The 286,097-nt window shown below is 37.7% G+C and overlaps 3 protein-coding genes and 1 pseudogene across 6 annotated transcripts; all 4 read right to left on the bottom strand.

Moving 5' to 3' along the window:
• Positions 1 to 55,787: 55,787 nt before the first annotated feature.
• On the bottom strand, positions 55,788 to 233,626 carry SPRY3 (sprouty RTK signaling antagonist 3). Of its 4 annotated transcripts, none has more exons than XM_037153764.2 (4): positions 233,359 to 233,626; positions 65,885 to 66,061; positions 65,353 to 65,524; positions 55,788 to 59,803 (listed from the first exon to the last, which is right to left on the bottom strand). In XM_037153764.2, the coding sequence occupies exon 4, from the start codon at positions 59,698 to 59,700 to the stop codon at positions 58,834 to 58,836; it is 867 nt and encodes a 288-aa protein (XP_037009659.1). In that variant the 5' UTR covers positions 59,701 to 59,803; positions 65,353 to 65,524; positions 65,885 to 66,061; positions 233,359 to 233,626; the 3' UTR covers positions 55,788 to 58,833. The 4 variants fall into 4 exon arrangements, with proteins under 4 accessions (XP_037009659.1, XP_037009660.1, XP_037009657.1 ...); XM_037153765.2 differs by lacking the exon at positions 233,359 to 233,626 and adding an exon at positions 181,993 to 182,073; XM_037153762.2 differs by lacking the exons at positions 65,885 to 66,061; positions 233,359 to 233,626 and having other exon boundaries at positions 65,353 to 65,664.
• Positions 89,612 to 91,735, bottom strand: LOC128627306 (60S ribosomal protein L38-like). The gene is made up of 2 exons (XM_053664504.1): positions 91,641 to 91,735; positions 89,612 to 89,726 (listed from the first exon to the last, which is right to left on the bottom strand). Exons 1-2 carry the CDS (start codon positions 91,733 to 91,735, stop codon positions 89,612 to 89,614), a joined length of 210 nt encoding a protein of 69 aa, XP_053520479.1.
• Positions 233,627 to 248,918: 15,292 nt separating the features above from the next.
• On the bottom strand, positions 248,919 to 250,445 carry LOC119055487 (40-kDa huntingtin-associated protein-like; annotated as a pseudogene).
• An 871-nt stretch (positions 250,446 to 251,316) lies between these two features.
• Positions 251,317 to 251,670, bottom strand: LOC119055461 (histone H2A-Bbd type 2/3-like). Its single transcript, XM_037153658.2, has one exon. The coding sequence runs from the start codon at positions 251,668 to 251,670 to the stop codon at positions 251,317 to 251,319; it is 354 nt and encodes a 117-aa protein (XP_037009553.2).
• Between the last annotated feature and the right edge of the window lie 34,427 nt (positions 251,671 to 286,097).

The raw sequence follows: 286,097 nt of genomic DNA on the forward strand, positions 1-286,097 counted from the left end.
TACTCCTCTGCCATCTTGCCTTTCCTCGTGATTAGGTTTAAGCCATAAAAATAGTGAAATGGAGGGAACGAAAGCACTGATTTAAAATTATCCTCCTTTAAAATACTGATGGACTATTAAAAACACTTCCAGTTCAATGTTCTAAGTATAAAATCCAGGCAGGTCTCATCTGTTTTCTCACTTCTAATTTCATGTAAAGAATCCACATTTTAATATCAAACCACAAAGAACTGGTATCTTTGTGGAAGAGGCCTATAATTGAGCATTTGGTTTTTTCCCACCTTGGCTCAATCCCAACTGTTCAGAATTTGGACTCCTCAAGAATTCAGCATTTAACAAATTATTTGATTATGAAGGGGCTGAGGTTGTCTCTCCACACACTAACTGACCTTTGTCATCAATCATCTTTATAATTACATAAATTCAGGACACATAGCTCTATCTTCCCCATTCTCCAACTCTTCCTTCATGAGAATGCCGATACCCATATAAGTTATTCCTACATGTGCAGTGGTAGAAATGCATCTCTGAGGCATGAACACATGCAAGTGCATGATTTCCACCTTGGAACAGACCAAGTACGTTCTCACCGTTGAGTTTTTACATCAGCTATTTACTCAGCATTGAATGCTGAACCTCCAGATCTGTGCATATGTCTTTCTTGTCATTCAGGTTCCAGTTCATACTGCCCCTCCTTAGATGGACTCTCCCTGACTACTGATCACTATACACTGTCATGTTTTATTTTCTTTATAAAGTTTATGATCACCAAAATAATTTTTCATTGTTTACTTGCTTATTGTCTGTCACATTACACTTTTTTATTCAGTAGTAAAAAAAGTATTGCTCTTGTTCACTATTCTATCTCCTCAAGTTGGCACAGAGTGGGTGCTCAATTACAGCTTGTTGAAAGAATGCATACTAATGAGAAGGGCTAACATTCTTCTGTTACCAAACAGTATTCTCAGATAAATATACATTACTGCATTTAATCATTGCTGTGGTGGTATAAAGTAATTATTATCATCAACTTCATTTGCCTGGGTCTTGGCTTGCAGACCCAGGCCCTCTTGCATAAATTTCAGAAGCACCTTAGGAGGGAACGCAAGAATTGATGGGCAACCACTGTTGGTTTACTAAATCCAACAGTTCCAGACCCATACACACACTATTTGCTTCTGTACTACTCCTATATTTCTCTTCTTGTCTCTTGGGCCATGCTTCCTTGAAAGCAGATGATTAGCACAAAGGCGCCAAATTGGTTGTAGGGGGAGCCAACGTTTCACAGCAAAATGATTGTAAGGCAATGAGGGAATGCTAGTGAGGGCTAAAATATTTCTGAGTGCACAGACCAGGGACTTTAGCAGAAATTCCTCCAGGGCCACCAGAGTTTGAATCAGGGCTCAGGATAGGGTCAGGGAACAGGGAATAGGAAGGCCCAGTGGTCACTGCTAGAGGCAGCTGCTCTGCAGGGAAGTGTGTGCTGGAGGGATAGGACAGGGTATCCTCCCTATAGTTCTTTTCCTTCCCCAGGATTATAGCTTCCCTTGGATACTGGATATCCCTTGGATATTGCCACCAAGTGTGAGCACGACCCAGATTTAGGAGATCAGTGGGAAACGGACCAAACCTGCAATCTCCTTCCAGGTGCAAGGGGGGATATAACAGTCATGTAGACCATGTTAGCTTTGGTTTTATTTTGTCTCTTTCATTTTTCCTCAAAAAGATACAGTGGACAATGTTTCAGCTCCCTCCTTATTCATCTTGAGATGAGTGGAACACTTCTATGAAGGAAAGGAGACTGAGGTTAAAATGATGGGGTAAAACCATGGATGGAGTCCGCCTCTATAGTCTTATACAGTAATGCTCAAAGGCAGGTGCTCTAAATCACCCTGTACTTACAGACTGTGGAGCTGGGACTACAACCTGAGGTGGCTGCTTCCTACACCCTTGCTCTCCCCCAACACATCTCAAGTGTTTCAAGTGTTTTTTTTTAATTCCCACTACAGCCTTCAGTTTTATTTCAAATCTGTGGCCATGGCAGTTCCCTGTAAGGAAAGGAACAAAAGCTTTAGATAGCTCTCATTAAAAGGTAATGATTTTCAGCCCTAGCTGGTGTAGCTCAGTCAATTGAGTGCAGGCTGTGAACCAAAGTGTCGTAGGTTCAATTCCCAGTCAGGGTATATGCCTGGGTTGTGGGCCAGGTCCCCAGTGGGGGCCATGTGAGAGGCAACCACACATTGATATTTCTCCCTCTCTTCCCCTCTCTCTAAAAATAAATATATAAAATCTTTTCTTTAAAGGTAATAATTTTCACGTTATATTTTAAAGTATTTGAAAGCTGGAAGTCCATATGTTACACAAAGGAAATCAAGAAATATATGTATATTTTTAATTCGTCCATCTTATTCCCTCTGGAGAGTAACTGTAGCATGTTTTGGAACCTATGTAAAAAAGTGGCTGGAATTCATTCACATCCTGTGGCTCACAGGATCACTAGGATACATTCAACTTTACATTGATGATTACTACAACTTCACACAGCTGTGCAGACCATTAACTTTGTTGAGGAGTGGGAATACTTTTTTTGTAAGAAGACAGTAAGTTGTTAAGTGTAACAGAAAGTCATATAGAAATTTAGAAGAATTGAAGTACCATACAAACTTACCATTTATTGAAGCCTGCTGAACTGGGTGACTACAAACAAGATTAAAACCATGTGTTCACAATCTGCTTTGGGGTGTACAATAGAAAAATACATATGCATGGTACAATGATAATTGATATAATAGACATCTTATGCCAAAGTAGCGAGAGGAAAGAAAGGAAACACATTCTATTTTATTTCTTGAACACATATTTATTGAGTTTCTGATATGTCCAAGATACTAATACAACAGTATGCAAAACACAGTTCCTGCCCTCTTGGAGATCACATTTGTTGAGTTCCTACTTAATGTTAGGCAAGTATTCTTACCTTCTTTTTTTAAAAAAATATACTTCATCTCAGTTAATATCCCACCAATTCTGGATAATATCATCTTGAGGTACATCTCTTGAAATTTCAGCAACAACTAGAATTGTAAAAATAATCCAAAGACATCTCTTTATGTAGATACTGGGTTGGCCAAAAAGTTCATTTGGGTTTTTTTTTCCATACCATGACTCTAGTAGGGCTTACTTGTCTTTAAATTCATTTGAAACAATTTTGTTAGATTGTATTGTAACAGCTGTCATATCAGCATGCATTTAAAAAATTATCAAAATTGGTGAATTTTTGTGTAGCCATTATATATTGATGGAAGAAAATATGCAACATTTTCAGCATATGATGCTTTATTCATTCAAGAAAGGTAAAAATGCAACTAAAATAAAAAAAGATTAAAAGATTTGTGCAGTGTATGGAGAAGGTGCTGTAACTGATTGAATGTGTCAAAAGTGGTTTGTGAAGTTTCTTGGCACTATTAACATTTTGGCAAAATAATTCTTTGCTGTGGGGATGTCTTATGCATTGGAAGATGTTTAGCAGCACCCCTGGCCTCTACCCACTAGAAGACAATAGTGGGAGATAGCTGACATACTCAAAATATCCAAATCAATAAAGTTATTGGTGAAAATGAAAAATGTATCTTTTATTTTACAGAAAAAGCCATACAGACTTTTTGGCCAACTCAATATATCAAAGGACATGATGAAAAATAGTGACAAAACTTAGGTTTAAAGGGGTTAAGTACCATGTAGAAGTTTAAAAGCAAAGCTGAAATTCAAATCCAATGTATATTTTGACTCCAAAGTCCCCTATATATCTTTATACAATGCAGCTTCTTGTGGGGCCAGCCCAAGCTGACTTCACAGTCAAAGTGTGCCTAAAAGGATGACTGGGACAGGAGTGTAATAGGGAAAAAGGTTATTGCTTATGTAATAAACCCCACAGAACGAATCTCTTTTTTTCCCATCATTAAGGCAACATGTTTCAGTTGTCCAGACTTACTGAGTTATTGATACAATTATAGCTTGCCAAATTAGAAAGGCCAACATTCTAGGAATTTTTTAGAAGTTATCACCATGATTTTAATTTTGAGTACCTGCAATTACACAGAAATTCAGTTCAACAAACTTTGACTGAAGCATCACATGCCAGGAAGAAGTATGCTAAGTACTAGAGACACGTGCTCTCAAGGAATTCAAATGTGTAAGTGATTGATTAAAAAACATGCAAGTGTAAGTCATTGTGTCCTGGATTTTATTACACTTTGTTACAATGTAATTTATATGACTTTACCTTTCTGACTGTCATCTGTAAAATTATAAGGTTGTTATAGTAGCTGATCTTTAAGAAAAATTTGTTATGATCTAACTGTACTGAAATCTTGCAAAAACTGTTTGCTTTAAGTTAATGCTTTTCTCTTGAAATTTTTACTGCATTTTATTGTTTGATATTTGATACTGAGCAATAACACCGTTATCCTTTGCTTTCTCTTGGTTGGCAGGTAATGGCAGTTGATATGGATAGAAAATACAGACATTTCTATTGCCCAAGGAGGACCATACCCTAAGAAACTTTCCCATTATATGATCATGGAGATGTAAGTTTAAATGTCGATCCACCATGAGTTTGGTGGTTTCTTTCTAGAACCATTGGACTAAAATATTAATTCCTTAACATCAGTATATGGATGGGCTACATCAGAATCACCTGAGGTGTATAAGCTGTATTTTTTAAAGCAGAAAATGGAGGTCTGTATTTGCAGCAAGGGACTCAGGTGATACTGATAAGCTTAGAAAACACTAAAAAAAACAGACTATAAAACCTATTTATTTAATTCCCCAATCTCAGAATAGGATCAGATTTAATCCTAAACTGGGATCAGATTTTTCACTTTGTAGTAGTGCCTACCAGAGTTGACAGCACAAATGGTCAGATTGCTATTTATTAGATATAACCTAAATCATTCATTCTGTGGTTTTAGGTTCATTTCCTGTCCCTGGTAATTGGTACCCTGTAATTCTGGGCTCAATGACTCTATGATATACTGATAACTAGGCCTAATTCACCCACCAGTTTGTAAAAACAGTGCAAACAAAATCTGCCACTAGCCAGATACTATAAACCTTATTGTTTTCAAACATTATTCAAGACCTACTTTCACTTGAAATATCATAAAATTTTTATAGTTATATAAGTGATACATGATCTGTAATAGAACATGCAGAAAATGAAAGTAGGTAATCAGGAAAATATAAAAACCAATATTAATCCTGTCATTTAGGGTATATGCTTCAAAAGACTACATATACATTTATAGACATGTATATGTATGTGTGTGCATAGAACTACTTTTTAATTATTTTTTAAATTTATTTTCAGTCATAGTTGTCCCACCTTTTTCCCCCTTACTCACCCCAACCCTGTTCCCCCATTCTGACACCCAATCCCACTTTCCCATGAGCCCATGCCTTCTTTCACCTGGTGGAAGACCATGTGCTTGCCATTCAGCCAGTCGGTCTTGGCAGTGCAGGTGAAACTGGAAACTGTTTGTGTTGGGTCCAGCATTCACCATGGACAAGATGCCAGGACCTGTGTGCTTCAGGATGAAATTCTCATCATCAAGTTTCTCCCTGTAAATGGACTTGCCAACTGTGCCACCCGGCACATAAGTCCTGGAATAATTCTGTGACAGCAGAAGACTTTATAACCAAACCCTTTCTCCCCAGTACTCAGAGCACAAAAGTTTTCTGCTGTCTTTGGAACTTTGTCTGCAAACAGCTCAAAGGAGACATGGGACAAGGGCTCACCTTCTGCAGTGACATCAAAGAACACAGTGAGGTTGACCATGGCTGGGCGCAGGAAGGTCCAATGCGATGGTGGTATCTGCAAGGCCTGTACCTTCTTTAAATGTTTTTCTGAGTGCTTATAATTCAGGGATGTGTAGAAAAGCAAAATTCATTATGCCATAGAAAAGGTCACCAAAAAACTGATCATATTTACACAATGAGTCCTCCTCAAAAATTCCTCCATGCTAAACAACAGCCTCTATACCCTTCATCACATCATTGGTCCTTTGTTGACTATTGAATGCTAACAGTGCAAAAATTACAAATAATGGCAAGTTAAAATTATAAATCTTGCAAAAGATATAAGATTTTATAAAGTTGAAAGTGGTGTTGGATAACTGCTTCAACACACAAGCCACTGACACATTAATTAAATCAATTACTAACTGGAGTGAAGAAAATCTACATGGATTGATAAGTGATGGGTATTTTGATATCAAATTAATAAAGGGTCTTTACAAGAAACAGTGAATTGTTCAAATGTTTTGGCAAAAATAACACTTTTTGTGTTAGAATAATCACAAATGAGGTATATCATGTGATATTTTTATTGGAAAAATGTCTCAAATCCCCCAAACAATTCTTATTTCATTCTTTGTCCATTCTAAAAATTAGTGCATAGTTGTGATTAAAACCTAAAATATTTTAAATGTGAGATTAAACAAGCTTATTTTCATAATTTTTGTTTCATTTTTTTCTAGATGAAGTTCCAAACAAACCTTGGTTCCATAATTTATAATGAAATTTTATTTCCCTTTTAGGTTGATATGTCTAGTTAACACCCATCACCACACGTTGTTAAAATTTTTTTCTTGTAATAAAAACTTTTAAGATCCACTCTCTTAGCAACTTTCAATATATAATACAGTAGTATTAACTATAGTCACCATGTACATTTCATCTCCATTACTTGTTTTTTTCTAATGAAATTTATACCTTTTGACCACCTTCATCTATTTTGTCCACCACCTTCCCCCAATTCTGGCAATCTGTTCTTTATGTCGATGATTGTTTTTCAGATTCTACATATAAGTGAGATCATACAGTATTTGTCTTCCTCTGTCTGTCTTATTTCACTTAGCATAATACTAAGAAACTTTGATTTTTTTTGTGTGTGTGCTTGTGGTGTCATATCCCAAAAAAACATTGCCAAGTACTGGTGAGCATGGCTCAGTTGGTTGGAGTGTCATCCTGGAAACTAAAATGTTGCAGGTTTAATCCCTGTCAGGGCAGCATAGTGAGGTTGCAGGTTCAATCCCCTGGTCGAGGCATGTGGGGGAAGCAACCAATCAATGTTTGTCTCTCACATCAGTATTTCTATCTCTCCTCCGCTCTCTCTCTATTTCACTCCCTCTCTTTATCTCTCTCTAAAAGCCATGAAAAAATGTCCTCAGGTGAGGAGATAGATGATAGATAGATAGATAGATAGATAGATAGATAGATAGATAGATAAAACATTGCCAAAAACAATGTCAAGGAGCGTTTTCCCTGTTTTCTTCTTAGAGTTTTATGATCATATCTTACATTGAAATCTTTAATCCATTTTGAGTTAATTTCTGTGAATTATGTAAGATAGAATTCTAATTTTATTATTTTACATGTGAATATCCAATTTTCCCAGCTTCATTTACTGAAGACACTGTCTTTTCTTCATTATCAAATATTAGTCAAATATGTAAACACATATACATGAGTCTCAGTTTCCTTCCCATCACTGTTGGTTCCCTGTACATTTTCCTTTATTTCACTTAGCATAGCCTTCATTTTTTCATCTAATTTGCGACCAAATTCAATTAATTCTGTGAGCATCCTGATTACCAGTGTTTTGAACTGTGCATTGATAGGTTGGCAATCTCTTCATTGCTTAGTTGTACTTTTCTGGAGCTTTGATCTATTCTTTTGTTTGTGCCAATTTTTTTTTTGTCTTAACATGCCCATTATGTAGTGAGGACTGGGGCCTTATATGTTCACCAGGGTGGGCAACTCATGTCACTGGGTTGTGATGCTGTATGTGGGGCAGTGGTCGAGTCCAAGAGGGACCAATGGCACTTGCTCTGCTCTCTGCTGGATTTCAGTCCCCTCTGCCTCTTCCCACTAGCAAATTGGGCCCTTCTGGTACTGATTCTAATGTGGGTGGGTTTGTGCACATTCTAGGACCCTGTGGGTCTCTTCAACAAACTCTCCTGTGAAGCTGGGAGTCTCTCTCAGCACCTCAAATCCCACAGGTATTTTCAATCAGTGGTATGAGGCTTCCCATGCTGGGTGCCTGGGTTGTGTGGTTCATCCCACTCCCCCTTTGTTTCACCTGGTTAATCTGCACACCAATGTGAGACCATCTCATCTGTTAGCTGCTGCCTTGCTGGCCACCTGTAGCCTTACGTGCTCCGGTCCACAATCCTCCACCTTGCTGGGTCCACCAGCTGCTGTCAGCAGCCGCCTTGTTGCAAGTCCTCTCTGCCCCGCCTACTGGTCTGGATGAGTGTATCTTCTTTAACTCTGGTTGTCAGACTTTCATACAGTTTGATTTTCTGTCAGTTCTGGGTTTTTTTGTTTTGTTTTTAAATTATTGTTCTCCTTCTTTTGGTTGTGTGAGGAGGCACAGAGTGTCTACCTATGCCTCCATCTTAATCAGAAGTCTATTTCTAGGCTCTTAATTCTGTTCCATTGGTCTACGGGTCTATTTTTATGCCAGTACCATATTGTTTTTATTATGATAGCTTTGTAATACTGTTTGAAATCAAGAAGTGTGATGCCTCTAGCTTTGTTCTTCTTTCTCAAGATTTCTTTAGTTATTGGAATTTTTTTTGAGGTTCCAAATGAATTTTAGGATTTTTAAATAGTCCTGTGTAAAATGCGATTAGAATCCTCATAGAGACTTTTTTATCCAACAAGTTGTTGGACCTCTTCATGGACTTCTGCACTCCCACAAAATTATTGTTGTTAATAGGTCAAAATTATTGTTAAAATTTGTGTTTCTGTGGAAACAAAGACTCATACTTTTATTCCACCATCTTGTTGACATTACTTTCCTCATCCCCCAGTTAAAACCAGGTTTGTCTCCCTTTATCCCACATCCTTGCCAACACTAATTGTTTGTTCATTTGTTGATAATAAGCATTCTGACAGGTGTAAGGTGGTATCTCATTCTGGTTTAGATTTGCATTTCTCTGATGATTAGTGATGTTGAGCAACTTTTCACATGTCTATTGGTTATCTTTATGTCCTCTTTGGAGAAGTGTCTATTCAGGTCTTCTACCCAATTTTTAATGGGTAGGTTTGTTTTTCTAGTGTTTTCTGGCTTCTTTATAAATTTTGGATGTTAACCCTTATCAAATGAATCATTGAAAAATATTTTTTTTGTTTTGTTCATGGTTTCTTTTGCTGGGCAAAAGTTTTTTGTTTGATGTAGTCCCATTTGTTTGCTTTTTTTTCCCTTTGTTTCCCTCACCCAAGGAGATATATCAGAAAAAAATTGCTAAGATTTTGCTGCCTATGTTTTCTTCTACTGGTTTTATGGTTTCAAGTCTTACACTTAACTCTTTAACCTATTTTGAGTTTACTTTTCTATGTAGTATTTCTTTTTTTTGCATGTATGTCAATTGTATATTTTTGCCTCCTTTGTCAAATATTAATTGACTGACTATATAAGCATGGATTTATTTCTGGCCTCTCTATTCAGTTCCATCGATCTATATCTGTTCTTATGCCAGTACCATGCTGTCTTGATTACTGTGACCTCATAGTCTACTTTGATATTAAGTAGTCCACAATCCTCCTGCAACTTTGTTCATCTTTTTCAAAATTGCTGAGGCTATTCAGGGTCTTTTGTGGTTCTATATGAACTTTTGGACTATTTGTTTTAGTTCTTAGAAATATGCTATTGGTATTTTGATAGAAATTTTATTGAATCTGTTCATTGCTTTGGGTCATGTGGACATTTTAATGCTGTTAATCTTTTTGTTGGTGGGAATGCAGATTGGAGCTAAATATAGTGTGGAGGTTTCTCAAAAAAATAAAAAATGGAACTGCCTTATGTCCCAGCGATTCCGCTTCTTTTTAAAAAGATTTTGTTTATTCATTTTTAGAGAGAGAGAGGAAGAGAAGGAGAAAGAGAGGGAGAGAAACATCATTGTGTGGTAACCTCTTGTGTGCCCCCTACTGGGGACCTGGCCTGCAACCCAGGCACGTGCCCTCACTGGGAATCAAACAGGTGACCCTTTGGTTCCCAGGTGCATGCCCAGTCCACTGAGCTACACCAGCCAGAGCCCACTTCTTAAAATATATTATCCAAAGAAACCTGAAATACTAATTCAAAGGAATATATGCACCTGTATGTTTGTTGCATCATTATTACAACAGCCAACATATGGAATCAATCCACATGCCCATCAGTAGATGAGTGGATAAGGAAAAGCTGTGGTATATTTACACAATAGATTACTACATGGCAATAGAATAAAAAAATTCTTACCTTTTGCAACAGCATAGATGGAACTGGAGACTATTATTCTAAGTGAAATAAGCCAGTCAGTGAAAGACAAATAACATATGATCTCACTTATATATGGAATCTAATGAACAATATAAACTGACAAACAAAATAGAAACAGAGGCATGGGTGCATGGAACAAACCAACAGTTGTTAGAGGGGAGTGGGGAGGGGAAACTGTATGAAAGAAGATAAAGAGATTAGCCAAAGAACATATATACATAATCCATAAACACAGACAACAGTGTGGTGATGGTGTCAGGGAAGTGGGGGCAAGGGCTGGGTGGAGGTGGGCAAAGGGGAAGAAAATGGGGACATCTGTAACGGTGTAAACAATAAAACTAAAGATAAAAATAAAAAGTTGTGGTACATAAATACAATGGAGTAATACTCAGCCATAAAAAAGTGAAATTTTACTTTTTGCAACAGCATGGAACCTAGAAAGTATTATGCTTAGTGAAATAAGTCAGACAGAGAAAGACAAATACCATATGATTTCACTTATATGTAAAATCTAAAGAACAAACAAAATAGAAACAGACTCATAGATACAGTGAACAGACTGACAGTTGTCAGGGGATAGGGGGTTGAGTGAAAAAGGTGAAGAGATTAAGCAGCACAAATTGGTAGTTACAGAAGAGTCATAGAGATGTAAAGTATAGCACAGGGAATATAGTAAATAATATCATAATAACTATGTATGGGGCCAGGTGTGTACTTGAAACATCAAGGGGGACACTCTGTTAAGTTCATGATTTTCTAACCACTATGCCATACATCTGAGACTAATACAGAATAATACATATTGAATGTAAACTGTATTTGAAAATATGTAAGTAAATAGAATTTGGTTTTTCTTAATTAAATATTATATTCTTTGCACTATACAATGCCACCTTCTTTTCTAATTATATCCATTTAGAGTGTGCATATAAAATTAAACATTCCTTTTTATTTAACAAGACCTATTAGTAGTTTTCAACACAATTGACCCATCCCTCCTCAAAGATTTTTTCCTGCCTTGGTTTTTAGTAAGCTATTTTTCTGTTTTACCCCCTATTTATATGGTTACTTCCCTGTCCCTTTTTCTAGGTCTTTTTTCTCTATCTGACCCTCTAGTGTTGGAGTATGCAGGATTCTTCCTGGGCCCTTTGCTTTCTAATTCTATGCACTTTTCCTAAGAAATGTCATCCACTCCTATGACTTCAATTATCTTCAGTAGTCTGATGACTCCCATATTTTTATCTCCAGCATACTCCATTTCTATAAGGTCAAGACTATATCTAACTTCATATTCTACATTTGCCTATATCATAGATACTTCAAGTTCAATATGTTCAAATTGAACTAATTGTATTTTTTCTCCTTACACCTGATTGTTTTGGGGGGTTCTCAAACTCAATAAATGGTAATACTATCCACTCAACCACTCAAGCCATATGCTTAAACTTATCTTTTCCTTCTCCTTCTTCTTCACAGAGTATATACAATGAGTCTGTCAATTCTACTTTCAAATTTGACTGTCAAAAAAAGTCCTGTCAATTCTACTTTCTTAAAAATATATCCAATTGATTAGCTTTTCTACATCTCCACAACTATAACTTACTAACCACAAAGCTATTAATAATGCCTATTGTATTGCTCCAATAGCTTCTTAACTAGTTTCATCATAAAACCTTTTGTGGCCATTCTAATATTTTCTCCACATAGCAAAGAGTAAGGATTTTTAAGTACAAATCTGATTATTTCATTGTCTTGATCTCAATTCTCTTTGATATTCCCTAATCAGTAAATCAAACTTCTTAACATTGCCAGGTCCCTGCCTATTTCTCTCCTGTCTCATATTCTACTTTTCTCCCCACTTTATTTTAAGTATACTGACTTTCTCTCATTTTCTTAAATATACCACATTTTATCTTGCCTCAGGCATTTGCCCATGTTGGTTTATCAAACCAAATTCCTTAACATACTCATTCTTTAGATATCTTAACTATCACATTTGGTTTTGGTCCCTTGAAAACTAGATTATGTTCTTCATTATATAATTCTATAGTATTCAGTGCTCTGTCACTAGTAATTCTTTAATTATATGTTTCCTTCTTCTACTGTTGAAATATAAATGTTGTGAGGGAAGGAATAGTGATTATGTTATTAATTGTCGTGTTCTCATTACCTGACATATTGTAAACCTGTTGAAAAAAATTACATGTATCAATGTACTACAGTCTCTTCCACTAATAAATAAAAATAAGTTTCAGATTATTGCTCATTATGGTTCATTAATGTCACTAGTCCAAAAATTCTAAGGTGCAAAATTGAAAGATATATGCATGTCTATGACATAGCCTGTACTTCATTCTCTTGCAATCCTATTTTAAAATGTGCCTGTGTTGTCGATTCAAAAATTTTAATTTGTATTATATACTGCTTGAAAGTCATGCATTATTCATTTAATGTCAAAATGCCCAGAAGTACTTTTAATTCTTCTTTATTTCCTACTGTGATTTTTCAAATCCTGCTGGGTCAGGTGGCGTTGACTCATCTTAGAAAATATACTCATTTGACTTCATTATTTGACTTTCAAATAAGACTTCTTTATATTACAGAAAAAGAAACATTTTCTCTTCTCTCTCTTAGATACAAAACCAGGAGCCAACTAAATGTTGTCTAAAAGAGACTCACTTTATTATAAAGACACAGGTAGGTTAAAAGGAAATATGTGGGAAGTGATATACAATACAAAACATAATCCAAAGAAAGCTGGAATGGCTATATTAATATCACATAAAATAGATTTCAGAATAAGAAATATTATCAAGAATAGAGACAGATATTTCATAATGATAAACAGGTTAGTTCTTTAGAAAGACATAGCAATCCTAAAATTGTATGCACCTACAATGGGGATTGAATATACATGAGGCAAAAACTGACAAAAATGAAAGACAAAATAGACAAAACATGATTGTAGTTGGATATTTCAACCCACTTTTCTCAGTAATTGATAGAACAAGTAGACAGAACATCAATAAGATTATAAAAGATTTGAAGAACTCGATCAACCAACATTATTTACTTGGCACTTATATAAAATTCCAGTCATCAACAGCAAAATACATATTCTTTCCAACTGTACACAGAACATTCACTAAAATGGCCATATTTGGGGCTATAAAGCTAGTATTAATAAATTTAAAAGAAGTGAAATGATACAAAGCATGGTTCTCTGGCCACAACGCAATTAAATTAGGAATCTGTAAGTTATGTCAAAAGTCCCTAAATATTTGGAACTTAAAACACATATATAACACGTGGGTTAAAGAAATCAAAAGTTAAATCAGAATATATTTTTTACTGCATGAAAATGAAAACATAGAATACTAAAATTTGTGTGTTATAGCTAAAGGCATGCATACTCAAGGGAAATTTGTGGTATTAAGTGCTTACTATACTAGAAAGGAAGATAGTATTAAATCAACAATCTAAGTTTCCATCTTAACTAGAAATAAAAGCAAATTCAACCCAAAATTTGGAAGGAAGAAAATAATAAAGAAAGGGAATCAATGAAATTGAAAACAGATAAACACTAGAGAAAATCAGTGAAATTAAAAGCTACTTATTTGAAAAGATTCATAAGCCTTAACTAATGTGATCAAGAAAAAAAAGGGAGGAGAAACTAATTATAATTATCAGGAATTAAAGAGAGGACATCACTAGAGATCCTACATATATTAAAAGGATAATAAAACATTATGAAAAACTTCATGCCAAGAGATTTCATAATTTATATGAAATTGACAGATTCCATGAAGTCAAATTTTTGAAATTGATTATAGAAAGGAAAATCTGAATAAAAGATATTTTATAAAGACTTTGAATTCATAATTTAAAATACTAAAGGAACAGATCATTTAATTCTGTGATACATTTAAGCATGAAATAATATCAATCTTATACAAACACTTTCAGAAATGAGGGAAACATTTCTCAAGAAATCTTTAGGCCATTATTACCCTAATATTAAAACCAGACTAAGATATTACAAGAAGAGAAAGCTACACAGCAACATTCCTTATGAGTAAAGATACAAAAGTACTCAACAAAATATTAGCAAATTTGATTCAGCAATGTATATGAAGGATAATGAATGCATCATAACCAAGTAGGCTTTATTCTGAGAATACAAGGTTGTACTAACATTTGAAAATAAATTGTTGTAATACCATATCAACAGGATAAAAAAGAAAAACTACATGATCTTCTTAATAGATGCAGGAAAATAATTTTTCAAAAATCCAGACTAAATCATGATTTTAAAAACCTCTTAGCAAAAAGGAAATTGAAGAGTGCTTTCTTAATCTGAAAAAGGGCATCTATGAAAAAAGTCCTGCTATTTTACTACTCTTAAGATTGAGGACAAGGTAAGAATGTCCACTCTTGCCATTTCTTTACAGCATTATACTGTGGTTCCTCACCATTGCAGTAAAGTCAGTATAAGAAATAAAAGACATAAATATTGAAAAACAAAAAACAACACTATTTTTATTCACATGTGACATTACTATGTACATGAAAAATATTTCTGAATCCCCCCAAAACCTAGTAATTATACAAGTAAGCAAAGTTCAAGGTAGAAGATCAACAAACAAAAGTCAATTTTATTTCTATAAAACAGCAAATAAAAATTGGATATTAACATAAAAGGAATGACATTTAAAACGGCATACCAAAACATGAATTACTTAAAGTTAAATTTAATAAAATATGTACAAACCTGTACATTTAAAACTTATTCACAAAAAATGAAAAAACTTTAGAGAAATATACAGTATCATAGGTTGAAAAACTCAGTTCTGTCAAAGTGTCAATTCTCATATAAATTTATAGATTCAAGTCAAGCTTATCAATATCCTAACAGAGTTGTTTAAAATGTATTTATAAGTTGATACTAAATTTTGTATGGAAGTGCAAAGGATGTATATACCAAAAAGAAATTTCTAAAATAACAAAGTGTGAATATTCGCACTACCTAATTCAAGACTTAACTAAAAGGATGCAGAAATCAAAATATTTTGGTGTTGGCAACAGACAGCCATATAGTTCAATGGAACAGAATAGAGCATCCAGAAATAGACCCACCAAGTTATGGTCAATTGATCTATGACCAAGGTGTCAAAATAGTTAAATAGAGAAAACAAATTATCTTTACAGCAGATGGTGCAAGAACAATTGGATATCCATATGCAAAAAAAATAAGAAAAGAAAAGAAAAAAACTTGATATTTACCTCATGCCACACACAAATTCATTTAAAATGGACAATAGAAAAAAATAAGAGAAAACATTTTGAATCTTGAGGTAAGTAAGAAAAGGTTTCTTACAAACACTTCAAAAATTTATATGGAACCATAAATGAGCCTGAATAGCAGCTGCTCTTTTGAGAAAGAAGAACAAAGTAGGAGGGATCACAATACCTGATATCAAACTGTATTACAAGGCCACTGTAATCAAAACAGCCTGGTACTGGCATAAAAACAGGCACATAGACCAATGGAACAGAACAGAGAGCCCAGAAATCAACCCAACTCTCTACAGTCAATTAATATTTGACAAAAGGGGCAGTAACATAAAATGGAGTAAAGATAGCCTCTTCAACAAATGGTGTTGGGAGAACTGGACAGCTATGTGCAAAAAAATGAAACTTGAGCACCAACTTACACCATGCACCAAAATAAATTCAAGGTGGATAAAAGACTTAAATGTAAGCCGTGACACCATTAAAGTCCTAGAGGAGAACATCGGCAAGAAAATCTCAGATATTTCACGCAGCAACTTTTTTACTGATATGTCCCCTAGAGCAAGGAATATAAAGGAAAGAATAAACAAATGGGATCTCATCAAAATAAAAAGCTTCTGCGTGGCTAAAGAAAACAGTATTAAATTAAAAAGACAACCAACTGTATGAGAAAACATATTTGCCAATGATACCTCAGACAAAGGTTTAATCTCCAAAATATACAAAGAACTTACACGACTCCACTCTAGGAAGACATTGAATCCAATTAAAAAATGGGAAAAGGACTTGAACAGACACTTCTCCAAAGAGGACATACAGAATATCCAGAAACACATGAAGAGATGCTCAATATCGTTAGCTATCAGAGAGATGCAAATTAAAACCACAATGAGATACCACTTTATATTGGTCAGGATGGCTATCATAAACAAAGCAACAAACAACAAATGTTGGAGAGGTTGTGGGGAAAAGGGGTCCTTAGTTCACTGTTGGTGGGATTGCAGACTGGTACAACCATTATGGAGAACAGTATGGAATTTTCTCAGAAAAATAAAAATCGACCTGCCTTTTGACCCAGCAATTCCACTGCTGGGATTATATCCTGAGAATCCTAAAACATCAATATCAAAGAACCTATGCACCACAATGTTCATAGCAGCACAATTTACAATAGCCAAGAGTTGGATGCAACCTAGGTGCCCATCAGTAATGGAATTCTACACAATGGAATTCTATGCTGCAGAGAGAAAGAAGGAGCTACTACCTTTTGCAACAACATGGATGGAACTGGAAAGCATTATACTGAGTGAAATAGGCCAGGTGTTGAAAGACAAATACCATATGATCTCACCTTTAACAGGAAGCTAAACAACAAAACAAACAAGCAAGCAGAAAAAAAAAAGACACTGAAATAGAGAACAAGGGGACAGTGACCAGAGGGGAGAAGGAAGGGAAGTTAAGGGGAAAAAGGGGGAGGGATTTGGAGGAACAAATAGGAAGGACACAGGGACGAGAACTAAGGGGGGTCAAAATGGGAGGGAGGTGGGGAGCAAGGGGTGGGGGAAGCTGGGGTGGGAGAAATGGACAAAAAACTGTACTTGAAAAATAACTAAATAAAATTAATTTAAAAAAAAGAAAAACACCACTGAAAAAATAAAAAGTATAAATGAACACAGGATATGAAAATGAAAAAAAAAGAAAAGGTTTCTTAGCATACAATTGTAAAGCATGAGGCATAAAAGAAAACAGACTTGGGAGTAAAAATCAGAAAACTGTACTCGAACGACAATTAAAAGAAAAGAAAACAGACTGGTAAACTGAACTTTATCAAAATTTAAAACTTGTTCTATAAAATATACTGTCAAAAAGACAACTCACAGATTGTGTGAAATGTTTGCAAAACATATCTGACAAAGGACTTGTATCAAGTGTATACAAAGAATTCTCAAAGTAGTAGTAGTAGTAGTAGTAATAATAATAATAATAATAATAGGAAAACAACTTGCAAAAATGTGGGCAAAAATTTGAACAAGAATTTTATAAAAGATCCTCTACAAAACTAGTCATCAGGAAAATACAAATAAAATTACAATGTGATAGTACAGTGCACCTAGTAGAATGACCAAAATTAAAGGATGTAGCAATACCCCATATTGGTAAGGATGTGGCAAAACTGAAACTCACTTATTGGTGAGAACATTAAATGGTACAACCACTATGGGAAACAGTTCAGCAGTTTCTTATGAAGCTAAACATAAGCTTTCCATACAAACCTGTAATACCACTTCTAGGCATTTCTTCAATAAATACAAACATATTTCCACAAAAAGACTTGTGTTTGAATATTTACATCAGTTTTATCCATAGTAACCCTGACCTGGGAACAACCAAAGTTTCCATCAACTGAGGAATAAACACATTATATATTGATACAATGGAACACTAATAATATAAAAAGAATAAACTGATGATATATAAAACAACATGGCTGAATCTCGGTAACAGTTCTAATTAAAAGAAGCTAGGTACAAAAGGGTACATTCTGTATAACTCAATTTTTATGGAATTCAAATGCAAACTACAGTGACAGAAATCAGATGTACCTGAGAGTTGGGGGGATGGAAGGAAAGGCTTGAGAATACTTTTGTAGGTGATGAAAATGTCCTGCACCTTGATGTTGATGGTAGTTACATGATTATATACATTTGTCAAAACTACAATGGGTACATTTACTGTATATAAATTACATATCACTGATTAAATATGATTAAAAATATTTCAAAAAGCCCTGGCTGGTATGGCTCAGTGGTTTGAGTGCTGGCCTGTAAACCAAAGGATTGCCAGTTCAATTCCCAGTCAGGGCACATGCCTGGGTTCTGTGCCAGGTCTCCAGTGGGGGGACATGTAAGAGGCAACCACACATTGATGTTTCTCTCTTGCTCTTTCTCCCTTCCTTCCTCTCTTTCTAAAAATAAATAAAGTCTTTTAATTTTTTTTCAAAAAACAAAGAAATATTTTGTATGAAAAAGTTCAATATCTGGCATGAAGGAAACAGTATACTGTGTCTTGGATAAAAAGAACAGTGGACACAGCTGATGAATAGATTAACAAATTATAAAAGAAGATTGAACAAATTTTCCAATAAAAAAGAAAATATAAAAGAAAACCTTGGAGTTACATGCCATAGAAGATGGGTATTGGGGTTCCAGAAAGGGAGGAAAAAGTAGAATAGAAAAGAGAAAAATTTTAAAGAAATAATGTAGTTAAATATTTCAGAATCAAAGATAAACAACTTGTTATTGATAGCGCTGTTAAGGAGAAATAAGGAAAAACCATACTTAGCAGTACTGAAATTTCAGAATATCTCAAAAAGAAAATTTTAATAGCTTATAAAGAGAATGGGCAAATTGCCTAACAGTGGCATACCTAGTGTATTTATCATCTGGGGCAGATCATTTTTTTCTTTCTTTTTAGAAAAGATTTTATTTATTTTTAGAGAGAGGAGAAGGAAGGGAAAAAGAGAGGGAGAGAAACATCAATGTGTGGTTGCTTCTCATCTGCCTCCTACTGGGGACCTGGCCTACTACCTGCGCATGTGTTCTGACTGGGAATCAAACTGGTGACCCTTTGGTTTGCAGGCTGATACTCAATCCACTGAGCCACACCAGCCAGGGCTGGAGCAGATCATTTCTTAATGCTTCCTTCCTTCACATGACAAAATTAATATGCAAAATCATTATCTGTTTCTTCTTTAGTTTTAAAACAATAATTAACTTGAAAAGATTAAATTTCAATTTTAAGCATATTATTCAAACAGTAAAATATTTCCTTTATGAACTAAAACTTTCACTTTTGAAACAAAAATATTCTATCTTACAATTCATATTCTATTAAATTGCTTTGAATTTAAAAACAAATAAAAACTTCAAGTGGTCAAACAAAATATGGAGTTGAAGTAAATCAAGGTATTTTTTAAATTAATCTTTAAAACCACTGTACTATCATTGTTTCAAGTCCACCATTTAAATTCTGGATTATGCAGTAACAGAGGGAGTGGTGACATTAACTCCCTAAATGAATGTGTGTACTAAATTCTGCACATATCATGAGCCAATTTAATAATTGGGATTTGTATGCATTAATTTCCACGTGGAATTAAAGGGTCAGTGATAAATATGTGCTAATTTGAAGTCTACACTAAACTGTTAAAAGTAATTTTTACAAATCAACAATAATAGTATCAAATAAAAATTTATCAGTAAAAATGAGAAAAGCATATCAGGCAAATATAAAGAAAAGGAAATGGTGCATCTACATTAATTTCAGATAAAATAAACTTTAAAACAAAAATATTAGGCATAGAGAGGATTATTTCCAAATGGTAAATATTTAATTCCAATTTTAAATATATTTATAGTGGCAAAAATTCATACAACTAGGAGTTTACAAATCTACCGCAAAGAGGGAGATTTCAACATATTTCTCACAATTAGTGTTGTGTCGAGGAGACAAAAATATTTCAGAAGCATATAGAAGATATTAATATCACAATTGAGTTTAACTAAAACCTTCTAGTACTGACCCAAGAAAATATAAAAATTTTGAATAGTTGTAGGGATCATGAAACAAATTAAAACACTATGTTAAACTATTTCTCCAGAAAACACCTGGTCCAGATAGTTTTACAGGCAAGTTCAACTAAATTTCAAGATCATCCTAATTTTAATCAAACTCTGCCAAGAAACTGATTAAAAGGAATTCTTCTTAGCTTATTCTTTGAAGACAGCATAATTACTATAGTAAAAACCAGACAAGGACATTATGTGAAAGGAAAATGACATGTTCATTTTATATATGAATATAAATATTAAACCGTACATGCAATGTTAATAATTGAATCCAATGGTTGATTTTATACTAGAGAAGCATGAGTGGTTTAAAATTAGAAATGTATAAAAGTAATTTACCATATTAACAGATTAAAAGAGAAAACTACATGATAATAGAAATTTATTGTAGAAAAAGCCTTTGATAAAATTTTGACTCCGGGGAAGAATACTGTCTATTTTCCACTAGATAGGAACAAGGAATGATGTAGTCCTGATGTGTGCCAGCAGTCATCCTATGACCTTAAAGGGAGCCAGCCTTGGAATGTATCTAACACCACAGATGGCAGAATTCAAGGGAAAGAATTGAAGAGGAGATACATATTTTGTATTATCAACATATATACAGGGTGGGACAAAAGTAAGTTTATACTTGTGAGTATGCAAACCACAGTTTTTCTTGTATTATTATTTATTAATTATTGTATTATTTTCCATATGAACAAGTGTAAACCTACTTTACCCACCCTGTGTGGTGTTTAACACTACAAGTCTGGTTAAGGAGCAGAGAATTATAGATAGAGAAGAGATCCAAGGATGGGGTCCCAATGTTTGGAAGAATCAACTGAGACTTAACTTGAAGGGGCAGAAAAACAAAATTACTATGAATTCTGTGACCCTAATAAAAAAGCAAATTCTTGCGTTCTTTAAAAGTCAGGATGTGATAATCAAAGGGTCTTTAAGGGCCTAAAAACACAGGCTCCAGTAGGCCAGTATGACCTCCCTTGAATTTTCTGGTTTTGAATGAGAGTAGGCTAAGATTTCCACCAGTTGTGGAAAATATCTGTCTCCTGGTTCAGAGGGGAAATATGGGTAGGTCTGAGAATAGGATTAACCTAGGCCATGTTATTTTAAGGTTTAATTTTCAGTATTAACTACATAGGGTTAGGGATGGAAGAATAAATAGGTATGAGAAAATCATCAGAGTATAACCAGAAGGACTGATTGAAAGTGCATTAAGGAAAAAAACTGAACTGCAAGTTTCTATCATATGTGTTTCCAAAATTAACTGCCCTATGCTTATCTTATGTAAAATAGTAGCCAGAGGACAAAGATGAATTAGAACAGTTCCACAGGGAAACATAGGGGCCCCAATATATGTTTATTTTTAATTAGACACCACAAGGGTTAATTATATGAGGTCATTAGAGGAACAACTGCTCCAGATTATCTTTCTGATATGTGCTAAAGTGGCAAGTTGCAATAGCAGATGTACTTTCCCAGCAACAAAAATACTAAGGCCTATACTTTAAGTAGAACACCACTGAACTAGAATTGATCCAGAGGATAAGGAGGGTGATAGGAAATCAAATAAGTTCAGGAATTTTTAACCCAAAAAAGAAATGATTTTATGGTGGCAATATCACTATCTACAAATACTCAAAAGTTGCCATGTAGCAGGTAAAAGAACAGATCTGTGTAGCTCTATTTGAAAACAACAGTCAATTCTTAAAGCTACAGAGTCCTTTAAGGTACAGAGTTCATAAGGTGCAGTTCTGGGTGTTCAAGAGTTGAACAGTCTGCTTCATGAAATAATGAGTCCTCTGTTCAAAGCAACGTTCAAGAGATTAAATGATTCTTATTTTGCATACTGGTGAGAGTATTATAGCATTGTGTGACTATTGAATAAGAGAAATGTTTAGGTTTAAGATTATTTTTACTTTATGAAAAACAATATTTTCATCTTATTGGATTCAACCCTGCATGTTTATCAGTGGAATTGGTATTCCTTTCAAGATTTATGTCATCTTCATTTTCCTTTTTCTTTCTTCTCAAGTCTTTAACAAAACTGCTGAATAGTACTATGCTTTGGTTTTTCAGGCAGACAGAAATCTATGAAAAAAACACTTTACACACAATTCCACATAATAAGTGTGCAAAATATTTAACAAATGAATCTGCTATGAATATCCTAACAATACCATTCAGCTCACATTTCATCACCTTATTCACTAGAATAGTATTCAGACACCCTTTATATTCTAAACCAGAAGCCTATTAAGAAATAGAAATAATAATAGAATCTGGTGACATCCAAAGTTACAACTGCAGAGTGACCCCTTAGCCGAGCACCTGACTCTATTATCCAATAATCTGCTTGACATTGCCACTTCATACCTAATAGGCACTTTGAATCTAATGTATCAAAAACAGAACTCCTGAACTGTCACTCCTCTTGTCCTGGTCGAAACCTGTTTCCTTCCCTATTTCCTCTATCTCACTAAGTGTTATCATGGTACATCCAATTGTTACCATGGTGCATCCAATTGCTCCAGCCAAAAACCTAGGTTCCTAGCCAATCTTGTTTCATCTATACCCCCAATCCAATTCCCTTTATTTTGAAACAAGAACAGTATGTCTAATTTCATCCATAAATATTTCAATATGTATCTCTAAAAGATAAGGACTCATTTATAAACATAATTACAGTACCATTTCTAAAGATAACTATTCTTTTAAATCTTACCTTTTGTGACAGCAAGTATGGACCTGGAGATATTATGTGAAGTGAAATAAGCCAGTCCGAGAAAGACAAATACCATATGATCTCACTTATATGTGGAATCTAATGAGCAAAATAAACTGACAAATAAAACAGAAACAGAGGCATGGATACATGGAACAGACTGGCAGATCTCAGAAGGGAGGGGGGACTGGATGAAAGAAGGTGAAGGGATTAGCCAAAGAATATATGCATAACCCATAGACTCAGACAACAGTGTGGTGAAGGCCAGAAGGATAGGGAGGATGGACTGGGTCGAGGTAGGGAAAAGGGGGGAGGGATGGAGATATCTGTAATGGTGTCAACAATAAAAATAAAGTTAAAAAATAAACTATATAAAGATAAACATATAACTATTTATAAGGATAAATATATAACTACATATAACTAAATAAAGATATATTACTATTCTTTAGTTGTATCGAAAGCTAGTATTGCATGTAAAGATAATAACTATTTAATAGTTGATAACAACTAATATCATTAAATATTCATTCAGTGTCCAAATTTTCCTGGTTGTCTCCTACATTTTTTTACAATTGGTTTGTTTAAGTCAGTATCCAAACAATGCACATACGTTGCCATTGATTGACATGTCTTTTTAATCTCTTTTACTCTATACTTGTTATTTCTCTTCTCCTTCCTTTCAGTGTATTTGTGGGAGAAATCAGTTTTGACCTATAATATTTCCCACATTCTGGATTTTGCCAGAATGGTCCTTCCCCATGCTGTCATTTCACCTCTTCCAGGCTTCCCTAACTTATTAACTGGTGTGGTATCACCACTCACCAGTGCCTCTGACCCATGTATTTCCTATAGTTAGGTATAGAGGTTTATCAGATTCAGGCTCAAATTTTAGCAATAATAGGTGGCATTTTTGTACTTCCTATGGCATCACATCAGAAGACACATATTTTCTGGTTGTTTCTCTTTTGTGATGTTAACACTGATTAGTTTGTTCACGTGCTGTCAGCCTGATCTATCCATTATAAACTTATTCAATACTTTTCATCTAAAAGTGTTGGCAGTTTTTGATGATCTGCATAAACTGAATTAATATACTCACTAGGTACATGGCTAACCCTTAATTACTTCTTGATTTCAAATATTCAATAACTTATCCCTCTCTACTGCCTTCTAAGTAGAATCAAATCATCTTACTTTATGATTTCTTTTTCTAAGCAATCTCTCTTTATGTTAAACTAGTATTCAACTTAAAGACCAGAGAAAAGGAAAAGGAGTTTTCTTTGTACATAAGACCTATCACTATTGTCCTCTTTATGGTACAGCCTCTTTATGGTACAGTCTTATGTTCAAATACACAGTAAATTTGATAGGGTAACTCAAGAGGTAAATATATTAGCTTCAGTCATAGTTGATAGGCTTAAGTGATTAATGCATGTGGAAAGCTGTGATTCCAGGAACTGGAATGCATGACTTACTTGCCTTCAGGAGATTGAGGAGCAATTCAACCTTTGTGCCCCAGGGGGTCTGCAAGGGATCAAGACTGTATCTGAGCCATTGTGTTCCAGGGAGGGAATGTCTATGATGCAGATAAAGAATTGTTGACCAGCGGACAAAGAAATACTAGGAAAAATGCAGCCAGACTGGAACTCTTATCTGATTAACCTTTTCCTAAACCATTTACCTACCCTCTCCTCCCTGTGAAAAGGTTGGTTAGCTTTCAGTGTGTTTTTGGGGGGTACACAACCTGCCATCTTCTTAGATCATGAGCAACTGAATAAAGCACCCATAAAAATTCAATCCCTGTATCTATTTATTCGTTCTATTAGTGACAGGCAGCATGAATGCTGGCTTTTTTGTGTTTCAAATAGAAGTTGGTCTCTATCTCAACTATTTCATGTGAGCATTTTCTTTTAATCTGTGGACATTACCATGACCCTTGTTGTTACAGATGAAGCAATACTGTGTTGCTTTTTCTTTGGGGAGGGTGTAGTCTTGGGTGAAAAGGTATAGTGACAATGAGTCAGGAACTTAAAAATGACCCACCATGCTGCCAGCATTGCTACAGAATCTGTTGGTGAATAGCCCAGATCCCTTCCAGTAAGCTGCTCAAAATGTTTGATTCCATTTTTTATTTGGTTGCCAATTTATTAAGTGGTTAACCTTGGACTGCATCTATCCAGTATTTAATTAATTAAGGCCAGTTTGAAATACCTTTAGAAATCTTAATAATTTCAATACACCAAGCTGGCACATTTATAAGCATCCAGCAATTGCTGAAATACTAAATCATCTTCACTAAGATGCAATAGTTGCCAAGAGAGCATTAATCAACTCAAGATCTAATTGTTAAGCTGAAAGAGTAAAAACAACCCAACACTTCTTTCCCCTCTCCTCACAGTTTAGAAGGAAAAAAAGTAGTGAGAATTACAGGTTCGTGGAATGTCAGAGCTAGAAAGGCCATCAGAGACCGTTTAATTTATCATTTGTATTTTAAAATTGGGAAAGTGAGACACAGAAAAATGAGTTAGTAGCAAAGTTAGGATTAGATCCCATGGCTTCAATACATAAATATTTCTCATTTCTAGAACACTTTTTATTATAGAAAACACTCTAACTCATGACTCACTATCCTAAGTCACTCTACTTCTATAGAGAATAGTAGGAGGACACTGTGATGATGCTAAACAGCATTTTCACAGACATTTTCTATGCAGCTCATAGAAAAATTTTGGCCTACATTGTTGTTTTACTCTGCATCATATTAGTGCAGAAACCAAGGGCATGGTGTTGAAAGTCAAATTCTAAAGCCATTTCTTTGTTCTAAAATAAAAGTAACAATTTTCTTATTGCCTTTATTTACCTATAGGTGCATCCCTGACATCGGGGGTATCAGGCCACAGTGGTACCTATAGTCATTGGATTACAAACAGTGGTTTAGACAGAAAGCATTTCTATTTGGCATTGAACTTCAGGACAGGAGTTTGTGAAAGCACTAAAACTCGTTAATAGTATGCCAAGCCAAACACAATGACAATTTCCATTCTCTGAATCCATAACAGCTGAACGTGTGGCTCTATGTGTGGTAACATCAGCAGAAAAATACAAGTTGACTATCTGTGGATGCTGGGAAAACCAATGCCCCTACAGCACATCAACAGACTATGGGATAAAAAGAGAGAAAGGGGATCAGATGCAAAGTAACTCTGACAACAATAATAAATATTTCAGTGGTGCTTAAAACATAGTGTGTATAAAAACCACCTGAGAAAAATTGCTAAAAATATATAGGTAGAGGTAGGAGTGGTTCCCAAACCATTGTATGTATGGTAGTTACACAATTATATACAATTACCAAAATTAATTTAACTGTATATTTAAAATAGATGAATTTCACTATATATAAATAATATCTTTATAAAAATTTTAATACTATTAGGTCATTTTGTAGAGAGGAAAAGGTCTTATCTCCAAATCTATATAGCCATAGAAATAAATTCAATAAAATTTTATTAGAAAAAGCAAACAATAGAGATGTTAACATTGTCCTGAGGACATACCAGGGACAAATATATTTAAAAGAGAAGAAGGCGCACCTCCCAAAATGATATCACCTTCTTCTTCAAGAACTCAATTGGAACCACAATTGGTTGTAACTTTATTTCTATAGCTATGAGAAATAAGGCTACAACTTAATAAATTAGTCAATGACTACACAAACCACATGAGGTAAGATTGGTAGCAGAAGCCTAGATATACTCATTAACATAAGGTAAGGACTAAATAGCAGATTCAATGTACGTGGTACAAGAAAGTTCAGTGAGGTAATTGGGCATAGTTGATATCTGGAAGTTGTTAAGCTACAGAAATTGGTATACAGCCAATTTGGGTGGGAGGTGGAATTTGGCAGCAGGGAGGGTGGAGATAGGGAAGTGACAACCATAGGATTGAATTTGAAGGTTATCACTCTATTACTATAAAGGAGAGGTATATGAATACCAGGAAGGTTTTCAGTATAAGAATAAAAGTACAGGTTTAGATCAAGACAGGGACTGTCAAGAGATCTGTAATTTAAGTTGGTAGCTTGCCTGATTATGTAAGAAGCTGAAATAAGGAGCTGTTAAGAGGGTCTATTAAGAAGATATTTTGATAGGAAGTCCCAGGAATATATGAATTCTGACTTATACCAAGTACTTCTCCTTTCTATGAGGTCCATGAGGTAGATGTAGCCACAAGCAAGACAAAACAAACAAAAAAAATTATTGTTAGTTGAGAATTTGGACCCTAATCTTAAATAAAAATTCTAGTCTATCACTGAGTCATATAGAAAACATTTATTTATTTATTTATTTATTTATTTATTTATTTATTTATGTATATCTGTATGTATTTAAGCCTAAAATCCTAAGTGGCTTCCTTCTAAACCCAATGAACCACTGATGTTATCTTCCAGCAATGTCAAAGGCCACATATTTCAATGTCAGAGAAATGGGTCAAAGAAGAAAAACATTACTCAGTACCTAGAGCTAAGCTGACCTAGATTACTTTTCCTAGGCCCAGGTATCCTATATTAAAAGAGGAAAGGAGAGAAAGAAAAAGCTAAGGTTTCTCCTAAGGGTTGCAGGCTTCCAGCCATCTTACCATTAAAACCACTTATATACCTGTCTTCTACTCTTTAACTGTCTACAATCTAAAGCAGATCCAACTGCAGATTTCTTTGTAGCTAAATTCAATGAACACCGTCCAATCCTCATCTCATTTGACATCTCCATGCAGCATTTACCTAGTGAAACACACACTCTTCTTCTGCCTTCCATGACACCACACTCTTCTGGCTTATCTCCTACCTCTCTGGATTATCTCCTTCAATGATATTTGGAAATTTCTCTCCCTCCACCCACCCTAAATGTTGAGAGCTCCTCAGAACTTGGGCTTGAACTCTCATCTTCTCATGCTACATTTCAACCCCCACTGATCTTATCTGCCTGCAGTTACCAACTATAGGACTCCTAATTTTCTATCTTCAGATCAGACCTTTCCTCTGAGCTTCATGTCTTACATACACAATTTTTTGAGACATTACTTAGATATTTCCTCATAGATATTTTAAACTTTACACATGCTAAACTGGACTATTGGTATTCTCCTTCTTCCCAAGTTGTTCCTCTTTCAGTCTTCCCCCAGTTTAGTAAATGACACTTATCAGGCTGCTTTGGTCATATACATAAGAGTTATCTCTGACTTTTTTCCTTTACCCCCTACATAAACTTTCACTAAGTATTGATAACTGCACCATGAAAGTGTCTCTGAAATCCATGTAGTTCTCCTAGTTCAGGGCCATTATTTTCTTTGGAGTTGTTAGTTCAGGGAAACTGAGCAGTAGGTTTCCCTGCTTCCACTCTTGTTCTCTAACTTTCATTTAACAGCTAGGATGATACTTTAAAATGCAAAATTAGATCATGCTTCTCCCCCGCCTAAATCATCCCAGTAAGCTTCTCAATTATCCCTAGAATAAAATCAAAACTCTTACCATGGCCCATAGAGGCCCTGAATAATGTTGTTCCTTCCAAATTTTCCAACTTAATCCCATACAGTTTTCCCTTCTTACTCATGCAGCTTTAGCCACACTAACTTTATTCCTATTATGAGTAAAAACACCAACCTCTTTTCTGCCTCAAGGTTTTCACTCATATTGCTTCCTTTATCTGAAATACAACCTATAAAATCTTTCCTCCAATTACCTGTAGCTAGAACAATGTCTAAAGAAAGTGGCTGCGAAACAAATTTTTGTTAAGCGAATATATCTTAGGTTTTTCTTTATATTAATAAATTATATTTTAACACATCTCTTAATATTCTTTTCAGTTTCCTAATTATTAATTCTGAATAAATATTGTTGTGATATTTGATTTGATTCTTGAGTTTTGCAGTCTGTCTTTTCATCTGTTGTTTTATCATTTGTTTTTGAGTGCTTGTTTTCTTGGATTCATGTAGTGTATTCATTAGGATTCATGCTAAAGTGCTGTAACAAAAAGACCCAAAATAAAGTGGTTTAAACAAGATAGAAGTTTATTCCATTTTAGATTACAGTTAAGAGGCAGGGCAGTATGGGGCTGGTAGGGCAAATTGGGTGGCTTCCATGTCTGTGTCTAAACAGGCTTCTCCAGTTACCACTATCATATCTATAGCCAATGAGAAGGGAGAAATGGTAAGGAAACACACTCATTCCTTTCAAGAGGAGGATCTGAAAGTGAAGATATCACTTATTCACGCATCCCACTGGCCAGAACTTATTGATATGGCCACATTCAGCTGCAACAAACGCTGAGAAATGTACTTTTGTAACAGCAACCATATACCAGGTGAAATACAGGATTTTTATTATTCACGGGAAATGAGAAAATGTTTTTCAGCATTTGCACATTTTTCCTTTCAGATTTAGTTTTTCTGACTACTTTTCCCCTACAGTGTGTTTGGATATTTGCCATGCTATTTCTTTTCACTCTGCTTATGTCTTAACATGGATGATTCCACCTATTCTAGACCTTATTTTTGCACTAATATAATGTTGGCAACTTAAAGATCTTTCCAATGATATATTATGTTCTTAATTAGTGCTCTCAAAATTTAACTTGCATAATAAGAGTCACCTAGGGGACCTGTTAAGATACAAATTCCTGGGTCTCATCCCAAGATTCTAATTCAATAGTTCTGAGACCTACAGATTTGCATTTCTGAGTGTCTGTGGAGGGTACAAGTGAAAATCTTAGCTGAGATTTGTTCACGGCCTTAGTTGGAGCACCTGAATTCTTTCTTCTGAATATAACATTCCTAATTAGATTCTCTATGCCTCAATTAGTTTTTACAATTTTACATGAATTTCTTCAAAATGGCGAGTCCTGTTTGTTTTTCCTACCTTTGTGTAGCAGTAGACAAGGGCTACTATTATCAAGAGTTTTCCCTTGATTTTTGCCCCAAACTTTCTCCTCACACCCTCAGTATCCTCTCTAAGATTTTACTGACCCATCTTTTTATCCCAGAACTCACCATTGTCATCACACAGCTTCCTTAGATCATTTATAGCTATATGAAATTACTTTTAAACTCCTTTTTCACAATAGAATGTAAACTTCATAAGAGTAGGGACCATATCTATCTTATTCACTTAGAATACAGCTTGGCACACATCAGGTACTAAATATTTTTTCAAAGATTTTATTTATTTATTTTCACAGAGAGGGGAAGGGAGGGAGAAAGACAGGGAGAGAAACAATGTGTGGTTGCATCTTGCACATCCCCAAGTGGGGACCTGGCCTGCAATCCAGACATGTGCCCTGATGAGGAATCAAACTGGCAATCTTTCAACTTGCAGGCCAGTGCTAAATCCATTGAGTTACACCACCCAGGGCCCATTATTTTTGAAATAATGAATGGAAAAATGAACAAAGAAAGAGATATAACTAGCTAGACCTCTTCTAAAGAAGAGTACACTTTATTTTTTTAAGGTCTTCAAAGGAAGACTCTATAAAAGAAGTAGTAGGAGAGAGGGCCAGAGTTTCTGAGTATATCCAGCTGAAAGTACTCTTACTATTACAAACATGAAGAAGAAAGAGGAAAAATAAAAAATATGTTGTCTCTCCACACTTTGAGAAGAACACATTGCTTCCTCAAATGAGCTGCCATTTAAACCAGTAAAAGCCTCAATCCCCAGAGAGATGAATAGCTGAACAAGGATCACTTTCCCTCTACTAACAACTCTAAACTATCTACCTTACTTGGGTCAAATGGCACCTGTAGCATGGGTTTTCTGACACTATGATAATTATGATGAAAAGTATTGGTGCTATACTTTTTACATTGTGGGTAGGTAAATACCTAGGAACCAACGTGTAAGAGCTCTATGGTATGGATCTCCATTGACATATAGATACAGGAGACCAAGTATGTGAATAATTTCAGCACCAGTAGGAGAAAACAAAACATATGGAAAATAACCAAATTATTCAAAAAACAGGACTATTCCTGAGTTGAAAAACAAATGAACAAGTATGAATGTCAAATACAATAGTTAAATGTAAGTGGGTAATAGTAGACTGTATAAAAATGAAAACAAAATGGTTAAATAAGGACTCTTGAAACCAAAGGTCTATATTTACAGGGAAACTTAATGTCTAGTACTACAAGTAGTACATCATCTATGGAAAATTAGAGTTGTGAGTAACAAAGGAGTGAGAACAAAGAAATAAAGACATTCTAAAAGTGTTATCTGGGAAGGCATAAATTTAGAAGAGGGAAAAATGTGAAAGTATTCCAAATAAGTCATGAAGTATTCCAAATAAAGAATATTGAAGGAGCAGTAAATCTTAGTAGAAAAAAAATTATGCTTGCAAATAACAAAGTAGGCATGTGTATCTGAAAGTTGAGATAACCACTAATGAAAAAAATGGTAGAACACATTACTGTTTATAAATTAATAAAAGGAAAAACTGAAGTAATATCTTGATGAAATAAGAAAACTTGAGGCAAAGAAAAATAAGGAGCAAAAATGTAAATTAAATAACAATATGTTAATTAAATAATATGTATGAAATATATGTAAATTTGTAAATCAAGTATATTAAACATTATACAAAATATGGATAATCTCAATCACCTCTTTAAAAGACAGGATATAAAATTGAGTACAAAATAATCCAAGTGGGGATATAAACTGGTACAACTATTATGAAAAAAGTATGGAGGTTTCTCAAAAAAAAAAAAAAGAAGAAGACTAGAGTTACCTTATGATTCAGTAACCCCTTTTCTGGGTATCTACCTGAAAAAGTTGAAAACATTTAATTGCAAAGATATATGCACCCTTATATTCATTGCAGCATTATTTACAGTGCCCCAAAACATGGAAACAACCTAAGTGTCCTTCAGTGATTGGATAAGAAGATGTAGTGTATATATATACAATGCAATATTACTCAGCCATAGGAAAAGATGAAATATAGCCATTTGCAACAACATGGATGGATCTTGAGAATATCATGCTAAGCAAAATAAGTCAGGCAGAAAAAGTGAAGAACCATGATTTCACTTATATGTGGGATATAAAACTGAAAGTAACAAACAAAAAAAAAAAGAAAAACAAATTAAAAACTCATAGACAGTATGGTGGCTACCAGAAAGAAGGGGCATTGGGAAGGTAGTAAAGGGGTCAAATGTATGGTGATGAAAGGAGATTTGACTCTGGGTGGTAAACACACAATGCGATATACATGATGTAAAATTATGCACTTGAAACCTATATAATTTTATTAACCAATATCACCCCAATAAATTTACTAAAACATTGAATAATAATCTAGGCATATATTGTTTGCAAAACATAAAAATAAGTAGAAAATAAAAGACTGTGCATATCCATTCATTAAAAAAATAACTTATGGAATCCTTACCATGAGCCAGGCTCTGCACTAATTACTAAGGAGATAGCACAAAATGTAATAAAAGTTTTGTTTTCACTGAACTTGAATTTTTATTACAAATATAGGTAATAATCTAGTGAATATATAACATATTAGGTGGTGGTAAGTGCTAAGAAGAAAACTAGAGCAAATGGGCAGAATGAGAGTGAGAGTATGAGGAAAGGCCTAATTCATAAAGTGACATTTCTTATGGAAATCTGAAAGAAGAGCATAAGCAAAATATGCAGGTACTGGAGGTAGAGAGAATAGTCAAAGCAGTGGGTACATAAAATTCAAGGACCCAAGGCTAAAGTATTATTGGCAATTTTGAAGAATAGTAAGAAGGTCAATGTGATTAGAATGCAGGGCCAGGGCAAGGGTTAGGCACTCATACAACTGTGAGAATGAATAACTCCTTAAATTTTGCATCAAGGGGTGATGACTGGGGTAGGGGGAAAATTGAGACAACTATACTTGAAAAACAATAAAAAATGTGAAAAACAATTTTGTGTCCTTGATGACTCCCTTGCTTTATTCTAGTCCTGGATCTGGTAAGGTGGAATGAGCAAGGAAAGAGAATGATCTGAGAAGCCATGTCAAATTTTGAGAAGAGATATGACATTATTTGACTTAAAGTTTATGACTTAGAAATTCTTACTTACAGAATCACTGGCTTTTCTGAGAAGACAGAATATAAGGAGTATAGGGATAGAAGCAAGAAGATCTGCTAGGAGGTTATTAATGTAATATAGGTAAAAGATAATGTGAGCTTGAACAGGATAGTAGCAATGGAAGTGAGAAAAGGGGTTGGAGTCTATAAATAATGTGAGTGGTATTGCCAAAAGAACTTCCTGATAGATGAGATGTCAGATATTAGAGAAGGAATAGTGTTAAGGAAGGACTAAACAACCAGAAGAATGGGGTTGTCACTTACCTAAATGGAGACTAGTAGACTATAAAAAAAATTGCCCAGAACCAGTTACAGGCAGTGTCTGACATTACTCTATACCAGAGTCCCTCCCAAGAGGCCCCTGAACCAACACATCCAGTGGCTATCTTCATAAGACAACAGAAGAGGAGAATCCAATCAACTTTATAAGTGGCACTTTCAAAGTGATATCTCAGCAGGCACCAGAATTTTGCTTCATGTGGTCAGCACTTGCACAGCACCTCATACATTGTGGTATGGGTCAGTCTTCACAGTCAGCCAGCCTGAGTGTTAACCCCTTGAATGAATGGGCAAATCAAGACTCAGAAACAACTGGAGGGCCCACATAACATATACAAGGGACATTGCTGGAGCACTAAGCTCAGGTGATCAAGAAGACCACACCACTGGGTCCCACAGGACATCTACTACATAAGGCCAACCTACCAAGGCTGGAAGTCATAGCAGCTCTAACTAATGCATAGCAAAAGTACAAAGAGGCAGCAAAAATGGGAAGACAAAGAAACATGCCACAAATGAAAGGATAGAAGAAACCTCCCCTCAAAAAAAAAAAAAAAGAATAAAGAGATGGAAGCACCGGAAACCTGTATAATTTCATTAACCAATAAATTCAATGAAAATGAAATAATTTTAGGAAGAGATAGAAAGCATAAAAAAGAACTTAAAACCATAAAAAAGGACCATTCAGAAATGAAGAATACACTAGAAGAAATAAAAAATAGGTTAGATGAAGCAAGGATCAAATCAGCAATTTGGAAAACAAGCAAGCAGAAAACACCTTAATAGAACAGCAAAAAAAAAATTTTTTAAATGATAATACTTTAAAGGACCTTTGACTTGAACAGGCACTTCCCCAAGGAGGACATACACAAGGACCAGAGACATATGAAAAGATGCTCAGCATCACTAGCCATCAGAGAGATGCAAATTAAAGCCACAATGAGATACCACCTCACTCAGGTCAGAATGGCCATCATAAACAAATCAACAAACAACAAGTGCTGAAGAAGATGTGGAGAAAAGGGAACACTAGTGCACTGTAAGGATGCAGACTGGTACAACCACTGTGGAAAACAGTATGAAATTTTCTCAGAAAACTAAAAATGGAACTGCCTTTTGACCTAGCAATTCCACTGCTAGGATTACACCCTAAGAACCCTGAAACACCAATTCAAAAGAACCTGTGCACCCCAATGTTCATAGCAGCACAATTTACAATAGCTAAGTGCTGGAAGCAACCTAAATACCTATCATTAAATGAGTAGATAAAAAACATGCTACATTTACACAATGGAATACTATGCAACAGAAAGAAAGATGGAGCTCCTACCCTTTGCAACAGCATGGGTGGAACTGGAGAACATTATGCTAAGTGAAATAAGCCAGGCAGTGAAACAAAAATACCATAAGATCTCACCTAAAAGTGGAACCTAATCAACAAAACAAACAAGCAAGCAAAATATAACCAGAAACATTGAAATAAAGAACAAACTGACAGTAACCAGAGGGGAGGGGTGAGAAAGATAATGGGGGAAAATAGGGAAAAGTCCCTCAAGGAACATGCATAAAGGATACATGGACAAAGCCAAAGGGTGTAAGTTTGAGGGTGGCAGGTGTGGATGGTTGGGGCATTGGGCTGTGATAGGTGAAAATGAAGATAATGGTACTTGAACAATAATTTTTAAAAATTAAGAAAAAACTGTTATCAAAAACAAAACAAAACAAAATACCGCCAGCACATAAAAGCCTTGGACGGCGTGATTGCACAGGCAAATTTTACCAAACTCTCTAATAAGAACTAACAGCAATCCTTCTCAAACTATTCCAAAAAATGCAAGTAAAGGGAAGACCTGCATACAAACTCTTTGTATGAGGTCAGTATTATCCTAATTCCAAAACCAGGTAAAGATACAACAAAGAAGAAATATTACAGGCCAATATCTCTGGTCAAAATAGATGCTAAAATCCTCAGCAAAATATTGACAATCCTGATCCAGCAATACATTAAACAGATCACACGCCACGGTGATGTGGGATTTATCCCAGGGATGTAAGTATTGTATAACATTTACAAATCAGTAAATGGAATATGTCACATAAACAAAATGAGGGACGAAAATTACATGATCATATCAACAGATGCCGAAAAAGCATTTGTTCAGCACCTATTTATGATAAAAACACTCAGCAAATTGGAACAAAGGGAGCAAATATCAACATAATAAAGGCCATATACTAGAAACCTAAACCCAACATCGTACTCAGTGGGCAAAAACTAAAAGCTTTTCCTTTGAGATTAGGAACAAGACAAGGGTGCCTGCTTTCAGCACTACTATTCAACATAGTATTGGAAGTCCTGGCCACGGCAATCAGACAGGCATCCAAATTGGAACAGAGGAGGTAAAACTGTCATTATTGACAGTTTTTTCATGTCCACATGAAAAACTATACTCTCCATGAAAAAGCTACTGACCTAATAAGTGAACTCAGCAATGTAGCAAGATATAAAGTCAATATTCAAAGATTGATGGCATTCTTGTATACCACAATGAAGTACTAGAAAGACAAACTATGAAAAAATTCCATTTACTATAGAAACAATAAAAATAAAGTACTTAGGAATAAATTTAGCCAAGGATGTAAAAAAATAAAAAACTATACTCAGAAAACTATAGAACAATGAATAAAGAAGTTGAGGAAGACACAAATAAATGGAAGCATATACTGTGTTCATGGATTGGAAGAATTAATATCATTAAAGTGTGCACACCACCTGAAGCAATCTCTAGCTTCAACACAATTCTTGTTCAAATACCAATGGCATATTTCGCAGATCTAGAACAAATATTCCAAAAATGTATATGGAACCTAAAGAGACCCCAAATAGCCTCAGTAATATTGAGAAAGAAGAACAAAGTTGAAGGGATCACAATAACTGATATTAAAGTATACTACAAGGCTACTGCAATCAAGAGAGTCTGGTACTAACATAAGAACAGACACACATAAATCAATGGAACAAAAATAGAGAGCTCAGAAATAAACCCATGTCCCTATGGTCAATTAATATTTGACAAAGGGGACAGGAGCATACCTTGGAGTGAAAACAGTCTCTTCAATAAATAGTCTTGGGAGAACTGGACTTATACATGCAAAAAATAAAACTAGATCACCAACTTATACCATACACCAGAATAAACTCAAAATGGATAAAGGACTTACATATAAGTCATGATACCATAAAAGTCCTAGTGGAAAACACAGGCAGAAGAATTTTAGGCATCCCACGCAGCAATATTTTTGGTGATATATTTCCTATGGCAAGAGAAATTAAGAAAAAAATAAAAAATAGGACTATGCCAAATTAAGAAGTTTCTGCATGGCCAAAGACACCTTTAACAAAATGAAAAGGAAACTGTGTGGTACAACATACTTGCCAATGATACATCAGATGACTATTTAATCTCTGAAATATAGAAATAACTTATATGAACCAACACCAGGAAAACAAACAACCCAATTTAAAAATGGGCAAAAGACCTGAATAGACGCTGCTCCAACTGTCTATTCAGGACATACAGATGGCCCATAGACACATGAAAAAATGCTCAACATCATGAACCATCAGAGAGATGCAAATTAAAACCAAAATGAAATACCATTTCACACCAGTCAGAGTGGGCATCATAAACAAATCAACAAACAATAAGTGTTGGAGAGGATGTGAAAAGGAGGCAACCCTAGTACACTGTTGGTGGGAATTCAGACTGGTGCAGGTACTGTGGAAAAGAATATGGAATTTCCTCAAAAAATTAAAAATGGAACTGCCTATTTACCCAGTAATTTCACCTCTGAGATTATACCCTAAGAATCCTGAAACACCAATTCAAAACAACCTATGCATCCCTATGTTCACAGCAGCATTATTTACAATAGCCAAGTTCTGCAGATAGTCTAAGTGCCCATCAGTAAATGAATGGATCAAAAAATTGTGGTACATTTACACAATGGAATACTACACAGCAGAAAGAAAGAAGGAGCTCCTACCTTTCACAACAGCATGGATGGAACTGGAGAATATTATGCTAAGTGAAATAAGCCAATCAGTGAAAGACAAATACTATATGATCTAACCTGTAAGGGTAATCTAATGAACAAAATAAACTAATGAGCAAAATAGACACAGAGGTATAGAAACATGGAACAGACTGACAGTGACCAGAAGGGAGGAGGTGGGGGGACACATATAATAGTGGAAAGAAGGGGAAGAGACTAGTTAAAGAACATATATGAATGACCCATTCGCATGAACAACAGTGTGGAAATTGACTGTGGGAGTGTGGGGTAGGCTGGGCAGTGGAGGGAAAAGGGGGAAATATCGAGACCACTGTAATATAATAGCAATCAATTATTTTTAAAAAGACTGTCAGCTGATTCCTTAACAGAAACATTTCAGGCCAAAAAGGATTGGCATGAAATATTCAAAGTGATGAAAAGCAAGGATCTACAATGAAGACCCCTTTCCCAACAGGGCTGTCATTTAAAATTGAAGGAGAAATAAAGAGTTTCCTAGATAAAAAACACACTAAAGGCGTTCGTTACCACCAAACTAGTATTAAAGGAAATGTTAAAGTATCTATTAGAAGGAGGAGGAGGAAGAGGAAATGAAGACGATGAAGAGGAAGAAGAAGGACGAGGAGGAGAAGAAACAGAAGAACATAGTTATGAAGCATAAAGTGGCAATAAATACATACCTATCAATAATCACTTTGAACATAAATGGCTTAAATATTCTAGTCAGAAGATATAGGGTAGCAGAATGGACCAGGAAACAAGACCCATATATATGCTGTCTACAAGAGACCCACCTCAGAAAGATACACACAGAATAAAAGTAAAAGGATAGAAAAAGATATTGTATGCAAAAGGAAATTTTTAAAAAGCTGAGGTAGCAGTACTTCTGTCTAACAAAACAGACTTCAGAACAAAGGTTATAACAAAAGACAAAGTACACTATTGAATGCTAGAGGGATCAATTTAACAGGAGGATATAAACCTTATAAATATTTATATACCCCCAAAAGGAGCACCTAAGTATATAAAGCAAATCTGGATGGACATCAATGGTGAAATTGACAGTAGTACAGTCATAGAAGGGAATTTTAACACTCCATGAACATCAATGGATAGAACTCCAGACAGAAAATCAATAAGGAAACAGCAGCCTTAAATGGCACACTAGATTAATGGATTTAATTGATATCTTCAGAGCATTTCACCACAAAGCAGCAGAATCTATAATATATTCTTCTCAACTACAATGGAACATTTCTAGGTGAAACCGCATGTTAAGACACTAAACATGTCTCAAATATCAGAAGCTTGAAATCATATCGAGCCTCTTCTCTAATCATAATGGAATGGAACAAAAAAAATTACTCACAGGAAAAAAACTGAACAATTCACAAAGATGCGGAGGCTAAATAACATGCTACTAAACAATGAATGGACCTTGGTCAGTGTGGCTCAGTGGATTGAGTGCCAGACTGCGAAGCAAAGGGTTACTGGTTCAATTCCCAGTCAGGGCACATGCCTAGGTTGCAGGCCAGGTCCCCAGTAGGGGACATGTGAGAGGCAACCACACATTGATGTTTCTCTCCCTTTATTTCTCTCTCCCTTTTCCTCTCTCTAAAAATAAATTAGAAGAAAAACAATAATGGGTCAACAATGAGATCAAGGAAGAAATCAAGAGATACCTGGAAACAAATAAAAATGAGAATGAAACAATCCTAAATCCATGGGACACAGAGAAAGCAACCCTAAGAGGAAAATTCATAGCATTACAAACTTACCTAAAATAATTGAGTCAGAATAGCAAGAAGAAAATTAACTTAAAAAGAAAAAAACAAGGATAGGCTAAGGAGCCTCTGAGGCATCTCCAAATGTATCAACATCGGAATCATAGGGGTGCCAGAAGGGGAAGAGGAAGAGAAAGAAATTAAAAACTTATTTGAAAAACTAATGTAAGAAAACTTCCCTAATTTGGTGAAGGAAATTGGCATACAAATCCAGGGAGCACAGAGGGTCCCAAACAAGTTAGACCCAAAGAGGACTACACAAAGATACACCATAATTAAAATGCCAAAGGTTAAAGATAAAGAGAGAATCTAAAAAGAAGCAAGAGAATAGAAGTTAGTTACCTACAGAAGAGTTCCCATAAGACTGTCAGCTGATTTCTCAAAAGAAACTTTGCAGGCTTGAAGGAACTGGCAAAAAGTATTCAAAGTGATGAAAAGCAAGGACCTACTACCTAGATTACTGTATCCAGCAAAGCTAACATTTACAATCCAAGGGCAGAAAAAGTTCTTCCCAGACAAGGTAAAACTAAAGGCGTTCATTATCACCAAACCATATTATATGAAATGTTAAAGGGAATTACATAAGAAAAAGAAGAAGACAGAAACTATGAACATTAAAATGGTAATACATTCACAACTATCAACAATTCAATCTTTAAAAAACTAAGCAAACAAGCAGAACAGAGACAGAATTGTAGATATGGAGATCATTTGGAGGGTTATCAGTTGAAAGGGGGAGAATGGGGGGAAGGTACAGGGATTCAGAAGTACAAATTAGTAGGTACAAAGTAGACAAGGGGATGTTAAGAACAGTATAGGAAATGTAGTGACCAAAGAACTTGTATGCATGACCCATGGACATAAACTAAAGAGGGATTGCTGGAAGAAATGGGATACTGGATGGAAGGGGGTAAAAGGAGAAAAATTGGGATGACTGTAATAGCATAATCAATAAAATATATTTAAAAACAGAAACAAACAAAATAATCTCGAAAAACAATCTAACTTTCCATTTTAAATAACTGGAAAAAGAAAAACCAACAAAGCTTAAATGAGTAGAAGAAAGTAAATAATAAAGATCAGAAGAGAAATAAACAAAATAAATCAATAAAACCAAGAGTTGGTTTTTTGAAAAGATAAACAAGATTGACAAACCTTTATCCAGAATCATAAGAAAGGGATTAGGAGAAGTAACAACTTACTCCACAAAAATACAAAGGATTGTAAGAAAATAATATAAACAATATGATACCAACAAATTTGAACATCTGGTTCAACTGGATAAATTTCTAGAAACCTACAGTCTTCCAGAACTGAATGAGGAAGAATCAGAGAAACTGAATAGACAATTACAACTGATAAAATTGAAGCAGTAATCAAAAAATGCCCAACAAACAGAAGTCCTGGACAAGATAGCTTCATAGATAAATATCACCAAACACTTTGAGAGGAACTAACACCTCTCCTTAAACTATTCCAAAAAATTCAAGAGAAGGGAAGGCTCCCAAAGCCATTTTATGATGCCAGCATTATCCTAATTCCAAAATCAGGTAAAACACTACAAAGAAATAAAATTATAGGGCAATATCCCAGATAAACATAGATGCTAAAGTCTTCAACAAAATATTAGCAAACCAGATCCAGCAATATGTTAAAAAGTTCATACACTATGATCAAGTAGGATTTATACCAGGAATGCAAGGTTAGTAAAACATTCCACAAAACAATAAATGTGATTCACCACATAAACAAAGTGAAGGATAAAAACCACATGGTCATATCAATCAATGCAGAAAAAGCATTTGATGAAATCCAGCACCCATTTATAATAAAAAACTCTTAGCAAAGTGGGAATACAGGGGACATACTTCAATGTAATGAAAGCCATATATGACAAACTCACAGCCAACATCATACTCGATGAGTAAAAACTAAGAGCATTTCCTTTAAGATCAGGAACAAGAAAGTGATGTCTACTTTCACCACTCTTATTCAACATTGTACTGGAATTCCTAGCCACAGCAAACAGAAAAGAAGAAATAAAGGCATCAAAATTGGAAAGGAAAATGTAAAACTCATTATTTGCAGATGACATGATGCTATATGGAGAGAACCCTAAAGATCCCACCAAGAAAGTACTAAAACTGATAAAGAAATTCACTAAAGTACCATAATATAAAATATATAACCAGAAATCAATTCCACTTTTATACAGCAATAATGAAATATCAGAAAGGGCAGCTAATAAAACAATCCCAGTTACAATTGCATTAAAATGAAATAAAATGTCTAGGAACAAATTTAACCTAGGATGTAAAATATTTGTACTCAGAAAGGTATAAGACATTGAAAAAAACTGAAGAAGATGCAATTAAGTGGAAACATATACTGTGTTCATGGATATGAATAATTAACATCATTAAAATATTCAGGAAGACTTCCACCCAAGATGGAGGTGTAGGTAGAAACACTGTGCCTCCTCGCACAACTAAGTGTAAAGACAACAAAGTTTTAGTAACAAAAATGCAACCAAAACAGAAAATTGAACTCCACAGAAGTCCGACAACAACGAACCATTTAGCCAGACCAATAAACCAGGCGAAGGAGCGAGCAGTGAGACAAGGCTGCACAGGCTAGGGCCCCAGAGCCAGGAATTAAAGCCTGAAAGCACTGATTAGAGAAACTTTTGGGGCTGAGGTGCCGGGAGAAGCTCCCAGACTCACAGAGAGTTTGTTGGAGAGACCCACAGGGTCCTGGAGGGTGCACAGGCCCACACACCCGGAAGCTGGCACCAGGGAGGCCTGGGTTGCTTGTGGGAAGCAGCAGAGGAAACCGAAATCCTAGAGAGAGCAGAAAAAAAACGCCCTTCCTTCTCTCTGACCCCACCCCCACATGCAGCGTCACAACCAGCGACTGGGTTGCCCCACCCTGGTGAACACCTAAGGCTCTGCCCCTCATACATAACAGGTGTGAACAGACCAAAACACTATGGCTCAAGCAGAAAAAGAGCTCAAAGCCCCAGAGCCAATACTTCTAAGTGACCAAGAAATAGCTAACCTATCAGATGCACAGTTCAAAACACTGGTTATCAGGATGTTCACAGAACTGATTGATTTTAGTCACAAATTAGAGGAACAAATGAAGGCTAAACTAATTAACATGAAGGGAAATGCACAGGAAACCAATAGTGATGGAAAGAAAACTGGGACTAAAATCAATGGAGTGGACTAGAAGGAAGAAAGAAACAACCAAACAGAAAAGAATGAAGAAACAAGAATTCAGAAAAATGAGGAGAGGCTTAGGAACCTCCAGGACATCTTTAAACGTTCCAACATCCAAATTATAGGGGTACCAGAAGGGGAAGAGGAAGAGCAACAAGTAGAAACCTTATTTGAACAAATAATAAAGGAGAACTTCCCCAATCTGGCAAAGGAAATAGACTTCCAGGAAATCCAGGAAGCTCAGAGAGTCCCAAAGAAGTTGGACCCAAGAAGGAACAGACTAAGGCACATCATAATTACATTAGCCAAGATAAAAATGAAGGAGAGAATCCTAGAAGCAGCAAGAGCTAAGGGGAAAGTCACCTACAAGGGAGTTCCCATCAGACTGTCAGCAGATTTCTCAAAAGAGACCTTACAGGCAAGAAGGGGCTGGAAAGAAGTATTCCAAGTCATGAAATCCAAAGCCTACATCCAAGATTGCTCTATCTAGCAAAACTTTCATTTAGAATGGAAGGGCAGATAAAGTGCTTCTCAGATAAGATCAAATTCAAGGAGTTCATCATCACTAAGCCCTTATTATATGAAATGTTAAAGGGACTTACCTAAGAAAAACAAGATAAAAATATGAACAGTGAAAGTACAGCCAACTCACAGTTATTAACAACCACACCTAAAACAAAAGCAAACTAAGAGGACAGCCAGATCAGGAGTGGAACCATAGAAATGGAGACCACATGGAGGGTTAGCAAAAGGGGAGTGGGAGGGGGAAAAGGTACAGAGAACAAGTAGCATAGACAGTAGGTAGAAAATAGACAGGGGGGAGGGCAAGAATAGTATGGGAAATATAGAATCTAAAGAACTTGTGACACATGGTCATAAACTAAAGTGGGGATGGTGGGGGAGGGGATGTGCAGGGTGGAGGGGAATGAAATGGGGAATGGGACAACTGTAATGGCATAATCAATAAAATATATTTAAAAAATTAAAAAAAGAAATCTATAGATTCTATTCAATCCCTATCAAGATTCCAATGGTGTATTTCACAGAACTAGAACAAATATTTCAAAAATGTATATGGAACCCCAAAAGACCCTGAACAGTAACGGAATCTTGAAAAAGAAGAAAGTTAGAGGAATCACACCACCTGATATCAAAATATACTAAAAAGTACATAGTAATCAAACAGTATGATACTGGCATAAGAAGAGACATATGGATCAATGAAACAAAATATAGAGCCCAGAAATAAACCAATGCCTTTATAGTGAATTAATACTTGAAAAAGGAGGCAAGAATATACAATGGGGTAAAGATAGTATAATCAATAAATGCTGTTGGGAAAATGACAGATATGTGCAAAAAAATGAAGCTAGACCACCAATTTACACCATAAACAAGAATAAACTCAAAATGGATTAAAGACTTAAATGTTAGACTCAAAACCATAGAAAACATAGAGGAAAACATAAGCAGTAAGATATAGTCATTTCTTGTCGCCATATTTTTTCTGATATTTCTCCTCAGACAATGGAAACAAAAGAAAAAAATAGACAAATGAGACCATATCAAATGAAAAAGGTTTTGCATAGCAAAGGAAACCAACAACAAAATGAAAAGGCAACCCACTGAATGGGCGAACGTATTTGCCAATCATACAACTGATAAGAGGTTAATATACAAAATTTATTTTAAAAAAAGGTACACTACTTAACACTAAAAAACAAACAATCCAATTTTAAAATGAGCAAAAGACCTGAATAGACATTGTTCCAAAGAGGACATACAGATGACCAGTAGAGAAATGAAAAGATGCTCCACTAATCATCAGAGAAATGGACATTAAAACCATAATGTCACCTCACTCACACTTGTCAGAATGGCTATCATCAATAAATCAAAAAACATCAAGTGTTGCCAAGATTATGAAGAAAAGGAATTCTCATTTCTGTTGGTGGGGATGCAGACTGGTGCAGCCACTGTAGAAATTAGTATAAAGATTCATCAAAATATTAAAAATGGAACTGCCATTTTAAATTTTTGATGGACCTTTATACTCTTCCACTTCTGAGAATATAAATGAAAGCACATATACACCCTTATGTTCATTGTAGCATTATTAACAATAGCCAAGATTTAGAAGCAGCCCAAGCGCCCATCAGCAGATGAGTGGATAAAAAAGTTGTTTTACATGTATACAATGGAATGCCAGTTGGCTGTAAAAAGAAAGCAGGAAATTTTATTTTTTGCGACAGCATGGAATGACCTAGAGATTATTATGCTAAGTGAAATAAGACACTCAGAGGAAGAAAATACCACATGCTTTCACTTATATATGGAATCTAACAAGAAAAATAAACTAACAAACAAAATAGAAAAAGACTCAGAGAATAGCAACAGCTGTTAGAGGGAAGGAGTGTTAGGAGACTGAGTGAAAAAAGTGAAGGGATTAAGCAAAATAAAAATACTCATAGACACAAACAACAGTATGGTGATTACCAGAGGGAAGGGGATGGGAGAAGATAGATGAGAGTAAAGGGGGGATAAATGGTGATGGGATGAAATGTGACTTGGGGTGGTGAACACATAATACAATCTACACATGATGTATTATGCAATTGTGCACCTGAAACCTATATAATTTTTATTTTCCAATGTCACCCCAAAAATTCAATAAAAACTACAAAAATCTTTGTCTCACATTTAAAAGGAGATGACTGAATGAATTCAAGAGCTAATCTTGTACTCTGACAGACTGAATCATGAAAAATCCAGGATTATTATCCTGCTGTAAACATGTGATTTAGTTGAAAGCCAGAACAAAAGAGAGCTATCAGCTGTATACAAATCCATATACACATATATACAATGTAGCCACACTTATAGAGGACAATATTAAATTAAATAAATATCCTTTCTTTAAAAAAGTACAAAACTTTTAGAATCATTGTTTCTGAGTTCAAAACCAGACACAGTAAGCCTAAATAATTTACTAAAGGTGAGTAGCACATGGTAGATCCAACTATAATCCTTTGAATGAAACTCATCAAGGCTGGATCTTCCTATTTTATAGTCTGTGTTTCATTACATTTATTTTCTAATTTTAAATTGAATGCTGCTTCTGGATTTTAGGTTATGCTCCAGCCTGCTACGTATGCAGTAATTGCCCTTTACTCTCTCAGTTCCACTCTCCATTCTGTTTATTTAAAGTTCTCTTGAAATAGATTTCAATGTCCCTACTATTAATGCTTGTGCTGATATCACAACCAAGGTTGACCCTTCTTTTAGAACTATAGATAGTCCGATTTTCCCTTCTGTTCACATGCTATTTTATGCAGCTCATCCTAGGCTCTTGTGCCAATTTTTGTTGGGCAAAGAACAAGCACTTCATTGGCAGTATAGCTGTTAAGATGTAGCTTTATTAGTTATATTTTCCAGAAATTCATAGACTTCTGAAACATGGCCTCTAACAACCCAATTTTTTTCATTGTTTCTTAATTGTTACTTGAAAGGTAGCCCCTGCTTGAGGCAGATCTGGATTATAAGTGCCCATCCCTATATTTTTAGGCTTCTTGCTTCCCACAAATTCCTTGTCTCTGCCCCCACTCTTACAAAAAAAGGCATTTCAAGATGAAATTATTACTAAATAGATTTTTTAAACCAGCTTGCAATGTGACATAGAAATACCTAGCTTGTTCATGGTTTATTCTTAATTTATTAACATGGCTCAGATAAGAGGATAAAGGAGTGCTTTGTTGAATAAATATATTTTTGTATTTAAAAATAACTTTCATAACTTTCAAGTAAATACTTAAAAATTGTTGGCAAAAATGAATGATGAATTAGGAATGTGTATTATACTTTCAAAATAAGGAAGACACAAGAGGTTCATTTTCTAAATGGTACAGAATTCCATTTTTACCAAATAAACAAGTAGCCAGATGTATGACTCTTAGGGGAATAGAAGTGGCCCCTTCTGGAAATTTCTAATATCTGGGATGGATAAGATAGGAATGGGTCTGGATATTCTGTTATGGGGCCATGGAGTTCAGGAAATGTGTTCCTTGTGGTTACAGATCATTCTAAGGATACTAGATCCCCAAATAATCCACTTCCTCAGATTAGCCAAGGCAGTAAGCCCCTTTCCTTTTTTCTGGCTTCTATAGTATTAGCTTCTCCTAAGGTCAGCAGAAACCCTGGCTTCCTGTGCATCCTGCCTTTGAGAAGAGAAATCTGTTTTTGACTCCTTCCCTCTAATCCCTGACAGCGTCAAGAATGGGATCTATGAGTCCCAGAGAAACCCTGGGCTAGTTCAGTCCTAAGGCCATGTTGCAATTGAGCATAAGCCCAGATATCTCATTGCTTTTATGTATCTTTTAAGCCGTATCTCAGTAAGGGAAAGAGAAAAAATTATCTCTGTCCTCAACTCCTAATTTATTTGTCACTCAGGCCAACTTCAGTTTAAAGGTACATACAAACCCACACAATCTTGATTGATGCATGTTATTAGGTAGACACAACACTCAAATGATTACCTTATTAAAAAGAAACAACTTTTATTATGGTGTTTTAGACACTCAGGCTCACATATGTGTTGTACATTAAGTCCCTCAAGTATAATGTTCCTTTGCATTTTGTAGAGAACCTTGTACATTAAAAATGCATCTGTTTTAATGATTCTCTCAAATTCTCTAGCCTTTATTATCTTCATTTTACATATGAGCAAAGCAAAGTTCCAGGGACAGCACAAGGTAAAGAGAGAAGCAGCATAGTATAAAGTCAAGAACTTTGGCCTAGAAGTTAGGGAACCTGGATTCTTGTACTACTAACTGTGTGCCTAACTCACTTTGTGATTATGAGTAACTTACTCCCCTCTATGAGCCTCAGTATATGCATTTATAGAATGGGGTGATTGGGTTTTCTCATCCTTGTTTATATATTACAATCACCCAGGAGCATAATAAAAAATCCATTCCTTGGCCCCACCTTCAAAAATTCTGACATAACTGTTCTTAGGATACTGTGATTTGCATACCACTACATTGATTCAAAGGAAAGGAAAGGAAATCCAATCCAAGGAAAGTCACAAATCCAGTCTGGTATTTCTCTCTGAAGGAAAGAAACCTTGTTGTTTAGTGTAAGATCCAAGTACTATGGGGCATATTCTACAAGGGAGTTTGAAATGCTGACAATGTTAGCAGGCATACTCTAACTTTGAATCTCTAAGGGTGAGCTCAAAGGTTCCATTCCATCTCTCTCTTTCTCTCTCTCTCTCTCTCTCTCTCTGTGTGTGTGTGTCTCTCTCATTTCATGCACACACAGACACAGAGAACCATTCCAGCAGAAGTGCTGTAGGAGTCTGAAAAAAAAAAAGAGTGCTGATAAAAAAAAAAGTCAAGGACAAAATGGAGTTCAAAGATACAACTAAATCACGAATTTAGTGACATGCAGGTTTAGGTGAGAGAAATGCACCGATTATAGAGCTTTTTTCTTTCGCATAGCTATCTTTTCTTAACCTTTGTTTTTCTTTCTGGCCCCACATTTATACACTACTTGTTTCTCTCTTCCCTTCAATATAGCTTACTTATTAAGATGGGCCCGGAGCCTTCTCCTTCTTGGGTGGCCTTCACCTGCATTAGAAGGGGATTTTTTTAGAAGAATATTCACAGTAAAATTGCATAAGTCAACTAATCTCTGGTATTATAAAATAATGTTCTTTTCCTTCTAGTTCTCTTTTAGTGTTTCTTTTTGTCATCAGTGGTGTGACTTTGAAAGCTAAGATTAAAGTGTGGGCCTAGGATAAAAAGGCCAAGGGAGCTATTTGGTCTCCCTTCAGTTTAAACCTTGGGACATGGCTTCAAAATGAGCTGATAGGATGCATGTATGGTTCACCTCATCTTATCATAATAGGAGAACATAGAGGTGACTTGAGGTTTAAGTCTTATATTAATAAAATGAGGGTGCTTCCCTGCATGACTGTCTGTTGTTTTTTTCTTTAATATCAGCAACAGCAGTGTTAGTCAGTTCTTCTAGGACTTAAGGGTTTCTAGATTCTTGTCATCTGTGTCTCTTACCATTAGAGATATGACCATTACCTGGTACAGTGAGAAGGATTGCCTAAACAGTTAGAGAATACAACTTGTGAGTCAGGAATACTCCCTTCATTTCCAGAGGGCTGGCCATCAATATATTGGGGAACAATATATATAACTTTGATTTTAATGACAGAAAGATCTCTAAACAATAAGCAGTGTTATTTCCAATATGTCTTTCCTTTGAAGAGCTATATGTTCTGTCCATCCTGGCCTTTGAAAGCAGCGTGTTGTGATAATAAATTTGAGGGTCGAGATAAGGATATGGACCTAGATTAGGATAAAGGAACCAAGGATTTCAGTCTTATGAAATCCTAGGCTAGAAGTTCAAAAGGGGTACTAATGAGCACATGTGATCCAGCCTAAATAACCAGAGTAAAAAACTAATTTAGGATTCAGAACCTGAGAATTTTGGATACATTTATAATAACAAAAAGTCTAGTGGATTAATATAAAGTTTTTGATCTGAGAAACTTGAACTTTGGAACTTGTATTAAAGGAGATGGAAGAGGCTGCAAAGGTTGGGTTTAAGAGAGAAAGGTCAAGAGCTTAGTTTGAACATGTAGTTCAAATCATACTGAATATCCGAGTAGGGATGTAAAATAGGCAGTTGGATATATAAGTGGAAAGCACAAGGAAGCAGTCCAGGATGGAGATATGACTTTGAGTTATTGTAAAAATGGTATCTAAAGAGCAGGTTCCCAGGACCAATTCATGGGATAGTTGAATACAAAAATGTGAGGGAGATGAAGTAGGAGGAAAAGCAGCAGTGTGTTATACTGGAAGCCAAGTGGTAAAAGTGTTTTTAGGAGGACAGAGTGAGCAGCTGTGTCAAATGCTTCTTATAGGTCAGGTACAATAAGAACTGAGAAGTAATCAATAGATTCACTAAAGTGGAGGTCGCTGGAGAACAGATTTGGCAGATTGGTTGAAGTGATAGCATGATTTTATTAGTCACCTTGAAACTTTTCCAGAATTCCCTTATGCTCATCTTCTTTTATATAAAAAAGCAAGAATTAAATGAGTGGGATACATTCAGTACTTTTATGACCTGAATGTATGGTTTCATATCTATGACTGTAGATATGAAACCATATCAACGGGGTATAAATTTGTTAGCCAGATGCATTGACTTCATGTTAGAATGATCTATAAGGCACAGGGAATTATTATGTATGAGAATAAAAGCAAATCTATTAGAATGTGTCTATGTGACATCACCATAATTAGTGGCTAAAATATTAAAAAAAAACAGTCAATCAACAGAATGTTTTATTTTCATGTTGCAAAATAACTTGTTTAGTCAATTTTTCTTGAATTTATTAACTTGACCAGGTGGGGTTTTTTGTTGTTGTTCTTGTTATGCTGATGGGGTCTAAGTGGACATATGTGAATTCATGTCCATGCATTGGCTTAGAATGCTTTTCGAAGAGCTCAGTAAAATAAGGTTTCTTTCTGTACTCAGAAGAAGACTATTTTGAGACTTTCTTATTCCTCTAGTTGAACAAAGACTTCATTTCTATGTAGAAAGTAGCCCTTCAAAGCACAGATTCAGGAAGGCAAATGTAGTACATTTCTGAGCACCACAATAAAGCCTGATGTACTTTAAAGATGGTAGGTTAATCATCAAAATGAAAAGTGAACTGACCATATGGGAAAACATACTTGCTAAGGACACCTCAGGCAAGGGTTTGAAATCCAAATTATATAAAGAACTCACAGACTCCATATCAGGAGGGTAAACAATCCAATTAAAAAAATGGGCAAAGGATCTGAATGGACACTTCTTCAAGGAGGATATATAGATGGCCAATAGACATATGAAAGCACGCTCAACATCACTAGCCATCAGAAAGATGCAAATTAAACCACAATGAAAGGATTTCTGGCTAAGATGGAGGTGTAGGTCGACACATTTTGCCTCCTCACATAACCAAAGGAAGAACAACAACAAATTTATAAACAAAAAATAACCAGATCTGCCAGAAAATAGAGCTGTATGGAAGTCTGATAACCAAGGAGTTAAAGAATAAACATTCAGACCGGTAAGAGAGGTGGAGACTGGCAGCCGGGGCCCACAGCAAGGCAGTGGTTGGAGGACTGGGGTGGGCAAGGTGGTGGCTGACAGACTGCATAGTCCAACATTTGCATGTGGATAAGCCAGGAGGAACAACTGGGGAGCAAGACAAACTGCATAACCCAGGGTTCAAGCATGGGAAAATAAAGCCTCAAACCTCTGACTAAAAAAATCTGTGGGGGTTGCAAAGGCTGGAGAAACTCCTAGCCTCACAGAAGAGTTCTTTGGAGAGACCAGAGTGTTCTAGAATATACACAAACCCACCCACCTGGGAATCAGCACCAGAAAGGCCCAAATTGGTTGTGGGTACTAGAGGAAGTGACTAAAGGCCAGTGGAAAGCAAAGCAAGCAGCACTGTTCCTTCTCAGAACCCTCCCCTACATACAACAGCATAATGCAGTGACATAGGTGCCCCCGCCCTGGTGAATACCTAAGGCTCCACCCCTTACTAAGTAACAAGCTCCGTGAGAAAAAAAATATGGCCCAAACGAAAGAACAGATCAAAGCTCCACAAAAAATATGATTCAGCAATGAAGAGATACCAACCTATCAGATGCAGAGTTCAACACACTGGTAATCAGAATGCTCACAGAAATGGTTGAGTGTGGTCACAAAATATAGGAAGGAGTGAAGGCTATGCAAAGTGAAATAAAGAAAAATATACTTGGAACTAACAGTGAAGGGAAAGAAACCAGGACTCAAATCAATAGTTCGGACCAGAAGGAAGAAATTAATATTCACCCAGAACAGAATGAAAACAAGAATTTTAAAAAAATTAGGACAGACTTAGGAACCTGTGGGACAACTATAAACATTACAACATCTGAATCATAAGGTGTGCCAGAAGGAGAAGAAGAAGAGCAAGAAATTGAAAAATTAATGAAGAAGAAGTTCCCCAATCTGACAAAGGAAATAGACTTCCTGGGAAATTCAGGAAGCTCAGAGAGTCCCAAAGAAGCTGGACCAAAGGAAGCACACCCCAAGGCACATCATAACTGCATTACCCAAGATTAAAGACAAGGAGAGAATCTTAAAAGCAGCAAGAGAAAAGGAGACAGCTACCTACAAAGGAATTCCCATAAGACTATCAGGTGATTTCCCAAAAGAAACCTTGCAGGCAAGAAGGGGCTGGAAAGAAGTATTCCAAATCATGAAAGGCAAGGACCTACATCCAGCATTACTCTGTCCAGCAAAGCTATCATTTAGAATGGAAGGGCAGATAAAGTGCTTCTCAGACAAGGTCAAGTTAAGGAACTTTATCATCACCAACCCTTATTATATGAAATGTTAAAGGGACTCATCTAAGAAAAAGAAGATCAAGCCCTGGCTGGTGTAGCTCAGTGGAATGAGCGCAGGTCTGCGAACCAGAGGATCGCAGTTCAATTCCCAGTCAGGGCACATTCCTGGGTTGCAAGCCAGTTCCCTGCAGGTCAGTTCCCAGCAGGGGACGCACTAGAGGCAACCATACATTGATGTTTCTCTCCCCCTCTCCTTCCCCTCTAAAGATAAATAAATAAATATTTATAAAAAAAAGAAAAAGAAGATCAAATATATAAACAGTAAAATGACAACAAACTCACAGCTATCAAAAGCAAACCTAAAAAAATAAACAAAACCAAAAATGAACTAAGCAAACAAGTACAACAGGAACAGAATCAAAGAAATGGAGATAACATGGAGAGTTATCAGCAGGTAGGGGGAGAGGGTAGAATGGGGGAAAAGGTACAGAGAATTAAGAAGCATAAACTGTAAGCAAAAAATACATGGGGGGGGTTAAGAATAGTATGGGAAATGGAGAAGCCAGAGAACTTATATGTATGATCCATGGACATGAACTAAGGTGAGGTAATGCTGGTGGGACGGGGCTACAGGACAGAGGGGAATAAAGGAGAAAAAAAGTGGGACAACTATAATAGCATAATCAATAAAATACATTTAAAAATAAATAAAACCACAATGAGCTACCACCTCACACCTGTCAAAATTGCCATCACTAACAAATCAACAAACAAGTGCCGTCAAGGATGTGGAGAAAAGGGAACCCTAGTGCGCGGTTGGTGGGATCGCAGATTAGTGCAGCCACTATGGAAAGCAGTATGGAATTTCCTCAAAAAACTAAAACTGGAGCTGGCTTTTGATCCAATGATTCCACTGCTGGGAGTATCCTCTAAGGATCCTGAAACACCAATTGAAAAGAACCTATGCACCCCTGTGTTCATAGCAGTGTTATTTACAGTAGCCAAGTGCTGGAAACAGCCTAAGTGCCCATTGGTAAATGAGTGGATCAAAAAACTCTGGTTCATTTACACAGTGGAATACTACACATGAGAAAGAAAGATCTGCCACCCTACATGACAGCACAGATGTAACTGGGGAATACTATACTAAGCAAAATAAGCCAGGTGGTAAAATCCAATACCATATGATCTCATCTGAGTAGGAACTTAATGAACAAAACAAACTAGAAGAATAGAACCAGAGATGTAGAAAGAAGGAACAGACTAACAGTGACCAGAGCAGAGAGGGATAATGGTGGGAAAAGGTGGAAGGGACTAATCAAGGAATATGTATGAATGACACATGGACATGGACAACAGTGTGGGGATTAACTGTGGGAGCCTAGGGTAGGCTGGGTGGAGTAGAAAAAAGGGGGAAAATTGGGATAACTGTAATCCAAAAGCAATAAAAATATTTAATAAAAAATAAAGATAGTAAGTTATCTGTAACTCACTTTGAATGAATGTGATCAAAGATGCAAGGGAAAAGCTTAGTGTGCCACTTTAAGTACCTATTTCTCCCTATTTCAGACTTGTCTTACTGCCTGTATTGTAGCCACAATGCTGTCCCATGCTCAGAGGCAGGAGATGCTGAGGTACATGCTTGGGCACCCACACATACACTACCCAGAGGTACAAGGGAAAAAATCCCACCCAGAAGATATTTGACTAATGAAATGGGAGACATGAGATAAATTCTCCTTCTTCCCTCAGATGGGGTGCATGGAGATGCAGTAAGCCTGTCATTAGAGATTGAGAAGTTAGTTTATCACGAAATCAATTGTGGCCAACACAGTGATACACTCCTTTATGTTTGCTCTCCTTCCTTTCCTACCTCACTCCTCTTTCCTTACTCCTACTTCCCTAGGATTGTACAAAAGGTTTTGTTTCAAATTTCATTTTCTAAGAAACTCAGACAAAGACATCTGGAAATTAGGAAGTCTGGAATTATAACAATTCCAGACTGGAATTAAGTTTTAATTCCACCCAAATTCAGAACTGTATGACTTTGGACAGGTTATTTTCCTTTTCTCTGCATCTTTTTTCTCCAGTTATAAAATGATGATGTTGAAGTACATGTTCTTTAAGGATCTTTCAGGCTTTGAAATAATGCCAGGGTAAAATGTTGTCAGTGTGAGGGAGGTTATAGGAAAAGGTAAGGTATTATACTGACAGATGGTCATCAGTGGATCGCTTACATTTAATTCAGAAAAATGCACTCAATATAATCAGTAAATTTGAATGCTAATAGCTCCAACCCATCTCAAGTTTCAAAAATAGTTTTAGTTCTACTTGCTGCAGAAAAATACCTTAGGTTTCCTAGGTCTATAAAGACAAGGCCAAATAAACTCTTACCCTCTTTGGCACACATAAAAATACTTCTTTTTTTTTTAGTTTTTTAAAATATATTTTATTAATTATGCCATTACAGTTGTTCTATTTACCCCCTTCATTTCCCTCCACCCTGCACACCCCCCCCCCCACCATTCCCCCTTTAGTTTATGACCATGTGTCTCAAGTTCTTTAGATTCTATATTTCCCATACTATTCTTGCCCTCCCCTTATATTCTACCTACCGTCTATGCTACTTATTCTCTGTACCTTCTCCCCCCTTCTCCTCCTCCCACCCCCCTGTTGCTAACCCTCCATGTGATCTTTATTTCTATGGTTCTGCTCCTGATCTAGCTGTCCTCTTAGTTTGCTTTTGTTGTAGGTGTAGTTGTTAATAACTGTGAGTTTTCTGTCCTTTCACTGTTCATCTTTGTTATCTTCTTTTTCTTAGGGAAGTCCCTGTGGGTGGATCCCAGGTGTGGAGAAGCGGGTGGACCCACTGAGGGCTGATTGTGGTCACACATTCACGTGCAGATAAACCGGTGAAGGAGCGAGCAGTGAGACGGACCATGCAGGCCCCAGTGGCAAAAATACTTCTCTACTGGTTCTACAACATAAGCTGTCTGAGAAATGGCAACTGACTGCAAGCATATTTGCAAAAGGAGTAGTGAAGAATTTTGTAATGTTACCATCTCAGGAAGCAAGACAGCTAATATATGTCATCTGTAACTATTATTTCACTCTTTAAAAAAGATTTTATTTATTTATTTTTAGAGAGAGAGGAAGAAAGAGAGGGAGAGAAACATCAACGTGTGGTTGCCTCTCGTGTGCCCCCCACTGGGGACCTGGCCCACAACCCAGGCATGTGCTCCCACTGGGAATTAAACCAGTGACCATTTGGTTTGCAGGCTGGCACTCAATCTATCAAACCACACCAGCCAAGGCACTATTGCTTCACTCTTAATACAGGAGCACATTTGTTTCCACTCTTAGGCTGGAGGTGTACTGGAGTTGGGAAAAGAACTTTTCACCATTTGAGAGTATTCTACCAGAGGGGTTTACATTATGTTCCAGACTTCTACACTTGACTCTGAAGCATAGACTCAGGAGTCAGACAGCATAGGTTCAATTCCTGGTTCCACCATTTACTAGCTTTGTTACCTTTGGCAAGTCACTTAGCCTCCCTGTGCCCCAGTTTTCTCATTTGCAAAATGGCAATTGTAATAGTGTCTACATCACAGAATTATTGTGAGCATTAAATTAGCTAATATGGGTAATGTGCTTAAAATCATGCTTAGCACATAGCACTATATAAGTATTCACTATGTTTGTTATAGCTATCATGATGAGGGAAGATGGGCTGGAACTAAAGAAAAACTCTTGGCTACAGCCATATGAAATGTATCAAGGGACCAATATGTAGAAAGCAGTAGAGTTATGGGGTAACAGATGACTTAACTGCAGAAAAATGCTAAGCAGGAAACACCCTCTAAATATTCTTGTTTATACAGTACATGACACAAAGTAGAAAAATAATGAAAACAGAGCCTGTCTGCAGGATTTAAAGTTCTTTCGTATATATTTTAAATATACATGTGCAATACATTAAAATATATAGAGTTGTGTGAATATATATATTTACAAATATATATATATATATATATATATATATATATATATATATATATATATATATAAAGGGATACATATGCACACTCACTCACACATCCGTGCACGTACCCCAACAGGACCCATCTATACGTAAACCAGATGCAGTCCATATCAGGCCAACTTGGACACAAGTGAAAGCCCTGACTCAGCAGCAGATTGCAGATTGCAACTACATTTGAGTAACCCTTCAGTTTCTTCTACCAAGTATAAGGCCATTTAGAAATACACTGAGAAGAGCTCATCTGGGTATATGGCAGAGCCCAGGGCCCCTCTGGCAGTGCACAGTTTGCCTGAGTAAGGACTGCAGGATTGGGTTATCAAGGAGCTGTCAAGGAGGAGGGACTTGTGTTATTTTGGGCCCTGAAACTAATAAGCAAACATCCATAGAATAACTTTAGCTCCAGGAACAATGCACTAGTGTCATAAAATCTTTATATATCTCAGCTCTAAGCAAATTTCAGGCAAAAGCAGAGAGAAGTTTGTTGCTACTCATCACCATCCAGCTTGACCCAGAGAACTGGGCACAGCTTCAAGGGGTATATAAGTTCAAATTTCAATCAGGCAGATTTATAAGATTTTAAAAAATACTTAAAATTAAAGGATTTGAAAGCAACATAAGAGGTTACAGGTATTGGTTTGGGTTTACAAATGTTCCAAGAAGCCAAACCTTATATATGGCACCATCTGCAGCAATATCATTAACATTATTAATAATCATCATAACATATTTATATATACAAAAATAGAGCAAAGCAATTCTAAAAGAGGAGGTGAAAGTGAAGGTGTGGGGCTGCGCACAGTCCAAATGTCAGTACACTTCAGGGAGATTCAGAACCAACAAAGACTGAGTGGCACACATTGTTTATAGTATACATCCAACAAAGGGACATGGATGTTCCCTTTTTTTCTTCCCCTGTGTATGACTATACATTTCTCCCACCTCTTCACCCTGCAATACACATCCATGCACAGTTTAAAATAGATGATAATGTAAAGTCAGAGTCTGGAAGTCTTAAACTGAGTTGGAGCACCTTCATTTCAAGCAAGTGCCCTCAATCTCTGAATTCTGTAGTTATTCTGGATTCACTTACAGAGGGAAATTGTATTTAATTCTTTTGTCTGTTAGCAGCAGTCCGTAGGAGCCTGCCATTATCACTGTGCCCTTTTCCCATTGAAAGGTATTCACAGCACAGGCTCTCGATGTTTTTCAAGAGAAGTCAGGTCTCTGCATTATACATCTTTCATCTCAGTTTTCCACTGTTGCTGATATTTAGGTTCTTGGGTAACTGCCATTGCAAAGCCAGGAGTGTGCACAGTGTGTGCAGCAAAAGGTAGGTTCAATGGTGAAGATACAACTTGGTTAGGACTTCTTTAAACAATCTTATCTTTTCCACACGAGCTTCTCCAAGATGACAGAGCCAAAGGTGATGTCCACTGGGGGCAGCCTCGACACCTGATAGTCAATTCACTACCCACAATGCACTGCATAAGGACTACCACTTTAGCTGGGCATGGTTCCTGAAAATTGAATGGGAATGGCTTTCTGTCATTTCTCATAGAGTCCTAGGAGACAAGTCCCATGACTTAATGTGGTACAGCGTAGAGAATATTGAACTAAGAGTCAGATGGCCTGTACTCCAGTCCCAACTCTGCTCAGTACGTGGCCTTGAGCAAATCCCTTCCTATCTCCAGGTCTCAGTTTTCCCATCTGTAAGATAAGGGCATTAAACTAGATTAATAGTTACGATCCCTTCCAGCTCTAAAGTTTTATGACTTCTTATGTCCATTATTAAGGCCTGAGCCATGCAGTCTCAGGGCAGTTAGCTTCTAAGAGAGAACAGACCTCTGTAATATCCTTTGCTTTGTTCATTTAGCTATAAAGCACGTCTGCCTTTGGCACTTGGGTCAGACATACAAAGTTGTGAGCATCCTGATTTACTATCCTACTCAGCATGCTAGTGGAATCTGTCAGTACTATAACTTCGTTATTGAAACAGGGAGTAAAACTCCAACTAATTAAACCTGGAAATGTAAGATAATTTTGCTTCATATGCTTACAAACAGGTAAGTGTGGTTATGAGTGCACACACACATCAGGATATACACTATTGCTAGTGATCACTTCATTACAGTAATCCATTTCCCCTAATAAAAATGAGTAACTAGTATAGCATAGCAAAGTTTGGCGTTAAAGAAAACACCTACAGAAAAAACAGCACTTTTGGACGTGTTAGAAAGAGAAAGAGGAAAAGGTAAAGAGAGACAAAGATAGCTCAAACAAGAGAAATACAGACAGAGAAAGGATGAACCTGAGAGAGAAGGACAGAAGGGGTAGAAAGGAAGAAATAGAGAAAGAAAAGAAGAAAAGTAAAAGTAGACTGGGTGAGAATGAAGAGGGAAGGAGTACAGAACAAAGTAATGAAAGAAGAAGAGAGGAGAAAGAGAGGACTAAAGAAGAGAAGGGCACTCAACAGGGAGAAGGGGTCAGATTCCCTGGAATATTGAATGTTGTTCCACATGGGCCTGTGAAAACCATCTGAGAAGAAAGCTTCCAAAGGCACTGTGGAAAGTAGAGGGATGCTCAGAGCCTGCATCGAGAGGCATTACATTGGGGAGCCCCTAAACCTCCACGTTGCTGGCTCTGTCAGTCCTCAGTGTTCAAATCTCATGCCTATATATCACCTGAATTGCCACGACAGCACAAGGGCTGAGATGGCAGCGTGCAAAAAGGTTGAAGAGGAATGGGATAGATACTGTGAGAAGGAACAAGGCATCCTGCACCAGGATGTACTTGACCATTCCCCTGACACTGCAGGAACAAAATTGGTGAGGCCCTAACTTTGGCTACTGTACTCCTCCTTCCCTTCTTCAAAGATGAGGCCGATGCTTTGCTGATGCGGGATAGGAGAAAGCTCTAGATCCATTTTGTGGGAAGGTCATACAGACTTCTCCTGGGCCTTGGGGAAGGGTGCGCTACCAGAAGATATTTTTCTGCACACAGTGTTGGTGTGCCTCTTACAGCGGCAGCCTGGTCGCCTGAGGCTATCATAGCCCTGCTGGCACAGATGGAGGCATCCACGGGTAGGCAAGTAGCAGCACAGGCAGGGTAAGAAGAGGGAGATGAGGCTCATGGCTGCCCAGCGGACAAAGCAAGAGCTAGGCCCACAGGAGCAGGGCTCATCAGCACAGTTGTCTTCATCATCAGTAGAGCAGTGGTAGAAGAGGCCCTTAACGCAGCAGAGACAAGTGCCATAATCGAGGAGGCTCTCAGCAGAGCAAAGGCAACGCTGGTTGCACAGCCAGCAGGAGGGAAGAGGACGAGATGCTGTGCAGAGGACACATTTGCAGCGCCCACACTCCTCACAGATGAAGAGGTGCTCACTGGGGTGCCCTGCAGATTGCTCAGCTTCTCCCTTCAGAGCACCATCAGCCTTTGGGTGGGCTCCTGTTCCAGGCTGGGTTCGGATGATGGACTGGCCTGAAGGTGAGGGTGTAATGCTGGCCAAGAGCCTTTGATCAGAGGCAGTGGTACTATGAGACATTGAGCTGGCAATGCTAGATTGGCTCAGATGCTGAGGCAAGGGCTGCAATTGATGGCACTGGCTGAGACTGCGGGGGAGAGCAGTAGGCATGGTAGCCAAGGACCAATCAGATTTGTGGGTTTGCACAATAAGGGAAGGGCTTGAGAGGGCCTGTTTACAGGGGGCAGGAGGCCGTTCCACATAATCATTGCTAGCATGAGTAGAGCGCAGCTGTTCAATAGGCAGAATTTGTTGGAAATCATCTGTCACTGCAGCATCCATTTCGCCTTGATTCTTGAGTTCTGAGTGGTTTTAGGTGAGAGTGGCACTTATGGTGATAAAGAGCCCTTGTAGTTACATGGACGTTAAGGAACATCAGAAAATCCTAGGAGAGAAAGAATAGAAACAATTAATGAGAACACATAGGCATGAGTACTTTGCAGGGAATTTGCAAAGCTCCAGCCCTATCACCACCACTACATTCAATCACCTTATAGCAGATTTCATGTTATACATTTATTGTGTAATTGAACTCACCTACCTCTTAACAGGCAAGTCTGGTCTTCCCATACAGACTGTGAAGCATTTTGGGGGGAAATATCAGATTGTTGATTTCTTTTATATTCCATCATATGACTAAGGTCACAGGAGCAGCTAGCTCATTCAGAAGTTTGCTAACAGAGAAATCTAGGCCTTGAGCATCAAATTTCTAATAAAAATGGATCTTAACTTCAAATGTAAAGGTCACTTCCCAAAGCATTGTTGATGTGCTAATGTACAAAAGAAAGCCTCAGATGTCTTCCATGAGAATTTGCTTTTGTGTACATATATATTCCCCTTTCGTTGAAATTTGTGGTAAGCATAAATAAACAGGCAAGAAAGGATACTGCTTGATTCAATGTATAAAGGTAAGCAAGTAAGATGCAATAATGGCTGAGATCTGGCAGAGACACAAAGGGCAGAGATTAGGTTATCTGTAGGATGATACGAAAAAGGGCTTCAGAAGAGTGCAAGGATGCCAAGACTAATCATCTTGCAGTTCTTCTCATCTTATAAGTTAATTTATCTTATTGAGAGGTACTTCTTTCTAAATGGCATTGTGCCTTTCTAAATGGCATGTACATTTTTATACATAGAAAGTAACTTTCAGCTGAAAGAACCATACAAGATGAGCCCTGAATTATTTTAACTATCACCCATAATTGTACCTATTACCACCCTCAGTCAAGTTTTTATTGATGCAATTTACTTGGCAGGATCTGCTTGGACTACTTTTCTCTATCTTTACCTTACACAATACAATAAACTTCCTTTCTTAAAGAGAAGAGATATTCTCATATGAGACTTAAACTAAGAAAGCATGTGCTTGTGTCTTCACTGTGCCACAATCAAGAAGAATTGGTAGTTATTTCCTGAAGGGTGTGATTGAGCCTAGTAATGATAATGGTGATCATAAGGAAAATATTGTACACATAGTAGATCAGTATATTATACCACCTGGAAAACTGAACAGCCAAAAAGGTGTACACAAGGAAACCTAAACAAAAATCCAAGAGTTATCCTGGAGGCATTTGGACCTAGGAAACAACAGCATGAATAAAGTACATATTTGAAATCCATCAGATTTTCAGGCAGTCTCAAAATAGATTGATTACTCACACTACTGTATGAGATGGAAAGCTTGAATGAGTAATAGAAATGAACAAGTGAGAGAGGAGAGTGCTTGATTAAGTTTCCATAAGCAAGCAAACATGACACTGAAATGTGCTCCAAGTTTAACAACAAGAAAAATGAGGATGCAGTTCACAAAGGACTCAGTGGTCAATAATATGATCAGATTCAGTGCCTTTCAAGGCTACATTCCCATGCAAACCTGTGTCACTGAATTTACATATGTTCATTTTGTGAAAAGAGGATTTAACTGGTTAAAAATAACTTTTCTGGCTCATCATATCAAAGAACCAGTCTGAGCATAATTTCACTTTTTAGCTAGTTATTGTTATTTAGCTAGCTGATGTTATTTAACACAGTACAGAGAATGCAGATAAACACTATGGAGAGTCTAAGACTTGAATATCTACATAACTTTTGTCAATTCACTTGCTTTGTTTGAGCCATAGTTTCACTATCTATATAATTATAGGGATGAACTAAGTTATTTTGAAGAACTGTACCCCATTATTGCTTATGACTCTATGTTTATGACATAATTTGACAAAAGAATCTCTTCATCTAAACCTTTTACATCTTCAGTCCTTGAGGGTAAACTGAGAATCATGCCCTTGTTTATTTATTGGGGCATTCAAAAGCAAAGTGTCTTTTCTATTTACTTGGACTTAGAGCATCCTGAAGTCTCTCACCTCTACCTTTGCTGTATCTTTATTAAGATTCATAATCTCAGAATTAGAAAATAACAAGTAGTTCTCATTTGAGCACCCAAACAAACAAGGACACATTGCTCAGCTGACATGCAGGGTATATGGATGTAGGAGCTTTGGATTGGGAAGAGTCTTTTGACAAATTTGTAAGCAATGGATTTATTCTCCATTGATCAGACAAAAATGTAGGGCTCTTCAGGTCTTTCACATTGTAAGAACAACATAAGTGCTGGATACATTAGACTCATTCAGTTTCCCAAAGGAAACTATATTCAAAACATATTGTAAATTTGAAGAATTGATAGCTCAAAGGAAGACACGTTAGTTCTCAAAGCTACAGGAAATAATCATATGAGATTCCCAGGATGTCACTGCGTATCTCAGGGACATGCTCAGAAGGTTGAAAGCTGAGCTTGGAGGAATATAGGTCATAATAGAAATGACTCAGAACCATGTTCAAAAGAGATCCTGGCAGGGGAAGGGCATATGGTGTTTAGGTTAAGAAGGTAAATTTGGATATTCATTACATTATTGAAAGACTAGGAGTTGAGATGCTTGGTTGAATGATTAAAAGAAGCCTTGGGCATTTGTCTGGGATGATGAGGTACTACTGTCTTGATTATAGGTAAGGGGACTCATAGGATGAACTCAGAAGGTTTCTTCCTGCCCTGTAAAACCTTTTATTAGAATGGATTGTGGAAGATCCACAATACAGTGGGCAAGTAGGACCTGGGTAAAATCAGGGTAATGAGTAGGATAAAACCAGATTGGATGACAATAAATTGTTTGCTATCATGGACATGCTGAATCCAATCGGGCTAAGAGGATGAATTGAAATAGATACTGTAGGGGAAGGTAAGAGAGGAAAAAAAGTTGAGAAATGAATAGGTGACAGACTGTTGCAGTACATAGATTAGATGAAAAACTGTTACTACATGCATGTTTATAATTTAGAAATCCACCCATTAAAGGGCCATTCATTGTGAGCAGCAACAGTTAAGAAATTGACTCTGCTCTTGGTCAATTCTACATTATACTAAATAAGGGACAGAATATACCTATCACATATTATTAAATAGGAGCCAAGGTGATTAAAAGTCTTGGCTGCACACTGATGGGATCTAGTGATTTCTGTCACGTAGTACTTCTGCAGTAATGAATGATGCATTGTAAACCCACTCCCATCTCAGTCTCTCTGGCCAGGTGCTCAGAGCTCTCTCAAGAGTTTTTCTATAGCCTTGAAATTTGCTATGTTCAACCTAAACAGAAATTTCTTTTCTTATGTGAATTTAGGGACTAGAAAGGTAAATCCATTCAAGAACGCTGTTAATGGAAAAAAAAATGTATTTTCTTCCTGGAACCTAAAATCTGCCATGTTGAGAAATGGCAGATAGGAAAGTTGAAAACTTTCCTATCTAAAGCTTTCTATGCTAACACCTTAAGACAGTTCTGATTTCTATGATAAAACCTTTCTGATACAATATGACTCAATCTCAATTTCAAAGAAGAGGGGGAAAGAGAAGAAGGAGAGCCTGGCTTCTGTTTTCTCCACTCCCATGGGTTCAATGCTGTTTTGTACCTTACTGTGTAACGGCTCTGGGGTGTGTTGCTTTTTTCTGTGCTCTGCTGTTATATACACTCCTTCTCAGAATAACTGAAAGCAAACATAGGGGGATTCTACTTTGGCTTTATATGTTTTCTTAGTTCTACAGTTCCAAAGTCTGCTCTCTAAAAATCCCTCTCTGTGCAAAAGCATTTGCATCTCTATCACAGCACTCCCCCCCTTACAAATACCAAGTTGTATATAGTTTACATTACTAACCTCTCAGCCACTGACTGGGCCTCCCTCCTACCGCATACATCTTGCTGGAGCTGCCAGGTTCTCACCACATTTAACTCTTAACTTGTCACTTTGCTACTCTAGTCCTATTCATTACTTTAATAGTTTTATTAAGAATCATAGCAATTTATTTCAAACCAGGGAGTCTTGCAGTTTGAAGACTTTGCATTTTTAAAGACTGAGGTGTTTTAGTGATGAAAAATACAGGAAAAATGGTAATATCAAATGATTTCATACTTCAAATCCTGAAAAAAATGATAGTTGTTCATTTAAGAAGTAGAAATCTTTATTTGAATCCCAAGTCATTTTATAGGAGACAAGAAACAAGTTCTAGTCCTGTTTTTAGCTCTAATTTGCTCTGTGACTATGGGCAAGTGACTTTTGTTCCAGGCCTCAGTTTCTTCATCTGCAAAATGAAGGGATATGAAAGGAAGATTTTAAAAGCTCCTTCTTATCCCGATGCTCTATATATTTTATGCTGGGTTTTTAGGCTGCATTTCTGTCTCAAAGTTCTTTCATGAAGAATCAGTCGCCTTTTTAAAAAAGTCTTTACTTTCTCATTACCCAACTTCTCAACCCTAAATAAAATACTTCTAAATTCAAGTCACTCAGATCACTATCTAGATTGTATCACAGCTAGAGAGACCAAAAAATAGAACACACAAAAACAAAATGTGTAGAATATTACAATAATGTCTTAGTAAATGTTTATTTAGAGGCACAGAACAAAAGAATAATACTTTGTTATGGATAAACTGCTAGCCTGTACCTTATTTGCATATATGTATGCTGCTAACTTGTTGAAAAAACATGATTTAACACCTGGTATATCTAAATTCATGTGATAGCCCATTATGTTTCAGTGAAGTTTTAATGTACTCAGAAAAGCAACAGTAGTTTGCATTTCAAAATAGATGTTCTGTTTAAGAGTTCAAGGTCTGTTTTCTGTTCATCCAACTTGGTTTACAGCATGCAAAGGTGAGTGATAATTATAATTAGAAGATTGGAAAGGAGTGTAAATCACTGCCTTAGGTTCTATCAAATACCCACTGGCTAACTAGACATGTTCACAGGTTCTTACTTTTGACAAAATTTCCATATGCCACATAGAGATCATGTGCACATACACCCAGGCATGGATCCAGAGATTTCTAAATCACTGCTCTGACTCGATGTAAGTAGGGGGTTATGCCGTGTCAGCTTGCGCCATTTCTACCCAGGGCAAGGTGATGTGATGAAATCTGAACGATGCACAGTCCAGACTTGTGAGCCAATAGCTGACTAGCCCCACGCTGACAGGATACCCGCTGGGCAGCCAGACTGGCCTCAGCATGGGCTCTCGCTACATCCTCAGTTTGTGTGGTTAGGCTGCGCTAGAAGGGTCTTAGGCAAGCACCAAAATGCATCTAAAGGTCAACAGGCTAGAAATGAAACTGACATTTGGCTAAAAAATGGTTATTTTGAATTTCATTTTGATTTATAAATATCCAATAAGAACAGTGTTCTGCAAGAGCTGATTCATTTAAATCTCATTTAAATGGTTTTCATTTCATTTTACCCACGCGCTTGCGTTTGTGCGCGTGCACACGCGCGCGCGCACACACACACACACACACATAAACACGAACACACACACACAGACGATGGCTGGAATGAATGGCAATCTGTGCATAGAAAGAATTCTGGGGTCCTTAAGAGCTAATCTGTATGGCTTACCTTGAGGAAAGGATCTATCCATTCTGAGAAAAGCAGAAGAATTAATGCCCCATCTGGCTCAAAGGACCTCTTCTCCTGAGTCTTTAGGTTTCTCCACCTCTTTTCAGAAAGTCTTGAATGAAAACTCCTTCACCGTCAGTGGAGCCAGAAACACAGATAGTTCTGTATCGGTCTTTCTGACACAGCAGAGAAAACGGAAAGGAAAAAAAAAACGGTGGTGGGGGGAGGAGAGACAGACCTGTAGTGGCAGATACTTTGTATAGGTTTCCTTGCAGATCTAAATCTTCATGCACGTATTCCCAAAGAAAGCTCAGCAGGGTAAGTTGTTCACCTCCTCCTCCTCTTCTTTCTCCTCCTCCTTCTCCTATTTCTCCTCCCCCTCCTCCTCCGCCTCTTTCTCCTCCCCCTTCTCCCCCTCCTCCTGTTTCTTTTTCCCCTCCTCCTCTTTCTTTTCCCCCTCCTCCTCCGCGTTTTCCTTCCCCCTCCCCTCCGCTCCCCTCCCCCTTCCCTCCTCCCCTTCCTCCTCCTTTACCTCCTCCCCGTCCTTTTTTGCCTCCGCCTCCACCTCCGTCCGCCTCTGTCTCCTCCAATCTGACAGATGAACCGAAGCAGCAGAAACTGCAGTTGTAGACACAGGGTATCTCAACAGAGCAATAGATACCGATGGTGTGTGATTACTTATATAGCTCAGTGTGTGTTGGTATATAATCTGCAGAGAGAGGGGGGAGAGGGGTGAGATTGCAGTGTGTTCAGCTCAGCTAGCTGGCTGTTTTGTGAATGTAGATGATTTCTGGAGGTCTTGTGAATGGGTTATAGGGGAGGATGGGAGAGAAGGGATTTATTGCTCCTTGTTATAATTTCTTTCTCTCCCTCTCTCTGTGTCGTTTGTTTTCCCGGAGCTGTAGCTCTTAATGCTTGGCTAAGTGGCGTCATCCAGTTGAAATTGAATCGACCCATTAGAACTCCCCATAGGAATCTCTGTATCCGGTCCCTGGGTAATGACTGAAACAGAATTTAAAGGGGAATGGGGGCGGGGTGGGGAGTAACATTTTAAGGAGGCCTTATTTAAATATCTCTGCCAACCACAGTCCTACCAAGCCACTCAGCCCTTGCTGAGTGATTGCAGCTTCAATCAGATGGGGACAGAGCTTCTCCTTTGTTTAAGGGTTTCTCCCACCTCTTTTCTACATTCATTCCCACTTTTTCAGCATTAATAATGATTATCCATCCATCATCCATTGGGAAACCATTAACCAACCTACCGTTCCTTTCTGCCTTTAGAATATCATATATTCAACAAATATTTTTTGAATGCCTTCCTTTGTGCTACGTGTTTTGGATTCAATAAGGAAGACAGATTCCTGCTTCTAGTGAGCCTCCTTGGGACTGCCAAGCTTCTGAAAATAAAGTAGCTTTGGACATCCTCTCTTAAATCAAAGAACGAAGTTTTCTGTAAATTATCCTCTGTTCACTATTAAATTCAATAGGAAGGGGTCTTCCTTCTGGGCATCCAGACGGAAGCACTTGGATGAACACAAGCCTCATATTTAAAATAAAAAGATCTGATTTCAAGTCCTGCTTCAATGGACAAGTAGCAGGAGCTTGACCATCAACATTCTTAGGATGCTTTGGTTATCCCATCGATAAAATTGAGAAGGTAAATGGTGACAGTTAAGAGTAAAACAAACCTGTGAGTTAGGAAACTCAGATTCTTAATCTTACTCTAATTCCTTGTGTGACCTTTGCAATTTACTTTACCCCTAGTGCCTCAATTTCTACATTTACGTGAGGTGATCTGATTAGGTAATTGTTAAGATACCTTCTAGCTCTGACATTCTATTTACACACTCTCAAGAGGGTAAAGAAAACATGAGATTAAAAACATGAATGCTTGTGTAGGTCTGCATGCACATGTGAGTATGTATGTGTCAATATTGTTTCAAACTGTTCTGTTATATATATATATGTGTGTGTGTATATATACACATACACACACATAGTGGTGTGTGTATGTGTATATATCTACATATACACACACATATAGTGTTTATAATTTCTAAAATAGTTACATCTCTTTCCAATCAATTTCCAGAGTAAATTTTCCTTTGTAAATTCCTTTTTGTGGCTCAGACCCTCTGCCTTACTCTTAACAGTGACTTGAGCTTATCAAGAACAAGAAAACCAATAAAGCTAATCTATAAATTTATCTATAGAAGTAGATAAATTTATTGATCTATTCATTCGCCCATTTTAGTGGGTATTTATTGCATATCAACTTTGTCCAAGCACTGTACTTACTGGATTCAAATCACACAGTTCAAGGTTCAAATTTTTGTTTCTCATTTTGTGAGCTATCTGACTTTGGGCAACTCAGTTCATCTCTCTCAGCTTGTTTCTTCATCTTTAAAATGGAGGTACCTACAACATAGGATTGTGTTATTTTTTGTAGACTGAATAAAGTCTTGCATTTAAAAGGTATACCATGTGTCTGGAATATTATAAATACACCATGAACAGTAGATGTTAAGATTAAGAAATTTTCTCACCCTAATGTAACCCATAGGAAAGGCAAGAAATAATTTCAACTTGAACTCCTTTTATTTTTTAAATTCCAGCTTTAATTTTGAACAGATACATGCCAAATACATCTTCCTTAAATCTGGCTTATTTTCACACTTTATTCCTGTGTTCAAAAACTTACTTCTAATTTCTAGAGCACTAAGTCTAAGTTACTCTGACTGTCAATCACATTATTCTTCAACTCTATACATTCCACTTCTCTCCTCTTAACATAAGACAGGTTGAATGTTTCAATAAACACCTGTACTGTTTTCAATCCATGTTTGGGCATCTGCTGATACAGAGAGCTCACTGTTCTACTCCATTTTATGTAGGGGAGCTGATCATCTGTGGATTTTGGTATACGCAGGGGTTCCAGGAACCAAGACCCCCATGGATACTGAGGGACAATTTAAGTTTTGGAGGAGACATAAAGTATATGTGGATTTTTAACTGTACAAGGGATCAGTGCATTGTTCAAGGGTCAACTGTATAATAACTATATATTTTAGTTAACATTTAATTAATCAATGAATCCTTGATCTCAAAGAACTCATAATTTAGTAGGGAAGATAACAGAAAAATATAATAAAGGATAAATGCTATGGAAGGGAGCAGAGAGCAAATACAACTAACCCAGTATTTAGAGGGTTATGAAATGCTTCCTAGAACAGGTGATATTGAAATACAAAGGATGACAGGATCAAATACAAAAAATGACCATCACTGAATCTCCCAAACTCAGTATAATGCCTGGCACAGAAAAGATTCTCAGAAAATATTTGATGGATAAATGAATGAATAAAACTATTGCAAGCAGAAATAACAGAATGAACAAAGATACAAAGATGTGAAAACAATGTTTTATAAACCATACTAGGAGGGTACCTTACACACACAGCCTTAGCAAGTTAAGAGCAGAAATTTTCTCTAGAAGGCACCACCCACATGTTTTATACATATTCCTGGAATGTACTAAGCTTATTTAGGTTTTCCTAAATTGTAGCAAGTGAAAATAGATTATACATGAAAAACCAACTTTGTATGATATAGTCCAACTCAGTGTCTAAAATAATCATGATCAGAATCTTCATCCACAAACTGAATCAGATAACAAATTCTTTCAGCCTATAGTTATAACCCATCCTTTCTTATTTTTCTGCATAAATCATATATTCTCCACAAATTCTGAAAATATTTCCTCACTCTCTTTTTCCCAGAATAGAGTCCAAATCCATTTGAGAGCCTGTAAGTTCCTATATGAGGCCAGTTCTATCCATACACTACTGAATTCAAGAGGAGCTCCTTAGAAGTGCCAGATGAAAAGCTGACCTATGGGCATCCTGATTCAGCAGTGGTGATGCCAGAAGAAGTAAGCAATGCCAAGGAAATACAGTTTCTTAACCAAGAAACTTATGAAGATGGTGATAATTATTTTCTTTTCCACAGAAGCTGGCAAACAAATATAGGAAGTAATATCATCAATAATAAAAGAATGGTATAGAAAAATCAGAGAGAAAACAATGACTGGGAATAGTATAGAATTGTAGGATAATGCGACAACCTGGTCCTATGTAAAGAAAGCTGGATTAAGAGTAAGGAGATGTAAATTCCAGTATCCCAACCTGCTGTGCAGGTTTGGAAGGCCATTTCCCATTTCTAGACCCTATATTCTCATTTGTAACATAGTGTACTTAAAAGTAATTCAATAAAGCAAACATATATTGAGTACCTACTTAATGTCAGGCAATATACTTGATGTGAAGAAAGACACAGAGATGAATGTGACACACTAAGCCATACAGTAGACCCTCAATACATAGTAATTAAATAAATAAATGGGTCTTATCCTTTCATTACTCAGTCTAGTAGAATAAATAAACATGTAAATACATAAACTGTAACACAATCTATCACTAAATTAGATGAGAGATACTTGTGGCCTGAATCAAGATAGGGGCAGTGTGGATGAAGACAAGTAGATGATAGGTAGAATACAGAATAAACAATACTTAGTGACTTACTAGATGTAGGTTGTTAATTGTGTCGTTTACTGAAATATGAAGGGAACATTTAAAATCTCTGAGTACATTGGGTTTGAGGCACCTGTGTAATATTTAAATGGTAATCTAGGAAATACTTTTTATAGGTTTTGAGCTTCAAAGAGGATATGAATCAAGAGAAGAAATATGGGCACTAGATTTAAGTCATGTGAATAGATGAAACTAACCAAAGAGGGTATAGAAAGTTTGAGTGACAGAAAGGTAGAGACTAGACAAAGAACAGGTATGAATGACCCAGGGACATGGACAACAGTGTGGGAATTGACTGTGGGAGTAGCAGTTGAGATGGTCAGAGGAGGACAAAGGGGGAAATATTAGGACAATTTTAATAGAATAACAATTAAAAATGATAAAAAAGAAAGGTAGAGCCCACAAGTATTTAATCGATTGGCAGGAATGAATTCTATAAATAGAAGGAATATCCAGAAAGGAGTCAGGAGAATCATGAGTATGTGGTGCCTAGCAGCTAAGGTAGTATAACATTTGAAATTGAGTGATCAACTATCAATTTCAACAGAGTGGTCAAGTGAGATGCATAAAGCATATAAAATATCTACTGGTTTGGCAATTCAGAGATTACTAGTAAATTTGGTGTAGGTACATGTATCTTTCAAGGAGTGGTTCTCAACCAGGGCTTCACATCAGCATCATATGTGGAACTTCATCAATCTACATATTTCGAAGCCTTACTTCCAGAGATTCTTATTCAGGAGATGTTGGGTGAGGCCCAGATAATTTGCATTTTCAAAGAGACCCTCATGGCACTTGAATGTACCATGCTTTCTCTTACTCTAGACCCATTAAAAACACCACTTTCCTTGCCTGGAGTAATGGGAACTCCCAAATCTACAACTCTGGTCCAGACCTCCTAACTTAACTCTAGACTCAAATATTCAACAGTTAATCAGACATTCCCACCAAGTCTTCATTTATCCATCAAAGTAAGGTAAAGGGGATTGCTATTTTATGTATAGTGGTTATGGAAAGTCTCTCTCATTAGGTGACATTTGAGCTGAGTTTTGAATAAAGTGAGAAAACAAGCCATGCAGCTAAATGGGGACAGGATAGCACTCTCACATGGAGGGAACAGTATATCCAAATAGCTGAGGCTAGAATGTGCTTGGCATATTCTGGGAAGAGCAAGGAGACCAGCATGTCTAGAGTGGAAGGAGTGAGGGAAGACTGGGAGCAAATGAAACCAGGGAGATAGCAGAGGGCTGGATCATGTGGAGTACTGCATACCGTGTTAAAGATTTTGCATTTTGAGAAGATAGTATAGGTTTTTGTCTAGAGGAGTGATACAATATGACTTGTAATTTAGAGCCCTGGCTGGTGTAGCTCAGTGGATTGAGCACAGGCCTGCGAACCAAAGGATTGCGGTTTGATTCCCAGTCAGGGCACATGCCTGGGTTGCAGGCTTGTTCCCTGCAGGCCAGTTCCCAGCAGGGGATGCATGAAAGGCAACCATACATTGATGTTTCTCTCCCTCTCTCCTTCCCTTCCCCTCTGAAGATAAATAAATAAATAAAATCTTTTAAAAAATTAAAAATAAAAAATAAATTAAAAAATAAAAAAGATCACTCTGGCTACCCTATAGAGTATATATTTATGAGATGAACTTAGGGTGGAAACAGAGAAAGTAATTAAGAGGTTATTACTATTGCAACAGTTTATATGAGAGAGGAGTAACAGTGGAAGTGATGAGAATATAGAATTGGAAGTTAGAATTCTGGAACACTGGTTTTGTTTTCCTCCACCAAAAACCTGTTTTTTCTATGTTCTTCCATATCAGTGAAAGGTATTGCCTATATTTTCCCAACACAAAGTATGTGTGTGTTTCTAAATGTCTCTTTTCCCCCCTAATGTATACTGACTTTGGCCTGTCTACATGCCTTAAGTTACACAAGCATGCCATCTCTACAGAACTTACATCTATGCCACTTACAGTGTGCTTCAAATACATCTTTTATATGGTATGCCACGCTTCCTGCTGGGCCCTTATGTCCCCATTCATACGCCAAAAGTGTACCATGGAGGTGATGAATATTTTAGTAAGCATCTGGCCACATGTTGTTTAGATTCTGGTGTTTACTCAGAACACTTCCCTGCTTTACATATATTCCAGCATACCCTTCACGTTCTTCAGCTATGTGACTTTTTTCTCCACGTTAACTGAGAAATTTTAAAACTTAGCAATGTGGTAAAGAGACAAAGCAGGTCAAGTGCTTGGGAATGGTAGGAGCTTTGAGGTCACTGATGTGTCCACATTCCGCACTCCCTTGCAAGGGAAGACAGCGTCCTACAGGTGACAACAGCACAGAGGATTACATTCGGTACTGGGAGCAGTTTATTTTCAGAACTGACATCCTACCCAGTACTAAATATAGTCAGTCTCTTCCTTTCAAACAAGGGTTTCTTTTCTGTTAAACTTCAATAAAGCTCTTAGTTCGGTATTACAAAGTCAGTCTCCCTCCCTCCCACCCTCATCCCCACCCCTCTCCACTACCTTTATGAAACTTATTATTGTTACACTCCCTCTCCTCAACCACCTACTTTCCTCTCTCTGGCCTCCTTGGCTGCTTCTCCTTTTAAATTTATCCTCTTTCTTATTTCTCTACTCTTCTTTCTTTCTTTTTTATTATCCTCACCCAAGGACATTTTTTTCATTGCTTTTAGGGAGAGAGGAAGAGAGAGAGAGAGAGACAGAGAGAGAGAGAGAGAGAGAGAGAGAGAGAGAGAGAGAGACATCGATCAGTTGCTTCCCATAGTACCTGGACCAATGATTGTATGCGTCTGGACCAGGGATTGTATGTGCCTGGACCATGGATCAAACTTGCAATCTAGGCATGTGCCCTGACCTGAAATCAAATCTGCAACCTGAACCACACCTGCCAGAGCTCTCCTCTGATTTCTTTGCTAATTCCTTTGGGCACTTTTCTTTTGGTGTCCCCAATTTTTAAAAAGACTGTCTCTTAGGAACCCCTACCCCAATGGGTCAAGAGAATACAGATGCCCTGAGACTAAAATGAGATATTTTATTTATTTATTTTTCAATCTTCCTAGGCTGAATATAGTTATGTCTGTCTACTTATGTGCCAAGTGACTGTCATGTAATATTAATAACATGCTAGCATGTTTTGAGCATTAACACAGTATTTTTATTGTTGTTTAATTATAGTTGTCCCCATTTTCCCCAATTACTCTCCCCTGCTCTACTCACTCCCCACTGCCATTTGACCCAGCAATTCAATGGCTGGGATTATACCTGAAGAACCCTGAAACACCAATCCAAAAGAACCTATGCACCCCTATGTTCCTAGCAGCACAATTTACAATAGCTCAGTGCTGGAAATAGCCTAAGTACCTATCAGTAAGTGAGTGGGTCAAAAACTGTGGTACATTTACACAATGGAATACTACGCAGCAGAAAGAAAGAAGGAACACTGTATCTGTCAAAATACTTTGTACATATAACCTTAATAAAAAATCCTCCAAGTAAGGCACTAAAATCATCCTCATTTTATGATGGGACAACTAGGGCCAAGAGGGGTAACCATAACTTACCCTAGGTCAAACAGCAAATATATGCCATATATGGAATTTGAACCTAGGCAGTCTGACTCCAGAGCTTACACCATTAACTCCCACACCATACTAATTCTCTATAGTAGAATTAGTGTCTATTTTAATGCCTATTAAATAAAACCTTTGAACAAATGGTGCTGGGACAACTGGATAGCTACAGGCAAAAAATAAATAAATAAAGTTCTACCTCTACTTCAAACCATGCACACAAATTAACTCAAAATGAGTCATAGACCCAATGTATGAGCTAAAACTACAACATTCTTGAAAAAAAATAATAGAAGTAAAACTTTGTGACCTAGGATTAGGCAAAGACTTCTTAGATACAATAACAAAAGCACAGTGATAAGAGAAAACATTTGGGAAATTATATTTCAATATTAAAATCTTTTTTGCTGCCAAATATATCATCAACAAAGTGAAAATACAACCAATAGAAAGGGAACAATGTTCACAAGTCACATATTTGATAAGGAACTTGTATCTATAATAGATTGAGAAATCTTTCAACTCAACAACAACAAAAACAAATAACTGAATTAAAAAATAGGCAAAGAATTTCAATAAATAGTTATCCAAATAAGACATACAAATGGCCATTGTGTGCATGAAAATATGCTCAACATCATAAGTTATCATGAAAATGTAAAGCAAAATACAATTACATACCACTTCACACCCACTGGGATAGCTAAAATCAAAACAGCAGAATAACAAGTGTTTACAAGTATATGGCGAAACTGAAAGCCTCATATACTTCTGGCAAGATTGTAAAATGGTGCAGCCACTTTGGAAGACAGTTTGAAAGTTCTTCAAAATGTTAAACATGAACTTACCACATGATTTAGCAATTCCATTCCAAAATATATATCCAAAAGAATTGAAAACATATGATCACACAAAAGCCTGTATACAAATATTTATAGCAGCATTATTCAAAACAAAGTAAAAAACAGCTCGAATGTCTACCATGCTAATGATTAGATAAATGAAATTTTGTCTAGCCATACAATGAACTATTATTCAGCCATGAAAAGGAATAAAGTACTGATTCATGCTACAACATGAATAGACCTCAAAACATTATAGTAAATGAAAGAAGCCAGACACAAAAGGACACATACTATATAATTTTATTTATATGAAATGTCCAGTGTATGGCCTTACCATCCTGAACATACCTGATCTCACCTGAAATGTCCAGAACTGGAAAATACATAAAGACAGGAAGTAGATTAGTGAATTCAGGGACTAGGGAGAAGAGAACATTGGGAGTGACTGCTGATGAGTACATGGTTTCTTTTCAGGTTGATGAAAATGTTTTGGTATTAGATAGTTGTGTTGGTTACACAACTCTGTGAACAGATGAAAAACTACTGAATTGTTCACTTTAAATGAGTGAGTCTTATATGTGAATTACATATCAATAAAGCTATTTTTTGAAAGAATACATTTGGGAGTTTCTTTAGTCCTCATAAAAATAGACTCCTGTAATATGTTCCTCTTTACTGGGCCAGAAGTACTTAAGTCTACTCTCTGACTGATAGACAGTTAGAATGTTTTCAGGTTGATAGACAGTTAAAATGTTTTCAGGTTTTTTGTATTACAAGCAATGCCACAATAAATAGTTTTACTCTCTCTCTCTCTCTCTCTCTCTCTCTATATATATATATATATATATATATATATATATATATATATATATTTGTGCTGTTCTATCTGTAGAATAAATTTCTAAATGGAAAATCCTGGGGCAATGAAACTGAGGCAGCAATACTTTTATCAGAGAAAATAGACTTCAAAATCAAGGCCATAACAGGGACGAAGAAGGTCATTACATAATAGTAAAGGCATTGATACAACAAGAGGATATAACCCTAGTAAACATATAAACATATGTGCACCCAACATAGGAACACCTAAATATATAAGGAAAATATTGGTGGACATTAAGGGAGAGATGGACTGCAATACAGTCATAGTAGGAAATTTTAACACTCCACTGGTATCAATGGGTGGATCTTCCAGTTAAAAAAATCAGCAAGGCAACAGCAACCTTAACACACTCAATTGGATGGATTTAATTTATATTTACAGAACATTTCACCCTAAAGTGGCAGAATATACATTCTCTTCAAGTGCACATGGAAGGGTCTCAAAGATAGACCACATGATAGGACACAAAATAAGCCTTAATAAATTCAAGAAGTTTGAAATCATATTAAGCATCTTCTCTGACCACAGTGGTATGAAACTAGAAATCAAATATAATTTTAAAAAACCCTGAAAACACTTGAACACAGAGACTAAATAGCATGTTACTACATAATGACAAAATAGCATGTAATTAAATAAGTTAACAATGAGATTAAGAAAGAAATCAAAAGTTACCTGGAAACAAATGCAAATGAACACACAACCACCCCAAACCACAGTGAGAACAGTCCTGAGAGTAAAGTTCATAGCATTATAGGCCTACTTAAAGAAGACAGAAAAATTTCAGATAAGCAATATAACTCAACACCTAAAATAACTTAAAAAAGACGACAAATAAAGCCCAGAGTAACTACAAGAAAGAAAATAATAAAAATCACAACAGAAATAAATGATATAGAGACTAAAAATACAATCCTAAAATCAATGAAACAGGTTCTTTGAAAGAAAAACAAAATTTATTAAACTTTAACCAGGCCCATCAAGACAAAAAGAGACAGGACCTGCTCTGGCTAATGTAGCATAGTGGATTGAGCATGGGCCTGTGAAGCAAAGGGTCGCCGGTTCAATTCCCAGTCAGGGTACATGCCTGGGTTGCAGGCCCAGTCCCTAGTAGGGAACACATGAGAGGCAACCACACATTGATGTTTCTCTCCCACTCTTTCTCCTTCCCTTCCTCTCTCTCTAAAAATAAATAAATAAAATATATATTAAAAAAAGACAAAAAGAGACAGGACCTAAATAAATGAAATAAAAAATGAAAGAGAGGTAACAACTGACACCAAAAAAATACAAAAAGAAAATACTGTGAAAAACTATATGCTAAGAAAGTGGACAACCTGGGCAAAATTGACAAATTCCTACAAACACACAATCTTCCAAAAATCAATCAGGAAGAATCCATAAATGTAAATAGACTGATTACAACTAGCGAAATTGAAGAAGTAATCAAAAAACTCCCAACAAACATAAGTCCTGGACTGCATGGCTTCCCTGGTGAATTCTGCCAAACATTCAAAGAAGAGCTAACACCTATTCTTCTCAAACTATCCCCAAACATTCAAGAGGAGTGAAAACTTCCAAGCTCTTTTTGAGAGGCCAGAATTACCCTAGTTTCAAACCCAGATAAAGACACCACAAACAAATACAATTATAGGCCAATTTCTCTGTAGAACACAAATGCTAAAATCCTCAGCAAAATATTAGCAAACTGCAACCAGTAATACATTAAAAGATCATATACCATGATCAAGTAGGATTTATACCAGGGATGAAAGATTAGTACAATATTCGCAAATCAATAAACATGTGCATCACAAAAATAAAATGAAGGATAAAAATCACACAATCATATCAATAGATATACAAAAAGCACATGATAAAATTCAGCACCTGTTTATGATTTAAGAAAAAAAACTTCCAGCAAAGTAGAAATAGTGAAATGAGAGAACAACAAATATCATGTAACTTCACTTAAATGTGGGATCTAATGAACAAAATAAACTGATGAACAAAATAAAAACAGAGGCATGGATAAATGGAACAGATTGACAGCTATTGGTAGAGAGGGGTGTTGGGAGACTGGATGAAAGAAAGTGAAGAGATTAAGCAAAAAATAATATATATATATTTATGACACATAGACACAGACAACAGTGTGATGACAGAGGAAAATGGGAGAAGGAGGGAAATGAAGACTGAAAGAGACTTCACCTTGAGCAATGGGTGCACAAACACAGTGTACTGATGACGCTTTATTGAATCATGCACTTGAAACCCATATGGTTTTGTGAACCAATATCATCCCAATAAGTTCAATAAAAAATAAAATTAAAGAAAGGAATACATGTATTTTAATTTTGCTTAATATTATCAAATGGTTCTCAAAAACTTGTACCAATTTACAATGCCACCAAGACTTTTGGAGAATGTTTATTTTCTCACATTTTTACTAAGTATATTATCAAATTTCTTGACCTTTTTTTCCATTTGAAAAGTAGATAATTATACCCTGGGTCTTTTAAAAAGATTTCATTTATTTAGTTTTAAAGAGAGGGGGAGGTAAGGAGAAAGAAAGGGGGAGAAACATCAGTATGTGGTTGCCTCTTACACACCCCAAACTGGAAACCTGGCCCACAATCCAGGCACATGCCCTGACTGGGAATCGAACCAGTGACTCTTTGGTTTGCAGGCCCATGCTCAATCTACTGAGCTACACCAGCCAGGTGGGTTTTTAAAAATATAAGTGAGACTTAATATTTTTTATATAAATATTGGCTATTTATATCTCGTTTTGAGAATTGTACTTTCATATTCTTTGTTTATTTTTCTATTGAGTTATGTTTCATTATGGACCTGTAAGATATACATTTAAATATCAGTATTAATATATTAACATGTGGCACATTTATGCAATGGAATACTACTCAGCCATAAAAAGAAGGAAATCTTACCTTTTATGGCAACATGAATGGACCTGAAGAGTATTATGCTAAGTGAAATAAGCCAGTCAGAGAAAGAAAACTATCATATGATTTCACTTACATGTGGAATCTAATGAACAAAATAACCTAACAAAATAGAAACATTCTCATAGATATGGAGAACACACAGCTGTCAGAAGGGTGGGTTGTTGGGTGGCAGGGTGAAAAAGGTAAAGGGATTAGCAAAGAAAAAACCTCATAGACACAGACAACAGTATGGTGATTACCAGAGTGAAAGGGGGTGGAAGAAGTAGAAGATACAGAGGGGAAATGCTGATGGAAGGAGACTTGACTTGGGGTGGTGAAAACACAATACTATAAATAGATGATGTATTATAGAATTGTACACCAAAAACCTATATAATATTATTAAGCCCACCAATAAATTCAATAAATTTTTTAAAAGTATAAAAATGACCTGTGGTGTAACCATAACATTTTTGTTATTTTGTTACTGGCCTTTCAACTTTATTTGTTATGCTTTGCAAATATTTTAAATTGTTTTGTAGTTAAACTAATTAATCTTTTCTATTATGGGATTGACATATTGGTTTTGTGCCATATCTCCCTATGTTTTCTTCTAGTACTTCTTATATTTTGATAATTTCATTTTTTCAATAAATCTTTAACCCACTTAAGTTTATTTTGGTGGAGGGATGAGTTAGTAATCCAGGAGAGCTGCCCCATAGGGATGTATAGTTTATGCATTGTACAAAGTTGACTTGAATAGGATATTTTCTTTGACTTTAAATCTTAATTTTTTTTCACTAAGATCTATCTAGGTATGTGTCATTAGTCCCATTATTCCTGCTTGAGACTTACTGGGCTCTTTAAATCTGAACACTTAAGTCATTCTTTAATTTAAGGAAATTTTAGTTCAGTATTTCTTTGATTGCTTCCTCCCCTCCTTTACTCATGTTTTTTCTTTTTTCTGTCTTTTTGTCTCTGTCTCCGTCTTTGTGACTTCCTTCTCTTCCCTTCCCTTCCTTTCCTTTCTGAAACTCTCATTAAATAGATACTGGGTTTCTCATAAAGATCAGTATTTCTCTTAAGTTTTCTTACCTTTTCTTTGTTTTTCTGTGTTGAATCCTAAGAGAATCTCTGTTCAATCTTCAACTAAGTTATTCTGGTTTTAGCATATTTCTAGTTACACCTTTAGTAATGAGTAAATGTTTGGCAATTATGTTTTTAATTTCTAAAACCTCCATAGTAGACATTTGCCATATTTGTGTCTAACATATAATCAATAGCCTTTCTATAGTTGGGAAATTCTTACATTATAATTTTTACCTCTCAAATGTTGAAGTCAAAACTCGAACTTCTACTCTGTGCTGAAACTAAGATGTAGGAATATCACTTAGTTGTACTAATCAGATGTCCTAACATGACACTTTGATTTGGAATTGAAGACATGCATAAAGAAATGCTGTGTGGTTTTCGTTTTGCTGGAATGGGAGGTAGTGAAGGAACTTGGCTTTGAAAGATGGCAGAGATTGCAAGGTCAAGTTCTTAATTAAAGTAGTGGCATCAGTGCTGGCAGCAGTAGCTGTTGCAGTAAAGTCAATTTCTTGGCATCTATGCAGGAGCAACAGTTTTTCTTATCAGGCAAGTTCTATGGCATTAGTCCTAGGCAATTGTTTCTGGAAACTGAGACTCAAGATTGGTTTTTCAGCCTTTCCTTAATAAATAACTGCAGTATGTACATACTCCCAATTTCAGCATTTCCTTTTGAAAATATTTCTTTCTATACTTTCTGCTCACTGCTTCTAATGCCAGAATCACAGCATTTTCTTGACCCTACTGGGACCTCTAATCCATTAACCCTGCTACTTTTTACTGCTACTTTCCTTCTTACCTGACTGTATATTTCATAGTCTATCATTATAATCACTCCCAGGAATATACCATTAATTCCTTTGCTTCTCTTTCCATTCATCATAGTCATGTAGGAAAAAGCCCAAAGCTGATTAAATTCAATTCTCCACTTATTCTGTTTCCATGTTAACTGGTTTGATCCATTTAATTTTATTCTTCAAATTCATGACCATTAATCTCAGAGGGCATTTAGTGCTGCCTGGCAATGTATAACACTTTTACACCCTCTCTATATATGACTGTTTTATACTATCTACTCTCTCCTTAATTCTCCAATATCTAGTAATACTCCACTTTCACTCTCAACTGATGACCCTGTTTAATAAGCTACCCTCATTAAGGTTACCAGTGACTCCCATATTCTTAATTTCAAACATTACTTATCCATCTTCATCTTACTCAGGTCAAGTAAGTACTTCTTTTACTTGGCTTCCAGGACACCTCTTCATACTTCTCCTCCTATCTAACTGGTATTTCTTCATAATATTCTCTGGTGATATTTTAGTATCCAGTTGCAAAATATTGAAGCAATGCAAGACTCAATCCTTAGTCCTCTTGTCTTTTCTACACTCATTCTTTAGCTGATCTCATCCATTCTCATGACTTTAAATGTGCCTTCTATATAGAAAGAACTCTCAAATTAATAGCTATAGCCTAAGATCCTTCACTTGATCTCCAGAATAATATATTCCACTCCTTACTCAACATTTCCACTTGGATGTTTAATAGACATCTCCTACTTAACATGTCAAAAACCTCAGCTCTTCAATCTCCAACAAAAATGAATTAGTTCTGCAATTTTCTTCATCAGAATAAATAGTTCCTTAGTTATTCTAGTTCCTCAAGCAAAAATCTTGGAGTTATCCTTGTCTTTACTCTCTCATGACAAAAATTCAATCCATTGGCAAATCTTGTCCATATTTCTTTTTAAATGTATCTAGAATCTGACCTTATATCCTTATCCCCAACTGCTAACACCCTGCTTCAAGCCATAGTCATCTCATTCCTGTATCACTGTAATAGCTTACTAACTGATTTCCCCACTTTTACCTTTGCCCTCTCTAGTCTATTGTCTACACAACCACTAGACTGAAACTGTTAAAATGTAAACTACATTACATCAGTCTTCTGCCCATAACCCTACAATGGTTTTTCATGTATCTTAGTGAAAGCCAAAATACAGCAGTCTACAAAATCCCATATAATATGGTCTATTCTCATCACTTTTATTTCAACTTCTATCACTCTTCCTCACTCACTCCACTGTGACCATGCCAGTCTCCTTACTATTAATAAAATAAACAAATTCATAAACACAGATAATAGGATACCAGAGAGAAGTGGGATGAGGGGAGGACAAAGAGGTTAAGGGGGTCAAATACATGATGACAGAAGGGGCTAGGCTTTGGGTGGTGAGCACACAATAGAGTATACAGATGTTATTTTATAAAGTTGTACAACTGAGATATGTATAATATTATTAACCAATGTTAATATAATAAATTAATAAAGTTTCTACAGATATTAGAATATAGATATATATAAATAAATACCCAGACACTCCTTGTGCTTGTGACATTCTTCTTTTATCCTCAGCTTACCTCATCACTTCCTTTAATTCCTGGTTCAAATGTTACTTTATCACAGAGGCCTTCTCTGACTATATCTATAATAGCACACATACAGGCACACATTCACATAGCCCATCACTTGCTGTCTCTTTTACTCAGCTTGATATCATTTTTTGAATCATGTATTTCTTTGTTGTTTCTAGAATCCCACTGAAATATAAGCTCCTTAAGGATAGGGACTTTCTTTGCTTTAGTTTCTACTATACCCCCAATGTCTAAAAGAATAGCTGGCACATAGTGGCAACTCAATAAATATTTGCTTATGCTTAGACTAACCTGCACGGGTTATATTGCTTACAAATAAGAACCCAGATGTCCTTTTTTGAACAGAAGAGATTTTTATTTTATGAATGTAATGTATTAATAATGTATTATATGAGTGTATAGGTCTTTCTCTAAATAGTATTTATCTATATTTATAGATTTTTTTCTTTCTCCATTTACTATTTCTTAGACTTAGTTATTGTGTTAGTTGAGTGTAGAGACCTTCTTTAATGTTCCTTTTACTTTTCACTAAATATTTTTTTTCTTGATCACATGTTTGTGTTTACACATTCAGACCCAGATTAAAAAGTGTTTGTGCCTGGAATTCATATCCTCTGTAGATGTAAAATCCTTGTTCTGTTGGCAAGTAATGCAGAATCTGATTGTTATATACCTAGTCCATTGCACATGGGAGCAGGTAAAACCAGAAAGTTCCCCTTTCATGGTAAACGGTGCTTTATTCATTGTTGTTCGATTACAGTTGTCCCAATTTCCCCCCATTGTTATCCCCTGTCCTGCCCACCCTGCGCTCCCACATTCAACCCTCATCCTGCTGTACATGTCCATGGGTCATTTATACTTGCTCTTTAACTAGGGTCTTCCCTTTCTTTCCTCTCTTATCCCACTCCTGACTCCCTAGTCATCCATGCCAGTCTGTTCCTTGTTTCCTTGCCTCTGTTTCTATTTTGTTTGTATGTTTTGTTCATTAGGTTCCACCTCTAGTTGAGATCATGTGGTGTTTGTCTTTTACTGCCTGGCTTATTTCACTTAGCATAATGCTCTCCAATTTCATCCATGCTGAACTCCTACCCTTCATGATGGCATTGATGGTGCTTTTCTAATTAATCTTGAGTCCATGTAGCAGCCAGACATTCCCTAATGTTCAATCTGATAGCCATCAATGTAAGAATACTTCATTTAAAGTGTCCATGTTGGGTCAAACACCAGTGATGGGGAGGGTTCATATAACTGTTCCTCAGTCTTTTAATTAAATCTATCATCTGTCATCTGATGATTCATTTCCTTTGTCTCCTTGCTACCTCTGACCTAGGGTATTCCAGGGTTCTACTAGTAAAAATTTTTTTGGAGATTTCTCTTTTGTCTTTGTGGCCATGCCACTACCTAAACGTTGTTTCTGGTAATTACATAACTATGAAAAATATTTGATACAACTGACAAATATGTGGCAAACATATTTTTCCCATATGTATATGATTAGTCAAGATTTCATCATTAAACTACTTTAAACATGATTTATAAATAGAAATTGATTTCACTGATATGCTCTGCATAACTGGGTGTTTGATATCTCCTTAAGCTTGGCTACCATTTGCATTTAACATACACAATCTGGCATTTACCAGCAGCAGGGATACTTGAACTAGCATGTCACTTGAACTATACTCAAAGAATTATGTTGCCAGATGTAATTCTTATCCTTTCTTAATCAGCACGTGTTTCACAGACCAATATCAGTCCTAAGATTATTACCAATCTCTAATGAGATAAGCATGATAAATATACAAATCACACGATTAGTATACTAATGAAATACACAGATGGTGTGTAAGTATTTAGACATCATTAGAGCATTTTAACATTGATGTTACACTCAAATGCATGATTTCCTATTTTACAAAAGTTTATGGTAGATTGCAATATTTTAAAAATGGTTCTTCACCACAGAGAGTTGAGAAATCCTGCTTTAGAGTGTCTCAATAATGCTTTTGGTCAGGTGGCATAGTTTCCCTTCTTATATTACCTTTGTCTTCCTCATGGTTGGCCTTTAAGCCAAAGAGCCTGGCTGCCTTCCAAGCAGTCGTTTCCGCATAGTATAATAGCTATAGCCAGTGAACTGAAAGTGCATTTCCTGCCACCATACTGTAAAATTATTATTAATGTAATAAGAGAATGCACTTCTGGTTTTGGCACTGATGTTTGGGACACTGCATCAGACCTGGTAGCTTGAAAGAGTGGACAATATTTTGGACTATGGATTAACAGAGATAAAACCACAAAGAATATCTCCTGTTAAAATATGCTACATTTGATCTACTTGGAGATAATTTGATAGGAAAACATTTTAAATGAAAATAGGTAAAGTTTTTCTTATATGGGGCCATGAATCTTTGCTCAAAGAAAATTTTAGGGAGGTGAGTCTTGGATCATTTTAAGAAATACTTTTTAAAACACCTAATGCAGTAGCTTTCCTTATCAGGTAAGTACTCAATCAGAGACTGACTTACAAGCTGTCATTGATTCTGTGATAATGAGTCATGCAATGAGTTGAAATTAGATTAAGCTCTAGGGCCTTTTCCAAAGCAATATTCTGTAATTATGAGCTGGGATAATTTAGGCAGCGAAGGAAAGAAAATTAACTTTAAATCATGAATCATTAAGTGTGAGGAACTGTGATTCCCCTTTAATTTAGAGAAAAATTCTGTTATGCTTCAGAAAGATTGTAATACTGAGGGCACTTGAGGGCTGAAAGTTCACTTGGATTTGTTTAGGATCCCAGACCTGTAGTTTGGAACCAAGAGAAGACAGTGCAGATTCAAAAAAAAAAAAAGAGTAAATGGAAATGTAGGCAGTACTACAGAAATACAGTACCTGAAAATGTTGTGTGTAGAATGAATAGTTCCAGTATCCTTCTTACATAGATCAATCCTGACTTTTAAATAATTCCCTCAAACACTAGATAGTCTCATGCTTCTCTTCTAGACTATTTGTATTTTCTGCAGAAGTTCATTTTGGGGGGTCATGCAGCAGTCCACTGTAGATAAGCCAGATTAGTCCTTCCAGAATTTGAGGACACCCTAGGGAAGAAAGACTAATGCAGATGTGCAGTTGTTTATTAAAGTTACAAAATATTAGACTTCAAACACAACCAGGGTAAAGCAAAAAGTGAAAAGTAAGTGGTTGCTATTAGAACCATCTTAAGAGTTGACAATTATAAAAATAAAAATGTTTGTCTACCCTTTTACAATTTTAAATTGAAGATTAAAAACTATCCAAGTTGCTGTTGGAAATATGAAATCCTGGAGAATAGCTAAGTTAATAGAGAGTAAGAGTACTGTCCAATTGTTTATAAGGTCTTTATATTGTCTTTTGCTTGTTAAAACAAAAAATCTAATAACAACATTAGAAATTTAACATGTTCCTAACAACACTCTACTAAAATCATTTCTTAAAGCTTAAAGCAATAGGAAGAACTATGTCAAACTACCTATAGTGTCTCAATTTGTTTATTTTTGTAAATTATTTTTGACTAAATGTCCCAGAAGCAAATCAATGTAAAAGATTGTTAACATTTATTTGTGTACAGGTATAAAAGAAACTAATGTGAAATGTTTTTTTAAGAAAAGAGAAGAATTTTGTTATGAGCCAATTCATACTGTTGCAAATATCTTGGATCCAAAACTGAAAGGCAGAAATGTAAATAATGATAGCACTGCTGCTGCTGCCCTAGATTAAATTACAAAACAAGCAGCACATTTAGAAATTTATGCTGGAAAAATCTTTCAAATGTGTCTGAATACAGAGCAGTTACAGTGTTTGTGCAGTCATGCAGTTTGGAATTGTGCCAAGTGTAACGCTCTTACTCCTGGTCCCACCCTCCTGATGAGGAATCTGAAGGCCAGGTTACAATTCAAGGCCTCTATGTCTGGCTCAAGTTCCTACCCAGTGTTGAAGAACTTTCAGCCTTACTATATTTGCTAGTGAAAATAATAATATTAATAACCTTTGGTGTTTATTATGTACTGAACATTATGCAAGATTAATTATATATTTTCTCTCAATTATGTTTCATAACATATCTATGAGGTAAGTACTCTCATGTTCAGATGAGGAAATTGATGCTCAATAAAGGTTAAGAAAAATTGATCAAGGTCAAATTGGCTTATCTGCTCATTTAGTGCTCTATTGAAATATCAGTAGTCTCTCCTGATGTCTGATGTCGAGAATGACTTTTTTTTTTTTATGACAAGGCCAAGTATCTTAGAATACCACAGTAAGGTCTCCCAACCCTGAACATTTAGCTTCTGCCCTCACAGATGATTCCCATCAGCAGGAGTTTCTGTCTGTTATATCTGCTGCTTGCTTTCAGACACACAAATAAACAGTTGTCAGTGGTCCTCCATAGCTATGCCTCATGACAGTCCTTGTATCAGCCCCTAGTCTTATGGGATGCACAGTAGCAACGTAACTTAATATTACTACAGGATCTCCAATGTACCCTTAGTGACAGAAACAAGTAATAAATCAAAGACTTTTGCATTACTTTAAGAAAATCATTTCATAAAAACACCAGCTGCCTTAACCTATTCAAATTGCCTATCTCTGATTTAAACAATATTTAGGAATTTAAAATTGGTGTGGAATGAAGCAATTTTCTCCAGCTTGGAGAATGATGGTTTTCTCTATGGCCGCTCCTGAGACTGGAGCCACATTGAATCTCTAATTCTCTATAAGGAATGTTTGAATGGAGGGAGGAGACTGGGAATTAAAAGGGACTTGTATGCTCCTTAAACACGAGTTCAGACATTACTGGAAATTAGTAAAGAGGCTTTGCACTCAGTACTTTACTATCTTATTCTTTCTTGCTTCCATGTTTTTCTAAAATAAAATTTGAATCAGATACACATAAGAAAGATCCCCTGAAGCTCCATCCAATGAATTGGGGGGAATTGAAAATCTAGGCTTCACCTGGAAAGGCTGCTACAAAATAATCCACAGGTAGAGTGATTCTATGCCAAATGAAAGGAGTCCATTGCTAAGATTGGTGTAACAGATTTCCCGTGGAAGACTTTGTTTCCCTTTAGTAATGTTCGGAACAACCAGTGTGAGCAATGGTTGTGTGAGACAGTGTCTCTGTCTGACTTTAGTTTCCTGCATTGTACTTCTTTCTCCTGGTTTTTTTTGGGTGTGTGTGGCTAATTCTTTGTGTGATTAGTGTTTTTCTATACAACATGACACTGAGAGAAACATTCTAAACTGCATTTGCCAGGAAAAGTCTGTTCTCTTTAGAATTCAAAGTGAAACCAATACTACACTTTGCAGAGATATAGATGGTAGGATTGTTGCAGGAAAATGTCACCCCGATTGCCCCAGGAAGCAGGAACGCTTTTACTGCTGCTTAACCACTTCTTGCTCATTACTGTGGTAGGTTGGCTCCTTTCACACAAATTACCTCAGGAGATCTTCTCAGATAGCATCGTGTCTGCCCTGTTCATGCTGTTCTTGTTTTTCTAAGACTCTTGCCTATTCTTAGCATTTGGATGGAATTTCTGCTATAGGATTACCACGAAATACACACACACACACACACACACACACACACACACGCACAGGGTTTCAGAGTTTCATTGAATTACACTTTTTGAAAATTCAGACTTAGTGTTCCCAAAGCTCTACCTGGTTCACAAGTGGGCTTACCTCCAAAGTCCTAGAATCAAATTCTCTTCCCTCTACCTTCTCCACTCTGTAGCCTCTCTTATCAAAGTCACCAGGCTACACTAAACTGCATGCCTTTCTGTGTTGCATGCTTCCTACAGGCAGTCTAGCTCCCAAAAAGAGAAGAGAAAATTGTACTATGTAAACACACTTTTTCACACTTTTTTCTTATATACTATAAACATATAAGATATATAAGTGGAACCATACAGTATTTTTCCTGTAGTGTCTGGCTTATTTCACTCAACATAATGTTTTCAAGGTTCATCCATATGTAGCATGTATCAGAATTATATTTCTTAAAGCTGAATAATATGCCATTGTAAGGATAGACCACATTTTGTTTATATATTTGTCTGTTGATACACATTTTTATGTTGTCCCTCCTTTTGGTTACTGTGGATAGAAATCTTATGAACCTTCATGTAAAAGTTTATGCTTGAAAACCTGTTTTAACTTATTTTGTAGATATAGTTAGGAGTGTAAATTTTTGTGTCATATGGTAACTATGTTTAACATTTTCAAAAATCGTCAAACTGTTTTCCACAGTGGCTGCAGCGTTTTACATTCCAACCATCAATGTACAAGAGTTCTAATTTCTCCACAGCCTCACCAACACATGTTATTTTCCATTTTTTAAAAATTTATTATTGCTATCCTAGTGGGTATGAAGTGGTATCTCATTGTAGGTTTGATTTGTTATTTCCCTGATGAAGGAGTAAATGAGGATCAGAGAAAAACAGACATATTTTTGTTTACCCTTTATGTAAGCTACACCAGGAATAAGAAAAACTTTCCAAACAGCTCTATGAGATAGGTAATAATATTACTTCTGTAAATGAGGAAACTGAACTTCAGAGAGCTAAAATATCCAAGGTCATACAAATAGGTGGTGAAGTCATGTCATCCACGCAGTTTAACCCCAGAGTCTGTGCTTTTAACCACAATCACATTCTGAAACTAAACTAAAAGATCCCAAAGAGCAGATACCATATCTCCTGTGCCTTTTATGCTTGAGAATAGTGCACTTTGCACACAGGAGGAACTCCAGAAATATCTGTTAACTGATCATGGGAATATTAAAGCCCTGCTTGAAAAGCTCAGAATTATTAAAACAAATTATATGAGTAGAATAATCATAACTAGAGAGGGTTTTATTAATACTACTTGCTGCGGCTGTTCAGATCTGAGTCTTTCTTATCTGTTTTCTCCCTGGAAGCTATGTTTTCCTTTCTTCAGTATCTACATTTTTCTGTGTACTGTGTACATAAGAGAGGAATTTTAAAACCCCTCTTGTGGAAAGACATTCTTCCTGCTTAAAGTTCAAACTTAAAACTAATCTTGTATTTTGCACAAGCACGTATGCTAGGAAAAAGAATTAAAATAAAAGTATTTACAACCTCTAATCCTCAGAAAATCCACTAAAGAGAATTCTGTCCTTGCAGTTTCTGCACTTTGTCCCAGAGATCAGGATAATGGTTAAGAGATAGAAATGGAACAAACCAGGATTTGTTTTATTTACATTAAAAGTTTAGACAATTACCAAAAGAAAAAATTCACTTAGGCCAGATATGAGTGTTTTAGGTAGTTTAGAGAGAGATAGAAAGAGATTGAATTATCTTCTATGTCACAATGCATGGAAATTTTGGGGAGTAAATGAAAATTATTTTTTAAAAGAGTTTGCTATTTGTTGTGAAAGGCATAGTAAGACTGAAAAATGAAACCTAAGGACTTTTTAAACATGTTTTTTGGATCTTAGACAAGTATTTATTTGGATATTGACACCATGCTGAGACTGCCATGAGGTAGATTAATTTTATATAGGTTATATTCGGGAGATAATATCTAATTTTAACAAGGGCGTGAGAGTTTAAGTTGGTACAGCCATTTGGGGGTATATTCTGGCTGTTATAGCAAAATTGAAAATGTTAATAATTTATGACACACTAGTTTCATTTCTTTCCTGGAGAAAAAGACACACATGTTGGAAGATTTGTAAAGAATATTTTCTATAACACTGCAAAAATTTGAAAATGGACTGATTGTCCAATAATAAAGAAATGATTTTTAAAATTATATATTTGGCTTAAAAAATTTTTTTAACCTATTAATACAGATCAGCATGTCTGGTTCATTTCAGCTCCTTCACTGCCAAACCTGGGGGAAGGGACTGCTTCAATTTCTCAGCCTTTTCTTCCTCTGTGATGACCAAGGTATAAACGTATCTGCTATACTGCAATTTAAACCTTCACACTGTACTTATTTTCCTTTTTTAAAAGTATACTTTACTGAGTATGCTATTACAGTAGTCCTAATTGTTTTCTACTCTTTCTCCCCCTTTGCCCTGCACCAGCCCACCCCCTTAGTTCATGTCCAGGGGTCATACATATAAGTTGTTTGGCTTCTCCATGTCCTATACTGTTCTTAACCTGCCCCCCCCCTCCGGTCTATTTTGTACCTGCCATTTATGCTTCTTATTCCCCATACCTTTTCTCCCATTCTCCCCCATCCCCTCCCCACTGGTAACCCTCCATGTGATCTCCATTTCTGTGATTCTGTTCCTGTCTAGTTGTTTGCTTAGTTTTAGTTTTGTTTTTAGGTTCAGTTCTTGACAGTTGTGAGTTTGTCATTTAACTGTTCATAGTTTTTGATCTTCTTTTTCTTGGATAAGTCCCTTTAACATTTCATATAATAAGGGCTTGCTGATGATGAACTCCTTTAACTTGACCTTATCTGGGAACCACTCTATATGCCCTTCCATTCTAAATGAAAACTTTGCTGGGTAGAGCAATCTTGGTTGTAGGTCTTTGGATTTCATGACTTGGAATACTTCTTTCCAGCCCCTTCTTGTCTGTAAGGTCTCTTTTGAGAAATCAGCTGACAGTCTGATGGGAACTCCTTTGTAGGTACTGTCCCCTTATCTTTTGCTGCTTCTAGAATTCGCTTCTTCATTTTAATCTTGGTTGATGTAATTATGGTGTGCCTTGGTGTGTTCCTGCTTGGGTACAACTTCTTTGGGACTCTCTGAGCTTCCTAGACTTCTTAAAAGTCTATTTCCTTTTCCAGACTGGGGAAGTTCTCCTTTACTATTTTTTAAAATAAGTTTTAAATTTCTTGCTCTTGTCCTTCTGGCACTTCTATGATTCAGATGTTGGAACATTTAAAGTTGTTTGGGAAGTTCCCAAGCCTCTCCTCATTTTTCTGAATTCTTGTTTCTTCATTCTGTTCTGGTTAAATGCTTATTTCTTCTTTCTACTCCAAATCATTGATTTGAGTACCAGTTGCCCTCCTTTCACTGTTGTTTCCCTGTATATTTTTCTTTATTTCACTTTACACAGCCTTCACTTTTTCCTCTATTTTGTGACTATACCCAATCATTTCTCAGAGCATCCTGAGTACCAGTGTTTTAACTCTGCATCTGATAAGTTGTCTATGTCCTTGTTGCTTAGTTCTTTCTCTGGCGTTTGGATCTGTCCTTCATTTGGGCCGTATTTCTTCATCTCAGTGCACCTGTTACATTGTAAGGGGTGAAGCCTTAGGTATTTGCCTGGGCAAGGCAACCCTCTTTGCTGCCGTTGTGGTACTGCCTGTGGGGGAGGGGTCAGAGAGGGAACAATGATGCTTGCTCATCTCTGGCCACAGTTTCTGTCACTTCCCTCGCTTCTCACAAGCAGATTTTGCCCTTTCAGGTACTGATACCTGGGTGGGTGGACTTATGTACATTCTAGGATCCCATGGGTCCCTCCAGTGGGCTCTCCTGTGAGACTGGGAGTCTCTCCTGCCTTTGCAACCGTCACAGAATTTTACAACCAAAGTTTTGAGTCTTTAGTTTTCCCCACTGAAACCCTGGGTTTTGTGGTCTGTCTCTCTCCCTAGTTGTTATTCCTGGCTTATATGTGTGTAAATATGGGACTGCCTGGTCCACCAGTCCCTACCTCTCCCATGCAGTCCACCACCTTGCCATGTGTCTTCTCCACTGGCTAACCATCTCTGCCTGTCCTACCAGTCTGGATGAGTATTTCCTTAACTCCTTGTTTGTCAGACTTCCATGCAGTTTGATTTTTCTGACAGTTCTGGTTTTTTTTAATTGGTTGTTATCCTTCTTTTGGTTGTGCAAGAAAGCAAAGCATTTCTACCTGTACCTCCATCTTGGCCAGAACTCCCTGTCCTTATTTTTCTTGATCTTGGCAGATTTGGCATCCTTTCTCCTGGCTCTGAGCAGGAAGTCCTTGATTTCCTCGATTTTGTGAAGCATGGCTATGAGGTGTGGAAACTGTGCAGTGGCACCTTGGATTATCTCTCCTACCCCCAGTGTATGTATTTTCTGATGTACGTATAGCTTTTCTGATATCAGCATCATGGTTGAGAAGACACCTTTATATGTTTCCTTACATTTACAAGTTGGACAATTATAATTCAACAAAGGTTCATCTGTTCAACACACAAACACACCTGAGAGATCCATGCATTGGTACTTCTGAAGGTGGGCATATTGGAATGCATAGAAGAGGTAGGGTGGGGGAAAGACTAGGATAGTATTGACAGACACAGCTTGGTGCTGCTCTGACCCTAGTCAACAGCAGTGATGGAAGTCTCAGGATGTGGTCCCTACACTATGGTTCAGTGCAGAGTAACAGAGGCAAAAGCAGCCTTGGTGCGTGACAAGCTGGCTCCCCACATTGTGGCAGAACCTGGCATTAGTAGCCAAGATGACACTAAGTGGGCCTGTGGCTATTAGTAACTAGGAGACAGCAGTACCAGCTTGCAAACCCAGCTCTTCTCTACCGTGTCCCTCCCACCCCCATCACAGTGGTGGTGCCTCAAAACTGAGGTAACTGAGACTCACCAAGGACAATTATTACCCTGGTCACCCAGGAGTCAATTTCCATGCCAACCCTCCCCTCACTCCCTCCTGCCCCAGAGGCTCCAGTTCAAGTAAAAGGGGAAAAGTTGTGCTATAGCACCATCTACTGGAAAACAAAGGGCAGATTTCTTAATTACTAGGCTGCTGAATTGTTATGATCAAAATGGTATCTAAATCAGTAAAGAGACCAGTACTTCAAATGCTCTGGCACAGAAACAATACATCAAGTAACATTAATCAAGGAAACATGCTCATACAAAAATATAGTCCCAAGAAACCAGACTCTAAGTCATGGAAGACTGTGATTTAAATGACAGAGTATTCAAGATTGCAGTTATGAAGAAACTCGACAAGATAGAAGAAAACTCAGAAAAGCAGAAGAATGAACTCGTAATAAAATAGATGAACAAAAGAAGTACTTTACCAAAAGACTAATATTATAAAAATGAACCAAACAAATTCTGGACCTCAGGAAATCGGTCAAATGAGATGAATAATGCATTATAAAGCATTGGAAATAGAGCAGACCAAATGAAAGGGAGAATTAGGGAACTTGAAGACAGATATCCAGAAATTATTTGTGCAGAAGAAGAGAGAGATTTAACATTTAAAAAAATACAAGAACTCTACAATATTTGATTCCATTAGGAATAAACCATAAGGATAATGGGTATCCCATAAGGAGAAGAGCGAAAGAGAACAGAGCTTATTGAAAGAAATAATTAATGAAGACATCTGAAATCTAGGGAAGTAACTGGTCATTCAAGAGCAAAACAGAATGCCTAATTATTTTAAAGCAAAAAGATCTCTAAGACACATTACATCAAAACTATCTACAGTTAATGATAAAGAAACTCTCAAGGCATCCAGGATATAAAAGACAGTAACCTACAAAGAAAGCTCCATCAGACTATCATCAGATTTCTCAGCAGAGACCTTCCAGGCCAATAGAGAGTGAAATGATATATTCAAAATATTGAAAGAAGGGTAACACCAACCAAGAATTATACATACAGCAAAGCTGTCCATTAACTATAATGGAGAAATAAATGTTTTCCCAAACTAAAGCCAGAGGAACTTATTATCACAAGACCTGGATTATAAAAAATATTGAACTCTGGACAGTATGGCTCAGTTGGTTGAAGTGTCATCCCACAAACCAAAGAATCATGCGTTTGATTACTAGTCAGGCACCTGCCAAGGTTGCAGGTTCTATCCCCAGTCAGGGTGCATATGAGATACAAGTGATCTCTCTCTCTCACTCTCACTCTCACTCTCTCTCCTACTCCTCCTCTCTGTAAAATCAATAAGCATGTCCTCAGGTGAGAATTTTAAAAAAAGAAATAAGTATTGGAAGGGGCTTTTCTACAAGAAAAAAAATGACAAAAGTATACAAAACTCTGAGTAAGGTGATGAACATACAGAGAAAAGAAAATGCAACTCTATTTCAGAATATAATAACAAACGCTTCATTATAACATAAAGGTCAAAGGGTAAAACATTAACATAAGTATAGATATTGCAATAAGGTAACAAATGCAAAACATAAAAAGGGATAATTTTTTAAAGATTTTATTTATTTAACTTTAGAGGGGAAAGGAAGGAGAGAGGGAGAGAAATATCAATGTATAGTTGCCTCTCATGTGTCCCCTGCTGGGAAGTGGCCTACAACCCAGGCATGTGCCCTGACTGGGAATTGAACTGAGATCCTCTAGTTCGCAGGCCCACACTCAGTCCACTGAGTTACACCAGCCAGGGCAAAAAGGGATCATTTATGATTACAAAATGTAAGAGGGGAGAAGGAAAAAGACTGAAATTGTACACACAAATAAAGATAAGATGCTATAGAAGAAAAAAACTATTTTATCTAGCAGACATACAAAAGTCATGATAACTATATGTTGTCTTCAGAAGAACTATCTCAGCTTCAAAGAAAAACAGGCTCAAAATGAAGGGGTGGAAGATGATACTCCAGGTAAATGGCATCCAGAGAAAAAAAGTTACTGTAGCCATACTTATATCTGACAAAATAGATTTTAAGACAAAAAAAAGATAACAGCAGACAAGGATGGACATTTTAAAATGAAAAGGACAATCTATAAAGAACACATAACAGTTATTAAGATATATGCATTCAATTCAGGAGCCCCAAAATATATAAAGCCATTATTAAAAGACTTAAAGGGAGTAACTGACAGTAATACAATAACTGACAGGCTGTGGATCACTTGCAACCAAGAGCAGGCTGCCTAGAACTACACTGGGTTCGTGTCTGACAGTACCAGAGTTAGATCTGGAAGAAGAGGCCTGCAGGCAAGCACTGGACTCTGCTGAGACAAATTCCACCTCATTCTTTTTCATTGCTTACAGGTTATTTTTGTTTATACATCTTTTAAATATTTTTCCTTTTCTTTGATTTTGTTCCTATTAGTTCACTATCATTTTTTATTTGAAATCTCATATTTTACCCTTCCCTTTTTTTACTCCATTTTGCCTACTTCCTTCCCTTTCTTATTTTCTTATTTTGGTTTTAAATTTTTTCCTTTATTGAGGACTTCCACCCAGATGGAGGCATAGGTGGAGACGTCGTGCTTTCTCCCACAACCAAGTTTAGAGACAACAAAATATTAGCAACATAAAACACAGCCAGAACACAGAAAATTGAATGTTTTGGAAGTCTGATAACAACAAATTCCTCAGCCTGACTGGTAAGAGGGGCAAAGCCAGCAGCACAGGAAAACTCGGTCAGACGGAACCAGGTATGTGGATCCCAGGCGTGGGGTTTCAATGGGCGGACCCAGTGAGCAACACAGTGACAGACCCGCGGAACCAGCGAGGGTGCAGGGCGGAGGGTTGACTGTGGTCCCACATTTGTACGCAGATAGACCAGTGAGAGAGAGGGCGGTGACACTGGACCGAGCAGGCCCCAGCGGCCAGAAGTACCAGAGGGGGCTGCCATTCCCCTGCTTTGACCCCACCCCCACATACAGCATCACAAACAAACCACCTGGGTGGCCCTGCCCTGGTAAACATCTAAGGCTCTGCTCCTCATAATTGACAGGCCCGAAAGACCAAAAATGGCTCAAGAAGATCTCAAAGCCCCAGAGCCCATAAACCTAAACGATGAAGAAACACCAAAACTTTCAGATGCACAGTTCAAGCCACTGCTGATCAGGATGCTCACAGAACTGGTTGATTTTAGTCACAAATTAGAGGAACATATGAAGGCTAAACTAATTGAAATGAAAGGAATTGCACAGGAAACCAATAGTCATGAAGAGGAAACTGGGACTCAAATCAAGGGAGTGAACCAGAAGGAAGAAAAAAATGGCCAAACAGGAAAATATGAAAAAACAAGAATTCAAAAAAAAAAAGAGAAGAGACTTAGGAACCTCCAGGACATCTCTAAACGCTCCAACATTTGAATTATAGGAGTACCAGAAGGGGGAAAGGAACAACCACCAGTGGAAAACATATTTCAACAAATAATAAAGGAGAATTTCCCCAATCTGGCTAAGAAAATAGACCTCAAGGAAATCCAGGAATTTCATAGAGTACCAAAGAAGTTGGACCCAAGAAGAAAGACACCAAGGCACACCATAATTACAATAGCCAAGATTAAAATGAAAGAGAGAATCCTAGAAGCAGTAAGAGATAAGGGGACAGTCACCTACAAAGGAGTTCCCATCAGACTGTCAAAAGATTTCTCAAAAGAGACCCTACAGGCAAGAAGGGGCTGGAAAGAGGTATTTCAAGTCATGACATACAAAAACCTACAAACAAGATTACTCTATGCAGCAAAACTTTCATTTAGAATGGAAGGACAGATAAAGTGCTTCTCAGATAAGATCAGATTCAAGGAGTTCATCATCACCAAGCCTTAGTTATATGAAATGTTAAAGGGACTTATCTAAGAAAAAGAAGATAAAAAATATGAACAGGGAAAGGACAGCAAACTCACAGTTATTAACAACCACACCTAAAACAATAGAAAACTAAAAGGACAGCTAGATCAGGAGCAGAAACAGAGAAATGAAGATCTCAAGAAGGGTTAACAACAGGGGAGTGGTAAAAAGAAGGGGGGAGAAGGTACAGAAAAAAAGTAGCATAGACACTACGCAGAAAATAAATAGGGGAGCAAGAGCATTATGGGAAATATAGAATCTAAAGAACTTCAGACACATGAAAAAAAGAAAGAAAGAAACTTGACAACCAACTTACACCATACAGAAAAATAAATTCAAGGTGGATACAAGATTCAACTATAAGCCATGACACCATTAAAGTCCTAGAGGAGAACATAGGCAGGAAAATCTCAGATATTTCACACAGCAACATTTTTACTGATATGTCCCCTAGAGCAAGGGACATAAAGGAAAGAATAAACAAATGGCATCTCATCAAAATAAAAAGCTTCTGCACGGCTAAAGAAAACAGTATTAATATAAAAAGAGAACCAACCTTATGGGAAAACATATTTGCCAATGATACCTCAGACAAGGGTTTAATCTCCGAAATATACAAAGACCTTACATGACTCCACTCTAAGAAGACAAGCAACCCAATTAAAAACAGGGCAAAGGACTTGAACAGACACTTCTCCAAGGAGGACATACAGAGGATCCAGAGACACATGAAAAGATGCTCAGTATCGCTAGCTATCAGAGAGATGCAAATTAAAACCACAATGAGATACCACTTTACACCGGTCAGAATGCCCATCATAAAGAAAGCAACAAACATCAAGTGTTGGAGAGGTTGTGGAGAAAAGGGGACCCTAGTTCACTGCTGGTGGGATTGCAGACTGGTACAACCACTATGGAAAACAGTATGGGATTTTTCTCAGGAAACTAAAAATGGATCTGCCTTTTGACCCAGCAATTCCACCACTAGGATTATATCCTAAGAACCCTGAAACACCAATCTGAAAGAACCTACGCACCCCAATGTTCATAGCAGCACAATTTACAATAGCTAAGCATTGGAAGCAACCTAGATGCCCATCAGTAAATGAAGGGATCCGAAAGCTATGGTATATTTACGCAATGGAATTCTATGCAGCAGAAAGAAAGAAGGAGCTCCTGACCTTTGCAACAGCATGGATGGAACTGGAAAGCAATTATCTGAGTGAAATAAGCCAGGGGGTGAAAGGCAGATACCATATGATCTCACCTTTAACAGGAACCTAAACAACAAAACAAACAGGCAAGCAAAATAAAAACAAAGACACTGAAATACAGAACAAGGGGACAGCGACCAGAGGGGGGAGGGGAGGGGATTTCAGGGGCACAGCAGGAGGTATTTAGAGGAACTAGTGTAAAGGCCACATGGACAACAGCTAAGGGGGGTGAAAATGGGAGGGAGGTAGGGAGTACAGGGGGGATGGGCTGGGATGGGAGTAAAAGACAGAAAACTGTACTTGAACAGCAATTAAAATTATATATATATATATATATATATATATATATATATATATATATATATATATTAAAGCAACAGCTCAAGGATTTCATTACCACCAAACCAGCATTACAGGGAATGTTAAAGGGTCTTTTTTTTACCAACCAGAAGAAGAAAGATTAGAAATATGAACAATAAAATGGCAGTAAATACAGATCTATCAACAAATGAATCTGAAAAACAAGGAAGCAGGACAGAAACAGACTCACAGATACAAAGAACGTTTTGATGGTTGTCAGATGGGGAAGGGATTGAGGAGATGGGTGAAAAAGGTGAAGGGATTAAGAAATACAAATTGGTTATTAAAGAATAGTCATGGCATGTAGGGTACGGTATAAAGAATATAGTCCATAATATTCTAATAACTATGTATGGAATGAGACAAGTATGAGGTCTGTTGGCATGATCACTTAGTAAGCTATATAATGTCTAATCACAAGGGTGTACACCTGAAACTAGTATGATATTTTAGGTCGACTGTAATTAAGAACTAAAAAATAATTTAAAAATTAATTTAAGGAGTTGGAAGATGGCAATGAAATAGGAGGGAGCAGATTCTACTTCACCCTGCACACAGGAGAAAAACCTGGCCGATCTACAGAGGAACAGAGCAAACAGCCAACAGTACCCCAGCATATATGAAAATAAGAGACGAGAAATTGTAGCAGACACCGAAAAACCATAAGGTAAGGAGACTACTGCAGGATAATAAGGTCCCAGGGACCAGCATGGAGACGCACAGCTGTAGCCCCAGGCCCGGCCGGGCGCCCAGTGCCTGGTGCTGGGTCTACCACAGACTCTTTGGGAGCTGTGGGCCTGCCACAGAGTCCTTGGGAGACAGCCGGGTCGACTTCTCCCTCCCTGCCGGGCCAAGCAGGGTTTGAGCAGCACCAGGAGAGACCTTGTTGCTTGAAGTTGCTGAGAGGGGGATAAGGACAAAGAGGCAAACACACAAGGGCCATGATCACCCGCAGAGTCTGTGGTTGCCCTGTTTGAGAGAGTTGAGAGCCCCGCAGTGAAGCGCACTGACCTGATAGTCACCGGTCTGGTCTGGCTGGAGAATTGGGATGCACTGAGCGGCAGCCTTGAGTAGGAGGAATTTCTCAAAAAGTAAAACTGTTTGGGGGATTCTCCTGCGACAGCCCACTGAGCTTACTCCCCACCCAGTCGGACAGCAATTCCGAGGTTGTGCAGAAGTCCCTGCATTTCCCCCAAGCACTGGGAAGGGTTTTGCGCCCAAGCCCACGGAATCCAGGCAGTCTGGCCAGGTATGCGCCTACCCGCACCCCTGCCCAAGGCGATGAGTGCCGGGGGAAAGAGTGCTCTAAAGAAGACCTGGATCCCCTGCCTGGGGCGCTGGGGAGAGGCGCCAGACTAGCTCTTGGGAGAGTGGTTGTAAGACTGGCTGAAATGCCAGTACACAAGAAAGGCCACACCAATCCCCCCCCCCCCCCCCCCCCGCCCCATAGGCTGCTGCAGCCAGCAAGAACAGAAAAACTGGCTTGGCCAGTTTGAAACCAACAAGAAGTGTTTTTTGCTTAATCTTTTACTTTTTAAATTTTTATTATTGTTTTACCTTTCAATACCATTTCCCTCTCTTTCCTTCTTTCTTGTTTGATTCCTCCTTCCTTTCTTTCCAATTTTATCTCTTCCCCCTCCTTTCTCCTGCCCCCTTTTTTTCAATACCCAGAAGTGGGACAAGGAACTGTGAAAGGACCAGAGTTGGACCCAAAGAGGGGCATCTCAACAGTTGAGACAGTGAGACAAATTTCACTTTGCTATTGCAGAGAAACCACAAGCTATTGCATACTTGTATTATTATTATTTTTCATTATTCCCACATCTTGTATTTTAACAGTATTTTTGTGTTTCTCTTCTTTCTGTGTAGTCTTCTTCTATGCTTGGCTCGTTATATTGTATCATTTGACAGATTTCCCCTGCCTTTCTTCCTCAGTGTATTGCTAATTTACTATCCTTCATGTCACTTGCGTTCCTTTAACACACTACTCAAAGTTCTATACCCCCTATTTATGTTATCCAGGTCACATAGATTCTGTCATATGATCATCGCTCTAATATTATTGTAATTAATAGCTGTTCCATACAATTGTAAATACTTCATAGCACCCCTCCCGGATCTTAGCCCACTTCACAGTTTCCTGGAGTCTATTACTGTAGTGATTAACTCTATTTGCTCACACACTACACCTATTTACTATCTTTTACTCTCGCCTTACCTCAGAATCTAACATCCCCGAACTTCACTGCTTTCTAGATCCAACTCACAAACCTTCCCTCCCCAACAAGAGTCTTATTGTCTTTCCATTTTTTCTTAAAAGTGGCTAGTTGGGTTGAAGATCAAGGTTAACACTATACATGGCCAAAGGATCTCCTATCTGTTCTCTACTGGCTGCTACTGTAAATATCATAGAATACTCTCCTGCTGGCTTAAACCATTTTGCCTTCCCCTCCAACTGACCACACACAAAAAAAGAATAAGCGAAAGCAGTGAACACCAGGATACCCACTGGAAGAGGAAACCCAACAACAAAGGGACCACCAACAGACAACAACAGAAGAAGGTGAAGGAGGGAGTGGAAACCACACAAACCTCAATCCAGGACCTATCTGGAAATACAACAAATAGTGGAGAAACTAACCCAGTACAAACAACTGAACAAGAGCCAGACAGAATCCTCAAAACCTTGTACACACAGAAGCACTAGCTTCAATACACCCTGCCCTCACCAGCACAACAAAATACAAGAGGTGGTGGACAGAGGGACGAACACTCAAACAACTGGTGGGAAGGGCCCACAAAAGAAAGACCCCAAAACAATCAAAACCCAAAGACAAACACAGAGCCAACCAAAGGGCAGCCCAAGCCCAGTGAGCTTGGGAGATGAAGGAGACCACACCACTAAATCCCACAGGTATTCTACCACAGAAGTTCACACCATAAACCCAGGAAGCCAGAACGAATCAGTTTAAGAAGCTGAAGCTAACAAGAAGAGTCTCACAAACAATGGAAAGACAAAGAAACAGCCCCCCCAATGAAAGGAAAGGAGGAAGCCTCAGAAAGAATGCTAGATGAAATAGGGGCAAGTCAGCTATCAGATATTGAATTCAAAGCACTGGTTATCGGGAAGTTCAAAGAGCTCACAATGAACTCCCAGAAAATACTGGGGAACTATAATGAACTCACCGCAAACTATACCACCATGAAAAAAGAAATAGAAACTATCAACAAAGGTCAAGAAGAAGAATACAATTTCTGAACTGAAGAACACAATGGAAGGAATCAAAAGCAGGATCGATGAGGCAAAATATTGGATCAGTGAGTTGGAGGACAAAGTAGAAAAAAACACCCAGAAAGAGCAAGAAAAGGAAAAGAGGCTCAGAAAGAATGAAGACCGATTAAGAGAAATGCAAGGAAATAAGAAATGTAATAATATTCAAATAATAGGGATACCAGAAGGAGAAGAACAGCAAGGGATAGAAAACCTGTTTGAAAAAGTAATGATGGAGAGCATCCCTAATCTGATGAGAGAAAAAGTCACACAAATCCAGGAAACACAGACAGTCCCAATCAAGAGGAGCCGAAAGAGGCCCACTTCAAGACATATCATCATTCAAATGGCAAAATTCCAAGACAAACAGAGAATCTTAAAGGCAGCAAGGGAGAAACAGAAAGTAACATACCTTCTGGGAGCCCCAATAAAGTTAGCTGCCGACTGACTTGTCAATGGAAACGCTCCAAGCAAGAAGAGAATGGCAAGAAATATTCCAAGTAATTAGAACCAGAGGCCTGCAACCAAGGCTACTTTACCCAGCAAGGCTCTCAATCAAGATAGAAGGCCAAATAAAGAGCTTCCAAGACAAAAGAAGTCTAAAAGAATACACCTCCACCAAACCAGCTCTGCAAGAGATGCTAAAAGGACTGCTTTAAGGAAAGGAAGGAAAAGAGAGAGGCAGAGAGGAATGCAGGTACAAAAATGGCAATGAATAAGTACCTCTCAAAAATAACCTTAAATGTAAATCGATTAAATGCTCCAATCAAAAGGCATAGAATAGCTGAACGGATAAGAAAGCATGACCCACACATATGCTGCCTATGAGAGACCCACCTCAGGACAAAAGACCTACACAGACTAAAAGTGAAGGGCTGGAAACAGCTTTTCCAAGCAAATGGACAGGGAAAAAACACTGGGGTAGCAATACTCGTATCAGACAAAAGAGTTTTCAAAAGAAAAGGGCCATAAAAACAGACCCAGAAGGTCACCTCATAATACTCGAGGGAAGAATCCACAAGAAGACATAAACATTGCAAATATGTATGCACCCAACATAGGAGCACCCAAGTGCATAAAGAAAATCTTACAGGACTTCAAGAAAGATATCGACAGCAACACAATTATAGCAGGGGATTTTAACAACCCACTGTCAAAAATGGACAGATCTTCCAAACAAAATATCAACAAAGATATTGTGGCGTTGAGCAATGCCCTAGATGAAATGGACTTAACTGATATATGTAAGGTCCTTCATCCCGAAGAAGCTAAATACACATTCTTTTTGAATGCACATGGAACATTTTCAAAGACAGACCACATGATAGGATGCAAAACAAGCCTCAACAAGTTCAAGAAAATTGAAATCATACCAAGCATTTTTCCCATCCACAAAGGACTGAAACTGGAAACTAACCCCAAGGGAAAAAAATCCCAAACACTCAAAATCATGGAGGATAGGACACAAAACAAGCCTCAACAAGCTCACGAAAATTGAAATCATACCAAGCATTTTTCCCAACCACAAAGGACTGAAACTGGAAACCAACCCCAAGGGAGAAAATCCCAAACACTCAAAATCATGGAGATTGAATAGCATGTTTTTAAACAATGAACGGGTCTAGAATGAAATTCGGGAAGAAATCAAAAAGTTTCTGGACACAAATGAAAATGAACTCACAACAACCAAAAACTCATGGGACACAGTGAAGGCAGTCCTGAGAGGGAAGTTCATAACAATACAGGCCTGCCTAAAAAAGGTAGAAATATTTCAAACAAACAACCTAACCCTACGCCTACAAGAACGCGAGGAACAACAACAAAGATAGCCCAGAGCAAGTAGAAGGAAGGAAATAACCAAGATCATAGCAGAACTTAATGACATAGAGACGAAAAGCACAATTCTAAGGATTAATGAATCCAGGTGCTGTTTTTTTTTTTTGGAAAAGATAAAGGAAATAGGCCTTTAAGCAGACTCTTCAAGAAGAAAAGAGAGAGGACCCAAATAAACACAATCGGAAATGAAAGAGGAGAGAATCCAACTGACACCAGAGAAATACAAAGGATTGTAAGAAATTACTATGAAGAACTGTATGCCAAGAAATTTGAAAACCTAGGTGCAATGGACAAATTTCTAGAAAAATATAATCTCCCAAAACTCAATGAAGAAGAAGCAGAAAGCCTGAACAGACCAATAACAACAGATGAAATTGAGGCAGTAATCAAAAAACTCCTGACATACAAAAGCCCTGGACCAGATGGTTTCCTAGGAGAATTCTAGATAGCATTTAAGGAAGAGCTAACCCCAATTCTTCACAGACTATTTCAAAAAATCCAAAATGATGTAAGGCTCCCAAACTCTTTTTATGAAGCCAGCATCATCCTAATTCCAAAACCAGACAAAAACACAACAGAGAAAGAAAACTTCAAGCCAATATTGCTGGTGAATATAGACACTAAAATCCTCAACAAAATATTGGCAAACCGCATCCAAAAATACATTTAAAAGATCATACACCATGACCAAGTGGGATTCATCCCAGGGGCACAAGGATGGTTCAGTATTCGCAAATCAGTAAATGTAATACGTCACATAAACAAAACCAGAGACAAAAATCACATGATCAAATCAATAGATGCAGAAAAAGCACATGATAAGGCACAACACCCATTCATGATAAAAACACTAAAAAAAAGTGTCAATACAGGGAGCATTCCTCAATATAATAAAGGCCATATATGAGAGACCTACAGCCAAAACACCATACTCAATGCGCAAAAACTAATAGCTTCTCCACTAAGATCAGGAATGAGACAAGGTCGTCCATTTTCACCACTTCTATTCAATATAGTATTGGAAGTTTTAGCCACAGTGAGCAGACAAGAAAAGGAGATAAAAGGCATCCAAATAGGAAAGGAGGAAACAAAACTGTCACTGTTTGCAGATGACATGACAGTGTACATGGAAAATCCTATAGACTCTACCCCAAAAATGCTCAACCTAATCAACGAACTTGGCAAGACAGCAGGATACAAAGTCAATATCCAGAAATCAAAAAGGCATTTTTGTATACCAGCAAAGAAACAGCAGAAGTAGAAATCGAGAAAAAAATCCCATTTGATACAGCAAAAGAAAAATAAAATACCCAGGAATAAACCTAGCCAAGGAGGTAAAAGACCTATACACAGAAAACTACACAACACTGAAGAAAGAAAGCAAGGAAGACACAAACGAATGGAAACATATACCATGCTCATGGATTGGAAGGATTAACGTCATCAAAATGTCCATACAACCCAAAGCAATCTACAGATTCGATGCAATACCAATTTAAGTACCAATGGCGTATTTCACAGACATACAACAACCACTTCAAAAACTTATATGGAACCATAAATGACCCTGAATAGCAGCTGCAATTTTGAGAAAGAAGAGCAAAGTAGGGGGGATCACAATACCTGACACCAAACTGTATTACAAGGCCACTGCAATCAAAACAGCCTGGTACTGGCATAAAAAGAGGCACATGCACCAATGGAACAGAACACAGAGCCCAGAAATAAAGCCAAGTCTCCACAGTCAATTAGTATTCCACAAAGGAGGGAGCAGTATAAAATGGAGTAAAAAATAGCCTCTTCAACAAATGGTGTTGGGAGAACTAGACAGCTACATGCAAAAAAAAAAAGAAAGAAAGAAAGAAAGAAAGAAAGAAAGAAAGAAAGAAAGAAAGAAAGAAAGAAAGAAAGAAAGAAAGAAAGAAAAAGAAATTTGACCACCAATTTACACCATACAGAAAAATAAATTCAAGGTGGATACAAGATTCAACTATAAGCCATGACACCATTAAAGTCCTAGAGGAGAACATAGGCAGGAAAATCTCAGATATTTCACACAGCAACATTTTTACTGATATGTCCCCTAGAGCAAGGGACATAAAGGAAAGAATAAACAAATGGCATCTCATCAAAATAAAAAGCTTCTGCACGGCTAAAGAAAACAGTATTAATATAAAAAGAGAACCAACCTTATGGGAAAACATATTTGCCAATGATACCTCAGACAAGGGTTTAATCTCCGAAATATACAAAGACCTTACATGACTCCACTCTAAGAAGACAAGCAACCCAATTAAAAACAGGGCAAAGGACTTGAACAGACACTTCTCCAAGGAGGACATACAGAGGATCCAGAGACACATGAAAAGATGCTCAGTATCGCTAGCTATCAGAGAGATGCAAATTAAAACCACAATGAGATACCACTTTACACCGGTCAGAATGCCCATCATAAAGAAAGCAACAAACATCAAGTGTTGGAGAGGTTGTGGAAAAAAGGGGACCCTAGTTCACTGCTGGTGGGATTGCAGACTGGTACAACCACTATGGAAAACAGTATGGGATTTTTCTCAGGAAACTAAAAATGGATCTGCCTTTTGACCCAGCAATTCCACCACTAGGATTATATCCTAAGAACCCTGAAACATCATTCTGAAAGAACCTACACACCCCAATGTTCATAGCAGCACAATTTACAATAGCTAAGCATTGGAAGCAACCGAGATGCCCATCAGTAAATGAAGGGATCCAAAAAGCATGGTACATTTACACAATGGAATTCTATGCAGCAGAAAGAAAGAAGGAGCTCCTGACCTTTGCAATAGCATGGATGGAACTGGAAAGCATTATGCTGAGTGAAATAAGCCAGGGGGTGAAAGGCAGATACCATATGATCTCACCTTTAACAGGAACCTAAACAACAAAACAAACAGGCAAGCAAAATAAAAACAAAGACACTGAAATACAGAACAGGGGGACAGCGACCAGAGGGGCGAGGGGAGGCAATGTCAAGGGAAAGGGGGAAGGATTTACAGGAACAATTGTAAAGGCCACATGGACAACAGTTGGGGGGGTGGAGATCATAGGGCAGTGGGGAGCACTGGTGGGGTGGTTTGGGATGGGAGTAAAAGACCGAAAATTGTACTTGCACAACAATTAAAATACATAAATTAAAAATATAGATAAATGTAATAAATACACTTGATCTAGTGTGTTATTTAAGGGCACTGTCTCCTTTTTTTTCTGTCTTGAAAGTTTATCTATTGAAGTCAATGTTGTTTTCAGATCCCTGAATATGACCGTATCTGTCTATTTCTCCTTTTATGTCCATCAAAATTTCCTTTACATATTTATGTTCTCACACAGATTATATCATCTTGTTTGAGTGTTCCATTTGTCATTGTGTAGTGTCCTTTTTCTCTTACTATAGACTTGGTTTTAAACTCTACTTTGTTGGATATAAGTACTGCTATCCCAACTGTTTTTTTCTTTCCATTTGCATGAAATATTTTTTCATACCTTTATTTTTAGTCTGTGTGTATCTTTCAATCTGAGATGGGTCTCTTGGAGACAGCATATATACGAGTCCTGTTTTCTTAACCATTCACATACCCTGTGTCTTTTGGTTGAGGCATTTAAGCCATTTACATTTAAGGTGATTTTTGATACTTATGTAGTGACATTTTTATTGTTACGCCTTCTTCTTCTTCTTCTTCTTCTTCTTCTTCTTCTTCTTCTTCTTCTTCTTCTTCTTCTTCTTCTTCTTCTTCCTCCTTCTTCTTCTTCTTCTTCTTCTTCTTCTTCTTCTTCTTCTTCTTCTTCTTCTTCTTCTTCTTCCTCCTCCTCCTCCTCCTCCTCCTTCTTCTTTAAGCAAGTCCTTTAACATTTGTTGTACTACTGGTTTGGTGTTAACAAACTTCCTTATATTTTTCTTGTCTGGGAAGCTCCGTATTTCTCATTCCATTTTTAATGATAGCTTTGCTGGGTAGAGTAGCCTTGGTTGCAGGTCTTTGCTTTTCATCACCTTGAATAATTCACACCACTCTCTTCTTGCCTGAAATATTTCTTTTTTTTTTTCAATGTATGGTTGCCTCTAGTGCTTCCCCTACTGGGAAATAGCCTGCAGGGACCTGGCCTGCAACCCAAGCATGTGCCCTGACTGGGAATTGAACCGTGATCCTCTGGTTCACAGGCCTGTGCTCAGTACACTGAGCTACACTTGCCAGGGCTGAAATATTTCTGTTGAGTATTCAGATGACAGTCTAACTGGTGTTTTCTTGTAGGTAACTCCTTGCTTTTCTATTGTACCTTTCAGGATTCTCTCCTTGCTTTAAATCTTGTCATTTTATATGATGTGTCTTGGTGTAAGCCTCTTTGGATCCAACTTGTTTGGGATTCTCTGAGCTTTTTGGACTTGTCTTTTTTCCTTCACCAAGTTATGAAAAATTTTCATCATTTTTCTTCAGATGGGTTCTCAATCCCTTGCTCATTCTTATTTTATTTTATTGTAGTTCAAGCACAATTGTCTCCATTTTTTAACCCACCATGACCCCAGCCTCACCCACATTTGAACTTACCCCCTCTGGCTTTCTCTATGTATCCTTTATGCATGTTTCTTGAAGGCCCTTCCCCTATTATCCTTCTCCCCTCTCCTCTCTGGTAACAGTTTGTTTTTTATTTCATTCTCTTCTCCTTCCAGTATTTCCATGATGAGGTCGTTGTTATGGTTCATATTGTCCAAAATGTTTCTTAAGCTGTCTTCATTTTTAAAAAAATATTTTTATTGATTATGCTATTACAGTTTTTCCAATTTTTTGCCCTCTATCTCCCCTCTGCCCTGCCCCCCCCAACTCTCCAGCACTCCCACCCTCTCTTAGTTTATGTCCATGGGTTGTATATATAAGTTCTTTGAGTCCTCTGTTTTATATACCATTTTTATCTCTCCCTGTCTATCTTATGCCTACTAACCATACTTCTTCTTCCCAGTACCTTTTCTCCACTATTCCGCCCTTCCCCCTCCCCACTTAAATCCCTCTGTGTGGTGCCCATTTCTCTGATTCTCTTCCTGCTCTGGTTGTTTGCTTAGCTTTTGTTTTCATTGTTTTTCTTTTATTTTAGGTTCATTTGTTGATAGTTTTCAGTTTGTTGTAATTTTACTGTTCATATTTTTTATTTTCCTTTTGTTACATAAGTCCCTTTAACATTTCATAAAATAAGGGCTTGGTGATGAACTCCTTGAACTTGACCTTATCTGGGAAGCACTTTATCTGCCCTTCATTTCTAAATGAAAGCTTTGCTGGTTAGAGTAATCTTGGATGTAGGTCCTTGCCTTTCACAGCTTCACATACTTCTTTTCAGCCCCTTCTTCCTTTAAGGTTTTTTTTTTTTTTGATAAATCAGCTGATAGTCTAATGGGAACTCCTTTGTAGGTAACTCTATCCTTTCCTCTTACTGCTCTTAAGATTCTCTCTTTATATTTAATCTTGGGTAACTTAATGATGATGTGTCTTGCAGTGTTCCTCTTTGGGTCCTACTTCTTTGGGACTCTCTGGGTTTCCTGGATATCCTGGAAGTCTATTTCCTTTGCCAAATTGGGGAAGTTCTCCTTCATTATTTGTTCAAATAAGTTTTCAGTTTCTTCCTGTTGTTCTTCTCCTTGCTGGCACCCCTATAATTTGGATATTGGAACATTTCAGAGGTTTGTAAAAGTCTCTTCACTTTTCTGAATTCTTGTTCTTCATTTTGTTCTGGATGGATGTTTATTTGTTCCTTTTGTTCCAAATTGTTGCTTAGAATCCTGGTTTCCTTCCTATCCCTGTTGGTTCTCTGAACATTCTGCTTTATTTCACTTTGGGTATCTTCCATTTGTTTTTTTGTTTTGTTTTGTTTTTGGGTTTTTTTTGACCAAGCTCAATCAGATCTGTGAGCATTTTGATTACTAGGGCTTTAAATTCTCCATCAGATATGTTGGCTTTATCCTCCTTGCTTAGCTCTCTTTCTGAGGTTTTGCACTGTTCTTTCATTTGGGTCATATTTCTTTGTCTTGGCATAGCTGATAGGTTGCAAAGGGGCAGGGCACTAGGAATTCACTTGGGCAGGGCCACCCTCTTTGCTGCAATGTTACGCTGCCTGTGGGAGAGGGGCCAGACAGGGAACATTGCAGCTTGCCTGCTCATCTCTAGCACCCTTTTCCACAGACTCTCATGTGAGCCCAGGAGCTTCTCCTACTGCCGCAACTGCTGTAGCCCACAGGCACCTCTGAGTCCTCTTAAGTCAGCCCCTCCCACACAGCCCACTGAGCTCAGCAGCCAGCCCACCCCCAAGGTCCGTCCCATCACCGTGGCTTTTCTGAGTCAGCCTGCATGGTCCACTGCCTTACTGTCTGATTGTTCTGGTTGATTTTTTCTTTAATTCCTTGGTTGTTGGAGTTCCATGCAGTTTGATTTTCTGGCGCTTTTGGTTGTTTATTGATTTCAGATTGGTTGTTATCTTCCTTTTGGTTGTGCAAGGAAGCAAAGGGTCTCTCTCTACCTATGCCTCCATCTTGGCTGGAACCTGTAAAAACATCTCTCTTTATTTTTTAAAATTATCTTTTATTTTTTGTTGTTCTTCCTGGGGTTTTTTCTACCTTGACTTCCAAATTACTGGTTCAGTCCTCTGCTTCATCTAACCTACTGTTTATTCCTTCCGGTGTACTATTTATTTCAGATATTGCATTCTTCAATTTGATTTGGTCCTTTTTAATGGTTTCTATGTTGTTTTTAATGCTGAAAAACAACATAGAAACTCTTATAATCATTACTCTTAACTTTCTAACTGATAAAATGTTTGCTTCCATTTCATGTAGTTCTTCTTTTGGAGAATTCCCTTGTTCTTTCATTTTGGGTCTATTTCTTTGTCTTTCCATTTTGGCTGCTTATTTGTATTTTTTGTCTTAGTTGTTAAACTAATCAGCTTTTAAACCAGTCAGTTGTTGAGAGTATCAAGCTATAATCAGCAGCCTCACTTAAGCTCCACAGTGTGAAGCAGAGTAATTCTTCCTCTGTAGGCAGGGCTATTTCTTCCCCTCATGTTGATGCCACCTGGAGAAGAGTGCTCTGTCTGAGAAAGTTTGCTTCTGCAGTGTGGGGAATGATTCAGCACATGGATCCTGGTGGCTGTTCCTTCAGTTCTCTCCTCAGAGCCACCAACCCCAGACTCTCCTCAATCATCTCTAGTCCACTCTGTCTTCCCTCTGTGGAGCTCAGGGTAATTGGCTGCAAACAAAATTTTGTGTGTGGGCCATTTAAGAGGCTCTTTGTTACTCCAGCAATATCTCCCTGGTAGACATGGAGTCATATCTCCCTGGTAGACATGGAGTCAAAGCAGATCAATCCAGTATGTAGAAACAAGCAAGAAGAGTCATCTAAAATGGGGAGACAAAGAAACAATCTGCAATAGAAAGGAAAGGAGGAATCAATCACCCCCCTTCCCAGAAAACAAAAGTCCAGGACCAGATGGTTTCACTGGTGAATTCTACCAAACATTCAAAGAAGATTTAATACCTGTCCTTCTCAAATTATTCCCAAAAAGATGAAGACAAGAGAATGTTTTGTAGCTCATTTTTTATGAGGCCAATGTTACCTTGATCCTGAAACCAGGCAAGTATATCACACACACATATGAAAAGAAAATTACAGGCCAATGTCTCTGATGAACATGAATGAAAAATCCATCAACAGAATACTAATAAACCGAATGACACAATATATTATGAACAGCACACACCACAGTCAAGTGAGATTGGTTTCAGTGATGCAAGAATTGTTCAACATTCTCAAAATAATTGATGTGATATACATCAACAAAGTGAAAGATAAAAATCACATTATTATCTCAATAGATGAATAAAAAAGCTTTTCACAAGATGCAACATCCATTTATGACATAAAAACTCTCAATAAAAGAGTATAGAAGGAAAGTACTGCAACATAATAAAGGTTATATATGACAAACCCTCAGCTAATATCATGCTCAGTGGTGAAAAACTGAAAGGTTTCCCTCTAAGATAAAAAACAAAAGTAATAATGCCCCCTCTCACTACAGTTATTTAATATAGTACTAGAAGTTATAGGTAGAGCAATTAGACAAGAATAAGAGAAAAAAGGCATTTAAATGGCAAAGGTGGAAGTGAAACTGTTACTATTTGGGGATGACATAATTTTATATATAGAAAACTCTAAAGAGCACCAAAAACTATTAGAAGAATAACCAAGTACAGTAGAGATGCAGGATACAAAATCAATATACAAGTATCTCTTGTGCTTGTATATACTATCAACAAACTATCAGAAAGAAGAATAAAGAAAACAATCCCATTTACAATTGAAACAGAAAGAATAAAATATCTAGTAATAAACTGAACAAAGGAGGTAAAAGACTTGTATGCCATAAACTACAAGACATTGTTGAAAAAATCGAAAGACAATAAGAGATGGAAAGGTATTCTGTGTTCATGGATTAGAAGAACTAATATTGTTGCAATGACCATATTATCTAAAGTAATCTACAAATTAAATTTAATCCCTATCAAAATCACAATGACTTTTTATAGAAATAGAATTTAAAAATCGTAAAATTAGTATGGAACCACAAAAGACCCTGAACAGCCAAAGTATCCCAAGAAAAAAAGAACAACACCTGAACTATCATACCCCCTGATTTCAAACTATACTCAAAGCTATAGTAATCAAAAAGTATGGGACTTCCAGCCAAGATGGAGGCATAGGTAGACACACTGTGCCTCCTCACGCAACCAAAATAAGGACAACAAAAATTAAAAAAAAAAAAACAACCAGAACCAACAGAAAATTGAACTGTGTGGAAGTCAGACAGCCAAGGAGCTGAAATAGACACATTCATCCAGACCAGTAGGTGGGGCGAAGTCGGGGGGCAGAGTGGAGAGGGGTTGCAGCACAGGAAGCAATGACACTGGGCATGCAAGGAACCCCTGGCATGCAAGATGCAGCAGGTGGACCCTGAGTGTGCAGGTGGCGATGGGCAGATCCCGAGCATGGGGTGGTGGTGAACAGACCCAGCCAAGCAGTGATTGAGAAGCAGGGTACTGTGCGCAAGGCTTCTGGCTGACCAGGTGGTGGTCCCGCATTCGCACACAGATAACTGGGGAGCAAAACAGACTGCGCAACCCAGGGTCCCAGTGCTGGGAAATAATGCCTCAAAACACTAATTGAAAATACCTGTGAAGGTTGAAGAACAGGGAGAGACTCCCAGCCTCATAGGAGAGTTCGTTGGAGAGACCACAGGGTCCTAGAACATGCACAAGCCCACACACATGGGAATCAATGCCAGAAAAGCCTGGGTTGCTTGGGTAAAGCAGTGGAAAGGACTGAGGTCTGACAGAGAGCTGAGCTAGCACCATTGTTCCCTCTTAGACCCTGCCCCCACATACAGTGTCACAACCCAGCCACTGGGTTGACTCACCCTGTTGAACACCTAAAGCTCTGCCCCTTACTACATAACAGGTGGAAAAGACAAAAAAAATGGCCAAAAACGCCCTGGTTGGTGCAGCTCAGTGGATTGAATGTGGGCCTGTGAACCAAAGGATCACGGTTCAATTCCCAGTCAGGACACATGCCTGGGTTGCAGGCCAGTTCCCAGCAGGGGACGCATGAGAGGCAACCATACATTGATATTTCTCTCCCTTTCTCTTTCCCTACTCCTCTAAAAATAAATAAATACAATCTTTAAAAAACGGCCAAAAAGGAAGAACAACTCAAATCTCCAGAAAAAATACAATTAAGTGACTAAGAGATAGCCAACCTATCAGATTCACAGTTCAAAGCACTGGTGATCAGGATGCTCACAGAATTGGTTGAATGTGGTCACAAGTTAGATGAAAAAATGAAGGCTACACTAAGTGAAATGAAGCAAAATGCGCAGGGAACCAATAATAATGGAAAGAAAACTGTGACTCAAATCAATGGAGTGGACCAGAAGGAAGAAAGAAACAACCAAACAGAAAGGAATGAAGAAACAAGAATTCAAAAAAAATGAGGAGAGGTTTAGGAACCTCCAGGAAATCTTTAGACATTCCAACATCCGAATTATAGGGGTACCAGAAGGGGAAGAGGAAGAGCAACAAGTAGAAACCTTATTTGAACAAATAATAAAGAAGAACTTCCCCAACCTGGCAAAGGCAATAGAATTCCAGGAAGTCCAGGAAGCTCAGAGAGTCCCAAAGAAGTGGTACCCAAAAAGGAACACACCAAGGCACATCATAATTACTTTAGCCAAGATTAAAATGAAGGAAGGAATCCTAGAAGCAACAAGAGATAAAGGGACAGTCACCTCTAAAGACTTCCCACCAGACTGTCAGCTGACTTCTCAAAAGAGACCTTACAGGCAAGAAGGGGCTGGAAAGAAGTATTCCAAGTCTTGAAATCCAGAGACCTACATCCAAGATTGGTCTATCCAGCAAAGCTTTCATTTAGAATGGAAGGGCAGATAAAGCGCTCCTCAGATAAGGTCAAGTTAAAGGAGCTCATCATCACCACGCCCTTATTATATGAAATGTTAAAGGGACTTATCTAAGAAAAGGAAGATAAAAAACATGTATGGTAAAAAGACAGCAAACTCACAGTTATTAACAACCACACCTAAAACAAAAGCAAACAACTAAAACAGGAACAGAACCACAGAAATGGAGATCACATGGAAGGATAGCAACAAGGGAGTGGGAGGAGTAGAGAGGGGAAAAGGTACAGAAAATAAGTAGCATAGATGGTAGGTAGAAAATAGATAGGGGGAGGGCAGGAATAGTATGGGAAATGTAAAAACTCAAGAACTTAAGACATATAGACATGAACTAAAGGGGGGAAATGTGGGTGGGGGAGGGTGTGCAGGGTGGAGGGGAATGAAGGGGGGAAATGGGACAACTGTAATAGCATAATCAATAAAATATATTTTTAAAAAGTATGGTATTGAAAGAAAAACAGACATATAGACCAAAAGAACAGAATTGAAAGCTGAGAAATAAGCCCACAGATATATGGACAACTAATTTATGATGAAAGAACCAAGTATACACAATGGAGGAAAAAAAGATTCTTCCATAAATGGTGTTGTGAAAACTGGACAGCCATATACAAAAGAATAAAACTAGACCACTATCTTACACCCTGTACAAAATTAACTCAAAATTGATTAAAGACATGAATGTAAGACCTGAAACCATAAAGTACATAGAAGAAGACATAGGGACCCAGAAGGTCACTTCATTATACTCAAGGGAAGAATCCACCAAGACATTAACATTGTAAACATATATGCACCAAACATAGGGGCACCCAAATATATCAAGAAAATCTTAGAGGACTTCAAGAAAGATATTGACAGCAACACAATTATAGTAGGGGATATTAACACCCCACTATCAAAAATGGACAGATCTTCCAAACAAAATATCAACAAAGATATTGTGGCATTAAACAACACCCTAGATGAAATGGACTTAATTGATATATATAGAGTCCTTCATCCCAAAGAAGTTAAATACACATTCTTTTCAAATGCACATGGAACATTTTCAAAGAAAGACCACATGATAGGACACAAAACAAGCCTCAAAAAATTCAAGAAAATTGAAATCATAGCAAGCATCTTCTCTGACCACAAGGGACTGAAATTGGAAACCAATCCCAAAGAAAATAGCCCAAAGCACCCAAAATCATGGAGACTGAATGGTATGCTATTAAACAACAAATGGGTCAAGAATGAAATTAGGGTAGAAATCAAAAAGTTTCTGGAAACAAGTGAAAATGATCTCACAACAACCCAAAACTTATGGGACACAGTGAAGGCAGTCCTGAGAGGGAAGATTATAGCAATACAGGCCTACTTAAGAACAGAATCATTTCAAACAAACAACCTAACCCTACGCCTGCAAGAACTCGAGGAACAACAACAAAGACAGCCCAGAGCAAGCAGAAGGAAGGAAATAACCAAGATTAGAGCAGAATTAAATGACATAGGAACTAAAAGCACAATTTTAAGGATCAATGAATCCAGGAGTTGGTTCTTTGAGAAGATAAACAAAATAGACAAGCCTTTAAGTAGGCTCATCAAGAAAAGAAGAGAGAGGACACAAATAAACACAATCAGAAATGAAACAGGAGAGATTACAACTGATACCACAGAAATAGAAGGGATTGTAAGAAATTACTATGAAGAACTGTATGCCAAGAAATTTGAAAACCTAGGGGAAATGTGTCCATTTCTAGAAAAATACAATCTTCCAAAACTCAGTGAAAAAGAAGCAGAAAATCTAAATACACCAATAACGGCAAAAGAAATTGAAGCAGTAATCAAAAAACTCCCATCACACAAAAGCCCTGGACCAGATGGTTTCACAGGAGAATTCTACAAAGCATTTAAGGAAGAGCTAACCCCTATTCTCCACAGACTATTCCAAAACATCCAGAAGGATGGAAAACTCCCAAACTCCTTTTATGAAGCCAGCATCATCTTAATTCCAAAACCAGATAGAGACACAATAAAGAAAGAAAACTTCAGGCCAATATCACTGATGAACATAAATGCTAAAATCCTCAACAAAATATTGGCAAATCGAATCCAACAATATATCAAAAAGATCATACGCCATGACCAAGTGGGATTCATCCCAGGGATGCAAGGATGGTTCCACATTCGCAAATCAGTAAATGAAATTCATCACATAAACAAAAGCAAAGACAAAAATCACATGATCATATCAATAGATGCGGAAAAAGCTTTCGATAAGGTACAACACCCATTTATGATAAAAACACTGAGCAAAGTGGGAATAGAGGGAGCATTTCTCAAAATAATAAAGGCCATATATGAGAGACCTACAGCCAATATCATACTCAATGAGAAAAAACTAAAAGCTTTTCCACTAAGATCAGGAACAAGACAAGGTTGTCCACTTTCACCACTTCTATTCAATATAGTATTTGAAGTTTTAGCCACAGCGATCAGGCAAGAAAAGGAAATAAAAGGCATCCAAATAGGAAAGGAGGAAGCAAAACTGTCATTGTTTGCAGATGGCATGATAGTGTACATGGAAAATCCTATAGACTCTACCAAAAAACTGCTCGAAGTAATTAATGAATTTGGCAAAACAGCTGGTTACAAAGTCAATATCCAGAAATCAAAGGCATTTTTGTATACCAACAGTGAATCAGCAGAAGCAGGAATCAAGGAAAAAACCCATTCGATATAGCAAAAAGAAAAATAAAATATCTGGGAATAAACCTAACTAAGGAGGTAAAAAACCTGTATGCAGAAAACTACACAGCACTGAAGAAAGAAATCAAGGAAGACACAAACAAACGGAAACATATACCTTGTTCATGGATTGGAAGAATTAACATTATCAAAATGTCCATACTACAAAAAGCAATATACAGATTCAATGCAATACCTATTAAAGTACCAATGGCATATTTCACAGACATAGAACAAACACTTCGAAAATTTATATGGAACCATAAACAAGCCCAAATAGCAGCTGCTCTTTTGAGAAAGAAGAACAAAGTAGGGGGGATCACAATACCTGATATCAAACTGTATTACAAGGCCACTGTAATCAAAACAGCCTGGTACTGGCATAAAAACAGGCACATAGACCAATGGAACAGAACAGAAAGCCCAGAAATCAACCCAACTCTCTATAGTCAATTAATATTCGACAAAGGTGGCAGTAACATAAAATGGAGTAAAGATAGCCTCTTCAATAAATGGTGTTGGGAGAACTGGACAGCTACAAAAAATGAAACTCAAGCACCAACTTACACCATACACCAAAATAAATTCAAGGTGGATAAAAGACTTAAATATAAGCCATGACACCATTAAAGTCCTAGAGGAGAACATCGGCAAGAAAATCTCAGATATTTCACGCAGCAACTTTTTTACTGATATGTCCCCTAGAGCAAGGAATATAAAGGAAAGAATAAACAAATGGGATCTCATCAAAATAAAAAGCTTCTGCATGGCTAAAGAAAACAGTATTAAATTAGCAAGACAACCAACTGTATGGGAAAACATATTTGCCAATGATACCTCAGACAAAGGTTTAATCTCCAAAATATACAAAGAACTTACACGACTCCACTCTAAGAAGACACCCAACCTAATTTAAAAATGGGAAAAGGACTTGAACAAACACTTCTCCAAGGAGGACATACAGAACATTCAGAGACACATGAAGAGATGCTCAATATCACTAGCTATCAGAGAGATGCAAATTAAAACCACAATGAGATACCACTTTACACCAGTCAGGATGGCTATCATAAACAAAGCAACAAACAACAAATGTTGGAGAGGTTGTGGGGAAATGGGGTCCTTAGTCCACTGTTGGTGGGATTGCAGACTAGTACAACCATTATGGAAAACAGTATGGAATTTTCTCAGAAAACTAAAAATGGACCTGCCTTTTGACCCAGCAATTCCACTGCTAGGATTATATCCTAAGAATCCTAAAACATCAATATCAAAGAACCTATGCACCCCGATGTTCATAGCAGCACAATTTACAATAGCCAAGAGTTGGAAGCAACCTAGGTGCCCATCAGTAAATGAATGGATCAAAAAATTGTGGTACATATGCACAATGGAATTCTATGCTGCAGAGAGAAAGAAGGAGCTACTACCTTTTGCAACAACATGGATGGAACTGGAAAGCATTATGCTGAGTGAAATAGGCCAGGCATTGAAGGACAAATACCATATGATCTCACCTTTGACAGGAAGCTAAACAACAATACAAACAAGCAAGCAGAAAAAAAAAAAAACCAAAGACACTGAAATAGAGAACAAGGGGATAGTGACCAGAGGGGAGAAGGAAGGGAAGTTAAGGGGAAAAAAGGGGAGGGATTTGGAGGAACAAATAGGAAGGACACGGGGACAAGAACTAAGGGGGGGTGGAAATGGGAGGGAGGTGGGGAGCAAGGGGCGGGGGAGGCTGGGATGGGAAAAATAGACAAAAAACTGTACTTGAAAAATAACTAAATTAAATTAATTAAAAATAAAATAAAATAAAATAAAATAAAATAAAATAAAATAAAATAAAATAAAAAGAAAACATAGGAACAAAGCTTCTGGACATTGGTTACAGAGGTGTTTTGGTAAATTTGACCCCAAAGGCAAGTGAAACAAAAGCAAAATTAAATGAATGGCACCACATCAAACTGAAAATCTGTGTAGTAAAAGAAATCATCAACAAAATAAAAAGAAATCTAACAAAATGGAGAAAATGTATTCATATTATACCTCCAATAAAGGGCTAATATCAAGAATACATATGGACTCACACACCATGACAACAAATAATATCTGATTTAACAATTGTTACAGGATATGAACATATATTTTCCAAATAAGACATACAGATGACCAACAGATAAAAAGGTGTTCAACATCACTAGTTATTAGGCAAGTACATATTTAAACCAAAATGAGATATCACATCATACCTGTTAGAATAGCTATTATCAAAAATACAAGAAATAACTGCTGGAAAGGATGTGTAGAAAAAGGATGACTTTTATACTTTTGGTGAACACATGAATTGGTACAGCCAGTATAAAAAACAATATAGAGTTTCCTTTAGAAATTGAAAAGAGACCTACTATATGATACAGCAATTATTCTTTTGGGTATTGATCTAAAAATATGAAAACACTAATTCATGAAGCTATATGTACTAACATTCTTTGCAGCATTATTTATGTTAGCCATGATGTTGAAACAACCTAAGTGTTCAGTGAATGAATGGCTAAGAAAGGAGTGATGTACATGAGGTCTTTCCAGAAGGTATCCACCTATGTAATGTGAAAAATAGAGACTTTAATTGAAGAAGATACAAGATACAAAAACACTGTACATAAGATAATATGCCTCTGTCTCTTTCAAAGTAGAAACTTTGGGACCTCACACAGTTCTCCCAATCACCATCAGCTGCCCCACTGTATTTTCCTGAATCTCATTGATGGTCTGAAATCTCTTCCCTTTCAAAGGTGATTTCAGTTTTGGTAAAAGCCAGAAGTCAAGAGTACCAAATCTGGGCTGTAGTGGAGCTGAGTCACCTAGGTGACTTGATGTTTAGACAAAAAACTGAACAAGACATGATGCATGAACAGGTGTATTGTTGTGATGAAGCTACCAATCAACAATTACCCTAGGGCGTGGCCTTCTGAATTATCCGAATAGTTTCTGTGGAGGAAATGTTCAAGCTTACTGCAAAATTTAATGAAGATTCATTTCTCTACTCAGTCATTATGAATGTGACAGCCACACAGTACACATGCTCAGTCAAGGGCGTCTACTGCCCCCACTGACTAGTATAGTGAAGTTGTCATAGTTCACACATGTGCATTCCAGTCCACTCTCCTTGGCTCCCAGGTTACATCAATGTCATGCAGATTTTTCTTGTTATATTACCAATGGCTGGACTTTTTCCAGACAGACCTTGTATTTGTGGTGATATAGACAGCTTTAATTAAGTTATTGTGACTGCTGTATTGCATTCCATTGAATATACCATTTCAAAATAAAATTTATTGAGGAACATTGGGTAATAACATTGTATAACTTTCAGGTGTACAACATTGTCATTTGATATCTGTATATGCTATTTTGTACTCATCAGTAAAAGTATAGTTTCCTTATGTTGCCATATATTTGACCCCCTTTACCCAATTTGCCTTCCCCCATCACACTTCCTTTTTGGTAATCATCATTCTTTTGTCATATATATGAGTTTGTTTTATTTGTTTTATTATTTTGTTACTTTTTGTTTTATATTCCACATGAGTGAAAGCATAAATTTTTGTTCTTTACTGTGTAACATTTCAATTAGCATAGCATCCTCAAAGTCCATTCATGTTGTTGCCAATGGAAATATTTCATTTTTTCTGGCTGAGTGTGTATATATATGGTTGGACAAAAAGTTCAGTTAGTGTTTTGTATACAATAGAAGACACATTTTTCATTTTCATCAATAACTTCATTGATTTGGATATTTTGAGTATGTCAGCTATCTCATACATGGTATAACATTGATTATTCTCAATTAATGTCTTAATTTTATTGCTATCAACTTCAACTAATCTATCCAACCACGGAGCATCATCCAGCAAGGAATCTCCAGCATTAAACTTTGTGAACCACTTTTAAAATGTTTAATCAATCATATAGCACCTTCTCCATATACTGCACAAATATTTTTTTGCATTTATATTGCATGTTTACCTTTTTTGAAATAATAAAGCATAATATGCCAAAATTCTGTACTTTCTTCTATCTTCAATATTAAAATTGCTATGCAAAAATTCACCAATTTTGATGTTTTTCATGCACACTGCCATGACAGATATTATAATACAAGCTAACAAAATTGTTTCAAATGAAGTTAAAGACAACTAAGCACTACTAGAGCCATCTTATGAGGAAAAAAATGAACTTTTGGCCATCCTTATGTATGTATACAAGATCTGTTCAGAAAAAGTCCAGCCACTGTTAATATAACAAGAACAGTTTATGCAACATTGATGTAACTTGGAAGCCGAGGAGAGTGGACTGGAATATGCATGCATGAACAATGAAGACTTCACTGTACTAGTCAGTGAAGCAGTAGATGCCATTGAGGGAACATGTGTACTGTGTGGCCATCACATTCAAAGTGACTGAGCAAGTAGAACAATGAATCTGCTTCAGATTCTGCAGTAAGTTTGAACATTCCTCCACGGAAACATTCAGGTGATTCAGAAGGCCACAGCTATGGGAAAGTGGTGATTGGCAGCTTCATCATGACAATGGACCCAGTCATGCATCACATCTTGTGCAGAGTATTTTGGCAAAACATCAAATCACCCAGGTGACTCAACCCCGCTACAGCCCAGATTTGGCACTCTGTGACTTCTGGCTTTTACCAAAACTGAAATCACCTTTGAAAGGGAAGAGATTCAGACCATCAATGAGATTCAGGAAAATACAGTGGGGCAGCTGATGGTGATTGGGAGAACTGTGTGAGTTCCCAAAGTTCCTACTTTGGAGGGGACTGAGGCATATTGTCTTATGTACAGTGTTTCTTGTATCTTCTTCAATAAATGTCTCTATTTTTCATATTGCATGGCTGGATACCTCTGGACAGACATTGTATATCTCCAGAATATACAATAACAGTGAATGAAAAAGGAAGTTACAGAATCACACCATTTGATAACACACATGTAGAAAGAAGCACACAAAAACAATACTATATATTTATACATATTTTGCATATGCATATGTGTGTATAAAATAAAATTATGGAAGGACACATACTAAACTCAGTAGCAGTGACTTCTAGGAAAGGGAAGCAATGAATGAAATCAGGGATAGTGACCAGAGAAGACTTTAGACTTATATCTAATACTTAAATTCTTTTTTAAAATCTTTTTATTTTATTTATTCTATTTTATTGTTGTTCAAGAACAATTTTAAAATAGGAAGCTGAAAAATTAGTCCATAAATTTGTGTGGACCTTTCCCCTATAGTGACCTCTTATATTGTGTAGTACAATACCAAATTCTGAAATTTGACACTGGTACATTTTTGTTAACTAGACCACAGACTTTATTCAGTTTTCACCATTTTTAATCTGCATCTGTGTGTGTGTTGGTTCCTGCAGTTTTATCTCATGTGTAGTTTTCTTTAACCATCACCAAAATCAAGACAGAGTGCTGTTCCACCACCATAACAGAAAACCCTCTTTGTATTCTCATTCACCCCTACCACACCCCATCTCATTCCTTGTCCCCTAGCAAGAACTAATCTGTCCTTAATTTCCACACATTTTTTCATTTTGAGAATGTTATACAAATAGAATCATACAGTGTATAACTTTTGGGGATTGGCTTTTTATTTTTATTAGGCATAATATTTTTTAAGTCCATCTGGTTTGTTGCATGTATCAGTAATCCATTCCCTTTCATTGATGAATAGTATTTCATACTATGGATGTAACACCATTCACTTAACCATTCACCTGTGGAACAGCATTTGAGTTGTTAATATTTTTCTTTTTTTAATTTATTTGTTATTAACAAAACTGCTATTAACCTTCATGTGCAGATTTTATATAAACATAAGTTTTCATTTCTCTGAACAAACGCCCAAGAGTATATATGCTAATTTTATGGTAATTGAATGGGGAGCACGGGGAGGTGGGCTGTGATGGGAGTAAAAAACAGAAAACTGTACTTGAACAATAATTAAATTAATTAATAAAATATATATAAAAAACAGCAACAATATTTTTTATTGTGGCTTTACCCTTTGGAGCTACCAAATAAATGAAAGCACATAGTGATAATGGATAGGAAGAATTAACATAATAAAATGTTCATATTCTTTAATCTTATGGGCTTACCATTATATATGTGGGCTATCATTGACTGAAATATTGTTATTTGGCCCATGCCTATAATATAAAATTAAAAGTATATAAATAAACTAAATGTAAGAAATAAATGAGGGGCAAAAGGCCTGGCTGAATGAAAAAAGAAAACTGCAGAAAATCTAAAAGAAAGATACATTTCTGTTTTTATGAATTATATGTGATTATATAAGTATTACCAAATATTAATAACAGATTTCACAGAAGTCATTGTGCATAATTTTACAGTATGATACTGGCTCATTGAAGGAAGTAAACTCCTGTATTTCTATCCACCAAAAAACAGTTAGGGCAGCTAAGTTGGGGACTATGGAAGATGCACAGGTGATTGGTTTACAAATAGTTAGCAAGTACGTCCATGAATAAAAAGTGATCCTGACGGGCCTGCGAACCAGACAATCGCGGTTCGAATCCCAGTCAGGGCACAGACCGGGGTTGCAGGCCGGTTCCCTGCAGGCCAGTTCCCAGCAGGGGACGCACAAAAGGCAACCATACATTGATGTTTCTCTCCCTCTCTCCTTCCCTTCCCCTCTAAAGATAAATAAATAAAATTTAAAAAAAAAAAGTGATCCTGAACAATCACTTAATGACAAGCTTAAACTAAGGGGTGTTAACTTTCAACATTGTGGTAGCTTTCTTCACAAACAACCTTCATTCAAAGGCAAGACTGTATCCGGGTTTTTGTGTAGCTGGAGGCTTAAAAGCTCTTGATTCTACTTCTAACTCATGATATGACCTTATGAAATTTCCTTCCCCACTCTGTGTCTGTTTCCTCACATGTGCAGTAAAATTATACAGCTCCAGTGGTTAAAAAGTACTTTATAATTGATCTGATTTCTAACTCTGTGCAATTTTTACCTTTTATGTCCTAGGATCCAATAGAATAAACATATTAAATCTTACACAGGATAATCTTCTATAAGTGTGACTTCTTCAGGCTACACTTCTTTATCTTCTTTATTTCTTAAATGTCTTATTTAGTACAAGGATAATGTTACACTAGACAAAAAAAGGCCAAGGATGTAAAGAGCAACATATGTAAGAAATAAAAATGAAGAAATACTGAGGATTAAAATAGAATAAAAACAAAGTAAATAAATCTAAAACTTGAATTTCTAAAAAGAGAAAGAAATTTATCAATCTTTACATAGATTGATTAAGGGGTAAAAAAGAGAAGATTCAAATAACTAAAACCAGGAAGAGACAACATCGCTACCAACCATTCAGAAATAAAAAGGATTATAAGGCAATATTATGAATATAAATATGCCAACAAATTAGATAACAGATAAAATGGACAAATTCTCAGAAAACCACAAACCATTGAAAGTGATTAAAAAAATAAAAAATCTTCATTGACTCATAATAAATACAGAGATTGAATTCATAATTTTTAAAAAGTTTCCACTAAGAAAAGGGCAACTTAGAGGCATCACTAAAAATTCTACCACATTTACAGAATTAATACCAACCATTAATAAAATCTCCTAACAATAATAATGGGGGAAAACACTTCCCAATTGAATCTATTAGGCTAGTATTATCCTGATAACAAAACCAGGCAAAGATATCACAAGAAAAGAAAACTTCATCTCACTTATAAGTGGAACCTAATCAACAAAACAAACAAGCAAGCAAAATACAACCAGAGACATTGAAATTAAGAACAAACTGGCAGTAACCAGAGGGGAGGGGGGATAAGGGGGGAAAGGGGGAAGGGTTGTCAAGGAATATGTATAAAGGACACATGGACAAAGCCAAAGTGGGTAGGATCAAGGGTGGGAGGCAGGGCTGGGTGGGGTGGGGGGAAAATGGAAACAGCTGTACTTGAATAACAATAAAAAAAGAAAACTACATACCAATATCCCTTATAAAATAGATACAAAGATACTCAACCACAATCTAGCCAACTGAATCAAGCAGCACATTAAAAAGAATTATGCACAATAATCAAGTGGGATTTATCCCAAGAATACAAGGGTAATTCAAGATATGAAAACCAATCAATGTAATATATCAATTAATGAAATGAAAGGGGAAAACACATGATTATATCAATAGGTGCAGAAAAAGCACCTGAAAAAAACCAACACATTTTAATTAAAAAATGCTCAACAAATAAGGAATCTAAAGGAACATCCTCACCCTTATAAAAGGCAGCTATAAAATAACCACAGGTAACATCACACTTAAGAGTGGAAGAGAGAAATGTTTTATTCTAAAATCAGAAACAAGAAAGATAACAATGTCTGGTCCCATCATTTCTAACCAACAATGTACTGGAGGCTCTGTTTGGGCAATTAGGCAAGAAAAAGAAATAAAAGGCACCTTTATTTGAAAGGAAGAAGTAAAACTATTTGAAGATGACATAAAATTGTACATAGAAACTCCTAAGGAAACAGACACAGACATTTGAAACTAATAAATGAGCTCAGCTAGATGGCAGGATGTAAGATCAACGTACCAAAACAAATTGTATTTCTATACAGTAGCAGTGATCAAACTAAAAATAAAATAAAAAACAATTTTATTTACAAATAGCATTAAAAAGAACAAAATACTTAGGAATAAACTTAACAAAAGAGGTACAAGACTTGTACACCAAAAACTATAAATGTTGAAAGAAATGAAAGAATACCTGGAAAACAGGTATAAATAAATGGAAACCTATTACATCTTCATGAATCAGAGGACTAAATATTGTTAAGATGAAAATATTCCCCAAATTGATTTAAAGATTCAACACAATCTCTATGAAAATTCCAGCTGGATTTTTTGTAGAAACTGAAAAGCGATTACTAAAATTCATATGCAAATGCAAGGGGCACAGAATAGCCAATACAACCTGAAAAGAAAAAACAAAATAGGAGTATTCAATCTTTCTGTTTTCAAAACTACAATAATTAAAACAGTATAGAACTGGCATGAGGACAGACAAATAGATCAATGGAATAGAATTGAGTGCCTAGAAATAAACTCATATATTTATAGTCAATTGATTTTCTACAAAAGTGTCAGGAGAATTTAATGGTGGAAAATGGGCTTTTCAATAAATGGTGCTGGGACAATGACATATCCACATGCAAATCAATTAATTTATACTGCTATCTCACACCATACAATAAAATAAATTCAAAATAGATAACAGACTAGATTTAAGAGGTTATAAAAATCTAAAAAGAAAATGTAGAAGTAATCTTTACTACCTTGGATGAGGCAACAGTTTCTTAGATGCATGAGCAAAACACATGACAAAAATACATAATTTGAACTTCATCAAAATTAAAAAATTTTGTGTTGTCAATGATACCATCAAGAAAAGTGAAAACACAACTGTCAAAATGGGAGGAAAAATTTACAAATCATGTATATTATAAGGTACTTTTATCCAGAATATAGAAAAAACTTTTACAATTCAGTATTTTAAAGACAAATATCCCAATTGAAACATAGGGGAAAACTGAAGAGACATTTCTCCAAAAGAATTATATACAAATAGCTAATGAACATATAAAAATAACTTCAAAACCATTAATCATTAGGAAAATGCAAAATAAAAACCGCAATTAGATACTATTTTATACCCACTAGAATGGCTACAATGAATACAGACATTAACAAAAAGAATTGTTGAGGATATGGAGAAATTTTAACATTTATACACTGCCAGGGGGATTGTAAAGTGGTGAAGCTCCTTTGGAAAACAGTTGGCTGTTTCTCTAAATGTTAAACATAGAGTGACCATATTACCCAGAATTTCTACTTCCAGCTATATGCCAAACAAATAAAAACATATGTCTAACAAAACTTGTACCACAATGGTAACTCCAGAATTATTCATAATAGCCCAAAAGTGGAAACAACACAAAAGTTTATTAAGTGATGTACAGATAAATAAAACATTTGGCTTACATATAGAGGAATATTATTTTGCAATAAAATGTGAAGAACTAATACTTGTAACATCATCGATAAACCTTGAAAACATTAGGCTAATTTTTAAAATCTATTCACAAAAGAACACATTGTATAATTGCATTTACATTAAATATTCTAAATAGGCAAATCTATAGACAAAAATTAAATTAGTAGTTGCTTAGGACTGAGGCACAGTAATGAGAGGGAAGGGCAATGACTTATAAGAGGTACTGGGTTTCTATTTAGAATTATTAAAATATTTTAAAATTAGATTGTAGTGACCTGGGAAGCTAGAGAATACATCTCTTCAAAATCATACCCAACTCAACATTTTGTCCCTTCTGGGAAATCACGTAGTTTGTGAACTTGGTGTTCCCTATTCTACCACTCACCAGTTGTATCAACACTGGTACATTATTTTACCTTCTTGAGCTTGGGTTTCCTTGCCTGTAACAATACAGCAGTACCTACTACTTATTTGTCCCCCACTGATGCCAGACATCATATTAATAAAATTATGACTTAAAAATTAAAAATAAAATTAGATTTTGGTGATGATTGTACAACTCTATGTATTTTGCTAACTAAAATGAATAAATAAATAAAACCCACATGTGGGATATTATACAATGAGAATAAATTACAAGTTCCTGACACAATAATGGATGAATACTAAAGATATAATATTGATTTTAAAAATTCAGGGATTAAATATTACATAGTACATAATTTTGTTGTGTAATAAAATTTGTTTCATATAATTTCTGTCTCTAAAATTTAGAAACAGAATAAAGCTAATCTATATTGTTGCTGAAGTCAGAGTAATAATCATCACTTGTTGTGGCAGTAACTGAATGGGATCTAAGGAAGTTGCTGGGGATGTGGTCATGTTTGTCTCCTTATCTGGGTGCTGCTTATATAAATAAGCAGTTTTCTTTTCACTTTTCATTGTAAGCTTTATTTATTAATTTCAATTGTTTTTCAAGTATTAACCTAGCTAAATGTTTCTGATATAAGAAAAATTTTAAAGCAAGGGAATGATAAGCATAAAACTTAGAATAATGATTACTTCAGGTAGAGGGAGGCAAGATGAAGAGGGTGCATACAGTAATGAAAATGCTTTAGGTCTTAGGTTTGGCAATGGCTCCACTAAAATTAATTATATTATTTTTTAAAATAAATATAAAAAATAAAAAATAAATAGAGACATAGGTGTGTGTAGGTATAAAACTGTCAAGTTATTTTAAAGATATAGTGAATATAAACATCATTTTTTAAAGGTTTTATTTATTTACATTAAAATAGAGGGGAATGGAAGGAGAAAGAGAGAGAGAGAAACATCAATGTGCAAAAGATATATGGATCTATTGCCTCTTGTATACCTCATACTGGGGACCTGGCCCACAACCTAGGCATGTGCCCTGAGTGGAAATTGAACCAACAACCTTTCAGTTTGCAGGCCAGCACTCAGTCCTCTGAGCCACACCAGCTGGGGCCCATAAATGTTCTTTGGTTAATCCCTTCACCATCTTTCATCCCATCCATCTCCACTCCTGTATAGAATAAACTTAAAAATAAATTTAAAAAAAGATACAGTCAGCATCAAACTGTAGCCAAAATAAATATATGTTTCAGGTAGGAGCTATTAAACATGTTCATTATAGTTTTTGTAAATTTCTTTTTGTTTCTCCATATTTATATTTTGATTCATGTACTGTAAAATTCATGCTTTGTCTTGTACAGTTCTATGTATTCTGATTATAGCAAAGTTATGTGACTACTACCATTAAACAGAACACAGAACAGCTCTATCTCCCCCCAAATTTCCTTCTTCTGGTCCATGTACAGTCAACTTTGTACATTATTAGGGTCTTGAATTCTTTGCCCTTTAGATATTTCTTCATACCTCCCTCTTTTTGTTAGCACTTTCTTACTTTTAGGCCCTACAAGATACTTCAGGTTCATCACACTTCTCCTTCCCCAGCACAGTAATCACTCAGTTCTCTGGGAGCACTTGTTCCTTTCATTGGAGAATGGTATTTAGAAAACAAGATCTGAATGCTAGGTGTGCTCATTATTACTGGATGTCACCCATGTTGTTGCATGAATCAATAGTTTGTTTCTTTTTATTGCTCAGTAGTTTTCTATTTTATGGAGGTACCAAGTTAATTAATTCATTCATTGAATGACAGCTGTTGTTTCTATTTCTCATGATTCACATACAGGCTTTTGGGTGAGCATAGATTTTCATTTTGTTTGAATAAATACCTAGGAATTGAATTTCTGGGTCACCTGGTAAGCATATACTTAACTTTATAAAAAACTGTCACTTTGCTAAGTGTTTTTATAATAAATAGGTGCTGTACCTTGTCAAATGCTTTTTCTGCATCTATTGATATGATAATATGATTTGTTTTCCCTTTTATTTATGTGATATTTAATATTTATTGATTTGCAAATATTGTACCATCCTTGCATCCCTGGGATGAATCCCACTTGATCATGGTGTATAATCTTTTTAATGTATTGCTGGATGCTCACTATCACAAAACCATCAGAAAGATGCAAATTAAAACCACAATAAGATAACACTTCACATCAGTCAGAAAGCCCATCAAAATAAATCAACAAATATAAATGTTGGAGAGGATGTGGAGAAAAGGGAACCCTAGTGCACTGTTGGTGGGAATGCAGATTGGTACAACCACTGCGGAAAACAGTATGGAATTTCCTCAGAAAACTAAAAATGAAAGTGCCTTTTGACCCAGAAATTCTACTGCTGGGATTATACCCTAAGAACCCTGAAACACCAATCCAAAAGAACCTATACACCCCAAGTTCATAGCAGCACAATTTACAATAGCCAAGTACTGGAAGCAATCTAAGTGTCCATCAGTAAAGAATGGATCAAAAAACTATGGTACATTTACATGATGGAACATTATGCAGCAAAAAGAAAGAAAGAGCTTCTACCCTTTGCAACAGCATGGATAGAACTGGAGATCATTATGCTAAGTGAAATAAGCCAGGCAAAGAAAGACAAATACCATATGATCTCACCTATAAGTGGGATCTAATCAATGAAACAAACAAGCAAGCAAAATATAACCAGAGACAATGAAATGAAAAACACACTGACAGTAACCAGAGTAAAGGTTGAAAGGGGGGAAGGGTTTTCAGGAACATGTACAAAGGGCAAAAAAAAAAAACAACAAAGAGAGGTGGGATAAAGGGTGGGGAGTGGGGATGGCTGGGGTCGGGGAATGGTGAGGATAAAATGGATACAACTGTACTTGAACAATAACTAAATGAAAAATAAATAAATATGCTCTGCCTGGCCACAGGGAGAATGTCCCATGAAGCCTGGAGCAATTGAACAAGTCAACAATCATTTTATTTCAGTGTTCAGAAGTTACCGGAACTCACTATAATTCTCCATGTAAAGTCTGGCCTCAGCAGGCACCTTTTGGGTGCTGAAGGACTCCCTTGCCTTCCTGTGAGCCCTGGAACTGAAGTCCCATTGAAGGATGGATTTGGAGCTACAAGGTATAAGTAGGTAGAAGCTGTGAACACCAGAATACCTGTTGGAAGAGGAAACTCACCAACAAAAGAACCACCAACAGATAACAACAGAAGAAAGTGAAGGACAGAGTGGAAGCCACACCCAACCTAGGAGCTATCTGTAAATACAGCTAAATGGTAGAGAAATTACTCAGCACAAACAACTGAACAAGAGCAACAGAGAATCCTCAAAACCTTGTACACATGGAAGAACCAGCTTCAACACTACCTGCCCACACCTGCACAACAAAATACAAGATATGGTGGATGGAGTGACCCTCAGTTAACAAGCTGGAAGGAAGGACCCACCAAAGAAAGACCCAACAGCAATCAAAACCCAAAGACATACAGAGAGCCAACATAAATGACAACCCAAGACCAGTAAGCTCAAGAGATGAAGGAGACTCCACCACTGAATCTCACAGGTCTTCTACTACAGAAGTTCACACCATAAACCCAGGGAGTCAGAAAAGATCAATTTAAGAAGCATAGGCTAACATGAAGAGTCTCACAAACAATGGGAAGAGAAAGAAACAATCCCCAAATGAAAGGAAAGGAGGAAGTCTCAGAAAGAATGCTAAATGAAATAGAGGCAAGTCAACTATCAGATACTGAGTTCAAAGCAATGGTTATCAGGAAGCTCAGTCAGCTCACAGAGAATTACCAAAAACTACAGAGAAACTACAGTGAACTCATGGCAAAGTATATCAAATGTAAAAAAGGAAATAGAGACTATCAACAAGGGCCAAGAAGAAATAAAGAATACAATTTCTGAATTGAAGAACACAGTAGAGGGAATCAAAAGCAGGTTAGATGAACCAGAGGACTGGATCAGCGAGCTGGAGTACAAGGTAGAAAAAAAAAACCCAGAATGAGCAAGAAAAAAAAAAAAAAGAGAGGCTCAGGAAGAATGAAGAGGGGTTAAGGGAAATGCAGGACAAAATTAAACATATTAATATCCATATAATATGGATACCAGAAGGAGAAGAAGAAGAGCAAGGAACAGAAAACCTATTTGAAAAAGAAATGATGGAAAATTTCCCTAATTTAATGAGAGAAAAAGTCACACAAATCCAGGAAACAAGGAGAGTCCCATCAAGAGGAACCCAAAGAGGCACACTTCAAGACACATCATAATTAAAATGGCTAAATTCCAAGATAAAGAGATTATCTTAAAGGCAGTGAGAGAAAACCAGGAAGTAACATAAAAGGGAGCCCCAAGAAGACTAGCAGCTGACTTCTCAATGGAAACACTGCAGGCCAGATAGGAATGGCGAGAAATATTCCAAATAATGAGAACCAGAGGCCTGCAACCAAGACTGCTTTATCCAGCAAGTCTCTCAATTAAAATGGAAGGTCAAATAAGGAGCTTACTGGACAAAAGAAGCCTCAAAGAATATACCTCCTCCAAACCAGCTCTGCAAGAGATGCTAAAGAGTTTGTTTTAATAAAAGGAAGAAAAAAAGCAAAAGAGAGAGGAACACAGGAATGAAAAAATGGAAATGAATAAGTACCTATGAATAATAACTTTAAATGTAAATTAATTAAATGCCCCAATCAAAGGACACAAAATAGCTGAATGGATAAGAAAGCATGACCCACACATATGCTGCCTACAAGAGACACACCTCAGGACAAAAGACCTACACAGATTAAAAGTGAAGGGCTGGAAACAAATATTCCAAGCAAATGGACAGAAAAAAAAAGCTGGGGTAGCAATACTCATATTGGACAAAATAGACGTTAAAAAAAAAAGAGCCATTAAAAGAGATCCAGAAGGTCACTTCAAAATACTCAAGGGAAGAACCCATCAAGAAGACATGAACATTGTAAATATATATGCACCCAAAATAGAAACACCAAAATACATAAAGAAAATCTTGGAGGACTTCAATGAAGATATTGACAGCAACACAATTATAGTAAGGGATTTTAACACCCCACTGTAAAAAATCAATAAACCTTTCAAAAAAATCAACAAAGATACTGGCATTGAATAATGCCCTAGATGAAACGGACTAAACTGATATATAGAGAGCCTTTTATCCCAAAGAAGCAAAGTACAAATTATTTTCAAATGCACATAGAACATTTTCAAACATAGACCACATCATAGGACACAAAACAAGCCTCAACAAATTTAAGAAAATTAAAATCATATCAAGCATTTTCTCTGACCACAGGGACTGAAACTAGAAACTAACATCAAGAAAAAAAAACCCTCAAACACTCAAACTTATGGAGATTGAATAGCATGCTATTAAACAATGAGTGGGTCAAGAATGAGATTAGGGAAGAAATCAAATAGTTTCTGGAAACAAATGAAAATGAACTCACAACAATTCAAAACTTACGGGAGACAGCAAAGGCAGTCCTGAAAAAGAAGTTCATAGCAATATAGGCCTACCTAAAAAAGATAGAAACATTTCAAATAAAGAACCAACCTTACACCTACAAAAACAGAGGAACAACAAAGACAGCCCAGAGCAAGTAGAAGGAAGGAAATAACCAACATCAGAGCAGAATTAAATGACATAGAGACGAAAAGGACAATTCTAAGGATCAATGAATACAGAAGCTGTTTCTTTGAAAAGATAAACAAAATTGACAAGCCTTTAAGTAGGCTCATCAAGAAAAGAAGAGAGAGGACCCAAATAAACACAATCAGAAATGAAAGAGGAGAGATTACAACTGACACCACAGAAATACAAAGGATTGTAAGAAATTACTATGAAAAACTGTATGCCAAGAAATTTGAAAACCTAGGTGAAATGGACAAATTTCTAGAAAAATATAATCTTCTAAAACTCAGTGAAGAAGAAGCAGAAAGCCTGAACAAACCAATAACAGGCAATGAAATTGAAATAGTAATAAAAAAAACTCCTGACACACAAAAGCCCTGGACCAGATGATTTCATAGGAGAATTCTACAAAGCATGTAAGGAAGAGCTAACCCCCATCCTCCACAGATTATTCAAAATAATTCAAGAAGATGTAAGTCTCCCAAACTCTTTTTATGAAGCCACCATCATCCTAATCCCAAAAAGAGATAAAGACACAACAAAGAAAGGAAATGTCAGGCCAATATCACTGATGAACATAGACACTAAAATCCTCAACAAAATATTGGCAAACCACATCCATTAACATGTTAAAAAGATCATACACCATGATCAAGTTGGATTCATTTCAGGGATGCAAGGATGGTACAATATGCACAAATCAATAAACAAAATACACAACAAAAGCAAAGACAAAAATCACATGATCATACTAATAGATGCAGACAAAGCATTTTATAAGGTACAGCACCCGTTTATGATAAAAACACTCAGCAAAGTGGAAATAGAAGGAGCATTTCTCAACATAATAAAGGCCATATATGAGAGACCTACCTCCAACATCATACTCAATGGACAAAAACTAAAAACTTTCTCACTAAGATCAGGAACAAGACAAGGTTATCCACTTTCACAAATTATATTCAACATAGTATTGAAAATCCTATCCACAGGAATCAGACAAGAAAAATAAATAAAAGGTATCTAAATTGGAAAAGAGGAAACAAAACTGTCACTGTTTGCAGATGACATGATAGTGTACATGGAAAACCCAATAGACTCCACCAAAAAACTGCCTGACCTAATAAATGAATTTGGCAAAACAGTGGGATACAAAGTCAATATCCAGAAATCAAAGGCATTTTTGTACACCAAAAATGAAATACCAGAAACAGAAATCAGAAAATAAATCCCATTTGATATAAGAACAAAAAAAATAATGTAACAAGGAATAAACCTAACCAAGGAGGTAAAAGACCTGTACTCAGAAAACTACACAACACTGAGAAAAGAAATCAAGGAAGACATAAACAAATGGAAACATATACCATGTTCACACATCAGAAGAATTAACATCATCAAAATGTCTGTACTACCCAAAGCAATTTATAGATTCAGTGCAATCCCTATTAAAGTACCAATAGCATACTTCACAAATATAGAATACATACTTTAAACATTTATATGGAATCATAAATGACCCAAAGTAGCTGCATCAATTTTGAGAAAGAAGAGCAAAGTAGGAGGAATCACAATTCTTGATATCAAAATGTATTACAAGGCCACTGTAATTAAAACAGCTTGGTACTGGCACAGGAACAGACACACAGACCAATGGAACAGAACTCAAGGTCCAGAAATAAACCCAAGTCTTTATGGTAAATTAATATTTGACAAAGGTGGCAGCAGAATAAAATGGAGCAAAGACAGCCTTTTCAAAAAATAGTGTTGGAAGAACTGGACAGCTACATGCAAAAAAATGAGGCTCCACCACCAACTTAAACCATACACAAAAATAAATTCAAGGTGGTTAAAAGATTTAAATATAAGTTGTGACACCATTAAAGTCCTAGAGGAGAACACAGGCAGGAAAATCTCAGATATTTCATTCAGCAATATTTTCACTGATATGTCCCCTAGAGCAAGGGACATAAAAGAAAGAATAAACAAATGGCATCTCATCAAAATAAAGACCTTCAGCACAGCCAAAGAAAACAGTATTAAAATGAAAAGAGAACCAACTTTATGGGAATACATATTTGCCAATGATACCTCAGACAAGTGTGCAATCTCCAAAATATGCAAAAAACTTACAGGACTCCAATTTAAGAAGAGAAACAACCCAATTAAAAAGTGGGCAAAGGTCTTGAACAGACACTTCTCCAAGGAGGACATACAGAGGATCCAGAGACACATGAAAAGATGCTCAATATCGCTAGCTATCAGAGAGATGAGAATTAAAACCACAGTGAGATACCACTTTGCACTGGTCAGTATGCCCATCATAAAGAAAGCAACAAACATCAAGTGTTGGAGAGGTTGTGGAGAAAAGGGAACCCTAGTGCACTGTTGGTGGGATTGCAGACTGATGCAACCACTATGAAAAACAGTATAGAATTTCCTCAGAAAACTAAAAATGAAAATGCCTTTTGACCCAGCAATTCCACTGCTAGGATTATATCCTAAGGATCCTGAAACACAAATCCAAAAGATCTTATACACTCCAATGTTCATAGCAGCACAATTTACAATAGCCAAGTGCTGGAAGCAACCCAAATGCCCATCAGTAAATGAATGAATCCAAAAACTGTGGTACATTTACACAATGAAGTCTCTGCAGCAGAAAGAATAAAGGAGCTCCTACCCTTTGTGACAGCATGGATGGAAGTGGAGAGCATTATGCTAAGTTAAATAAGCCAGGTGATTAAAGTTAACAGGAACCTAATCAACAAAACAAACAAACAAGCAAAGTATAGCCAAAGACATTGAGATTGAAAATAGGCTGACAGTGATCAGAAGGAAGAGGGGAGGGGATAATGGGGGGAAAACATGAAGGTTTACAGGAGCAGTTATAAACGACATATGGACAACAACACGGGGGATAAAAATGGGCGAGGGAGGCAGGACTGGGGTTGTGGGGAGGGGTGGGGTGAAAAGGCAGAAAATTGAACTTGAACAACAATAAATTTTTTAAAAAAGGTAAAGAGACCATCTTAAAAGCAGCAAGACAAAATCAGTTAGTTACCTACAGGGGAGTTCCCATAAGACTATTAGCTGATTTCTCAAAGGTAACTTTTCATGCTAAAAGCTATTGGCAAGACACATTTAAAGTCATGAAAAGCAGAGACCTACAGCCAAGATTGTTTTATCCATCAAAGATATCATTTAGAATCAAAGGGCAGATAAAGAGCCTCCTGGACAAGAGAAAACTAATGGAGTTCATCATCACCAAACCATTATTATATGAAATGTTAAATGGACTTATTTAGGAAAAAGAGGAAGATAAAAACTATAAGCAACAAAATGGCAAAAAACACATATCTATCAACAATTGAATCTAAAAAACAAGGTAAGCAAACAAGAAGAACAGAGACAGAATCATGGATACAGAGTGTTTTGATGGTTGCCAGTTGGAAGGGGGATTTGGGGGAACAGGTGAAGATGGGAGGGGATTATGAAGTACAAATAGATAGTTACAGAATAGCCATGGGGATATAAAGTACAGTATAAGAAATGAAGTAACCAAAGAACCTATGCATAACCCAAGGACATGAACAATGGTGGGAGATAACCTAAGGAATTATGGGGTGCTGGGGGGGGCAAAGGGAGAAAAATAGGACAACTGTGAGAGCATAATAAATAAAATACAATTGTAAAAAGTCATGTATAAATACAATAGAATACTACTTAGAATAAACAAGAACAAGTGACTGATACACAAATTAACATGGACATATATAAAAATAATTATGCTGAGTAAAATAAGTGATACAGAAGACTATGTACTATATAACTGAATTTATATAAAAAGCTATTAAATGCCAACAAATGCATATGAGATAAAGCAAATCCATAATTGCAAAGTTAGGGGATGGATGGCAAATGTGCACAAGGAAACATTTGGAGTTGATGTTAAATGTTAAGTATTCTAATTTGGTGATGATTCTCAGATGTATACATCTTTCAAAACTCATTAAATCAAATATTTTAAATATGTGCTGTATAAAATATATTTTAAAAAGAAATCTGGAAGAATGAGCTTGTAGATAACCAGATTGAGTCACTGAAATATACAAGTCCTAATAAGCCTTTGGATATTTTTATCTTTTATTTTTTTAATTTTTCATTTACGATTTTAATTTTTAATTTTTAATTCAGTTCAGTTACACTTGTCTCCATTTTTCCCACATTATTCTCCCCTACCCAACCAACCCCCACCTCCCCCATTCAATCCTGTGCCCCTGTTGTCTTTGTCCATGGATCCTTTATACATGTTCCTTGATGACTCATCCTCTTCTTTCCCCTATTATCCTCCTCCCCCCTACCCTTTGTTTACTGCCAGTTTGTTCTTTATTTCCATGTCTCTGGTTCTATTTTTCTCACTTGTTAGTTTTGTTGATTAGGTTACATTTATAGATGAAATCATATGGTATTTGTCTTTCACTGCCTGGCTTATTTAGTTAGCATAATGCTCTCCAGACCCATCCATGCTGTCACAAAGGGTAGGAGCTCCTTCTTTCTTTCTGCCATATAGAATTCCATTGTGTAGATGGAAACTATGTACCATAGTTTTTTGATCCATTCATTTACTGATAGGCACTTGGGTTGCTTTCAACACTTGGCTATTGTAAATTATGCTGCTATGAACATTGGGGTGCATAGGTTCTTTTGAATTTGTGTTTCAGGATTCTTAGGGTATAATCCCAGCAGTAGACTTGCTGGGTCAAAAGGCATTTTCACTTTTAGTTTTCTGAGGAAATTCCATACTGTTTTCCACAGTGGCTGCACCAGTTTGCATTCCCACCAATAGTGCACTAGGGTTCCCTTTTCTCCACAACCTCTCCAACACTTGTTTTTTTTCATAATGGCCATTCTGACTGGTGTGAAGTGGTATCTCATTGTGGTTTTAATTTGCATCTCTCTGATGGTTCGTGATGCTGCGCATCCTTTCATATATCTCTGGACCCTCTGTATGTCCTCCTTGGAGAATTGTCTGTTCAAGTCCTTTGCCCATTTTTTAATTGGGTTTTTTGTCTTCCTGGTGTGAAATCTGTGACTTCTTTATATATTTTAAAGATGAAACCTCTGTCCAAGGTATCATTAGGAAATACATATTCACATATGTTTGGTTCCCTTTTTATTTTGCTGATGTTTTCCTTAGCTGAGCAGAAGCTTTTCAATTTGATGTAGTCCTATTTGTTTATTTTTTCTTTAATGTCCCTGCTCTAGGGGACATATCAGTGAAAATACTGCTGCATGGAATACCTGACATTTTCCTGGCTATGTTCTTCTCTAGGACTTTTATGGTGTTGCAAGTATATTACAAGGTCACTGTAATCAAAACAGTATGGTACTGGCATAAGAACAGCAACATAGATAATGGAACAGAATAGAGAGCCAAGAAATAATCCCATGTCTCTATTGTCAATTAATATTTGAAAAAGGGGGAAGGAGCATAAAATGGAACAAAAATAGCCTCTTCAACAGATGGTGATGGGAGTTCTGGAGAGGTACATGAAAACAAATGAAACTTGACCCCCAACTTACACCATAGATAAAAATAAACTCAAAATGGATAAAAGAGTTAAATATAAGCTTTTGGATATTTTTCAAGTAAATTATTTGGAAAACAAGCATACTTAATTCTTTACCTGAAAGACTTTTTCATTTACCTTCTTCTTGTCTCCTGGCTCATATACATTGTCTTAGTGTAATGTAGAATTTAAGATTGAATTTAGAGGCCTGATCTATTAGAGATTATATCATCAAGATAGATAACAATTTTGTATAATGATCTACCTCTACATGTTCCTTTAGTCAACAAAATTCAGGTGTTTCTCCTCTGTACACTAAAGATTTTGATTCCTGAAAAACAATTATCTTCATGGTAATCCTAATCCCTAATATAGTTCTTTGATCACATCTATAAACTTTCCACTCACTTCTCCTCATTCATCAACTACTTGGGCACTGGTTTGGCAGCCTTCCTTTTTATCTCAGTCATTCATTGAACAAATAGTTATTGAACTTTGTATCAGTTAGGATGGATAAGATTGTGTTACAGAAACAAAAATCTAAAAAATTGCATTGGTTTATTTCAACAAAACTCTTTGCCATCCTTTTTGCTCATACTAAACATACAAAAGTGATCAATAGTAGTGCGGTGTTTATAAAGTCATTTAGAGACTCAGGGTAGTGGAAGTTCTATAATATCTAGTTTTACCATCTGGATCATGTGGCCTTCTTGGTCATCACCTAAGAGAAGACATTACTGGCTGATTTCACATCAATAATTAAAAAGTTAGACAAAAAGTGATATATGTCACTTTTCCTCACAGCCCATTGGCAAGAACTTGTCACATGTACTCACTTAACTGCAAGAGAGCAGGGATGGATAATCTTCCACTATGCCTGGAAAGAGTAAAACTAGAGACTGATGAACACTAGAAGTTTCTACCACAGTGTTTACTATATGCCAGGTTTCTTTCTAGGTGCTAAGGATATAGCAGAGAATAAGACAAACAAAGTCTCTGCTCTCTTAGACCTTACTTTATAATTAGGAGCTATCGAACAAATAAGGAAACACATTCTAAAATATTCTCTTCCCTTGACTTCTCATATTATCACACTCTTCTGGTTTTCTTTCTATTTCTCAGGTTTTTCTTCATAGTATCTTTTTTCCCTTTATTTATACTATCCTGCTTTATACTTTGAAAATATTGTTAACATATTTTATTGTTGTTCATGTACAGTTTCCTTTTCAATTTTTACTTTTTTTCTCCTTTTTCTTAAATATCATGATTTTTCAAGGACTTAGGCCTTCTCTTCCTTAAAAAGAAATTATTAACTATGTAGTACATGAACACATTTCCCATATAACAACCACAAATATTACAAATAAAGTTAATGTACTTCTTTCTCCACCTGCCTCCAGCCCTTTTATCTTATTCTCTGTTTCAGTGGTTCTCAAAACTGAGTGTATTCAGAATCACTTGGTAGGCTTATTAAAAACAATGGTTTTTGAACCATGTTCCAAAAGTTTCTGACTCAGTGGGTCTCAGATGAGACCCAAGAATTTGCATTTCTAACATTTTCCTACATTATGATGCTATGGCTGCTCCAGTGGCCAGACTTTCGGAACCACTGCTTAATTTTTACCTCAAGGAATTTCATCTCTCGTAAATGATTTCAATTACAATCTGTAACCCTCTGTTATGAAGAATGAAGAATAACTGAAACTTATGGGTAAGAACATAGCAGGGGAAAAGAGACTTACTGGGTTAATGATGAGTACAGAGGGAAAGCAAGTCTTTATAATTTATAAGCACCTTAATGGAAGTTGTTGAGTTCTCTAGGTATAGTATTATTTGTTAATTCTTTCTCTCATCCTCCATTGCCTCTTTATGTGGTAGTGCCACCCTGACATTACTTTGTGGAGTTCATCACTGATGATCAATCATGTGCTTTGTTTATGTCATGTGGGCAAAGTTGAATCTACCTCTGGTTCCAAGAATATATATACATATATATGTAATATAGGCCTGGCCAATCACTCTGCTGGACCACAGTATGAGATTAGGATATAAGTATGTGACTCAACTAAACCATTCTGATCCAATCAGATAATACCAGTAATATTGTTCAAGCAATAGAGGAAAAAAAGTGTTTTCTATCTAATCTTTTGGGCTTAGAGTCATGAAGTTCTAAACCAGGAGTAATTTGGTCACCATCTTGCCACAACGAAAGAAGAAGCTGTATGAAAAGAGATACAATGCCAAGGGAAGTATAACTGAGAAATGGAGAGAGCTCATGTCTTTATGACATTATGAGGTACTGGATTATGTCATATTACCTAAAACTAAATCTATCCCTAGACTATTCTAAATCATGGAGGTGGCAGGAGCCAAAACTCAAAGAGTCCCCTCTCCACTAGGTGAAGTTGTGGCTCCAAAAAGGCAGGGTAAATCTCACTGCTTTTTCTTCCTTTCCTTGTACCTTTTCTGCTTGACTATGGACATGATAAAATCATGGAAATATGCAATTTTGGGTACAAGTCTAAAAAGGAGAGACTTGGGAACTGAAAAATACTGTGGAGATAATAGGGAGTGGTAACTTGTACAAGTGATGCTTTAAGGCTGTTTATGAACTCCTGACCTGACCCTGAACTGTGCATGCATGGATTTCATACTAATTAATATACCAGTGACTTTGAGAACTAAGCTGACAAGTATGTCTTCATTCAGGTCTCAGGCTGACCACTGGGTGGTGCATATCTTGGACAGACCCAAATAACACTGCAAAACTGAAAACTGAACTGACTTTGGAATTAATAGACCAGAGAAGACTAACACAAAAATATGAACATTTTTCTAGGATGAAAACAAAACTGAGAATAAAGTAATATTCATAAGTTAATATTCAATATGTCCAAGATATAAACCATAAAGAAATACTTGGTATACAAATAAGCAGGAAAGTCTCAACTTATATGGGAAAAGACACCCAATAGATCCCAATGAGAAGACAGAAATGTTAGGATTATCTGACAAGGACTTTAAAGCAGCTATTATAAAGAATCTCCAGTGGGCAATTGTGAACACTATTAAAACAAATATTAAAATAGAAAGTATCAATAAAGAAATAAAAGATATACATTTACAATGTTTATGTCTTCTTTTTTAAAGATTTTATTTATTTATCTTTAGAGGGGAAGGAGAGAGGGAGAGAAACATCAATGTATGGTTGCCTTTCATGCATCCCCTGCTGGGAACTGGCCTGCAGGGAACCAGCATGCAACCCAGGTATGTGCCCTGACTGGGAATCGAACTGCGATCCTCTGGTTCGCAGACCTGTGCTTAATCCACTGAGCTACACCAGCCAGGGCCTTGTTTATGTCTTCTTGATGGATTCTTCCCTTGAATATCATGAAGTGACCTAATGGATCTCTTTTTTTGAAGTCATATGATCTTACCTTTAAATGGAACATAATCAACAAAAGAAAGAAGCAAGCAAAATATAACCAGAGACATTGAAATTAAGAACAATCTAACAATAGCCAGAGGGGAGGGAGGAGGGGATGGTGGGGAGAAGGGTTTTCAGGAACTACTATAAAGGACACATGGCCAAAACCAAGGAGGAGGGTCAAAGCAAGGGAGGGAGGTGGGTTTGGCTGGGATGGGGGGCAGGGATGGGGAGCAAATGCAGACAACTGTAATTGAAAAACAATAAAATGATTTTTAAAAAAGAAATAAAAGGTATAAAGAGAACCAAACAGAAATTTAGAACTGAAACAATCAATGAAATAAAAAATTCACTGGATGCCCTGGCTGGTGTAGCTCAGTGGATTGAGCACAGGCTGTGAACCAAAGGATTGCCAGTTTGATTCCCAGTCAAGGCACATGCCTGGGTTGCAGGCCAAGTCCCCAGTGGGGACCATGTGAGAGGCAACCACACATTGATGTTTTTCTCTCTTTTTCTCCCTCCTTTCCCCTCCCTCTAAAAATAAATAAATAAAATCTTAAAATATCTATTTAAAAAACTCACTGGATGGACTTGATGACAGAATAGAGATGACAGAGGAAAGAATATAAGTGAATTTGAAGGTAGCCCACTAGAAATTATCCAGTATGAACAGAGAGGAAAGAGATTTTAAAAAATGAACAAAAACTTGGGGACCTATGGGACAGTAACAAAAAAATCTAAAATGCTTATTATTGAAATCCAAGAAGAGAATGGGTGCTAGATTAGAAAAATATTTAAAGGAATAATGACTAAAAATATTCCAAGTTTGCTGAAACCATAAATCTACAGATGCAGGAAAATGATCCAACCCTATCCAGGATATGCACAAAGGAAACAATACCCAGATATATCATAAGCAAATTGCTTAGAGCTAAGGAGAAAGAAAAAGTCTTGAAAGTGGCTATAGACTAATAACATATTATCAACAGAGGAAAAGTGTATTTTGTATCCAAAACCATGGACACCAGAAAGAATACAGTATTTTTCAAGTGCTAATAGAAGAGATTTGGCAACCCGAATTGTAAATCCAGTAAAAAAATTCTTACAATGAAGGTTAAATAAATATATTCTCAGATAAAGAAAAATTAAGAGAATTTAAAGCTAAAAATCTTCTTGAAAAGAACAGCTAAAAAGTTCTTCAGACAGAAAAGAAATGATACCAGAAGAAAACTTAAATCATGAAGAATGAAACAAAAAGCAACAGAAATGGTTAATTGGTAAATATAATAAGACTTCTCTCTTTCAGTTTCATAACATGTCTTATGGGTGAAAGAAAGAAGATATAACAATGCTTGATAGGGTTTTTTATTAAATTTATTAGAGCAACATTGGTGAATAGGTTTATATAGGTTTCAAGTGTACAATTCTATGACATAAACAACAATAGGGTATTCCTGTATGTAGTTGTGATATATAAGAAAATGATAGCATAAATATGGAAAAATGTGTGTGTGTGTGTGTGTGTATATATATATATATATATATATATATATATATATGGTTTCTACATTCTAATTGAATTAGTATGATATTGATTTGAAGTAGATTTGTTGATTCTAAACAGATTGTGGACTACCGCCAAGATGGAGCCATAGGTGGATATGCCGTGCCTTCTCACACAACCAAGTTTAGAGACAACTAAATATTAGCAATAGAAAACACAGCCAGAACACAGAAAATTGAACTTTTCGGAAGTCTGTTAACAACAAATTCTTCAGTCTGACTGGTAAGGGGTGAAACCAGCAGCTGGTAGAGCGGGGTTGCACAGGAATACTCGGTCAGATGGACTCAGGCGCAAGGAATCCAGGCGCAGGGTTGGACCTAGTAAGCCACTGAGCGAGCGACCAAGAGAGCGACCGAGGGGAAACAGCAAGGGAGCAGGGCTGCAGGTTGACTGTGGTCACGCATTTGTGCGCAGATAGACAAGCGAGGGAGTGGGCAATTGGAACGGAACCCAGCGGGTCCCTGCGGCAAGCGGCAAGCGGCAAGCAGCAGCGGAGGGCGCCACCATTTCCCTGCTCTGACCCCACCTCCACATACAGCATCATAACCCAGCGACTCTGAGTGGCCCGACCCTAGGGAACAACCTAAGGCTCTGCTCCTCACCCAGTGGCAAGAAACAGCAGAGGGTGCCACCATTTCCCCACTCTGACCACGCCCCCACATACAGCGTCACAACCCAGCAACCTGGGAGTCCAAGGCTCCACTCCTCACACTTAAAGGGCACAAACAGACCAAAAAATGGCTCAAGAAGATCTCAGAGCCCCAGAGCCTATAAATCTAAGCGATGAAGAAATAGCAAAACTCTCAGACGCACAGTTTAAAACACTGGTGATCAGGATCCTCACAGAACTGGTTGATTATACCGACAAATTAGACAAATATATGAAGGCGAAACTAATTGAAATGAATGGAATTGCACAGGACACCAATAGCAATGAAAAGGAAACTGGGACTCAAATCAATGGAGTGGACCAGAAGAAAGCAAATAATGGCCAAACAGAAAAGAATCAAGAAGCAAGAATTCAAAGAAATGAGGAGAGTCTTAGGAACCTCCAGGACATCTTTAAATGCTCCAACATCCGAATTATAGGGCTACCAGAAGGAGGAAAGGCACAACCACCAGTGGAAAACTTATTTGAACAAATAATAAAGGAGAATTTCCCCAATCTGGCAAAGGAAATAGACTTCCAGGAAATCCAGGAAACTCAGAGAGTCCCAAAGAAGTTGGACCCAAGAAGGAACACACCAAGGCACATCATCATTACATTAGCCAAAATTAAAATGAAGGAGAGAATCCTAGAAGCAGCAAGAGCTAAGGGGACAGTCACCTACAAAGGAGTCCCCATCAGACTGTCAGCTGATTTCTCAAAAGAGACCTTACAGGCAAGAAGGGACTGGAAAGAGGTATTCCAAGTCATGAAATCCAAAGACCTACAGCCAAGATTGCTCTATCCAGCAAAACTTTCATTTAGAATGGAAGGACAGATAAAGTGCTTCTCAGATAATGTCAAGTTCAAGGAGTTCATCATCACCAAGCCCTTATTATATGAAATGTTAAAGGGACTTATCTAAGAAAAAGAAGTTAAAGAAACATGACCAGTGAAAGGACAACAAACTCACAGTTATTAACAACCACACCTAAAACAAAAGCAAACTAAAAGGACAGCTAGATCAGGAGTGGAAACATAGAAATGAAGATCTCAAGGAGGGTTAGTAACAGGGGAGTGGGAGGAAGAGAAGGGGGGAGAAGGTACAGAAAATAAGTAGCATAGATGGTAGATAGAAAATAGATGGGGGGCAAGAATAGCATGGGAATATAGAATCTAAAGAACTTGAGACACATGGTCATAAACTAAAGGGGGGGTAATGGTGGGGACAGGGGTAGGGTGGAGGGGAATGAAGGGGGGAATAGAACAACTGTAACAGCATAATCAATAAAAAAAATTTAAAAACACATACACACAAAAAAAATAAACAGATTGTGAATATTACACATTTGTAAGACCTAGAGTAACCACTAAAAATTCTGTACAAATTCAGAGGCAACACATAACCAATAAAATATACTTTGAAAAACTTTTTAGTTTGATATATTCCCATTTGTTTATTTTGTCTTTTGTTTCCCTTGCCTGGGTAGATATATCTGATAAAAAATTGCTACAAATATTTTACTTCCAATGTTTTTTTCTAGGATTTTTATGTTTTCAGGTCTAAAATTCTAGTCTTTGATACATTTTGAATGTATTCCTGTCTGTGGTATTAGAAAGTGATCTAGTTTCATTTTTCTACATGTATCTGTCCAATTTTCCCAGCACCATTTATTGAATAACCTATGTTTAGCCCATTGTATGTGCTTGTTTTCTTTGTCATATATTAAGTGACTCTAAAGGTGTGGGTTTATTTCTGTGTTATCTGTTCTGTTCCATTGATCTAGATGTCTGTTTTTATGCCAGTACCATGCTGTTTTGAATACTATGGCCTTATAGTATAGTTTGATATTAGGTAGCATGATTCCTCCAACTTTGTTATTTCTCAGGATCACTCTTGCTATGTGGAACTCTTTGTGGTTCCATATACATTTTTGAAATATTTGTTCTAGTTCTGTGCAATATGTCATTGGAATCTTGACAGCAATTGTGTTGAATCCACTGATTGTTTTGAGTAGTATGGACATTTTGATGAGGTAAGTTCTTCCTATCCATGAGCATAGTATGTGCTTCTGCTTATTTGTATCTTCTTTTATTTCTTTCTCAGTACGTTATAATTTTCTGAGTACAGATCTTTGACAACCTTGGTTAGGTTTATTCCCAGGTATTTTATTCTTTTTGAATCAATTGTGAATGGATCATTTCCTTAATTTCTTTTCTGTTAGTTCCTTATTGGCATATAAAAATGTAACTTATGGTGGAGGGTTTAAGATGGCGTCGGAGTAAGAGGGAGTGGATTCTAGCTCCCCCACTCGTGGGTGAAAATCATGGCAGATCTATAGAAAAGCAGCACACTAATCCATCAGTTATCCAGCATTTGTGAAATTAAAAGAACAGAGACTCTGTTGGACACTGAAACACCAGAAAGCGGCAGGTCAGTGGGGTTTTGTGGACCAGAGTAAAGACAAAGCAGTGGCAGGGGCTGGCGCCCCAGGCCAGGTGGCCCCGGTGCTGCATCTAAGGCCCGGGTCCAGAACCATCGCTCTGAGACCAACACCAGAGAGGTCTACCACAGGAGCTTGGGCACCCAGCGGCTCCAGTGGCCACCAGCGCGGGCCAGCAGCTCCCCCGCTTCCCTTATAAGCAAAACTGGACAACACCGGGCAGAGACCTGTCTACTTGCCTGCTTGCATTTTTGGGGAGGGGTACAAAGACACAGGGCCCGGTTCAACTGCAGACTCTGTGATTGCAAGCCTGGGAGAATCCAGAGACACATTGGCCTCATGGGTCTGGTTGGGGACTGAGCGGGAATGAGAGAGGCTGTCTGAAGAGTTTTGTTTTGTTTTGTTTTTTTTATTGAAAGTGGACTGAGGTGTTCTCCTGCCAAGGCAGCTTGGCTTGCTTCCTATCTGGACTTGCAGCGAGCCAGGGGGAAAGTGGAGGCATTTGGGGACTAGCCACACGAATGGGAAGCGCCCTGCCAGTTACTCCGGGTCCCAGAAGGTCTGGTGGAAGCGGAGGCCTCTGAGCCACCACCAGGGGACTAGGAAGCCTGATGCCTGTTACGCCAGTCCCAGAAGGACGAGAGCTCGTGGGCGCAGAGAGTTCGGAGAGGCGCCGCAGGACGAAGATGCTCCCTGCCAGTTTCTTGCTCGCACGCATTGCCGGACTTTTGCGCGCACTGGCGCAGAGATCTTTGAGCCGGGGCTACTAGATCTAGAAGCGCCAGACGGTTTTTCGCGCGAGTGGGGGCGCAGAGAACTCTAGGCTGACGCCACTAGGATCGGGAAGTGCATTGGGGCCCGCACAGACCCGCAGGTTGGGCAGTCCCGGACTGCCCTGGGAGTGTGACAGGCAAGTCTGCAGGCGCCCACACCCCAATCTGGTAGCCTGGCTGGTGTGCGCACTTGCGCTGGCATCCCAGCACACAGAGAGATCCTGCTACAACTAGAAAAACCAGTCTGGACAGTTTGAAACCAACAAGGAAAGGGTTTCTCTATTGTTGTTGTTATTGTTTATTTGTTTTTTGCTGTTTACTTGTTTGCTTTGGGGTTTTTTTAAATTTTTTATGTTTTTTTCCTTTTTTTAGTAACTTTTTTGTGCATTAGTTTAGTAACCTTATATATTTTTTAAATTTTATCACTGCTTTATCTTTCTATACTTTGTTCCTCTCCTTTCTTTTTCCCTGTTTTAGTCCTTCTCCCTTTCCTCTTAAACTCATTGCTTTTGCCTCCCCTCTTTTGCCTTTTCGTTTGATTGTATGTTGCTTCGTTTCCTTTTACCCGCAAGAGATACAAACAACTAGGAACTGTGAAAGGACCAGAATGGGACCCGAAGATGGGGCATCTCAACAGTAGAGACAGAGAAAGAAACTTCACCTTCCTATAGCAGAGAAGCCACGAGGAGATGCATATTTTTTTCATTATTTTCACCTCTTTTATGTTTTAATAATATCTCTGTATTCCTCCTTTTTCTGTAGAGGCTTCTTAGTCTCGAGTAGGTATATTGTATTATTAGACAGGCCCCCCGTCCTTTCTTCCACAGTGCTTTGCTAACCCTCTAAACTACACGCCACTTGTTTTCCTTTAGCACACTACCTAAAGCACCATACCCCCTACTCAGACAGACCACATAGAGATTGTTATACGAGTGCTCCTCTAATATTAGTGTAAATAATAGCTGATCTATACAACAGTAAATAGTTCACAACACATCTCCCGGATCTTAGCCCATTGTACAGGTAGGTCCCTGAACTCTATCACTGTAGTGGTTACCTCTATTTGCTCACACACCACGCCTATTTGCCGTTCCTTATACACACCTTACCTCAAAATCTGACCATCTAATACCTCACTGCTTTCTAGTTACAACTAACAAGACTTCCCTCCCCAACAACAGGCTTATCTTTTGTCCATCCTCTCATAAAAGTGTCAAGTTGGGCTGAAGAATATGATTAATACAATATACAGTCTAAATATTGCCTATCTCCTCTCTACCAGCTGTGACTGTGAATATCATAAAAAACTCTTATGCTGTCATAAACCATTTTGCCTCCTCCTACAACTGATTACACATACACAATAAAAGGAGTAGGTGGAAACGGAGAATATTAAGATACCGGAAGGAGCCTGCACCACTGAAATTCATAGGCAGTATACCACAGAGGTTCACAGCATAAAACCAGGGAGTCAGAAGAGATCAATTTTAGAAGCTGAGGCCAACAAGAAGACTCTCACAAACAATAGGAAGACAAAGAAAAAAATCCCCAAATAAAAGAAAAAGCAGAGGCTTCAGAAAGAATGTTAGATGAAATAGAAGCTAATCAACTAACAGATAGTGAATTCAAAGCACTGGTATTCACGAAGTTCAAAGAGCTCACAATGAGCTACCAAAAACTACAGGGGAGCTATAATGACCTCACCACAAACTATATCAACATGAAAAAGGAAATAGAAACTATCAGCAAGGGACAAGAGGAAATGAAGAATACAATCTCTGAATTGAAGAACACAGTAGATAGTTTCAAAAGTAGGATAGAAGAGGCGGAGGATAGGATTAGCGAGCTGGAGGACAAAGTAGAAAGCATCTCACAGAAAGAGCAGGAAAATGAAAAGAAACTTAGAAAGAATGAAGAGGGATTAAGAGAAATACAAGACAATATGAAACGTAATAATATCCGAATAATAGGGATATGAGAAGGAGAAGAAGAAGAACAAGGAATAGAAAATGCATTCGAAAGAGTAATGAGAGAAAATTTTCCTAATTTGATGACAGAAAAAGTCACACAAATCCAGGAATCACAGAGAGTCCCAATCAAGAGGAACCCAAGGAGGCCCACCTCAAGACACATCATCATCAAAATGGCAAAATTCAAGACAAACAGAGAATCTTAAAGGAAGCAAGGGAGAAAAAAGAAATAACATACAAGGGAGACCCAATAAGGTTAGCTACTGACTTCTCAATGGAAACACTCCAAGCAAGAAGAGAATGGCAAGAAATATTCCAAGTAATGAGAACCAGAGGCCTACAACCAAGGCTACTTTACCCAGCAAGGCTATCAATCAAGATAGAAGGCCAAATAAAGAGCTTCCAAGACAAAAAGAAGTCTAAAAGAATATGTCTCCACCAAACCAGTCCTACAAGAAATACTAAAAGGACTACTTTAAGGAAAGGAAGGAAAAGTGAGAGACAGAGAAGAACAGAGGTACAAAAATGGCAATGAATAAGTACCTATCAATAATAACCTTAAATGTAAATGGATCAAATGGTCCAATCAAAAGACACAGAATAGCTGAATGGATAAGAAAGCATGACCCTCACATATGTTGCCTACAAGAGACCCACCTCAGGACAAAGGACCATCACAGACTAAAAGTGAAAGGGTGGAAACAAATTTACCAAGCAAACGGACAAGAAAAAAAACCTGGAGTAGCAATTCTCATATCAGACAAAATAGACTTCAAAAAGAGGACCATAAAGAGAGACCCAGAAGGTCACTTCATAATACTCAAGGAAAGAATCCACCAAGAAGACATTAACATTGTAAATATATATGCACCCAACATAAGAGCACCAAAATATATCAAGAAAATGTTAGAGGACTTCAAGAATGATACTGACAGCAACACAATTATAGTAGGGGATTTTAACACCCCACTATCAAAAATGGACAGATCTTCCAAACAAAATATCAATAAAGATATTGTGTCATTAAACAAGACCCTAGATGAAATGGACTTAACTGATATATATAGAGCCCTTCATCCCAAAGAAGCTAAATACACATTCTTTTCAAATGCACATGGAACATTTTCAAAAATCGACCACATGATAGGTCACAAAACGAGCATCAACAAAGTCAAGAAAATTGAAATCATACCAAGCATTTTCTCTGACCACAAGGGACTGAAATTGGAAACCAACCCCAAAGGGAAAAACCCGAAGCACCCAAAATCATGGAGACTGAATGGTATGCTACTAAACAATGAATGGGTCAAGAATGAAATTAGGGAAGAATTCAAAAAGTTTCTGGAAACAAATGAAAATGATCTCACAACAACCCAAAACTTATGGGACACAGTGAAGGCAGTCCTGAGAGGGAAGTTTATAGCAATACAGGCCTACCTAAAGAAGACAGAAACATTTCAAACAAACAACCTTACTCTATGCCTGCAAGAACTCGAGGAGCAACAACAAAAACAGCCCAAAGCAAGTAGAAGGAAGGAAATAACCAAGATCAGAGCAGAACTAAATGACATAGAGACTAAAAGCACAATCCTAAGAATTAATGAATCCAGGAGTTGGTTCTTGGAAAAGATAAACAAAACAGACAAGCCTTTAAGTAGGCTCATCAAGAAAAGAAGGGAACAGACACAAATAAACACAATCAGAAATGAAAAAGGAGAGATTATAACTGATACCACAGAAACAGAAAGGACTGTAAGAAATTACTATGAAGAACTATATGCCAAGAAATTTGAGAACCTAGGGGAAATGGACACATTTCTAGAAAAATATAATATCCCAAAACTCAATGAAAAAGAAGTAGAAAACCTGAATAGATCAATAACAGCAAAAGAAATTGAAGCAGTAATCAAAAAACTCCCATCACACAAAAGCCCTGGACCAGATGGGTTCACAGGAGAATTCTACAAAGCATTTAAGGAAGAGCTAACCCCCATTCTTCACAGACTATTCCGAAAAATCCAAAAGGATAGAAAACTCCCAAACTCCTTTTATGAAGCCAGCATCATCCTAATTCCAAAACCAGATAGAGATACAACGAAGAAAAAAAACTTCAGGCCAATATCACTGATGAACATAGATGCTAAAATCCTCAACAAAATATTGGCAAATCGCATCCAACAATATATCAAAAAGATTATACACCACGACCAAGTGGGATTCATCCCAAGGATGCAAGGATGGTTCAATATTCGCAAATCAGTAAATGTAATTCATCACATAAACAAAAGCAAAGACAAAAACCACATGATCATATCAATAGACACAGAAAAAGCTTTTGATAAGGTACAGCACCCATTTATGATAAAAACACTCAGCAAAGTGGGAATAGAGGGAGCATTCCTCAATATAATAAAGGCCATATATGAGAGACCTACAGCCAATATCATACTCAATGGGAAAAACTAAAAGCTTTTCCACTAAGATCAGGAACAAGACAAGCATGTCCACTTTCACCACTTCTATTCAATATAGTATTAGAAGTTTTGGCCACAGTGATCAGGCAGGAAAAGGAAATAAAAGGCATCCAAATAGGAAAGGAGGAAACAAAACTGTGACTGTTTGCAGATAGCATGATAGTGTACATGGAAAATCCTATAGGCTCTACCAAAAAACTGCTCAAACGAATTAATGGATTTGGCAAAACAGCAGGATACAAAGTCAATATCCAGAAATCAAAGGCATTTTTATATACGAACAATGAATCAGCAGAAGCAGAAATCAAGGAAAAAATTCCATTTGATATAGCAAAAAGAAAAATAAAATATCTGGGAATAAACCTAACCAAGGAGGTAAAAGACCTGTATGCAGAAAACACACAGCACTGAAGAAAGAAATCAAGGAAGACACAAACCAGGAAACATATACCGTGTTCATGGATTGGAAGAATTAACATCATCAAAATGTCCATACTACCCAAAGCAAATACAGATTCAATGCAATACCTATTAAAGACCTGGCATATTTCACAGACATAGAACAAACACTTCAAAAATTTATATGGAACCATAAACGAGCCTGAATAGCAACTGCTCTTTGGAGAAAGAAGAACAAAGTAGGAGGGATCACAATACCTGATATCAAATTGTATTTCAAAGCCACTGTAATCAAAACAGCCTGGTACTGGCATAAAAACAGGCACATAGACCACTGAACAGAACAGAGAGCCCAGAAATCAACCCATCTCTACAGTCAATTAATATTTGACAAAGGGGGCAGAAAAAAATGGAGTAAAGTATCTTCCAAATGGTGTTGGGAGAACTGGACAGACATGCAAAAAAAGAAACTTGAGCACCAACTTACACCATACACCAAAATAAATTCAGGTGGATAAAAAAGATAAATATAAGCTGTGACACCATTAAAGTCCTAGAGGAGAACATCGGCAAGAAAATCTCAGATATTCCACGGAGCAACATTTTTAGAATGTCCCAGAGCAAGGAACTAAAGGAAAGAAACACAAATGGGATCTCATCAAAATAAAAAGCTTCTGCATGGCCAAAGAAAACAGTATTAAATTAAAAAGACAACCAACTGTATGGGAAAACATATTTGCCAATGATACCTCAGACAAAGGTTTAATCTCCAAAATATACAAAGAACTTACATGACTCCACTCTAAGAAGACATTGAACCCAATTAAAAAATGGGAAAAGGACTTGAACAGACACTTCTCCAAAGAGCACATACAGAATATCCAGAGACACATGAAGAGGTGCTCAATATCGTTAGCTATCAGAGAGATGCAAATTAAAACCACAATGAGATACCACTTACACCAGTCAGATGGTATCATAAACAAAGCAACAAACAACAAATGTTGAGAGGTTGTGGGGAAAAGGGGACTTAGTTCACTTTGGTGGGATTGCAGACTGGTACAACCATTATGGAAAACAGTATGGAATTTTCTCAGAAACTAAAAATGAACCTGCCTTTTGACCCGCAATCGTTGCTAGGATTATATCCCAAGAATCCTAAAACATCACCTTCAAAGAACCTATGCAGCACAATGTTATAGCAGCACAATTTACAATAGCCAAGACTTGGAAGCAACCTAGGTGCCTGTCAGTAAATGAATGGATCAAAAATTGTGGTACATATGCACAATGGAATTCTATGCAGCAGAGAGAGAAAGAAGGAGCTACTACCCTTTGCAACAACATGGATGGAACTGGAAAGCATTATGCTGAGTGAAATAGACCAGGCATTGAAGGACAAATACCATATGATCTCACCTTTAACAGGAAGCTAAAACAAAAAAACAAGCAAAAGAATAAAAACAAAGACACAAAATAGAGAACAAGTGGGCACCATGGGGAATGGGAAGGGAATTTAAGGGGAAAACGAGGAGGGATTTTGAAGAACAAGTAGAAAGACAAGGATGAGGACTGTGTGTGGGGGGGAAGGGAGGGAGGTGGGGAGACAGGGCGGGGGGGCTGGGATGGGAGAAATTGACAAAAAGAACTGTACTTAAAAAATAACTAAATAAATTTAAGAAAAAATGCAACTTATTTCCTGATATTAATTTTGTATCATGCTACTTTGCTGAATTCATTGATCAGTTCCAGTAGTGTCTTGGTGTAATATTTGGGTTTCTCTGTGTACAGTATCACGTCATCTGCAAATAAAGACAGTTTTACTTATTCCTTTCCAATTTGGATGTCTTTTATTTCTTCTTTTCACCTGATTGCTGTGGCTAGGACTTTCACTACTATGTTAAATAGGAGAGGTGAAAGCTGACATACATGTCTTGTTCCTGATTTTAGTGGGAAAGCTCTAAGTTTTTGCGCAATGAGTATGATGTTGTCTGTAGGTCTCTCATATTTAACCTTTATTATATTGAGGAATGCTCCCTCTATTCCCACTTTGCTGAGTGTTTTTATCATAAATGGGTGCTGTACCTTATCAAAAGCTTTTTTTCCATCTGTTGACATGATCATGTGATTTTTGTCTTTGCTTTTGTTTATGTGATATATTACATTTACTGATTTGCAAATATTAAACCATCCTTGCATCCATGTGATGAATCCCACATGATCATGGTGTATGATCTTTGTAATGTATTTTTGGAGATGATTTGCCAATATTTTGTTTAGAATTTTAGCACCTATGTCCATCAGTGATGTTGGCCTGAAGTTTCCTTTCTTTGTTATGTCTTTATTTAGTTTTGGAATTAGGATGATGCTTGATTCATGAAATAAATTTGGGAGTCTTCCATCATTTTGGATTTTTTGGAATAACCTGTGAAGAATAGGGATCATCAGTGGAATGCTTGTAGTTTTTGTCTATTTACTATGATGCTGGCGATGGGTTTGTCATGTATGGTTTTTATTATGTTTAGATGTGACCCCTCTATTCCCACTTTACTGAGTATCTTTATCATAAATGGGTGCTGGATTTTATCAAATGCCTCTTCTGCATGTATTGATATGATCATGTGGTTTTTGTCCTTCATTTTGTAAATGTGGTGAATCACATTTATTGATTTGAAAATGTTGTAACAACCTTGCATTCCTGGAATAAACTCCACTTCATCTTGGTGTATGATCTTTTTGATGCATCACTGTATTTAATTTGTTAATATTTTGTTGAGGATTTTAGCATCTATGTTTATCAGAGACATTGGCCTATAATTTTCTTTTTTTAATATTTTATTTATTTACTTTTAGAGAGAGAGGAAGGGAGAGAGAGGGACAGAAGCATTAACGTGTGAGAGATACAACAATCAGTTGCTTCTTGCACACTCCCAACCGGGGACCTGGCCTGCAACTGAGGCATGTGCCCTGACCAGGAATCAAACGGGCAACATTTCAGTTTGCAGGCCAGCACTCATTCCACTGAGCCACACCAGCTAGGGCATCTGATTTTGGAATTAGGACAATGCAGGCCTCATAAAATGAGTTTGGAAGCCTTCCCTTCTCTTGAATTTTATGAAATAGTTTGAGAAGGAGAGGTGTTATTTCTTCTCTGAATAGTTGGTAAAATTCACCTGCGAAGCCATCCAGTTCAAGGCTTTTGTTTGTTGAGAGTTTTTGGATTACTGCTTCGATTTCACTATGTGTAGTCTGACTATTCAGATTCTCTGATTCTTCCTGATTTACTTTTGGAAGATTGTATATTTCTAGGATTTATCCATTTCATCCAGGTTGTCCAGTTTGTTGGCATATAGTTGCTCATAATACTCTCTTACAATTTTTTGTATATCCTTGGTGTTAGTTATTTCTCCTCTTTCATTTATGATTTTATTTATTTGTGTTCTCTCTCCTTTTTCTTTTTTAATGTATTTTACTGATTATGCTATTACAATTGTCCCTTTTTTTCTCCCCTTTATTCCCCTCCACTCTGTACCTGCCTCCCAGCATTCTCCCACTTTAGTTCATGTCTATGGGTCGTGCATATAAGTTCTTTGGCTTCTTCATTTCCCATACTATTCTTAATCTCCCCCTATCTATTTTCTACCTACCATTTATGCTGCTTATTCTTTGTACCTTTTCCCCTATTTTCCCCCTTCCCCTACCTGCTGATAACCATCCATATGATCTCTATTTCTGTGAATCTGTTCCTGTTCTAGTTGTTTAGTTAGTTCATTTTTGTTTCTGTTTTTGTTTTTTTTAGATTCAGCTTTGGATAGTTATGAGTTTGTTGTCATTTTACTGTTCACATTTTTTATCTTCTTCTTTTTCTTAGGTAAGTCCATTTAACATTTCATATAGTAAGAGCTTGGTGGTGATGAACTCCTTTAACTTGACCTTATCTGGGAAGCACTTTATCTGCCCTTCCATTCTAAATGATAGCTTTGCTGGAGAGAAAAACTTTTGGATGTTAGGTCCTTGTCTTTCATGACTTTAAATACTTCTTACTTCTTTCCAGCCCCTTCTTGCCTGTGAGGTTTCTTTTGAGAAAGCTGACAGTCTTATTGACACTCCTTTGTAGGTACTGTCTCCTTTACTTTTCCTGCTTTTAAGATTCTCTCTTTATCTTTAGTCTTGGGTAATGTAATTATGATGTGCCTTTGTGTGTTCCTCCTTGGGTCCAACTTTTGGGGGACTCCCTGAGCTTTCTAGATTTCCTGGAAATCTATTTCCTTTGCCAGATTGGGGAAGTTCTCCTTCATTTATGTTTTCAAATAAGTTTTCAATTCCTTGCTCTTCCTCTTCTCCTTCTGTCACCACTATGATTCAGGTATTGGAATGTTTAAAGTTGTCTTGGAAGTTCCTAAGGCTCTCCTCATATTTTTGAATTCATGTTTTTTCATTCTGTTCCAGTTGAATGTTTATTTCTTCCTTCTGCTCCAAACCATTGATTCGAACCCCGGTTTCCTTCCTATCACTGTTGGTTCCCTGTACATTTTCCTTTATATCACTTCTCATAGCCTTCATTTTTTCCTCTATTTTGTGACCATACTCAACCATTTCTGTGAGCATCCTGATTACCAGTGTTTTGAACTGTGCATCTGATAAGTTGGCTATCTCTCCATCACTTAGTTATATTTTTTTCTGGAGCTTTGAACTGTTCTTTCATTTGAGCCATATTTTTTTGTCTTCTTTAATACCTTGGTTGTTGGCCTTCCATACAGTTTGATTTTTGTCTTGATGTGCCTGTTATGCAGTAAGTGGCAAAGCCTTAGTTATTCACCAGGGCACAGCAACTCAAGTCACTGCATTGTGGCACTGTATGTGGGAGAGGGGTCACAGAGGGAACAATGCCACTTGCTCAGCTCTCTGCTGGCTTTCACTCACTTCCTCCACTACCCACAAGCAAATTGGGCCCTTCTAGTGCTGATTCTTGGGGGGACAGGGTGGTTTATGTACATTCTAGAACCTGTGTGTCTCTCCAAGGAAGTCTCCTGTGAGACTGAGAATTTATTCTGACTCCTCAACCATCACAGATTTTTTTAAGTCAGAGGTTTTATTTCTCTGTGCTGAAATCCTGGTCTGTCTACCTCTCTCAGTCTACCTCGCTCCCCAGTTGTTCCTCCTGGTTCTATCCACAAGCAAATGTGGGACTGCTTGTTCTTCCAGCCACTGCCTTGCCTAGTCCTCCAGCTGTCACCTTGCCATGCACCCTCTCCACCCCAGATGCCCATCTCTGTCCCTCTTACTGGTCTGGATGAATGTTTCTTCTTTAATATCTTGGTTGTTGGTCTTCCATACAATTTGGTTTTCTGGCTGTTCTGGTTATTTTTTGTTTGTAAATTTGTTGTCTTTCTTGTGGTTGTGCAAAGAGGCACAGTGTGTCTACCTACACCTCCATCTCCCTTTTTTTCTTGATGAGTCTGATTAAGTGTTTGTCAATCTGTTTATCTTTTCAAAGAACCAGCTTTTGGGTTCATTGAACTTTTGTATTGCCTTTTTAGACTGTATTTCTTTTATTTCTATGCTGATTTTATTTATTACCTTCCTCTGAGTCACTTGGGCTTTGTTTCTTTTTTCTTTTTCAAGTTCCTTTATGTGTAAAGTTAGATAGTTTATTTGAGCGTTCCCTGTTTTTTGTTTTGTTTTGTTTTGTTTTAAGATAGGCCTGTAATGCTATGAATTTCCATCTTAGGATTGTTTTCCCAGTGTCCCACAGATTTTGGGTTGTTATGTCTTCATTTTCATTTGTTTCAAAGGATGTTTTTATTTTTTCCTTGATCCCATTGTTGAACTGTTAATTGTTTAATAACATGGCATTTAGCTTCAAAGTGTTTGCATGCTTTTCAGTGTCCTTTTTTAAAAGATTTTATTTATTTATTTTTAGAGAGGGGTAAAGGGAAGGACAAAGTGAGAGAGAGAAATATAAATGTGTCGTTGCCTCTCATGCACCCATTACTGGTGACCTGACCTGCAACCCAGCCATGTGCCCTGAGTGGAAATCAAATCAGCACCCTTTGGTTCACAGCCTGCACTCAATCTACTGAGCTATACCAGCCAGGGCTCAGTGTTCTTCTTTTGATTGAATTCTAGTTTCATAGTATTATGGTCAGAGAAGATACTTCATGTGACTTCAATCTTCCTAAATTTATGGACACTTGTTTTGTGTCCTAATATGTGGTCTATCCTAGAAAATGTTCTACGTGCACTTGAAAAGTATATATTTCTGATGCTCTGGTGTGAAATGTTCTCAAGATATCAATTAAATCCATTTGATCTAGTGTGTCATTTAAGGCCACTGTCTTTGTTGATTATCTGCCTGGGAGACCTATCCACTAAAGTCAGTGGGGTGTTAAAATCCCAAAGTGTGGCTGTATTTCTGTTTATCTCCCCCTTTATGTCCATCTAAATTTGCTTTACATATTTATTTGCTCTTATGTTCAGTACATAACTGTTTACTAGGGTTATATCCTCTTGTTGGATTATTCCCTTTATCACTTATATTGTCCTTCTGCATCTCTTACTATAGCCTTGTTTTTAAAGTCTATTTTGTTGGATATAAGTACTACTACCACAGCTGTTTTTTCCTTTCCATCTGCATGAAATATTTTTTTCCATATCTTTACTTTTAGTCTGTGTGTATCTTTCAATCTGAGATGGGTCTCTTGGAGGCACCATATTTAGGTCTTGTTTCATCCATTCAGCTACCCTATGTCTTTTGGTTGGAGCATTTAAGCCATTTATTAAGGTGATTATTGATAGATATGTATGTAGTTCCATTTTATTGTTTGACTGTTTTTTCCTCCTCCTCCTCCTCCTCCTCCTCCTCCTCCTCCTCTTCTTCTACCAAGCCCTTTGACATTTGTTGCAGTATTGGGTTGGCATAACAAACTCCTTTAGATTTTTTTCTTTTCTGGTAAGCTCCTTATTTCTCCTTCAATTTAAATAATAGCCTTCCTGGGTAAAGTAGCCTTGGTTGTAGGCTCTTGCATTTTATCACCTTGAGTATTTCATGCCTCTCCCTTCTGGCATGAAATGTTTCTGTTGAGTAATCAGATGCAGTCTAATTGGTGCTCTCTTGTAGATAACTACCTACTTCTTTCTTGCAGCTTTTAGGATTCTCTCTTTGTTTTTAAGCCATGTCATGTTAATTATGGTATGTCCCAGTGTAGGCCTTTTTGGGTCCAAATTGTTTGGGACTATATGAGCTTCCTGGACTTGTTGTCTTTTTCCTTCACCAGATTAACTAAATTTTTGTTCCGATAGGTTTTTGATCCCATGCTTACTCTCTTCTCCTTCATGTATTCCCATGATGCAGATGTTGTTATGGTTCCTGTTGTCCAAAAATGTTTCTTTAGCTCTTCTCATTTAAATTTTTTTCTATTTGCTGCTCTGCCTGGGTATTTTTTTCCTGCCTTGATTTGATCCTCATCTTCATCTAACCCTCCAGTGTATTATTTATTTCAGATATTGCATTCTTTATTTCTATCTGGTTCTTTTTTATGGTTTCTATGTCTTTTCTCATGCTGTTGAGTGTTCTTATAGTCATTACTCTAAATTCTCTATCTGATAAATTGTTTGCCTCTATTTCATCTAGTTCTTCCTCTGGAGAATTCTCACACTTTCATTTGGGATCTGTTTTTTTGTCTTTCTATTTTGGCTGCTTCTTAGTTTGTTAAACTAATCAGCTATTAAACCAAAGTTGTTAAACTAATCAATCTATAATCAGCAGCCTGGCTTAAGCTCCACAGGGTGGGACAGAGTAATTTCCACAAGCAGGGCTATTTCTTCCCCTTAGGCTGATGCACTCTGCCTGAGAAAGATGACTCTGCCATGTGGGGAGTGACTCAGCACAAAGATCCTGGTGATTGTTCCTTCAGTTTTCTCCCTAGAGCCACCAACTCTAGGCTCTCTCCTTAAGCCTCTCTAGTCCACTCTGCCCACTTTCAGCCAGAACTCAGGGTAAATGGCTGCAAAAAATTTGTGCACTGGCCCTTTAAGAAGCTCTCTGCATCTCCAGCCATGTCTTTCTGGCACACAGAAACCCTGATGCTTTGAAGAGCTGGAAGTAATCTGGTTCATTTCTGGCTCTGGTGCTGTAGGGTGGGGAGCCCAGCTTAGGGTTTACACCCCATACTTTCAGGGTTAACTCCTGGGCTGCTGAAATATCTGTCCAGAACTTCAGCTGCCACCTGTAGGAGCCCAGCCAGTGCTCTCACGCCTCCTCCACACTCCCTACCAGTCTTGTTGTGGTGAACTGTTTTCTTCTGTCTGTCCTTGGTTATAAGATTTCTCTCCAGGTAGTGTTCAGTTGGTTATTCAAGATGATTTCTATAAAATTTAATTGTAATTCTAGATTGGTCCAGGGAACAGGTTAGTGTAGCTTCCACTTACTCCTTCACCATCTTGGATCTCTCAAATGTGAATGATCTAAACACACCAATTAAATGACAGATTTTCAGGCTGGCTGAAAGAAAACATGATCCAACTACATGTAGTACATAAGAATTAATCCAAATGTTTTTCAGTGGGTGAGTGAATAAATGGCAACACACTCATACAATAAAATATTATTCCACCATAAAGAAGCAGCAAGAGATAAGGGGACAGTCACCTACAAAGGAGTTCCCATCAGACTGTCAGTGGATTTCTCAAAAGAGATGTTACAGGCAAGAAGGGGCTGGAAAGAAGTATTCCAACTCATGAAATCCAAAGACCTACAACCAAGATTGCTCTATCCAGCAAAACTTTCATTTAGAATGGAAGGACAGATAAAGTGCTTCTCAGATAAGATCAAATTCAAGGAGTTCATAATCACCAAGGCCTTATTATATGAAATGTTAAAGGGACTTACCTAAGAAAAAGAAGATAAAAAATATGAACAGTGAAAGGACAGCAAACTCACAGTTATTAAAAACCACACCTAAAACAAAAGCAAACTAAGAGGACAGCTAGATCAGGAGCAGAATCATAGAAATGAAGATCACATGGAGGGTTAGCAACAGGGGAGTGAGAGGAGGAAAAGGGGGGAGAAGGTACAGAGAATAAGTAGCAAGATGGTAGGTAGAAAATAGACAGGGGGAGGGCAAGAATAGTATGGGAAATATAGAATCTAAAGAACTTGAGACACGCGGTCAATAAACTAAAGGGGGAGGAATGGTGGGGATGGGGGGTAGGGTGGAGGGGAATGAAGGGGGAAATAGAACAACTGTAATGGCATAATTAATAAAATATATGAAAAAAAGAGTTTAAGAAAGAAGAAAAAAACAATATAAAAGAACAACTTCTATTACATACAAAAACTTGACTGATTTTTAAAGGTATTATGCTAAACGAAAAAAGCCAGGCTCAAAAGATTGCATATTCATTTCAAATATATGGCATTCTTTAAAAGACAAGACTAAAAATGGAGAACAGATAAGTGGTTTCCAGGTGTTAAGGCTTGGGGAAGAGTATATGACCATAAAGGGACAGCACAAATGAGGTTCTCAGGGTAATAGAACTGTATTATATCCTATTTATATTGATAGTTACATGAAATTATACATGTGTAAACTTTTACACAAAAAGGAAAGTCAATTTAGTGTATGATAATTTTTATTACACTTATTGGGGTGACATTGTTTAATATGATCATATGAGTTTCAAGTGTACAATTCTATGATACATAATCTGTATATTACATTGTATTAAATCATCTTCCATTACGACATGTTGTATTTTTTAAAATATTTTATTTATTTATCTTTAGAGGGGAAAGGAAGGAGAGAGGGAGAGAAACATCAATATATGGTTGCCTTTCATGGGTCTCCTGCTGGGAACTGTCCTGCAGGGAACCAGCCTGCAACCCCGGTATGTGCCCTGACTGGGAATCGAGCCGCGATTGTCTGGTTCACAGGCCCGCGCTCAATCCACTGAGCTATACCAGCCAGGGCTTACGACATGTTGTATTTAGAAAAAAATAAATTTAGTCTGGGAAAGATGGCAGCATAGGTGTATATAGTACTTTCAGCCTCCTTCAACCACATGAAAATTACAAGAACAGCCATCATCTAAAACTGTCTGAAATCTAGGAGACTTCTGGCCAAGATGGAGGCATAGGTGGAAACATTGTGCCTCCTCACACAACCAAGTTTAAAGGCAACAAAGTTTTAGTAACAAAAACACAGCCAAAACACAGAAAATTGAACTGTATGGAAGTCTGACAACAACAAACCATTTATCCAGACCAGTAAAAGGGGAGGAGTCAGCAGCTGGTGGAGAGTGGTTGGGGAGGAAAATCTGGCCAGACCAACCCAAGAGTGCAGGTGGTGGTTGGCAGATCCCAGGTGTGGGGTGGCAACGGGCAGACCCAGTGGGGGTGCAAGGTGGCTGGCTGACCGCAGTCACACATTCGCACACAGATAAACCAAGAGAAGGAGCAAGCAGTGAGACAGACCACACAGGCTAGGGCCCCCGCGATGGGAATTAAAGCCTAAAAGCACCAGTTGAAAAAACTTTTGGGGTCGAGGTACCAGGAGAAGCTCCCAGACTCACAGAGAGTTTTTTGGAGTGACCCACAGGGTCCTGGAGGGCGCACAGGCCCACACACCCAGGAGCCAGCACCAGGGGGGCCAGGTTTGCTTGTGGGAAGCAGCAGAGGGGACTTAAATCCAAGAGAGAGAGGAAAAAAAACTGCCATTGGCCCTCTCTGACCTCACCCACACATAGAGCATCACAACCCAGTGACTGTGTCACCCCGCACTGGTGAACACCTAAGGCTCCACCCCACATACAGGCATGAAATAGATAATAGATTATGGCTCAAGAAGAGCTCAGAGCCCCAGAGCCAATAATTCTAAGCAACTAAGAGATAGCCAACCTATCAGATGCACAGTTTGAAACACTGGTGATCAGGATGCTCACAGAACTGGTTGATTTTAGTCAGAAATTAGAGGAACATATGAAGGCTAAACTAAGTGAAATGAAGAGAAATGCACAGGAAACCAATAGTGATGGAAAGGAAACTGGGACTCAAATCAAAAGAGTGGACCAGAAGGAAGAAAAAAATGACCAAAGACAAAAGAATGAAGAAACAAGAATTCAAACAAATGAGGAGAGGCTTAGGAACCTCCAGGACATCTTTAAATATTCCAACACCTGAATTATACAGGTACCAGAAGGGGAAGAGGAAGAGCAAGTGGAAAACTTATTTGAACAAATAATAAAGGAGAACTTCCCCAATCTGGCAAAGGAAATAGACTTCCAGGAAATCCAGGAAGCTCAGAGAGTCCCAAAGAAGTTGGAAGAAGGAACACACCAAGGCACATCATAATTACATTAGCCAAGATAAAAGTGAAGGAGAGAATTCTAGAAGCAGCAAGAGGTAAGGAGACAGGAACCTACAATGGACTTCCCATCAGACTGTCAGCTGATTTCTCAAAAGAGACCTTAGAGCAAGAAGGGGCTGGAAAGAAGTATTCCAAGTGATGAAAGACAAGGACCTACAGCCAAGATTGCTCTATCCAGCAAACTTTCATTTAGAATGGAAGGACAGATAAAGTGCTTCTCAGATAAGACCAAATTCAAGGAGTTCATCATCACCAAGCCCTTATTATATGAAATGTTAAAGGGACTTATTTAAGAAAAAGAAGATAAAAAATATGAACAGTGAAAGGACAGCAAACTCACAGTTATTAACAACCACACCTAAAACAAAAGCAATCTAAGAGGACAGCTAGATCAGGAGCAGAACCATAGAAATGAAGATCACATGGAGGGTTAGCAACAGGGGAGTGGGAGGAGGAGAAGGGGGGAGAAGGTACAGAGAATAAGTAGCATAGATGGTAGGTAGGAAACAGACAGGGGGCAGGGCAAGAATGGTATGGGAAATATAGAATCTAAAGAACTTATAACACATGTACATAAACAAAAGCGGGGGATAGTGGGGGAGGGGTGTGCAGGGTGGAGGGGAATGAAGGGGGGTATAGGACAACTGTAATGGCATAATCAATAAAATATATTTTTAAAAAGCAAAAATAAAGTAAAACCGTCTGAAATCTAGCTGAATGGAAATCCTATAACTAAGAATATAAAGAACTAGCTTCATCAAGACAGAATAAGGGACAGAGACACAGAATGGGCTGGGCCCACACATGGCAGATAAATATTGAGAGAGATATCTTCTTTGCAGGTATTCTCCTGAGAAGCAGGGTGTTCCAGCCCCACATCAGGACTCACTACTCAGGGTGTCAGTGACAGTTAGAAAATTCCCAATAACTCAGGCTGTAAAAATCAGCTCAACTGAGCCTGAGTGAGACAAAGGACTCCAGAGACAAAGGTCTTCTGGAGTACCAGGTATTCCTGTTCAAGGACCCACACACAGACTTACACTGACTCACTCCCTCTGAGCTCTGTCACTAGGGAATAAGTTTGAAAGGCACCAGGGGCATACAGGGAGAAAACAAATTATCTGGCATCAGGGTGAGAGCTGAAGGGGCAGCTTTCTCCCAGACAGAAGTGCTGGGAGAGGATATTGTTCCTTTTCTGAGTCCTAACCTCATAGAGCTGAAGGTGGGCGCCATATGTATTGTATTTTGCCATGTATAATGCACACCCATGTTTTTGGCTCAAACTTTCAAAAAAATTCTTTCATTTTAATTTTAATTTATTTTTAAATTTAATTTAGATATTTGGTTTTTGCATTATAAAAAATTTTAACATTTACTTTTGAACATATTATGGCACAAGAAATTTTATGTAACAAATAATTATAAAAGAAAAGAACATATAGAAGGTACAAGACATTTTATGTATCAGTAGCAAATTTACAATATTTACACATCATTGGTACTACCCATGTATAACGCACATACTTATTTTTCCCATCTTTATTTTTTGCCCTGAAACTTGGGCAAAAAGTGTGCATTAAACATGGGAAAATATGATAAGTCTCCATCAACCTGGCTCACATTTAAGGGTGGGCCTTGGGACATTTGCTGGCTTACTCCTGGCATGGTGTTGGTAAAAGCCAGACTTGGAGAGCAGCTTGGTCCTTCCTAGGAACAGCCCAGTCCAGCAGAGGCAGCCAAATTGTGGATCACTTGTATCTTCAAGCCTGCTGCCAAAGGCAAGGTACAGACAGTGTGTCTGACACTGACCTGAGTCAGAATCCTTCCCTAGGGGCCCAGAACAAACATGCCAAGACTCCAGTGCCAGACAACAATGGAGCGTGTTCCAAGAAACATAAAAAAAAAAACCAGTATACTCAAAGGAAAATTGCAAAAGGCACTAAATTTTGAGGAGAATTCTGTTTTTCTCTTTTTTGAATGTTTTGCTTCTTTCTTTTATACACAATATATTTTTCTTTTCCATTTTCTGTTTTTTTCCTTTTCTCATTCCTTTTAATTTCTTTTCTTTCTTATTTGTTTTTTTTGTTTTTCCTTTCTACTTTTCTTATTCTTTTTTCTTTTTAAATATTATTTTTATTTTCTTCTTTTTATTTTTATGTTTTACATACTATTAAATTTTTGCTTTTCCCCCCTTTTTTGTTTCTTCTTGCTCTTTACTTTTTTTTTCTTTTGTGGATCAACATACACTCAGTGGCTGCACATGGTGATCTCACTGTTTACCAGACTGAGGTTGATCCTGTGTATGAAGGGGCCAACAGCAATCAAGACTCAATTACAATAGGAGAGCCCCAAAACCCAAACAAATAATATTCCTAGAGCACCCATCTAAGGAGGACAAGGAGACCACACCATTGGATCACACAGGACACCTACTACATAAAGTCACCCTATGATATTGGGAGTCATAGTAGATCTATCTAATACATAGAAACAAGCACAAAGAGAGACAAAGAAACAGGCACCAAATGAAAGAACAGGAGGAATCTCTAGAAAAAAAAGCTAAATGAAATGGAAGGAAGCAATTTATCAGATATAGTTCAAAGCAATGGTTATAAGAATGCTCAAGGAAATTAATGAGAACTATAGAAGCATGAAAAAATGAATAAAAACCATGAAAAAGGGCCAATTGAAAATGAAGAATAACATAACTGACATCAAGAATACACTGTAAGAAATAAGAGGGAGAATGAGGGAAGATGGTGGCAGAGTAGGACAAAGGATTTCACTCCCCCCCCCACCATGTGCTGGATAAAAACCAGGCTGATCTGCGGAGGAGAGCAGCAGATAGCCAACAGGGACCCAGCATATAGGAAGGTAGGACTCCAGAAATTGTAGCGGACACTGAATGACCAGACGGTGAGGGGAGGAGATGACTGCAGGTCAACAAGGTCTGAGCGAACAGCGCAGAGGCTACAGGCCCTGCAGGCCCTCCGCCAGGCCACACCAGGGCCTGGGCAGTCTGCCTTGGTCTCTGGGAGCCAAGGGCTGGCAGTAAGGACCTTGGGAGAGAGTCAGTCATCAGCTCCCTCCCTACACGGCCAGGCACAGATTGAAAAATGCCAGGAGAGATCTGTTTGCTTGCAGAGTCAGAGAGAGAAGTGGGCATTAGAAAGCAAACCAGAGAGCTCTGACCATCCGTGGAGTCAGTCTATGCTGGCCGGCTTGGGAGAATTGAGAGTCGCATGTGCGTTCCCCATTGCACTGGGTCTGCCGGGTCTGCCTCAGACTCAGGGAGCTGAGGGCTGGCAGCAAGGTTCTTGGGAGAAAGCCAGTCATGGGCTCCCTCCCTACCTAGCCTGCGAAGACTGAAAAATGCCAGGAGAGATCAGTTTGCTTGGAGTATTCAAGAGAGGAGTGGGCATTAGGAAGCAAACCAGAGAGCTCTGATCACCCGTGGAGTCAGTCTGTGGTCTCAGGCTTGTGAGAATTGAGAGTCATCCCTGCATTCCACCATAGCACTGGGAAAGGTTTATGCCCAAGCCTTCAAGACCAGGGAAGCCTGGCCAGGAGAGCCCCCACACCCCAGGCCAGCACTGTAAATCCTGGGGAAAATCTGCTCTCAGTGGGGCGCTGGGGGGAGATGCCAGTTTGGATCTTGGGAGGGTACTGGTGAGACTACCTGAGTTCACTGAGGAGGGAGGAAGGCCACACTAATTGCCCCTCAGACTGCTGCAGCTAGTGTGACCAGAAGAAAAGGTTTGACCAGCTGGAAACCAACAAGAGGTGTTTTTTGTGTGTGTGGGGGGGGTTTGCTTTTCGCTTTTTAAAAAAAATCTTTTATTTCTTTAACTTTATTATTGTTTTATCTTTCAATACCTTTACCCTCTCTCTTCTTCTTTCTTGTTTTATTCCTTCTTCCTTTTTTCCAAACCTACCACTTTTCCCTCCATCTGCTGCCCTTTTTTTTCTTTCTTTTTGCCCCCCTCCACCCCCCCAAGTGAGACAAAAGACTTGGAACGGTGAAAGACCAGAGTTGGATTCAAAGAAGGGGCATCCCAACAGTAGAGACAGAGAGAGAAAACTCACTTTGTTATAACAAAAAAACTACAAATTACTGCATATTTGTATTTTTTTCATTATTTTGTCATTATCCTTACATCTATTATTTTAATAGTATCATATTCCTCCTCTTTCTGTATAGTCTTATTTACCTTGGGTGGATATATTGTATCACTTGACAGGTTTCCCCTGTCCCCTCAATCATAGTGTATTGCTAATTTACTGTCCTTTACTTCCCCTTGCCCAGTTAGCACACTATTGAAGGTCCACTTCCCAATCTTGCTATATCACAGATTCTGTCATATGATGGTTGCTCTAATATTATTGTAAATAATACTTGTTACATACTATTATAAATACTACACAACACCCCCCTCCACCCAGATCTTAGCCCACTTCATTGTTTCCTGAACTATAATACTGTAGTGATGAACTATATTCTCTCTCATACTACACCTATTTACCATCCTTTATTCTCACCTTACCTCAGAATCTGACCTCCCGCAACCTCACTGTTTTCTACATCCAACTCACAAACCCTCCCTCCCCAACAAGAGCGTTATCTCCCTTCCATCCTGTCTAAAAAGTGGCTAATTGTGTTGAAGATTACGGTTATCACAGTACATAGTCACAGGATCACCTATTTCTTCTCTACCAGCTGCTACTGTAAATATCACAGAATACTCTCCTGCTGTCATAAACCAGTTTGCCTTCCCTTCCAACTGATCACAAAAAAAAAGAATAAGAGAAAGCAGTGAACACCAGGATACCCAAGGAAGAGAAAACCCAACAACAAAGAAACCACCAAGATAGCAACAGAGGAAGGTGAAGGAGTGAGTAGAAACCACACAAACCTCAACCCAAGACCTATCTGAAAAATACAACTAAACAGCGGAGAAACAACCGAATACAAACAACTGAACAAGAGCAAAAGAGAATCCTAAAAACCTGTACACACAGAAGAACTAGCTTCAATGCAACCCGCCCTCACCAGCACAGCAAATTAAAATGGGTAGTGGACAGAGGGACCATTAGTTCACCAGCTGGTGGGAAGGACCCACAAAAGAAAGACCCCAAAACAACAAAAACAAAACGACAAACTCAGAGCCAACGTAAAGGACAGCCCAAGAGCAGCGAGCTGAGGAGATCAAGGAGACTACACCACTGAATCTCACAGGTACTATACTACAGAAGTTCAGACTATAACCCCAGGAAGACAGAACAAATCAATTTAAGAAGCTGAAGCAAACAAAAGAGCCTCACAAACAATGAGAAGACAAAGAAACAACCCCCCCAATGAAAGGAAAGGAGGAAGCCTCAGAAAGAATGGTAGATGAAATAGAGAGAAGTCAGCTATCAGATATTGAATTCAAAGCACTGGTTATCAGGAAGTTCAAAGAGCTCACAATGAGCTACCAGAAACTACAGGGGAGCCACAATGAATTCACTGCAAACTATATCAACATGAAAAAGGAAATAGAAACTGTCAGCAAGGGCCAAGAGGAAATGAAGAATACAATTTCTGAATTGAAGAAAACAGTAGAGGGAATCAAAAGCAGGATCGATGAGGCAAAATATTGGATCAGCGAGTTGGAGGACAAAGTAGAAAAAAAACACCCAGAAAGAGCAAGAAAAGGAAAAGAGGCTCAGAAAGAATGAAGAGCGATTAAGAGAAATGCAAGACAATATAAAACCTAATAATATACAAATAATAGGAATACCAGAAGGAGGAGAACAACAAGGAATAGAAGGCCTGTTTGAAAAAGTAATGATGGAGAGCTTCCCTAATCTGATGAGAGAAAAAGTCACACAAATCCAAGAAACACAGACAGTCCCAATCGAGAGGAACCCAAAGAGGCCCACTTCAAAAAACATCATCATTAAAATGGCAAAATTCCAAGGCAGAGAAAATCTTAAAGGCAGCAAGGAAGAAACAGAAAGTAACATACAAGGGAGCCCATATAGTTAGCTGCAGACTTCTCAGTGGAAACACTCCAAGCAAAAAAAGAATGGCAAGAAATATTCCAAGTAATGAGAACCAGAGGACTTAAATCAAGGGTGCTTTATCCAGCAAGGCTCTCGATCAAGATAGAAGGCCAAATAAAGAGCTTCCAAGACAAAAGAAGTCTAAAAGAATACACCTCCACCAAACCACCTCTGCAAGAGATGCTAAAAGGTCTACTTTAAGGAAAGGAAGGAAAAGAGAGAGACAATGAGAAGCACAGGTATAATAATGACAATGAATAAGTATCTATCGATAATAACCTTAAATGTAAATGGATTAAATGCTCCAATCAAAAGGCATAGAATAACTGAATAAATAAGAAAGCATGACCCACATATTTGCTGCCTACAAGAAACCCACCTCAGGAAAAAAGACCTACACAGATTAAAAGTGAAGGGCTGGAAACAAATATTCCAGGCAAATGGCCAGGAAAAAAAAAATCCAGATAGCAATACTCATATGAGACAAAATACTCTTCAAAAAAAGGACTATAATAAGAGACCCAGAAGGTCACTTCATAATACTTTAGTGAAGAATCCACCAAAAAGACATAAACATTGTAAATATATATGCACCCAAAATAAGAGCACCCAAATATATAAAGAAAATCTTAGAGGACTTCAAGAAAGATATTGAGAGCAACACAATTATAGTTGGGGATTTTAACATCCCACTATCAATAATGGACAGATCTTCCAAACAAAATATCAACAAATATATTGTGGAATTGAACAATGTCCTAGATGAAATAAACTTAAATTATATATATATATATATATATATATATATATATATAGAACCCTTCACCCCAAAGAAATTAAATACACATTCTTTTCAAATGCGCATGGAACATTTTCAAAGACAGATCACATGATAAGTCACAAAAGAAGCCTCAACAAATTTAAGAAAATTGAGATCATCCGGAGCAATTTCTCAAATCTCAAGGGACTGAAACTGGAAACCAACCCCAAGGGAGAAAATCCCAAACACTCAAAATCATGGAGATTGAATAGCATGTTTTTAAACAATGAACGGGTGTAGAATGAAATTTGGGAAGAAATCAAAAAGTTTCTGGACACAAATGAAAATGAACTCACAACAACCAAAAACTCATGGGACACAGTGAAGGCAGTCCTGAGAGGGAAGTTCATAGAAATACAGGCCTACCTAAGAAAGATAGAAACATTTCAAACAAACAAACAACCTAACCCTACGCCTACAAGAACGCGAGGAACAACAACAAAGATAACCCAGAGCAAGTAGAAGGAAGGAAATAACCAAGATCATAGCAGAACTTAATGACATAGAGACGAAAAGCACAATTCTAAGGATTAATGAATCCAGGTGCTGTTTTCTTTGAAAAGATAAAGGAAATAGACAGGCCTTTAAGCAGACTCTTCAAGAAGAAGAGAGAGGACCCAAATAAACACAATCGGAAATGAAAGAGGAGAGAATCCAACTGACACCAGAGAAATACAAAGGATTGTAAGAAATTACTATGAAGAACTGTATGCCAAGAAATTGAAAACCTAGGGGAAATGGACAAATTTCTAGAAAAATATAATCTCCCAAAACTCAATGAAGAAGCAGAAAGCCTGAACAGACCAATAACAACAGATGAAATTGAGGCAGTAATCAAAAAACTCCTGACACACAAAAGCCCTGGACCAGATGGTTTCCTAGGAGAATTCTACATAGCATTTAAGGAAGAGCTAACCCCGATTCTTCACAGACTATTTCAAAAAATCCAAAATGATGTAAGGCTCCCAAACTCTTTTTATGAAGCCAGCATCATCCTAATTCCAAAACCAGACAAAAACACAACAGAGAAAGAAAACTTCAAGCCAATATTGCTGATGAACATAGACTCTAAAATCCTCAACAAAATATTGGCAAACCACATCCAACAATACATTAAAAAGATCATTCAATCCCCAGCTGTTGTAGCTCAGTGGATTGAGTGGGAGCCTGGGAACCAGACAATCGTGGTTTGATTCCCACTTAGGGCATATACCTAAGTTGCAGGCTGGTTCCCTGCAGGCCAATTCCCAGCAGGGGACGCACGAAAGGAAACCCTACATTAATGTTTCTCTCCCTCTCTCCTTCCCTCCCCCTCTGAAGATAAATAAATAAAATCTTAAAAAAAAAAAAAAGATCATTCACCATGACCAAGTGGAATTCATCCCAGGGATGCAAGAATGGTTCAATATTTGCAAATCCATAAAAGGAATACATCACAAAAACAAAACCAAAGACAAAAATCACATGATCATATAATAGATGCAGAAAAAGCACATGATAAGGAACAACACCCATTCATGATAAAACCACTGAGCACAGTGGCAATACAGGGAGCATTCCTCAATATAATAAAGGCCATATTTGAGAGACCTACAACCAACATCATACTGAATGGGCAAAAACTAAAAGCTTTTCCACTAAGATCAGGAATAAGACAAGGTCGTCCACTTTCACCACTTCTATTCAATATAGTATTAGAAGTTCTAGCCACAGTGAGTAGACAAGAAAATGAAATAAAAGGCATCCAAATTGGAAAGGAGGAAACAAAACTGTCACTGTCTGTAGATGACATGATAGTGTACATGGAAAATCCTACAGACTCTACCCAAAAACTGCTTGACCTAATAAAAGAATTTGGCAAAACAGTGGGATACAAAGTCAATATCCAGAAATCAAAGCCATTTTTGTATGTCAACAATAAAAAAGTAGAAGCACAAACCAAGAAAAAAATCCCATTCAATATAGCAAAAAGAAAAATAAAATACCTAGGAATAAACTTAACCAAGAACATAAAAGACCTGTATGCAGAAAACTACACAGCACTGAAGAAAGAAATCAAGGAAGACACAAACAAATGGAAACATATACCATGCTCATGAATTGGAATAATTAACATCATCAAAATGTCCATACTACCCAAAGCAATTTACAGATTCAATGCAATACCTATTAAAGTATCAATGACATACTGCACAGACATAGAACAAACACTTAAAAAATTTATATGGAACCATAAACGACCCCAAATAGCAGCTGCAATTTTGAGAAAGAAGAACAAAGTAGGAGGGATCACAATACCTGATACCAAACTGTATTACAAGGCCACTGTAATCAAAACAGCCTGGTACTGGCATAAAAACAGGCACATAGACCAATGGAACAGAACAGAGAGCCCAGAAATATACCCAAATCTCTACAGCCAATTAATTTTCAACGAAGTGGACAGTAACATAAAGTTGAGTAATAATACCTTCTCTTCAACAAATGGTATTGGGAGAAGTGGACAGATATGGGCAAAAAAAATGAAACTCGAGCACCAACTTACACCATACACCAAAATAAATTCAAGGTGGATAAAAGACTTAAATATAAGCTGTGACACCATTAAAGTCCTAGAGGGGAACATTGGCAGGAAAATCTCAGATATTTCATGCAGCAACTTTTTAACTGATATGTCCCCTAGAGCAAAGGACATAAAGGAAAGAATAAACAAATGGGATCTCATCAAAATAAAAAGCTTCTGCATAGCTAAAGAAAACAGTATCAAAATAAAAAGAGAACCAAGCTTATGGGAAAACATATTTGCCAATGATACCTCAGACAAGGGTTTAATCTCTAAAATATACAAAGAACTTACACGACTCCACTCTAAGAAGACAAGAAATCCAATTAAAAACAGGGCAGCCCTGGCTGGCATAGCTCAGTGGGTTGAGCGTGGGCCTGCGAATCACAAGATCACATTTCGATTCCCAGTCAGGGCACATGTCTGGGTTGCAGGCCGGTTCCCTGCAGGTCAGTTCCCAGCAGGGGATGCACAAAAGGCAACCACACATTGATGTTTCTCTCCTCCTCTCCTTCCCTTCCTCTCTCAAAGATAAATAAATAAAATCTTAAAAAATATATTAAAAAAGCAACAACAAAAAATAAAAACAGGGCAAAGGACTTCAACAGACACTTCTCCAAGGAGGACATACAGAACATTCAGAGACACATGAAAAGATGCTCAATATTGCTAGTTATCAGAGAGATGCAAATTAAAACCACAATGAGATACTACTTTACACTGGTCAAAATGACCATCATAAAGAAAGCAACAAACAAGAATTGTTGGAGAGGTTGTGGAGAAAGGGGCCCTAGTTCACTGTTGGTGGAATTGCAGACTGGTACAACCACTATGGTAAACAGTATGGGATTTTTCTCAGGAAACTAAAAATGGATCTGCCTTTTGACCTAGCAATTCCACCGCTAGGATTATATCCTAAGAACCCTGAAACATCATTCTGAAAGAACCTACACACCCCAATGTTCATAGCAGCACGATTTACAATAGCTAAGCATTGGAAGCAACCGAGATGCCCATCAGTAAATGAAGGGATCCAAAAAGCATGGAACATTTTCACGATGGAATTCTGTGCAGCAGAAAGAAAGAAGGAGCTCCTAACCTTGGCAACAGCATGGATGGAACTGGAAAGCATTATGCTGAGTGAAATAAGCCAGGGGGTGAAAGACAGATACCATATGATCTCACCTTTAACAGGAACCTAAACAACAAAACAAACAAGCAAGCAAAATAAAAACACAGACACTGAAATACAGAACAGGGGGACAGTGACCAGAGGGGCGAGGGGAGGCAATGTCAAGGGAAAGGGGGACGGATTTACAGGAACAATTGTAAAGGTTACATGGACAACAGTTGGGGGGGTGGAGATCGTAGGGTGGTGGGGAGCACTGGTGGGGTGGCTTGGGATGGGAGTAAAAGACAGAAAACCGTACTTGAACAATTAAAATAAATAAATTTTTAAAATAAAATAAAAATAAATTTAAAAAAATAACCAATCATAATACGTGGACCTTATTTGGGTCCTGAATTTTTAAAGAAAAAAACTACATAAAATGTTTTTTACATTTATGAGACAATTGGAAATTTCAATACTCACTGTATTTTCAATAATATGAAGTCAATTGATTACTTTTTGATGTGGATATGTTTTTAATTATTTTATAAAGACCAACATATCTCTTATAAACATAAGTAAACAATAAAATTTTCATTCATAAAACTGAAAAATATGAACTTAGGCAGTGTCACCAATAAGAAGGTGTAGAGCCTTGGCTGACCTTGGCACATTCCTGCTCAAGTCCAAATGATGTTCAGATGCAAATTTCTCTGTTCCAGGAAAAGGGTATATTGAAACTGGAAAGAGTACTCAAGTGACCCATTATCAGAGACAAGTTTTAGAATCCTCTCCCTATCTCAGAGCTCTTCAGGGAGCAACCAGAGTGTCAACTTCAATGTTTAGCAGATGTCTCCTGCCCATCACTTATGTCCAACCAATTACAACTTTGCTTAGAATTCTAAACAAAGGGGATTGGCTTCCCAGTCAAAGCATCTTCCCAGCTGCATTGGGTGCCAGGAGACAGACTGAGGGCACCTAGAGTTGGCCTTCAAGGAAGGGAAAGAAAACCCAGGCTCTCCCCATTCCTACCCTAAGCCTCAGCCCACAGACCCAGGTGGCTGTCCTGGGGACCTCGGTGGCAGGGCAAGGAAGGGTCCCATGCTCACTGGTGAAGAGCTGCTAGATGTGAGGAAAGCCACAGCCAGGCCCACCCAGGAGGATGCTGACTATGGTCCAGGTGAAGCCCACAGTCACAACCAGGCAATGATGCAGAGGGATCCTGGAGGCAGGACAGACAAGAGAAGGCCACTGCAGATGCCAGCAAGCTCCCCAAAGACCCTATGGTCTCTTATGGCCAGATCTCCCCATCCACTTGGGAAGGAGGGATCAGAGGAAATGAAGGGGGAGACCTGTTGCCATCCACCAAGCAGGAGCCAGGGACTCGAGTTCCTGGCAGATGGAAGAAGGAAACAGTTCCATCTCCAAGGCTCTCGGCTTGGTTCTCCCTGGCACACATGGAGCAGCCTTTCAGAATTCACTGCTCAAGGGGGCTCCAATGCTCCCCCAGGAGCCTCCTAACTTCCTGCCTCTGGGGCTTCCGATACTTGTATTCCACCCATTATGTCCTCTTTTCTCTTGTTATGGGTGAGGAGATCCCTACTGCTTTTGAAGAACAGCCCCTTTACCTGCTTGGACCCCAAACTCTCCTCCCTGCTCAGATTTCTTATAAGAGCAATCATTCCAACTCTGTCTTTCTCTTCTGTTTTCAACACCTCTCCCTCACAAGAAAGCACAGGAGGAAAATCCCTCCTTCCCATATAGGCACTGATCTCTCTCTCTCCTCTTCCCTATGAGTTCCTCCATGTCACCTACACTGGCTCTTGCCATTGTCACAACCTCCATAACCCTGTCAAAACAACTTGTTTTCAAGGCCACCTATAATATTTTTGGTGTCAGCTTCCCAAGTCACCTGTCAGTCCTGATCTCTCTTGAACTCTCAGTTGACTGCCCAGGCCCTCCTGCTGAAAACACTTCTCTGCTGACTTCCAAGACTCCTCATTCTCCTTGCTTAGATCATCCTCTTCTACCCTCCTGTGAAAAACTAGACTTTCCCAGGCTTCTGTCCCATGCTCTCTTCTCACCTCCCCCTATACATTCTCCATGGATCATCTCATCCATTTCCATTGTCAGTTGCATTCTATATACCAATGACTTCTAAATGTATTTCTGTAGTTCAGTCCCCTCTCTTGAGCCAAGTCCATATATCGAACTGCCACTTTACCAACTCTATTTGAATATTCCACGGGTATCTCAAACTAACTGTTCAAATAGAACTTATCTTTCTTCTTCCAAAAATAAATCAGTAAGTGTCACTATTCCAGTATTTTGTATCTCAGTAAATGATTCCGCCATCCATCTAGTCAACTAAGTCTAAATGACTATGGGAAATACTTGATATCCTACATCAGATCTTGTTTCAAGTCCTGCTGTATTTTAGTTCCTAAAAGTCTCTAAAACTTGACCACTTTTTCCCATTTCCACAATTTCCCATTTCCAATCTAAGGAGCCATCACTTCTCCCATGGTGATTTTAGTAGTCCCCAGACTGCTCTCCCTATTATCTTTCTTAGTCCCTTTATATATTTGTCTAAAAACTAGTGACAGAAAATCTCTATATAAAGTACAAACTTGGCTCTCACTCCCTCCCCCTACCACACACACCAGTACTGCTTAAAACCTGTTGGTCTTTCCCCATTGTCCTTCAAAAAACTCCAATATGCAAAATCTTTAACATGGTTTATAAGCTCTGCAATATTTGTTTCATATCTCTGATTATGGTCTCACTCTTTGGCACTCTTCCTTGGTTTTTACTTTTTAGCAACGCTGTCTTTTAAAATTATTTTATAAATCCAGAAACTCATGACTCTGGGACTCTTCATGTGCTGTTACCATTGCTTTGAATGTCTTTCTGCTTCCTCTCCTCACTTATAATTTTCTTTCCTCACATTTATTCATTCTTTAGCTTACAGTGTAAAAAATCCCATTCATAGATAATCTTTGCTGATTATTCAACTCATACAAAATCAGGTGTATATGCTGTCATAGTTTTCTGTATTTTTCCTTTATTAATGCTAGCACAGATGGTTTCTATTTGATTATTTAATGACTGCCTCTTCTCACTATACTTGAAATCTCTACAATGATGAAGACCTTCATCTATATAGATGAAGGTTTGCTCATAATGAAACTTTCAGCACCTTTTATGAAGGGAAGACCCTTCAAAATGGAATTTATTTATAAAAAATTGTGCATTTATTCTTACATGTTTAAGCTTCAGTCACCTTTAAAGTACTCTCTATTTGATGCAATATACCTACTGAGACACTGTTTTTCCACTGCTCAAAATGGTTTTTGAATTTGATGATTTTGATGCCTTTTAGTGCATCTGCCATTTCTTGTTTCACCTCTTCCACATCAGCAAAACATTTCTCTGTGAGGACTTTTGTTTCTGGGGAATCACAAAAAAGGTCACTTGGGGTGAACAGGGAGTTTGGGGCATGGGGGTCATGCCATTTTTGGTAAAAAACTGCTAAATACCCAGAATGGTGTGGGCAGGTGCTCTCATAAATCACCCATCATGAAATGGGCAAATGTGTTGAAAGAGTCTTCAAAAAAAAGTCATTAAGTCTGAACGCAACCTCTCACAACAACACCAGCTTGTACACTGATACAGATGGGTTCCTAGAACAGTCACCTAGTGTTGGAAGCTGGTACTACAAGGGGCCCACACTTCAGGAGATAATTCTGGTTTGGGGACGATCCTCCCTCCTACGTGCCTGACATAGAGAGGAGCTCAAAAATATTTGTGGAATGAACCTATTCTTTCTCAGTACTTATTAGAGTTGAAAGACCTCACTATATTCTGATTTCAGTTTAAAATACAAGTTTTCAAAATTAAACTAAGCAAGTTTTCAAAATTACTATGTGTTTTTCTTAAGAAAATAAGGGAAAACACATAATAATACGTGGGATTGTAGATTACAAGTTTCCCATGCACATTTAAATGAAATCTAGCCTAGACCGACTTGATTTGCACAGTTTGCAAGGCACTGCAATTTCCTATTTATCTCTCATATTCCAATAAAGCATTTTTTTTACTTCTGGATTTAAAAATTTTTTAAATTATTTGATTGTTCTTCAATCACAGTTGTCCATATTTTCTTCCCACCTCCTCCAAACCCATCGCCCTCCCTTACTTCACCCTCTCCCTTGGTTTTGACCATGTGTCCTTTTTAGTAGTTCCTGAAAACCCTTCTTCCCACTGTCTCCTCCCCCCTCCCCTCTGGCCAAGGGACAAATACCATATGATCTCACCTTTAACTGGAACATTTTCAACAAAAGAAAAAAGCAAACAAAATATAATCAGAGTCATTGAAATTAAGAACAATCTAACAATATCCAATAAAGTATTTAAAAACACCATCCAAAAGCAACTCCTTTATGTTCTTTAACAGTATAGTTATTTCCTCTTTCCCACTTTTAGTCCCTTTTTTGCTTCAATGGGAAGGGCTGATTTGGGAACTCTGGCAAAGAGACGCAAATTATTAATTTGCTAAGTATTTGCTAAGGGGTTTCTTCAGCCAGGAAAATAGGACATTAGAATTAGATACTTCATAGATTAACATAACAGAATCAGAAGTAGACAGGCCAGCATCTTACTCAGCATGGTTTTTCCTGTACCTTCTGAAGGGTACTGGAGTCATTCTACTTCAGTCATCAAAGTTTTTTTCCTCTTGAAATAAGATTATAGGAATAGTCTCCTAACTACATTTTAGGTTAGAGACAATATGGTTATCTTCCAAATTCAGAGCACAGATAATAAAAGTAAGGAGAGAAAAATTTATACTAAGATAAGTCCCTTTTGACAATAAACCCATTTAATCTAGAAGTAATAGTCTGTTACAGTCTGTAGTAATTCTCACATTTCAACCCCGGCCACTTCATTTGGTGTGACAGTGTTGATATACCTCTGGAGATATAATTTCTTTATTCAAAAAGCCTACAGGTATATGTGGAAGGTACCAGTATAGCTAAGTATTAGCCTAACATTTTTCATGAAAACCAGATCTTGTGTATTGCCTTTGTGGTGGGTGTTTTCCAACATTACTGGAGTGTACAGTACCAAATAGTCACTTAGTAGGCCTTTTAGTCTGTTGATGGAAGTAATAAAAAAGTGTTTTGTCAGAAAGCCACAAAGTCTTGCCCTGTAAAACAGACAATCTTTCTGCTCTGATAAGACATTTCTTGGAAAGACTCCCCGAGTGCACAATGGAGTCCACAGAGGTTGCATGTGCTCTCTAGCTTTGTAGTTCTGTTTTCTGATTTAAAGGGTTTTAAGAAGCCACAGTATAATTCCCCCTTTCTTTCCCTGAGTTTGGAATGAACTGAAAATGGAGAAGTTACACACATGGAGATAAAAACATCAACTTTATTACTGATAAAGCTAATTTGGATAATATGGCTTTCTTAACTTTGCATCAAATAATTAGTCAGACCTATTCATCCATTCTGTGGTATCATATAGATGATACTATACAACACAGGTATACTTATATGAAAGTCTGTCCCTGTAAACCCTAAGGAACAAAGAACTAGACAGGACCACATGCTTCCTTATAGTCTGCTGGCAACCAAGGGAACAAAAGGAAGAAGAGGCTTAGTTATACGTGCTCAGTTCATGCTCCCAAACTTATCAGTCATGTAAGTCACCAGAATTAGTAAGTGAGGGAACTGAAAGATAACAAGAGAGCATAGGAGAAATCTTTTTTCCTGGAAACCAGAGGACAGTGGAAAGGTCGGTCTCCACTTCCTAGAACATATTTCTACCTCCAACATTTAATATTCTAAAAAGCTGTGTCTACAGGTAGAGCCATTAGATATTTCCAAACTTTATATCAGTATTTTTATTGATTAGCATTTATTTTAACTTAATATTACTGGTAACTTTATGATATCATTGCAAATAACTAATTTGTTGGTGTTTCTTACTGTGAACATGTGAGAGGTACAACTATACAGTTATATAATTTAATTATCATCTATAATCACTGATATAAATTGGTTAAAATACAACTAGAAATTACTAGCAATGTATAGGCTGAAAGGAAAGCATAGGAAGAACATGAAAAGAGCCTAAGATGCCTGCAGGGACAATGGGTAACATAAAAGGGTAAGCACCTATGAATACAAAAGTCTTGTATTCTAATAGATTCTTAGAATCATAGAATCTGTGAAAGATCTTGGGCACCATTTGCCCCAACTCATTTGACACTAAGGTCCATAGAGGGTAAGCAACTTGTCAAAAATCAAAACAGCATATGTGAGCACAGGGAACAAAGTAGAATTAAAATTCAGGTCTTCTGCTGATTTCCATTATGAGATATATCACCAAGATTTATCCTTTGAGCACCACTCACATACGCTGATTCATGTGAGGTAAATGTTTGGGCCACATATATTAACATTTGATTTTAATAAGATCAGAATTACTCAAATACCACTTGTCCCTTTCCTCCTTGTCAAAGATAATTATTTTTACACTGGACTTATTAAAACTTTGGAAAGTGAAATTTTAAGCCCAATACAAGTGATGAGAAAGAGGCAAGTAATAGTTCACTCAATAGATTCCAGTCTTCTGACCAGGTGAATCATATTCATACTGAGAAAAGTTATGGATGTGATCTTTCCTGGTGATATTGAAGACTTATGGAGTATGGAAAAGGAACTCTGAATGGTGCATAACACCATCAATCATCAGGGAAATACACATCTAAACCATGATAAGATATCATCCATATATGTTAGGATGACTATTATAAAAAAAAAAACAAGTGTTGGCCAAGATATAAAAAATTGAAATACTTATACACTGTTGGTAGGAACATAAAATGGTGTAGCTGCTATGGAAAACATATAAAGGTTCCATATAAAATTAAAATCAAACTAGTATATTATCCACAATCTCACTCTGGGTACTTATTCAAAAGAACAGAAATCAGGATCTCAATGATTTATCTATGCTTGCATTTTCTTTTCAGTATTTTTCTCAACAATTAAGATATAGAAACAACTTGAATGTCCATTGACAGATTAATGGACAAATAAAATGTGGTATATATATGCATTGGAAAATTTTTAATTAATTTATTTTTATTGTTTTTCAAGTACAGTTGTCTCCATTTTCCCCCATCCCCTCCCCCCTGCCCCACCTACTCCCTCCTCCCATCTTCAATCTTAATCCCCTTTGGCTTTGTCCGTGGGTCCTTTATACATGGACAACCTTGACAACCCTTCCTCTTCTGCCCCACTACCCTCTTCACCCTTCCTTCTGGTTACTGTCAGTCTGTCCTTTATTCCAATGTTTCTGTTCATATTTTGCTTGCTCATTTGTTTTGTTGATCAGATTCTTCTTATAGGTGTTGTTCAGCCCAAAATAGAAGAAAATCCCACCATATGCAACAACATGGATAAATTTGGAGGCCATTATGCTAAGTGAAATAAACCAGAAACAGAAGAAAAAATGCTGTGTGATTCCACCTATAATGGGGAATCTAAAATTGTGAAACTCATGGAAACAAAGAGTAGAATGGCAGTTGTTGAGCTGGGGGTGCCAGGAAATGGGAGTTATTCAATAAGCATGATGTTTCAGTTATGCAGGATAAATAAGTTCTATAGACTTGTGCAACATAGTGCTCTTAGTTATAAATACTGTATTATACACTAAAAATTTTGTTGCAAGGAGAGATTGATGGTATGTGTCCTTATCACATTTTTAAAAATGGGTAAAAGATCTGAACAGACACCTGAGCAAAGATGTTAATAAATATATAGATAGTAAATATACATATGAAAATATGCTCATATCATATGTCATTAGGAATCAAATTATTAAAAAAAAACAACAAAGAGACACCAGTACATACTTCAGACTAATGGAAATCTGGGAAACCCAAGATGACAGAAGAGTAAGTGGAAGCTACACTAACCTCCTCCCAAGACCAAACTGGAATTAGAACTAAATTAGAGAAAAATCATCCTGAATAACCAACTGAACACTAGCTAGAGAGAAGCCTTATAACCACAGACAGATGGAAGAAACCACTTTACCACAATGATATTGGTAGGGAGTGTGGACATGGGAAAGGGAAGGCTGTGCTTCCACAAGTGGCAGCTGAAGTTCCAGAGGGATATTTTAGCAGCAAGGATGGGTACTACCTGAGAAGTGTGGGGCCTAAATCCCAAATTGGGCTCCCAAAGCTAGAGCAACAGAACCAGGAAAGGAACCCAAATAATATCTGGCTGTGAAAAGTTGTAGGGATTCTGTCCACTGGGGAGAGACAGCTGGACATGCAGAGCACCTCTTAAAAGGCCAATGAACAAAATTCTCATTGTAGCCACTTACCCTTGGCTCCAGCAGAAGGAGGACAGACTGGAGTAGAGATGTGTGAGGAGAGTCTGGAGTTGGTGGTTCTGGGGAAAGAACTGAAGGATCAGCCATGAGGATCCCTGTGCTAAGTCATTCCTAATACTGCAGAAGTCATCTTACTTGATCAGAGCACTCCTCTCCAAATGGCATCAGCCCGAGGGGAAGCAATAGCCCCACTGGCAGGAATCCCTCTCGCTACACCATGTAAAGTTAAAGCCAGGTTGTTGAATGCAGCTGAAGGCTATTTCAGTGATTAAGCAAAGGCAGATCCCTGGGAGCTCTGAAACTGTAGCTGACTCTCCATCAGTCATGAGGCAGTGAAAGCTAGCCTTGTACACAGCCTGGTATTTCTGCACACACCCAGGCCAAGTAGAGAGAGACACATGCTGTGGATTGCTGATAGCTCCAACAGATTGCCTATGGCCAATAACAGGCACTGTCTGACATAATTATGCACCAGAGTCTTTGCAGATCTACCTAATACACAGAAACAAATACAAAGAAGCAGCAAAATGGGAAGACAAAGAAACAGACACAAAATAAAAGAACAAGAGAATTCCCCAAAAGAGAACTAAATGAAATAGAGACAAGTGATTTATCAGATATACAGTTTAGAGTAATAATTATAAGAATACTCAGCAGCATAAAAAAAGACAGAGAAACCACAAAAAAGGACCAGTCAGTGATAAACAATGAATTATCTCAAATAAATAATATATTGAAGGAATAAACAGTAGTTTAACTGAAGCTGGGGATCAAATCAGGTGTTTAGAAGACATAGTAGAAAACAATACTCAAACAGAGCAGCAAAAATAAAAAATAATTTTTAAAAAATGAGAGTTTAAGAAACCTTTGGGACAACATGAAGCATAACAATATCCATGTCATGGGGATACCAGAAGGAGAAGAGAGTGAGCAATGGATTGAGAACCTAATTAAAGAAATAAAGGCTGAACACTTCCCTAATCTCGTGGAGGAAAAAGATAACTGAGTCCAGGAAGCATAGAGAGTCCAAACAAGATGGACCCAAAGAAGTCTACACTAAGATACACCATAATTAAAATGGCAAAGCCTAAAGACAAGGAAAGAATCCTAAAAATCACAAGAGAAGAGCAGTTGGTTACCAACCAGGAAGCTCCAATTACACTGTGATCGGATTTCTCAACAGAACCATTTCAGACCAGAAGGGATTACCATGAAATATTGAAGGTGATGAAAAGCAAGGACCTAAAACCAAGGCTACTTTGCCCAGCAAGGCTATCATTTAAAATTGAAGGAGAAATATGGAGATCTCTAGATAAGAAAAAGCTAAAGGAGTTTGTGAATATTAAACTAGTACTGCAACAAATGTTAAAGGGCTTGTTACAAGAAGAAAGAAGGAGGAGGAGGAGGAAGAAAATAGTTAAAAAATAAAATGGGACTAAATACATATCTATTAATAATCAACTTAAATGTAAATGGCTTAAATGCTCCAACCAAAAGACAGAAGGTAGCTGAATGGATAAGAAAACAAGACCCATATACACACTTGTGCGCTCTCCAAGAGACCAATCTTAAATTGAAAGATACACATAGACTAAAAGTAAAAGGATGGAAAAATATATTCCATTCAAATGGAAAGGGAAAATAACCTGGGGTAGCAGTACCTATATCCTACAAATACACTAAAACCAAGGCTATAGTAAGAGAAAAAGGATACTTCATAATGATAAAGTTAACAATTCAACAAGAGGATATAACCCTAGTAAACATTTACACACCCAACATAGGAACACCTAAATATATGAAGCAAATCTTGATGGACATAAAAGGAGAGATCAACACAAATATAGTCATAGTTGGGGATTTTAACACCTGATTGAGTTCAATGGGTAGGTTTTCCAGACATAAAATCAACAAAGAGGCCTTAAACAACACATTAGATCAAATGTATTTTTGTTTTTTTAACTTTTGTATTGTTGTTCAAGCAAAATTGTCTCCATTTCCCTAACACCATCCCCCCCACACCAGCTATCCCCACTTCACAGCTTTGATCCTACCCCATTTGGTTTTATCTATGTGTCCTTTATAGATGTTCCTGAAAACCTATCCCTCTTGAACCCCATTACCCCTTCCCACCTCCCCTCTGGTTACTGTCAGTTTGTTCTTAATTTCAATGTTTTTGGTTATATTTTGCTTGCTTGTTTGTTTTGTTGATTAGGTTTTATTTATAGGTGAGATCATACGGTATTTGTCTTTCACCGCCTCGTTTATTTCACTTAGCATAATGCTTTCCAGTTCCATTCATGCTGTCGCAAAGGGTAGAAGCTTCTTCTTTCTTTCTGCTGCATAGTATTCCATCATTTAAATGTACTGTAGTTTTTTAGATCAAATGTATTTAATTGATATTTACAGAGCTTTTCACCTCAAAGAATTAGAATATACTTTTCAGGTGCACATGCACATTTTCTAGAATAGAGCACATGTGGGGATGTAGAACAAGTTTCATTAATTTAAGAAGATTGGAATCATATCAAGCATCCCCTCTGATCACACTATGAAACTAGACATCAATCAAAAGAAGAACACTGAAAAACATGCAAATACATGGAAGCTACATAACGTGTTAGTAAACAATGAATGGGTCAACAACAAGATCAAGGAAGAAATCAAAACATACCTTAAAACAAATGAAAATGAGGACATGACAACCCAAAATCTGTGGGACACCGGGAAAGCAATCCCAAAAGGCAAATTCATAGCATTACAGACATATCTCAAAAAAAAAAAAGAAAAAAGAAAAAACTCAAATAAATGATATAACTTCATACTTAAAGGAAATTGAAAAAGAATAACAAACAGCCCAATGTAAGTAGAAGGAAGGAAGTAATAAAGATCAGAGCATAAATACAGTCTAAAAAAATTATACAAAAGACCCATGAATGCAAGAGCTGGTTCTATGTAAAGATAAACAAGATGGACAAACCTCAACCAGGCCCATCAAGAAAAAAAGAGAGAGGACAGAATTAAATAAAAATCAGAAACGAAAGAGGAGAAATAACAACTAACACCAAAGAAAGAAATACAAAGGGTCATAAGAAAATAATACAAACATGTATATGCCAACAAACTGGACAACCCAGATGAAATGGATAAGTTCCTAGAAATGTACAATCTTCCAAAACTAAATCAGGAAGAATCAGATAATCTGAATAGACAGATTATACTTAGTGAAATTGAAGTAATCAAAGTGTAGTAATAAAAAAAAACTCCCAACAAACAAAAGCCCTGGACCAGATGGCTCACAGGTGAATTTTACCAAATATTCCAAGAAAAACTAACACCTTTCCTTCTCAAGCTATTTCATAAAATTCAAGAGGAGGGAAGCCTCCCAAACTCATTTTATGCGGCCCACATTATCCTAATTCCAAAACCAGATAAAGGCACCACAAAGAAAGAAAATTATAGGCCAATATCCCTGATTAACATAGATGTTAAAATCCTCAAAAAATATTAGTAAACTAAATACAGCAATGCATCAAAAAGATCATACACGATGATCAAGTTGGATTTATTCTGGGAATGCAAGGTTGGTACAACATTTGCAAATTAATAAATGCAGTTTACCTTATATACAAAATGAAGGGTAAAACCACATGATCATATCAATACATGCAGAAAAAGCATTTGATAAAGTCCACTACCCATTTATAAAAAACTCTCAGCAAAATGGGATTACAGGGAACATATCTAAACATAATAAAGGCCATATATGACAAACCCACTGCAAACATCATACTTAATGGGCAGAAATTATATATCCCCCTCGACAATGGGAACAAGATAGGGATGTCTCCTTTCACCTCCCTTATTCAACGTAGTACTGGAAGTCCTAGCCACAGCAATCAGACAAGAAGAACATATAAAAGGCAACCAAATTGAAAAGGAAGAAGTAAAACTGTATTTGCAAAAGACATGATACTGTACATAAAAACCCCAATGATTCCACCAAGAAACTATTAGAACTTACAAATGAATTCAGCAAAGTAGCAGGATACAAAATCAATATCCAGATATCAGTTGTATTTTTATATGCCAACAGCAAACTAACAGAAAGGGAAATTAAGAAAACAATCCCATTCACAATTGCTACAAAATGAATAGAACACCTAGGAATAAACCTAACCAAGGATGCAAAATACCTATACATGGAAAATTATGAGTCACGGAAGAAAGAAACTGAAGATATAAATAAGCGAAAGCACATACTGTGTTCATGGATAGGAAGAATTAGCATCATTAAAATATCCATACTCCCCAAAGCAGTCTATAGATTTGATGCAATTCCTATCAAGATTCCAATAATGTATTTCACAGAACTAGGACTAATATTTCAAAATTTTATATGGAAGCACAGAAAGCCCCACATAGCAACACTGATCTTGAGAAAGAAAAGGGATAGAGGAATCATACTACCTAATATTGTTATGGTGGAATGGGCCATCTTGAGAGAAAATAAAGGCAGGGCCCTCACAATTGCAATCTAACAAAGAACTTAATACAGGAGACTCAAAATAAAAGCTCACATATTGACCCAGTAATCCTGAATAATCCTGAGCCTGGTCTGACAGAGCTTCCAGGTGTTCCAAACAACTATGATAGTGTAGAAGGGAGGGAATCCCTTCAAAGTCTGTTATTATCATCTCCACTAGCTGGGGAAAGGAAAACCTTGAGATTGCATTCATCCCCAGGCCCAGAAGGCAGAAGGTGGTGGGGACTACAGTGCCCAGGGAAAAACCCATAAAACAACTTTAGTTACTGTGTGCTTTCCATCACTTATGCAAAATGAACAAATAGAGTCTGGAGCAAGTAAGTATTCGGGGCAACATACCCCCACACATACTTACATTTGGGTAGTCATGTGTCCTCAGGGATAAGCTGGCACCACCTTAACCTGTCAATCAATATGTAACTCCCTCACCCCCATCACACAAATTATATAAGCCCTCAAAAAAAAGGGCTCCTCTCCTGGCTTTCTTGGCTCTTTTTGCCACATAGGGGCCCCTGGCCACCTAGCCTCTACCCCTGCCCTGGGTGCTAGTCACCTGACCTTAGGCCACCCTGCTTTTGTGCCCCCTGCTCTAGCCACTCTTGCTTTTACTTTCCTATTAGAACTTAGCACTAACAAACTTTGCTTGCATGATAGTAGGTTCACTGATCTGTAATTCTTTTCTATGTTGGCAAGAAGAGAAGAACTGAGTTTCTTCCATAACAATATGAAACTATACTATAAAGCCATAGTAATCAAAACAGCATGGCAATGGCACAAAAAAAGACACATAGATCAATGGAACAGAGTAGAGAGCCCCCGAATAAAGCCACATACTTATAGTTAATATTCCACAGAGAAAGCACACATACAATGAACTAAAGGCAGTTTATTCAATAAATGGTGTTGAGAAAATTGGGACAGATACATGCAGAGAATGAAATTAGACCAACTTCTTACTCCACACACAATAATAAATTCAGCCCTGGCCAATGTGGCTCAGCAGATTAAGTGCTGGCCTGGAAACCAAAGGGTTGATGGTTCAATTCCCAGCCTAGGGTACATCACTAGGTTACTGGCCAGGTCCCCAGTAAGGGGCACATGAGAGACAATTACACATTGACATTTCTGTCACTCTCTTTCTCCTTCCCTCCCCTTCTTTAAAAATAAATAAATAAAATCTTTTAAAAATGAAATACTCTTCATGTGTCTCTGGATCTTCTGTATGTCCTCCTTGGAGAAATGTCTGGTCAAGTCCTTTGCCCACTTTTTAATTGGGTTGCTTGTTTTCTTAGAGTGGAGTCATAAAACTACTGTGGAAAACAGTATGGAATTTTCTCACAAAACTAAAAATAGACCTGCCTTTTGACCCAGAAATTCCACTGCTGCGATTATATCCTAAGAACCCTAAAACACCAATCCAAAAGAACCTATGCACCACAATGTTCATAGCAGCACAATTTACAATAGCCAAGAGTTGGAAGCAACCTAGGTGCCCATCAGTAAATGAATGGGTCAAAAAATTATGGTACATATACACAATGGAATTCTATGCAGCAGAAAGAGAGAAGGAGCTCCTAACGTTTGTAACAGCATGGATGGAACTGGAAAGCATTATGGTGAGTGAAATAAGCCAGGCAGTGAAAGACAAATACCATATGATCTCACCTTTAACAGGAAGCTAAACAACAAAACAAACAAGCAAGCAAAATATAACCAAAGACACTGAAATAGAGAACAGGGGGACAGTGACCAGAGGGGAGATGGGAGGGAATTTCAGGGGGGAAAGGGGAAGGATTTACAGGAACTAGTATAAAGGACACATGGACAACAACTAAGGGGGGTGGAAATGGGAGGGAGGTGGGGAGCACTGGGGGGGTGGGCTGGGATGGGAGTAAAAGACAGAAAACTGTACTTGAACAATAATTACATTAAAAATACTCTTTAAAAAAGAATAAATTTAAAATGGATTAAAGGGTTAAATGTTAGAACAAAACCATAAACTTGTAAAAGAAATCATAGGCAGCAAAATCTTAGATGCTGCTCATAGCAATTTTTTGTCAGCTATATCTCTCCAGGAAAGGGAAACAGATGAAAAAATAAACAAATGAGACCTCATCAAACTAAAAATTTTCTGCACAGCAAAGGAAATCATCAACAAAATAAAGATAACCCACAGAATGGGAGAATATATTCACTGATACATCTGATAAGGAGTTGATATCCAAAACTTATGAAGTACTTACAAAACTGAACATCAAAAAGACAAACAACCCCATTTAAAAATTGGCAAAGGACATGAATAGACACTTCTCCAAAGAGGACAAGCAGGTGGCCAAGAGATTTATGATGCCGAATGTCACTAATTGTCAGAGAAATGCAAATTAAAGCTACAATGAGATACCATCTCGTATCGGTCAGAATGGCCATCATTAATAAATCAGCAAACAACAAGTCCTGGTGAGAATGTGGTGAAAGGGGAACCCATTTGCACTGTTGATGGGGATGCAGACTGATGCAGCCACTGTGGAAAGCAAACTAAAAATGGATCTGCCTTTTGATCCAGCAATCCCACTTCTGAGAACATATCCAAAGGAACCCAAAACACTAATTTGAAAGAACATAAGCACCCCTATGTTCATTGCAGCATTATTTATGATAACCAATATATGAAATGAGAGCAGCTCAAGTGTCCATCAATAGATGAGTGGGGAAAATGACTATGGGACATTTACGCAGTGGAATACTACTTAGCCATATAAAAGAAGAAAATTTTATCCTTTGTGACAGTATGGATAGAGCTGGAAAATATTTTGCTAAGTGAATTAAGCCAGTCAGAGAAAGACAAATACCATGGGACTTCAGTCATATACAGAATTGAATGAACAAACTGAACTAACAAGCAAAACAGAGACAGACTCATAGATGGAGAGCAGATGACAGCTAATGGGGAGGAAGGTTAGGGGGTGGAGGGATTTGCAAAAGAGGAATGGACTCATTGACATGAACAACAGTGCAGTGATTCCTGCAGGTGGAGCATGCTCTAAGGCTACTAAATGGTAATGAAAAAAAAACAATAAAGATTAAATAAGTATTAGAACTTCTGTATAACAAATATGTAATTCCACATTGGCTGCATATATTTTACTAATCATGACATAATATTTTTATTGAAACGTTGGCTTCTCATCTTAAATTTCAAAATAAACAAAATTAAATATTATTGCTACAATGTATTATTACTCTGTTAAAATTTTTAAAATGGAAAAGTTGAAAAACAATTAAAATATGCAAATGTAAATTTAAAAGATTAAATAAAACATAAAATAATTGTACAAGAAAAAAGAAACTTATTTTGCTTGCTTGTTTATTTTGTTGTTTAGCTTCCTGTTAAAGGTGAGATCATATGGTATTTGTCTTTCACTGCCTGGCTTATAAACAATGACACTAAAATAGAGAACAGGGGGACAATGACCAGAGGGGAGGGGGGGAATTTCAGGGGGAAAAGGGGAAGGATTTACAGGCACTAGTATAAAGGACACATAGACAACAACTAAGGGGGGGGTGGAAATGGGAGGGAGGGGGACACTGAGGGGTGGGCTGGGATGGGGTAAAAGATAGAATACAGTAGTTGAAAAATAATTAAACAAAAAAAATTTTAAAGAGAAGAAACTTAGAAACTTATACGTGAATGTTTATAACACCTTTATTCATTGTTTCCAAAATTTGGCACTAATCAAGGTGTTCTTCACTGGGTGGATGGATAAATAAACTGTGGTACATCCAGACAATGAAATATTATTAGTAGTAAAAAAATGCATTGTGAAGGAACCATAAAGGACATGGAAGTATCTCAACTGCCTATTATAAAGTGAAAGAAGACAATCTGAAAAGGCTATAAATTGTACAAGTCCAACTTTATGACATTCTTCGAAAAGGCAAATTATGGAGGTAATAAAAAAAATTAGTAGTTGCCAGGGATTTGGGGGACATGGGGGAATAAAGAGGCAGAGTACAGAAAATTTTTAGGGCAATGAAACTATTCTGTATGATACTATAATGGTAGATATATGCCCTTATACATTTGTTCAAACTTATAGAATGTACAACCCAAGAGAGAATCCTAATGTAAACTATAAATTTTGGGTGATAATGATGTGTCATTGATTGTGACACGTATCTTGGTGGGGGATTTTGACAGTGGGGGAAGCTATGGATGTATAGGGGCAGGTAGTATATGAAAATTCTCTGTACTTTCTGTTCAATTTTGCTGTGAATATAAAACTGCTCTAAAAATGTAGTCTTCAAAATAAAGGCCGAAAAATAGAGTCCTTAGTTTCAAAAGAATAAAGGGAAATTTAAGAGTTTATAAAATGTGACTCAAAGTAAAGTTTAGTCAGAACTTTAGAACTAATTACCAAACAAAAATTACTGATGACAAGAAAAAAAAGTGATGATCACAGGAACTAACATGTATGACCAACAGTCTTAACAGAATATTCTAATTTCCTACTGAAAACTCCATGCTGATTGCTGGTAGAAAAAAAGGCCCAAATTAAGTTACCACTATGACTATTCTATTTTAGTATATGGTACAGCTGGAAATATCTGTTGTACTGAGGCAAGCAGCTTTCTTTTCCCCCTTAACCTCATATTTTGCATTTTTTACATCCTTGGCACAGTGTTACATTAAGAATCTCAATTAACAGAAAAGAATTCATAGCAACATTGTCAGTAGCTGGCAGATATAGCTGGACAGCCACACCTTTCCCACACTGCCTAATTCATAGTCTTTTGGATGTCCTTTGTTTCATTCATAATGACCAAAATTGTGGAAATATTCCTGTTTAGGGACCACCATCTTTGTCGTGTGTCTCTTAATACCTAAAATCTTGTCCCTCCCACCACACTGGTCCTAAACTACTTCTTACTTTTGGGGATACTTGCATATCTTTAAGCTATGTGTAGGTCACTCTTAATTACTCTGATACATTTCCCTTCCCATTCCATGACTCTCCAAATTTTCCTCTTATTTTTCCATGGAGAGACATATTTCTGGTTTCCCCTGCAGCCTTTCTCCTCAAGTAAGCCAGAGACATACCCACATAAATTCTTCTTGTGTTCTTATTGGCAAGTGACAGCCTAAGCGTCCAACTTATAATTTCATGTCTATTTACAGACATATTACACTTCCTTCTTATGCTGTATACATAGTGTATTTGGACAGAACAACACAGGCATTTGAGCAAGTTTCTTTTTAAAATTTTTAAAAAGATTTTATTTAATTATCTTTAGAGGAGAAGGAGAGAGGGAGAGAAACATCAATGTATGGTTGCCTATCATGCATCCCCTGCTGGGAACTGGCCTGCAGGGAACCAGCCTGCAACCCAGGCATGTGCCCTGACTGGGAATCAAACCATGATCCTCTGGTTCGTAGGCGTGTGCTCAATCCATTGAGCTACACCAGCCAGGGTTGAACAAGTTTTGTATGATACACTTATGAAAACAATAGAAGAATGACAACACAATTAATTACTTGTCGGCTCACAACTAATTGAACAATTAAACTAAAAGCCAGCTCAATACTTTTGCTGATGACTTATGTATGAAGAGAGCTGAAATGGTCTTAATATTTTTTAAAAATAAAATGTGATCATGATTAATAGAAAAATTCTTCAAATACACAGGGAGACTTGGCTTAAGAGCTTCATATGTGAAAAGAGATTTAGGGGACTTAATTGACAGCCTATGAGTTAACAATGTGTAATTAATAAAAAATAAAGTAAAACCTCAGTCTTCTGTTTATTACCACACTGTTGTCTATATAAATATGTATATATATAATGTGTGCATATTTTTAAGGGGCCGAAGGGTAGGTGGAGGTAAACAAAGGGAGGCAAATGGGGATGAAAAGACACTTTGCTTGGGGTGATGGGAGCATGATGCAGTGTGTAGATGATGTTTTGTAGTGTTGTATACTTGAAACCTGTATATTTTTTTAAACCAATGACACCCCAATAAATTTAATGAAAAGTCTTAGTATTAATTAATAAGAAATATAGTATACAGAGGAAGGAAGTTGTAAAAATTCTACTTAAATTTGCTCTTACCAAATCCCACCTAAAAGAATGTGCTTTGTTCTGAGAGGCAAATTTTACTTTGATGAAAGTAGAACTGTCTACCTCAGTTTTAGGCAATTATGGAACAAACTTCCTTTCTGGAGAGGCAGTGAGTTTTTCAACACCAAAAGTTTTCAAGTAGACAATGGAAATTTACTTGAAAAGACTTCATACAAGATATTTATTTTCAATATGAAAAGATGGTGAAAAAATTTTATAATCTCCCAACTGGTGTGTTGTCTTTGGCACACTGGTCCACCACAAATGGACTACAGGTAAGCAATAAGATACTGATTCCTTCAGCCTTCATGGTGACCAGACAGGGCATTGGGTGGCTGAACTTCCAGGCCAGTTGCCTCTGGCTGCAAGCATCCTTTCTGTTTGTCCCAGTTAGATAGAGAAATACTACCTTCTATTTGTGTCATGATGAGAAAAAGATTGGGAACCACTGTCCAAAATGAACTCTGGGTTCCTTTTAACTACAGTGACTGAATTGCTCAAGTTAGTGTTACAGTTGTAATTAAGAATTGGTCCAGGGTTCTTTGTAAAATACAACACCCATAATAGTAAAACACCTATAGAATCTTGAATTGAGGCAAAATAAAGATAGCTGTTGTGGAATTCAACTTTAAAAAAATGATAAATTAGACGAATGGGTTAAGTTACAGTTCTAACAGCCTGGTAAAGCAGGAGAAATCCCTTAATTGGTGGATTGATAGTAGAATTGACAAGAGGCGACTAGGACTGTCCTCTATTTAAATGTGTCCTGAATCAGTATCTGCCTCCATAAGGTTAGTCTCTCCAAGTCTATGGCCATCTGAAAAAGAGTATAGATGCATTTTACCCAGCAGAAGAATGAAAGGAAAAACTCTAAGCATGAACTGCCCAAGTAAGGAAGATCTGGGTGAGATGCAATAAAAAGAGGGCTTGGAAGGCTGGGGCATAGTTTGAAGGCATTAGAGATTTGAGATCCAATAGTCAGGGAGGTTGGAAGGGCACCAGCGAAACCTTGGCTGATTTCACATGTTGGCAGCATTTCTGACAAACTTTGGCCAGAAACCTGGCCCACTGTAATGTCCCCCTTTCGGAATACCAAGAAGGATTTACTAAAACCAACAAATGCTTTTCATAGGAGAAATACCAACATATTTTCAAATTTACTTCATATTTAGTGAACCAAGAAGAAAACAAGTGATTATATATATATATATATATATATATATATATATATATATATATATATAGTATTTTGAAAGCACATCATATTCAGTCATATGTTGTGCTAATGACATAAGGTCCTTAAAGGCAGAAACTGCTTTTGATCTTTTCTATTTGTGTTCTGGTGCTTAACAGAGTAAATTATCATAGATAGATAGAGGTGATAGATAGATGATAAGATGGATGGATGGATAGATAGATAGATAGATAGATAGATAGATAGATAGATAGATAGATAGATAGATAGATGATAGATAGATATTAGATAGACAAACTATGAAAACTGCTCAAAACAAATGTTTGAATGAAATAGTTGGATAATTAAGACTCCGTATGGCATCTATAAGAAGATGAAGAATGATTTGTCCTAGCCCTTGGCATGCCCTTCCTGTTTCCTCATCAAGCCTTTCAAATACCAACCCTTAAAATATCCCCATCCCCCAGACAGTAGGATAAGCAATAACCTTCCTGCAGAAGAAAATTGGCTCCTTGCCTCAAAGATCAGAATGACTCAGGAGAAAGAGAAAGTGATTAACAAAAATGTTAGGCTAAAAGATTACTGTTTAAATCATAAGTAGTCTAGAAGAAAAATAATTTAAAATAAGTAATTGTATTCCTCTTTTAGCTCATCATTACCCTATGTTTACTAGTTCTACATTCAGGCCCCCAGCTTCCTCATTACTGCTAAAGTAAAGTATCCTCACCCTAGCAGATTGCTTCAGCACCTTCTAAATCCTCAGAATGTGGGAGTACAGTGAATCAGCAGGAGATAAAGTTAAATGACACAGAATGTACTAAGTATGCTATATGAAAGGAAAAGGTTACCATGAGCTCATATCTGAGGAAAAGCAAATATCATGGATTAGTAATTGGTATGGCTTTCCTCAAGACAGTGATAAGCGGTTCTAGCCTGTAACAGGCTTTAAAAGGCCAGTATGGTAGTATGGAAAGAACATTACAGTAGAAAGATTCTAGCTCTGGTTCTGCCCTGTGTAAACCTGAAGAAATCCTTTTGCCATCCTGGGCCTAATTTGTAAAAGAGATAAAATAGTATCTATTTTGCATAACTCATAGTTTGTTACCAGGTCAGATAAGAAAGTTCTTATAAAAGAATTTTTAATACTGTAAAGCAAAATACAAATTAAAAATGTTCTACTCTAAGCTCTTCATTTTGCAGAACAGACAAATCTAAAGCCAAGACATATAGTCGTTGCTCAAAAATATATAGCTACTTAGTAGCAGAGCCAAAACTAGGACTCATTCTCCTGACTCCTAGTCAGGTGCTTTCTCTACTTCACTATTTTATCTTCTTCACTAACGTGGGATAGATGAGAATCCAATTGACTGAGCATGCAAGAATGGGGTATCTAATCATTTAGGATAATAATCTACACATATGCGTCTACACTTTGATGGGACTTACCAAAGAATATCTAAATATCGTCATTGTAGATTTAGGTATTTTCTGTGTATTTTAATCTAGAAAAATATTAATAATGGTAAGCATATCTAGCCATCAATTGAAGTAGTACTATAGTCTGTATTGTGATTGGCCAGTAATGTATCAGCATTGGGATGATAGTATGCTTATGATTCGTCTTTCTGGAAAGTATGAGATTTTGTGTTTAAGGTCAGTTTCTTTCAGATACAGGTAATAATGTGGGACATTAATTTGACTTATACATACTGTACACCTTAAGTAGTTCAATTTGTAGACCATGGAAGGGGAGGAGAGGTCCAAAGACAAATTTTAAAAAGCTTTGTGGAACAGTACTGAGGAATGCATTGATATAAGTATTTAAAATGGATAGCATTTTAAATGAAGGAATAAAAACATAAGGATAGAGGAAAGAGGAGAAAAGAAGGCAAAGGATAATTAGCTTAAAGGTAACTCTGTAAAAGCCACTGATGATTATTTAGAGACACATTAGAAATTATTCAGTGGGTACTTAAAGCGGAGAAAGAATCCCTTTATTACTTGTCTGATCTAGGTTGTTTATCTCCAAAAGCAAATCATTGGAATGGGGCCAGTATTGCATTAGGGTTACTAATGGCTCACTGTCTATGATGGCCTACTTTTTTATTTGAAAGACGCTTTAAGAGCAAATCTTCCATAAGTTCCCCTGAGCCCTTGGACCTTTATAACATGAACAATCCTAAATTATGGAACAGAGAATAGGGCAGAAATCCTAAAGATGATACTTGTGGATTGGAACATAGCAACTGAAATATTCTAGTTTGGCCTAAGCAGAAGAGAAAGGAGAAAGAGCACCAGCACTAGAACAGAGAAGGCACAGAGAAAATATGGGCCACAAGCAAAGGTAGTTACCCTAGAAACCCCAGTATGGTGTTCAGTTCCATGGTTTAAAGAGGCTCAAAAAAAAAAGGAGTGAGAAGAGATGTAATACAAGAATTACCTCAGGGGCTTAAATTTTTATTAGTATATAACATGTACAAAATGCATAAAGAACAATAATCTTAGGTGTGCAGCTAAATAAAATTGTATATATGTGTATATGCCTGTGCAACCTCTATGGAGATAAAGACATAGAACACAGATAACATACGAGAAAGTTCCCACTGGTCCTTTCTGATTTTATATTCCACCTGTCCCTTCCCAGGAAGTAACCCCTATTTTGACTTCTTATCATAGATTATATTGCCTTTTCTAAAAGTTGATATAAATGGGATGATACAGTATGTACTCTTTTGTGTCTGGCTATTTTGTTCAGCAAACTGTTTTTGAGATTCACTCATATTGTTATATGTATCAGTAGTTTATAATGGTATTCAAATAAAAGTTTTATTTATTATGGACTTTTGGATTGTTTCCAGTTTGCTGCTATTACAAATGATGCTTTTCTGATAAGTTATATGCATGTCTTTGAATGAACATGCACATTTTTTCTACTGAATACATATTTAGGAGTGAAATTACTAGGCATTAGGTACTCATACTTTCACCTTTATTAGATACTGTAAACAGACTGACAGCTGTCAGAGGGAAGGGGGTAGGAAGAGACTAGATGAGACAAAATGAAGGGATTAGCCAAAGAACATAGATGCATATAACTCATAGATGTGTAACAGTGTGATGGCCAGAAGGAAGGGGTGGCAGGAGCTCAGTGGAGATGGGCAAAGGGGGGACAAAATGGGGACATCTGTATTAGTGTCAAAGATAAAAATAAAATTAAAATAAGATTTCAATTTTTCAACAATCATGGCAGTACTTGGCATTGTCTACTGTTTAAATCATTCAAGTGGATGAGTAGTAGACTTTTGTGGGTTTAATATGTATTTCCTAATTGGTAATTAATGTTAAGCATATTTTCATATGCTTATATGGTCATTTGGATATTCTCTTTTGTGATGTGTTTCATCAGGTCTTTTGCCCATTTTTAAAATTTATTGTTTTTATTTTTTAATTATAGTTTACACTCAATATTATTCTGTATTAGTTTCAGATGTACAGCAAAGTAGTTAGAAAATCATGTACTTTAGAGTGGTCTTTTCACTGCTGCAGGTACCCATTTGGCCACACACGTAGTCATCACAATATTGTTGACTGTATTCCCTATCCTATAATCTACAGCTCTGTGACTATTCTCTAACTACCAATTTGTACTGCTTAATTCCTTCATCTTTTTCACCCAGACCCCCAACCTCCCTCCCCTCTGACAACTGCCAGTCTTTCCTCTGTGTTTAGGAGTCTGTATCTGTTTTATTTGTTTGTTTGGTTCATTAAATTCCATATATAAGTGAAATTATATAGTATTTGTCTTTCTGTTTGCTGATTTTTGAGCTATTGTCCTTTGTAATTGAGTTATAGGAGTTCTTCATATATTCTGAATGTGAGCCCTTTGTCATATATATGTATTGCAATTATCTTCTATGGCTTCCCTTCCCTCTCTTACTAATGGTATCATTTAATGAATAAAATTAATATATACACCCACCACCATTGCCAGTACCATCTCTCCAGCAAGAAAACTTCCTACTTTACAGGGATAACAAAAGGCACCAGATAGGAGTTCCATTCTTTTCTTACCACAAACCCTACACTTCCTACTTCTGTCCCTTATTCTATCTTCTTTTCAACTTATAATAATGGAGAAGTTATTATTCCTCCTAGATAAGGTCAATCTCTTCCTCTACTCTTTGGATCCCATCCAATGTTAACATTTCAGGAACCCAACATTATCAATTGACCTATATTTGTCCATTTGTCCTTTACCTTCAAACTCTACCTTGAATTGACTTCTTCTCATCAATATTTAAGCATTTGCATTTCTTTCCCTTTTGAAAAAACAATAAAATGCTCCCCCCATTTATTACCTCTATTAGTACACAAAAATTTATTTCATTCACTTTAACTTCAAAGTATTCTTTGAATAAATGAGCCATAGTTTATTTATCTATTTCCCTAATAAGTTCAGTCCAATGCTTTCTTATACAAATACTTTGCAATTAACTTCCTTTACCATAATGTTTCTTTATTTATGTATTTATAATTTTCTACAGAATATGCCTAGAAATGGGTCTGTACATCTTCAACATTTACTAGATATTGCCAAATTCCTTCCACAACACTTTTACCAACTTAAAATTACCAGCAATTTAAAAGTTCCTAATTCTCCTCATTGTCAATGCTTGGTGTTATCAGACTAAATTTTGTCAGCCCATCAAGTATGAATTAATATTTCATTGTGATGTGGCTCCCTGTATACTGGTGGGTAGATTTTCTTTTAATATGTGTACTAGTCATTCAGTATTCTTCTTTTAGTAGTTGCTGGCTCATACTTTACCCATGTTTTTGGTTTGGTTATTTGTCCTTTTCATTTGTAGAGATTCTTTATGTACTCATAATTTTACAATTTTGTCAGATATCAAGTTGTAAATATTTTCGGGAGGTCTGTAGCAGCAGTGCTGGCAGCTTCTGCTCTTCAGGCTCCCGAGCTGCAACTACTCTGTGTCATATATTAAGATTACATTTATACATGGTTCTGCTTATAAGTTCATTATTTTTGTCTATCATTTATTTGTTGGTCATAATGCTATATTGTTTTGATTATTATGGTTTTGTAGTAAATTTTGCTATCTAGTAGTACAAGTTCTTTATACTTATTCTTCAAAAGTATCATAATTATTATTATGTTTTCTCTTCTATATAATTTATAATATGAATTTGAGTACCAGCATGTTAATTTTTGCAAAAATAATATCATAATTAGCAGACTTTATCTAATGAGTAGTTCTTAGGGCATACCAAAGATAAAGGGGAAAGAAAAATCAAGGGTACTAGAGGAATTTCAGGCCTTTGACATCTACAGCTACCATATACATTAAACACAATCCAACTCCTAGCCAGTTTAAAACAAACTTCATACTAAAGGCTATTCATTACCTAGCATTATTACCCAATATATCATTCCTGATGTTCAACAGAAAAATTTATTAGGCATGCTAAAAGGCAAGGAAAAAATCTGAAAATACAAGGCAAGCATGAGAGCCAGATGAAAATATGAAAAAAATTGGAATTAACAGATATGGTTAATACATTAAGGGCCCTAATGGAAAAAGTAGACAATATTCTCTTGAATAGATGGGTAATATAAGTAAAGAAGTGGAAACTCTACCAAAGTATTAAAAGAAAATTTCAGCAATCAAAAACACTGTAACAAAAATAAAGAATACATTTGAGCCCTGGCTGGCGTAGCTCAGTGGATTGAGTGCGGGCCTGCAAACCAGAGTATCGAGGTTCGATTCCCAGTCAGGGCACATGCCTGGGTTGCAGGCCAGTTCCCAGCAGGGGACTCATGAGAAGCAACCACACATTGATGTTTCTCTCCCACTCTTTCTCCTTCCCTTCCCCTCTCTCAAAAAATAAATAAATAAAATATTTTTTTAAAAACCCTAATTCCTTTCATTAAAAAAAAAAGAATACATTTGATGGGCTTATCAGTAAACTGATAAGACTGCCAAAGAAAGAATCAGTGAATATAAGATAGGTTGAGCCCTGGCTGGTGTAGTTCAGTGGATTGAGCACCAGCCTGCAAACCAAACAGTCATTGGTTCAACACCCAGTCAGAGAACATGCCTGGGTTGTAGGCCAGGTCCCCAGTAGGGGGCACATAATAGATAACCACACATTGATGTTTCTCTCCCTCTCTTCTTCCCTACTTCCCCTCTGTCTAATAATAAATAAGTAAATTTTAAAAGGAAAGAAAGATTGATTGAGAGAAACCTCCCAAACTGAAATTCAAAGGGAAAAAAATTAAAAACTCAGAATTGAACACCTATGAACTATGTAGCAATTTTAAGAGCTGTAACATACACTTAATTGATTAACAGAAAATAAAGAAAGAGGATGTGAAGGAATATTTGAGGTAACAATGGCTGAGAATTTTCAAAAACTATGGATGAACACCAAACCAAGCTCAGAAAACACCAAGGAGGATAATATATATTTACATTTACATTTACACATATATTTATTTTTATACTTGTATTCATATTTATTTTTTCAAGAAGCCAGAAGGGGAAAATATGTTACTTTCCTATTACTTTCAGTAGAATAAGGATAAGAATCAGAAAGGACTACTCATCAGTTGTCATGAAAGCAAGAAGAGGGTGAAGTGAAATATTTATTGCAAAAAAAGACACCACCTAGAATTCTAGTAAAACTATCATTCTAACGTAAAGAATAAATAAATACTTTCTTACACAAACAAAAACTGAAGGAATTCATCATTAGCAGATGTGCTCTGCAACAAATTTTTTTTTTAATTTCTTCAGGGAGGAAAATTATATACAACAGAAACTTGTGTCTCCATTCAGAAGAGAGAATATAAAAAAGGAATAAATAAAGGCAAAATAATTTTTAAAAATAAATAAAGGCAAAATAATTTTTAAAAAGTTTTCAGTCCACTATACAGATGATGTATATTTTTGTCCATCATTTATTTGTCTATTTATGTCATAATGCTATACTGTTTTGATTATTATGGTTTTGTAGTAATTGTTCTAAAAGATGATTATTTGAATAAAAGTAACTGTGTTGGGTGGCTAAAGTATTTAGAAGGTTTAACGAGTGGAAGAAAAATCAGGAAGGAATTGACAATACTCTATTCCTCTATAGAGAATACTCTATAGGGAGTATACTCTATAGAGAATACTCTATAGAGAATACTCTATAGTTTATGCAGTACATTGAAGCAGTATAGAGTTATTTGTAAATAGATTAATTAAAGATGCATTTCACAAACTCTAGGACAATCATTATGGGAAATTTATAAAGAGGTATAATTAAAATGCCATAAAAGGAGATAAACTAAAATCACATAAAATGTTCAGTTAAAACCAGGGAAGGCAGAGTTCCCAGAAAGTGTAGGCATAGGTAGAAACCCTTCACTTCCTTACACAACCAAAATGATGATAACAACCAATCTAAAATCAATACACAACCAAAAGCACCAGAAAATCTAACTGCATGGAATTCTGACAACCAAGGAATTAAAGAAAAAAAAAATCAACTAGACCAGTAAAGCAGTGGACCATGCAGGCCGACTCAGAAAAACCAAAGCAAGGTGGCAGACCGTGGGGGCAGGTCTGGCTGCTGAGCTCCACTGGCCACCAGGAAGTGGCTTACTTAAGGGGAAAACTGAGCCTCAGAGCTGACTGTGGTTTCCGCCTGGGGTTGCCATGGTGGAGAAATCCCAGTCTCACATGTGAGTTCATTGAAAAGTCCACTAGAGACGAGCCATTGAGCTGCACTGTTCCCTCTCTGGCCCCTCCCCCACAGGCAGCACCGCAGCACAGCAATGAGGGTGGCCCTGCCCCAGTCCTAAGATCCTCCCCCTTACAACTAAACAGGGGCCCTGAACAAAGAAATAAGGCCAAAATGAAAGAAGATAGCAAAGCCTCAGAAAGAGAACTAACTGAGGAGGAGATCGCCAACTTGTCTGATGAAGAATTTTAAGCCCTGGTAATCAAAATGCTCACAGATCTGATTGAGCTTGATCGAAAAATGAAAAAACAAATGAAAGATACCCAAAATGAAATAAAGCAAAATATTCAGGTAACTAACACTGACAGGAAGGAAGCCAGGACTCAAAGCAACAATTTGGAACAAAAGGAAAAGATAAACATCCGTCCAGAACAAAATGAAGAAACAAGAATTCAAAAAAGTCAAGAGAGTCCTACAAACCTCTGGGAAAACCTGAAACATTCCAATATCCAAATTATAGGGGTGCCAGAGGATAACAACAGAAAGAAATTGAAAAGCTTATTTGAACAAATAATGAAGGAAAACTTCCCCAATCTGGCAAAGGAAATAGACTTCCAGGAAGCCCAGAGAGTCCCAAAGAAGTTGGACCCAAAGAGGAACACACCAAGGCACATCATCATTAAGTTACCCAAGATGAAAGATAAAGAGAGACTCTTAAGAGCAGCAAGAGGAAAGGACAGAATTACCTACAAAGGAGTTCCCATTAGGTGATCAGCTGATTTCTCAAAAGAAAACTTTCAGGTGAGAAGGGGCTGGAAAGAAGTATTTGAAGCTGTGAAAGGCAAGGACCTACATCCAAGATGACTCCATATAGCAAAGTGTTCATTTAGAATGGAAGGCCAGATAAAGTGCTTCCCAAGTAAGGTCAAGTTAAAGGAGTTCATCATCACCAAACCATTATTATATGAAACATTAAAGGGACATATGTAAAAAAAAAGATTTTAAAAATATGAACAATAAAATGACAACAAACTCACAACTGTCAACAAATGAACCTAAAGGAAAAGAAAAACAACAAAAATGAAAACAAAAACTAAGCAAACAACAAGAACAGGAACAGAATCAGAGAAATGGATATCACATAGAGGGATTTCAGTGGGGAGGAGGTAGGGAGAAATATGGGGGAAAAGGTACAGGGAAGAAGAAACATAATTAGTAGGCATAAAATAGATGGGGGAGATAAAAATGGCATAGAAAACAGAGGGCTCAAAGAACTTATATGTACAACCCATGGACATGAACTAAGCAGGGGAGGGGCAATGCTGGAGGCTTGTGGGGACAGGGTGGAGGGGGGATAAAGGGGGAAAAATTGGGAAAACTGTAATAATATAACCAATACAAATACTTTTAAAAACAGGAAAGGCAGAAAATATGACAGAAAACAATGAAGAAATGTAACAAATGTAAAAGTTAGCAAAAATTGGGGATATTATTTCATAATAATTTTCCTATCTCAAGATTCTTAGATTAATCACATCTGCAAAGTTTCTTTTACCATGTAAGATGACATAATCATAGATGCCAGGAATTGGGAAATGAACCTCTTTGCCTGAAAGGAGGGGGCTTATTTAGCCTACTGCACCTATCAGCAGGGTATTGCAACATGTTGGGTGGATAAAAAGAGGCAGGATGAAAAAAGGAGAATGAAGCTCTGAGATACAATTCACTTGGAGGACAGTCACTGTTGACCTGAGTACTGTGCTGGGACTGGTAGGTAGGAGAGGGAGGCTGGTGCCTCTGCTAATCATATCTGGCCAACACCATCCTGGCACTACAACATGTGTGGGGCAAGGGGCTTTCATATAGAGGACAAAGCAGGGAAGGGGAGGTGAGCATGTGAGTGAGAATTGGAGGGGCAGGGTAGGGGTCTGCACTTTGCTGCTGGTGTGTAGCCATAGCACTGTCTCCTTCTTGCCTTGACTGTACATGGCCTTGATTTTTTCATCAATACAAAAAAATATAGTTTCAGCTCTTGAGATGTAAGCATATTTTTCAAGGCCTTTTTCATTTAAGAATGATTCAAATACAGTGAATATTGTCTTTTGGATGAGGGTTCTCTTTAGGACAGGAAAGGCTGAAGGAAAACACTAAACACTAAGCTTCTTGTCACACAGAACAAAAGTGAGGTGATCTGCTTCTTGTATTCATAGTTTTTTTCCATCTTGTTCCTTTCCACTCACTTCTTCATGTCTCTGTCTTTCACCATGCTGTCCTAGTAACGGGAAAACCTTGGCTGAGACTGTCCTTAACATTTTTAAACCTTAATATCTTAGTAGATATAGGTTGCTATTTCCAACCTACCAGCAGTTTTATGATTCATCTTTGAGAGAAGACTGCTTTCCTATTATGGAAAGAAAAAAAATACTTCTGATGTGCCAGAAAGATTGGAAGTGAGGGCTAACACCTCCATTTAATGCTTTACAATGTCTATGCTTTATAATTTTTTAAAACCTTGCCAAATTGGGAATATGAGGAAACTGCCTTATACTTATAAAGTATAACCACAAAAACCTATAGTGTGTATTATACTTAATGGTCAAATATTGGAAGTATTAAAGGTTTAAAGTGAATCAAGATGCATGCTATCATCCCTCCTATTTTATATTGTATTGAGAGCCTCAATCAGTTAAATAAAGTAAGAAATAGTAATAAAATATATAATAATTGAATATTAAGAAATAAGTGTCATTATTTATGACAATATGATTGTATACATAGGCAATCCAAATTAATTTACTAATTCTTAGAATAAAAAGGTAATTATTAAAATCAACATAAGTCCTGGCCTGTGTGGCTCAGTTGGTTGGAGCATCATCCCACAGACTAGAAGGTCATGGGTTTGATTCTGATTAGGGTACATGCTGAGATTGTGGGTTCAATACCCTGTTGGGGCACATATGAGAAGGCAACCAATTGATGTTTCTTTCTCACATCGATGCTACTTTCTCATATCAATATTTCTCTCACCTCAGTCTCTCTCTCTCTCCCCCCCACTTCCTTTCTCTAAAAGCAATGAAAAAAATGTCCTCAAGTGATGTTAAAAAAATCAACTTGAGCCTTGTTTTTCTGTATATTAGCAAAAAAGACATAAAAATGCAATTTTAAAAACATATCATTAACAGTAGAATCAAAGGTTGTCAAATACATAACAATAAGTCAAATGAAGGATATGCAAGAATTCCACATGGAAACCTAAAACATTATTGAGAGAAATTCAAGATGATCTGAATAAATAGAAGAATATACTGTTGTATTGGATAGGATTCCCATGAAAAATAGATTATTAAATTACATTAATCTTGGAGGGGCTATTTACAAAATAACTATTTACAAAGGTATAGGTATATTTTAGGGGAAGCACAAGGATACTATAAGACCTAGGACTAATAACAGTGGAGTTACAGTTACCAAGCTTAGTCCAGTAAGGACCAACAGAGGAAGCAGTTATCAGAACCCAAAAGGAGTGACTCCTATAGAAATAGATGCTTTAAAATAAGCAGTAAGCTTCAATTAAGGCCATCCTAAGATAACCTTTCAAGGAGAGACTCAGAATTTAATACTCTGACCTTACCATCTTCTCTCATTGTGATCTCTTTCTGGGGTACCCCATAGGCCAAAACTAAACAGAAGACAAAGGGCAAGAAATCTCATTAACATAGTACATATTATTAAAATATTGGGTAGAGTAAAAAATAATAATGGGTCTGGGTGAGCAACTAGAATACATCATAATGATGGGCTATAAAGCAATATGACAAAACTGTTAATCTCCAAATTTATACAGTAGATATAATTCATTACCAACCAAAATCTCCAAGGGTTATTTTGTGAGATTTGACAAGCTTATTGTTTGCATTAAAATGCACATGGCCAACCTGTCCTTGAATAAGAACAAAGTGAAATATGTGTTAGCAAGAGAGATTATAAAGCTAGAATTTAAGGTATTGGTACAATAATAGACAAATAAGCCATTGGAATGGAATGGAGAGTCCAGAAACAGACCCATACTGGATTTATTACAGAATTCCAAAGAAAAGAGAGTCTTTTCAATAAATGGTGCTGGATCAATGGGATAGCCACATGGAAGAAAATTAAATGAGGCCTTACCAGTTACATAACAAGTAATTAAACAAAGAAACAAATAGTTATAGGTGAATTGTATATCTAAAAGTGAAAGAAAACAGTAAAGTTTATAAAATATAAGGGAGGACTGTCATAACCAGAAGTTCTTAAATAGAGCATAAAAATAACTCTCCATTAAGGATAAGATTGTTAATTTGGATTACACTAAATTTAACAAATAATACTTACCCATTCAAAAATACCATGTGAATTACAAAAAAAAAAAAGTGAAACCTCATCAACAAAACAAACAAGTGAGAAAAATAGAACCAGAAACATGGAAATAAAGAACTGACAGTAACCAGAGGGGAAGGGCAAGTGGAATAATGGGGAAGAGAAGAGGAAGAGTCATCAAGGAACACATATACAGGACCCATGGACAAAGATATCAGTGGGGGAGGATTGAATGTGGGAGGTGGGGATGGGTAGGGCAGGGGAAAGTAATGGGGGGGGGGAAATGGGTACAAGTGTAATTGAACAATTTTAAAAAGTTTCAATTAAAAAAATAAAAATAAAATTAATTTCATATTGGCAAAAAATTTTCCATTAAGAGAATGAATCCAAATCACAGAATGAAGGGTTTTGCTGCATATGCAATAGAAAAATGTTCATACCTACAATATATAAAGGACTATAATAAAAAAGTAAATAAGGCAGCTCAATAAGAAACCCAGATGCTCTACTAAAAATATTCAAATGACCCCTAAAAATATAAAAAGATTCATAATCTTATAAATCATCTGAAAAATTTAAAATTTGAAGGGATAGCTAAAGAACATATATGCAAAACCCATGAACAAACACAACAGTGGGGTGATGGCCAGAGGGAAAAGGGTGGGGATTGGGTAGAGGTGGGCAAAAGGGAAATGTAGGGACATCTGTAACAGTGCCAAAAATAAAAATAAAGTTAAGTAAAATAAAATAGTTGTTCTAGTATTAAAAAAATACAAATGAGCTACTTTACACATTCACAAGAAAAGGCCAAGATTTTTTTAACCTGACAATTACTAACAATTCTGTTGTCAGGCTTACTCTTTTTTATCCTGTTGGTACACCTATAAATTGCTTATATCAATCGAGGTCCTCTTAGGAGACAAAAAACACACCAAATTTTTTTTTCTGAGACAAATAAAAATAAAGAATTGATAACCAAGTATTGGATAAGTAAAAAGGCAAAAAGAGAACAATAATGTGTCACGGATATAATGACAGGAAGCAACTACCACCCATAGGGCTGGGGGACAAAGAGAATAGTTTGAAATTATGAAATGGTAGAAACTTAGAGATGTCTTGAAGATATGAAATTCAGACCTCTGAAGGAGAAGCAAGGCCTGCCGATGCTCATGTCTCTGAGTGCAGAGGAGGGTCATCAATGGAAGACTTCTGAGGAGAGAGGTTACTTCCAGCTGGTATTGGAGTATATGATGGTCTGCAATGAGGCTGGCTCTGGAATAACAGGGAAAACTACATACTGAACTCAGCTGCTGCTACAGAAAGTAATTAATACTGCTCTAGCACTCCTTATTGGCAAAGCCTACTAGGGTGCCAACAGGCAAAACATAAATGTACTTTGCACAATATGAGTCCCAATATCACAAAGCAGAATACAATTTGTGAGCTTGAATCTCAGAGACAATTTCTTAATAACCAATAGTCAATCCATTTCACCAGGAATCATCCATCATACCCTTCTACATGTATTTTCTATTTTATACGCCAACAAAACAACTCTTTGTATTTGATTAACAACACATAACTAACAATCCTTCATACAAAAAAAAAAAAACCCACACTGTCAGTGTCCCCAAAATGAGGACTGACAAAGTCCCAACAGTCATTGTATACATCTCTGGACTATGCTGACTTCTTTAAAAATTCAGTTATGGGCACATCTGAAAATTCTGTTAATTAAAGACAAAATGGTACAATTAACCTCCACCAACAATCTTTATATAAAATGACAAAGAGGATAGGGGAAAGAAATTAAACAAATATTTATATATAACTTATATATAATACATACATAACAAACAAGAAAGAAACTGTCTCTTTACTATATATACAGCTTCTGGTTCTGAAGCTGTAGTTAATATTTAAAGCATTCTTCTTTCACTACCTATTCATATAGTCTCTGCCTCAGTCTGTATTCCCTGGTGTGGAGACCTGCGGCTTTATTCTTCAAAGGTTTAAATCTTTAATAGCCTTGTTTATTTTCTGTTTGATGTAGTTTTTATTAACTTTTCCTACTGGGCACAGAAGTACTATAGAGGTGCCCCAGGAAATCTGCCAGGTGCAAACCATAATCTTCCTTGACCCCATTGTTTGGCAGCAACACAATTTCTCCTGGAGATCAGGATCAATCACTCCAGTTAGTAGAGAAACCCCCTTTCTTGACTGTTGGTTCAGTGGAATAAAGATCTCCAAATATCCAATAACAGGTGGATTCAATGGAACCATTGTTGTGTCCCCTACTGAAAGCATTCCCCCATTGGTAAATAAGACCTCTAAGCCATCATAGCTCAAAGTAATCAGTAAAGAAACAAAAATTCTGCAAGTAGGTTATCAGAGAGTCGCTTCCACTTCTAGCCCTTTTTTCCTAGGCATGTGCACTAAGGGTACTGTCTTCCAACCTCTGCCACAACTGAGTTTTCAGCAGCGTATCCACTGTTCAATCAGTCCAGCTATTTCTAGGTGATGTGGTATAAGATAAGACAAATGAATTCCATGACATGAGCCCATTTGTATACCTCTTTTGCTATGAAATGATTTTTTAAATCAGAATTAGTAATTAGAATACATGATAGCGAATAAGGAATTTCACAAGTGCACACATGGTAGAGCTAGCATTAGAGTAAATCCATACCCAAGGCAAGTGTCTATTCCAGTGAGGAAAAATTGCTTCCCCCTCCTTAATAGAAGCAATCCTATACAGTCAACCTGACACCAGGTGGATGACTTTTCCCCTCCAAGGGAACAGAACTAAATGTTCCTCTAGTCTCTTGACATTTAGGCACTCAGCAGTAACAATATCCAAGTAAGCCTTGTGAAAAGTTATTTAAATTTGCTCCTGACCAGTAGACCCCATAAACTTCACTGACATTTTATGTTCTGAATTTTTATAGGGTTTGTTTCCCATTACCTGGTTTTAATGTCTTACTTTATGGCATCTAAAGTCCTTGCTACTTCTTCATCAAGAACAATCACTGTAATGCATACTGTTTTGTAAAACATCAAGATAGTTGACATTTATATTATGGCAGGGATTGGGAGAGTTGATGTAGCCATAAGGTCAGACTGTGGAGGTGTATTTCTTCCCCTGTCAGGTAAGACTAAACTGATTCTTGTGATCCTTGCAAACATATAAAGAAAAATAATTTTCCAGGTCAATGTGTGTCAGGGGATGTGTTAATTTGCCCTAGTAAATAGAGTACATCTGGAAAGCAGCTGTAACCATCTGATGAAATTTACAAGAGTTCACAGTCATTTTCCAAGATCCATTCTATATCTGTACAACCAAAACTGGAAAGTTAAATGAGGATGTGATAGATATATACATCTTTTCTTATTTTAAGTTTGTGATGGTGTCACTAATTTCTTCATTTTCCACAAAGATTAAGTTTTGTTTGGCTTACTATCTTTTTATGAAGGGGAAGTTCCTGAGGCTTTTATTTAGGCTCCTCTGACAATAATAACTCTCAATTCATGCATCAGAGAGCAAATGTGGAGATTCTACCACTATCTGACAGTGTCTACTCCAAATATATATTCAAGAACTGGGGATAATGACCATAAAATGGATTATCCTACCTATTTAGCTGCTGTGACTCAAGTACAAGTCAAAACTCCATTTACCATATTATCACCATAAGCCCATATTTATACTTATAGGTTAGAATGTTAGAATGATAATTTGGTTCTTCAGAAATTAAAATCAATTTAGAGAATGTCTAGTATACCCTAAAATGTGTGAATATTTCCTTTTCCCTAGTGTTGCCATCATGGTGACTGGTAAGAAATCCCTTTGGAGAAGATTTGAAATAAAATCTACAGTATTTCTGGGAATGATTCTGGGTCTTTCTTTTTGTATACTTATATAAATACATATACTTATAAGTACATATAAGTATACTTACATAAACATATATGTATATATAAATACACAGTCTGTCCAGAAGGTATCCAGCCACGCAATATGAAAAATAGACATTTATTGAAAAAGATATAAGATACAAGAAACACTGGACATAGGACAATTGCCTTCAAAATAGGCACCTTGGGACTTCACATAGTTCTCCCAGTTGCCATCAGCTGCCCCAATGTATTTTCCTGAATCTCATTGACAGTCTGAAATCTCTTCCCTTTCAATGATAATTTTAGTTTTGGGAAAAGCCAGAAGTCACAGAGCACAAAATCTGGGCTCTATGGGGGCTGAGTCACCTGGGTAATTTTATGTTTCACCATAAAATTCTGCAGGAGACATGATGCATGAGTAGGTGCATTGTTGTGATGAAGCTGCCAATCACCAGTTGCTCATAGCTACAAACTTCTGAATCACCTGAATAGTTTCCATGGAGGAATGTTCAAGCTTACCACCAAATCTGATGCAGATTTGTTGCTCTACTTGCTCAGTCATTCTGAATGCAACAGCCACACAGTATACATACTCACTCAGCAGTGTCTCCTGCTACCACTGACTAGTAGAGTGAAGTTGTCATTGTTTACACATGTGCATTCTAGTCCACCCCCCTTGGCTGCCAGGTTACAACAATGTTGTGCAAACCACTTTCATTGTATTAACAATGGCTGGGGATCCAAGAAGGCAAAGAAGTAAGTGAAAACTACACTAACCTCCTTACAAGACCAATCTGAAATTACAACTAAATTGTAGAGAAATCCTCTTGAATAACCAATTACAAAATAGCTGGAGAGAAGTCTTACAACTACAGACAGAGAGAAGAAAATGCTTCAGCACAATGTGACTGGCAGGTAGTGTGGATGAGACACAAGAGGGCTGGCTAGGCTCCTACAGGTAGCAGCTGAAGTACCAGAGGAATAGTTCAGTGGCTGCAGGGATTCCCCAGAGAAGTATGGAGTCTAAACTCCAAGCCAGGATCCTCAGCCTACAGCATCTGAACTGGAAAGGAACCCAGATAACATCCAGCTTTGAAAAGCAGCAGGAGTTGCCCTGGCTGGTGTGGTTCAGTGGATTGAGGACTGACCTGAGAACCAAAGGGTCACTGGTTTGATTCCCAATTGGGGCACATGCCTTGGTTGCAAGCCAGGTCCCCAGTAGGGGATGCACAAGAGGCAACCACACATTGATGCTTCTCTCCCTCTCTTCCATCCTTCCCCTCTCTCTAAAAATAAATATATATATATTTTTAAAATGCAGCAGGGGTTGTGTGGCCAGGGAGAGATGTACAGAGCCTTTTAAGGGGCCAAAGCACAAGTTTTATTTGCAGCCATTTCTCCTGGGTGCTGGCAAAGGAAGGGCAGAGTGAATTAGAGACATATGAAGAAAGTCTGGGGTTGGTGGCTCTTGGAGGAGAACTGAGGAAAAAGCTACCATGACCCATGTGTTGAGTCATTCCCTATACTGCAAGAGCCATCACTCTCAGGCAGAGCATGCCTCACTGCATGGCATCAACTTGAGGGGAAGCAATAGCCTCACCTACAGGAATTACACAGCCCCAGCCTGTGGTGCTTAAGCCAGACTGCTGATCTCAGATTGATTAGATTAAAAACATATCAGTTTAGATGATGGTTACTTTAACATCTAAGGCAGCAAATACAAACAAGCAGCCAAAATGGAAAGACAAAGAAATAGACCCCAAATAAAGGAAGAGAATTTTCAAGAACTACATGAAATGGAAGTAAGCAATTTATCAGATAGAGAATTTAGACTAATTTTTATAATGATACTCAACAGCATGAAAGAAAGACATAGAAACCATAAAAAAGGATCAGTCAAAAATAAAGAACTTGGACAACTTCCAGCCAAGATGGAGGTGTAGGTAGATATGCTTTGCTTCCTCACACAACCAAAAGAAGGACAACAACCAATATAAAACCCAAAAACAAACAGAACTGCCAGAAAATCGAACTGTATGGAACTCTGACAACCAAACAGTTAAAGAAGAGACATTCATCCAGACTGGTAGCAGGGGCAGAGACAGGCAGCAGGGACAGAGAGAACGCATATAAAGGCCACAGACTGGGGCAAATGAGGTGGCAGCTGGTGGACTGGGCTGTCACACATTCACATGCAGATAAACAAGAGGAACAACTGGGGAGTGAGACAGACAACACAACCTCCAGGACAACTTTAAACATTCCAACATCCAAATTATAGTGGTGACAGAAGGAGAAGATGAAGAGCAAGGAATTGAAAACTTATTTAAAAAAATAATGGAGGACTTCCCCAATATAACAAAGGAAATAGACTTCCAGGAAGCCCAGGAAGCTCAGAGAGTCCCAAAGAAGTTGGACTCAAGGAAGCACACACCAAGGCACATCATAATTATATTACTCAAGATTAAAGATAAGGAGAGAATCTTAAAAGCAGCAAGAGAAAAGGAGACAGTACCTATAAAGGAATGCCCAAAAGACTGTCAGCTGATTTCTCTAAAAAAATATTACAGGCAAGAAGGGGCTGGGAAGAAGTATGCCAAGTCATGAAAGACAAGGACCTACATCCAAGATTCCTCTATCCAGCAAAGCTATCATCTAGAATGGAAGGGAGATTAAGTGCTTCCCAGATAAGGTCAAGTTAAAGGAGTTCATCATCACCAAGCCCTTATTATATAAAATGTTAAAGGGATTTACCTAAGAAAAAGAAGATCAAAACTATGAACAGTAAAGTGACAACAAACACAACTATTAACAACCGAACCTAAACAAAACCTAAGCAAACAACCAGAACAGGAATAGAACCACAGAAATGGAGATCACATGGAGGGTTATCAGCAGGGTGTGGAATGGGGAGAGAGGGGGATAAGGTACAGGGAAAAAGCAGCATTAAATGGTAGATAGAAAATAGACAGCGAGGTTAAGAATAGTATAGGAACTGGAGAAGCCAAAGAACTTATATATATAACTCATGGACAAGAACTAAATGCGGGAAATGCAGGTGGGAGGCAGTGTGCATGGCGGAGCAGAATAAAGAGGGGAAAATGGGACAACTGTAATAGCATAATCAATAAAATATATTAATAAAGATATATTGTTTGGTAAGATAATGGTATTGTGGTTATGTCAGATAAAAAGTCCTTATACTTTATAGCCACATATGGAAAAATTTACAAATGAAATGATAAAATATAACAGACTTGCTTCAAAATATCTAGATGAAACAAAACTTGCCATTAATTAAATCATTGAAGCTGGGGACAAAGTATGTGGGAATCATTATAACATTCTTTATACTTTGGTATATATTTGAAAATTTCCATTAATAATAATTTTTAAAAAGAAATTCTTCAAAGCTGGATGTGGTGAATCTATACTCCACAGAGGCTGGCTTTATAGTGGGGATTAGCCACCTGCACTTTGGGGGTGGCCTTTGGCTGCTGAGAGTTTGTAGTAAAAGTATGGGCAGAACAGGGGTCACTTGCACAGCTCTGTTGGAGAGGTAACTCTCTTAGATGTACAGATGTTGTGAGCTAAGGTGGGGTATAACTAAAGAGCACCCTGAATGCTTGGGCTGCTCTGGAGTTACAGAGATCCTAAGTTTCTTGCCCAGGAAGTCATTCACTGGAGAAGTTGGGCCTGGCACTACTGACAATACCCTAATGAAGCCCATGAACATAAACTGGTTCAGCCGCTATGGAAACCAGTATGGCAGTCCCTCAAAAAATATATAAAAATAAAAATAGAGTTACCATATGACCCAGCAATCCCTCTTCTGGGTACATACATGAAAAATTCAAAAACATTTATTCGCAAGACATATGTTCATTGCAGCATTATTCATAGTGACCAAGACATCCAGATGACTAAAGTGTCCTTCAATAGATGATTGGATAAAGAAGATGTGGTACATACATATAACGGAATACTACAAAGTCATAAGAAAAGATAAAATACTGTCATTTGTGACAACATGGATGGACCTTGAAAATATTATGCTAAGTGAAATAAGTCAGTCAGAAGAAATTAAGAACCATATGATTTCACTCATATATGGGACATAAAACTGAAATCCAGAGACACAGACAGACAACAATATAATGGTTACCAGAGGGAAGGGGGTGGAGGTAGTAAAGGGGACCAAATATATGGTGATGGAAGATAATTTGACTGTGGGTGGTGGGCACACAATGCAATATACAGATCATGTATTACAGTAATGTACACTTGAAACCTATATAACCCTATTAATAAATGTCACACCACTAAAGTTAATTTAAAAAAGAAAAAATAAATATTTGACAACACTGGAAGAAGGGACCTTGGATGACATCAAGTCAATGTACAAGTCAGTGACTCCCTGAGTGGACAGGAACTTGACCTCCAGACTCTTGAAGACAATTTTTCCTGTTGGCATGTGATGGCAGTCCAACTCATTTTATGAGAAACAGTTGAAGTGACAAGGAAAGTTTAATCTAGGGAAGAGTCATGGACGTCAGCGAGTGGCAAAATAAAGGGAAATCCAGGAAAGATTAGGTGGGCAATGCAAAGGGACCAGGATAGAAAGCTAGGTTTGTCTGATTCCAGAGTCTTTGCCTTATCAGGAGTAAAACTGTAAAGAAAATAATAAGTAATAAGAGAAAAAATAATATGATTTGGTGACAAGAATATACTTTTTCATGGTTTTTTGAATTTCTTGACTCAAATCCAAAATAGATTTAAAGCCATTTATAATACAGGACATGTATGGAATAAATCTTATAAAATAAAGGTTAATAACTATTTAGAATCACATAATATAAGGAGAATAACTAAACTGACAATAATTACTGTGACAGAGTTTGATTCCAAAATTTAGGTGTTCATACATGCTCTTACATCCATGCTCTCTCTGTGAGCAGCCATAGTAGTTGCCAGATTGAGTTTCCAGTATAGAAGTGGCAGCCATTGACATTACTGATTACAGTAAAGTTTCTGTTGCAGTAGTAGCAGTAGTATAAATAGTGGTATCTAATGTTTTGTAATATCAAAAGAGGTTTCCTTACCACACCAATTGTGCAGTGATTTTTTTGGTTGTTGAACCTGGAAATAACCCCATGCCTGGTCTTTCACGACTCCTGAGGATTGTAATAACTACCAAATATCTGTCTTCCAGCTTAATTTGAATCAAAGCATATTTTATACAGTTAATGTACAAATCTTAATTGTACACGTCAATGACTTTTGACAAATATATACACTGTGTAGCCAACATCACAATCAAGACAGAACATTATTATCATTCTGAAGGCTACTGAGTTTGTGCTGAATTATATTACTGTTGAGAGTCAAAAATGTTCGCATCCTGCTCATATCCTCAGACACAAATTAATACACTTTCATATTTTAACATTTTTATCCATCAGTAAATGAACAAAATTTTGCATGGCCTAGATGACTTTTTTAAATTTCAGCATTTATTTGTTTCTGTATAAAGTATGTAGTAGAACTGTTGTAGACCAAACCCTCCACCAAATTTTACATTGTACCATGTCCAGAATATTTATTTTTCTGGCTAAGAGTCAATTTTAGTTATATAATCAAAGTTAAAGTTATTATAAATCTTCATTTTTTCTTTCCTTCCTTCATTTTTAACCTTTTTAAATATTGATAGTACTTGGTTCTTTAAAGGACCATTTTAACAAATCAAAATTCAAAATTACAACACCCAGTTTTAGTCACCTTTCAACAACTTTTCTGGTTATGAATGAGATTAGAGAGCATACCATCTCCATTAAGATGCTGATCAAACCAAGATGTAGATGAGGTCAAAGATGACAGTTGCTACACATTATTCTTATACAATAGTCTATGCAACAGATGGTGGTAATTTGGCCTATAGCAGGGATTATCAAATTATAATCACATAGATAAAATTCTGCCTGTGAATGTTTTTGTAAATAAAGTTTTATTGAAACATATCCACACTCTCATTTAAGTATTGACAGTAGCTGCTTTACCTTAGTAAAGGTATAATTGAGTAGTAGCAGACACAGAATGTATGTGCCTCAGAAAGCCTGAAGTATTTACTATCTGACCCTTTGCAGAAAGAGATCGCCATCCCAAAGGATCTAAAATAGCAAAGGAAGGAGTGGAAGTTACACTAACCTCTTCCCAGAACCAAGCTGGAATTGCAACTAAATTGTGGAGAAATCATCTGAAATAAACAAGTGAACAATATCAGGAGAGAAGCCTTATAACCACGGACAGACAGAAGTAACAGCTTCAGCACAATATGACTGGTAGGGAATGTGGAGAGGAACCCACGAGAGGGCTCACCGGGTCCCCACAGCTGGCAGCTGAGGGCTGGAGAGATATCTCAGGGGCCAGGAGGATCCCCCTGAGAAGTGTAGGGTCTAAACCCAAGCTGGGATCCTCATCCTAGAGCACCAGAGCCAGAAAAGTACACAGATAACATCCAGCTATGCAAAGCAACAGGGTTTCTCTCTGCCACAGACAGACATGTTTAAAGGGCCAACGCACAAACTTTCATTTGTAGCCACTTGCCCACAGCTCTGGCAAAGATGGGGGCAAAATGTACTAGAGATGCTTGAGGAGAGACTGGGAACAGTGGCTTTGGTGAGAGAACTGAGAAAGGAGCCACCAGGATCCTGGTATTGAGTCATGCCCTATACAGCAGCAGCCATCCTGCTCAGGCAGACCACTCCCCTCTGAGAAGCAGCAGACTAAGAGAAAACAATAGCTTGGATCCCAGGTGGGACTCTTCCTTGCCCTGTAGTGCTTAAGTCTGACTGCTGAGTGCAGAGTGAGTAGATTAACAACTGAAGGAGTCAGCCATAGTCAGTAGATCTCTGGTAGTCTCAAACAGGCTGCCTAAGACCAGACTAAAACATCACCCAACATCACCACAGGAAGATACAGGAAAAAAAAAACAAACAGTGGTAAACACTAGATGCTATGGAGATGAAATCCACTGTGGTCTTCCCCATGATTTGCAATATTTTCCTTCCTGCATAGTTTTTTAACATTCATTTCTTGTCCTTCAAGTTTGTGTGTATTGTCACTACATTTTATAGTTTATTACAAATTTCATATATTGTTCCTCCCTTCTCTTATCCCATTTTACCTTCTTCTTTCTTCTTACTATTTTCATCTTAAATTTTGTTTTCTATCTTGCTACAACCTGTTTCCATTTCTCACTCTTAATATTTCTCCTCATCTAGCCTCTCAAAACCAATTTTCTTGTCAATGGTAATCTCACATTCTTTTTCCCACTCTTAAAATGCCCATGTTCTCTCTCCACCTTTACCAGTCTTTGCCTATTGGTTGTGAGTAAGGTAGCTGTTGTTGGATTTTTCAATTTTATCTCTAGATCTTCACTATTCCTGTATTTCAAACATCAGATTCTACTGCTCCCCTCTCCTATTTAATTCTGCCTTCATCCTGCCCATTCTTTTTTTATCTCAAATTTTAACTTTTCTCTGTCTTAGCCTGTTTTTTTCTTTCTATTTTTTCCTTTCATCCTACCCTTTCATTTTTTCATCCCAAATTTTACTTTTCCCCTTATTAGCCTGGTTTTTATTCCTCACTCAGTATTATTTCTCCCTCTATCATCTGATAATCACTTCCCTGTCCTCTACACATCTCTTAAGCTTTTATTCCTTTCTTTTTTTCCGGTTATTCCCATCCCACCTATATTAATCTTAGCTCATTTGTTGTTGATACTGCTGTGGTATCAACCAATTTGTTTCCTATTTTTTATTGTTTACTTTTTTCCTTTTCTCTCTCTCTTGTTTTATTTTTTATTTTCTGTTTAAGTCTAATACTATACACATTCCTTATCTTACTCTACTCCACCTTCTTCATTCCACCTTTTATTTATGATGTAAATTTCACTTTCTCTCTTCCCATTGCTCCAATTCTTACTCTTATTAGTGCACCTCCCTCAACCCTCTCAAAATCATTTTTCTTTCAATTAGTCATCTCATATTCACTTCTCCTTTCTATAATAGTCTTAATCTCTTTACACCCTTATTAATATTGGCTCATTTGCTGTTGATTGTGGAATTGCCAGTAGGAGTTATTTTTATGGCTGTGGGTTTATTTCCTGGGCTGTGTGATTTTGTTCTGGCAATAGCTGCACAATAGCATAGAACATGTGGTGGGTGGATAGAACCTCATTCAGCCAGCTGGAGGTAAGGACATACCAAAGAGTGACCCAACAACAGTTCAAACACAATTACATCCAGAGAGCCAACATAAAGGGCATCCCAAGAGCAGCAAGTTCAAGAGATCAAGGAGACAGCACCACTGAATCTCATAGGTCTCCTATGATAGAAGTTCATACCACAAAGACAGAAAGTCAAAGTAGATCAATTTGAGAAGCAGAAACAAACAAAAATAGTCCCCCTAAAATGGAGAGACAAAGAAACAACCCCCAATCAAAAGGAATGGAGAAATCCCCAGAAAGAAAACTAAATGAAATACAGACAAGTAAACTATCAAACATTTAGTTTAAAATAATGGTTATAAGGAAGCTCAATAAGTTTGGTGAAAATTACCAAAAACTACAGGGAACTTACTGTGGACTACATCATCATGAAAACAGATGTAGAAACTATCAATAAGAGATAAGATGAAATGAGGAATACAATTTCTGAATTGAAAAACACAGTAGAAGGAATTAAAAGCAGGCTAGATGAAGCAGAGACAAGGTAGAAAAAAAATTCCCAGAAAGAGCAAGAAAAGGAAAAAAGACTCAAAAGAAATAAAGAGGGGGTAAGGGAGCTCCATGACAACATGAAACATAATAATATCTGTATAATAGAGATACCAAAGGGAGAAGAGAACCGAGGAATAGAAAACCTGTTTGAAAGGTAATAATGGAAAATTCCTTAATTTGATGAAAGAAAAAGTCACACAAGTCCAGGAAGCATAGAGGGTCCCAATCAAGAGGAACCCAAAGAGGCCAACTCCAAGAAACAACATAATTAAAATGACTAAATTTCAAGACAAAGAGAGAATCTTAAAGGCAGCAAGGGAGAAACAGGAAGTAACATACCAAGGAGCCCCAATAAGGCTAGCAACTGACTTCTCAACAGAAACACTACAAGACAGAAAGGAATGGCAAGAAATATTTCAAGTAATGAGAACCAGAGGCCTACCACCAGGACTACTCTACCCAGCAAGACTGTCATCTAAAATGGAAGGAAAAATAAGGAAGTTTCCAGAGAAAAGAAAGCTAAAAGAATACACCTTCACCAAACTAGTACTGCAAAATATGCTAAAGGGACTGCTATAAGAAGATGAAGAAAAGGAGTGAAAGAGACAGAGGGACACAGGTAATAAGTACCTATTAATAATGACCTTAAATGTGAATGGATTAAATGCTCCGATCAAAAGACATAAGGTGGCTGAATGGATAAGAAAGCATGACCCACACATATGCTGCCTACAAAAGAACCACCTGAGAACCAAACACCTACACAGACTGAAAGTGAATGGTTGGAAGAAAATATTCAAAAAAAAATACACAGGAAAAAATGGGGTTGCAATTCTTATATCAGACAAAATATATTTTAAAACAGGTGGAGGGGTTTTCAGGAACATATATAAAGGATATGTGGACAAACAAAAGGCAGGTAGGATTGAGGGTGGAAGGTGGGGATAGTTGGGTTAGGGGCAGTTGTGCGGGGGAAATAGAGACAACTGTACTTGGACAACAATAAAAAATGTTTTTAAAAAGCCATGAAAAGAGACCCAGAAGGACACTTCATAATACTCAAGGGAAGAATCCATCAACAAGACATCAAAATAGCAAACATGTATGCACACAAGATACGAGCACCCAAATATATAAGGAAAATTTTGCAGGACTACAAGAAGATATAGATACAAACACACTTATAGTAGGGGATTTTAACACCCCACTATCAACAATGGATAAGTTTTCTGAACAAAAAATCAAAAGGATATTGTGGCACTGGGTGACAACCTAGATCAAATGGACTTCACTGATATATATAGACCCTTTTACCCCAAAGAAGCAAAATACACATTCTTTTCAAATGCACATGGAACATTCTCAAAGACAGACCACATAATAGAACAACAATAAGACTCAACATATTCACTCAGCCAAGATGGAGGTATAGATAGAAGCCCTTCACTTCCTTGCACAACCAAAAGGAAGATAACAACCAATCTAAACTCAATAAACCAGAAGTGCCAGAAAATCAAACTAAATGGAACTCCAAGGAATTAAGAAAACTCAACCAGGTCCAAGGGAAGATGATGGCAGAGTAGTACAAAGAGGATTCCTCTTCCTCCCATGCCTGGGAGAAAAACCTGGCTGATCTGCGGAGGAACACAGCAAATAGCCAACAGTGACCCAGCATATAAGAAAATAAGAGCCCACAAATTGTAAGGGATGCTGAAAGACCAGACAGTGAGGAGACGGCTGCAGGTCAATAAGGTCCGAAGGGACCAGCACAGAGGCCGCAGGCCACCGCTGCCGCCTCCACCAGGCCAGGTGCCAGGGGCCCAGGCCAGGTCTGCAGTGGACTCTTTGGGAGCTGAGGGCTAGCAGCAAGGTCCTTGGGAGAGAGCAGGGTCATCGGCTCCCTCCCTACCTGGCCGGTCACAGTCTGAAAAATACCAGGAGAGACCTATTTGCTTGAAGTGTCAGAGAGAAGAATGGGCACAAGAAAGCAAACCAGGGGGCCTTGATCACCCATAGAATCTGTGGTCACTGGCTTGGGAGAATTGAGAGTTGCCCTTGCGTTCCCCCTTAGCACTGGGAAAGGTTCATGCCCAAGCCTGCGGGACCAGGGGTCGGGCGCACTCACCTGTACCCCAGCACAAGGCGGTGACTCCCAGGCGCAAAAATGCTCTAAAAAAGGACCTGGATTCCCCCCCCCTCTGGCAGGGCGCTGGGGAGAGGCACCAGTCTGGATCTTGGGAGAGTGTTGGTGAGACAGGCTGAGTACACCCAGAAGAAGGAAAAGCTACACCAATCGCCCCTCAGCCTGCTGCAGCAAGACCAGAAAAACTGGTTTGGCCAGCTGGATACCAACAAGAAGTGTTTTGTTTGTTTGTTTGTTTGTTTGTTTGCTTTTCAAGTAATCTTTTATTTTTTTAACTTTATTATTATTTTATCTTTCAATACTTTTTCCTCTCTTTTCTTCTTTCTTGTTTTATTCCTTCTTCCTTTCCAAACTTACCACTTTTTCCTCCCTTCTGCTATCTTGTTTTTGTTTTTTTTCTTCCCCCCACAAGTGAGACAAAAAACTTGGAACTGCGAAAAGACCAGAGTTGGACTCAAAGAGGGGGCATCCCAACAGTAAAGACATAGAGACAAATTTCACTTTGCTATAGCAGAGAAATTACAAATTGCTGTATATTTGTATTATTTTTTCATTAATTTTTATTATTCTTACATCTTTTATTTTAATAGTATATTTGTATTCCTCCTCTTTCTGTATAGTCTTCTTTGCCGTGGCTAGATATGTTGTACCATTTGGCAGGTTTCCCCTGTCCCTTCATTCATACTCTATTGCTAATTTACTGTCCTTTACTTCACCTGTGCTTCATCAACACACTATTGAAGATACAATACTCCCTATTCTTGGTATTTTATAGATTCTGTCATATGATTGTTGCTCAATATTATTGTAAATAATAGCTATTCCATACTATTGTAAACACTACACAACACCCCTCCCAGATCTTAGCCCACTTCATTGTTTCCTGAACTATAATACTGTAGAGGTTAACTCTATTCTCTCTCACACAACACCTATTTACGATCCTTTATTTTCTCCTTACCTCAGAATCTGACCTCCCACAACCTCACTGCTTTCTAGATTCAAATCACAAAACTTCCCTCCCCAACAATAGATTTATCTTCCTTCCATCCTTTCTTTTTTGTGTGTTTTTTAAAATTTTTTATTTAATTATTTTTCAAGTACATTTTTTTGTCTATTTCTCCCATCCCAGCCCCCCGTCTCCCCCACCTCCCTCCCATTTCCCCCCCACAGTCCTCATCCCTGTGTCTTTCATACTTGTTCCTCAAAATCCCTCCCCATTTTTCCCCTTAAATTCCCTTCCCTCTCCCCTCTGGTCACTTTCTAAAAAGTGGCTAGTTGTGTTGAAGATTATGGTTACCACAATATGTACCAAAAGGATCCCCTATCTCTTCTCCACTGGATGCTATTATAAATATCATAGAATACTCTCCTGCTGTCATAAACCATTTTGCCGTCCTCTCCAGCTGATCATAAAAAAAAAAACAGTAGGTGGAAGTGGTGAAGAGCAGGATGCCCAATGGAATAGAAAACCCAAAAACAAAGCAACCACCAAAAGATAACAACAGAAAAAAGGTGAAGGAGAGAGTGGAAATCACACAAACCTAAATCGAAGACCTATCTGGAACTACAACTAAACAGTAGAGACCTACCCAGGGCAAACAACTGAACAAGAGCCAAAGAGAATCCTCAAAACCTTGTACACACAGAAGCACTAGCTTCAATACAACCTGCCCTCACCAGCACAACAAAATACAAGAGGTGGTGGACAGTGGGACCATCAGTTCACCAGCAGATTGGGAAGGAACCACAAAAAAAGACCAAGAAACAATCAAAACCCAAAGACAAACTCAGAGCCAATGTAAAGAAGAGCCCAAGACCAGTGAGCTGGGGAGATCAAGGAGACTACACCACTGAATATCACAGGTACTATACTACAGAAGTTCACACCATAAACCCAGGAAGCCAGAACAAATCCATTTAACAAGCTGAAGCTAACAAGAAGAGTCTCACAAACCATGGGAAGACAAAGAAACAACCCCCCACCCCAATGAAAAAAAAAGGAGGAAGTCTCATAAAGAATGCTAGGTGAAACAGAGGCAAGTCAGCTATCAGATATTGAATTCAAAGCACTGGTTATCAGGAAGTTCAAAGAGCTCACAATGAGCTACCAGAAACTACAGGGGGGCCACAGTGAACTCACGGCAAACTATACCAACAAGAAAAAGGAAATAGAAACTATCAACAATGGCTAAGAGGAAATGAATAATACAATTTCTGAACTGAAGAACACAGTGGAAGGAATCAAAAGCAAGATCAATGAAGCACAAGATCGGATCACTGACTTGGAGGACAAAGTAGAAAAAAAAAAAACACCCAGAAGAGCAAGAAAAGGAAAAGAGGCTCAGAAAGAATGAAGAGGGATTAAGAGAAATGCAACACAATATGAAATGTACTAATATCTGAATAATAGGGATACCAGAAGGAGAAGAAGAGCAAGGAATAGAAAATATATTTGAAAAAGTAATGATGGAAAATTTCCCTGATTTGATGAGAGAAAAAGCCACACAAACCCAGGAAACACAGAGCGTCCCAATCAGGAGTAACCCAAAGAGGCCCACTTCAAGACACATCATTAAAATGGCAAAATTCCAAGACAAACAGAGAATCCTAAAGGCAACAAGGCAGAAAAAGAACATAACATGCAAGGGAGCCCCAATAAGGTTAGCTGCTGACTTCTCAATGGAAATGCTCCAAGCAAGAAGAGAATGGCAAGAAATATTCCAAGTAATGAGAACCAGAGGCCTTAAATCCAGGTTACTTTATCCAGCAAGGCTCTCAATCAAGATAGAAGGCCAAATAAAGAGCTGCCAAGACAAAAGAAATCTAAAAGAATAGACATCCAACAAACAAGCTCTGCAAAAAATACTAAAAGGTCTGCTTTAAAGAAAGGAAGGAAAAGAGAGAGACAAAGAGAAGCACAGGTATGATAATAACAATGAATAAGTACCTATCAATAATAACCTTAAACATAAATGGATTAAATGATCAATCAAAAGACATAGACTAGCTGAATGGATAAGAAAGCATGACCCACACATATACTGCCTACAAGAGACTCACCTCAGGCCAAAAGACCCACACAGACTAAAAGTGAAGGGCTAAAAACACATTTTCCAAGTAAATGGCCAGGAAAAAAAACCTGGGGTAGCAATACTCATATGAGACAAAATAGTCTTCAAAAAAATGGCCATAAAAAGAGACCCAGAAGGTTACTTCATAATACTCAAGAGAAGAATTCACCAAGAGGATATAAACATTGTAAATATATATGCACCCAACATAGGAGTACCCAAATATACAAAAATATTGTAGGGGACTTCAAGAAAGATATTGATGAAAACAACACAATTATAGGTGGGGATTTTAACACCTTACTGTCAAAAATGAACAGATCTTCCAAACAAAATATCAACAAAGATACTGTGGCATTGAACAACGCCCCAGATGAAATGGACTTAACTGATGTATATAAAACCCTTCATCCCAAAGAAGCTAAATACACATTCTTTTCAAATGTGCATGGAATATTTTCAAAGATTGACCACATGATAGGACACAAAACAAGCCTCAACAAATTTTTTTAAAATTGAAATCATCCCAAGCATTTTCTCCAATAACAAGGGACTGAAACTGGAAACCAGCCCCAAAGGAAAAAACCCCAAACACTCAAAATCATGGAGATTGAATAGCATGCTATTAAACAATGAATGGGTCAAGAGTGAAATTTGAGAAGAAATCAAAAAGTTTCTGGACACAAATGAAAATGAACTCACAACAACCAAAAACTCATGAGACACAGTGAAGGCAGTCCTGAGAGGGAAGTTCCTAGCAATACAGGCCTACCTAAAAAAGATAGAAATATTTCAATCAAACAACCTCGCCCTATGCCTACAAGAACTTGAGGAACAACAACAAAGACAGCCCAGAGCAAGTAGAAAGAAGGAAATAACCAAGATCAGAGTAGGATTAAATGAAATAGAGACTAAAAGAACAATTCTAAGGATCAGTGAATCCAGGAACTGGTTTTATGAAAAGGTAAACAAAATAGACAAGCCTTTAAGCAGGCTCATCAAGAAAAGAAGAGAGAGGACCCAAATAAACACAATCAGAAATGAAAAAGGACAGATTACAACTGACACCACAGAAATACAAAGGATTGTAAGAAATTACTATGAAGAGCTGTATGCCAAGAAATTTGAAAACCTAGGTGAAATGGACACATTTCTAGAAAGACTATAATCTTCCAAAACTTAATGAAGAAGAAGCAGAAAGCCTGAATAGACCAATAACAGCAAATGAAATTGAAGCTGTAATCAAAAATCTCCTGACACACAAAAGCCCTGGACCAGATGGTTTCCTAGGAGAATTCTACAAAGCATTTAAGAAAGAGCTAACCCCTATTCCTCACAGACTATTCCAAAATATCCAAAATGCTGAATGGCTCCCAAACTCCTTTTATGAAGCTAGCATCATCCTAATCCCAAAACCAGATAAAGATAAAACAAAGAAAGAAATCTTCAGGCCAATATCACTGATGAATATAGACACTGAAATCCTTAACAAAGTATTGGCAAACTGCATCCAACAATACATTAAAAAGATCATACAGCATGACCAAGTGGGATTCATCCCAGGGACATAAGGATGGTTAAATATTCGCAAATCAGTAAATGTAATACATCACATAAACAAAACCAAAGACAAAAACAACATGATCATATCAATAGACGCAGAAAAAGCTTTTGATAAGGTACAACACACATTCATGATAAAAACACTCAGCAAAGTGGGAATAGAGGGAGCATTCTTCAATATAATAAAGGCCATATATGAGAGACCTACAGCCAACATCATACTCAATGAGCAAAAACTAAAAGCTTTTCCACTAAGATCAGGAATAAGACAAAGTTGTCCACCTTCACCACTTCTATTCAATATAGTATTGGAAGTTTTAGCCACAGTGAGTAGACAAGAAAAGGAAATAAAAGGCATCCAAATTGGAAAGGAGGAAACAAAACTGTCACTGTTTGCAGATGACATGACAGTGTACATGGAAAATCCTATAGACTCTACCCCAAAAATGCTCAACCTAATCAATGAACTTGGCAAAACAGCAGGATACAAAGTCAATATCCAGAAATCAAAGGCATTTTTGTATACCAGCAATGAAACACCAGAAGTAGAAATCGAGAAAAAAAATACCATTTGATACAGCAAAAGAAAAATAAAATACCCAGGAATAAACCTAGCCAAGGAGGTAAAAGACTTATACACAGAAAACTACACAACACTGAAGAAAGAAATCAAGGAAGACACAAACAAATGGAAACTTATACCATGCTCATGGATTGGAAGGATTAACATCATCAAAATGTCCATACTACCCAAAGAATCTACAGATTCGATGCAATACCAATTTAAGTAAAAATGGCGTATTTCACAGACATACAACAAACACTTCAAAAACTTATATGGAACCATAAATGACCCTGAATAGCAGCTGCAATTTTGAGAAAGAAGAACAAAGTAGGAGAAATCACAATACCTGATACCTAACTGTATTACAAGGTCACTGTAATCAAAACAGCCTGGTACTGGCATAAAAACAAGCATATAGACAAATGGAACAGAACACAGAGCCCAGAAATAAACCCAAGTCTCTATGGTCAATTAGTATTTGACAAAGGGGGCAGTAACATAAAATGGAGTAAAAATCGCCTCTTCAACAAATGGTGTTGGGAGAACTGGAAAGCTACATGCAAAAATAAAATAAAATTCGACCACCAACTTACACCATACAGAAAAATAAATTCAAGGGTGGATAATATACTGAAATATAATCCGTGACAATCATTAAAGTCCTAGAGGAGAACATTGGCAAGAAAATCTCAGATATTTTCTTGATATTTTTCAAGAAAAACACAGCAACATTTTTACTGATATGTCCCCTAGAGCAAGGGACATAAAGGAAAGAATAAACAAATGGTATCTCATCAAAATTAAAAGCTTCAGCACAGCTAAAGAAAACTATTAAAATAAAAATAGAACCAGACTTCTGCCAAGATGGAGGCAGAGGTGGAGATACCATGCTTTCTCCCACAACCAAGTTGAGAGACAACAAAATATTAGCAACAGAAAACACAGCCAGAACACAGGAAATTGAACTTTTTGGATGTCTGATAACAACAAATTCTTCAGCCTGACCGATAGACCAAGAAAGGAGTGGGCGGTGAGATGACGGGACCTAGCAGGCTTCAGGAGCGAGAGGTAGCAGAGGGGGCTGCCATTTCCCCACTCTGACCCCGCCCCCACATACAGCATCACAACCCAGCGACCTGAGCAGCCCCGCCCTGGTAAACATCTAAGGCTCTGCTCCTCATAATTAACGGGCACGAACAGACTAAAAATGGCTCAAGAAGATCTCAAAGCCCCAGAGCACATAAATCTAAGCGACAAAGAAATAGCAAAACTTTCAGATGCACAGTTCACAACACTGGTGATCAGGATGCTCACAGAACTGGTTGATTATAGTCAGAAATTAGAGGAACATATGAAGGCTAAACTAATTGAAATGAAGGGAATTGCACAGGAAACCAATAGTGATGAAGAGGAAACTGGGACTCAAATCCAGGGAGTGAACCAGAAGGAAGAAAATAATGGCCAAACAGGAAAATATGAAGAAACAAGAATTCAAAAAAATGAGAAGAGACTTAAGAACCTCTAGGACATCTTTAAACACCCCAACATCCGAATTATAGGGGTACCAGAAGGTGGAAAGGAACAGCCACCAGTGGAAAACTTATTTGAACAAATAATAAAGGAGAATTTCCCCAATCTGGCAAAGAAAATAGATTTCCAGGAAATCCAGGAAGCTCAGAGAGTCCCAAAGAAGTTGGACCCAAGAAGAAACGCGCCAAGGCACATCATAATTACATTAGCCAAGATTGAAATGAAGGACAGAATCCTAGAAGCAGCAAGAGCTAAGGGGAAAGTCACCTACAAAGGAACCCCCATCAGACTGTCAGCTGATTTCTCAAAAGAGACCTTACAGGTAAGAAGGGGCTGGAAAGAAGTATTCCAAGTCATGAAATCCAAAGACCTACAACCAAGACTGCTCTCTCCGGCAAACCTTTCATTTAGAATGGAAGGACAGATAAAGTGCTTCTCAGATAAGATCAAATTCAAAAAGTTCATCATCTCCAAGCCCTTATTATATGAAACGTTAAAGGGACTTATCTAAGAAAAAGAAGTTAAAGAAACATGAACAGTGAAAGGACAACAAACTCACAGTTATTAACAACCACACCTAAAACGAAAGCAAACTAAAAGGACAGCTAGATCAGGAGTGGAAACATAGAAATGAAGATCTCAAAGAGGGTTAGCAACAGGGGAGTGGGAGGAGGAGAAGGGGGGGAGAAGGTACAGAAAATAAGTAGCATAGACAGTAGATAGAAAATAGATGGGGGGCAAGAATAGCATGGGAAATATAGAATCTAAAGGACTTGAGACACATGGTCATAAACTAAAGGGGGGTAATGGTGGGGATGAGGGGTAGGGTGGAGGGGAATAAAGGGGGAATAGAACAACTGTAACAGCATAAACAATAAAAAAATTTAAAAAAAAAGAAAACATTAGAGAAATGAAAAGGGAACCAACTGTATGGGAAAATGTATCTGCAAATGATACCTCAGATAAGGGTTTGATCTCCAAAATATATAAAAAAAGTCATACAACTCCACACCAGGAAGACAAACAATCCAATTAAAAAATAGGCATAGGAACTGAACAGACCCTTCTCCAAGGAGGACATACAGAGGGCCCAGAGACATATGAAAGGATGTTCAACATCACTAACTATCAGAGAGATGCAAATTAAAACCACAATGAGCCCTGGCTGGTGTAGCTCAGTGGATTGAGTGCAGGCCTGCGAACCAGACAATCGCGGTTCGATTCCCAGTCAGGGCACATGCCTGGGTTGCAGGCCAGTTCCCAGTAGGGGACACACGAAAGGCAACCATACATTGATGTTTCTCCTCCTCTTCCCTTCCCTTCCCCTCTAAAGACAAATAAATAAAAATCTTTAAAAAAATAAAATAAAACCACAATGAGATACCACTTCACATCAGTCAGAATGGCCATGATAAAAAAATCAACAAACAAGTACTAGTGAGGATGTGGAGAGAGGGAACCCTAGTACAGTATTGGTGGAAAGGCACACTGGTGCAGCCTCCGTGGAAAACAGTATGGAATTTCCTCAAAAAACTAAGAATAGAACTACCTTTTGACCTGGCAATTCCACTGGTTGGCTTATACCCTAAGAATCCTGAAACACCAATTTAAAGAACCTATGTACCCCAATATTTATAGCAGCATTATTCACAATAGCCAAGTGCTGGAAACAGCCTAAGTGCCCCTCAGTACATGAGTGGATCAAAAAACTGTGGTATATTTACACAATGGAATTCTATACAGCAGAAAGAAAGAAGGAACTCCTACCCTTTATGACAGCATGGATGGATCTAGAAAATATTATGCTAAGTGAAATAAGCAAGGAGGTGAAAGACAAATACCATATGATTTCACCTATAAGTGGAACTTAGTCAACAAAAAAAAAAAAACAAGCAAGCAAAATATAACCAGAGACATGGAAATAAAGAAAAAACTGACAGTAACCAGAGAAGAAGGGAGAGAGGGATAGTTGGGGATAATAAGGGAAGGGCCATCAAGGAACATGTATAAAGGACACATGGACAAAACCAAAGGGGGTTGGTTTGAGGGTAGGAAGCAGGGATGAGGTGAAAATGGATACAACTGTACTTGAACAACAATTAAAAAAGAAAGAAAAAACTGACAGTGACCAGAAGGGAGGGGGGAGGGCAATAACGGGGGAAAGAAGGGGGGAGAGTCAAGTCGAGGAACATGAATATCAAGGTCCCATAAAGAAGGATGCGTGTGGGGGGATTGAATGTGGGGGGGGGGTTGGTAAGGCAGGGGAGATCAATGGGGTAAAATTGAGAACAACTGTAACTGAGCAGGAATAAAAAAATTTTTTAAGTTGCCTACCCTTGGCCCCTAGTGTTATTAGGGCAGATGTGGGCAAATAGATTTGTACATCATATTATTGGAAGCAGAGCAGGAATAAGCCTGGTGTGTTCTAGAAACACAGGAAGGTTGTAAATAGACCCAGGTACTATCATTTCCCCACTTATTTCTTAGCACATTTGTACCTATTGATTTTTATTTGGACATTAACTCACTCTTTCAATGAATATTCTTTAAGTTCCCACTGTGTGTCAGACACCATTAGCTGCTTCATACACACAAACACACACAAATCATAATAAGGGAAACCAACAAGTAAACAATTACAACACAAAATAGTAAGTGCTAACTAAAAATGAAGGAGAGAGGATGCAACTGTTATAAAGAGGAGGCAATAAACTTGTTTCACCACCTATTCAGTATATATCTGATATTCCATGTAACCTTCTCAAATGGAACCATATCTTCCCTGTTTGGTCATACCTCCCCTCCTTTAGTCACTAAAATGCATCATTTTAATAGTAAAAACCATCATCATAGCAGCTAATACCCACTGAGCCTTTACTGTGTGTAAGATATAGCCAAGTACTTTACACATCTTGTCTCATTTAATCATCACAGTCCTGTAATATAAATATTATTATGCCCATTTGTGAAATAGGATATTAAAGGTCAGAGAAGTGAAGTCCTTTGCTGAAGTCCCCATAGGTGCTCCACAAAGTAACACTCAGAGCATCTACTATTTTCTTCTTCATCTGCTTTGGCCTGCTGCTGATGCCTAAATGTTAAGGTCATTGTTGCTTGATAGTATCACATACCAATGGCACCAATACCAAACCACGTGTATGCCAGAGTCTTATGTCTAGAGCATTAATGTTCGAATCCAGGGTATTGTGTCTCATAGATGCTAAATATCTGGAAACAATGAACATATTTTGTGAAAGAGTGCTTTGTAGTTTTTACCTGTGCTTTTATTACAGTTCCTGCCCTCAGGTCTGGTGCCAGATTACCCAGGTTTGAATCTCAGCCCTGAAACTTAACTGCTATGTGATTCAGACAAAATTGTTTAACTTCTTCATTCCCCAGTTTCCCTATCCATAAAGCAGGGATAATAATATTATCTACCTTAAGTGTTTGTTATAAAACACTTAGCCCAGCATTATTACTAAAAAAAACTGTGGTTTGTTTTTTTTTTTACCAACTGTTAAACAGGCTTTATCTATTAACCTCTTTCCTATTTCTGGGTACTTTCTATCTGTTAATTTCACCTTACCTTTATTGATCTTTTTCACTCTAATTGCTACTGTCATGCTCCTTCCTATTACAGGAACTTTGATTATGCTATTCACTCTGTCTGGAGTTTTCCTTTTCCTATTTGCCTGGTCAATTCCTATTCGTTTTAAACTCCATAAAGCTTTAGAGTCTATCTGTTTGGGGTTTTTTTACCATCTTCATCCAGAGCTTAATATGGCACTTGGTGTACAGAAGGCACTCGTAAGTGTTTGTTGCATGAATACCAACCTGAATCTAGTATCTTGCCATATGCAGCTATTCTTCTGTGCATTAATTCACATCCTAGCTACAGCTTTTTTCTGTCTATCACTGGTTCTAAACAATTTTCACCAAATATTCAATAAATAATAATGTATGTTAGGTCCTGTGATAGGGTCTTTGAAAATAAAATTTAAAAATACAAATTTTCTGCTCTCAAGAAGCTATTTGTTCACTAGAGGACACAAGCATTCAAAGAGAGAAGTTAGAATACAGAATGATGTGGTATACTTGAGGCCTATACTGGAGTCATTGTGCATAACAGACTCATGGAAAATGAGAATATAAATTTATTTGGAAAGTATAGGAAAGGATTCACAGATTAGGTAACAGGTAAATTGAGTCAAAAATAAAAACTAAGATTCCTGGCTGATGTTGCTCAGTGGATTGAGTGCTAGTCTGCAAACCAAAGGGTCACCAGTTCCATTCCTGGTCAGGGCACATGCCTGGGTTGGGGCCATGTGAGAGGCAACCACACATTCATGCTTCTCTCCCTTTCTTCCCCCCTCTTTTCCACTCTCTCTAAAAGTAAAATAAATAAAATGTTTTTAAAAAATAAAGACTAACAGTTTTCCAAATAGACAAATAAGGGCAAAGTGTGAAACCCTTTTCTTCTTTTGTTGATTCTAATTTTTACAAATGGTTTCCTTATTTACCCTTTCAAAATTAGACTAATATTTTCATCTCTAATAACTACAATGCTGCTCAGCTTTCCATATATGCATATATGTATACATACATATATGTATACATGTATGCATGTATACATATTTACATGTAAAGTATTAGAGAGAGAGAAAATTTGTTCTTTCTCTGATTTTTTCCTCTACCCTGGATTTTCATTGCACAAGCTAATTCAGTGCACTTTTTGGTCCTTCTTTGTCATATGGATTGTTCGTTAATTTTTACAAGCATAAGATGTGCATTTTTTAAAATTTTTTTATTTTTAAATTTTTTATTTAATTAATTTTTTATTGATTATGCCATTACAGTTGTTCTATTACCCCCCTTCATTCCCCTCCACCCTACCCACCCCGTCCCCACCATTACCCCCCCTTTAGTTTATGACCATGTGTCTCAAGTTCTTTAGATTCTATATTTCCCATACTATTCTTGCCCCCCCATCTATTTTCTACCTACTGTCTATGCTACTTATTTTCTGTACTTTCTCCCCCCCTCTCCTCCTCCCACTCCCCTGTTGCTAACCCTCCTTGAGATCTTCATTTCTATGTTTCCACTCCTGATCTAGCTGTCCTTTTAGTTTGCTTTTGTTTAATCTTAATAGTTACTTCCCTTCTAGTGCTCACTGTATTTAGCACTGTACCTGTACCCTGAATTCGATGGTGGGAGTCCCGCACTGAGTGGTATGTGAGGTTAAGTTCAAGAAAGTGGTGGAAGGATAGTGAAAGAATTTTAATTCCAGAAAACCTTAAGACATCGTAAACAGGAGTGTAGTAGGGAGACTCGGGAGGAACATTGAAAAGGCAAGCAAGGAGACCGCTATATAGATCTCTGTGCCTATGCTCTCTGCGCCTGTGGCTCCAAAATCTTTTAAATAAAATAGTGTGCCCCATTCCCATCATTCTGGATCAGAGGCACGCCTCCACAGCGTGCGCGGTCCCAGGCACGCGAGGAGCCCACCCTGCAGGGCCGGAAGGAGTGGGGCGGGGCCTCCTGGGTTGCTGCTGGGCCTGAATGGACTGGGGGGAAGTGAACGCAGGGCCGATTGTTTCTAGGCAAAAGCAAAGGGCGGGCGCAAGGCTGCATCCTGAGGCTCTCCTTACTTGCAATTCTTTCTGTTTTGCTTAATTGGGAGTCTGGACCTCCAGCACAGGTGGGTCCCGCTCCATGGATCAGGGAAGGGGAGTCCTGGGTGGGTGCGATGGGTGGAGTTTACCCAGGCGCCTGCACTAAGGCCCGGCGCGGTGTGGGGCAGGGGCTCCCACCCTAGGTGCTCGGCCCGTCGGCGGTGGTACTCACCTTAACCCTGGAAGAGGAAAAGTCCACTGGTGCCTTGATGCACGGCTGTCGTCACGGTTCGTGCCAGTTGCGCGACAAAGTGTCCGCCCTGAAATCAGCGCGGGGCCAGAGTGGCCTACCGCTGGAGAAAAGCTGGAAGATCTGGAGCAAGCTCGCCTTGGGACTTTCGCCCACTATACATTGTTTCAAACCCGATTGGACTTCCCAGTCCTGGATCTGTCACTGACTTGGTGTCTAGCTTTCAGCCAGTCCCTACCTTCTCCTAGCTTCATTTTGCTTGACATTGGAGTGGAAGGTAGAACTCGGCTGCCTGCAAGACCTTGCAGCACTGATTTTTCTTTCTTTCTTATATCCACTAATGTTCTCTGCCCAGATTTTACCCTTTGTCTGCCCCTCCTGAGCAAAGATGCCTATCAAGAGTCAGGAGTGGCAGAACAGGGCATTGCGGAAGCTAAGCGAGGAAGTTTTGTGTCTAAAATCTCAAAAGCCTTTTTCATACTACTCATTGCCCTGAAAACTGGAAACAACATCCATTCGATGCTGAGTTGAATGTCGACTCTGAAGAATGCTTTTTGTGAATGCTTTACTATTAAAGATTTTAACCTGATGATTGTTTGACCAAAATGTTTTATGTAAAATGAACATAATACACTGCTTAACAAGTCTCATCGTAAAAGACTTGGGTGACTTAAGTGTGTATACCCAGTCGCTGAAAGAAATACTTGAAAATGGGAGCACTTGGGTGGGGAGTGGGGCCCTGGGATGAGAGTAAAAGACAGAAAAATGTACTTGAACAACAATTAAAATAAATAAATATAGAAAAGCTAAAAAAAAAAAGAAATACTTGAGCTCTCACATGTGAGAATACTTCCATAATTCATTCCCATACAGCAGTTTTTAGAGTTACTTCTTAATGGCTATTGCCCTTTCAGGAAACACTGTTGTAAAAATGATACAACATATTTTACATTAACTTAACTATAATGGCAAAGAAAAAGTATTAACACCATGGACCAACATTGTGCTGCCATTCTGATTCCTCTGTATTAAGGAACTGGTGATAAAGATAATAGTAACATATATTATGCAAAACACTGTAATCTTCAAAATGAGAGGTGAATGTGTTTATTTATCACCATACATTAAGAGTTTATACTTTATTTCATAACCAGTGTGATGAAGAGAATGTTTGCTGGGTCAGTAGAGCCTGGGGGAGTCTTTTGCATGCCCCACCTCATTCTTTATTTTTGGGAAGTGTAGACTGGGATGGATCATATCCTTTGTTGGCATCTGTGTTAGGAATCACACGCATTTGTGTATCTCTGCTTGTCAAACCTAAGAACAGCAGTAAAATATCCAAACTTCACTTGGTGACTTCAGTCTTTATGGAAGTTGTGTTTTCTGCCTTTCAGGAAGGGGCAGGGTGGGGAGGCTGATTTAATAAACTGCTTTGGCAGGAGGAGTCTCTCTGGTTGGAGCCAAAATGATCCACCAGTTGGGTACTTTTGTGACCCTGTGTCTGCAACACCAGACATCCCCCATGCTCACACAGGTTGTACACACACCTGCCATTGACTTCATGTAAAGAATTTACAGAATAAGAGGCTTTTGGCAAAACCTCATGTGTGCCACACCTGCAGGTTCTAGACAAGTAGTGGCTGACATGAAAGTGGGTGTCCTTCAGGGCATAGTATCTGATGATTTCCCAAATGGCTGATAAATGAGAGGAAAATTGTGATAGACGTCTGCTGAGCCAACATTGAGGGTGAGTTTAGGACTGGCTGTTTGGCAGGACCTGGGGAGTGCTTTGGTCGTATTTTACTCTGTTCATTCACTCCTTTACTCCAAAGACAATCAATGAATACTTACTCCGTGCCAGGATGCTGATCCACTCGCTGAGATTGACAGCACAGGGGACGATACCTTTGGGAGGACAACAGGAATTCAACTTGAAGCATGCTAAGTCTGAGGTATCCTCACTCTTGCCCACTCCCTGTATCTAATCAGTACAAAATGTTGTCACTTCCGCATCCTGCATATTTTTAAAACCCATCCACTTCTGTTTGCTCTCCCCCTGCTATTCCAAATTTCAAGACAAAATCATTCTTCTTTAGTAATTTTTAAATTTTTATTTTAAAAGACCCAGATCATTGCTTGACCCTCAGCCCTCATGGGAAAACCACCACTCCTACCACACCACAGCAGCAGCAGCAACAGCATACAACAGCCTAAGAAGCTTTGCATGATCCCTAATATGCTGTCTAAGAGATGAACTTTTCTTCTCTGCTTTCCAAGTTGCTTTAAAATTTTTATTTTGAGATGTAATTTACATACCATAAACTGACTTACTTTAAGTGTACACATCAAGGGCTTTTAGTCAATTTGTTGAGTGGTGCCACCATCACTGCAATTTTAGATATTTCCGTCACCTCAATTACATCTCTTTCTTAACCATCTGCAGTTAATCTCCATTACCAACCCCAGCCCCTGGCAACCAATAATCTGCTTTCTGTTCCTATGGGTTTGCCTAGCCTGGACATTTCATATAAATTGAATCATATGGTATGTGGTCTTCTGTAACTTGCTTCTTTTACTCATGAGGCTTTCAAAGTTCATCCATGTGATAGAATGTATCAGTAGTTTTTTATTTTTGTTCAAGTACAGTTGTCTCCAATTTCCCACCACCAATTTCCCCTGCTTCACCTATCCCCACCTCCTACCCCCAAATGTTTCTCCCTGTGGCTTTGTCCATGGGTCCTTTACACATGTTCCTTGATGAGTGTTTCCCTTCTTCCCCTTTTATCCCCCTTTTCCCTCTCCTCTGGTTACTGTCAGTTTGTTTGTTATTTCAATATTTCTGGTTATATTTCACTTGCTTATTTGTTTTATTAATTAGGTTCGACTTATAGTTGAGATCATATGGTATTTCTCTTTTACTGCCTGGCTCACCTCACTTAGCATAATGCTCTCCAGTTCCATCCATGCTGTTGCAAAGGATAGGAGCTCCTTCATTCTTTCTACTACATAGTATTCCATTTTGTAAATGTACCATAGTTTTGTGATCTACTCATTTACTAATGGCACCTAGGTTGCTTCCAGCACTTGGCTATTAAAAATTGTGCTGCTATGAACATTGGGGTGCATAGGTTCTTTTAAATTAGTGTTTCAGGATTCCTTCCATATAATCCCAGCAGTGGGATTGCTGTATGAAAGGCAGTTCCATCTTTATTTTTTTCAGAAAATTTCATACTGTTTTCCACAGTGGCTGCAACAGTCTGCATTCTCACTAACAATGTACCAGGGTTCTTTTTGCTCCAAACCTCTCCATTATTTGTTTTGTTTTGATGACAATTTTTCTTTCTCCTTTTTAATTTGGATGCCTTTTGTTTCTTTTTCTTGTCTGATCGCTGTGGCTAGGACTTACAATAGCATGTTGAATAGAAGTGGTGAAAGTGGACATCCTTATCTTGTTCTTAATCTTAGTTGGAAGAATTTTAGTATTTGCCTATTGAATATGATGTTGGTTGTAGGTTTCTCATATATGGCCTTTATTTTACTGAGGTATGCTCCCTCTGTTCCCAATTTGCTGAGTGTTTTTTATTGTAAATGTGTTCTGTACTTTATCCAATCCTTTTTCAGCATCTGTTGATATGATCATTTGATTTTATCTTTCATTTTGATTTGCAAATGTTGTACCATCCTTTCTTCCCTGTGATGACTCCCACTTGATCATGGTGTATGACCTTTTTTAATGTATTGATGGCTTTGATTTGCTAATATTTTGTTGAGGATTTTGGCATGTATGTTCATCAGCAATACTGTCCTTCGGTTTTCTTTCTTTGTTGTGTCTTTATCTGCTTTTGGGATTAGCATAATACTGGCCTCATTAAAAGAGTTTGGGAATCTTCCCTATTTTTGGATTTTTGGAATAGTTTGTGGAGGATGGGAGTTCCCTTCCCTAGATATTTTGTAAAATTCTCCTTTGAAGCCATCTGGTTCAAGGCTTTTGTGTGTCCAGAGTGTTTTGATTACTGATTCAGTTTCACTAGTTCTCATCAGTCTTTTCAGGCTTTCTGCTTCTTCTTGATTCAGTTTTGGAAGATTATATGTTTCTAGAAATTGTTCATTTCACCCAGGTTGTCAAATTTTTGCCACATGTTTGTTTGTAGTAATTTTTGACAATCCTTTGTACTTCTTTGTTATCAGTTATAATTTCTCCTCTTTCATTTCTAATTTTGTTAATTTAGATCCTGTCTCTCTTTTTTTTAATAGTCTGATTAAAGGCTTGTCAGTTTTGTTTATGTTTTCAAAGAATCAGCTCCTGGATTTATTGATTCTTTGAATTGTTCTTTTAGTCTCTGTCATTTAGTTCTACTCTGATCTTGTTTACTTCCTACCTTCTACTTGCTCTGGGCTGTCTTTGTGATTGTTCTTCAAGTTCTTATAGGCTTAGGGTTAGGTTGATTATTTGAAATGTTTCTATTTTTTTAGGTAGGCTTGTATTGCTATGAACTTTGCTTTCAGGACTACCTTCACTGTGTCCCATAGGTTTTGGGCTGTTGCATGTTCATCATTAATTTTTTTTATGTAAGCTTCACTTTTTCCTCTTTGCTTTTCTTTCAAAAATATTGGGAAAACTCCAGAGTAATTGTCTTTAGCTAGAAAGAGTTAACTTTCTTTAATTCTACTCTGGGTCTGTTTGTGTCTTAGTGTACTTTCTTTTTTTGATATCTGCAGTAATATTGTATTCTAGACTGAATAGAATTCTACTGATATGGCTGCTTTTCCCTCTCCTGTCTCCCAGATTCTCTTGTGTTATCAGATTCTCTGGCATTGCCAGACTAGCCAGCTACCTGGTGACAGGTTGATTATATTGGACCACATCTTTCAGGAAAGGGCCAGTGGTTTCTTCTCACTGGAATAGACCCTAATTCTTTTTTAAAAAATTAATTGTTGTTCAAGTACAGTTTTCTGTCTTTTACTCCCTGGAATGGACCCTAATTCTGAATATATATTCTCTTTTCTTCCCTGTATACAATTCTTCTGTCCAAACTACCATCCATGGAGTTACAAAATACCTTAACCACTGTCATTGTATTCCACCGACACTACTTCTTATGAAGGAACTCACTTAACAGCAAATAAAGTGCAGCAGTGGGCCCACATTCATATAATTTACTGGTCTTACCATTCTCCCCAACATCCTGAAGCAACTGGATTGCTAGAACAGTGGAATGACCTTATAAAGACTCATTTACACTACCAACTAGTTGGAAATACCTTGCAGGGCTACAGAAAGTTTCTCCAGAATTGTTTTTTTCTAATAGCCAGGATTCTTGGTCCAGGAATCAAGGGGCAATAATGAGATTAGCACCACTCATTATTACTTTTAGTGATCTAGTAGCAAAATTTTTGTTTCCTGTCCCTGAAACCTTATGTTTATCTGGCTTAAGAATAGTTCCAGAAGGATAAATTTTTCAATTAGTAGACACAGGAATGATTCCATTGAACTAGAAGTTAAGACTGACACTTGGCTACTCTGCTTTTCATGCCTGTGAATTTATAGGCACAAAAGGGAGTTGCTGTGCTCACTGGAGTGATTAATCATGACTACCAAGGAGGAGTTGGACTACTGGTCCACAATAAGTAATGGAGGTAAGGACTGCAATGTCTGGAGTATAGAAGATCCCTTAGGGTATCTCTTAGTATTACTTACCATGCTCTGTGGTTAAAGCCAATGGAAAACTATAATAACCAAATTCAGGCAGGAGTATTATACTAATGTTCCATAGTCTTGAGGAATGCAGCTTGGGTTATCCCACCAGCCAAAGTACTACAATCACTTGAGGTACTTGCTGAGGTCAAATGTGATATAGCAAAAACAGTGAAAGAGGGCAATTGTGTACAGCAGCTAGGATCACATGACCAGTTACAGAAATAAGGAATATATTTATCATAAGTATTCCTACTTTATTTTGTTATCAATGTTTGTGAATGTTTCTATTATAAAATCTTTCTCCCCTCTCTTATCCTATCACCTAAGATATATTGACTTTATGTCATAGTATTTAAGTATTTTTAACTTTAAATCATAGTATTTAAGTTTCTGGATGTCAAGGAAGAGTAAACATTACCCAAGGACTTGAAATCTTCAACTGGGACTGGGAAAAGAAGGTGGTGGCTGAGTAGTACAAAGGATTCTGCTTCCCCCCCCCCCCCATGCATGGGAGAACTCCCTGGCTGATCTGCAGAGGAACACAGCAAATAGCCAACAGTGACCCAGCATATAGGAAAATAGGAGTCCAGAAATTGTAGTGGACGCTGAAGGACCAGACAGTGAGGAGATGGCTGCAGGTCAATAAGGTCTAAGGGAACAGCGCAGAGTTCACAGGCCAAGGCTGCCACCTCTGCCAGGACTCGCCAGGGCCTTGGCTGGGTCTGCTGTGGACCCTTTGGGAGCTGAGGGCTGGCAGCAAAGTCCTTGGGAGAGAGCAGGGTCATCAGCTCCCTCCCTAGCCAGCTGGGTGCAGTTTGAAAAACACCAGGAGAGACCTATTTGCTTGAAGTGTCAGAGAGAAGAATGGGCACAAGAAAGCAAACCAGGGGGCCTTAATCACCCGTGGAGTCTATGGTCACCGGCTTGGGAGAATGGAGAGTTACCCTTGTGTTCCCTGTAGCACTGGGAAAGGTTCTCGCCCAAGCCTGCATGACCATGGAAGCCTGGCCGGGCCCGTGCACACGCAACTCAGCCTACAGTGGTGACTCTCTGGGAAACACTGCTCGAAAGAGGACTCCTGGGGAAAGACTGCTCTCAGTGGGGCACTGGGGAGAGGTGCTAGGGAGAGGTGCTAGTCCGGATCTTGGGAGAGCACTCATGAGACCAGCTGAGTTCACCAAGAAGCGAGAAAGGCCACATCAATTGCCCCTCAGACTGCTGCAGTCAGTCAGACCAGAAAAACCTACAAGAGTTGTTGTTGTTTTTTTAAAAATTATCTTTTATTTTTTAACTTTATTACTGCTTTATCTTTCAATACTTTCACCCTTTCCTTCCTTCTTTCTTGTTTTATTCCCTCTACCTTTCTTTCCAAACTTACCTCCTTTCTCCCTTTCTGCTGCCTATTTCTTCTCCCTCCCCCCAACAAGTGAGACAAAAAACTTGGAACTGGAAAAAAAACAGAGTTGGACCAAAGAGGGGGGCATCCCAACAGTAAAGACAGAGACAAATTTCACTTTGCTATAGCAGAAAAACTACAAGTTACTGCATATTTGTATTATTTTTTCATTATTCTTACATCTTTTATTTTAATAGTATCTTTGTATTCCTCCTCTTTCTGTATAGTCTTCTTTGCCTTGGCTGGATATATTGTATCACTTGACAGGTTTCCCCTGCCCCTCATTCACAGTGTATTACTAATTTACTGTCCCTTACTTCACTTGTGCTCCATTAGCACACTATTGAAGGTCCGATACTCCCTCATCTTGGTATCTGATAGATTCTGTCATATGATTGTTGCTCTAGTATTATTGTAAATAATAGTTGCTACATACTATTGTAAATACTACACAACACCCCCTCCCTGCATATCTTAGCCCAATTCATTGTTTCCTGAACTATAATATGGTAGTGGTTAACTATATTGTCTCTCACACTACACCTATTTACCATCCTTCATTCTTACCTTACCTCAGAATCTGACCTCCCTCAACCTCACTGCTTTCTAGATCCAACTCACAAACCTTCCCTCCCCAACAAGAGCCTTATCGTCTTTCCATCCTTTCTAAAAAGTGGCTAATTGGATTGAAGATTATGGTTATCACTATATATAGCCAAAGGATCTCCTATCTCTTCTCTACTGGATGCTACTGTAAATATCATAGAATACTCTCCTGCTGGCTTAAACCAGTTTGCCTTCCCCTCCAACTGATCACACACAAATAAAGAGTAGGTGGAAGTGGTGAACACCAGGATGCCCACTGGAAGAGGAAACCCAACAACAAAGGAAACACCAAAGGTAACAAAAGAAGAAGGCGAAGGAGAGAGTGGAAACCATACAAACCTCAATCCAAGACCTATCTGGAACTACAACTAAACAGTGGAGAAACTACCCAGGGCAAACAACTGAACAAGAGCCAAAGAGAATCCTCAAAACCCTGTACACATAGAAGAACTAGCTTCAACACAACCCGCCCTCACCAGCACAACAAATTAAAACAGGTAGTGGACAGAGGGACCATCAGTTGACCAGCAGGTGGGAAGGACCCACAAAAGAAAGACCAAGAAACAATCAAAACCCAAAGACAAACTCAGAGCCAACGTAAAGCACAGCCCAAGACCAGTGAGCTGGGGAGATCAAGGAGACTACACCACTGAATCTCACAGGTACTATACTACAGAAGTTCACACCATAAACCCAGGAAGCCAGAACAAATCCATTTAACAAGCTGAAGCTAACAAGAAGAGTCTCACAAATCATGGGAAGACAAAGAAACAACCCCCCAATGAATGGATAGGAGGAAGCCTCAGAAAGAATGCTAGATGAAATAAAGGCAAGTCAGCTATCAGATAATGAATTCAAATCACTGGGTATCAGCAAGTTCAAAGAGCTCACAATGAGCTCCCAGAAACTAACAGGGAACTACAATGAACTCCCTGCAAACTATATCACTGTGAAAAAAGAAATAGAAACTGTCAACAAGGGTCAAGAAGAAATGAATAATACAATTTCTGAACTGAAGAACACAATGGAAGGAATCAAATGCAGGATCGATAAAGCAGAAGATTGGATCAGTGAGTTAGAGGACAAGTAGAAAAATACACTGAGAAAGAGCAGGAAAAGAGGCTCAGAAAGAATGAAGAGGGATTAAGAGAAATACAAAAAAATAAGAAATGTAATAATATCCAAATAATAGGGATATCAGAAGGAGAAGAACAGCAAGTAATAAAAAATATATTTGAAAAAGTAATGATGGAAAATTTCCCTAATTTGATGAGAGAAAAAGTCACACAAATCCAGGAAACAGGGAGAGTCCTAATCAAGAGGAACCCAAAGAGGCACACTTCCAGACACATCATCATTAAAATGGCAAAATTCCAAGACAAACAGAGAATCTTAAAGGCAGAAAAGCAGAAAAAGGAAGTAAGATACAAAGGAGCCCCAAAAAGGATAGCTGCAGACTTTTCAATGGGAACGCTCAAGCAATAATAGAATGGCAAGAAATATTCCAGGTAATGAGAACCACAGGCCTGCAACCAAGGCTACTTTACCCAGCAAGGCTCTCAATCAAGATAGAAGGCCAAATAAAGGGCTTCAAGACAAAAGAAGTCTGAAAGAATAGACTCCCACCAAATCAGCTCTGCAAGAAATATTAAAAGGACTGCTTTAAGGAAAGGAAGGAAAAGAGAGAGACAGAGAAATACAGGTATAATAATGGCAATGAATAAGTACCTATCAATAATAACCTTAAACGTAAATGGATTAAATGATCCAATCAAAAGACAGAATAGCTGAATGGATAAGAAAGCATGACCCACACATATGCTGCCTACAAGAGACCCACCTCAGGACAAAAGACCATCACAGACTAAAAGTGAAGGGCTAAAAACACATTTTCCAAGTAAATGGCCAGGAAAAAAAGCCAGGGTAGCAATACTCATATCAGACAAAATAGTCTTCAAAAAAAGGGTAATAAAGACAGACCCAGAAGGTCACTTCATAGTACTCAAGGGAAGAATCCACCAAGAAGACATAAACATTGTAAATATATATGCACCCAACATAGGAGCACCCAAATATATAAAGAAAATCTTAGGGGACTTCAAGAAAGATATTGACAGAAACACAATTATAGGTGGGGATTTTAACACCCCACTGACAAAAATGAACACATCTTCAAAACAAAATATCAACAAATATATTGTGGAATTGAACAACACCCTAGATGAAATGGACTTAACTGATATATGTATTGAGCCCTTCATCCCAAAGAAGCTAAATACACATTCTTTTCAAATGTGCATGGAATATTTTCAAAGATTGACCACATGATAGGACACAAAACAAGCCTCAACAATTTTTTTTAAAATTGAAATCATCCCAAGCATTTTCTCCAATAACAAGGGACTGAAACTGGAAACCAGCCCGAAGGGAAAAAACCCCAAACACTCAAAATCATGGAGATTGAATAGCATGCTATTAAACAATGAATGGGTCAAGAGTGAAATTTGGGAAGAAATCAAAAAGTTTTTGGACACAAATGAAAATGAACTCACAACAACCAAAAACTCATGAGACACAGTGAAGGCAGTCCTGAGAGGGAAGTTCCTAGCAATACAGGCCTACCTAAAAAAGATAGAAATATTTCAATCAAACAACCTCGCCCTATGCCTACAAGAACTTGAGGAACAACAACAAAGACAGCCCAGAGCAAGTAGAAAGAAGGAAATAACCAAGATCAGAGTAGGATTAAATGAAATAGAGACTAAAAGAACAATTCTAAGGATCAGTGAATCCAGGAACTGGTTTTATGAAAAGGTAAACAAAATAGACAAGCCTTTAAGCAGGCTCATCAAGAAAAGAAGGGAATGGACACAAATAAACACAATCAGAAATGAAAAAGGACAGATTACAACTGACACCACAGAAATACAAAGGATTGTAAGAAATTACTATGAAGAACTGTATGCCAAGAAATTTGAAAACCTAGGTGAAATGGACACATTTCTAGAAAGACTATAATCTTCCAAAACTTAATGAAGAAGAAGCAGAAAGTCTGAATACACCAATAACAGCAAATGAAATTGAAGCTGTAATCAAAAATCTCCTGACACACAAAAGCCCTGGACCAGATGGTTTCCTAGGAGAATTCTACAAAGCATTTAAGGAAGAGCTAACCCCTATTCCTCACAGACTATTCCAAAACGCCCAAAATAATGAATGACTCCCAAACTCTTTTTATGAAGCTAGCATCACCCTAATCCCAAAACCAGATAAAGATAAAACAAAGAAAGAAAACTTCAGGCCAATATCACTGATGAATATAGACGATGAAATCCTTACCAAAGTATTGGCAAACTGCATCCAACAATACATTAAAAAGATTATACGGCATGACCAAGTGGGATTCATTCCAGGGGTGCAAGGATAGTTCAGTATGTGCAAATCAGTAAATATAATGCATCATATAAACAAAATCAAAGACAAAAATCACATCATCCTATCAATAGATGCAGAAAAAGCATTTGATAAGGTTCAACACCCATTTATGACAAAAACACTCAGCAAAGTGGGAATAGAGGGAGCATTCCTCAGTATAATTACAGGCCACATATGAGAGACCTACAGCTAACATCATACTCAATAGGCAAAAACTAAAAGCTTTTCCACTAAGATCAGGAACAAGTCAAGGTTGTCCACTTTCACCACTTCTATTCAATATAGCATTAGAAATTCTAGCCACAGCGATCAGACAAGGAAAAAAGGAAATAAAAGGAAATTTGATCCAAATCAAAAAAGAGGAAATGAAACTGTCACTGTTTACAGATGACATGATAGTGTCATGGAAAATCCTATAGACTCTACAAAAAAACTGCTCAACCTAATAAATGAATTTGGCAAAACAGCAGGATACAAAGTCAATATCCAGTAATCGAAAGCATTATTGTATACCAAAAATCAAACAGCAAAAGCAGAAATCGAGGAAAAATTCCCATTCAATATAGCAAAAATAAAAATAAAATATCTAGGAATAAACCTAACCAAGGATAAAAGATCTATACACAGAAAACTATACAATACTGAAGAAAGAAACCAAGGTAGACACAAAGAAATGGAAACATATACCATGTTCATTGATTGGAAGGATTAACGTCATTCAAATGTCCATATTACCCAAAGCAATGTACAGATTCAATGCAATAACTATTAAAGTACCAATGACATATTTTACAGACACAGAACAAACACTTCAAAAATTTATATGGAACCATCAATGACCCCAAATAGCAGCTGCAATTTTGAGAAAAAAGGACAAAGTAGGAGGGATCACAATACCTAATATCAAACTGTACTACAAGGCCACTGTAATCAAAACAGCCTGGTACTGGCATAAAAACAGGCACATAGACCAATGGAACAGAACACAGAGCCCAGAAATAAACCCTAGTCTCTATGGTCAATTAATATTCAACAAAGGGGGCAGTAACATAAAATGGAGTAAAGATAGCCTCTTCAACAAATGGTGTTGGGAGAACTGGACAGCTACGTGCAAAACAATGAAACCCGAGCACCAACTTACACCATATAGAAAAATAAATTCAAGATGGATAAAAGACTTAAATATAAGCCGTGACACCATTAAAATCCTAGAGGAGAACATTGGCAAGAAAATCTCAGATATTTCACACAGCAACATTTTTACTGATATGTCCCCTATAGCAAGGGCATAAAGGAAAGCATAAACAAAAGGGATCTCATCAAAATTAGAAGCTTTTGCACAGCTAAAGAAAACAGTATTAAAATAAAAAGAGAACCAACTATATGGAAATACATAGTTTCCAATAATACCTCAGACAAGGGTTTAATCTCCAAAAATACAAAGAAGTTACACTACTCCACTCTAAGAAAACAAGCAACCCAATTAAGCAGTGGGCAAAGGACTTGAACAGACACTTCTCCAAGGAGGTGAGCATCTCTTCATGTGTCTCTGGATATTCTGCATACAGAATATCCAGAGACACATGAAGAGATGCTCAACATCACTAGCTATCAGAGAGATGCAAATTAAAACCACAATGAGACGCCACTTTACACCAGTCAGGATGGCTATCATAAACAAAGCAACAAACATCAAGTGTTGGAGAGGTTGTGGAGAAAAGGGGACCCTAGTTCACTGTTGGTGGGATTGCAGACTGGTACAACCACTATGGAAAACAGTATGGGATTTTTCTCAGAAAACTAAAAATGAAAATGCCTTTTGACCAAGCAATTCCACTGCTAGGATTATATCCTAAGAACCCTGAAACATCAATCTGAAAGAACCTACGCACCCCAATGTTCGTAGCAGCACAATTTACAATAGCTAAGCAGTGGAAGCAACCTAGATGCCCATCAGTAAATGAATGGATCAAAAAATTATGGTACATATACACAATGGAATTTTACGCAGCAGAAAGAAAGAAGGAGCTTCTAACCTTTGCAACAGCATGGATGGAATTGGAAAACATTATGCTGAGTGAAATAAGCCAGGCATTGAAAGGCCAATACCATATGATCTCACCTTTTTCAGGAATCTAAACAACAAAACAAACAAACAAGCAAAATATAACCAATGACACTGAAATAGAGAACAGGGGGACAGCGACCAGAAGGGAGAGGGGAGGGAATTTCAGAGGAAATGAGGAAGGATGTACAGGAACTAGTATAAAGGACACATGGACAACAACTAAGGGGGGTGGAAATGGGAGGGAGGTGGGGAGCACGGGGGGTGGGCTGGGATGGGAGTAAAAGGCAGAAAACTATACTTGAACAACAATCAAATAAAAAAATAAATCTTCAACTGGGAAAATGATTATTGCATTTTTGGTTGTACACAGGGTAATTGTATCATGTTAGGTCAAAGTAGGACCTTGTTATTTTCCTTTTTGGCAGTTTCAGTATGTTTTAAAATGTATCTGGGTACCAAGTTGATAAAGGTATAAGTTATGATTGATCACTTTCATGTGTGAACTTGGCTTGTCCACAGTACCCGGATATTTGGTAAACATTATTGTCAGTGAGGGTACTTTTTAATTGAGATTAAAATTTAAATCAGTGGACTTTGAGAATGGCTGTGGGCCTCATCAAATCTATTAAAAGCCTTAACATAAAAAGAATGGACAACTGTGTGGGAACTGACTGTGAGAGCGAGTGGTGAGCTGAGTGGAGGAAGGCAAATGGGAAAAATTGAGAGAACTGTGATGGAATAAACAAGAAAAAAAAAGAATGACCTTCTTGGAAAAAGAGGAAATTTTACCTGCAGGTGCCTCTGGACTCCAACTGCACCTTTTTTAGGTCTCTAGCCTCCCCTACAGATGTTGGACTTTCCAAGCTTTCACTCACATGAGATTGGAAAGATAGATGGATATAGATATGTATGTGTGTGTGTGTGTGTGTGTGTGTGTGTGTGTGTGTGTGTGTGTATGGAGAGAGTGAGAGATTGATTTTTTTTGTATGTCTGGGGAACTCTGATCCATACTGCTTGTATACCTAATCCTCGGGTTTCTGGTAATTCCTCCCACACCCCATCCACCTCCTGAATGCAAGAAGTTTGGACCAGATACCTAAGGGTATATTTCTTAAGCCCAAATCCAAATACTACCACCAATCACATTACATAATTCTTAAGCATCCTGTCATGAGACAGTAAGGCAGCAGGCCAGGCTTGCAGCCCAGGGTGAGAGGAGTGTTCTCTCACAAGAAAGCAAAAGCACAAAGGATCATGGACCCTTACCACTTTTTCAGTAAACTGGACTAGGCTTTTTGGGCTCCAAAGGACCTTTCTTGGCAGCCAAGTGAAAGCACAGGAATTGTGGCTCAATCTGTCTCAAATAGGTGTGTCCTGTAGATCCTCACCTATTGCTTCCACACTGTTGAAAGAGAAGTAGAAAAGAATACCCCAGAAGTCCCACCCATTTTAGGGCACTTAACTCACAGTGACAACTGTCCACATGCCCCCATAAAATGCAAAATAAAAATCTACCCCAAACTCCTTAAATCTCATCCCAAAAGATTAGTACTATATACAAGTTCAGCCTAAATGGGTGCATTTTCCCAAAGCTGAATGACTGAGAATCAGATACTCTGAGGAGTGGTTGTTATCATTCTCAAAAGTGTGAAGAAAATAAAACTGAATTAGAAAAAACAGCTAAGTTGGTTTGCATGTACCATTTTGACCAAAAAGCCTTGAAAAATTAGTATTTTTAATAGAATGTCATCGTGTGTTATCATATACGCAATCACACAACACCAAAAAACCATGCTGATTTCACATTGTTGAATTAAATAAGAGTTACAGAAAGATTCTTACTACAAATAAAAGATTGTGGGGACTCTCAGAATAGAACCAAACATGTGAATTCCAATGCATACCTGACACATCTGTGTTGGACCTCCATTTCTCTCTAACCACACTCCCAAGACAAGATTGCACCAGATGCATTTGCTCTGCAGCTATTTAAGTAAATGATCTCTGTGGACTCATTGTCTGGGATATTGCATACAAGGTATACTGTCAATTTCAAATGAATGAATACATCTTGGAACTGAAAGACAAGTATCTGTTTCTGCAGCCTGACAAGTATCTAAGATATTCTCATGTTATAGATGAAGTAAATATAAACCACAAGTCAAGATTATTGGAACAGCTTTATCATGGATTTAGGGCTGTAGCAACAATGTATGGAATACCATGAATATATATGGGGTGGATAAAACAGACGAGAAATTGGGTGATCATATATATATATATATATATATATATATATATATATATATATATTATATATATATATATATTCCAAGAAATTAACCATGATAAAAAATCACATAGCTTAAGTATTTAGACAGCTGTACAAAATAAAATCCTGACAATGAAAGGAAGATTTGGAGGTAGGGGCGTGGGACAAGTCGACTTGGGTGGAAGAGCATTCTCCAAGTCGACTTGGAATAAAGCATTCTCATTTTTATGTTGCAGTTTTTGGGAAGAGAGCTATTTGCTCTATTCCGATCCTATTATATTGTTTATTCTCCCACTATTACGGAAATAAGTCTTTGGGATACAGTAATTTTCAGTCAACTAAATTCCTGTGGTGGCAAGAGGAATAAGCTAAACAAAGGTAGAATCACTGGGTCAGTGTCTTTTACTTCCCTCCAAAGGCAAAGGTGGATGTGTGAGGTTGTAATCGGCAGTCACTCGGTTAATATGAGTCATCAGATCCCCTGTCCTGAGGGGGAGATGGTTTCTTGCAGAACTAGGTGAAGGAGGTGGTTCTGCTCGGCACTCAAAAGTGGCCACATCTCCACCTGCAGCGATTCGATGGCTTCCGTGTCCTTTTCGTGGGTAGCCATGACCAAGGACTGAAGCAACAGAAAGAGCTCCTCTGGAAGCTGGCCACTGGTCTCCTGCCCATGGCTGTCGAAAGCCTCCCAGGAGTACTTCTCTAAGGTGTGGGCATGGTCTGGGAGGAGCTTGGCAGGCGGTGGTTGCAGGAGCAGCAGCCCGCGGAATACATCACAGCATACCAGGATATCTGAGAAGGCGCCCAGTACTGTGGGAGAGGGCGCGGCCGCCGAGTCCCCATTTGGAGGGAGCAGCGGGGCCTGCAGGGCTGGGGACCCGCGGAGCCCATGCTGGAGGTCTAATGGCAGCGGCTGCACCGGGTGGCTGCTGTGCTCCCGCGCCAGGCGTTGCACGTGCTGAGGAGCGCCAAGGCGCCATTGTAGTCGCGCTCCAAGAGCTGGCAGGAGGCTGCAAAGCGCCTGCAGCGAGGCCTGGGGCAGCTGGGGCAGCTGCAGTTGGGCGGCGCTGGAAGTGGACAGCGGCAGCGCCCGGCTGACCCAGGTCGCGCAGGGTGGCGGCCAGCTCCAGGCAGAGGGCGGCGGCGGGGGCCGGCTGGCCCAACTCAAGGTGCAGGCGCACAGCAGCACCCTGGGCGCTGGCTGCTGCGGCTCCCCTTGGCTGCGGGGCGGAGGAGGCGCTGGCGCACGTTGCGCTCCTGCCGCAGGAAGAGGCGGGCGGCCTCGGTGACCGCCGGAGATTCCCCGGGCCAGTGGACGAGTGCCTGATGGCAGCGTGCAACTGCCATCTGGCACCAGGCCGCGTAAGGCAGGCACTCCTGGGCACGCAGCTCTCGGCCCAGTTGTCCGAACTGCTCGCTGGCCTCCGCCACGTAAGGCTTCTGCAGGAACCGCTTTTTCAGCTTGTTGGACACCTGACTATACCTGGCCAGGAAGTCCCCGTCAAGGGGCCCGGGCCCAAATAGCCACCCAAGCCTCTCGCGGATGCTGCCATGTTCCCAGCCTGAGCGCTTCCAATGAGCGCACTTCGCCAGTGCAGACTGCTAACTGCGACTTAACCTGCATCTTGCTTGGGGTTGTTATGCGTGAGCGCCTGCACAGAATCTCGCAATGGAAACCCGCGCCCCCTTCTGGCAGTATGATAAGTAAATCTCGGGCTCCCGGGACTAGGCCTTGGTGCTAAAAGTATAAACAAGTCATGAATCCTGGGGCGGGGCCTGGCTGAGCGCCCTTTGTTGCTCGGTGACAGCTTGTTACCTCGGTTGCTATGGTACCTCCCAGCACCTCTAAGGAAACAGGACCAAAACAAAACTTGTGATCCCCCGTGACCATTCCGATTTTGGATTTTCTTGATTGCCCTCCACCCCCCCCTCAATCTTCCCGTCCATCCACTGCCCCATTGGAGTCCACGCCAACCCCTCCGTCCCCTCCTCCATCCCGCACCCGAGTTGGCATGACACATTCACCCTATCACGATGCCTTAGTCATGGCGTAAGTACTCCACCCCCTTGAACACCATCCTTCGGGGGACTTTGATGGGCTTTGATTTGCTCAGAGGCCATGGGGGAGTCTTCCACACCCCATCCTCACAGCCATCTCAGGCAGCCTCTCCCACCCAGGGCCACACCCTGCACTGGCACCTCCGGAGGCTGCTCCTCTCACCATCCCTGACTCCACCCTCACCCGCTGGCAGACACCACCCTGCCCCGATCCCTCCAATGACTTCTGTCCCTCAACCCCCACGCAGACACAGTGACTGAAGCAGGCACATGGGTTTCTTTCAAGAGTAAACAATTTATTTTCAATAGCTTTGCCCAAGGCACCAGCCAGGCTTGGGCTGCTTGGGCTGCAAAGAGGCCTGGCGCCCTGGGGTTGAGGCCCGGAGAACCCATGTCCAGTTGGGCAGCTACTGCCAGCCCGGGGCCACTAGGGAAACAATGACACCCTCAAAGAAGACACTGATCAGGGCGTTGTTGTGGATGGCCATGTCCACCAGCTCTGGGGTGATGCGCCTGCAGCCGCTCCTCTGGGCCTCGTTCCCGGCCAGCTGCAGGACCGTGGCGGTCAGATATTGTATGATGGCAGCAAGGAATACAGGTGCAGATGAGGTCAGATGCCGGGCGTAGTGGCCTTCGCGCAGGAGGCGCTCCACGTGGCTGACGGAGAAAAGCAGCTCAGCTCTGGAGGTACGGGTGCGGATCCGCCTCTGGCGATGGTGACCGGTACCAGACGACCCCCTACGGCTCCTTCGACCAGGCATGCTGGGCGTTGGGTGCTCTTGCTCCCACCGGCCTAGCTCTGCAGTGTGCTGCGGGGTGTCTCCGTGCGGCCAGGTGAGGTCAGGTGCGGTCAGGTGAGGTCAGGTGCGGTCAGGTGAGATTGGGCAGTTGGTCCCAACGTCTCTGAACGGCCAGTACACAGGCCCCTGCTGCGTATCCTAGCAACCACGGGCCGGCCCCTGGTTGGTGGAGGCACAGGCTGTGTGACACCCCCGAAGTTCCATGAGGTTACTGCTTTGCCATTGGCCCTTGTGGGCCTGGGCCTGCCAAGCAAGGGCGCTTGGTGGCACCCTGCACACGTGGCCCACTGGGCTGTCTCTTCGATGGAGCTCTCTGTTTCCTCTGGCCAGGAATGTTGTACGGAAACAGCAACAAACATGTATGATCCCATGGCACCAGGTCAGCACTCGTGGTGTTGGGCGGCCATCACAACTGTCTACTTCCATGACGTTGGGACCACCCAAAAAGAAACCCCTGCACCCATCAGGCAGTCATTCCCCACTGCCCACCCCCTGCCCCGCTCCCCCTCCCCTGGCTGACAACCTCTCCTCTCCCTGAGAACCCAGGCAAATAGGAGCCTGCTTCCTGGGCATAGAGGTGTGTCCACTCTAGAGACTTCGAGAGATGCAATCATACAATGAGTAGGTGGCCTTTTGTGTCTCTGGCTGCCTTCACTTAGCATAATGTTCTCCTTATGGTTCACTCACATGCCAGCATGCATCAGCACTTGAGACTTCCATTGTGTGGATGGACGACGTGTTGTGCACCTGTTCATCAGCTGATGGCCTTTTGGGTGGTTTTCACCTTCTGGCTGTTGTGACTAGCACCGCGGTGAACATTCCTGTATAGGGTTCTGTTTGAACACCTGTTTTCAGGTCTTCTGGGTATATATCTAGGAGTGGAATTGCCGGGCCATAAGGTAATTCTGTGTTTAACTTGCTGAGGAACCTCCCAACTGATTTCCACAGTGGCTGTGCCACTTTGCACTCCCAGCGAGAGTGTATGAAGGTCCCACTTTCTCCACATCCTCACCAGCACTTGTTATTTTCCTGTTGCCTTGCTGATAATAGCCATCCTAGTGGGTAGAAAGTGGTATCTCGTGGTTTTGATTTGCATTTCCCTAATGGCTAATAATGTCAAGCATCTTTTCATGCGTTTCTTGGCCATTCATACATCTGCCTTGGAGGAAACAGATGTACTTTCAAGTCCTTCACCCGTTTCCTAAAACTGGGTTGCTTGCCTTTCTGTTGTGAGAGTTCTTTATGCATGCTGGAAAATAGGCCATTATCAGATATGTAATTTGCAAATGTTTCTCCCATCTTATAGGTCGTCCTTTCACTTCCTAGTAGAGTCCTTTGCTGCACCAAAGTTTTGAATTGGGATGGCATACCATTTCCCTTTTTTTCTCTGTCTTTTGTGGCCGTGCTTTTGCTCTCATGTTTTGTGACTGTTGCCCACTCCAAGGTCATGGGGGCTTGCATCTATGTTTTATTCCAAGAGCTTTATAGTTTCTGTCTTCACCTTTTGGTCTGTGACCCATCAGAATTAATATCTGTACATGGTGTGAGATTGGGGTCCCTAATCATCCTTACATGTGTGGGTATCCAGTCGTCCTGTCAGTTTTTGTTGAGGAGATTTTTCATTCAGCCATTGAATAGTTTTGGCACCCTTATTGCAAATCAGCTATTTACTGACATACGGGCTTATCTCTGACTCCAAATTCTAAAACATTGGCCTATAATCATTATTCCAGTGCCACACGTTTTAGGATAGCTTTGCAGTAAGCATTGAAATTGGGAAGTGAGAGTCCTCCAACTTCGTTCTTCATTTTTGAGATTGTTTTGGCTGTCTGCATCCCTTGCATTTCCATGCGAATTTCAGGAACACCTTGCCAATTTTTACAAGGCAGCAGGTTAGATGGTAACAGGCATGGCACTGAATCTGTATATTGCCTTGGGGATTATGGTCATCTTAACGATAGTAAATATTCAATCTACTAACATGGGATGACTTTCCATTTATTTCCATCCTTTTTAATTTCCTTCAGCAATGTGTTGCAGTTTTCAGGGTACAAGTCTTACATGTCTTTTGTTAAATTTATCCCTCAGTATTTTATTCTTTTGGATCATACTGTAAGAGGAATTATTTTCTTAACCTCATTTTTTGGATTGTTCCATGCTAGTGTGTAGAAATACAACTGATGGTTGCACATTGATCTGGGATCCTGCAACTCTGCTGAACACTTACTGCATAGTTGAATAGGTTGCTGTGTTTTTGGTGTGTTCTTTAGTGTTGTACATGTGTACTCACACACACACACATTTATATATACGAACGTGTCATCTACAAACAGAGATAGTTTGACTTGTTCCTTTCCAACTGGGATGCCTTTTATTTATTTGCTCTGCCTCTTTGGCCTGACTAGAACATTGAATACAATGTTGCATAGAAATGTCAAGAACAACATTCTTGTCTTCTTCCTGATGCTAGGGGCAAAGCACCCAGTCTTTCATCATTATGAATGATGTTGTCTGTGGATTTTTCATAGATGCCCTTCATCAGGTTGAGGAAGTTCCCTTCTGCTCCTATTTTATAGAGTTTGTTTTCATGAAACGGTGTTGGATTTTGTCAGATGCTTCCCTTTCCCCTACATCTACGAGTTGATCACAAGGTCCTCCATCTCCGTGCATTCTATTAATATAGTGTATTACATTAATTGATTTAAATATGTTACACCCATGGTCACAGTGTATAGTGAGTGGTCCATAAATTTTTTTGTTGTTGAAAGCATAGGTTGGGTCAGGGAAACTGCCTGAGGGCAAGTGTGAGTGTGTGAGTGTCTGAGTGTGTGTGTGTGTGTGTGTGCGTGTGCTGTGTGCGCACGTGTGTGTAGGGATCTGTAGCCTGATGAAAGGCTAAGGCATTGGGGGGAACCTGCAATTATTTTACTGAGGCTTGGCAGCAGGGTGCCGATGGGGGACTGGTGGTTGATGTGGCTGGAGGAGGGGCTGGCAGAACCCAAGACTTGGAGGTTCTGGTAAGCCATGCTCAGGTTTTGGAATACCTTCTAGGGTATTGTGAGCCCACTAAGGTCATTAAGCTTTGGAGTGGTATGGCCTGATTCCTTTCCATTGAGATTGTTCTGGCAGCTGTGTGGAGATAGAATCAAGAGGATTGAGATCAAAGTTAGAAATTTGCTGCAGTAATTTAATCAACAAATTATAGATATTTTCATTAATATGGGGGTATTGGTAAATAATACCAGGGGACAAATTGAAAAGCAATTCCAGTAGTAAAATTGTACACAATAGTTTTGTGGTACATATTTCTCATACTGGTGACCCTTGCTGGAGATTTGGGGATTCATTTATTCATTTCTTCAACAAATCGTTTTTTTAAAGATTTTATTTATTTATTTTTAGAGAGAGGGGAAGAAAGGGAGAAAGAGAGGGAGAGAAACATCAATGTTTGGTTGCCTGTCACATGGCCCCTACTGGGGACCTGGCCTGCAACCCAGTCATGTGCCCTGACTGGGAATCGAACCAGTGACCCTTTGGTTCACAGCCCGTGCTCAGTGCACTGAGCTACGCCAGCCAGGGCTCAACAAATTCTTTTTTTAATTAATTAATTTATTTATTGTTGTTCTAGTGAAGTTGTCCCCATTTTGACCCCACCATGCCCCCCATTCCCCTTGAACCTACCCCCTTTGGCTTTGTCCATGTGTCCTTTATACATGTTCCTTGATGGCCCATTCCCTATTATTATTCTCCCCGCCCTTTCCAGTCTGGTTACTATGTGTTTGTTCTCTATTTGAATGTCTCTGGTTGTATTTTGCTTGCTTGTTTGTTTTGTCTTTCAAGAAATCTTTATCGAGTGCCAAGTATATGTCTTGGACTGTGGTACGCATTGATGAAATACCAATAAGCAATATAGATGAGGCTCCTATATGTAGTCTGATGGAAAATATAGGCAATGAACCTGAGAATGATTTCACTCATGTATAAAATCTAGTGAACAACTGAACTAATAAGCAAAATAGGGACAGACTCATAGAGAGCAGGCTGACAGCTCTGCAGGGTCGGTCTTGGGGTGGTGAAGGGATTGAGTAAAAAAAGAAGAAAAACAAGAAATCATGGACATGGACAACAGTGTGGTGACTGTGGGGTGGGTTGGAGGTGGAAGCAGGTATCAGGGAATAAATGGTGATGGAAGAAAAATAAACTATATAAAAAACCACTATACTGTGAAAATTGCTATTAGAAGGAATGTTGAAGTTGCTATAGGAGTAACTTACACAGAGTTTTGTGTTTGGGACATATTCCTAGAGAAATTGGTGTCCAAGCTGAAACCTGAAGAACAAATAAAGTTAGCCATCTGTAAAAGTAGGTCATTAGTGGTGAAGGGTGAGGAAAGCTCTGGATCACTCCTTGAGTGCAGAATGAGACAACTATTGGAGATATAGGCTGAAGGAGAAGGTTTAGGTACTGGTGAGAACATGAATTCAGTTTGGAATATGTGAGATTTGAGATGCCTGTAGGATATCCAGATGGAGATGAAGGACAAATGGTGTGGGAGTTCAAGAGTGAGGTCAGGGCTGGAGATGTAGATTTGGAAATCATTAGGATAATTCTTGAGTACGTGGATATAGTGAGATCATGCAGGGAGAATGTATAGGGAGAACAAAGAAGGAGATCAAGGACAACTTCTTTTAAGGAGCAGGCAAAAGAAGAAAATTCTTAGAAGAAAACTGGAGGAGTGTCTGCACAGAAAATAAGAGAGTGTTGCAAGAGAATCAAAACAGAAAGAGAAAAGAGTGATGGGTCAGAAAAAGACAGATTTCCCTTAGATTCTTTCTTACATTTTCCATCTGGTTTTTCATTTTGTATAATCATAGTTAAGTTTCCTGACTGATAATTTCAACACCTGTGTCATATGTGAGTTCTGATGGTGCTTTGTCTGTTCAAATTGTGTTATTTCTTGCCTTTTAGAATGTTTTTAAACTTTGTTGTTGTTGAAGGCCAGACATATACAGAACTTTAGGATGAATATTTATATCAGTCTGGACAAGAGATGGGCTGTGTCTGATGTTTGTCTCTGTGTGTCCTAGAGGCAGGAATTTTCTCTAGTGATCTTGTTTTTGTCTCTCCTCTTGGTCTTGGACCTTCCCTTTGTGCTGCACCTCAGAGACAGTCCACTTCTTGCAGCTCTCCCAGGTGTAATCCACTTTTATTTTAACTGAAGGCTTATTAGGTGGTTGTATTGTGTGTGGGAGGAGGGCATTCTCTAATTTTTTATTAAGTTTCAGTCTTTGGACTATACAGTGGGTCTATGCCTTGAGAGTGTGGCCTTCACAATTGTTTTTGTCCTTTTTTAGGGTGTTGTGGTTTGAACTGTATGTCCCTAAAAGATATATTGAAATCCTAACTGCTAGTACCTGTGAGTAAGACCTTATTTGGAAATAGGGTTTTTGAAGGTAACCAAGATGAGATCATACTGAATTAGGGTGGCCCTAAATCCAACAATTGATGTCCTTATAAGGAAAGAGAGATTTGTAGACACAGGGAAGAAGGCCATGTGATGATGGAGACAGAGTGGTGATGTTGCCACAGGCCAAGAAACACAAAGTATTGTCAGCAACCACCAGAATCTGGGAGAGGCAAAGAAATCTCTCCTAGAGTCTTTGGAGGGAGCATGGCCCTGCCAATGCTTTTATTTCAGACTTCTAGCCTCCATAACTGTGAAAGAATAAATTTATGTATTTTAAGCCAACTAGTTTGTGATAATTTTTATGGCAGTGTTTTAAAACTAATACTCAGGTATAAAGCTTTTTTTCCCTTCTGCCACCTAATACATTTCCTGGCTGAAGCATTTTCAGTCTATGCCTTTGAAATGTTCTTCTCCCTTGTACAATGAGGCTTTCTTTTCTTTCTTTTTTTTTTATTATATGAGGCACAGAGAGAAAGAGTGGGGCTGGAGCAGAGCAGTGTTCCTTTCCCTAGCTGGGATGACATTTTACTGTTGCCCTAATTATTTTCATCTTTCTTGTAACCTGTAGGATAACCTTATAAATAAATGGCTAGAGGTCTTCACAACTCCATAGAAAGTATTTTCAGTCCACATAAAAGAATCTCTTATTGCAAAACAATGTGAATGTATTTAATACTACCGAAGTATACATTTAAAATGGCTAAGATGTTACATTTTATGTTGTTTCTTAATCCCAATTAAAAATAAAATATTTGTCTCCACACATCTTACCAAAATGATCTTCATGTTGTTGCCAAGCACAATTCAGAGAGTTTAAGGTTGCATGGTGTCAATTGATGATTAATGGAAATAAACTTTTGAAATTGGGCTGTTGAAGGGCCCAATGTATGACTCTTCCCCTCAGCAGGCCCTGGATCTTGGTTTGTAGGTAGGACGATCTGTGGCACATTCTAAGAAATTCAAAAATAATAAGAGAGAGTTAGTAACAATATAAAATAACTTTGATAAGGCAAATGAAATAACACTACATAAAAATCTGTGTAAAAGAATAGATTTAATTAACTACATATGATTAAATAAGAAAGAAATTCTGGACAGCAAAGCACAAGTAGTCTATAACCATTGCTTTTTTTTTCATTGTTAGTCATTTACAGTTGTTCTGCCTTTTCCTCCATTTATCTCCCCTACCATGGGCCCTCCCACTCCCACAGTCAGTCTTCTCCATTGTCAGTGCTTATGAGTCCTCTATTTGTGTCCCTTTGCTTGCCTCTTCCTCTTCTTTACCCTGTTATTCCCCTCCCCTTTGGTCACTGTCAGTTTGTTCTTTATTTCCAAGTCTCTGGTTCTATTTTGCTCATTTGTTTGTTTTATTGATTAGGTTCCTTACAGGTGCAATCATATGGTATTTGTCTGTCATGCCTGGCTTATTTCACTTAGCATAATGCTCTCCAGATCCATCCATGATGTCATAAAGAGTCGGAGTTCCTTATTTCTTTCAGCTGCATAATATTCTATTGTGTAAATGTACCACTGTTTTTTGATCCATTCATTTACTGATGTACACTTAGGCTGTTTCCAGCACTTGGCTGTTTTAAATAACTCTGCTATGAGCACTGGGGTGCATAGGTTCTTTTGAATTGGTGATTCAGGATTTTTAGGGTAGAGTCCCAGCAGTGGGATTGCCAGATTGAAAGACAGTTCCATCTTTAGTGTTTTGAGGAAATTACAGTTTTCCACAGTGGCTGCACCAGTCTGCATTCTCACCAACAGTGTACTAGGCTTCCCTTTTCTCCACATCCTCTCCAACACTTGTTTGTTGATTTGTTTATGATGACCATTCTGACTGGTGTAAAGTGGTATCTCATTGTGGTTTTAATTTGTATCTCTCTGATGACTAGTGATGCTGAGAATCCTTTCATATGTCTCTGAGCCCTCCGTGTGTCCTCCTTGGCTCCTTGGAGAGGTGTCTGTTCAGGTTCTTTGACCATTTTTTTGCTTATTTTTCATTTTTTAGTAGATTTTTTTATTGTTATTCAAGTACAGTTGTCTCCATTTCCCCCACCCCCAACCATCCCTACCTTCCGCCCTCAATCCTAACCTCCTTTGGCTTTGTCCATGCATCCTTTATACATGCTCCTTGATGACCTTTCCCTTTTTGCTCCCTGTTATCCCCTCCTCCCTCCCCCTGATTATTGTTAGTTTGTTCTTTATTTCAATGTCTCTGGTTCTGTTGTTCTCACTTGTTAGTTTTGTTGATTAGGTTCCACTTTTAGGTGAGATCATATGGTATTTGTCTTTCACCACCTCCTTTATTTCATGTAAAATAATGCTCTCCAGATCCACCCATGCTGTAGCAAAGGGTAGGAGCTCCTTTCAAATGTGTAGTATTCCACTGTGTAAATGTATCATAGTTTTTTTATGCATGCATTTACTGATGAGCACTTAGGTTGCTTCCAGAACTTGGCTATGGTAAATTGTGCTGCTATGAACATTGGGGTGCATAGGTTCTTTTGGATTGGTGTTTCAGGGGTCTTAGGATATAATTCTAGTGGTGGAATTGCTGGGTCAAAAGGCAGATCGATTTTTAGTTTTCTGAGGAAATTCCATACTGTTTTCCACAGTGGCTGCACCAGTCTGCATTCCCACCAACAGTATATTAGGGTTCCCTTTTCCCCACATCCTCTCCAACACTTGTTTATGATGGCCATTCTGACTGGTATGAAGTGGTATTTCATAGTGGTTTTTATTTGCATCTTTCTAATGGCTGGTGATGCTGAGCATCCTTTCATACATCTTTAGGCCCCGTGTATGTCCTCCTTGGAGAAGTGTCTCTTCAAGTCTTTGCCCATTTTTTTTATTGGGCTGTTTGTCTTCCTGGAGTGGAGTCATGTGAGTTCTTATATATTTTGGAGATCAATAAGGTCTCAATGGCAAATATGTTTTCCCATGCCATTGGTTCCCTTTCCATTTTGTTGATGTTTTCTTTATCTGTACTAAAGCTTTTTAGTTTGTTGTAGTTCACTTGTTTATTCTTTCCTTCATATCCCTTGCCCTAGAGGATGAATCACTGAAAATATTGCTGCATGGGATATATGAAATTTTCTTCTAGGACTTTCATATTGTCATGACTTATATTTAAGTCTTTTATCTATCTTGAGTTTATTTTTGTGTATGGTGTAAGTTTATAACAAATATTTCTATTATATTTACAAGCCATTCTTATTTTATGCCTTGCAATACTGCTTCTACTCCAGTAAATGAAGTGATTCTTTTTTTTATGATGAGAAATTTTTTAATTTTATTTAGTTATTTTTCAAGTACAGTTTTTTGTCTATTTCTTCCATCCCAGCCCCCCCACCCCGTGCTCCCCACCTCCCCCCCTAGTCCTCATCCCTGTGTCTTTCATATGCGTTCCTAAAAATCCCTCGCCTTTTTCCCCCTTAAACTCCCTTCCCTCTCTCCTCTGGTAACTGCCCAATTGTTCTCTATTTCAGTGTCTTTGTTTTTATTCTGTTTGCTTGTTTGTTTTGTTGTTTAGCTTCCTGTTAAAGGTGAGATCATATGGTATTTGTCTTTCAATGCCTGGCCTATTTCACTCAGCATAATGCTTTCCAGTTCCATCCATGTTGTTACGAAGGGTAGTAGCTCCTTCTTTCTCTCTGCTGCATAGAATTCCATTGTGTATATGTACCACAATTTTTTGATCCGTTCGTTTACTGATGGGCACCTAGGTTGCTTCCAACTCTTAGCTATTGTAAATTGTGCTGCTATGAACATTGTGGTGCATAGGTTCTTTGAAACTGATGTTTTAGGATTCTTAGGATATAATCCTAGCAGTGGAATTGCTGGGTCAAAAGGCAGGTCCATTTTTAGTTTTCTGAGAAAATTCCATACTGTTTTCCATAATGGTTGTTCCAGTCTGCAATCCCACTAACAGTGAACTAGGGTTCCCTTTTCCCCACAACCTCTCCAACATTTGTTGTTTGTTGCTTTGTTTATGATAGCCATCCTGACTGGTGTAAAGTGGTATCTCATTGTGGTTTTAATTTGCATCTCTCTGATAGCTAGTGATATTGAGCATCTCTTCATGTGTCTCTGGATCTTCTGCACATCCTCCTTGGAGAAGTGACTGTTCAAGTCCTTTTCGCATTTTTTAATTGGGTTAGATGTCTTCCTAGAGTGGAGTCGTGTAAGTTCTTTGTATATTTTGGAGATTAAACCTTTGTCTGAGGTATCATTGGCAAATATGTTTTCCCATACAGTTGGTTGTCTTGCTAATTTAATACTGTTTTCTTTAGCCGTGCAGAAGCTTTTTATTTTGACGGGATTGCATTCGTTTATTCTTTCCTTTATAATTCTTGCTCTAGGGGACATATGGGTAAAAATGTTGCTGCGTGAAATATCTGAGATTTTCTTGCCAATGTTCTCCTCCAGGACTTTAATGGTTTCAAGGCTTATATTTAAGTCTTCTATCCACCTTGAATTTATTTTGGTGTATGGTGTAAGTCTGCACTCAAGTTTCATTTTTTTGCACGTAGCTGTCCAGTTCTCCCAACACCATTTGTTGAAGAGGCTATCTTTACTCCATTATATGTTACTGCCCCCTTTGTTGAATATGAATTGACTGTAGAGAGTTGGGTTGATTTCTGGGCTCTCTGTTCTGTTCCATTGGTCTATGTGCTTGTTTTTATGCCGGTACCAGGCTGTTTTGATTACAGTGGCTTTGTAATACAGTTTGATATCAGGTATTTTGATCCCCCCTACTTTGTTTTTCTTCCTCAAAAGTGCAGCTGCTAATCGGGATTGTTTATAGTTCCATATAAGTTTTTGAAGTGTTTGTTCTATGTCTGTGAAATATGCCACTGGTACTTTAATAGGTATTGCATTGAATCTGTAAATTGCTTTGGGTAGTAAGGACATTTTGATGATGTTAATTCTTCCAATCCTTGAACAAGGTATATGTTTCCATTTGTTTGTGTCTTCCCTGATTTCTTTCTTCAGCGCTGTGTAGTTTTCTGCATGTAGGTCTTTTACCTCCTTGGTTAGGTTTATTCCTCAGATATTTTATTTTTCTTTTTGCTATATCAAATGGGATTTTTTCCTTGATTTCTGCTTCTGCTGATTCATTGTTAATATACAAAAATGCCTTTGATTTCTGGATATTGACTTTGTAACCAGCTGTTTTGCCAAATTCATGAATTAGTTTGAGAAGTTTTTTTGTAGAGTCTATAACATTTTCCATGTACACTATCATGTCATCTGCAAACAGTGACAGTTTTGCTCCCTCCCTCCCAGTTTGGATGACTTTTATTTCCTTTTCCTGCCTGATTGCTGTGGCCAAAACTTCCAAAAGTATATTGCAGAGAAGTGGTGAAAGTGGACATCCTTGTCTTGCTCCTGATCTTAGTGGAAAAGCTTTTATTTGCCAATGATACCTCAGACAAAGGTTTAATCTCCAAAATATACAAAGAACTTACACGACTCCACTCTAAGAAGACATCTAACCCAATTAAAAAATGCGAAAAGGACTTGAGTGAAAAACTCAAGCTTTTCTTGAGTTTTTGCCCATTGAGTATGATATTGGCTGTAGGTCTCTCATATATGGCCTTTATTATATTGAGGAATGCTCCCTCTATTCCCATTTTGCTCAGTGTTTTTATCAGAAATGGGTGTTGTACCTTATCAAAAGCTTTTTCCGAGTCTATTGATATGATCATGTGGTTTTTGTTTTTGCTTTTGTTTATGTGATGAATTACATTTACTGATTTGCGAATGTTGAACCATCCTTGCATCCCTGGGATAAATCCCACTTGGTCATGGCGTATAATCTTTTGGATATATTGTTGGATGCGATTTGCTAAAATTTTGTTGAGGATTTTAGCATCTATATTCATCAGTGATATTGGCCTGAAGTTTTCTTTCTTTGTTGTATCTCTATCTGATTTTGGAATTAGGATGATGCTGGCTTCAAAAAAGGAGTTTGGGAGTTTTCCATCCTTTCCCATTTTTTTGGAATAGTCTGTGAAGAATAGGGGTTAGCTCTTCCTTAAATGCTTTGTAGAATTCTCCTGAGAAACCATCTGGTCCAGGGCTTTTGTGTGATGGGAGTTTTTTGATTACTGCTTCAATTTCTTTGGCTGTTATTGGTGTTTTCAGATTTTCTGCTTCTTTTTTATTGAGTTTTGGAAGATTGTATTTTTCAAGAAATGTGTCCATTTCCCCTAGGTTTTCAGATTTCTTGGCATACAGTTCTTCATAGTAATTTATTACAATCCCTTCTATTTCTGTGGTATCAGTTGTAATCTCTCCTGTTTCATTTCTGATTGTGTTTCTTTGTGTCCTCTCTCTTCTTTTCTTGATGAGCCTACTTAAAGGCTTGTCTATTTTGTTTATCTTCTCAGAGAACCAACTCCTGGATTCACTGATCCTTAGAATTGTGCTTTTAGTCTCTATGTCATTTAGTTCTGCTCTGATCTTGGTTATTTCCTTTCTTTTACTTGCTTTGGGCTGTTTTTGATGTTGCTCCTCGAGTTCTTGCAGGTGTAGAGTAAGGTTGTTTGTTTGAAATGTTTCTATCTTCTTTAAGTAGGCCTGTATTGCTATAAACTTCCCTGTCAGGACTGCCTTCGCTGTGTCCCATAAGTTTGGGGTTGTTGTGAGATTGTTTTCATTTGTTTCCAGAAACATTTTGATTTCTTCCCTAATTTCATTCTTGACCCATTCGTTGTTTAAAAGCATACCATTCAGTCTCCATGATTTTGGGTGTTTTGGATTTTTTCCTTTGGGGTTGGTTTCCAGTTTCAGTCCCTTGTGGTCAGAGAAAATGCTTGGTGTGATTTCAATATTCGTGAATTTGTTGAGGCTCGTTTTGTGTCCTATCATGTGGTCTATCTTTGAGAATGTTCCATGTGCATTTGAAAAGAATATGTATGTAGCTTCTTTGGGGTGAAGGGCCCTGTATATATCACTAGGTCCATTTCATCTAGGGTGTTGTTTAATGCCGCAATGTCTTTGTTGATATTTTGTTTGGAAGATCTGTCCATTTTTGATAGTGGGGTGTTAAAATCCCCTATTATAATTGTGTTGCTTTCTATGTCTTTCTTGAATTTCTCTAAGATTTTTAAAATATATTTTGGTGTTCCTATGTTGGGTGCATATATATTTACGATGTTAATGTCTTCTTGGTGGATTCTTCCCTTGAGTACTATGAAGTGACCTTCTGGGTCTCTCTTTATGGCTCTTTTTTTGAAGTCTATTTTGTCTGATATGAGAATTGCTACCCCAGCTTTTTATTCTTGTCCATTTGCTTGGAAACTTTGTTTCCAGCCTTTCACTTTTAGTCTGTGATGGTCTTTTGTCCTGAGGTGGGTCTCTTGTAGGCAGCATATGTGTGGGTCATGCTTTCTTATCCATGCAGCTATTCTGTGTCTTTTGATTGGAGCATTTAATCCATTTACGTTTAAGGTTATTATTGACAGATACTTATTCATTGCCATTTTTGTTCCTGTGTTCCTCTCTGTCTCTTTTCCTTCCTTTCTTTAAAGCAGTCCTTTTAGTATTTTTTGCAGAGCTTGTTTGGTGGAGGTCTATTCTTTTAGACTTCTTTTGTCTTGGAAGCTCTTTATTTGGCCTTCTATCTTGATTGAGAGCCTTGCTGGGTAAAGTAGCCTTGGTTGTAGGCCTCTGGTTCTCATTACTTGGAATATTTATTGCCATTCTCTTCTTGCTTGGAGTGTTTCCATTGAGAAGTCAGTAGCTAACCTTATTGGGGCTCCCTTGTATGTTACTTCTTTTTTCTCCCTTGCTGCCTTTAAGATTCTCTGTTTGTCTTGAATTTTGCCATTTTAATGATGATGTGTCTTGAAGTGGGCCTCCTTGGGTTTCTCTTAATTGGGACTCTGTGTAATTCCTGGATTTGTGTGACTTTTTCTCTCATCAAATTATGGAAATTTTTTCTCATTACTCTTTCAAATACATTTTCTATCCCTTGTTCTTCTTCTTCTCCTATTGGTATTCCTATTATTCAGATATTACGTTTCATATTGTCTTGTATTTCTCTGAATCCCTCTTCATTCTTTCTGAGCCTCTTTTCCCTTTCATGTTCTTTCTGTGAGATGCTTTCTACTTTGTCCTCCAACTCACTAATTCGATCTTCTGTCTCATCCATCCTATTTTTAATGCTTTTTACTGTGTTTTTCAATTCAGAAATTGTATTCTTCATTTCCTCTTGTCCCTTGCTAATAGTGTCCATTTCCTTTTTCATGTTGATATTATTCATGGTGAGATCATTATAGCTCCCCTGTAGTTTCTGGTAGCTCATTTTGAGCTCTTTGAACTTCCTGATAACCAGTGCTTTGAATTCAGTATCTGATAGTTGACTTGCCTCTATTTCATCTAACATTCTTTCTGAGGGTTCCTCTTTTCCTTTCATTTGGGGATTGTTTCTTTGTCTTCCCATTGTTTGTGAGACTCTTCTTGTTAGCCTCAGCTTCTTAGATTAATCTGTTTTGACACCCTGGGTTTATGGTGTGAACTTTTGTGGTGGAATGCCTGTGAATTTCAGTGGTGCAGCCTGTTTTGGTTATCCTGTCATTCTCTGCTTCCACCTACTGAAATATGCAGCAACTTTTGGCTTCTCTCCTACAGCAAAGTGCAATTTGTCTTCTGACTCTACTATTTGGAGGCCTCTTCTATTGGTCCAGCTCTGGTCTTTTCATATTTTCAAGTTGATTTTGACTCTTGTGGGTAAAAGAAAGAAAAGACAAGGAAAGAATTAAAAGGAAGAAAGAAAAACAAGGTAGGGGAATGAAAGAAAGAGCAATAAGTTTAGAAAGAAAAGAAGAAGGAATAAAACATATAATCTGAGAAAAGAGGACAAAAGTATGGAAAGATGAAACAGTAATAAAATTTAAAAGAAACAACGGATTACATCTGGTTCCTCCATGACTGTCGAGGTTTCTGGTCCCTTATTTTCATATATGCTTGGCAACTGCTGGCTTGCTGGCTTCTCCTTCTCTGATTGGACAAATTTCTCTCCCTTTTGTAATAGGAACTGGTATCTGCTCCATCCTACTCCATCGCCATCTTGAAAAACTGAAGTGATTCTTTTAAATAATTAATTAATTTTTTAATTTTTTTAATTTATCAATATCTGGGTGAAGTTTTTTAATAAAATTATATAGGTTTCAGGCGTACAATTGTATAATACATCATGTGTATATTGTATTGTGTGTTCACTACTTGAAGTCAAGTCTCCTCCCATCAGCATTTATACCCCCTTTACCTTCTTCTATCTAGCCCCACTTCCCTTTCCCTCTGGTAATTACCACACTGTTGTCTGTGCCTATGAAGTAAACAAAGTAAATAAACAAACAAAGAAAACTGGAGTAGTTCTTTTAAAATTTACACATTTTAACCTTTTCACTACATATAAAACATTGGTTTTCAGGTTTCGACCTTCAGTGCCCCTTCACTTGGAACAATATTGATTGCCCTCACCCTGGTTCCTTGGAACTTTCTTTTTTACTGATTATGTGTAATTGTGGGCAAAATACTTAAACTTCTAGTGACTCCATTTCCTGTTTTGTAAAATGAGGATAATAGTAATACTTATCTTAGGGGTTTAATATTAAGACTAAAGTACTTAGAAGTGTTTCTATCCCTTACTAAGTCTTATATATGTCAGCTGCTATATTACCATTATCATAATTATGATGGTTATTGTTAGAAATAAACTATATCTGTTGGTAAAAACATCTTGATAAACCTGCTTGAAGTTGGCAGCTCCCTGAGAGTCATGGTTCCAGAAATATTAATAAAACAATTTCATTTGTATAAGGCCTTAAAAGGAATGAATTTGTCCTGTGAGAAAAGAGAAGAAAAGACATGCAACTGCAGAGAAGCTGAATGGTCCTTGATATGAACCTTCTCAATAAGCCCTTAAGGTCACTAGACCCACAAAATGCTTCCTTTGAGCAGATGTGTGCATGTGTGTGTGGTATAAACTGATGTGGGATGAAACCAATCACATACGAAAGGCCATAACTGAAGACAACAACATTTGCTGATGGGTAAAGAAGGGTTCTAAAATAACAGGGCAAATCAAGAGGTAAAGTCAAATTTAATGAGATTTTTATGGGTGGTGGCAAGGAGCTTAGAGAGGCCTCTGCTGATATCTGAGTTACAATTATTTTCTCCACAGACTCTTGTTTTCCAAACTTCTACCTGTAGGTATTGTTTAAGACAGTGGCTATCAAACTATGATCCATGCCTATTTTTATATGGTCCATATGCTAACAGTGGATTTTATATTTTTAAAGGGTTATAAACAAAATAAAGAAAAATTTGAGACCAAGACCATATATGGCCTCCAAAGTCTACAGATAGTATTTGCTATCTGGCCCTTTGAAGAACAAAAAATCCTACCCTTGGCCTAATGCTCAATTCTTAATCAAATACTTTTTTCCCTTTACATGAGATTACTCCCCCAACCCTGAAACCACTCTTAAGCAAGTATATGAATTATTTTTTTCATTATTTCACTGAACAAATACTATGTGAGCATGTGTATAATAGGTTCTTTCTTAAGTACTGGGAATAGAGACATAAATAAGTCAGCAGTCCCAGCCACCATTCAAGCAGCTCACAATTTAGTGGGGAAAAGAAAAATATAGGGTGATAACCAATACTATCTATAATAGTTATAAGCACAGAGTACAGTGAAAAAGTGCAAGGGAAAAAGCAGTTTACTCTGCCTGGGAAAACAGTGGACTCCGTGATGTTTTGGTGGTGATGAGCTCCTTTAGCTTTTTTTTTCTCCATCCAGGAAGCTCTTTATTTGCCCTTAAATTCTAAATGATAGCTTTGCTAGGTAATCTTGGTTATAGGTACTTGGTTTTTATCATTTGGAATATTTCTTGCCAATCCCTTCTGGCCTGCAATATTTCTGTTGAAAAATAAGCTGACAGTCTTATGGGGGCTCTCCTGTAGATAATTACCTGTCTTTCTCTTGCTGCTTTTAAGATCCCCTCTCTGTCTTTAACCATTTGCATTTTAATTATTTTGTTTCTTGGTGTGGCACTCTTTGGGTTGATCTTGTTTGGAACTTTTTGCAATTCCTGGACTTGTATGTCTATTTCCTTCACCAAGTTAGGGAAGTTGTCCATCATTATTTTTAAAACTATTTTTAAAAGATTCTATTTATTTATTTTTAAACAGAGGGGAAGGGAGGAAGAGAGGGAGAGAAACATCAGTGCATGGTTGCCTCTAGCACTGCCCCCACCAAGGACCTGGCCTGCAACCCAGGCATGTGCTCTGACTGGGAACTGAACCGGCAACGCTCTGGTTCTCCTCTTTCTTTTTTAATCCTTATTTCTTCATTCTGTGCCAGTTAGATGTTTATTTCTTCCTTTTGTTCCAAATCGTTGATTTGATTCCCAGGTTCCCTCCCTTCACTGTTGGTTCCCTGTATATTTTCCTTTATTTCACTTTGTGTAGCCTTCATTTCTACCTTCATTTTGTGACTGAGCTCAATCAATTCTGTGAGTATCCTGATTACCAGTGTTTTGGACTCTGCATCAGATAAGTTGTCTATCTCCTCATCGCTTAGCTCCTTTTCTGTAGTTTTAATCTGTTTTTTTTTTTTTCATTTGTGTCACATTTCTGTCTCAGTACACCTGTTATGTTGTAAGGGGGTGGAGTCTTATGTATTCACCAGAATGGGGCAACCCTCTTTGCTGCATTGTGGTCCTGTCTGTGTGGGAGAGGTCAGAGGGAACAATGATACTTGCTGGCTCTGCTCTAGCCCTGCTTTCCAACAAACTCTCCTGTGGGACTGGGAGTTTCTCCTGCCTTCTCAACCCCTACAGTATTTTATAGCTAGAGATTTTGAGTTTTTAGTTTCCTGGTCAGCCAGGCCTGCCTTGCCCACCCAGTCTGAAGCTTTGCCATGGGTCCTCTCTACCTCACTATCCATTTCTGCCCCTCCTACTGGTCTGGATGAATGTTTTATTTAAATCCTTGGTTGTTGGAGTTCCATGCAGTTTTTCTGGCAGTTTTGGTTGATTATTGTTTTTAAATTGGTTGTTATCCTTCTCTTAGTTGTGTAAGGAAGCAAAATGTTTCTACCTATGCCTCCATCTTGGCCTGAACCTTCATAGCCTCTTTCAATCTGGTAAGATATTTATTCTGAATCTTTACTTCAGTAATAAAAATATTGACTAGGTCAAACTGAAAGTAAGGTTTGAAACAGCTATCAAAAACTTTCCCTTTGCCTATGCTTTGTTAATCATCATTCTTTGAGTATGATAACTTAATTAATATATAATTGTATTAATTATCTAACCCATCAATATGTGTTCATAATTCTTATTTATAAGTGTGTCATATAAGATTTGTCAAATCTTGATGAAATTTCATTCATTCATTCAACATATATTTTATGTCTCCCATATTTCCATAAACTACCTGTAATGATCTTGTCAGAAATAAAAATTAGATTTGTGTGGAATGTCTTTGTTGATAGCTTTGTAAATTTCTAAGTACTCATTCAGAAATCCTTCATTCTTTTTCATTGTTATAAGTAGTAATGTATTTACATGAATCCAGTCTTTTTTTTTTTTTTGGCTTTAAAACTTCTGTACCTTAGTTGTAAGCAATGATTTTATATCTTGCCAAACTATCAGTCAAGGTAAGGATAAACTAAAGACATTTCTTTTTTATTATTGAGGTGATCTTGGCTTATAACATTATATGTTTCAAGTGTACAGTGTTATAATTTGATATGTGCAAACTCTATAGTGTGCTTACCATCAGAAGTATAGTTTCCATCTATCATCATATATTTGACTCTCTTTACCCATTTTCCCTATTTACCCCTCTCCCCTTTGGTAGCCACCAATCCATTGTCCATATCTATGAGTTTGTTTATATTTTGTTTTGATTGTTTATTTTTTGTTGTGGTATATGCTACGTATCAGTGAAATCATTCAGTTTTTGTCCTTTTCTGCCTGATTTATTTCACATAACATAATACCCTTAAGGTCCATCCTTGTTGTCCCAAATGATAATATTTCATCTTTTTAATTCCTTCAATCATTGAAATTAGTTTAACAATATCATAAATTATAACTTATCCATGCCAGGACACATGTACTTTTTTTTCTTTCTGAGAAGAGAATTAAAATACTGTTCTTAAATATTTTATTTTAAAATTTTTTTTTAGGGAGGGAGAAAGAGAGGGAGAGAAACATCAGTATGTGGACACTCCTCATGCACCCCCTACTGGGGACCTGGTCCACAACCCAGGCATGTGCTCCCACTGGGAATTGAACCAGCGACCCTTTGGTTTGCAGGTTGGCACTAAATCCACTGAGCCATACCAGCCAGGGCCAAAATATTGTTCTTGTTGGCCTTGTACATAAGTATCTATACAAGGCAGAGGTAATTTGGGGCCTTACTTTTCCAAATACTAATCCTTTATGGACATGCCACCTGTTATAGCCATCCTTCTTTTCCATATTTTATACGTTATCCTTTTAAAAAAAGGAACTCTGAGCTCACTGTAAAACTTCCTTTGTAGCTCCATGGTGTCCCTCATTTCTCCTTTAATAAAATAATTTGTTGTTTCATAGTCAAAATTATGTTTTTGAGAGCTTCCCAAACGTAAGAGTCTAAACCCATCTTAATGCAAATTGAGGTCCAAACAAGTATCAATCAGAATAACAAACTTTTGGAGGCCAGCCATAGCTAGAAATTCTAGTCAGAGGAGGCCATTACATAATAGGTCCATCTGAATCTTTTCATGGTTATTACTAAGGAAGAAGCATTACCACTTGAAAGGCTTAAAGCCAAGAGTCCATTTAGCTCCTGTCATTTTTTCCTTCCAAATGTCTCTCAGATTTGTCCTTCTCTTTCCATTTCTGTAGATGCCTTCGTCACTTCACACCTGGACTACTGCCATAGACTAGATGGTTTCTTTGCCTCCAGCCCATCCATATTCTTATCCACGTTCCATACTATTGCCAGATTAATCTTCCTAAAACACTTTCATGTCACTCACCTACCTGAGACCTAGCTCTAATGTCACCTTCTTTGTAAAATGCTTGTAACTCCCTTAAGAAGAGTTAGTAGCTGCCTACTTAGTGTATTCACAGCTTTTTGTACGTACTCTTATTAGTGGACTTACAACATATATGATAATTAGCAGTTCATTTTTCTCTCCCCATTTCATGAGAGTTTCTTGAGGGCAGGTGAAATAATTAAGTCATTTCTTTACAATGGCACTCAAGACTTTACATAATTAGCCTCATTGATCTTGCCCCACTGCATCAAGGCCTTCACATATGTAGTTTCCTCTGCCTACCATATAGTCCTTCTCATTCATCCTATTCAGTTTTTGGGTCTCAGATTAAATATAAATTCATTGAAGAAACTTTCTCTGATAACTTTATTAACTACTTAGCTAATTAATTCATTTAAGAAATATTTATTAGGTGCCAACTTTCTGTCTGAGCACCAATTTAGGACCTTGGGATATATCAGTGAACAAAACAGACAACAATTCCTGTTTTCATGTTTATTTTCTAGTGGGAAAGAAGTAGGTAATTAAAGATAAACATAATAAAAATAAAATTATATAGTATATTAGAAGGCAATAAAAGCTGTGAAAAAACAGCAAAATAAAGGGGTGTGCTGTAAGTAGCAGGAATTTTAAACATGGTGGTCAAGGTAGATTTCATTGAGAAATATAACATTTGAATAAAGAGGTACTTAGTCATGAAGATATCTGGTGTAAAGTAGGCCAGTGTAAAGATGCTAGGCTGAGCTTGTATCTGTTGTGGCAAAAGAAAAGCATAAAAGGCAATGTGGTTGGAGCTGAGTAATCAAGGGGTAAGCTAATAGGATATGATGTCAGAGGTGGGTAGAACGGATCACATAGGGCCTTCTATACTAAAGTACACAGAAAAACCCTTAGGATTTTACTCTACTAAAAATGACAAGCTGAGAACCAAGATGGCAATAGAGTGGGTAGAAGTTACTCTCACCACCTCTGAGGACCAAATTGAAATTAAAACTAATATATAGAACAATCAACCTGAAACTAAAATACAGAACAATCAAACTGTATAACTGAAGGCTAGCTGAACAGAAGTCTTATAAAACAATGATTTAAAGAAGCCACATTGAGACTGGTGGGAAGAATGGAGGTGTTAAAAGGGTTGGTCCTGCACCCACATGCAGTAGCTGAGAATCTGAAGGGATAGTTCAGTTGCAAAGGTCCCTTTTGAGGAGCAATGGGTCTCAACCCCACACTGGACTCCCCACCCCGGAGTACCAGAACTGAGAAATGGAGTCCATATAACATCTGGCTGTGAAAATCAGTGGGGAGTCTGTCCTGCCCAGGAGAGATAGGAGTCTTCTGGAAACCCAGGTGCCCTCTTAAAGGGCCAGCATACAAAATCTCATTCATAGTCACTCATCCTAGGCTTCAGCAGAGGGAAAGTGGCTCAGAGTGCAGGAGAGTTATGTGAGAAGAGGCTGGCTTTGTGGGGAGCTGAAGGGATAGCCACCAGGGTCACTGGATAAAGATGCCACCCACACCAAAGATGCCATCTTTCTTGGGTCCAGCACTTCCCTCCAAATGGCATAAACCTGAGGGAACACAACCCCATCTTTCTGACTTATTGTGGATCCACTGAGCAGAGCATACCCTGGAAAGGAGTCATCTACCTGGGCCCAGGGTGTGGAGGTTTGGATTGACTTAGGGAGTGTCAGACACTGAGTTATGTGGCTATGGGAAGGGGACCATGTCCCCAACCTTCCAAAAGCCTGACCCGTATCACTCCTTTACAGGACATCTACTATCTCCACCCTTCCAACTTCCAGTGGCTCTGTTCTGCCAAGCTCCAACTCTCTAGGAGTTCTGGGCAGAATCTTAGAAAAACTGACTTGTGTGGTCCCAGGACAGGGGCCATTTTTCCTTTGCATGCTCTACTTGTGTAGATCCCTCCCTTCACATGGCCAAATCTTGGTCTGTTTGGGCCCGATAAATGCTGCTGGCCCCATCCTGATAACTCCCTGAAACCCCACCCCATCACAAACAACTGTTCACCTCGGGGTAGCAGCTAGCCTTTGTGTACCTGGGGACTTTTGCTGACTGGCCTCAGACCCAGCACTGGCAGCAAGTTTGAATGTGTATCATTCTTGTGAATACCAAATGCTCCTACCTGGTGACTCACTGAGAACCTACCTTATACAACTTGAGTACCCAGAGAGGCTCTTTCAATGAATGAGCCTAACAGGCAGCTGGCAAGTGGAGGCAAATGAAGAGAGATCTTGGGGTGCCTTAGGCCTTTTTCTGACCTGCCTCTGGGCTCTGGACTGGTACAAATGCCCTTCCTATATACACCAAGGACCATCAGAGGCCACCAAAAACTGTGGATCACTTTGTAGCTCCAAACAAGCCACCCAGGGCCAGTCACAGACAGTGCATGGCCTGCACTGTAGTATCTCCTAAGAGGTCCCAAAAGTAACACACACAGTGGTGAGCTTCAGACATCAGGGCAGGATCCAATTAGCTCCAAAAGCAGCAAATCCAAAAGGAGATCTTGGTAGGCACCAGACCCTGCTGAGGTGAATTCCTCTTCATGTGGTCAGCACCTGCCAGCAGATTGTACACTGCAGTTGAATTCAGTTTTCAGTCAGCCAACCTGAAGGTTGACTCCACACATATATGGGTCAATAGCAATTAATATTCAACTACAACAGGAGGGCTCACATAACCAAATACAAGAAACATTCCTGGAGTACCCAGCTCAGCTTTCAAAAAGACTGTGCCCCTCAGTCACACAGGACACCTACTATATAAGGCCACCCTACCAAGACTGGGAGACATAGAAGATCTATGTAATACACAGAAACAAATGCAGAGAGGCTGCCAAAATAGGGAGGCAAAGAAACATGCCCTAAATGAAAGAACAAGAGAAATCTAGACAAAATAAAACAAAAACCCTAAATAAAATGGAGGCAAGCAAACTACTAGATATAGGGTTCAAAACAATGATCATAAGAATGCTCAAGAAACTTAATGAGAAATTTTACAGCATAAAAAGGACATATACACCATAAAAAAGAAACACTCAGAAATGAAGAATGCAATATCTGAAATAAAAAATATACAAGAAGAAATAAACACTAGGTTAGATGAAGCAGAGGACTGAATCAGTGATTAGGAAGACAAGATAGCAGGAAATACACAATCAGAGGAGCAAAAAGAAAAAAGTATTAAAAATAGGATAGTTTAAGGGATCTTTGGGACAATATGAAACATAAAAACATCTGCATTGTATGAGTACCAGAAGGAAAAGAGTAAGATAAAGGGATTTGGAACCTATCTGAAGAAATAATGACCCAAAACTTCTCTAACCTGTTGAAGGAGGAAGACACACAAGTCCAAGAAGTGCAAAGTCCCACACAGGATGAACCCAAACAGGCCCACACCAAGACATATTATAACTAGAATGGCAAAGTTTAAAGCCAAAGAGATAATATTAAAAGAAGCAAGAGAAAGACAGTCAGTTACCTACAAGGGAGCTCCCATAAGACTGTCAACTGATTTCTCTATGCTGGAAGTGATTGGCATACAATATTCAAAGTAATGAAAACAAGGACATACAATCAAGACCACTTTACCCAGCATGGCTATCTTTTAAAACTTAAGGACAAATGAAGAACTTCTCAGACAAGACAAAGCTAAAGGAGTATGTTACCACAAAACCAGTATTTCAAGAAATGTTAAAGGGTCTTCTTCAAGAAGAAGAAAGAAAGAAAAGAATATAGTTATAAAGAATAAAATTACAATAAATATGTACTCCTCAAAAATCATTTTAAATGTAAATGGCTTAAATGCTGTAATAAAAAAACAAAAGGTTATTTTGTTTTTTTGGATGGATAAGAATGGATAAGAAAATAAGACCCATATACATGCTGTCTACAAGAGATCCAATTCAGAAAGAAAAACACACTGAAACTAAAAGCAAAGGGGATGGAAAAAATATTTCATGCAAATGAAAAAGAAAAAAAAGCTGGGGTAGCAATACTTACACAAAATAGACTTTAAAACAAAGGCTACAATAGTAGAAAAAGGACACTACATACTGATAAAGTGATCAATCCAACAAGTGGATATAACCCTTGTAAACATTTATGTACCCAACATAGAAGCACTTAAATACATTGATGGACATAAATGGAAAGACTGACAGTAATACAGTCATAGTATGGAATTTTAACACCCCATTGACATCAATGGGCAGATCTTACAGACAGAAAACAAGGAAACAGCAGCCTTATATTACATACTATATCAGATGGAATTAATTGATATCTTGAAAGCATTTCACCCCAAAATAGCAAAATTTACATTCTTTTCAAGTACACATGGAACATTTTCTAGGATAGACTACATATCAGAACACTATACAAGTCTCAATATGTTTAGATTAAAATCATATCAAGCATCTTTGACCACAATGATATGAAACTAGAAGGCAATTATAAAAAAGTGAAAATGATTGAAACATATGGAGGCTATTAATATGCTCCTAAACAATGAATGGATTATGCCAGAAAATTGGACAATCTGGAAAAAATGGATACATTCCTAGAAGCACACAATCTCCCAAAACTGAATCAAGAAGAAACAGAAAATCTTAAAGACTGATTACAACAGGTGACTTTTATGATATGTTCAAAGGAGAACTAACACCTATTTCTCAAACTATTAAAAAAAAAGAATTCAAGAGGAGACATGACTCCCAAACTCATTTTATGAGGCCAGCATTATCTTAATTGAAAAACTGGATAAAGATATATTAAGTTGACCATACACTATGATCAAGTAGGATTAATTCCTTGGATGCAAGGTTAGTACAATATACACAAATCAATTAATGTGATACATCACATGAACAAAATGGATAAAAATCATATGATCATATCAATAGATGCAGAAATAGCAGTTGACAAATTCCATCATCCATTATGATAATAACTGTCAGTAAAGTGGGAATAGAGTTAAGATATCTCAACATAATAAAGGCCATAGGACAAATAAAAAACTAACCTCATACTTGATGGGGAAAGAATAAAAGCATTTCCATTAAGATTGGGAACAAGACAGGGATGTCCACTTTCAGAACTCTTGTTCCATAGTACTGGAAGTCCTAGCCACAGCAATTAGACAAGAAGAAATAAAAGGCATCCAAATTGGGAAGGAAGAAGTAAAACTGTCATTATTTGTCGATTATATGATACTATATCTAGAGAACCCTAAAGATTCTGCCATAAAACTACTAGAACTGATAAATGAGTTAAGAACAGCATCAGAATACAAAATAAATATCCAGAAATTGGTTGCATCTTATACACCAATAATAAACTATCAGAAAGAGAAACTAAGAAAACAATACCATTTACAATCTCATCAAAAAGTGTCTAGGACTACATTTAACCAAGGAGGTGAAAGACCTGTACTCATAAAATTATAAGACACTGAAGAAAGACATTGAAAAAGATACAAATAAATGGAAGCATATATTATGCTTATGGATAGGAAGAATGAACATGGTTAAAATACTATGTGAAGAAATGTATAGTTTGAAGGCAATTACTATCAAAATACCAATGGCATATTTCAAAGACCTAGAACAAATAATGCAAAAATTTACATAGAACCACACAGTACCCTGAATACCACAGTATTCTTAAGGTACAAGAACAAAGTTGCAGGTGTCATGCCACCTGATGTCAAACTATACCACAAGACTATAATAACCAAAACACTTTGGTGCTGGCATAAAAACAGACACAGAGAACAATGGAGCAGAAGAGAAAGCCCAGAATAAATCCATGGCTTTATACTCAGTTAATATTTGACAGAGGAAACAAGAACACACAATGGGGTAAAGGCAGTCCATTCAATAAATGATGTTGGGGAAATTGGACAAATATATGCAAAAAACAAAACTAGACCATCTTACACCTTTACAAGATAAACTCAAAATGGATTAAAGACTTAAATGTAAGACTCAAAAGCATAAAACTCCTAGAAGAAAACATAGGCAGTAAGGCCTCAGAGATTTCTCCTAATAATATTTTTTTCTGATATATCTCCTTGGAAAAGGGAAATAAACAAAAAAATAAACAAATGGGACTACATCAAACTAAAATGTTTTTGCACAGTAAATTATCAACAAAATGAAAAGACAACCAACTAAATGGGAGAACATTTTTGCCAATGATATGTTTGGTAAGGAATTAATATAGAGAATTTATAAAGAATCTATACAACTCAACACCAACCCACCCCCAAACAATGTAATTTAAAAACAGGCAAAGGCTTTGTAATACAGTTTGATATCAGGTATTGTGATCCCTCCTACTTTGTTCTTCTTTCTCAAAAGAGCAGCTGCTATTCGGGCTTGTTTATGATTCCACATAAATTTTTGAAGTGTTTGTTCTATGTCTGTGAAATACGCCATTGGTACTTTAATAGGTATTGCATTGAATCTGTATATTGCTTTGGGTAGTATGGACATTTTGATGATGTTAATTCTTCCAATCCATGAACAAGGTATATGTTTCCATTTGTTTGTCTTCCCTGATTTCTTTCTTCAGTGCTGTGTAGTTTTCTGCATACAGGCCTTTTACCTCCTTGGTTAGGTTTATTCCCAGATATTTTATTTTTCTTTTTGCTATATCGAATGGGATTTTTTCCTTGATTTCTGCTTCTGCTGATTCATTGTTTGTATACAAAAATGCCTTTGTACTGGCATAAAAACAGGCACATACACCAATGGAACAGAACAGAGAGCCCAGAAATCAACCCAACTCTCTACAGTCAATTAATATTTGACAAAGGGGGCAGTAACATAAAATGGAGTAAAGATAGCCTCTTCAGCAAATGGTGTTGGGAGAACTGGACAGCTACATGCAAAAAAAATGAAACTTGAGCACCAACTTACACCATACACCAAAATAAATTCAAGGTGGATAAAATACTTAAATATAAGCTGTGACACCATTAAAGTCCTAGAGGAGAACATTGGCAAGAAAATCTCAGATATTCCACGCAGCAACATTTTTACTGATATGTCCCCTAGAGCAAGGAATATAAAGGAAAGAATAAACAAATGGCATCTCATCAAAATAAAAAGCTTCTGCATGGCTAAAGAAAACAGTATTAAATTAAAAAGACAACCAACTATATGGGAAAACATATTTGCCAATGATACCTCAGACAAAGGTTTAATCTCCAAAATATACAAAGAACTTACACGACTCCACTCTAGGAAGACATTGAACCCAATTAAAAAATGGGAAAAGGACTTGAACAGACACTTCTCTAAAGAGGACATACAGAATATCCAGAGACACATGAAGAGATGCTCAATATCGTTAGCTATCAGAGAGATGCAAACTAAAACCACAATGAGACGCCACTTTACACCAGTCAGGATGGCTATAATAGACAAAGCAACAAACAACAAATGTTGGAGAGGGTGTGGGGAAAAGGGGACCTTAGTTCACTGTTGGTGGGATTGCAGACTGGTACAACCATTATGGAAAACAGTATGGAACTTTCTCAGAAAAATAAAAATTGACCTGCCTTTTGACCCAGCAATTCCACTGCTAGGATTATACCCCAAGAATCCTAAAACATCAATTTCAAAAAACCTATGCACCACAATGTTCATAGCAGCACAATTTACAATAGCCAAGAGTTGGAAGCAACCTAGGTGCCCATCAGTAAACGAATGGATCAAAAAATTATGGTACATATACACAATGGAATTCTATGCAGCAGAGAGAAAGAAGGAGCTACTACCTTTTTGCAACAACATGGATGGAACTGGAAAGCATTATGCTGAGTGAAATAGGCCAGGCATTGAAGGACAAATACCATATGATCTCACCTTTGACAGGAAGCTAAAGAATAAAACAAACAAGCAAACAGAACAAAAACAAAGACACTGAAATAGAGAACAAGTGGGCAGCGACCAGAGGGGGAGAGGGAAGGGATCTTAAGGGGGAAAAAGGGGGGAGGGATTTTGAGGAACAAGTATGAGGGACGCAGAGATGAGGACTGGAGGGGGGGGAATAGGGGGGAGACCGGGCGGGGAGGTGGGGTGGGATGGGAGGAAAATAAATAAATAAATAAATAAATAAATAAATAAATAAATAAATAAATAAATATTTTCAATACTCAAAAAAAAAAAGAAAATTTATAGTTTTAGCTTTTATCTTCAATCTATGATCCATTTTGAATGAAGATTTTGGTGTAAGCTATAAGATTTGTATATGCTATCAGGCTGAGGTTCATTGTTCCCCCATTTCATTATCCAGTTGTTTCAACACCATTTGTTGAAAAAATAATCTATCCTTTCTCATGGAATTACCTAGTATCATAGTGAAAATCAATCATATTATGTATGGGTTCATCCCTAGATTCTATTGTTTCATTTATCAGTGTGTCTATCTTTATACCAAATACTCCATTTATTTTATTGTGATTGCTTTATAATAAGACTTGAAATAAGGTAAAAAAAAAAAAAAAAAAAAAAAAAAAAAAGAACAAGTGGGCAGCGACCAGAGGAGAGAGGGAAGGGAATTTAAGGGGAAAAGGGGGGAGGGATTTTGAGGAACAAGTATGAAAGACACAGGGATGAGGACTGTGGGGTGAATGGGAGGGAGGGGGGAGACAGGGCGGGGGGGGTGGGATGGGAGAAATAGATTAAAAAATGTACTTGAAAAGTAACTAAATAAAATTTATTAAAAAAAAAAAACAGGCAAAGGGCCTCAACAGATACATCTAAAGAGGACATACAGCCCTGGCTGGTGTGGCTCAGGAGACTAAATGCCAGCCTGCAAACCAAAGGGTCACTGGTTTGATTCCCAGTCCGGGCACATGCCTGGGTTGCAGGCCAGGTCCCCAGTGGCGGGCGTCAGAGGCAACCACACATTGATATTTCTTTCCCTCTCTTTCTCTCTCCCTCCCTTCCCCTCTAAAAATAAAATAAATTTAAAAAATCTTTAGAAAAAAGAGGACATACTGATGGCCAGTAGACATGTGAAAAGATACTCAATGTCCCTAATTATCAGATAAATGCAAATTAAAGCCACAATGAGATATCACCTCACAACTGTCAGAATTTCTATCATCAATAAATCAACAAACAACAAATGTTGGAGAAGATGTGAACAAGAAGAGAACTTTTGTGCACTCTTGGGAAGAATGCAGATTTGTGGCACTACTATGGAAAACAGTACGGAGGTTCCTCAAAAAATTAAAAATGAAACTGTCTTATGACTCAGCAATTCCAATTCTCAGCATATATCTTTTGTTTTTGTTTTTGTTTTTAAAATTGATATTTCTTTTTGTTTAATTTTATTTAGTTATTTTTCAAGTACAGTTTTTTGTCTATTTCTCTCATCCCAGCCTCCCCCGCCCCATCTCCCCACCTCCCTCCCATTTCCTCCCTGCCTAGTCCTCATCCCTGTGTCCTTCCTATTTGTTCCTCCAAATCCCTTCCCCTTTTCCCCCTTAACTTCCCTTCCCTCTCCCCTCTGGTCATTGCCCAATTGTTCTCTATTTCAGTGTCTTTGTTTTTATTCTGTTTGCTTGTTTGTTTTGTTGTTTAGCTTCCTGTCAAAGGTGAGATCATATGGTATTTGTCTTTGAATGCCTGGCCTATTTCACTCAGCATGATGCTTTCCAGTTCCATCCATGTTGTTGCAAAGGGTAGTAGCTCCTTCTTTCTCTCTGCTGCATAGAATTCCATTGTGTATATGTACCATAATTTTTTGATCCATTCATTGACTGATGGGCACCTAGGTTGCTTCCAAATCTTGGCTATTGTAAATTGTGCTGCTATGACCATTGTGGTGCATAGGTTCTTTGATATTGATGTTTTAGGATTCTTGGAATATAATCCTAGCAGTGGAATTTCTGGGTCAAAAGGCAGGTCGATTTTTATTTTTCTGAGAAAATTCCATACTGTTTTCCATAATGGTTGTACCAGTCTGCAATCCTACCAACAGTGAACTAAGGACCCCTTTTCCCCCTCAGCATATATCTGAGGAAACCCAAAACAATGATTTGAAAGTATACATGAACCCCTATGCACAGTGAAGCATTATTTATGATACAATAGCCAAGCTATGGATCCAAACCAAGTACCCATCGATAGACAAGTGGATAAAAAGGCTGTGGCACATACAGCTGTTGGCAAAAGTAAGTTTATAGTTGTCTGTATGAAAAAATAATTAATAAAAAATAATACAAGAATAAACTGTGTTTTGTGTACTCACAACTGTAAACCTACTTTTGCCCAATCCTTTGTATACAATGGAAATTAGCCATAAAAAAGAATGAAATCTTACCCTTTGAGACAGCATGGATGGACCTAGAGGATATTATGCAAAGTGAAATAAGTCAGTCAGGGAAAGACAAATACCAAAAGATTTCACTTACATGTGGAATCTAAAGAACAAAATAAATGAACAAACAAAATTGAAACAGGCTCATGGACAATGTGAACAGACTGATGGTTGCCAGATGGGAGGGGGTTGGGGGACTGGGTGAAAAAAGTGAAGGGATTTAAGTAATTCAATTTTGTGCCCTAGTTGGCATGGCTCAGTGGTTGAGTGCCAGTGTGCCAATCAAAGGGTCACTGGTTCAATTCCCAGTGTGGTGCCCATGCCTGGGTTACTGGCCAAGTCCCCAACAGATGGTGCATGAGAGGCAACCACACATCGATGTTTCTCTCTCTCTTTCCCTCCCTTCCCCTAACAAGTAAATGAGTGAAATCTTTCAAAAAAAGTTCAAATTTGTAGTTACAACTTTTCATGGTGAAGTAAAGTACAGCATAAGGAATAGAGTCAATAATATTGTAATAATGATGTATGGTGCCAGGTGGGTACTGGAAATATTGGGGCATACTTTATAAAGTATATGATTATCTAATCACCATGTTGTCCACTTGAAACTGATACAAAATATTGAATGTAAACTATAATTGAAAAAATAAAAGCAAAAGATTGCTAGTTATAAAAAGTCATGTGTATCGGAATTATAGTCAGTGACATTGTAAAACTATGTATGATGGTGGATAGGTACTAGCCTTATTGGGACTACCTTGTATGTTATGTGTCTAACCACTATGCTGTACATGTGAACTAATAGATTGCATCTTGACTGGAATTTTTTTTCAGAATCTCTTTTTTTTTTTAAAGATTTCATTTATTTATTTTTAGAGAGGAAGGGAAGGAGAGGAGAGAAACATCAATGTATGGTTGCCTCTTGTGAGTCCCCTGCTGGGAATTGGCCTGCAACCCAGGCATGTGCCCTGACTGGGAATCGAACTGCGATTGTGTGGTTCGCAGGCCTGCGCTCAATCCACTGAGCTACACCAGCCAGGGCTTGACTGTAATTTTAAAATTAAAAAATTAAAATGTGTCATTAGGCAATTTCATTGTTGTGTGATTATCTTAGAGTGTATTTATAAAAACCTAGATGGTATAGCTTACTGTACACCTAGGCTAAATGTTACAGTTGATTGTTCCTAAGCTACAAGCCTATATAGTATGTTACTGTACAAAATATCGCAAGATTAAATCAAACACAAGACAAAATGATGCAATACAGAGGTGCAGTAAACATAAGATATATGAGGCTGCTGCCAGTTTAACATGGTATACCAACTTACAGCAAACTTTCTTTTAAGTAGAAAAAATATATTCTAAAATGATAAAAGGTATAATACAATAAATACATAAACTAATTACATAGTTTTTTTATTATCAATATTATGTCCTATACATAATTCCACATGCTATAATTTTATATGACTGGCAGTACAGTAGGTTTCTTCACACTAGCATCACCATAAATATGTGAGTAATGCATTGTATTACAAGATTACAATGGCTACAATATCGCTAGGAATTTTCAGCTTCATTATAAAATCATGGGACCCCCTTTGAATATGCAGTTCATTGTTGACCAAAATGTTGTTGTGTAGTATATGACTGGAATTGGAAAATATATATTCACCCCTATGTTTACTGCAGCATTATTTACAATAGCCAATATATGGAAGCAACTTATGTGTCCCATTTACTGATGAATGGATAATGAATATGTGGTATATATTTATATAATGGAATACTACTCAGCCATAAAAGATGAAAAATTGACATTTACAACAACATGAATGGACCTTGATGATACTATGCTAAATGAAATAAGTCAGGCAGAAATAGACAAAAATCATATAATTTCATGCACATGTGGACTATTAAAGAAAAAGAAACAAACAAAACAAAATCATAGATACAGACAACAGATTGGTAGTTACTAGTGGGAAAGGGACGTGGGGAGAGAGTGAAATGGGTAAAGGGGTTCAAATGTATGGTGATGGATAGAAACTAGACTTTGGTGTTGATCATGTGATAATGCATACAGATATCAAATCACAATGTTCTACATCTGAAACTTAGATAATATTATTTTTAAAGATTTTATTTATTTATTTATTAACAGAGGGAAAGGGAGGGAGAAAGATAGGAATAGAAACATTAATGTGGTTGCCTCTTGTATGACCCTTACTGGGAACCTGGCCTGCAACTCAGGCATGTGCCCTGACTGGGAATTGAACCACTGACCCTTTGATTCATAAGATGGCATCAGCCAGGGCAAAACTTAGACAATATTATAAACCAATGTTACTTCAATTAAAAAAATTAAAAGACAAGCCACAGGCTGGGAAAAATATTTTTAAATCATATACCTGATAAAGAACTGTATCCAAAGTATATAAAAGAACTCTTACATTTCAATAAAAAAGGGAAACAATGTAATTGAAAACATGTAAAATATTTTTTATTTCTTCAAAGAACATATAAAAATGACCAAAAAGCAGATGAGACATCCAATATCATTAATGATTAGGGAAATCAAATCTAAAGCATAATGAGATATTACTTTACACCTACATGGGTAGTTATATTTTTTTTAAAGAAAAGTATTGGTGAGGATGTGGAGAGATGAGAACTTTCATATATTGCTGGTGGCTCATGTAAATATATAAATGTGAAATGGTGCAGGCCTTTTGGAAAACAATGTGGGAAAAGATTAAACATACAGTTACAATATGACCCAGCAGTTCAACTCCTCGGTATATATTCAAAAGACCTGAAAAAGGGTGTTAAAAAAACCACTTCAACACAAATGTTCATAACAGCACTTATTCACAGTAACCAAAACATTGGAAAAAAAACCAATATCCATCAACTGGTGAATGGAAAAGCAAAATGTGGTATGTACATACAATGGAACATTATTCAGCCATCGAAATAATTAGGTGCTGATACATACTGCAGTGTGAACCTTGAAAGCCTCATGAGTAAAAGAAGCAAGTTACAGAAGACCACATACCATATGATTCAATTTATATGAAATGTCCAGGCTAGGCAAACCCATAGGAACAGAAAGCAGATTATTGGTTGCCAGGGGCTGGGGTTGGTAATGGAGATTAACTGCAGATGGTTAAGAAAGAGATGTAATTGAGGTGACGGAAATATCTAAAATTGCAGTGATGGTGGCACCACTCAACAAATTGACTAAAAGCCCTTGATGTGTACACTTAAAGTAAGTCAGTTTATGGTATGTAAATTACATCTCAAAATAAAAATTTTAAAGCAACTTGGAAAGCAGAGAAGAAAAGTTCATCTCTTAGACAGCATATTAGGGATCATGCAAAGCTTCTTAGGCTGTTGTATGCTGTTGCTGCTGCTGCTGTGGTGTGGTAGGAGTGGTGGTTTTCCCATGAGGGCTGAGGGTCAAGCAATGATCTGGGTCTTTTAAAATAAAAATTTAAAAATTACTAAAGAAGAATGATTTTGTCTTGAAATTTGGAATAGCAGGGGAGAGCAAACAGAAGTGGATGGGTTTTAAAAATATGCAGGATGCGGAAGTGACAACATTTTGTACTGATTAGATACAGGGAGTGGGCAAGAGTGAGGATACCTCAGACTTAGCATGCTTCAAGTTGAATTCCTGTTGTCCTCCCAAAGGTATCGTCCCCTGTGCTGTCAATCTCAGCGAGTGGATCAGCATCCTGGCACGGAGTAAGTATTCATTGATTGTCTTTGGAGTAAAGGAGTGAATGAACAGAGTAAAATACGACCAAAGCACTCCCCAGGTCCTGCCAAACAGCCAGTCCTAAACTCACCCTCAATGTTGGCTCAGCAGACGTCTATCACAATTTTCCTCTCATTTATCAGCCATTTGGGAAATCATCAGATACTATGCCCTGAAGGGACACCCACTTTCATGTCAGCCACTACTTGTCTAGAACCTGCAGGTGTGGCACACATGAGGTTTTGCCAAAAGCCTCTTATTCTGTAAATTCTTTACATGAAGTCAATGGCAGGTGCGTGTACAACCTGTGTGAGCATGGGGGATGTCTGGTGTTGCAGACACAGGGTCACAAAAGTACCCAACTGGTGGATCATTTTGGCTCCAACCAGAGAGACTCCTCCTGCCAAAGCAGTTTATTAAATCAGCCTCCCCACCCTGCCCCTTCCTGAAAGGCAGAAAACACAACTTCCATAAAGACTGAAGTCACCAAGTGAAGTTTGGATATTTTACTGCTGTTCTTAGGTTTGACAAGCAGAGATACACAAATGCGTGTGATTCCTAACACAGATGCCAACAAAGGATATGATCCATCCCAGTCTACACTTCCCAAAAATAAAGAATGAGGTGGGGCATGCAAAAGACTCCCCCAGGCTCAGCCAAACCAGGGAATATTCTCTGGTTAAGAAGATAAGTAAACTCGCAACCCAAAAAAGAAATCTC

This window comes from Artibeus jamaicensis, unplaced genomic scaffold (assembly GCF_021234435.1).
Source record: "Artibeus jamaicensis isolate MK-2021 breed Jamaican fruit bat unplaced genomic scaffold, CSHL_Jam_final contig_374, whole genome shotgun sequence".
Taxonomy (NCBI): domain Eukaryota; kingdom Metazoa; phylum Chordata; class Mammalia; order Chiroptera; family Phyllostomidae; genus Artibeus; species Artibeus jamaicensis.

Excerpts from the sequence above, each read along its gene's own strand:
- LOC119055461 (XM_037153658.2), bottom strand. The coding sequence starts at position 251,670 with ATGCCTGGTCGAAGGAGCCGTAGGGGGTCGTCTGGTACCGGTCACCAT.
- SPRY3 (XM_037153764.2), bottom strand. The coding sequence starts at position 59,700 with ATGGATGCTGCAGTGACAGATGATTTCCAACAAATTCTGCCTATTGAA.
- LOC128627306 (XM_053664504.1), bottom strand. The coding sequence starts at position 91,735 with ATGCTTCACAAAATCGAGGAAATCAAGGACTTCCTGCTCAGAGCCAGG. Across the intron at positions 89,727-91,640 it reads AAGAAAAATAAGGACAGGGA|GTTTAAATTGCAGTATAGCA; the intron begins GTTCTGGCCAAG and ends TACAGTGTGAAG.